The sequence below is a fragment of the Notamacropus eugenii genome, chromosome 4 (assembly GCF_028372415.1).
Source record: "Notamacropus eugenii isolate mMacEug1 chromosome 4, mMacEug1.pri_v2, whole genome shotgun sequence".
Lineage (NCBI taxonomy): Eukaryota > Metazoa > Chordata > Mammalia > Diprotodontia > Macropodidae > Notamacropus > Notamacropus eugenii.
Genome location: NC_092875.1, coordinates 448,846,825 through 449,096,474, shown reverse-complemented (window position 1 = coordinate 449,096,474; position 249,650 = coordinate 448,846,825). Strand labels below are relative to the sequence as shown.

The 249,650-nt window shown below is 38.1% G+C and overlaps 1 protein-coding gene and 3 long non-coding RNA genes across 10 annotated transcripts; 1 reads left to right on the top strand and 3 right to left on the bottom strand.

The window, feature by feature from the left end:
• Positions 1–9,830: 9,830 nt before the first annotated feature.
• On the bottom strand, positions 9,831–17,280 carry LOC140498649 (uncharacterized). Its single transcript, XR_011965160.1, has 4 exons — positions 17,130–17,280; positions 14,853–14,921; positions 10,890–11,021; positions 9,831–10,088 (listed from the first exon to the last, which is right to left on the bottom strand). It is a non-coding gene; the product is annotated as an uncharacterized lncRNA (long non-coding RNA).
• A 46,353-nt stretch (positions 17,281–63,633) lies between these two features.
• On the bottom strand, positions 63,634–78,503 carry ARRDC3 (arrestin domain containing 3). Of its 5 annotated transcripts, none has more exons than XM_072606167.1 (8): positions 78,217–78,503; positions 74,084–74,165; positions 71,798–71,945; positions 70,753–70,855; positions 69,977–70,233; positions 69,382–69,544; positions 68,474–68,628; positions 63,634–66,501 (listed from the first exon to the last, which is right to left on the bottom strand). In XM_072606167.1, the coding sequence occupies exons 1-8, from the start codon at positions 78,494–78,496 to the stop codon at positions 66,445–66,447; spliced, it is 1,245 nt and encodes a 414-aa protein (XP_072462268.1). In that variant the 5' UTR covers positions 78,497–78,503; the 3' UTR covers positions 63,634–66,444. The 5 variants fall into 5 exon arrangements, with proteins under 5 accessions (XP_072462268.1, XP_072462269.1, XP_072462271.1 ...); XM_072606168.1 differs by lacking the exon at positions 78,217–78,503 and adding an exon at positions 75,028–75,389; XM_072606170.1 differs by lacking the exon at positions 71,798–71,945 and having other exon boundaries at positions 78,217–78,348.
• A 333-nt stretch (positions 78,504–78,836) lies between these two features.
• On the top strand, positions 78,837–158,607 carry LOC140501955 (uncharacterized). 3 transcript variants are annotated; one of them, XR_011966452.1, is made up of 6 exons: positions 78,837–78,925; positions 79,847–80,012; positions 85,922–86,151; positions 105,003–128,151; positions 147,141–147,326; positions 147,658–158,607. It is a non-coding gene; the product is annotated as an uncharacterized lncRNA (long non-coding RNA). The 3 variants fall into 3 exon arrangements; XR_011966451.1 differs by having other exon boundaries at positions 147,141–158,607; XR_011966453.1 differs by having other exon boundaries at positions 105,003–107,557; positions 147,141–158,140.
• Positions 105,011–160,039, bottom strand: LOC140501956 (uncharacterized). Its single transcript, XR_011966454.1, has 3 exons — positions 159,939–160,039; positions 158,726–158,981; positions 105,011–105,097 (listed from the first exon to the last, which is right to left on the bottom strand). It is a non-coding gene; the product is annotated as an uncharacterized lncRNA (long non-coding RNA).
• Between the last annotated feature and the right edge of the window lie 89,611 nt (positions 160,040–249,650).

The window sequence follows — 249,650 nt, the reverse complement described above, 5'->3', positions numbered from 1 at the left end:
ATATTTGTACATCCTGTGTTTCTTTTGAGCTGTTTCAATTTTGCTTTGCTCATACAGCACAACACCTTCTTGGATGTGGGCACACCATGCTGAGTGGTCCTATGCCAGTCTCTCCCATGTCATGCAATCAGTTCAATATTATCTCCTCTTGCAGATATGGAAATTTAGACCTAGAAATATTAAGTAATTTACCAAAAGTTCCATAGTAATTTAGGGGTGACTAGGACGATGTTATCCTGTCTTCAGATTCTTGCATATCACAGCTCTATGACCTATTTTGACTGACAGGTTTTTTGCCCAAGACCTATGAATTTCTTAGGCATAAGGAACTCCTGGTCAAGAAAGTTTTTCTTTTCCTTCTTATTTTCTTTCTTTCTTCTTCCTTTTGTTTTGGATATAACTAATATGGGAATTTGTTTTGTTAAGCTATACTTGCCTACAATACTTTTATTTTATTTTTTTTGCCATATCATTGAATGGGGGAAGGAAAGGTAGGAGAGAGAAAATCAGGAACTGAAAATAAAATTAAATTGTGTTTTTTTTTTAATGGGTAGACATAAAGGTGAAAAAAGAACACCACAAATTTTCCACGGCTACAGTACAGATCATGTGAAGGAATGAAATGAGAATATTTGTTTGGTGTATCAGCAATAGAGCTGGGTTTGGAGTCAAAAAATCTTAGTTCAAACTCTGGCTCTGTTACTTCCTACTTGTATAAGTGACAAGTCACTTTCTGTAAGTCAGTTCGTCTTCATGAGTATCAGTTTCCTCATTTGTTCCAATTAGGAGGTAGACTAGGTGATCTGGAAAGTCTCTTCCAAACCCATGTTCTACAAACTTTAAATTTATATTTCAGAAAGGATCAAAATAATGAATTTAGGGCAGAGACAAAAATAGGTCAATATCTACATTTTCAGATCATCCTGATCTTATTGATTTACCTTTTAGAAAAGAATTTTTTTTGCATAGTTTACTCACTTTTGCAAGTTCATTTTCTTCATAAGAAAACAGTCCAGAAATAAGTTTAGTGCATTAAGGGTACTGACTTTCCTATAACTATTTGGAAACACAGGAAGTAATCTTATTTTTTATTATTTATATGTTTAGATACAGCAAGCTAGTTAGTCTGCCAAAAAAAAATTCGCAACTGTCAGAAGGCGATAGGGAACAAATGCCAGCAAAACAGTAAACTTCTTCTCCATCCTATCAGAGAAGATATGGACATAAATATTTAAAATAGTTTGTTCCTAGTACTTAGTTTTTGTTTATATGCATGTTGACATGCAAGCTCTTTTAAAAAAAATCCTAACACTGAAAAACAAATTGTGAAATCACACCACCCCAAAGAGAGATTGCCTCACTGTGTTTTTTCCTTTCTGTCTCAGGGATTTCCTAATATCTGAAGATATCGCCAGTGTGAGTAAGTTGACATTCAAAAAGAGTCTAAGTACTGTAAAAATTCAAAGCATTAACCTTTCAATAAAGTATGAATGATTTTATCTGGGATGCCTACAAAGAAATCTGCTTCTAACACTAGGTCCCATCTATATTAGTCCAGAGCAGCACTACTGGTAAAATGTTGCCTCATGATAAGGTGGCATTCCTTTACACTTTTAAGAATACAAAAGAATATGTATGTGCATACATATATATATACATATATGTAGTATATAATTACACATGTTTAAGAATAGAAAAGAAGCAAAGCAAAGAAAAAAGAAAACAAAAGAATAGGAGCCAAAGTTGTTGGCTCAAGGGGACATTAAAGTTACAGGGCTAGGGAGAGGAGATAGAAAAACTATTCAGATTTTTGTAGTTTTAGGATCACATTGAAAAGAAAGAAGTTGGTCCTAACTTATTGGAAGAACTAAGAACCAGCCAGGAATGAGAGGTGACTTCAGTACCTGTACTCTTTTGGTTCATGGTTTAATGCAATGTTGGGGGACTAAATAAGGCATTGGAAAGGCATTATAAAAAGGAGGCTACTGTGGTCTAACGCAGTGAGGATATGCAGCAAACATTCAATGGTTGCCCCTTGTCTTCATATGGCAACATCTGATCCTCAGGGGCAGGATGTGGTGAAGAACATGGTGACTCTGTGGCAATTCATGAAGTCAGAGCCCCCATTGCCTATGGGTAAGACCTTTGTGCCCATAGGTGATCAGGAAACCTAGAAGGCAATCAGGTCCCAGTAGACTTTGTCTCCCTTTGGAAAAAACTAAAGGGGTGAGTCAATGCCATATTGTGGAGAAAGGATGGTAAATGATGGCAGGCAGGTATTAGTCCTATCGCACCGAGTGTGAGCTTTCTCTACAGCACACTCAGTGTGGCCTGAGAGTGTTCACAAGTAGCAAATCATATTTGCTTCATTTTTCAAGATACCAGCCCAAAGATTCAGTTGTTTTATGTTAATCTTATTTTTTTTTTAATGAACTAGGTATCTTACTAATGGGTAAAATTTAAATCCTGAAATTTTATTCAAGGGATATATGCGTGTGCATATGTATGTATATATACACACACACATATATGTGTGCTCTCATATATGCATGTATATGTATACATGTATATATTATATGTACACATGGATGTATGTATAATATTTAAGTACTTGTGGAACCAAGAAGGAGGAATAATATAAGAAATAAGTGATGTTATTACCTTGTGCAAAAATGGTGATGATGGGAAAACTGGTCAAAAGGACATAACAATTAACAACGAAATAATATCCAGAGTGTAGAGTGTAAGATATTTCAGTATTTCATAAAATCAAATTTATCTAAAGCTGGATGAGATCTTAGAAGTCATCTAGAAGTCATACCCTAAAGACCCAAAGAGGTTAAATCATTTGTTGAAGGGAACACAGGGTATAGTAAAGGCAGGATTCAAACTCAAGTCTTGTCACACACACACACACACACACACACACACACACTTTTGGCACTCTTTCTGCTGCACTACAAGGTGAAGGCTTGCCTTTAATGTCTTTGCTTATAAATTTTTAAAAATTGCTGTCGGTTTTTGGGAAGGAAATGAATACTGATCAAGAAGCACGCTTTGGTTTTGAAAAGAAGTGGGATCTTTCTGAGTGTTTTATACTCCTGGGAAGGGATTTCCTGCTTTTGACTCTTCCAGTTAGGACCAATTTCTTTGTTCCTGAAAGTCATCAGAAGTTGGCAGCTTCCCCTTTGTTATTTTGAAATGCCTTACTGTAATTTGTCTGGTGTAGAGAACACCTGGCTTCTACCATTTCAGCCTACAATCCCGTTAAGACTAAAGGAGGATTGTGCTCCAGGACGGTAGATAAATGTCTTTCCCAAAGGTCACACAGCTCATGCCAGAGTTGGAATCTGAACTCAACGCTATCTAAATCTAGCATTTTATTTGCTATCTTGGCTATCCTGGCTCTATTGCTATCTTGGTTGATTGCATGGTATAAGCACCTCTATTTTGTACTTATGCTATAGAAATGGCTATCATCAACTAGTTACAACTTATTTATTTGTCTAACATAGTTTTCTCTTTTCAGATTAAAACTTCAGTTTTGTGCTGTTTCCATCACTTATAAAGTCAACCAAGTTAGAAATTTGTCTTTAGGTGTATTTATTTTTACTTGGCTCCAGAACACGATAGAAGATATCACTCAAGTATGATGTGATACATGTAAACATGACAGGATGTTCATCTAATCAAAGTTTCTTGTTTGCTATTTGATCTCAAGGACTTTTGACATCCCAGGAGACTAGGAGATTTATTCTATTATGACTTCATTAACTAACTGAATGGCACGATAAAGAGCAAGGCATTGGGCCTCCTGCCTCTCCCCACCCAAATCTGAAAAACAAGAACAACTTTGTTCACCTGTCCAGTATGAAATGTTTGCCAAGGACTTTGTAATCCTCGGTGGGAAGGTAGCATTTTGGCTGTCCTACAGAAATATATTCTTTCTTTTAATTAATTTTATTTTGCTTGCTTAAGGTTCAGACTCCAAAGTTTTGTTGTTGTTTTACAAGAGAATGAAAACATGATTACTAATAAATAAGCTTACAGAATTTGTTGTCATAATGACTTTTTCTTTAATATTTAGGTTTAGATTTGATTCTGCTTCAAGCCATTCATTCATCTGAATTAGTGTGTGTGTGTGCGTGCGTGTGTGTGTGTGTGTGTGTGTGTTTTAAGAGGCTCTCCAAACACAAACAAACAACAAAAACCTTCTAACACAACAAATACCTTCTGTGCTAGGCCCTGGGAGAGATGGTGAGTTCAGGCAAACAAAGCCCTTTCAGTGCTATTAAGGTTTTTTTTGCAATCACTTTATCCCTTTGCATTTTAATTAGTTACTTTTACTTTCCATTTTACATAAAAGGAATTTCCCATTTGGTAAGTATTTGAGCAGCCCCTCATTTCAGTCATTACCCTTTCCCCATTTTTCTGACTGCTGACTATTAAGGACAAGATCAAATGATACCTGCTCCATGAAGCTAGATGAATGGGAGTTACTATCTTGTTTAGTTTTACTTGTTTTGTTTATATGCCTCTTTCATTTGAACTCAAGGCATTTGAATTGTACTTCTGCCATGGACATTTATCTTATATTAATTACCAAGCTAGACTGTCAACACCATAGGCTCATCCTAAGTATCACCTCCAGCACCTTACCTCACACACTGCACTGAGTATACAATAAATAGTTGTTGACATTGTGGAAATGAATGAACAAATAAATTCATGATTCAATAAATGGACAAATAAACAAGTAAAAGTTGCAAGGACCAAGAGAAAAAGAGACCCTTTGTTGTTGAAACCTTAGGCTAGTTTAAGAACGTATCGGGACCTAAAAACTGCCATGAAGCAATTTATGAAGTTATATGTAGGCTTCTAATCTAAATATTTAGAATCACGGGGTTTTAAAGCTAAAAAGTACTTGCAAGTAGTTTAGATTTAAAGCTAGAAGGGGTGGAGGTGCCATCTAATCCAACCCCTTGCCATTTTATACCAAGGTTTAGAGGAGTGAAATGAGTGGCCCCAAGGCACAGTTAATTCATCACAAATCTAGGGCTAGGGGACAGCTAGGTGGCACAACAGATAGAGTACTGGCTCTAAAGTCAGTTTAAACTTGAGTTCAGATATGACCTAAGAGGTATGTGACCTTGGATAAGTCACTCAACAACAACAAAAAATCTAAGGCTAGAACCCAAGTCTTTCTTAGTAAACAAGTACTCAGCATTACAAAAGGTACCAACATGCTACTGTAGACATTCAGATACAGAAGAGATAATAAATGAATTGTCTATTGACTTGACTTTTTAAAAACAAAATCAAACGCATCATCTTTCGATGGCTTTGAATTGGCTTGTGTGATCAACATGTCCAATGGCATCCTAGCATGCTGACATCCTAAAGATTACTTTTTTTCTGAATGGGGTGGTTAAACAGGAAAATAATTAATCCTTTTAGTCCGAATAGGAAATTTCCTTTGTTGACAGATTAGACAAAGTTGGTCTTCACCAGGAAGTACATAATGTATAAAATTGACCCATCTAAAGCAGACCGCAGCTCTAGAGGAAACTCCACTGATTCTGACCTTGGACCTAGAAGGGCACAGAGAGCAACTCTGTGGGCCGTTCAGTAACTCATTGAATAAAGAGAAATCTCTGAAGGGCACATGCTGTTGTTCCAGGGTTTTTGCTTAACTTCATGACAATGGGTGACCTGGCCCTTTGAGTCCAATGTCTAGCTTTAAGAAGGATGATGGCCTGAATTGGGGACCCTCAAGGAAAAAAGACCAGATGAGGAAATCAAAATAGGTTCATTGAGCTGGAGGGGTTCTCAGAAGCCACGTAATCCAATTTCTCAGGTATAGATAAAGGAACTAAAGTGGATGGAGGTCAAATGATTTGTCTGAGGTCATGCAGGTCTAGAGACAATATTCTGGATGTAACACAATACAATACTACAAACATTTACCGAGCATCTACTATGTGCCAGGCGGGGTGCTAAAGAGCTGAGGATAGTTAACAAGAAAAAAAAAAGATATTCCTTTCCCTCAGGGAGTTTACAATCCAATGGGAGAAGATAGCATACAAAAAGGAAAGTGGAAAGGGGACTTCCAGAAAGAGGGTACCCAGCATGGGGACACAATGATGATGGAGTGGAATTAGCCTTTTGCTTCATCTTTAAAATTGGGATAATAATAACACCTACCTCCTAGGGTTATTGTCAGGATCATCATAGAAATTGTATAAATGTAGATACAGCTTTCAAATATTGAAATGATAAATCAAATTAAGTTATTACTATACTTTGTCCCTCATCCAACTCCCATTCCTGAGGTCCTGCAATCCTGATAGGGGACCACCATTTTTGTAGTGGGCCCAGAACTTAATCTCTACTACACGACTTCATGCGATAAAAAATGATCTTCTTTCTTCCTAAAAATGAAATGTAAGGCCTTGGATGAAGGGAAGGCATAAACATTTATACAGCACCTACTATGTGCCATGTTGGTAGCTCAGTGGTGCCATAGTGCATAGAATGCTGAGCCTGAAGTCAGAAAGATTCATCATCCTGAGTTCAAATCTGACCTTAGACACTTACTAGCTGTGTGACCTTGAGCAAGTCACCTAACCCTATTTGCCTTATTCCTCACATGTAAAAAATGAGCTGGACAGGGAAATGGCAAACCTCTTTTTCTTTGCCAAGAAAACTCCAAATGGGGTTACAAAGAATTGGACAAGACTGACAATGACTGAACAAATAGCATGTGCCAGGCACTAAGTGCTTTACAAAGAGTATTTCATCTTATCCTCACCACAACCCTGGGAGATAGGTGCTATTATCCCTATTTTACAGATGGGCAAACTGAGGCAAACCGGAAGTCAAGTGACCTGCCCAGGGTCACACAGCAAGCATCTGAGGCCAGATTTGAACTAAGATCTTCCTGACTCCAGGACCAGCACCGTACGCACTATACCTCCTAGTTATCTCTGGTAACATTATAGACATACACCTAAATCCTCATGTCATATTCAACTGGGGTTGCACCATTTAGCAGAAATGCACAGTGTTTGGAGGCAGTTAGGTGACACAGTGGAAAGTCCTGGTATCAGGAAGACCTAAGTTCAAATCTGGCCTCATATACTCACTAGCTGTGTGACCCTGGGCAAGCCTCTCAACCTCTATCTGCCTCAGTTTCCTCAACTTTTCTTTTCCTGGGTCCACAGGCCATTGTTTATTTTCATTTTAGCCCAACAGTTCACTAAGAATATGTAGAGGTGGCAAGAAATTGATGCTTGAAGAGAATAAATAACTGTTTTGGATATAAAATAAAACTTTTTAGTTCCTAAAACTTCTGCAGATTGTGTGTGTAATTGGGGTGGGGAAGAAAGAGAAAAGAGAGAAAAGGAGGAAAAGAAAAGGAATGGAGGAGAGAGAAGAGAAAGGTGAACCAGAGAGGGCTAGAAGGAGAGACAGAGAAAAGATATATAAACACACATACATAGAATATGTTTTCTTGTGTCATTGCCTCATCCTTGGCATAGAGTCAGCTCTCAGAAAGAGCAGATTTAAAGTTTGGAGCCTCTGCTTTAGTGGGCTGAAGTTGACCTCCAGTCACCAAGGAAAATCAAAACAAAACAACCAAGAATTTAGAGAAGCCATTCTTCTGCCAAAGGAATAAATTTTCCTTGTTGCTATTTCTACTTTAGCCAATATTCCAAGAGGGGGAAAAACAGACAGATTGGTCAAGAGTTCAATGCAATTTTCTATGACATTTAACTTGAAGTGATATTGCAAAAAGTTAAAATGAGTTTAAATGTTATCTTTTCCAGTATATGTGGCATACATAGCTAAAGAAATGGGGGAGGTAACATCTTAAAAAATAGACTAACCCAAATGCCAAAAGAGATCCAAAAAGCCAATGAGGAGAAGAATGCCTTAAAAAGAAGAATTGGCCAGATAGAAAAGGAGGTCCAAAAGCTCAATGAAGAAAATAATTCCTTAAAGATTAGAATAGAGCAGATGGAAGCTAATGACTTTAAGAAAAAAAATCAAGAAATTATAAAACAAACCAAAGGAATGAAAAAATAGCAGACAATGTGAAATATCTCATTAGTAAAACAACTGACCTGGAAAAATAGATCCAGGAGAGATAATTTAAAAATCATTTGACTGCCTGAAAGCCATGATCAAAAAAAGATCCGAGACATCATCTTTCAAGAAATTATCGAGGAAAACTGCCTTGACATTCTAGAGCCAGAGGGTAAAATAGATATTGAAAGAATCTATCAATTGCCTCCTGAAAGAGATCCCTGAAGGAAAACTCCTAGGAATACTGTAGCCAAATTTCAAAGCTCCCAGGTCAAGGAGAAGATGTTGCAAATATCCAGAAAGAAACAATTTGAGTATGGTGGAAATACAATCAGGATAACATAAGACCTAGAAGCTTCTACATTAAGGGATCACAGGGCTTGGAATATGATATTCCAGAGGTCAAAGGAGCTAGGATTAAAACCAAGAATCACCTACCCAGCAAAACTGAGTATAATACTTCAGTGGAAAAAAATGGTCATTCAATAAATACTTTCAAGCATTCTTGATGAAAAGATCAGAGCTGAATAGAAAATTTGACTTTCAAACACAAGAATCAAGAGAAGCATGAAAAGGTAAACAGGAAAGAGAAATCAGAAGGGACTTCTTAAAGTTGAACTATTTACATCTCTACATGGAAAGATAATATTTGTAACTCTTGAGAATTTTGTCAGCATTAGGGTAGGGATTATATACATATAAATGTATATACGTATTAGGGAGGGATTACATATGTATAAACAGAGGGCACAGGATGAGTTGATTATGAAGGGATGATATCTAAAAAAATAAAATTAAGGGGTGAGAGAGGACTATATTGGGAGAAGGAGAAAGGGAGAACTAGAATAGGGTAAATTATCTCTTACATAAAAGAGTCAAGAAAAAGCTTTTTCAATGGAGGGGAAGAGGGCAGAGGTGAGAGGGAAAGAGTGAACTTAACTCTCATCGTATTTGGCTTAAGAAGGGAATAACATGCACATTCAATTTGGTATGAAAATTTTTCTTACACTACAGAAAGGTGGGGGGTAGGGAATAAGTGGGGGGGTAGAGGGATGATAGAAGGGAGGGCAAATGGGAGGAGGGAATAATTAGAAGCAAACACTTTTGGGCAGGGGCAAGGTCAAAAGAGAGAATAGAATAAATGGGAGGCAGGATAGGATGGAGGGAAATACAGTTAGTCTTTCACAATATGACTGTTGCATGACTGCACATGCATAACCTATATTGAGTTGCTTGCCTTCTCAGTGGGGATGGGTGGGGAGGGAGGAAGGGAGAGAAGTTGGAACTCAAAGTTTTAAAAATGAATATTAAAAATTGTTTTTACATGCAAGTGGGAAATAAGACATACAAGCAATGGGATATAGAAATCTATCTTGCCCTACAAGAAAATAGAAGGGAAGACAATGAGAGAAGGGAGGGGTGTGATAGAAGGGAGGGCAGATTTGGAGAAGGAGTAATTAGAATGCATGATGTCCTGGGGTGAGAGGAGGGGAAAGATGAGGAGAAAATCTGGAACTCAAAATCTTGTGGATGTTGAAAACTAAAAAGAAATTCATTAATTAAAAAAAAGAAATGGGGAGGGAGGTAGACAGGAAGAGTTGTCCCTTTATGTGGTACTTTCCTAATCCTCCTAAACCACTTTGTTGAAACAGTAAGAAACCTGTGTTCAGGGATGTAATTTTTATAGCTATTGTTGGGCTTCAGAAACAAGGATTTTATTTGAAAGAAATCATGTGCTTTCATTGCTGCTAATAACCCCCCAGTTGTAGCTAATTGCTTATGATGTATTTACAGTTATTTACTTTTATTAAGAAAATAGCAAAAATCACAATGTGGCATCCCAAAGAGAATGCAGAATTTAGAGTCAGAAGTGGTGGGATTGAAGGCCAGCTCTGTTATAATTTCTCTGTGCCTCAGTTCTCTCATCTGTAAAATGGACTAGGCCTTGATGATATGTAAGATCTCTTCCAGTATTTGAATATTTAGATTTTGATCCAGACCTGTGATTTAATTAACATCGTCAGAGACAGGATTTTAAAACAGTTCCTACTGACTCTAAACTATTATACTAATCTGTCTCTCTCCAAATTCCCCCAATTCTCTTCCCCTCCAAAAAACCTAAAAAACTCCCAAATCAAATGTATTATTTAGTGATTATGATGACTAAAAAGGGGGCACCATAGCATAGCAGGATGATTCTTGTACCTGGAGTTATGTGACCTGTGTTTAAAGTTTGCTTCAAAAACCTACTAGCTATGTGACCATGGGTAAGTCATTTAAGCTCTATTACTGTAAGACAGGAATAATATTTATGCATTATATTTTATACTATGTTATTACATAAATTATTATATATAATCATTGCCTAAATATGAGAAATTTACAAATAATATAGTTTACAAATAATATTTGTAAGTTGACAAATAATATTTACATCCATCCAAGTCATTGTGAGGGAAGTGCTTTGCAAAAACCTTAAAAAGTATAGAAACGTAATTTATTAATTATCATTGTTAACAAATAAATATTGATTATTTCATTCTTTGATGAATCTGTGACCTCATAATTGTGGTTATTGCCTCCAACAATGCAGGTTACAACTTTTCTTTGTCTGACCATCCTTCTGCTCTTGTCCACCTCTTTCCACAAATCCTCTAGAAGGAGTCCACCGAACATTCTGAGTACTTTCCTCTAGATTTCTTGACATTGCATGGAGATCAGTGAAGAACATGGGCTGTTCATCCTCTATCTCTTGCTCTCCTTTTGTTACCATCTTTTTTCCCTAATTGTCATAGACTTACCTGATGATAGTCTTTTCAACATTTCTGTGCAATTCCTTGTTATCTCTGTGTCACAGCCTCTCCATCGACCTTTGGGTGACCTACAACTTTAATCTTTCAGAGAAGGTGATATTCCATAACTCGTTAGGTTTTCTAAAATATAAAAATAAGCATTCTAAGTATGAGAGAGTTCATACAAAGACATGAAAGATGGAAAGTCATGTTGCGGGTTCCAATACCACTAGAGAGTCTAGCCTACTTTCAAGAATCTCAGGGCTTTCAAATTAACCTTCAGATTTGCCAACCCCAGAATAACAGTCTCTGATACTCCTTTTAGCTCTGAAATTTGGAATCTTTTCCATCTCTGATTCTCTGAATCTAAATAGCTCCAAACATCTCATGTTCCAGCAACCAACTCCCAAAGTGGACCTACTAAGTTGCATTAGATCCCTGAAATCCTTTCTTTACCTGACAAATACCTTCAAAGACTCCAGGGCCAGCACAAAGTTGAGTAGTATAGATTCTAGTGTCCCCAAAGTCTAGTTGGGCTATTTGGAAGTGGTTTTATGGGGAGCATATTAGCTCATCAGTGGACCTATACACCTCCTTAAACTATTGTCCTATATTATTCCTGTCTTTTTTTTCAGCCAAACTCCTATAAAGAGATATCTACATACCTTCAATTTACCTCCCCTCACTCACTTTTTAACCCTTTGCAATTTGGTTACAACCTCATCACTCAATGGCTTTCTCCAAAGTCACCAACTGTCTTTTCATTGCTAAATCTATTAACCTCTTCTCAATAGGCATCTAGGTAGGAAATAGATGGGCACCTAGGTGGCACAATAAATAGAGTGTCAGACCTGCAGTCAGGAAGACTCATCTTCCTGAATTCAAATCTGTCCTCAGATACTTACTTGCTATGTGATCTTGGATAAATCACTTAACCCTGTTTGTTTGTTTCCTAATCTTTAAAATGAACTAGAGAAGGAAATGGAAAACCACTTTGCCAAAAAAACTCCAGATGGATCAAGAAGAGTCAGAACAACCTAAGAACAGCAACAAAAAACACAGTGCATAGAGTGCTGGACCTGGAGTCAGAAAGATTTAATTCAAATCTGACTTTAAATACTTCTTAGTTGTATTACCCTGAACAAGTCACTTAATCTCTCATTCTCCACTTTCTGATCTGTAAAGTGGGATTAATAAATAGTGACGATATAATAAGCTATATGTACAGTGATTTGAAAACTTTGAAGTACAATCTAAATGCTAGCTATAATTCTCACCCATCTTGAAGTCTTTACAGCATTTGCCTCTGCTGATGACCCTCTCCTCCTGGATACTCTCTACTTACACTAGGTTCCTAAAACTGCTGCTTTCTCTTGGTTCTCCTCCTATCTCTCTATTTTGCTTCTTTTCAGTCTCCTTTGCTAAAATATCTTCCATATCATGCTCTCTAATTGTGAACGTTCCCAAGGCTCAGCTCTTTTTTCTCTCTATGCTCTTTCTATTATAGTAAACTCATCTGCTCACATGGGCTAAATGATCGCGTCTATGGTTGCTAGATTTATATATCCAGTCTTAGTTCTTTGTCCTGAGTTCCAGTCCAGCTTTGTGGACATCCTGCTTGTGTCAAACTCAGTATGTCTAAAACAGAATTCATTCTCTTTCCACCCAGATCTAACTCTTTCAAATTCCCTATTTCTGTAGGTATCACCCTAGGTTTGTAACCTTGTAGCCTCACTCTGATCTCACATTTAATCAGATGCCAAATCTTGTCCATTCTACCTCCATCCAATTTTTTCAGTTCATCCCTTTTCTCTACTCCCATAACCGTTGCTATAGCTTCTTAATTGGTTCCCTTTCCTCAAGTTCCTCTCCACTTCAATCCATTCTCTACACAGCTACCAAAGGGATTCCCCTACTGCCACCACCCTTCCCTCCAAAGCTCAGCTGTAACCAAGACACTCCCTTATTCAATGAACTCCAGTGGCTCCCTAGTACCTCTAGGGTTTTAAAGGGCTTTTAAAGCCTTTCATAATTTTACTCCAGCCTATCTCTTTATGCTTGTTTACTAAAGTCTAGCTGACTTCTTACTGTTCCTCATGCATAGCACTTACATAAGTCTACTGTCTCCACATCTTTACACGGGCTGTCCCATATACCTAGAATATACAATTTCCTCACTTCTACTTCTTAGAATCCATAATTTCCTTCATGGATGAGCTCCAGTACCACCTTTTCTATGAAGTCTTTCCTGATCCCCTCACCTGCTAGGACCTCCCACCCCTATCTTCAAATTATCTTGGGCTTAAATTTGGTATATACCTATTTAAGTATGTATAATCTCCCTTGGCCAAATTATAAATTCCTCCAAGAAAAGGACTGTTTCATAGTAGGTGCCACAATGGATAGACTACTGATCTTAGAGTCAGGAAGACCTGAGTTCAAATCTAGCTTCAAGTACATACTAACTGAGTAACCCTGGGCAGGTGATTTAACCCCTGGATGACTCAGTTTCCTCAACTGTAAAGTGGAGGATAATAATAGCACCTACCTCCCAGAACTGTGGTAATGATTAAATGAGTTAGTATTTACAAAGTGCTTAAGACAGCCTCATACATAGTAGACCCCTAATAAACATTTTCTTCCTTTCCTTTCTTGCATCCCCAGGGTACAGTATAGTATCTGGAATGTTCAGTCATGTCTAACTCTTTGTGACTTCGTATGAGATTTTCTCAGCAAAGGTGCTGGGGTGGTTTGCCATTTTATTCTCCAATAGATTGAGGCAGAGGTTAAGTGACTTGCCCAGGGTCACACAGCGAGTGAGTGTTGAGAATAGACTTGAAATCAGGTCTTCCTGACTCCAGGTGCAGAGCTCTATCCTAGCTGCTTCATCTGGAACATACTGGTACTAAAGGCTTGATTAACTTGTTAACTTAGGTTCAAATCTCTCCTCTGACACTTACTGTGTAATGACAATTAGCAAGTTCTATGTAAGTGCTAGCTATTATTACTGTGGTTAACTGGTTAGTCATTCTGAGTCTCAGTTTCTACATCTGTAAAATAGGGAAAACAGTACACATAATAGAAGTTGTCATAAGCATCAATAAGAAAATGTATACAATGGGTTTTGCAAAATCTAAATTGATAAGTGAATGTCAGTTATTATTATTCCTTTGTCTTTATACAATATACCTCCAAGGGAAAAACTGCAACCTTTTTACAGTCAGCACTTGGAAGTAGTCATTAGAAATAGATCTTACTTATCATTAGAAAAATTAAGAGAGCCCAGGTTGAGCAACATGCCTGTCTGGTTTTCAAACACATGTTCATTTCCATGTTGCTTGACCCTTTGCTAAGAAACTGAACACTTCTAATTGAATATATTCTCTTTTTGGGAACCTGTGGCCAAACCACCTTAGGCTGGGATCTTTTTTGGCTCTAACCAACCCACCAGGGTCAGGGCAGGCCAGCCCTTGGCCCGATGCCCTCCCAGAATAAACTAAACAGCCACAGGAAGTGGTTTTGGTGATTCAGTTGGTGGCACACTTCCTTTTGAGTCAGAATTGAATCATAGACATTAAGGATGAAAAAAGGCCATGCCTTTTCCCAGCTTCCAAAAGAATTTTCATCACAGCCAACCATACAAAACAAAACTTGCTGTTTAGTGGGACTCCCAGGACGCATTGCAACGATTAAGAAACTGACTGTGAACCTTGTGATCACTATTCAGCTTGGGTGGGTGGGGGATCATGTGTTCCAAAGGTACCCCTCCCTTTCCCAGCATTTCTTTGACTGCAGACTGCAGATTTTTGAAGGGAAGCTGAGGTCGTATGTCACCGGGGGCCGTTAAGTTTCCTGTGCCTCTCTCTCTTCCTAGTCATAGAAGCTGACCCATTTCCACTGGATATGCTGGCGTTTGCGCATACATGAACCCTGTTGCTTTAAAGGGCCCGATCCTCTTCGTCACTTACTGACCCGGAACACTCATTGGCATGTCTGTTGGAATGGCTCCTATGCGCTGCTCCAGCCCTGGCGGTGTTTCAGCTGTGGGTGAAATGACACTGTTCTGAATGTACTGAATGCAGCTGGCAATTCTGTAAATTGTTTTGAGGCTTAAGAAAAACCCCATAGATATCAACAAGTCATAAAAAACATGCATATTTTCCCCTGGTCTTTTTTCCAGTGCCACTTTTTAAATTGTTAATATTCCATAGTCTGGTGATTTAAATATAATTAACCCTGCTCTAACCTGAACAGCTAAAGCATGGTATATGCTTAATACTTTCCTCTAATTCATTTGATTGGGATTCAATTAACTTAATAAATTGGTAGCATGTTTCAGTTGAATAAACTAGTAATAAAGATTCATGGACTCGGGAGGGAAAACCTCGTTTCATGTCATTCCAAGAAGGCTAATGAATTAGACTGCAATCAGGCAAGGTTCAGAATTAAATCATAAGGCTCAGCTGAGCATGTCATGCCTATAGCAATAAAGAGTGAGGAAGATTTTGCACTATGATCATTGATTGAGAGCTGCAAAGGACCTCAGAGGTCATTGTGCCTAATCCCTCCCCTCCATTTTACAGATTAGGAAACTGAGACTAAGGGGAATTAAGTGATTTGCCTGGGGTCGCACAGCTGGTGGTGCTGTGCAGTATCTGAGGAAGCGAGTGACCAAAGGTCAAATGGGACCTTTGTTCCACTACTGGAGTTCCCACTAAGTTTTGGACTTCTCAGAGTCATCACGTCCAGCTCCTTCAGGAATTTCATCAACGTCACCTACACCGATATCAAATGGCAAGCCCGACTCATCATTAAGATAGTCTAGGAGCAGAGCCAGGTAACCGGCCCCAAATCCAGCAGCCAGCTCTCCTGGGCAGGATGTGTAGAAAATGGATGTCTGCCAAACAGCCAGAGAGTCCTCATCTGACATGCTAAGGGGCAGCAGCCAAGACGAGAACGTCAAGAAACTGACTACAAGGTGGCAAGCGGGAACGGGAGGGAGGACTGGCGCTGGGGGTGGGGAGGATATCTCGTCTCCCTGCAAAGGCATTTGTTTAAAAGATGCTTATTCTTTAAACAAAGAAGATCCTTTCTGTTGTCTGATGATAACAGCTAATAACAGCTAATAATCACTAGCATTTCCCCAACCCTTTAAGGTTGACAAAGTATGTTGACTGAAAAACCATTTAAGTCTTACTGTGTACCAGGCACTGTGTTGAGGGGGAGGGATCAAAGAAAGGTAAAAATGATCTCTGATGGGGTAGACAACATACAAACAGCTAGGTACAAACAAGATACACTGGATAAATTGGACATAATCATAGAGTGGGATTAGGAATGGTTTCTCATAAAAGGTGAGATTTTAGATGGGAATTAAAGGGAGTCAAGAGGCAGCAATGAGGAGGGAGAGAATTGCAGATTATTTCATCTGATCTTCACCACAACTCTCTGAGGTGGATGCTATTACTATCCCCATTTTATAGATGAGGAAATTGAGGCAGAGAGGTTATGATTTACAGGGTCACAAAGGCTGGATTCAAATTTGATTTTTCCTCATGCTATGTCTAGTACTCTATCCCCTGCACCACCTAGCTTCCATGTTTAGTCTCCTTCCAAACTGATGTACAGTAACTTGTATGACCCCTCACCCTAGCCCTATCATCAGTCAACACCACCCCACCTCACTCCACCCCCACGTTCTAAAATTTAAAAGGCATTGAAAATAGGAGAACTGCCAAAACTTCAGGAAAGTTCGTTTTCTTAGTAAAGGAGAGGCCTCAGACTAAATTCAAGTCCAACACCAGGCCATCTACCTAGGAAGTCCTCTGTAGCTGAAGACAGAACTGGAATAAGCAGCTGCTGCCTGGGATAAAGACAGGCAGGGTGGGAACACAGCGTGGGCCATGCCAGATTATGACTGGTGCTCAGCCTCCTGGGGTTTGTGCTTAAATAAGCTGACAGAACAGAATGAGTCAGCGGCTAAGATGACCAGACACTTCAAGGTTGCTGCTTTCTTTCTATGGCAAGAAGTGACCCTCTGAAGGGTGTCTGCAAGCTGTCTGCACGACATCGGCAAGCCTCTGGGGCCACCTAATATCCGCTGTCCTAATTTAGGGTCACTCCCTGCTAGTTAAGGTTCCTACTGAATACTTCAAAAGAAAGGACCTCATCCTCTAAACCCGGCCTCCTAAAACAAGTCATCTTTGGCACAGAATGTAATTAATAAGTCCCAGGAGGGATCTCACCTACCTGTTCCTGACCTCACTAGATAGAGCAATGATCTCTTCAGTAGGAGTAAGTTGGAAGCTTTTTCAGGCTTGGCTGGCCATATCAGTGTACGAAAGGCCAGGCTAGAGGCTGAGCCTGTAGCAGAGACAATGAATGACCTCGTCCCTTAGGCTAAGCTTTGTTTTTATGCCCCTCCCCCAAGTCTTACCCCCTCCCACTCATTCACACCACTGAGCAGAACTGATCTATATTCTCAGCCCTAGTCTTCTGGGTGCCCCTCTCACAGCACCAACTACCAGGCATTTTGAATTAGATGTTCCACAGGCAAACTCGACATGTCCAGAAAAAGCTAATTCACTTTCCTCCCAAACCCCCCTTTCTTATGTCTTTCCCTGTTTCTGCAGAGAGTCTGCCATCCTTCTGGTCACTCAGGTTTGTTTCTTTGATGTTAGTCTTGACTCCTTAACTTCACTGATCCTACATATCTAATCACTGCCAAACCTTGTTATTTTTTTTCCTCCGTGTCTTTCACATCTGTTCCCTTTCAGTCACTCATAGATCTGACATCCGGGTTTAGGTCAACGAGCCTTCACAGGGCAGGCAAGCCAGCCTAGCTGAATCAGCAAGAAACCCCAAGGGAGCCGGGAGGGCAGTGTGTGCTAGATGATTCAAACCAACACACCACTACCTTGGCCATCATCTTCCCTCAGACCTTCATGAAGATAAGCCCAGGACCCAGAACCCAAAAGCCTGGGGAATAGCAATGTTACCAGTTTGCTGCCCAGAGGCATCATCCTAAGAAGCAACCCCTGAGGAGATGTAGTCTGGGAACTGCTCCTGCAGATGCTACAGTCACCACTACAGAAGATTCATAAGAGAAGGTTCTTGCCACCAAAGTCTTTGGCACTGAACCGATTTTGTCAATGGAATGGACATTAATGAAGGGGCTTTGCCATCCACCTTGCTGCTTTAAAGATCATGGGAATGGAACAATTGACTTGGCACTGAAACCTTCTAGATGTGTTGCCACCCCCATTAGAATGTAAGCTCTTCAGGAAGCAGGACTGCCCTAACTTTTCAATTTGTGTCCTCAGGACTTCAGTGTTTTATCATAGTAAGTGCCTAACAAATGCTTATTCATTCATTCATTCATTCACACATTCATCTCCTCCAATAGCTTCCTAATTGGGCTCTACCTCTAAACTCTTCCTCATTCAATTCATTTTCCATATAGTTGTCAAAATGATTTTTTTCCCCTAAAGCACAGACTCGATCATTCCTCCACTCAATAACTCTACTGGGTTCTTTATTAGTTATGAGAACAAATATAAATTCCTTTGGCATTTAAAGTCTTTCACAACTTTCGCCCCAATCTTTCTAGTATTATTACGTTATTCTCATTGACGCACATGATGGTGCAACCAAACCGACCTCCTTACTGTTCCTCAAAGACAATATCTCACCTCCACGACTTTGCCCTGATTCTCATTTATGCCTGGTAGGCATTCTTCCCTCACCTGTCTCTCTTAGAACCTATTATTTCCTTTAAAGATTAGCTGAAGGACCTCTTTCTGCATCTTGCCTTCCTTGATTCCCCAGCTGCTAGAGTCTTAACTTCTCTCTCAAATTATCTTCTATTTCTTTTGCACGTATTTTGCCCATATAAAGGGCAAGGTTACAAGTTACTTGAATGCAGTTTCTCTTTTATGAAGAGGCCCAGGAATGAATAACACCCACCTTAACTGCCCCACTCCTGGCCACTGGCCTGTTTGTAGCCCAGCCTCTGCAACCATCATCAGAAGAGCAGTTCCTGTAAAGAGGCCAGCCATCCCCACCAGGTGCCTCCTACAAGACAAGTAAGTCAGCCTAGCTGTAGTAGCCAGGCATCTGAGAGAAAGGCAGAGAGCAGCATGGGCCAAGCATTGCCCCTCCAACGTTTGTCAGTTTCCTTTCTGGGGTGTCAACTTTGTTGATCTGGACCATTGGAGTTGCTTTAATTTGAATTTCTCTAATCAATAGTGAAAAAGTCTTGCCATTCATGACATATCTCAAATCTGATCCCATCTCTACACACATGAAGCTGCCGCCTTATTTCAAGCCTTCATCACCTCTGGCAAAGATTATTGAAACAACTTCCTAAATGGTCTTTCTGACTTGCTGCTGAAATAAATATCCATCAGGGTAATTCCAACCATGTGACTCCCCTACTCAGTCAACTCCTGTGACAACTACCTCCTAACTCCAGGACAAAATTTCAGCTTTTTTTGTTTTTTGTTTTTGTAGCCCTACACAATCTGGCCACAACCCATCTTTCCGGCCTTCCTACCTTTCTCTTTGTCTTTGCTGTGGTTCTTCCTCTTGCCTGAAATGTAATCCCTCCATATCTAGGTTTCGTACGCCTTCCCTTCCTTTTTGAAATGAAACTCAAGCTCTGTCTTTTGTCTGATCTACGTACTGCTTCTCCACTCCCAACCCCCACCAAATACTAATGCCCTCCCTCTAAAATTACGTGATATTTAATTATTTTGTATTTATTTAGTTTATATTAATGCTGTCTATACAGACTGTTTCAAAAGTTGTGGCTTAAAACTACACTATTATTTTGAACACAACCTGTATTTTTATGTGTATTCTCTCCCATTAGAATGTTAGTTTTGAGAGTAGGGGTTGTTTCACTCTTTGTATCTGTATCCCCAAGTGCTTAGAACAGAGTGTGGCATAAAGTAGATGCTTAATAAATACTTGATTGATTGACCTCGGTTGAAATTATCTGATCAGGACAGGGTACAATGGGACTATCAACTCCTTATTCTTGGAAGTTATGCTTCAATTAGTTCAGTCCAAGAATACATTAGCTTTTTTTGGCTGCCTCATTATTGTTGTCTCACTTTGAGCTTGTAGTCTATTAAAACACCAGCTCTTTTTCAGATGAACTGCTGCCTGGCCACACTTCCTTCATCGTGAGCTCATGAATGCCTGTTTAAAACTTTAAATGAGTCAATAACGTATTCCTGATTATGAGATTTGGCGCAGTGTTCTGTCAAACCCTTCAAGATCTTTCTGAATTCTGACTCTGCCATACAACATGTTAACTAGCCCTCCCCACTTTGGGTCATCGGAACACTGGATAAGAACGCAATCCATTCCTTTATCCAAGTCATTGATAAAATGATCAACAGCACAAGGCTCAGTTCAGATCCCTGGGGAACATTCACCTTACTTTTGCAGTCAAATTTGCCTCCTCGTATTAGGCTCTCTAATTCATATTTGTAGATTTATAAGTAGACATTTGAAACAACGGGTCATACATTTGTTTGCTGTCTTGGAATTTGTCTCTTGTGAACTTCTATCCTACTTCAACATCTATTCTTCTTCCATTATAACTATGCTTCGTGGCATATGACTGGGTGGATGTACTTAAGTCTGTGTCTCCAGCACCTCCTACACAATTTAATCTTTTGGTTAGATTTGCAAGACTCAGAAGTCCAAGAGTCCCTCATTTCTTCATTTTACATGATGATCCAGAAATCCCATTTTCAGGTTCCACTCCTCCTGATTCTCTTCCTTTTCCTTCCCTCTTCTCCTCCTCCTTTATCTTCTCCTCCTGTTTCTTTTTCCAATTTTTAAATTTTTATTTTCAATTCCAAATTCTCTCCCTCCTTCCAGTCCCTCCTCTACCCATTGAGAAGGCACGAAATACTATGTCCATTATACATATGAAGTCATGCAAAACATATTTCTGCATTAGCTACCTTTTTAAAAGACAGAGAAATAAAGGAAAAATATGTATTAAACTGTACTCCAAGTCCATCATTTTTGTCTCTGGAGGTGGAGAGCATTTTACATCATGAGCCCTTTGGAGCTGTGTGTGGATCATTATATTTATCAGAATGACTAAGTTTTTCACAGTTGGTTATCTTTACAGTATGTTTGGTACTGAATAGATCATTCTTCTGGTCCAGCTCACTTCACTTTGCATGAGTTCATGTAAGTCTTCCCAGGTTTTTCTGAAACTATCCCCTTCATTATTTCTTATAGCACAATAGTATTTCATCACATTCATATGCTACATACCATGACTTGTTCAGCTATTCCCCAACCGATGAATATCCCCTCAGTTTCCAATTCTTTCCCACTTCAAGCAGAGCAAACCAAGCTGCTATAAATATTTCTTTATATATGGGTTCTTTTCCTTTTCCTTTGATCTCCTTGGTGTATAGATCTAGTGGAGGTATTACTGGGTCAAAAGGTATATGCATAGTCTTAAAACTCTTTCCAGAATGATTGGACTAGTTTAGAACTCTATTAGGCGCCGTATTTTTAACCAGCAGCTTGTTTTCCAGCTTTGCTTTGGTGAAGTATTTGTGTTAATACCACCCATGCTTCTAAGATTTTCGGTTCCCTACACAAGATCTCCTAAACTTTAGTGATGCTATCTAGATTCCTTCTGACAGTATGATTCGTACCCACTCAAATGAACATCAGCGTGTATTAATCATCTATTTTTACAGGTCCTAGGAAACTGTCTGTTATGTCTTAGATACATACCACCTGATGTGTGTGTGTTCGTCCCTCATTGCCAAAGAAGACCATGCCATCAGAGAAATGATGACATGACTTGCACTTGACTTTGTTTTGAGTGAGGGAGGGCTGTGCAGGTCACCAGTCTCACTTCTCTTCCAGAGTCATCTGAATCCAGTGACCAGATATTCATCAGGATGACTGGAGATGACCCAGGATGAGGCAATTGGGGTTAAGTGACTTGCCCAAAGTCACACAGCTAGTGAGTGTCAAGTGTCTGAGGTGAGATTTGAACTCAGGTCCTCCTGACTCCTGCACTGGTGCTCTATCCACTGCACCACCTAGCTGCCCATATGTGCCACCAATAAGATAAGAAACTTATTATTGTTATTCGATTGACAAATAGCTGGTTCAGTAGCTCTCAGTAAGACCTCACTAACCGTTGTCCCTCTTCTATTTTCCTTCTCACCCCTACGGAATATTCTTCCACGTAACAGCATCTGTAATCTACTTTATTATTCACTGGAGGACTCCTCAGCAGAGTATCCAGATCCCTCTTCAGAAAAAAGATTAATCTTTTTTAGCTCCAAGGGTTTAGTAGGCCTTTTTCTTCTGTTCCTCTTTGATGTGGCATCCTCCTATCCTCCAATCTTCTGACATAGGTTTGGAATTGGGCTTTAAAAGATAATTGGAAATGCAACAAATGAAGAGTGGTTATTAGAAGACTGCAACATGGAAATCACCATGAACAAAGGCAAGGAAACAGAAGATGTACATTGTGTATGGGGGATGGGTGGGTGAAAAAGTAGTCTGCTTTGCCTGGAGTGCAGAATGTGTAGAGGGGAATAATAGAAGATAAAGCCACAAAGAGAATTGGTGCAATCAAACCAAAGAGCCTTGAATGCAAGACACAGGGATTTTAAGTTTATTTGGTAGGCAACTTGGAGATACTGAACGGAAACATTCAAAACCAAATCTAGGCCAGAAAAACATATTCTAAAGACAGTCTGAACGATGAACTGAAGAGGAAGGAAAAAGATGATGGTGGGGAAACATGTCAGTAGAGTATTGTGACAACTTTGAAAGTCTTAAGATCAATGAAGTGACTGACTACTATTCTTGAGGACCCGTAAGGAAGTATGCCACCTACCTTTTAAACAGAGAGGTAACTGACTCAAGATGAAGAATGACACATTTTTGGATGTAGCCAATATGCAGATCTTGCTCTAACTATGGATATTTTTTAGAAAGGTTTGGTTTTTCTCCCCCCTTTTTTATTTGGAGGGAAGATGGGAAAGAGAAAAACATCATTAATTTAAAAGAAAAGTTTTTAAAATCCTTATATATGTATATGAGGGGTAGCTGCTAGGTGGCACAGTGGATAGAGTGCCAGACCTGGAGTCAGGAAGACCTGAGTTCAGATCCAATCTCAGATACTTAATAGCTGTGTGACCCTGGGAAAGTCACTTAAGTCTATCTGCCTCAGTTTCCTCATCTATAAAATGAACTAGGGAAGGAAATGGTAAACCACTCCAGTATTTTTGCCAAGAAAACCTAAATGGGATCACAAAGAACTGATGAGACAGAAAAGACTGAACAACAATAAATATGTGTGAGAGTTTGTGTGTATGTGTGTGCCTGTGTGTATGCCTGTGTATGTGTGTGTGTGTGCGTGTGTGTGTATGTCTACGTGCATGCTAAAAGGGGGCTGTTGAAAATGTCCAGGCATATATGAATCACACATAAAGACCGCATCACACCATAGAAATAATATTGCCTTTAGAGTCAGAAAACCTGGGTTCTACCTCATCTGTGGTACTTCCAATCTGTATTCTCATTTCTTTTAAAAGTGAAAATCCCTAATGAGACTACAAAAAAGGGAAGGCTTACTAATTACGTTGGGGTGTGAAAAGTGTGAAAATAATGTGTCATTTCTTGAAGAATCTAATGATCCTTATTTGGAAAAGAAACTGAATCTAGCAACCCCACAAGTGGGCATGGGCAATGGAAATTCCCACTTCAATGAGACATTACCAAAGCTTGAAAATCTCACATCTTTAAAAAATATCTGCAGAATAGCTGCCACTCAAGTTAATCACAACAACATTGCCCCAGATCTCCTTTCAGACAGTCAGCTCCACAGTCTTCTACTATAATGTCTCTACATAGTCTCTACTATAATGAATCTCGCCCCCTTAGTGAACTGAAATGTTTATTTTTTTTTTAATGTATGAGGCTTGTAAAATATCTGAACTTTCAGTAGTAAATTATCTTAACTAAAAGAAAATATCTCATTCGTATGGGCAGGAAAGAAAATCAAGGTAGGGTGCCCAGCAAAGCCCAGGACCTGGAGCCAAGAAGGTCTGGGTGTAAGCCATGCCTTGGACACTTATTAGATGTATGCTTGACATTATTAGATGTAAGTCCCTTAAGCTCTCTTAGCTTCAGTTTCCTAATAGGTAAAACGGAGATAAAAAAAAGCACTTACATCACAAACTTGTTGTGAGGATCACAACATATTTTATAGAACTTAAAGTGTGATATAAGTGTGAGCTATTTTAAATATGTTTATATAAATGTAATAACTCTCTCTTTGCCCACCGAAAACAGGCACATTCTAAGTCAATAAAAGGTTGATAAAAAGTTTCCCCAGAAAAGGCACAAAAATCTTTTCTAAAATATAAACCTACTCAAAAATCTCCCTTTCTGCTAGTGCTCTCCTCTTCTGTAGTTTAGGTGTTCTGATTCCTCTTTCACCTTTGAAAGTGTCTCTAGCTTTTCACCATATTGGAAGAGTTCCTTCCATATGAGTGTATGTATTTATTTGCAGAGAGAACTGGGTCAGGAGTCAGGAAGACTTGTCTTCCTGAGTTCAAATCTGGTCTCAGATTCACTAGCTGTAAGACTCTGGGCATGTCACTTAATCCTATTTGCCTCAGTTTCCTCATTTGTAAAATGAGCTAGAGAAGGAAATGCCAGACCACTTCAGTATCTTTGCCAAAACCCTTAAATGGGGCTGTGAAGAGTTAGACATGACTGAAACAACTCAGCCACAATGACAACATACATATACATACACATCGCACATATACAGATATTTGTATTAAATATTTTTGAAGCAGCCTCCCCAGCACAAACCAGTTAGCAGCCAGAGTGCTTTGTTCCTTTAGCAGAATGACACTTATCTGTTCTTTGAGTTAGAAAGACTCTTGTTGGCATTTCCTTGGCGAGGATCGAAAGGTCCAGGTTCTAAAGAGTACGTTGTGTTCTATGCATTATTGTAATCTCATCTCCATGAAACTGATTTTCACATGGTTTTTTTTTAAAGTGATGCACTCCATCACCTAGTCGGAATATGCTTGAGTAAGCGAAATAATGGAGAACATTACCTAGAAGGACAATAGCATGATGGCTAAAAGGAGCTTTGCTATTCAGAAACTGTGAGAAACCCAGTCTTCTGGGCTATCAAAATGATCGCTAGAAACAGCTGTTCTCTACTCCTGACGCTGTGGGGAAATGTGTATACTGTATTCAGATGACTCAGAAAAATATGAAACAGAAAACCCTTCAAGTAGACATGACTCAGCTTTTTGGGGAGTGTGTTGTCTGTATCAGGCACATCTGGTCACAGCATTTCATGGCATATTCAGTAGTTATTGTACATTTGGAGGTCCCCTACTTCACTTTTATATTTTCTTGGTATCGAGTGTGTCGATTTGTTGAGATTAATATATGCTGCAAACAAGTTACAGAACATCTAAGTTGCTACTACTTCAGATTTTATTTCGCTACATCTTTCCAAGGTTAGTTGCAAAACTTATGTTCAGATTCTGTATGAAAAGCCTCAATGTTTCTACAGGGAGCGGAAAAGGGCGAAGTGTTACTATGATTTCTTAAAATAAGGTTTGGAATGTCTAGTCTGCAAAGTAATTAAGGAAGCCACAAATTATTGTTGGCAGTTGGGAAATTGCATTTGCAGCTTGTAATTAGCATTGACGATGAATTGAGAAATTTATAAAATTCCATCTCTTCTTTGGAGCACAGACCACATTAAATATCCATTGGTGCTGACTTTCAGAGATCCTGGGATCAGATTTCATATTCTGCAGTTATCCTCACTGAACCTCAGAGGCCAAACTAATTACTTTTAAATCACAAACACCAATTTCCATATAAGAAGTAAATTTGGTTAGCTCTGATGTATCTATTTTACTTTTTTGGTATTTTTTGGTATCACTTTTATGGTAGAACCAAGGCCTAGAAAAACTTTATATAGCAATTATTTGGTGCACTTGAGATCCCATCAAAATGGGTACTATCTCCACCAGGGATAGTTGGAATCTACCTATCTCTTCTCACCAAATGCAATTCTTGTCTACCGTCTCCCATTTTTCCTGCATAAAAGATCTCCCAAACAAGCCGAAACACCTTTCTCCAGATCTTACATTTCAATATAGCACTGAGGCTATCCATGTTATCACTCCCTTTCACTACATGAAGAGACCACTCACTTTTATGAACATACATTTCTTTCCTGACTTGTTTTACAACACATCTTACATAGAAGTCATTTTTGGTAATACATTGCAGCTTACTTACCCTACCACATGGTTCTTTGGGTCAGCCACATTTTGGATTCTATAGAGATCAGTTTCATGAGTTGCAGTTATATAACATCATGAGTGTAAAATATGTGCATTTTAATTCAGTGAATCAGTGATCAACGATAGTTCAGTGACTAATGATTTTTGGAATCATTGAAGTATCTATGCCATTTCCCAAGTTCTGAGGAAGGAGCAATGATGTTTTGGTTAATGGATCTTCATAACCCACTTCTTACCCTTACTACCCTTGTCACCTTGGGCAAATCATCAACACCCATGAAACTTGGTTTCCACATCTGAGAAGTGAGGATTTTGGATTAGGTAGACTCAAAGATCTCTCTTAGCTCTTCTGTTCAAATCTGAGGCTAACTCATTGTCCATTGAAACTTTTGCAAGGGTTCTTAAAGGGGGTTTATGAACTTTAAAAAAAATATTTTGATAGCTGTCTTTCTTTATGATTGGTTTCCTTTGTAATCTCATGTATTTTATTTTATGTATTAAAAACATTATTCTGAGAAGGCCATAGTATACTGCCAACAATGACTTGTGTGCAAGACTTGGCATGAAATAGGTTAACATAGAAATGCATGATCATAAAAAGAGAAGGAGTCATCATGCAGTATGAGGGAGAGATAATATGGGCTTTACCAGGCTGTCAAAGGGATCCAAGATACACAAAAAGGTGACAAATCCCTGATTTAAATGATCTAGCCAAGATATTGATTGACTAACTCAATGGGTGGCCTACTCAAATGCATGTCTTAATGTTGGAAATATCCTACCTTTATTCACTTATTTTTTCCTGAGTGGCTTTATAAAGCCATTGTCATTTGAGTGGCCAAAAAACTAATTAAGGAGGCCCTACAGAATTCATGGACTCCAGGATATCTTTATAATGTCAAGTCAGGAAGCATTTATTGAGCACCAAATGGGCAGCTAGGTGGTGAAGTAGATAAATTGTCAGGCCTGAGGTCAGGAAGACTTATCTTCATGAGTTTAAATCTGGCCTCAGACACTTACTAGCTGTTTGACCCTGGGCAAGTCACTGTTTGCTTCAGTTTCCTCATCTGTAAAAATGAACTGAAGAAGTAATTGGCAAACCACTCCAGTATCTTTGTCAAGAAAACCCTACTCAGAGTCACAGAGAGTTGACTGAGACCAAAATGACTTAACAACATGTACCAGGTACTGTACTAAATGTTAGGTATACAAAGAAAGCCAAAAAGACAATCCCTTCTCTCAAGAAGCTCACAGTCTAATTGGGAGACAACAAGCAAACAACTACATACAAACCAGATACTTACAAGATAAACTGGAGATAATCATAGACGGAATATCCTAGTAACATTTGTAGCACCAATCCAATATTTACAATGCCTATGGCAGCTATGCATGCCAGCACAGTTCTGAATCACAAAATATAATGTCCACATGGATGACAGAACCAAAGCGTTTATTCAAACACCAGAAACCCAAATCCCAACACCAGAAAACCAAATCCATCATAGCAACAAAGAAATCTATACCCAATAACAAAATGGGGGGCACTACCAGCCCCAAGCCTTCCCTCTGTTAGGCTTCTCACAAACCAACTCCCTTAAACAAAATCACAAACAAGCTCTCCCACTCATGCTAATTGCTGCCTGCTCTCTTTCCCAGCTCTGACTGCTCTGACTCACTTCCTACTCCATCCATTTAGCAAACTCCTCCTACAACTGGCTCCATGTGACTCAGACTTCCATGTGACCCAGGCAGGTCACATGAGCCTATTAATGAATGGGAAAGATCTTCCCATTTAAATTACCCTTACAACATTATAAGGAAAAGTTCTTGCAGAAGGGGGGATTTTAGCTGAGATTTGAAGCCAGGGAAGCCAGGAGATGGAGATAAGGAAACAGAGGATTCTAGGCTTGGGGGACAGCCAGAATAAATGCCTGGATCTAAAGGAAGCCAAGAAAGCTGCTGACCATCTACAAACAAGAGTATTTGGAGTTCTTAATCTTTGAGAAATCTAACTTTCATTTTGACTGTACTGAGGACATCATTCTTATAACCATGGTGAACTTCACTTTATGTTTATATTCAGAAAATTGTGGGACAAATTAATTTCTATAGTTTTCTCTGTCAAGGTATATTATGTGATCCTAACATATGTATGGAAGATACCTTGTTAAAAAAGAGCCATTAGAAAGGATACATTTTGTCCTTCAAATGCTTTTTTGATATCAATCAACAGAAAATAAAATGCACTAGCACTTTTTTTCTCCACTATGAAGATGTAGTCTATTAGAGAAAATCATCCATAGAGCATGACTGTTCCCTTTTTATATTTTCATCAAGGATATTCTTGATATGCATACAGACTCTTTTCATATAAATTTTTTTGTTTGTTTGTTTGTTTTACTGTTTCCTTTTAGCTTCATATCAAAGCCATTTACAGGGGTGGAGAAGTCCTCTATCAATGTCATGATTGAATCTCCTCTCTGGTAACCATAACAAAGTCCAATTAAGCAAAAAGACCCCATGACAATGCATACAGTTTGTCCTACCTATCCCCAGACTCTTTTCCTTGAAAATGGAAGTATGATTCCTTGTCTTTTCCCCAGACCATCTTTTTTTTTTCTAGTTAACTAGAATTTGAGTCTTCTTTTAGCTCTTTCCATTTACATAGGTATATGAGACTCATTGTATATATTCTTTTCCTCCTGCTGTTTCAGTTTTGTCTCAGTTCATACAAACCATCCCATGTTTCTCTGATTTTCTTGCACTAGTTATTTCCTACTACACAATATTGCATTACATGCCTCCTCCCCACATAGACAGTCTCCAGTTGATGGACACCCACTGTATTTCCAATTTTTTGCTACTTCTGTTGAGTGCTACTAAGTAGCTCTCTTTGTGGGGAGAAAGAACTATAAAATAAGGGAGTGTCCCATTATTGGAGAATGGCCAAACAAATTATGGTATGTGGTTGTAATGGAATTCAATTATACTGTAAGAAATGATGAAACACAAAAGAAACCTGGGAAGACTTTTAAGAATTGGTGCAAAGTGGAGTGAATAGAAGTAAGAGAATGATTTGTATGATGCCATCAACATTGTAAAGATGGATAACTTTGAAAGACTTAAGAGCTGCGTTCAATAAAATGAACCAACCATATTCCAGAGAACTGATGATGAAGAATGCCAGCCACTTCCTGACAGAGAGTGATGAAATCAGGGTGAGAATGAGACATACCTTTCTGGATATGAGCACCGTGGGGATTTGTGGTTTTTGTTTTGGACTATACATATTTGTTACAAGAGTTTTATTTTACTTTTCTTATGGGTGCAGAACAATCTTTAATAAAATACAGCACCCACTTATTTTAAAAATTTAAAAAGTATGGAAAGGACTCTGTTTAACAAGATCAAAAGCCAAAAGCTAGCATTGCTTGTAATGGGGAAACACTAGTTTATCCAATATGAATGAGAATAAAACACGAATACCCATTATTATTTGAAATAGTTCTGGAAATACTGATTAAAGCAGCAAGGAAAGAGAATAAAATTAAAGGCATAAATTTTGTTAAAAAGTAGATGAAAATTACCCCCATTTGCAAATGATAAATAGTTCTTACAAAACCACAGAGGATCAAAGAAACTAAGATCATTGGTAGCAAACTGGACCACTGAGTTTAATATATCTAATAGCTGGCTCCAGACCATGCAGCACCTTCCCAGTGCATTTAGCCATTTGTCAGGATATTTTGCCATCTGCCTACTGTGTGCAACCTCTGCCCCACCATCCCATGCCCATTCTGTCAGTCAGGGACTAGACAGAACCTCATGCCCACTTCGAGCAGAGGGAAGTGGCTCCACCCATAAGAGAGTGAAAGACACTGAAGAGGAAGTTAATTTTCCTAAGTCAGATACTACTAACTGCAGCATTCGTATATGTGTGTGTGTGTCTGTCTGTTTGTGTGTGTGTGTGTGTGTGTGTGTGTGTGTGTGTATCCCAGAGAAAAATCTTTAAGAAATGTAAATATAAAAAAGGATATTTTAAAGGTCCTTTGGTTTCTGTAAATTTTTTTCAATTAATAAGCATTTACTTTCTCTCCCTCTCACCCACCTTCTTCATTGAGAAAGAAAAATAAAACATGTATGATATACATGCATTGTCAAACAAAACAAATTCCCACATTACTCATGTCTAAAAATGTATGTTTCACTGTGTATCTTTCTTTGATCACCTCTGTATCAAGAGGTAAGTAGTATTCTCCATCAAATAGTATTCAACAAATAACATGCTCTCTGAAGATCATGAAAATGTTTTGCATGATTATGCATGTACAAGCTATGTTAAATTGCTTGCCTTCTCAATAAAGCTAGTGATGAGGGAAGGAGAGAATTTGAGCTCAAAATTTTAAAAAGGAATGTTAAAAATTGCTTTTACATGTAATTGGGGAAAAACAAAATGCTAAATAAAGAAAAAAATTCTCTGCACAGTAGAGATGGGAATAAGGGTGGAGTACAATATACACATAACACATACATATATGTGTATACATAGTTGTGCATATGTGTGTATATGTATATATAGAAACAAAAAAAACAATCCCAAGTTTCCACATTACCCATGTCCAAACATGTATGTCTCATTCTGCATCTTGATGCCATCATCTCTCTCTGATGTGTGTATGACACATACACACATCAGAGAGAGGTGATGGGATCTAGAGATCACATATACATATGTGTATAAATATATATGCATACACACATACACACATGCACACACAAATATGCACACATGTATATGGGGAGTTAGGTGGCACAATGGATAGAGTACCAGGCTTGGGGTCAGGAAGACTCATCTTCCTGAGTTCAAATCTGGACTCGGACACTTGCTAGATATGTGACCTTAGGCAAGTCACTTCACCCTGGTTGCCTCAGTTTCCTCTTCAGTAAATGAGCTGGAAAAGGAAATGGCAAACCACTCTTTCTCCAAGAAAACCCTAAATGGGGTCAGAAAGGGTCAGACATGATAATGATTGAATAACCACACATACATATATACATATATGAAAGCATGTACACATATACACACCTCTCACCACAACAGCACTACAGAAGAGGACAAATCTGCTTTGGACCTGATATCCATATCTTTATTATTGAAAACACCTGCATGCAGACTATTTGTTTGACCTGTAACACTATATGTATTTTCAGCTATGCCCTAAATTTATTATTGCCACACAGACTAGAACTCTTGACTTTAACAAGATCAGTCTGTTAGATGCCAAGTGGCAGCTGTATATTCATCTCTAGACATTCTCCATGAAAAGTTGGAGCATTCATTGCCATAAGCTGCAATGAAACCACTTAATTAGTTGTGACTGTGCATTCTTCCTTCCCTTTTATCATCCTCTTATCTAAGATGGACCCTACCAGTGGGTGGAATGTTCAGCTCCCTAAGTGAAAAGAAAAGCTGTTTCCATGTCCCTTGTCACTGAAAGGTCCCCAATAATCCTATTCCTCACTGGTCTGGCTGGGCCTCTAATATAATCTTTAAAAACAAAACAAACAAAACAAAACCTCTTATAAAAGGCTTATTTGTAATAATTTAAGCATGATGAATGTACATGGTCTATTTTCATTATCAATTTTTTTTAATAGACTCTTGGGAATGGAAAGGACAAATGAAGACATGGGACACCTCAACTCACTGCTTCTTCTCTTAGATTTGCTGTAAGGCCTCTAATATGCTAATGACATTTTTTTATTACTTCTGCCATCCTAATCTTGCTCTGTTGTCCAGCCACCTGGGCATCTCTGCACATTCATCAATCACCAGATTCATATATAGGCCAAGCTCTTCCCCTCATATTCCTTGGACATGCCTCCTATCATCACTCCACTTTTTCTGCCCAACAAAAGTTAACAGCTTTCATACTCCTTTTTCAGATATATAGTCTCTTTTTTCGCCATAATATAGTGTGATAAAAAAGATGACTGCACGTGAAACTACAAACCTACTATGTACAAAGTTGTCATGTAAATTTCTTTTTTTCTTTTTTTCTTCCTTTCCCCTCCTCCACCCTAGAGATGGCCATCATTAGACACAAATATGTATATGCATACAAAATTATTCTATATGTACTTCTGTTTATCAGTCCTTTCTCTGGATGCAGATAGCATCTTTCTTTATCTGTCTTTTACAGTTAATTTGGATATTTATAATAGTCAAAATGACATTCACTCAGGGATTCTTAAAACAACATTGCTGTTACTGTATACAGTGTTTTCGTGGTTCTGCTCATTTCACTCTTCATTATTGCATGTAAGATTTCTGTGTTTTTCTAAGATCATCGAGCTCATAATTTCTTACAGGACAACAGTATTCCATCACAATCATATACCACGACTTGTTCAGCCATTCCCCAATGGATAGGCATTCCTGTAATTTTCAGTTCTTTGCCACCACAAAGAGAGCTGCTATAAACATTTTAGAAAATATAAGAGCTTTTCCTATGCCCGAAGAGTTATTAAACTGCCTTTGACCCAGAAATATCAGTACTAACCCTTTTTCTCAGATACATATTCTCTTGGGTATATGAACTTTGCTCATTGGGTGCTACCTTTTTACCTCCTTCCTGTACAAGTCTGTGTAAAGCAATAGTCTTATTCAAGTTCCTGTAATATAATCTTGTAGTGTACTCCAGGAGCAAAGTCTCCCCTGGTCATGGCCTCACCAGTCATCTCCAGCAGGGAATGATGATCTCAGGCACTGCTGCCTCTCAAGGGCTCCACAGCTCCCATAGTCTGCCTGGTTATTACAAGGTGTGGTTCTATCGACCTACTCCTAGCTTCCAGACATATCTGGAGTGCTTAGCTGAAGTGCAGGCTTTTCCTAATAGATTTCACTCCTCTTCTCCCCCCACCCCCATTCTCCTACCTTAAAGTTCACATGTTTTCAAACTACAGTTCTTTTAGAAAATGGAGAAAATTCTAACATTTTGAGAAAATTGAATATGAAAGAAGGGAGGGAAGGGAAATCCTTACTTTCTTTTTTTTTCTGGTGGGATCTGGCGAGATTTCTTTCAAAACAGTGGCTAAAAAGGGGTTCAATCTCCTAACCAAGTTCTTAAGAACACTAGGCAGGGACAGCCACTCTCAGCTAGCTACTAGTCCTAGGCGTCATTCTAATTTTTGGATTCTATTTCCTGGTTCTTGGACCTGCTAGGAAGTTTATTTATCTGCTAAAAGAAGATCCTAATCCTCAAGATGCAGTGTGGTGCAGTGGAAAGGGTATTACCCCTGGAGTCAGAGGAGCTGGATTGAAAGTCTCTCTTTTGACACTTAAACTTCTGTACACATGGGGCAGTGAGGTAGTGAAGTGGATAGAACATGTTGGGCCTAGAGTCAGGAAGACCTGAGCTCAAATCCAGCCTCAACTTACTAACTGTGTGACCCTGGACAAGTCACTTAAATCTGTTTGCCTCAGTTTCCTCATCTGTAGAAAAGAAAATCCCCTAAATAGGGTCACAGAGTCTGACACAGCTGTAATGACTGAACAACAACCTATATGTTTGAGCTTTGGGCAACTCACAAATTCTCCAATCTGGTTTCCTCATCGAGAAAATGAGGGGTTGGACTGCATGACCTCTGAGGTCCTTACTGCATCATTTTAGAAGCTCAACCACAGAAACCCTCCTGAGCTGAAACCTCTTAGAGTTTCTATGAGATTTGAAACCTCATTATGTAAATGAATCTAAACTAAAACAAAAACTAAGTCCTCGGGGTGGGGCAGGGTCATTATCTATCTTCCACCCAGACAGGTTCCTGGCTTTTCACTTAAGCTTGCAGCAAACAAAACCTTAAGTCCCCCTCTACACAAATTTGATATATTTCACAATTTTGCAGTTTTGCACCTCCCCCTTAGTCTTTCCTCTCTGGGGAAAGTTGGTGGGGGGGAGGCGAAAGAGGATTCTGAAAGTATAATTGAAATTGAATTGGTAATTCCTGGCAGACTTTTAATTTTCCCTTTTTCCCTGCACCCAAAACAAAACTAGAGGCAGCCTATGAGGGTTTGCATGTTGGTGTATGTGAAAAGGCCACCATGTCCTCACCCACATCCCACCAGAGTTCGTTTATCTTTCTTCTCTCCCCTTTAACTACTCGTTCAGGGCACTTAGGGTCAGTTCTATAGTAAATTTTTTGGGATGCTCAGAATAAGAATGTATTTTTCCACTCGCTGATTTTCCTGTTCAACAGGAAAGTGTTAAAGGCAGAGGTGTGCCAGAGACCCACTCAGAAGAACTCCCAGTACCAACTGCTAAACTTCAGTATGAGCATATAATATACCTAGAAAACTGGCAAGCTCTCTTTTTATCTAGATTTAGGAAGGTAATAGAGAAAATGTTAATAATTCAGAGTAAACTTAAAAATTATACACACACACACACACACACACACACACAGATATGAGACTAGCTCACCATTGGTTACAAAAATGATAAAATAGCACCAGAACAGTCTGGATCCAGGTTCAGAAGACCTATGTTTAAATACTGTCTTTGTTATTTTCAACTTGTGCACCTTTTGATACATTACTTAAACTCTAGGCCTCAGTTTCCTCATCTGTAGAACTCACATCATTTTGAACTAGCTGATCTTTAAGGTCTCCTGCAGCTCTCAATCTGCTTATAGTTCAAATACACACACACACACACACACACACACACACACACACACACACATGAAATTTAAGCCCTGGGTCTCCTTATCTTTTCCAGGCTGGAAGTCCAGCAATGGCCTGACCTGACTACTGATCAGCATGGTAGCTTTGACCTGCTCCACTTTCTACCTGGGACTGTTCTTCCCTTGCTGGGCAACTTGGCATGTCATACATTTTACCTGAACAAAACTACATCTACGTCAATGATGTTTTTTCAGTTCTGTTACCCGAAGAAAAGCCCTTTGGTTAAACCTTCAAAGGAAGAAGGCCCTTCTCAAGCTTCCGTCTTTTGACTGACATAATCTCCCAGAAAGACTGTAACGTGTTACTTATTTACAGAAACTGCAAACTTTCTTTTTCTTAAGAGGAAGCAAATGCCTCAAAAATCATAATACAGGAAGTCATTCTCACAGTTCTTTGGCACGTGATCTCTCTTGCTTCTTACTGTAGGGCCTGTACACTTTATAAATTTATTCACATGAACAATCACTTAGGTTCAAAATTATGAGAGACTTTAGCTTCGTGCTTTAGGATATGGCAGATGGAAAGTCGATTGACTAGGATAGCATGAGGAAATGAGCATTCTGCTCTTTGGACTTCATCTGAAAACTGAATTTTGGCTCTAGCTATGCTATTTACTAATTGTGTGTGCCTGGGCAATTCCCTTATCTTCTCTGAACCTCAATTTCCTCATTTATAAAACAGAAATAATAATGTATGAACTACCTGTCCCTCTTGTCTACTAGAATTCCTGTTCTGTTGCTAATAAACAGTCCTTCGAATTGAAAATGTCTTCTCCCCTGGAAAGTCTTATACATACATACACACGTGTATATGCATATGTTTGCATGTGTATACACACACATGTTCATGTGTGCGTTGTATTCCAAAATAGAATAAAATAAAATATAAGCTCTTTAAGGACAGGGATTGTTTTTGTCAAGACAGCAAACATTTATTAAGAATCTACTATGTGCTCGGCAATGTGCAAAGCACTGCTTACAGTCTAACGAGGGAGACAATATTCAAACAATTCTGTATGAATGAAATATACATGGGACACATGAAGGGAAATATTACTGGAATGAGATCAGCATTGTGGGGGACTAAGAAAGGCTTCTTGCCTAAGAGGGAATTTTAGATGAGACTTGAAGGTAGCCAGGAGGGTCAGGAGGTGGAGATCAGAGGGCAGAAGATTCCAGGCACTGGAATTCTCAACCATTGAAAATGCCTGTAGCCTGGAGATGGAAGGAGCAAGGAGACCAGTGTGGTTAGATCTCTGAGTAGGTTGAGAACAGTAAGGTCTCAGAAGACTGGAAGGATAGGAAGGAGTCAAGTTTTTGTCTTTGTATGTAACATCTCCCGCAGTACCCTCCATGTAGTTAGGAGCTTAATATGTATTTGTTGAATTGAACTGAATATTGATCACATAGGATTGTCTTGAGAAAAGTGTTAGGTAAAAGGTAATAACATCATATAAATCTAAGATAGCATTATTTCAACTCTGACTAGGGTTGAATATTTTTAAGCACTGAGATCATCTTGAAAAAAATACTAAGGTGACAATTTAGAGTCCTAAATGACTCTCATAGTAAGTACATAGGCAGTTAGATGGCAAAGCTTAATAGCAAGCTGAGCCTGTAGCCAGGAGCAGCTGAATTAAATTTGGCCTCAGTTTCTTACTAGTTATGTAATTCTGGGCAAGTCACTTAACCACTCTGTGCCTCAGTTTCCTCAAGTATGAAATGGGGATCATAATAGCATGTATCTTGCAGAGTTGTTGTGAGGATCAAATGAGATAATATTTATAAAGCGATTAGTACTAATTAATAAAAATAGTAAGTACTAAATACATGCTAGCATGTATTTTTTCACATTAATCATGTGAAGAAGTATGAGAGGTGCCACAAGAAAGAACAAAACAAAACAACAAAAGCAAAAAGAGATCAAATAGCATCCTTCCATCTGTGTTCAGACTCCATAGTTCTTTCTCTGTATGTGAACAGTGTTTTCCATTATGAGTCTTTTGGAGTTGTCTTAGCAGTTGTTATTAGTATTAGAAATAGTAGTAGTAGTAGTAGTAGTAGTAGTAGTAGTAGTAGTAGTAGTAGTAGTAGCAGTAAACTTCCTAGATGTACAAATATTCATATGGACTATTTGTGCCCAACCAGTAGTAGAGCATTCTGAGCTCATATTGGTCTGATCAGCCGCAGTAGGACACACTGTATGTAACCCGACTCTAACATAGTGATGTCATTCTGGTACTCTTTGACAACAATCAGAAGTTGTAGTAGTAGCAGCAGCAGCAGCAGCAAGTCTTTGAAGACAATAAAATGAAGTCAGGGAATTTTGGTAGTTTTGGTCCATTTGAAATTGAAGCTTTCAGGACATGTGACTAGCAAGATGTTAAATTAGTGGCACTTCAAAATTCCTCAACCCTCCAAAGTCCAAACAGATGAATTACCCGACGGTATTTGAGGCTAAATTCTTTAAATAATAAGAAAAAACAGGTAGAAATCTTATTAATTGCCATTGGAAAAATGTAAAATACTTGGAGAACTCTCTCAGCAGCCCCACCCTTTCCTTCAGGATTTTGTGAAATCTAGCTCTAGGGGAGGAATTTCTCCACCTCTTGCAGTGACCCTGCCCCAAAATTCCCACTCTTCCCCAAACCCACAGGAAGGAAAGTGGGGGGGCCTGGGAGAGGAATAGCTAAAAATGCCTTGTGGTTCCTCTGGGGTTGAGGGAAAGACAACTGGAAATAGCAAGAACCAGTCCACCACCCTAGAGGTTGTTATGACTTGTCTTTTGTGACTTTGCCTAAGCCAGGGGTGGGGAACCTGTAGTCACCTTCCAGGTCCTTGGATGAGGCTTTTTGACTGAATCCAAGTTTTACAGAACAAATCCTTTTATTAAGGGGATTTGTTCTGTGAAGTTTGGATTCGGTCAAAGAGCAGCACTTGAGGACCTAGAGGGCCACGTGTGGCCTTGAGGCTTCAGGTTCCCCATACCTGACCTAAACATTCTTCTCCTCCCCCGACCTTTCAAGAAGCAGCAGATGTTGACCCTATCCAGTCACAAATAGAGCAGAAGGAAAAAGCCAGTGTCTTGAAGATGGGCCTGGAAAACCATTTGGAGCCAATCCTGCATCTTGGTCCTTTGTCAGGTCACAGCACCTTAAATTCTGCATCCAAAGAGGCTGAGGTAGCACAGCAGTCATTCCAGCTTTGGAGGTCAGCTGAACCAGCCAAAGCAGAACAAGCGGAAAGTGAGCATGGGTGGGATTGGGAGGTAGAGGGCAAAGATGTTGGGGAGACAAGACTGAAACAACAAAGACATCAAGAAAAAAGCCTCAGGTTCCAAACGGACAAACCAACAAAGAGGATCTTAAAATTCAGAAGGAAAAAATGAACAAAACTTCCAAAGAGAAACTGAAATACAATCACCAAATATTACAACATGGAGAAAAATGAAACAATAATACCTGATGAAATACAGAATCCTGTTGACAACCTCCACTAATGTCTCCCATGGAACAGCAACATCAGAATAGCCTTAAAGAAAAATAAAACTAGAAGATAAATTAGGGATAAATTTAGGGCAGAAATTTTTTGAAAAAACTTATTAAGGAAAAAACAAATTCACGACGGAGAATCTGAAGAAGTAAAAGAGATTTCGATTTGGAACACATGAATACTGAAATGGAGGAAAATTTGCTCGAAGAGAAACAAAAGGCGACTGTTAAAATACATGAATTCTATACACATCAAAGCTATTTTGATGACAGGCAACATAAAAATAATTTCAGTATGATGGCTTTCAGAAGAACATGACAAATAAAATATCATAATGTAGGAAAAATATAAGGAAACTGCCAACAATTTCTAAATACAACCAGAAAAGTACTGAAAGAGAAAATCTGCAAATTGCCACCCAAAATGATGCTGTTGGTACTTTTATAACATGCTGGACTTTTTTCTTTTTTTCTTTTCCCTTTCCTGAAGTCAGCAAAGCCCAGATGTTAGTAATTTGGTCACTTTCTCTAAATTTTTTCATAGCAGAAAGAATATATTGTGGGTTTTGATCTCTCTCTCTCTCTGTCTCTCTCTCTCTATCTCTCTCTCTGTCTCTCTCTCTTTCTCTCCCTCTCTCCTCGCTCTCTCTCTCTGTCTTGGTCTCTCTCTCCTCCTCCTCCTTCTCCTGGTTCACCTCCTCTTCCTCTGTTCGTCTGTCAGTCTCCTTCCTCCTTCTCCTCCTTCTCCTTCTGTTTGTCTGTCTCTCACACACACCTCATTTGAATGCAAAATACACAATGGATCCTTAGGTAAAATTTTTACCTTAGCTTAGATGACATTAAATGTATTCAGGCTAGAACACATTCCAGGTACATCTAATCAAAAACGCAAATGGTTCTGTGATATGAATATTTCCTTTATGAGTGAAGATCACAACCTTTCCATACCATTCCATCCTGTGTGATATTCATCCACGTCTTCTCATAAACTCACCACACAGGATCCATTCAAATTACTGAGGTTCTTTTTGTGTTTCCCCAATATTAAAAGGATACCAGTGAAGCCCTTGGGTAATCAGTTATCCCTTGCTCTTGGCAAGTGATCAATGCAACTTTTTTCAGTGTCACACATTTCTCTGAGGACATCATCCATTATTATTTCTTTCTGCTTCCTTATCAGCAAGATTTTACAGTCTGTTTGTATCCATCATGCTCCTTTTGATCATACTTTGATGTGATGGTGACACTCAACTTAATCCTTAAGAGATTGTAATGGTCTAGGACTTTCAACTATATAACAACACAGATAAATATTATATCAAAACTTAGGGTCATTAAAAGAAATTTTCGATTTCTCAGATCCAATCTATCCCACTTCTCTTTTTCTCTTCTGTTCAATTCTGGCCTCAACTCGTTATTTATTAATGGTCTCTGTTCAAGGTGTATATAATGTTGGACAAGGTCTATGATCTAATTGCATATCATAGTCTGGACAATAGGCATTCTTCATTGATTTGGTATTTCCTGTGGACATAGTTGATCCAAGTAAGAGTTGGGTGACTGCTTTTGTATATTGCATAGAGGGAATTCTTGGGCAACTAGGTGGTGCAGTGGATAGAGCACCAGTGCAGGAGTCAGGAGGACCTGAGTTCAAATCTCACCTCAGACACTTGACACTCACTAGCTGTGTGACCTTGGGCAAGTCACTTAACCCCAATTGCCTCATCCTGGGTCATCTCCAGTCATCCTGATGAATATCTGGTCACTGGATTCAGATGGCTCTGGAGGAGAAGCGAGGCTGGTGACCTGCACAGCCCTCCCTCACGCAAAACAAAGTCAAGTTCAAGTCCTGTCTTTATTTCTCTGATGGCATGGTCTTCTTTGGCAACAAAGGACGAGCACACACACAGAGGGAATTCTTACTCAGACTGAGATGGTTTCTGAAGTGTCTTTCAACTCTAAGATTTTATTATTCTGGGGTTAATATGTCAAGAAGTATTGAGATGCCAAAACAAGAGGGAGTTAGCTTTAAGAGGCTATTAAATTTAATTTCATTCAAATCAATAATAACTTCCTAAGCAAATACTGTGTGAAACATTGTGCTTAGCCTTAGAGAAATGCCAAGCTGAGACATCAGGCCCAGGACTTCACTTAGCTAGTTATCTTCATAGCTGGCATTTACGTAGTACTCTAAGGTTCAGAAAGTGCTTTACAAATATTATCCCATTTTATTCTCCCCAAATCCAGGTAGGCAGATGTTATTACAATTCTAGTTTTACAGATGAAAAAACTGAGGCAGATAGAGAGTTATGATTTTCCAGGATCACAAAACTGGTGTCTGAGGCACAATTTAAACTCGAGTCTTCCTGACTGGAGGAGTAGGATTGACATTTTATCCATTTTACCACCATTTTACCACTTAACTGCCCCTGCCAGAAGGCAAGATGGCATTTGAGTTAGAGCTTTAGGCAATAAAGGACAGGTAGAATGCAATAACTAAAGGGGTAAGGGGTAAGGGGTAAGACATTCCAGGCATTGAAAACAATATGAAAAAAGACTCAAAGGTAGGAGAATAAAGGGCATAGTAGGGGGTATATTAGTAGTTCAGTTTGGCTGGAGTACAGACTTTGTGGAGGTAAGCAACATGAAAGATGCCTGACAACATAGGTTAGACCAAATTGTGGAAGGCCTTAAATCACAAGCAAAGGAATTTGAACTATATAGGAAACAGGTAGCTACTGAAGATTTTTTTGGCAGGACTGAAATGATTTAAGTGTGAATAACAATTCTAAATATACTTTTCCTCTTTACTGTTCTCTGGCTCTACATATTAGTTGCTGTGTTCAGTTCCTAGGGAAGTGAATCTCTAATAAGAAGGATTAGGTTCCTTTACTCCTACACCTTTACTCATGGTTCATTATATCACCTCACAAAACTCACACACGCACACACACACACACACACACACACACCCCAGGGTATTCCGCCCCAGGGTAAAAATTGCTTAAAGCAAAGCTGAGGTTTTGCTCTTATCTAAGGTCTCCCCAATGGGAGAAATAGAAAGGTATTAAATGTATAATATGAATCAAATATGGGACAGGTATTTATTTTCTACACCCAGAAGAAATGCTTACCACACACAAGATCTATGAATAGTGACTGACAGGAAGACTTAAAACAAGCAACAGTAATAAGTACTATTATATTGTCTCGAGAGGCTGAGGCTTAAAAATTAAGTCTGAGGGACTGCTAAGAAGGCATTTTACATTTTTCCTCATTCTGAACTGTTCCTCTCATGGCATATGCCTTCCGGCAAGCCAGGCTAAGAACTAAGCATTTTCTCTTGTTTGATACAGAAACCCCCTCCCCCCGCCCCACCCCAGCCACCAGTCAGTTCCAGTCAAGAGAACCAGATTGTCTAATCTCTTGAACTCACAAGTTTATCTCCTGGAGTAGATGCATTCATCTCAGGAATGCTATTTAATCACCTATATTCAGGAAAGGAAACACAAAGTGGAAAAAGCATTCAGGGAAGGATCACAAGGCAGCTGTGTTCTTGCTTAGGCTGCTCCTTTGGCAGCAGTAAAATATTTCTACTAGCGTTGGAAGAGGGGAAAGGCCTGCTCTTTGTCTCACTCCTCATAGGATAGATTCAGGTAGACCAGACACAATCTGCATCCAGGAAGGGAATAGACAGACTTACGTGACGCGATGGGAGTGGGGGGGAGAGGCATTCTCTTTTTAAAAAATTTATTAAGGATATATGATTGTGATTGAATACTATTGTGCTGTAAGAAATAATAAAAAGAATGGTTTTAGAAAAACCTAGGAAAACTTATATGGACTGATGCAAAGTGAAGTGTGCCGAACCAAAGGAATACTGTACACAGAAATACCAATATTATAATGACAATCAACTATGAAAGACTTAGCTACTCTTATGAATACAATGATCCTCAATAACTCCAGAGGACTAATGATGAAAAATACTGTCCATCTCCAGAGAGAAAACTCTGAATGCAGATTGAAGCATGCTTTTCCACTTTATTTTTATTGCTTTTTTTGGGGGGGGGCAACTAATATGGAAATGTTTTGCATGACTTCATATGTTCTTTTAATGGGTGTGGGAGGGACTGGAGGGAGAGAGTTTGGAACTCAAAATTTTAAAAATGAATGTTAAAAATTAGTCAGTTAACATTTTCAAAAATCCATTAAGTCATCAGCTCATTGATTATTAAAGGGTCACTTTGTCATCTCAAAGTAGAATCCCTCTAGTGCTATCACATATGTCCCCAGGATCCCCACCAGTTTCCAGAAGAGCTTGGAATTTCCCCAAGGCACATTCCTACACGTGCTTCCTGAGGTATAACTTTCAATTCGATCTGAACTATGTATACACAAGTACAATTTGTTTGAGATGTGTGAAGAGAGTAAGGTGATGGTGATCTGTTCCAATTTTTTGGAAACTGTTTCAACAGGTGGCTGTAAGATCCTGTACTGAGGTGTTATATCCACAAGAATAGAAAGGAAGGCAATGGTTCCAGTAGATTCCAGTTGTATTGTGGCATAGAAATAGCTAAGCTATCAGGCGGAACTTTTCAAATGCAAAGAATGTGGGAGATTGTAATCACCAATGTATCTTCAACACATCTTTGTCCTATTTCTCATTGAGAAGGTTACAGCTAAAAGAACATTAGAAAGCATTGAGTCCAAGACACCTCTCTCCTCTTATCTGAAAGATGAGGAAACTGAGGTTAGGAAGAATAAATTGCTGAATATCACAGAGTAATTTAGTGTCAGAGATGTTATTCTTTGAGACATGTTGCAAGACTGAGTGGAACATTTTGTACTGTGTGTTTTATATGTTAGCCTAGTGAAAAGCGCATGATTTTCTCCAGGGGTTAATTTACTCTAATTGAATCAACTAGCTTCAAAAGCATATAACACATGTGTTCAAAGTGTTTCCATTACAATATACCGTTTGTCTTACTATTGTATCCTTGTCTAAAATCTCTACAATTTCCTTTCTACTCTCTCTATATCAGTCAAAGAGAAATTGTATCCATTTCTAGATCACGAGTATTCTATTATAGAAAAATGATGTATCATTTTGCACACATACCAAGACTGTTGCTATAAAATAAAACAGTTCTTGCTTTTCTTCTCTGGACCTCACTGACCTTATCTATAAAATAAAGGGAAAGACTAGATAATTTCTATCATTCATTCCATTTTATTCTTTTTCAGTCAATCTGGTCTCAGAAGAATAAGAGCTCTGGGGCCTCTAAAACTCAGAGTCCATGAGGACTTACACTGAGTCTGATCAGCCATTACAAAACCCTAGAGGGTGAGTGCGCTGTATAAGCCTTGATAGGCAAATTCCTAGCTCCCTCTTCATTTCTCCCTGGGCTTTAGGGTTAGTATCTATGGAGGCACAAATCTTTTCCTTTTCTTTTCCCTTACAATACTTTCATGGCAAACTATGTCAGCTCTACCCCTCCATAGTCCATAGGCTGCCCTCCCCTTCCATATTGTTCTATTACCTGGTGTAATCCTCACTTGTGCAGTGCACACATACACACATATATGCTTATAAATACACACATATGCATATGTGTGTATGCATGTGTGTACACACACATCTAGAGCTGGTGGGTGATTGAGTCAATGGTAGTATGGCAGTAAAGAGAGACACCACAACTCCATGGGGTACCCTAGAATCCCCAGGGGCTCATGTAACCTGCCTGGCTCTGGGAGAGGGCCTTAGATAGCATCCGCACCAACCAATATTCATACTCTACTGCACCATGACTCAGTTTATACCCTCTCTTGCAGGTGAGTCAGGGTACAAGGTACTGCTTGGCTCAACAGTCATTCCAAATGAAAGTTTATAAACCCTCACTGTTGTGTTTACTTTTATTTCGACTTAGCCAGGGAGGTCTCAAATATTTAAGAGGAAAGACATTTAATGAAGTAAAAAATAAGATGATTTGCAACAAAACTTTTTTTCCGTAAAGGTAAGGCACACTATTCCGTGAATACTTACATTTTCAATGGGGAGAGTGAGCATGCTTAGGGCTCATATGTGAAGGGCATATATATGGAGAACAGGGTACTTAAATGAAAGAGTATCTCTCCTGTGACGGTACAGGAGCACTAATGTTTGCTCTCACTGGGCCTGCTCCATGCTGGGTCTGGTGTTCTAAATGCCTTGCCGCTGGTCTTGTGCTGGTGGCTGCTGAGTCTCTGGCTCTTCTTCCTCCTCCTAGCTTCTGAGTTCTCTCTTCAGGGTTACCTAAGCCATTGTTGTTTTTCAGTTGAGTCCAACTCTTTGTGACCCCATTTGGGATTTTCTTAGCAAAGGTACTGGAGTGGTTTGTCGTTTACTTCGCTTGAGGAAACTGAGGCAAACAGTGTTCAGTGACTTGCTCAGAGTGATGCAGCTAACAAGTATCTGAGGTCAAATATGAATTTACGAAGACAAGTCTTCCTGACTCCAGACCCAGGGCAGGTACTCTATCTATTTTACCATTAGTCATATAAGATATAATTTGCTAATAAACAGCAGGTTCATAGATTTTTGCCTCACCCAGAAAACAAAAGCCTGGGAGAGTGCCCCTCAGGTTAAGATTAAATCTTTTCAACACCTAAGTTTTCAGCAATCTTCGTTAAAGCATTCTAGGTATAGAAAACTTATCTAATTCAGAGTTTGCCATTTCCAAATATTCTCTAGCTTAGAATGTACATAAATTTTAGCTGGAACAAAAGAAATTAAGGAGGTCAGGTCAGTGTTCTCCATCCTCTTATCACAAATTCTTGCTTTTACTATTCATGTCTATTAGCGGCAAAGCCTAGTTGCTTAGGTGTCATATTTTTGCCCACAGAAAAACCTCAGTTTCCTCCCTTAGTTTATACAGTATATATAGTAAATACTTTGAGAGATTGCAAAACTCAATTGTTTATTGTGCCTTCACTGCGTCACATTGATGTCTTCAAGGACCCCTGTGATTAATTTTAAAAGTGGCTGTTTCCTCTTTTTCTTATTGAAGGGATCTTCCTTCAAGGCCCTTTGGGAAACTAACCAAAGGAGTTAAGTAACACTGAATGTACGTAGAGAAAAGATGATTGAATTTGGAGTTAGAAGACCTGCTTTCATGTCCTAGTTTTAGCAGTTATTAGCTAATATATCCTTGGGCAAGTCAGTTTACTTCTAAACCTCCATTTCCTTATCTTTAGAAGAGGAAGTAGGATTAGATACTCCTTCTAGCCCTGATATTAGGGGTCAAAGCTAGAATCAACCTTAGAGATCATTTAATCCACATTTCTCATTTTACAGATGGAGAAACTGAAACTTAGAGGTGAAGTGATTTGGCAACAGTCACTCGGGTCACCTAGGGAGTTGTTTGTCCTTCATTTAGAAGAAGACTGATGACATCATGACATTTAAGTGAGGCAGAGTTGCACAAAGTCATCAGCCCCACTCTCTCTGCGTCATCAAAGTCCAGTGGCAAGACAAAAGTAAAGTTGCCCAGGATGCAGTGGATGACCTGGTTGTCTTCTATGTCTAACCAAGCTCTAAGCTGTCCACAGCACCTACTTCAGCCACCTTCATGACCGTTGAAACAGATTATTCTCATCTGACCATTCCTCCAGCGGAAGTCTTCACATGCTTAGGGTAGACAACCACCAACTCACTGACTTGATTTAACCTGTCTGCTAGGAGAGCATGCTACAGCTTCTTGGAGCCACAGGTGAAAGTTGGGTGACAGATGACCACCACAGTGGATGAGTAGCGTTGGAAAGGGTTCAGCAAGCCCTCACACCAGAGGTGCTAGTCCTCCCTGAACACCCCACATACCTCAGGTAGTTAGTAGCAAAGCCAAAATTCAAGCTCCAAACTCCAACTCTCTGCCTCCAAATCCAGGCCTCACTCATTCCAATCCATGCCCTGGCTCTCGCTACACAGATGCTTCTCTTTTCTCTTCTTTGAACTGCAGCCTCCTGACCCAGACCCAGAATTTTGGCAGAGCAGCACTCCAGCTATCAGTGTAATGTTATTAACATCATAGCCTCTGTAGCACACTAAATTCTTAGGTTTGCATCTCAGAACAACAATAATATTTCACATTTTTGTGATTTCATTCATGTGTGTAGTCTCTCCACTAACCCAGGTCAAAACTCCCTCTATGATTTAGCTGATGGTGTTGTGGGGAAAAAAAATGACTATTCTATGATGATTCTGGTGCTGAGACACTCTAAACTGAGGCAGATGGTTCTCAGACAATGGGACTGAACTGTAAGACGACATAGCCAAACACCGTCTTCTCTGGCTTGGCCTTAAAGATCAAAAGCTACCTGGATACCAGGATGAGGTCTTTGGGTAGGACGCTTCTGAAAGAAATAATGACAACAATAATTGATATTCAGATCCCTCATCTGACTTCAGCTAGCTCTTCCAACCTCATTCCATTACACTTTACTTGCCTTCATGGACTCTTTTCCAGTCAAACTGGGGCAATAGCTAGCTGTTCCCCAACTTCAGCATTCTGTCTCCCACATCTTTGCAGGGGTTAATTCCCATGGCTGAAATGTTCTCTCTCCTCACCTCATTTCTTAGTATCCCTGGATTCTTATCAAGCTTAGTTCATGGGCCACTTCCTACAGGAAGCCCCTCTTGATTCCCTTAGTTGCTAGTACTGCTCTCTTTCTCTTCAAACAATATGTAAATATACTTTTTTTTTATACATATTCTGTCCTCCCAGAAGAATGTAAGCTTCTTGATGGCAGAAACTATTTTTTTTTTTGTCTCTATATCTACAGTGCTTAACAAAGTGCCTTACGTATAACAGGTGCTTAATAAACGGTCATTGGACTGGACTCTCACATCTATTTCTATTTCTCCACTCATTCAAATGAGTAAATACAAAGTATGTACAAAGTTAATTGTAAGGGTAAGGGTTGTACTTACCCCTACTCCACTTAGCATTTATTTTTTTTAAATAGGTGAAAACGTATTTCATCTAATTAACCAATCAAAGATTGGTGTGAACCAGGCAAGTGTGAATCAGAATTAAATGTAAACAAGACAAATTCCAGAGAAGGAATCACTGGTAGAAAGGAGGACACCCTCAGCCTTGCCTTTGGTCTAAGCTTCCTCTTTCCTACTCCCAGCCATTGACAAGAGAAAGACCTCAGGTACTTCAGAGAACTGGAAGAGTTTTACTTTTTCACCTGCTTCCTAGCAGCATCGCTGGGACAGCAATGACCAGGGTATCTTGTCTACCACTCGTCATTCTCCTTTGCTAACTCTTCATGTAGGTCTCATCCATTAACAGTAGGTGTTTCCCCAAGGTCTATTCTTGGTCATCTTTCTTCCTCCTCTTTATTCTCTCACTTACAGATCTCATCAATTGATATAAAATGAATTATCATCTCCATTCAGATGATTTTCAGAACTATTTACCTAGCTCTAATCTCTCTCCTGAACTCAACCTAGTCTGCCTCCAAGATTTATTAGCTATGTGACCTGGGCAAGTCACTTAACCTCTGTCTTCTTTGGTTTCCTGTACTGTAAAATGGGGATAATAATAGCACCGATCTCTTAGAGTTGTTGTGGGGATCAAATGAGATGCCCTTAAAGTGTTTAGTACAGTGCTTGGCGCATAGTAGGTGCTATAGAAATGTTCATTTCCTTCCCCTGTTGATGATGATGACGACTCTAGTGATGGAAGTAGCTCCAGAAGTTTTGTTACATGTACAAAATAAATGAAAGAAGAGACCATTTAGGTTGGGAAGATTCAGAAAGTCATCTTGGAGATGGCATCAGAGTTGTAATTGCATTGAGTGTGGTAAAGAGCTAGAAGCAAATCTGGAAAAGAGAGAGACAGAAAGGCAGACAGATGCAGAGAGAGAGAGAGAGAGAGAGAGAGAGAGAGAGAGAGAGAGAGAGAGAGAGAGAGAGAGAAAGATGGAGGTAGAATCAGGACAGGCTGTCTGCAGAAGGAAGGATTTGAGTTGAGTCTAGAAAGAGACCATGGAGGCCAGAGGCAGAGATGAGGAGAGGGAACATTCCAACCATGAGGGACAGTCAGTGAGGAGGCACAGTGTCTAGAGAAAGGGTTTCATGAAAGAAGGATAGCAAGGACAACGTCCCTGAATCTTAAGAGTAAATGATGGGAAGGGAAGTGTAGGAAAGGAGCTAAACCATGAGGGGTTTTAAATGCCAAATGGAGAATTTTATATTTGATTCTGGAAGTATTGGCAGCTACTGGAGATTATTGACGTATTTATTTTTATTCTGAATTTAACAAAAATTAAAGTGGGAATTTCCATATAAAAGGTAGAGCAGAAAACGAGGATTGCACATGAAGCAGTTTGTCTTTTTCATGCAGAGCTCACTTTCCTTTTTAAGCATATAGCAAATCCATCAGGTAGCTTTCAAAACTGTCTGGTTTCTCCTGACATACATCATCATGGGGCTGCTCTGATTTCACCTGACTTCCATCTTCTACTGTATATGCCTTCCCCTCCCCTTCCCTTTTAGATGAAAAAAATAAACGGAAAATTTTTATCCATGTCTTTATTTTGCCATAGTCTTTTTCTGGGGGGAAAATATCCTCTTTCCACTCTTCCAGATGAAACCTTCCTTGTCACCCAGAAAAGTAATTAGACAAAACCACCCAATCCAATGCCTGAATGTGACAATGTAAACAACATCCTGCCCTATCAGTGCCCTGGCTCTCTGCTGGAAGGAGGAGCTATGTCTCATTTTCTGTTCTTTGGGACCATGAATAGTTTTTCATGTCCTCAGATTTCCAATTTCCTTTTAGTAATCTTCACATTTATATCATTCAGTCATTGTGTATACTGTTCTTTTGATGCTACATATGTCACCTGGTATCAGTTTATAGGAGCAACTAGGTGGCTCCATGAATAGGGTGCTGAGTCTGAAGCCAGGAAGACTCATCTTCATGAGTTCAAAGCCAGCCTCAGACACATATTGTGTCTGAGTGACTGTGTGACCCTGGACAAGTCAGTTAACCTTGTTTGATCAGTTTTGTCATTTGTAAAATGAGCTGAAGAAGGAAATGGCAAACCACTCCAGTATCTTTGCCAAGAAAACCCCAAATGGGGTCACAAAGAGTTGGACTTGACCGAAAATGACTCAGCAACAACAGCAGCAAAGGCATTTCCCACATATCTTCCCATATTTCTTTGAGTTCTTTATATGACAAGGGCTACATGGTCTAGGTGGATAGTGGTGTTGATGCATCCAGGCTTGATCCCCTGCTTACAAAGAGAGTAGGCTGCCATATAATTAATTAATTAATTAGCCATCAAGGGGGTGTGGTATGTATTTTGACCATTAGAGGGTGTGCTTAGTACACATGAGCAGATTACTCCCCTCCTCCCATTGTTTCGAATTCTCTTGCGTACATAGGCAGCTAGCCCAGGGTTCAGGATAGATCTAGAGGTACCACCTAGAATATGCTTCAAATTACAAAAATAGAAAATTCTCTCATCTCTGCTCTAAGTCACCATGTCCCGCTTTGGGAATCTCCCAATCTCATTCCAAACAGACTTCATTCCTAAGACTGAGACAATTTGCTTTTTAATAGTCATATGATTTAATGAAATATGGCAAGTTTGCAAAGCAAAACAAAACTACAAAGAAGTGTTCAACTAGCCAGCTTCAATGAAAGTACTGCATAGGCTCAACTTCTCCCTTCCACCCTCCCTCCCAGTCAGTAGATGGGGAGGAAAGAATGAGGGGAAAGGATTACTTGTTTTCAGAATTTGCTGACTGCCTCACTGAGCAATCTGAGGGAGCAAAAGGAGAAGCTCTGGAAGTGGTATTGTCCCCTGGTCGATCTCCACCACATGGTTGGGTGGGGAATTCATAGCATGGTTAAGTTCTTCAGTCTCATTCCAACCTGCTTCAGTCCATACCACCTGTTCCCATCTGGGAACCTGGGTCTTGAGTCACACTGGCCCCTAGTCACTCTTCACTAGGTCTAAGATCAGTCTCAATTATTGCACAGGTTACAGCAGGTAGGAGCTCAGGTCATGTCTGTGGTGACCATGCTCTAAAACATCACAGTACTCTATTGTCCTCTGTGGCTGGCATGGCCAACTGGGCATGGAGTGTTATTTTTTTCTCTTTTTTCTCCGAGATACCAAAACTTGTAGCAGGAGATCTTAAGGGAAAAGGAAACAAAAAATTTGAGGAAAGGGATACCCATTCACAATTCCTACCTTTCCTTTGTTTCGCTAGTCTATTAGTCCTAGCCACTTTTAAGAAACATTACAGGGGCTCTGTTAAGCTAATATTTCTCATTTTTTACTGCACAGTCATATTCCATTTCATTCATGTGCCATAGTTATTTTTTAGCCATTCAACAACTAATATACACACTTCGTTTCCAGTCCTTTGCAAACACAAAGATAACTGCCATGAATATTGTGACATATACTGCATCTTCAACTTGCTTGGAGTGGAAGCCTACTATTGGGATGACTGAGTCAAAAGGTATGAATATTTCAGTCGCTTTTCTCACATAATTCTAAATTATTTTCTTGAAGTGTTAGGCCTCCATAACTCCACCAAAGTTTGCTGCCACGGAGGAAGCAGAGGGTACCTTGGTTGATACCTGAAGTTGCTTCTTCCAGTTGCTTTTGGTGTATATGGTAGACTGTGGAAGGGAGAAAAGAATAGGAGTTTCACTGATGAAGTTCTCCAGGGTTATATCATGAGGCTTTAAGCTTTTGTGGTGTTTCTGTCTTCTTACCTTACGTATTCATCCTTAGTATAAATTTGACTTCTTTTGTGTTGTCAGGTTAGAGAGCCAATCAAGTGATATCTTCATACTCTTGAGTCCACTGATGGCTCTTTTCTTTTGCATGTTACTCAAATAACCTGTGGTTCTTTTAAAAGAAAATCAGTCAACAAAGCAAAAAGGTTCCCAAACCCTTTATGGTCTGGTCTAGTCCCAACCATGTGAATACAAATGATTCATTTCTTTGTCTTTCATTTTTCTTTAAAAGTGTTTAACTTTAGTTTGGTCAGTTTGAGCTCTTTCGAAAGAATCCTTCATTTTTACTGAGAATCCAAGTATTTCCTTTGGTGATTGGATTTAACCTTGCAACTTTATTTGTCAGAATAGTATATTCTTAATTTTTTCTTTGATTTCTTTTAAACAAGCAGTAATCCTATTCTGTTTCGATTGATTTTCCCTCAAATGGGAAAAGATTTTTCCCTTAGTGACTGGAAAATGTGTTGTTTGATGTCACAATTATAAAATTCAGCCACATTGTTGCTTAAAGAGTTAAACTCTTGGTTTCTCTTTGCTTGTGTACACAGCAGGCATTTAATACATGTTTATAGAATTGAAATATTCTGTGGACTTTTATCATCTGTACTTTGCCATCTGCTTCTAATATTTCTTTTCAGTTTTTCTGTATGATTCCTTAACATATGTATTCAGGGCTTCTTCATGATGTTTTTTTTTTTCTGAAAAACTTATGAAATGCCTTTTAATTCCATCTCTATTAGCCTTCTTAAGTTGTAGACCCTATGGCTCTTCTCTGAGTGATCCCTGACTACTACCCAGCCTCAGAAAAGAATGAAATATTATTTACCAGATTCACAGATATGCAAAGAATTTATGAATAAACAAGACACAGAAAACAAAGGTAGGTGTAAAATGGATAATTTTGATTAATTTTAAATATAATTAAAAAGGTTTGTATATAGAAAACAAATACAGCCAAGATCAGAAGGAAAGCAGAAAATTGGGGGAAAATTATATAGACAGTTTATCAGATAAAGATCTCATATCAAAAGAAAATAAAGAAATTTGTCAAATCATTAAGAATATGAGTCATTCCCCAATTGATAAATGGTCAAAGATATGAACAGGCAGTTTTCTGATGAAGAAATCAAAGCAATTTGTAGTCATATAAAAAAATGCTTTAAATCATTATTGTTTCAAGAAATGCAAATTAAAACAGCTTTGAAAAATTATTTTACACCTACTAGATTAGCTAAAATGTTTTAAGAGGAAAGTGACAAATATTGGAGGGGTGTGGAAAAATTGGGACACTAATTCACTGCTGGCGAAACTGTGACATAATCTAGTCATTTTGGAGAACAATCTGGGATTATGCCCAAAGAGTTATTAAACTATCTATACCCTTTGACCCAGCATTATCACTACTTGGTCTGTTTCTAAAGATGATTAGGGAAAACGGAAAAGAACCTCTGTGTTCTAAGATGTTTATAGCAGCTCTCTTTGTGGTGGCAAAGAACTGGAAATTCCATAGATGCCCATTAGTTGGAGAATGGCTGAACGAGTTGTGGTATATGATAGTGATAGAACACTACTGTGACATAAGAAATAATGAGCTCAACAATGTTAGAAAAATGTGCAGTGGGAGAAGTGAGCAGAGCCAAGAGAACATTGTATATGGTAACAGCAATAGTGTTTAAATAATGACCCAAATTAACTATAAATAACATATGAAGAAAGATACTATCTGCATTAAGAGAAAGAACTGATAAACAGAAATATATATAGAAAATAATATATATGTTTATACCTGTGTGTGTATACGTACACACACCTCTTTGTGTCTAATGGCAGTCATCTCTAGGGTGGAATGGGGGGAAGGCAGAAAAAAGAAGAAAAAAAGAAATTTACCTGGTAATTTTGTTGTATATTTGACAGGAATAGCTAGTCATGCTTAGTAGATTAGCAGTTTCATGTACAATCATCTTTTTTATTGTACTATGTTATGGAAGTGCTTATTTTACTCCATAAATATATATTAATGTAAAAAAAAGAAGATAATGAAATACCCAAACATTGCTTTGACCTGTTTTGTTATTGCCATTCATGAGATTGTTGACCTGGGTCACTCAGAAAATGGTAACTTGGCACAGATCTGAACAGTAACTGAAGTGGACTCTTCTGAGTAAAAGACATTGCAAACAATTTGAGAGCCTCAGAAGTAGGAGGCCCAGTCCCAAATGAGGTAAAAGGCAAAGGAATTATGGCAGACCCAAAGAGACGCTGAGAGACAGGGCAAAACCCTGGCCTTCAGGAGATTTAGAAGTTCATTTGTCTCTGGTGGCATCAAAGTTGCCATAATCATAGGGCCTATCATCAAAACAGAAAACTGGAAATGGCACCAACCCAAGCAAGATTTTAAAGCTAAGAGCTAAAGGGAGAACAGTGGACAATTTTATGGACAGTCTGGCGTTGTTTTTATTGTTAAATCATGTCTGACTCTTTGTGACCCCGTTTTTGGGGGTTTTCTTGGCAAAGATACTGAAGTGGTTTGTCACTTCCCTCTCCAACTCATTTTATAGATGAGGAAACTGAGGCAAACAGGGTGAAGAGACTTGCCTGGGGTCACACAACCAGTAAGTGTCTGAGGCCAGATTTGAACTCAGAAAGAGGAGTCTTCCTGATTACAAGCCTAGTGCTCTTTCCACTGTACCATCTAGCTGCCTCTGTCTGGCATAGCGGTTAGAAATTGGCCTTGGTGTCATGAAAATAAGAGTTCAAGTCCTGCCTCTTATATATAAAATGGTTATATGAACTTGGGAAAATCATTGAACCTCTCAATACCTTAGGCTACTCTGTAAGATAATACATTTTAATATATATATATGCATATTATATATTTTTAAATGTGTTATATATTTCCAATTAACAAACATTTTTCTTTCCTTTCTCCTTCCCCTGACATTGAAAAAAATACAATCAATATACATACTCTTAAAAATTACTGAGGACTCCAAAATGCTTTTTTGTTTATATGACCTACAACTATTATTATTTACTACATTAGAAATGAAAATGTCCAAGTATTATTTTGAAAATAGTTTTATTTCAGGGACCTTCATGGGTCCTCAGACCATACTTTGAGAACTGCTGCACAATATTATTCTGCCTTTTTCTCTCTCTAACAATTTGGACAAATGCATTACTCCATAAAAAGCACTATTGATTAGAGAAATGCAAATCAAAACAACTCTGAGGTACCATATCACACCAATCAGATTGACAGAACAAGAAAAGATGTGGGAGAAGAAGAAAATTGGAACACTAATGCATTATTAGTAGAGTAGTGAACAGTTCCAACTGTTTTGGAGAGCAGTTTGGAACTACGCCCAAAGGGCTATAAAACTGTGCATATCCTTTGACCCAGCAATACCACTTCTAGGTCACTACCACTTCAAAGAGATCATAAAAATGAGAAAATGACCCATGTGTACAAAAATATTTGTAATAGCTCTTTTTGTGGTGGCCTAGAACTGGAAATTGAGGGGATACCCATCAACTGGGGAATGGTTGAACAAGTTGTGGTATGAATAGAATGAAATACTATGGTGCTATAATAAATGATGAGCAGGGAGACTTCAGAAAAACCTGGAAAGGCTTATATGAACTGATACTGAGTGAAGTGAGCAGAACCAGGAGAACGCTGTACACACTAACAGCCACATTGTGAGATGTCTAACTATGATAGATTTAGCTCTTCTCAGCAACATGATGATCTAAGACAACTCCAAAAGTCTCATGATGGAAAATACTGTCCACATCTAGAAACAGAACTATGGAGTCTGAAGCAGATCGAAGCACACTATCTGTTCTTTTCTGTTGTGGTTTCTTTTTTCTCATGGTTCCTCCCATGGTTCTAATTTTTCTTTACATGTCTAAAGTGAAAATACGTTTAATATAGTAATTATCATCATAATCAATATTAATATGGTAAACCAGGGTAGACCCACTACAGAGGTGAAGTCCTTTAAATTCTCTTATGTGAAGAAAAAGTTGTGTTCTGTTGGAGCTGGGCTTATCTTTTCCCTTCTTCAGTGGCTATACAGCTCTGGTGTAGCCCTCTACCTGCCTGCTAAACTAGTCATTTCAATAGCTAATCAGTCTTACATAAAGAAGAAATATTTTGTTTTGATGGTTCTTTTCCCTCTGATTCCCAAGAATTTCATAGTTAATAGTTCCTTCTTGAAAAGGGAAAAATAGTCTTTTCTGTAGTCAAATTCTATTTCTTGGTTTTTGGAATAACTGTTCCTATTAAGGGATAAAGTCAATAGTGACCAAAGAAATCCTGCCGTACTTGACAGAAAGTTCTATTTTTCTTTGTAATTCAGATACACCTCTTACCTTGAGATGCCTGGACCAGAGATTTAGAGTTAGAAGGCACTTGGAAATAATCTGTTTGATTGCCTGCATTTTACAAACAGGGAAGCCTTAGTACAGGAGAATAAAATGCCTTTCCCCAGGTTACACAGGTAAGAAGGCACTGGAGCTGGGACTGGAACCCTTTCCTTCCTTTACTCATGCTTATACTCATACACCTTCCTACTAAGTACCCCAGAAAACAGAATGAAACAAGCTATTAAATACTTTGTTTCATGGCCACAGTAGATTTTTTTTTTTGCAAGCAGGCTGAGACTATCATATGAGTTTAGTACCAGTCTTCTAAGAATTAAAGATTTAAAATAGGAGTTTATAATCTATAATTTACAGTTTGTAAGCCAGGGTCATTTGGAAGCCAGATAACTTTTTGTCCCCATAGAGTGCTATTTAATACAGTGTTTCGAGCACTCTATATTTAGTAGGTAGGTATTGAAGTAATGATTGATTAAATGATAAATAACTCCTTAGTGGTATGAATGAGTGGCAGCTTTCAGAAAAACACATTTTACCTTCTGGAAAGAAAAACAAGTGAAGATGATCTGCTAGAGCAATCCCAGTGGCCACACACCAAAGGAAAAAAGCCATGGACTTTAAAGATTTGGCTCCAGGAAGAAGTTGGTCTGAAATCTAGCTCTGCTACTGACATTAGTTTAGTACCTAGGGCAAATTATTTCTTCTTCCTTGCTAAACCCACTCTCACTGGGCCTTCCTCTCTCTGTAGCTCCTGTGCTGGCACTATGAGTGCAGACCCATAGGGAATATTGTGAAGCAGAGGTAAGGGAACTTATTTTCCATGATATCTTCCTAACCTCTTTCAGGGGCCGAGGCTTACTTCAGATAAACCAATCCTTCCCAGAACCACCTGCTTTAAGGTTTTTCTGGTAATTCTTCTTTCCTTTCTTCACTGGGAATAAAATGAAAAATTAGATAATGAAGATGAAGCTTTTTCAGACCATAAAGCACTGTACGCATGTAAGCAATCATTATTATTAATTATTGTTATTTTGAGGCCTACATCCTCAGTAAAATTATTTAGCATAGTTATAATTTAATGGTGATCCTCAAGAGACAATGCCTTAATATCAAAGGAAGAATGAGAAATAGCTTCCATAGGGTCAACTTTTTCCTTCTGCATCTCTCCAAAAAAGGTATGGGAACCATAGAACATGAATGCAAGAAGGTATTTCAGCTGTGGACTCAGACTTTTTTCTGGGCTCCTATAAAGAATAGATTTCAGGTTTCTATGGTATTATTTGTAAGTTATTGTATTAATATAGTATTTTGTACTCTATCGGGGTCATACCAAGAGCATCCATGAATGAAATGTAACTATGTGTAATCCAGGTATATGGGGAACACTGTAGTGAAACTGTAAGTGTAGTTGAATTGCTTATAAAATTGGTAGTGCAGAAATTTATGGATTTGGCTAGTTTCTTCTCTGCTCTAACCTTAAGTATTCTCCAAAATGGAAATGGGGTCAAATATTCTGATCCCCCTAGACTCCCACCCCCTACTCTTATTCTCCTCCCTTTTAGAAGTCCTAGCTGGCACCTGTAAGCAGTGGGTTGTTGTTGATGCATATGACTTTAGGGTAAATAAAGACAGGTTTGACCCTTTCTGGGGACATGTTGTTGGCCAACCCTAACTCCCATAGTATGTAAGCCAAAGTCATCAGCACCTTTAGCATAAATCACTGGAGCAGGCAGGTGGCTTACTTTGTAACTGCTCCTGAGTGTTAGCCAACTCTATTTGCCATAAATGAAACTCTGGTGGAAGTTATCCATTTTCATTCTTATTCCAGTTAAGTATTGAATCTTCTTTTTTATGAATTTTGATGTTCTCTCCAGTAGGTATAATTGATGAATATTCCCTTTTTAATAGCTGTGTTCCAGAAGAGATGTGTATAGTGCTTTATGTTGGTCCTAGGGGATGCTTAAACATCCTGAAGAGTATGTCTAGGAGCCTCCATGGACAACTAAACTACTCTTCTATGGCCCATGATTTATTATATGGAAATCGAAAGGATAAACTTTGCTTAATTTTGTTTGTTTTTGGCTGGTTCTCATCTATTACCTTGAAATCTAATAGAAGCTTACGCAGTAAGTAATCATTCATTGTTCATTTTGTACACATGAATTTGTTTGGTTTTTTTTTTTTTTTTGGGAGGAGGGGGAACTATGATTTCATTGGTTCAGGAAATTCCCTCTATCAGTGCAGATTAACACTTGCTCTGCAATGCATCTATAATCTTAGAGAATTAACTAGAGCTCTGAGAGGTTAAGTGATTTACTGAGGGTTACACAGCTATCATGTATCAGAGACAGGACTTGAACTCAGGTCCTCCTGACTCTACTGTTAACTCTGTCTACTAGAAGATGCTGCCTATTTGAAAATGGAAAAACTTTTACAGAATATGTAGTGGTCTTACACAGAGGAAAGATTTTTAGTCAGACAACTTGATGAGAGACATGAACAAGATAATAAAGTTTCAACAAAATCCAATAATTTATTGTATTTTTATTATAACATAACACAATAATTTCATAATTATATATTATATATAATTGTATAATACAATATGATATAATGTAATATAATAAAATATTGTAATATAATATATATTATCGTAGAAAGGTAATATATAATATAGTATAGTATAGCATAATGTAATGTAGTGTAATATTACGTTATATTAATATAATATATGTTATATTAACTTCATTATTGTGTTATATAATTATAATAACATAATATAATGTTTATTTATTATAGAAAAGTTATTATAGAAAACTAATTCTCTGAGGAGCAGAGCTGAAAAAATATGTTACTTAAAAAAATCTCAGTTGTATTGTTTTCTATGAGATGTTATGTCAAGAGCATCCATGAACCAAACCTAACTTACCACAATGGAGGGATGTGCAGAACACTGTTTGAAATGCCTGAGTTTGAATATTGTCTCAGCCACTTACTACCTGTGCCACCATTGGCAAACCACTGCCCTGATCTGTAAAATGAAAGGTTTGGTACTTGGTGATTTCAAAGGTGGCTCTAAGGTTAGATTAGAATTTCAACACAGCCCAAGGGGTGAAGTTGTGGCCCAGCTCTATTAAACATTATCATTTTCCAGGCAAAAGGAAAATCAGGGAGCCAGATTCTAGGAGCTATGTTTGGAATCGGGACATTCCCTGGGTATAGAAGAATTCCTGTGGTCTTGAATAGGGAAAGAAGAAAGGTAGATCCCGGAATAAGGAATGGGCTTCATAGGAAAAGTGAATTTGGAGTTGGAGTTGGAGACTACAACTCCCAGAATGCCACACACTTGGATCCATTTAAATCTCTTCCTTGCTAAAACATTCTAATTCAATCCTGGAAGGATTTGTCTTTATTCTTTTATTTTAGAAAAGGAAATCAATTGAAAGAATTAATTTTGCAATGCTTTGTTTTATATCTGAATTATCTGGAATGTGCCAATTCTAAAAAATGAGGAATACTTACTGTTTTTATTTTAACCAGGTTGGGAATTTTTCCTTATAGATACTGTATTCTTTCTCTTCCCTTTTCTTCATCTGCTTCTCTTTCTTCTTGCCCTCTTCCTTTTTGGGGAGTTAAGAGATTACAGTTTCCCTTCTCCATTAGTAATTATTATCAGTCTACTCTGTCTCTCCAAGATGTGCTTAAGAATGTTTATGATTCTTGAAGCATTTGTGTTCACATGTATTGATCCCCCTGGACTTCCATGTGAGACCAACCCTCCCTTTTTTCTGAGGAGAGGAGCAGAAGGGAGCCACAATCTTCTCCCTGTTCCTGTCAGTTAAAAGTGACAACCCGGCTGTATCTGACAACTGGACAGGGAAGGGTGAGTTCGGTAATTTCAAGCCTGCCACCACAGACTAGGAGCTTGTCTGTAGTAAAAAGTTTGAAATAAATTGACAGGAGTCATCAATTTCAACTGGGCAGAAGAAGACTGATATCTTAGGGATTCTGAAATATATCCCAGCTGACTATAGGCCAGCGTACTAAACTGTTTGCTTGTTTATTTGACCTCCTTCCTCCCCACCCCTTCCCCAGCACCCTAGTAACTATCTGAATATGGCTTTTGGGTACCAAGTTTACATAAAAAGTCTGGGTCTTAACATTATCATTTGCACAAAGTTGTTTGCTAAGTATTTGTTGATTTGATTTGAATTTCTTGCTGGTTATAACTTGAATTTAAAACTGGTTAATTCATTTTTCAGACATTTATTGAGTGTTTACTATGGAAAAAATAAGTAAATAAATACCAAGTTTTTGCCTTTTGGGGAAGGAATTCATATTATTTGGAAGAAATATCATAATAGTGTCTTGAATTTTCTTATCAATGATATCTTCCAATTTTGAAATATGTATGTTAGTGAAATCTCATAAGGTTAAAATTATAATGCATTTGTCTTTGGCATCTTTCCTTTAACTGGCAAAAACTGTTTATCTAATTAGTAGACAGACTATTAAATTAAGTAAATTGGTGCTCTCCTCCCAAATCTACAGTAGCTTCCATGTTCTTTCCTGAGCTCTACATGTGTGAACTATTAATTAATCATTTCCTTCAGATGGAAATAGTATAGTAGTGGTGAGCAGCAAAGTTGGTTCTAACTTATTTTTTCCTAGTCCAATCTATTAATATTTATTTTCTCATAATGGATTCTGCTACTGTTTTAAAAATATACACAAATTGGTTTTATCAGCATGTGGTATGGCATTTAGGATAACTCTTGCTACCAATTCAGGTCATAATCAATGGATAAAGTTTAGTGGGTGGCCTTACAGCTTAAGAGACTTGTCCAGGGTCAAACAGCTAGTTATCTGAGACTGGATTTAAACCCTGATGTTCCTGACTTTAATTTAGCACAATCCACAACATTCTTTAGCACTATTATGCTGCCTTTAATCTTAAAATATGAATTTGAAAAAAAATACACCTTAGAAACCTTTCATTGCTTCTTGATGTGCATAATGTTTGGACATCTTTTGAAGAATAGTTATTATACCTGACTCTAGGCTCAGAATAGCAACTACTTTGACTTCCAAATATTTCACATGATAAATACTGACCCACTGTGTATAGCGTTGTTTGCTAATGGAGTGGAGGAAAATATGGATTTAAGAATCAGCAAGAATCAAATTCAAATCCTACTTTACACACTTACTCGTTGTTTGATTCTGGGCAAGTTTCTTATCATCCAGTGTCTCAGTTTCCTCGTCTATAATATGAATAAGTTGGATTCATCGACTTCCAGGATCCCCCTTTACCCCTAAATATATGATCTTTCCATACCTACTCTTTTCCCCAGTTCCATGTTAATTTAATGGTATGTGAGACAACTGGGGAAGGTAAAACATGATGGGTGAATTAAATTCACTCATAACAAAATCATTCTTCAAACCATACAGCCACATTGCTTAATAATAAGTGGGATAAGGAGTGGGGGATGTCACCAAATTCATTGATTTGGGACCGGGTAACCAGTTTTGATTTCTTTTCTTTCTTTTATGCCTAACCCCAAATTTTAATACTTTAAAAACCATGAAATCACTCTTAACTAGTGGCATGCCACCCTGTTTTCTATTTTTAAAAATGAGCAGTTATTATATGTGCCACAAATGTCAAGATGAGAAGAGATTTGGTTTGGCTCCTATGAACTTTCTTCTCCCTTTCTGTTATGGAACTGACTAATTGGTTACAATTGAAGAAGCAATGATTTTCTTTCATCGTGTTCCTGTTTTCCTCTTTGTTTACTGGGTTTTAATTATGTAGTCCATGGATTTCATTTTCTGAGCTCACTTATTCTCATTTCCATTCCCTTGTAATTTTTTTTAAAGACTAAAATAAAGAACCATTAAAATAAAAAAAAGGTAACTTGGTATTGTCCTATATTTTCAAAGTTTTGGCTCTGCCCTGGCTCCTTCTCAATTATGAAATTAATAACCTGAAAGACACATAGTTCAACTTGAAGTTTATGTGAAACATGAGCTGTTGATGTGCAAATTCAGGCTTTGCATTAATTGTCCACTATTTCAGGAGTTACAAGGATCTAGCTCTAAAAATAGTAGGCTATAAATTTTCTTCCGAGTTTTAAAATGGCACCATTATTTTCCACTCACTGAATACCATATAGCTATCAGATACACATTTGTTTATAGCACAAGACTCGTGAGGCTGTAGTTTTAGGTTCAGCACTCACATGTGGGTCAGTTCGTATCCTCTTCTGTGACCTGCACACTACTATACTAACCAGCCTGATCTATTGGTGTTGAAAAGAATGTTGGATCTGAAGTCAGGGGACCAAATTTAGAATCCAAATTCAGACTCTTAACTACCTATGTGACCCTGCACACATAATTTAATCTCTCTGGTTCTTTACTTCCTCACTCTCCTAAATGAGATGGGTCAGAAAGATAATCTTTTGAGTCTATCTAATTGAAATCAACAAGCAAATTGTAAAATAGCTGCCATTTTTGCAAATGAAAAATAGGAAGAATTCAGTCAATATATTTATGAAAATAGGTCTGTGAATAGACTTTTTTCTATTTTTAGTATCACGAGATCCCAAAGAATTTAGTAATGCTTTAGAGTTATTCAAGATGTATGTTTTGCCATCTTCTTCATGTCATTGAGGAATATACCATAAGGCTTACAATATAAACTTTGGAATTCTATTTCCACTAGTAAGAAGGAAAAAATAATGTATATTTTAATGGTTTTTCTAAGCATATCAAATACCTTTCATGACTAAGACTTATTAAAATAATTTTCATCTATCACATAACCCCTTGGGTAATTTAAAAATTTTGATTGGGTTTCCCTTTCAACATGGAAGGAATCTATTGTTTGGTCTAACTTCTTCACTTTACAGATGAGAAAACCTAAGCTAAGAGAAGTTGTGATTTACATGAAGCTAGGCAGTTTGTGCCAGAGAAAAGACCAGAAACAATTTCCTGATTTTTTCCATTTCCCCGCACCGCCTCTTTTTGCTTATTATGGCTGTGTCTATTTTTGTATATTAGTTGCCATGAATAAAGACAACAAAAGGTTTTGGTTTCAAATTTGGTGGAGCATGCTAGAATTTTTCAGCATCAAAGGAATTAAGAACAGGCGAGTTATCCATATAATGTGGCCATTCTTCTGATCACTATCAAAAATAAAGGAAAAAAACCCTGAAATAAGAGAATTGGAAAAAAACCCACACAGAAACTATTGAAACCTATGAAAAATGGAAAACTGAAGAGAAAAAAAATCTATTTCCTCTTCCTATTTGGATGCAAATGTTCATTGGACATATAGACTTAGTAGCCTTTAATTAGGGATTCCTAGTCCATGGATTTGCATTACCACTAAGTAATATGTATTGAGTTTAAAAAAGGTTACATTTTCCACTCAGACAAAAATACGTTTTGCCATTCATTGTAAAAATGATAAATTCTCTAAAAGCGAGTCTGGGTTTCTTCCTTAAAAGCGGAATTTAATAAAATTATAAAAACACCAATGAAATCATTCATATGCTCTTGTAATACTGGGAATGTAGATGTAACAGAATAAAATCCAGAAAGTAAAAACTAACCCTAATTAAATTCATGCAAAGTACTGAAATGCAAACAAATAAATATAATTAACGAGGGTTGACTTGAAAGGCTAAATGCCAATTTTAACAATCTAGCAGTTTAAATGAAAAGTTTTAGACTTTCATTCAAATAGGCTAGTGTGAAGTAATACTGGAATATTTTGGTTAGCTGGAATATGTCTTTAATTAGGACTATTAGTGTCTAGTGTGAACCTAGCAATTGGGCAGGCAGAGACAGAGTGATGGAGACCTCATGGAGGATGTAGCTTTCTTTTGCAAGTACTAGTGAATAATAAAATACTCAAGTTTCTTAAGACGGTTACAAAGAAGAACTCTAAACACAATTTTACAAAAAAAAAACCCCAAAACAAAAACTTTATTTTCCACAAGGAAGAGCAATAGGAAAAATTATCATTCCCCACGTATTCTTAAAACAGCCTACAAGGACATGTTCAGCACCAAAATAAAAAAAAAAGGGAAAAGGAAAAAAGTACAAATGACCATAGAATATATTCTATAAAGCAAACATTTAATATTGCACTTTGTTTCTTTAACATTTTGGATTTAACTTGTCTTTCCTAATTGGAAAATCAGGAATCTCAAACACTGGAATACATTTATGAATATAATGCTTTATGTCAGGAACTGACCAATACCTAGGAAATAATATAGTAAAGTAATGCCTCTAAACAACAGAGTATAGAAATACTTTTATGGAAAAACAAAAACCAAAAAAACTTTATTTGATAACAGTTTCCAAAATTTAAAGTGATCACATTTCTTCATGTGGTCTGCAGCCAATTCCTTATTGGTCATCCCTGCTTTCTGTGTAACTTACGGATTACATCATGTTAAGTATTCCAATGCTATGCATATCAGTAATTGTTCCCCAGTTAGTGAGACAGAAGAGGAAGAAAAAATAAAGGGGGGAGGTCATCTGACAACCCCTCCCCCAACAAAAAACAAAACAGAACAAAAACCACCAAATGCCCTTTCTGCCAAATAATCCATCAGTTTTTTTGGGGGTGGGGTGGGGGGGACATTCACAAAATTATTTGACAAGAATAAAAAAATATTTCACCCCCCATTTCCTTGTTATCTAGTATTAGTTTTCTTACTGGAAAACCCTTTAACTGAATCACTTAAAACGTGATTCATTTTTATGCTGGGCTTTCTTCACCCTGTCAGCATTTTTCAAACATGAATTGTCTTCCATGTTTTCTTAAAGGCCACTTATGGAAAAGCCTATTTTGTTTTTTATATGAAATTTTAAGACAGTATTTAACCAGGTCAAGCACCATACCAGAGTCTCTAAGGTTTATAGCCACTTCACTAAGTCATGGGTTAGAGGGCAAGATAGCTCCGACACACCCTTCACTCATCAAAAAATGTTGATTTTGGTAGAAAAAAATGATTATTAAATTCTTTCTGAAATGGAAAGTTTATATAGGCTCTGAGAATGTAGGGTTATCAATTATTTTTACAAATGCTGGTATATGTATTAAGAGAGCTAACTATAATTACCTTCAATAAATTATATTACTAATAGGATCACTGTTGTTTGTAGAGGATGGAAGCTCCCTTTCCGTAGGACTTTTGTCTTTTTTTTGTCTGAACATAAAGCTAACTAAAAAACCAAAAAACCAATGCATTGCTGGTATAGGCTCCTCAATCATGAAAACACACCTTCAACAAGAGACCATTCTGCCAGCAATAACTCTTGTGGTGCTGGTCATCTGGGTGGGTTTGTGTTTGCTTATTTGATCCATCCTGTGTTTGTTAAAAAAAGAAAACCAGCACAAAAACAAACCCTCATGCTCTATCAAACTTCAACAGACCAAAAAGTAAATAGTATAAACTGAGCCCTTGTGGCATAATAATATTTTCTTGTGATTTTCAAAATAGACTTTCTACCAAAGATTTAAAACATATATGCATTTTTTGGTGATTCGGTTTCTACGTATAAAAATAAATTGACTTTCCCTTCCTACCCCTAGTGGCTGAGACACTTCCACACTATCTGGACGGTAAAAGACATTTATTTCTTAAGAGCAATAGCCCTTATTTAACCCTTGGCTGGTGCCGGCTCATACTGTCTTCCTTACTCCATTTTCAGTTCTCGCTCATTTCTTCTTCCATGTGTAATGATAAAAAGGGAATGTGGGTGGGCTTTTGACTTTTGTGTATGTCCCTTTTCCAAATCTCCCTCCCCCAAAACCAACCACATAAACAAAATGACAACAACAAAAATACAAAAACAAGAACAACAAAAAATTCAACAGTGCAATAAAACACAAATAGCATTCCAACGGTTTGGCAAGTGATGCGTTCACCTGAGATTAAGTGATTTTAGGCAGTCTGTAACAAAATGCTGCTTTGCTGTAATAGTAGAAAGGCAACACATTCTTAAAATAAATCAAGAAGGTTATACAATCTGGACAGTCTCAAGAGTTTTCTCATCTTTTTTTTTTCCTCCCTACATTGGTGTTTGCTTATCTACTACAGTAGGCTGCAAAACATACAGCAAAAAGGGTTGGCTTGAAGGCATTTGATGTTTGTAAATAAATCCACAATTGGATCCAAGCTGAAGAGGTGATACATGGTCAGCCTAGAAGGACAATTCTGAGCATGTGCTACACAGGTAAAGTCCAGGCTACATTAAATTAAAAAAAAAAATGTCAGTGCATTTGTCATAATAAAGTTTTTTTTCAAAGCTTTCTTTTTGCTCCTTGTTGTGCTGGTCACAAGCAAGTTTTAAAAGAGCATCAAGAGTCCGGCATAAATGGAAAAAAAAAAAAGCTGTAGTGACACTGAACCGCACAATGTAAGCATTGAGCATGTGCAAATTTTCAAATCAAAAGAAGGAAATTTTCCCTCTTTTACAACATGGTGTCTTGACACGTACGATCATAGGCTAGAATAAGGCTGCCCCGTGTATGTGCCAGTTTAAGGGGGAAAAAAAGCTCACGTCTTCAAGCATGTGGGAGCAGGCTTCAGAAGCATGATCACTGGTGGTTTCATGTATTTGCCATTTTCTGGGCAAGAGTAACACCACTTCCTCTGAAAACGTGTCTCCAAGATACTTCCTCTATCCACAGCAGGGCAGAGAGATACAGTTCCGGACCAAGGTCAACTTATTTCAATCAAGGTTTCCTTCAGCGAGAGGGGCAAGATGGTCTGTCATCTGTCTGCTGATCTGGATTGGGATCGATCTAAAAACAAAGAAAAGAACCGGTGAGCTATTCTGAAAATACTTGTGGCACATCAAGTATGCCGATAACGTGTCTGGGGAAGATACACATGATGTTTCTAGTATAGAGGGCTGTCTTTAAAAAAAAATTTCTTCCCAACATTCAGCTTTATCATATGCAAAAATTAAGAATATAAAAGATTATGAAAACATTTCATAGACATCTCCTTTGCTTAAAAAGGTCATGTGAGTATTTTGCTCTAAAACTGGGATAACTCTCGAGACATCAGGAAGACTGTACTTGTATAAGCAATGCCCTGGGAGATTGTGGGGAGTGCAGAAACAATCTCCAAACTAGTAAGATCTGTGTATGCAGACCGCAGAAGGGAGGGCACACAAGCACCCATTTCTTTTACTAAAGGTCTTCCTGGTCAAGTCCTGTCCAATTTTTTTCAACTTAGGACAATCAGAAAAGCTTGGAAAAACAATCAAAATATTGAAGACAAAATAAGCCAGGGTATTTCCCCACTAAATGACCATTCTTTAACAAAAGAGTACACGGGGCAGCAACTCTAACTTAAGAGGTTATATTCTTTTGTGTTACAAATGGTCTTAATACTCTTATACCTTTTAAATATGCTTTGCCAAGGGAGGAAATAAAGAAAACAACAACCCTCTCCAAAACCTGTTATGAGGCCATTCCTAAGTCATGTAAGAAGTATCACTACAACTCTTGAATTCAACAAAAACAAAAACTGTTAATGATTCTATTAAAAAAAATCCACTGCAAACTGTTTTTACATAGATCATGGTATTGTAAATAAGCTCCTGGTCCTCTTGCTAGGCAGGAATCGGCCAGATATGAAAAGACAAACACAAAGCTAATAAACATCCAGATAAAATCCGACCTGATTATAGTGTTTGAAGGAATATGCTCAGAATCTACCAGAAACAACAGGGCAGATCTCATATTAACTTTTAACAAGAGAAGGTAGGACACTCAACTCAGTTCATTTAAGAACCATAGTCAATTGATGAGTGAAAATCATAAATCAAACTGTGAAAAGGGCTTTAAGTATTAGTGACTATATGGGTTTAGGCAAAAATTTTTTCAAGTCCTCAAGATAAGCTCTCATTCTATCAACACCTAAAATACTGGAATTTCAACACAGACAGTTAAAGACAATTATTTTAAGTGCCAACATTTTTTGAACATGAGACTGACAATACCAAGTACTGGCATTTTAAAAACAAAAGGAGCAAAAACTATTAAAAAAAAAAAAGTGATATGCCAGTATCACTAAAAGAATACAATGCCTTTAGAATAGATGAATTTTGTTCCTTAGGAAAAGACTGCCATTCATTTCCTTTGACCACTTGTTAATTGAGGAATGGCATGTGTGTATATATAACTTTATTAAATTATGTTACTTAAAATACATATTAAATATTTATTTACACTTAAAGTTCAACTTGTTGCACAGACTTTTTTTCCAAAGTTCCTCATTTCCCTTGTAATTTCAGGCACATGAATTTTGCTTGTGAAAAAGCTTTTGGAATTTTATGTAATAATTAAAACTGTCCATTTCGTTTGTGGCCCTCTCTTATCCTTTGTTTGCTCATGAACTGTGCCCCCATCCACAGATCTGCAGGCCAATTTCTTTCTTGCCTGTCTTAATCTGTTTATGATGTCCCATTTTATATCGAAGTCACTTCGAGCTTATCCTAACAGAATAAGATGTCGGGTCATAAAGACAGTGCTTTTTTCAGCTTGTGTGTGGGGTCAGGAAAATGAATTACAGTATTAGTCTAAGAGGAATGTCATTAGGAAGGATATATTTCTTGTAGAAGAATTCTTATTCCATTATCAAGCCCCAAAGAAAATACTTTTATGTTATCTGATGCTTTTGAAGCTATCTGTAGCTCCTACAGAAGGCATTGGGTCAGCAGTTCTGATGATCAAGGAGAAAGGAAGCAAGTTGTTAAGAGCCTACCTCTGAATAAAGAGGTGGTGGCAGAAACCGGAACTCCTGAATATATGCAAACAGTGGTCCTTGGAGAGCCCGCTCAAAATCATCATGGGCACTCATGGGCACAAGATGGCTCTGCCTTTGCTCTTCTGTGACAACTTCAGCATAGCTGGGTGGTGCTAAAGGAGAAAGATACACGCAATTCGAACAACAAGTTCTTATGCATGTCAAAATACAAAGCATTATAGATAGTATAGATGTGAAGAGGAAAATCTGGGGGTAAACTAGATAAGTAAAAGAGCTGGTGGCTAAAACTCAAGACTAATAGCTAACAAAAAGTTACATTACAAAAAAAAAGATCCATTTTAATTTTAAATGCTTGGGAGAGATCTGCGCTTTATGAGGAATCATAAATAGCTCAAAAGATTCAACTATATAGCACTTTCCTCCCAACAACCATGGGAAATAGGGTTGTGCAAATATTACTTTTACACACTAAGAGAGAGGCAGTTGTGGCAGAATAATGATGCTAGCTAGCATTTATATAGTGCCTCCTACATGCTAGACGCTGTGCTGAATGTCACCTCATTGGAGTCTCACAACCACCCCAGGAAGTACATGCCATTAGCCTCATTTTATAGTTGAGGAAACTGAGGCAAACAGAGGCTGTGACTTGCCCAAGCTCATGGCTGGTAAGTATCTGAGACTGGTTTTGAACTCAGGCCTTCCTGACTTCAGACCCAGGACTCTGTCCATCATGCCACATAGCTACCTTGTAGATAATCACACATGTAGCAAGAGGGTTGTTCGAACCCAGATCTACCACTTCTTAGTCTGGTCTCCTCTTTTCTACTACACCACCAAATAGACAGTCCTGTCCTAGAGAAATTAGGTTGCTGAATCAAGAACTTAGAAATGTGTTAGCAAATTACCTTCAGGTCTTTCAGGCAAGGATAGACCAAGCCAATTCATATTTATGCTACACTGGCTGCTGACACTGGAAGTCCTGCTACCAAATGGATGTAAAGGAATAGTACCGATGACAAGTGGCAAATTAAGAAATAAGTCCATGGCTCCAGGAATATCCACATAAACCTAAAGGGTAAAAAGCAAAGGCAGGTGAAATACTGCTTTACGCTTTTGGAGGGATGTTGCATGCTTACTTAAAACTGATGTCTAATTTTTATTACAGATAAAATTTTCCTGTCGTCATCATTGGTGTCAAACTCAGGCCATATCAATTCCTAGCTGAACAAGATTAAAATTTAACTGGGGAATATTTAAGAAAAAAATAAAAATGCAATGCCACATTATTTAACCTGTGGACTTCTACAACAAGGGGTGAACTGCATGGGTCCTAATCTATGCTTTAGCAGCCTCCTGTTCTATGTGAGTCACTATAATATAATAAGGTATTTAAAATGTGAAGCTTGTAGGCCTCACAAAACAAAACTTAAAAGCCAAATTGTGGTCTTTCTATAAAAAAAAAAAACCAGCCTATGTTGCAGGCATAACTTTAGCGCGTACCATGAGTGAATACTCCACCCGGATTATACTACAGTCCAAAATAGAAGGGGAAACTGGTGGGATTTTCAGCAGCCTCCCATTCCAGGTCTCCGTTTTTCCAGATGACAAGGATTCCCCTCGCAAATTGGCCACAAGCTGTTTTACTTCCTTCATTTTCCCTTTGGCATAGAAGGCCTGTGTTTGGTAAATGGCTGCCTTGGGCACCACCATTCTGGAAGAGCAGTTCTCAATTTCAGCAAATATCTGAATTGATTCACCTAGCAAACAAACAAAAAACAACCCAAAGATGATTAGTGGTAAGACAGCTTAGAGGAATTTTTTTTTTTTTTACTAATTTATCTGATAAATATTAAAAGTGTAAGAGATATTTCACAAAATGAGAAATTTGTCCTGAGTGGCAAATTTCAGAGCTAACAAAATTTGCACCAATAAAATAGCTAGAATTTATGTAGTCCTCTAAGTTTTGCAAAGAGCTTTATACATTATCTCAATTGATTTTCACAATAACTCTGGGAATAGGGGTTAATATTATTCCCATCTTAAAGATGAGGACACTGAGGCCAAAGAGTTTAAAAGTGCCTTGCCCCAACATCATATAATCAATAAGATTATGTGAATAGAAGTTATTATTTTTGATGGAAAATTTGATAAGCACAATGTATCCTATTTTACTGAACAGAATTAGGTTTCTAGCTGGGTTACAATCATCGCAACTGCATACCACAAAAACAACATAGAGAAAATGTTCTTTCATGGGCTAATTCCCGATAACTTACCTGGGGTGTAGCCCTTCCTTTCAATTTTGGCACTTAAGGATATCGGGCCTGAGGTACAGAACCAGCAACACAGAGTCTTTTCTTTTGTGCCTGCTTGGGGTGACTGTAAGAAATAAAAAAAGAAACCCTTAGGGGTTGGTTTGACACCACGCTGTTTAGACTATGACAAAGATCAGGTTTAGAAAAAAACAAAAAGTGGTATTTTTTATTACCTAGAAACATTTTTTCCCATTATTCTTCATTGTGATGATTCTTTTTCATTGAGGCAATGCCAACAAATTAAAAATTAAGATAGATGATTTATTAAGATCATGTAATCTATACATGATTTTGACATCTCTATGTATAGTTAGAAATTAAAAAAAAAACCCTTTCCACAGTTCATTTAAATTTTCTTTTTAAAGAAAATAATTTGGTTATATTCTCAAACATGAGAGTCTTCTCTTTCTGAGAATTTCCTTTTTCATTTTAATCTACATATTAAAACAGAAAATACAAGTCAGTCTTAATTAAAGACATTATTTTTGGTAATCAACTGAAGATTCTGAAGTCAAATTGGAATTTAAGTGTCACAGAAAACATCATTAAGATGCTTACTTTTTATAAGGAGTAAAAAATTGCTTTATGAGACAATATTCACTCCATCAGTAACAACTATTTCTATTTGCAGTACAAATTCTGAAATTTGGTTCTTTTAAGTTTGCAGTCTCTATATAAGCAAGGCTGTTCCTCTTCCAATATAGTAACTGGTCAGAGAACAGTTCAAAGGTTTGTTTTTGGTTTGTTTTCCCTCTGGATGACATATTTCATATAAAGTGCTGGTTGTCCACTTCTTTTCAAACAAGTAAAAAAAATACAACCAAAAGCACATGAAGAATATGTTTATCATTTCTGAATTTTGGTGCTCTAATAATATGCCATTAATATTTACAGCATTGATCTTCCAAATATATTGATTTTCTAATAAAGATTTTGTAGTTTAGGTGATTATGCTTTAGTATTTGTATGCCAAAAACCAGGAATGAAGAATTCAGTCCATTCTTACCAGTAATGAAGGAGTGTTGATATCTATATGCTCAAAGACTGTAAATTCCTTCTTTAATTTTACTGGTAGAAGCCAAGGCCTGTGCAATTCGGCTTTCACCCAATAGCGCACACTACCATGTCGGCCTTCGAATGAGGTAGCAAGTGGTCTGTGCAGAACACAAAGGTCAAAATATATTATTTTTAATTTCTCTTTCTAATAATTATACATTTGACATTTGGTCAGAGCATAAGTATAAATATATTGTGCTGTATTGTTTATGCATCATGATACATGAAATTTTCTGGCAAGAGTACCAGAGGGAACAATTTTTTTTTAGGGGGGGGAGGTGTAAAAAAAATTTCCTATTATCCAATGGTAGACATGAATGTTTTACTGTAATTACAGGAATTCTTCTAAAACATGCCATAAGAATACAGTTCTTTTAAACATTTAAGAGGCTACTTTAATTATGAGCAAAGTTAAGAAACTGGAGAACAAGCAATTCCAAATAAATAGTAATTTCCTTGAAAACAGCTTTTAATAGCCCACCTATTCTTCTATTGTGGTTTATTCTGTATGCCAACTAATATAAAGGCATTCAGTTCAACTGTTTTCAATGCCAAACTTCATTAGCCAAGGGTTATGACCCTATGTGGTTATTTGTTAAACGATAATAGATTACATATTCAGTGTTGCAAACCTGTTTTGGGTGATTTTTTTTCTTCAATGTCTTTCTTATATAACCTAGTTAGATTCTTCACCCTACTCCCAAATAAAAACACCTCCCAATGACTACTTAAAATCTCAAATACTGATTTATCATCTTAATTTTTGCATCTCAGAACAATATAAGAATATATGTATATAAGTGTATATATCTCTTATTTTGAACAGCTTTAAGTATCTTTGAATTTCCTATTTTATTTCTATCAATTTATTTGGATAGCCAGAAATTCACAGAATTATTTGTTTTCTCCTCACCCAATTCCCATCCTATCTGCACCTTATCTCTTTGCATCAACACTGTATTAGATTTTTTCCAATTTTTATTCTTTCAAGAACATTTTATCAGTTAAATTGTTTTATGTTAATTTATACAGAATAGAAAGTAGAAAATAATTGTATCTAAACCCAAATCTTTGCAATGACATCCTAAAGTTAATTTTAGTTTATTATAGATAATTCATATGATCATTGGTTTTAAGTAACTCTATTAACTGAACTTATTCAGTCTATATTACTTTTATTCTAATTATACTATATAATTTTGTTTTTCTCTCTAAAGAGATGTGCTTTGCTCAATTCAAAAAACATTCTCAATTATTTTCTTTTATGAATTCTCTTTACATATAGCAATTAAAATATTAAATTTCAGTATGCATAGATGAGAGTTAAAAATTTTGGGCACCAGATTAACTTTTATGTAAGGTAAGTTTATTTTAGAACAATCAGTACAAGTGCCATTTTGCAATATCTCTGAAATGCATGACTCCTTTTCCATTAAGTCGAAAAATTATAAAATTCTTTCACATCCCTCAATATTCTTCTTTCTGTTAATAAGAAAACAAGATTAAAATGCATATGCAAATATGAATTTACTTTTCTAAATACATTTTTATTACTAATTATTTTCTACCCTCTTAATGACTGGGATGTGAATGTCCTCTACTGCCACCTCACCCTTAGTCCCTCTGCTTAACTGTTTCATCTTGATTTTCTGCAAATTCTGATTTGTATAGTCACCATTTTCTTACATTTTCACTATGTCCCATTAAATTTTCTCCCAAGGCTTTCTTTTTATTGTGATAAATCAGGCCTGACTTACATGTTTTTTGTGATAACCTTGACTTACATACCTTCAAAGAGCCATAAAAGACTTCAGAGAAGAAGCCTAAGTATCTCACTAACGCTCACTGATCAAGCAATAGGTATTTCTCAAATGTCTACTATGCTAGCACCAAGCTGGGCCCCATTCAACCCTAGTCTTATTCTCCTAAAATAAATGAAATATTATGTTTCATACCCAACCCTTTGGCAGGTACGAGGGATTCAGATTTTATTTCCATAATTTTATCATTGGAAAGAAAAAAATAGCCTCTTAAGTTTAATGGGCTGTTTTCCTATATCAGGTTTTAGTGTATTTCCTCATTAATGAAAAGGGTTTTTTTTTTTTGTTTGTTGTGTGTATACTGTGGTTTTTTTGCAACTAGAAATGTAAAAATGTAGACTATTGAGAATTTTTTAAACTTTAAAAGAATGCTTTTGACTATTTGGTGAAACATGGGAATTATGTGTAATACTTACGTCTGTGGAAGCTCAAAGCTGAATGCATATTCATGCCTTCCTGAATGAATAGTGTTGAGGCCTTCTTCTGAATTGTCATCATCTATAAAAAAAGAAAAATGCCATTCTGTCTTTAAATATTATGTATGTTGTTATAAACGATAAAGAAATGTCTAGTCAATAAGGTAGAATTTTAATTTAATTCTCTTCTCCCCCAAAGTCTATTAATTTCCCATATGAAGGGCCTATTTTAAGGAAAAATTAAGTTCTTAACCTAGGCTCTTTTTTGGTTTGCCTTTTTTTTTGCAGAATGGTAAAATGGATGTGAATTAAACTTCCCTATTTCAAATCATTAAAAAAAGTATACACGTCTTTTATAGCAGTGGATTTTTATGTGCTTCTCCACCCCCCATCTTTAAAAATTATTCAGTCTTGATGGCTGTTTTTTCTTTATTTCTATTAACAGCAGTAAACAATTTCCATGCAAGTAACTACTTTTTAACGCTATCTGACAATATTAAATAATGGAGTTTGGGGAGGAGGCAACTTATTATAAAACAACTACCATTGTTTAAAGGGAAGGGTCTAGTATATAGAGTCCCACCCTTTGGAAAGATGAAATCGACGAAGGTGTTTGTAAGTTTCAAACAAGAAGCTAAGCAGACCTTCCCTTTCATCTGATCCATATTATCTTATTACTAATACATTGTAGCAAGTCTTTCACCCAAAATGGAGAATGGGATTCAGTCTTTGGTCCAAGTGTTCTGCTCTATACTGGGTGATAACCATAAAGCCACTTTTCTCTCCACAGCCTGTAAGCCTAGAGCTGATCCCCCTTTTATTACTGCATTCCTCTAAATAAACTTATTTTCTCCCCCCAACTATTTTAAGAACACATACACAAATGATAGGGTCTTGTTTTTCCATTATATCAAAAGGTTAAGATTAAAAAAAAAAAAATCCACCTCGCTTCAGCTCTGCACTTTTCATACAAAATGCAAGAATTATTGTGGTCTGTGCATCTCGCCCCAATGATGATTTCATTGCAGCTCCACGGCTAGCTAAAATGGCATTCCTACATTTCTGGCCCTCGAGCAGCCCCAAGTCCTCCCCCCGCCCCCCCTTTCTTTCCATCTCGCTTTTTGTGCCAGCTCAGCAGTCTTAGGGAGGGAGGCTCAGCACAGCGGCAGCAGCGGAGGCAGAAGCCCGAGCCCAGTGGTAAACAAGTGCTGAGCTGTCAATCAAAGACTAGACTCAAGCAGGAGAGGACCGGCCTAAACCGGCGCGAGCTGAGCCCCAGCCAGCCAGCCAGCCTCCAATATACATACAGTATACATTACACTCCAGCGCATTCGCTCACGCGCAGCCTAGCCTGCTGGATAGCCCCAAGAAGGGGAGGGGTGAGGAAGCCGGGGTGGGGGCGGTGTGTGCAAAGACACCCTCTCCTCTTAAGCTTCCGGTTTTGCACACCCAGGCCAGTGTGCCCAAGGGGTTTTGCCTACGTTTGGCTCAGACATCTTTAGGGGTGGGTGTTACTGGCTTTGGTAATCGGAACAAAGCCAAAAAAAAAAAATAGGGTGGGGGTCATAAAATATAATAATGCAACGCAAAACGCAATGCAAAGGGTCCCCAAAGGGAAGGTGTGTATGCACACAGACGTGCATGAAGTCCTAATGTGATTAAGACGTAATACTTACTAAGCATGATTTGTCCCCCACCCCCAGTGATTTGCTCTCTCCGGTCCTGGCTAGCCCTCCTCTTGGGTCATGGCAAGGTAACGCGCTTTGTTATCGCATGGCTAGGTGGGTGGGAAACACCCTTCCTTTTAAACAAAATTGACACTCTTTTAGACCTTCCTCCACGCCTCTGCAGAGGCAAAGATTTCCCCCCCAAACCTGCCTAGTCCGGTTATTTCCAGTTAAAAACGGGAGGGTCCAAGACAATCCCGGTATCCTCAAGGCCATGGGGGGGGAGGAGACAGAGAAATTAGCATTTTCATTCCACGAAAGGCCAATTAGTATCCTGCGGGGGCCTCCAACAAGGGTCTGGGGGGGGGGTTAATGCAGGGAGTTAGAAGGGCAACGGAGCATAGCGGGGTCCCAAAAGCACTGCGTGGGGCTGCCCAGGGACAAGGATGGGGACCGCAGACAGGCCGACTGACGGGCTGCCCAGGAGGAACCTTTACCGGCGCGCGCCGGAATCCAGGAACTGGAATCCTCAAGCCTCGCCCCCTCCCTCCCTGAATTCCCTCTCCCCACCGGGACAGGCACCCAATCCAATCAGCAGCTGGCATCGCCTTAGCAACAGGCTAACAAACCAAACTCCGCCTATCGCTGCCGGCACGGGGCGTGGCCTCGGTTACCAGGCTAGTTTGAGAGGTCCCTGGTCTAAGTCATTGAAACTATTCCAGGTTAACGTCGGTCCGCGTTTGGTCGGACTGGGGGTGGTGAGTGGGTGGGGGTGGGTGATAACAGGTTCTTGTTAATGAAATATGGCAGACACAAATTAAAGTGTATTCTGCGCTCTCATTTTTTCCCATCATTCTTCCCTACCCCCAGCCATTGCGAGTCTCTCTTAACTACGTCTTTTATATCTACTCAACAATTTACCTACCCCCTTCCCCCCGCCAAAAAAAAAAATGGATAATTTAGGTGATTAGTTGCAAACTCCGGTGGCTACTTTTAAATAAGCACCAGGAATGTGATTAGGCATTTGCTCTTTATAGGGTGGTTCGATGTTTGAGGGCCTTAACAATGAAAGTCTGCACATCATGGGCAGATAGTTTTAAAATGTTTTATTCTATGGAAACGTCATTTTCCCCGTAACACCCTGACATGCTGCATCGTACATGGAAGTGAGATTATCTTTCATTTATGCCTACATTTGACTGAGGCTTGAGATGGCATCATTTAGGTAGGAATATAAATTGCTTAAAAAGAGGGGAAAATAGGCAAAATATCTCAAATTCTTAGTTTTATCTGCAAAATCGTCAACGTCTGAACTAAATACTGCATTAAAAAGGAGAAGGACCAAGAATTACATAACCAGTTTTAACATTATAGTCTGGTGCTAGGAATTAAGTCATCGCCACCACCTGACGCGTGTAACCAATCTGCTGAGAGCAGAACAGGCGCCCCTCCTCACCCCCCCAGTACTGGTCCGAAACAGGATTGAACCGCTTCTAACAAAGGGTGGAAACTTAGAAAAACAAGCTTAGAGTCTGCTATATTTCCACAATGTATCCATTCAAACAATAGATTAGCAATCTCAGGACCCCTTCCCCCTTTGACAGTCTTTATCTTCCTTTTTTAACCAAAATCAGACCTAGCGTGAGAAGTCCTTTACATTTCCTTTTGACTGGCACCGGTTTCATTCAATGTATGTTCCAAAGTTAGAAATGATGCTCTTAAAAGAAAAGAATTGACCCTAAATGGCCTCTTGGTCAAATTTTAAAGCTACCATGATGATAGTCTTTTTTTTTTTCATTTTTTCTAAGAAAAGATAAAAAGGTAGCTTGATGTGAATTTGGAATTGAATAGGAAAGAAAAAAATAACACGTGGGGTGTTTGATAGCATATGTCAAAATAAGCTACGGGAAGCCCTTTTTCAAGGAACAATGATTAATTCTGAAATTATTGCATGTCGATGTTAAAATCTAAAATGCACCTCTAAGCGTTCATTAGAAGATGCTACTCCATGCTTTTATTGCAACTCATTTTGTAGAGCCAAGGTTGCAAAGTAAAAAAAAAAAAAACCCCACAAAAAACCAGTTGAGATTCGACTCCAGTTTCTAGCAATGCGTTTGGAAACCATATTATTAAAATGCTGAAATCTGATGGAAGGAGCTATTAGAAATAAGGTACACATGAATTGCAAGTGCGTATTGCAAGAGGCTTATAGAGATGTTAGAGGTAGTTAGCAAAGTGTTCTTATACAGTCACTTTGCAGATGGCTCGAATGCATTGCTGCTTAACACTCGATAGATGTCAAAAAAAATTCAGATTTTCAAGTCTGCAAAAAAGATTCTCTACAACAAACGTTCAGATTTCAAACTGAAAAGCCAAGAGTTAAATTGCACCAATTCATAGAAAATAAGAGGCAAGTTAAAGAAAATCATATTCCTTTATGACTTCTGAATAATCAAAAAAACTTACCTCTTTCATGCCCAATTAAGATGTCTTTATGGTTGAAATATTCTACTTCTTCAGTGTAATTCTGTGTATAGGCAGTGTTGGATCCAGCATTTCTAGATTCGGTCCAGCGTACTTTCGCATGTCCTCTTGCATGAATTTTTAGAGATTTTACTCTGATTTCCCCAGTAACTTCTAAATTCACTCTTCCTGAGACTGTATCCCCACTAGAATATACAGGGACGTTACTGTCATTAAGACAGTCAAAGCTTATTGTCAAACTCTTAACCTTCCCCAGCACCATGATTATAACAAAATCTATAAAAAAATATAATGTAAGACCAAAAAAAGGTCAAGATCACATATAAAATGCGATCTTCACTAAACACTGATCGATGTCTTTGCCGTGCAAAAGGCTTGCAGGCAGGATCAGTGCCTTCTTTACAAATAGTTCATTGAGGTTTCTTAAAAAGTCACAGCACTGGATGCTGCTGCTTCTCAGATCAGTGGTCTCTGTACAAAGACGGGTGGCTACAGCTTGCCAGCTCACTTTAAAACCAGCTTTGTGAAAAACAACCCCACAGAGCATGCGCACGGCTCTGCTGCTGCCTTTTTCCTCCCCCCTCCCTCGCGTCCCTCTTCCTTTCTGGTACAGTAGGTGTAGAACAGAGGGAAGAAGACTGCTGTAGACGGAGAGCTGAACCTGACTTCTCTTCATTGAGTGTTCCTATTGGTGCGCAGGCTACCGTAAAACTCCAGAAGTGGGATGGGAGGCTTTACTACCGAGCAGATTCGAATAGCCGTGATAGAGCCGTAATGGCAGAGCAGGGGACACGAGGGGACGCAGGCGGAAGGAGGCCAGGGTGGCTGCTGCTGCTGAACCGCTCGCCCAGGGCGTGCACGGAGGGCAGGGCTGACCTGTGCCCACCGGGCACTGCTGGAGAAAGAGGAGAGGGGGAGGGGGAAGGGAGAAACCTGTTGGACGGGCCGGTATAACGTGATCTGATGAATTTCAAGAGAAATTGCAATAAAAAAATGACAACAAACCCAGGCTTTAAATATGTGGTTAACAGACAAATTCAGGGAGGATGGATTGGACACTTTGTATTTGTTGCTGTTCGAGGTAGGGTGAAATTGACTCCATGGAGGTCAAAGGAATCCTGCCTTTCCTTTGAGAATCTTGCCATGGACGAGGAGAGAGGCCAGTTGAATTTAAGCAGAGCTGTGTGCCCTCTCCATCTCTAACCTCCATTGCCATGAAAAACAACCAACGACCAAATAATTAGGGCTGACCACTTCCTTAAAAGAAAGAGTCCTGTTTAAAGGAACCACCTACAAATCGTATTTTAAGGGTTTGACAAGAAGTGCTGAGAGGACTTCAAGAATTGTCTGGTTTAAATAAGAAATGAAACCTTAGAAAACACAAGACCAAGTGTTTACTTAGACATTCTGTTTACAAAAAGAACAAAACACTGTAGGGAGAAATAGTGTGGATGATTTTTTTTTAAATCCTAATTCTGGATTAAATGATATTAAACATAGTTTATTTTAAAAAGCACCAGTGTGGCTTTGGAAACCTTGAATTATTCAGCAAGAATATTAATTCTGGATGTACATCTTCAAGATACACATTCCCATTTTTTTTTCTGTTTAGAAACAGTTGAGCTATGAAGACTTTCCTTCATAATATAAAATTCCTGATTTCCTGATCTCAGACTGAAACAATTTTGCTTTAAAAAAAAAGTCTTCAAAACTAAAGCTTGACTCTAATGAAGTCTAAGAAAGGAGTAAGCTACTGAGGATATTTACTAAATTTGCAGGTAAGTTTAATGGTAAAATAATATTTTAAAACTTAAAATTTTAATCTTCCCTCCCTTTTTCTTATTTTCTGCATTTAGCAAAAAAATGACCAAAATAATAGTACACTTTGGTCATCTTTTCTACATTGTCATTTCTGTTTTAGATTTTTTTAGTGGAATAAATTGAGTAGATATGTCACGATGAAGTGTTAGTTTTGCTGACTACTTTGTGAAATATATAAATAACCTATGACTGAGGATAGCTTACTTATTTCTTGTCACTGCATCTTGTCTATGGATATATTAGTATTTTGCTGAAGTATGAACTCTTTAAAGGCCAGAGACTCAGACTTATAATGATGTGGAGAGCACTGCTTTTGGGGGAAAAGGACCAGAGTTCAAATTCTAGTTTCTTACTTTGTGACTTTTGGGCCAGTCTTTTAAGTGCTATGAACTTCAGATTTCTGGTCTGCAAAATGAGGGAATAAGTAACCTTCAAATTCCCATCCAGCTAGAGATCTTTGTTTATGAATTTATTGTTCATGAGACTAAGTATCTCCTCTGACCTAGGATAGGATACAATGCATTAATGTAGAAAATTACATGATATGGTGGAGCCAGTGTACTAGACAAAGTCAACACCTAGGTCAGACCCCAGGGTTCTATCCTTATTAACTGTGTGACCATGTGTAAGTCACTGAACTTGTGAGCCTGTAAAATGAGGCTGAAATAGCTATATTTTCTGCTTCACTAGATTTTTGTGGACAGTGTTTCATGAATTTCGAAATTTACAAACTTTAATAAACTTTGAAAGTCTTAATAAGTATTTTTTGAATTGTTCTTAATTTGGACGGTTGTGTTCAGCATAATGGGTCTGTCTTTCATAGGGGAAAAAAGTATATCTTCTCTTGGTTGACACCTGGTGGAAATTCTATGGGTCTTATCAAATCCTTTGAAGGGCTAGCCTAGTCTTGGAGTACAGATAAGACTTGTGTTTCTCCGCCACCTAGTGGTAAAGCTGTTGAACTTGCCAAAATGCCTACTTCAGCTTCTTCAGTATTAAATGCTATTTAGTTCAGTAATGACAGAAAGAATTACTGTACACTATGAGAAAGGTTGCAGTGCTAGTTGGCGTTTTCCATGATTAAATACAGTTTATCAGTGGCTGGATGTTTCAGAACTTGGAGAGAAATTTCTCCTGTGAAAATACAGATATTTCTGAAAACCATGCTTTACAAGGCCATGGTTAAAAACAGTAGGTACAGTTTATAATTTATTCTTGGTTTTATACAATTCCTAATATTTGGGCCTTTTGGATTCAATAAATTGCCAGTATTTCTTTTTAAATCAAGTCGGGTAAAGGTGTGTTAATTTTGTTATCCTTTTCAAAGAACAGTCTTAGTTTTGTTTAGTGGCTCTACAGTATTTTCGGTTCCCAATTTATTTCTTCTCTATTTTAAAAATGTTTTTTATTCTGGACTTATTTAGAGTTTGTTTATCTGTTGGGTTTGCTCTTATCTAGTTGTTTGTCTTTTGAGTTTTTGTTTATAAAAATCCTTTTAGTAATGCTAAAGAAATACTAAGTTAGTGTTTATTGCTTCTCCACTAACACTTTAACTCCTGAAAAATGTAATATGCTTTCTTAGTACTTTATACTTTCTTTTTATTCAGAGTACTTTTCTCTTGTATGTTTTTCAGATAAGAGATCTTACATGAATTTTAGGTTCATTTTTGCTTCTCTGTTTCCTTTTGTTTCAGGGTCTAAAACTATAAAATCCTGATTCTTCGTTCAGTATCTCTTAAAATCTGTGTCTGCTTTTCTCTATTTCTTGTGAAAAAAAAAATATTTGTCCAAAATTTGAATGTCTTCTCTCATGATTATGGCATTTTTTTCCCTTTCAGGATTTCTTGTCCAAATTATCCACCATTGAGTCAGTTTAAAATACCACAGTCGGAATAACCTTCCTTTCTTCCTGTGTTATAACCATGTTGTTATCCTTCTCAAATAGCTTTTCTTGGTCCTTTTTGTTTTTTGCATAAGTTTAAGTTATTCCTACTCACCACCAAGGCTTTTCCCCTACTACACCCCAACTTTAAACTCCTATGTCATCTCCTCCTACTCATCTGCTAACTCTCTGTACTCCTGTCAGGCCCATCTTTCTGCCCTCTTTGTTCACTTGTCCCCCTGTTGCCTCTGTGCATAGTTCCATGCTGCTTCCTATCCTCCGAACAACCTCCCACTGCTGCAAGTTACCTCCTTTCTCTTCTGAAAATCCCTACTCTAGACTCATTTCTGGCCAGCAAGTTGAAAAAGAAGTAGAGGTTCCAGTGAGATAATATTAAAACTCTTAACACAGTGCCTGGCACATAGCAGGCACTACCAAGAGGTGTATCCCTTCCCCCCAGTCTAGTTTGCAAACCTGTCCACTGGTCCATTTAGACGAAATAATTATTTTTTCCTTTTTTCTGCTTATTCAGAAGAGTCTGAACGATAAACAAAGCTTATTAAATTTTAAGCATCTTGGTGGAAATGGTTTTTCTAATCAAAACTAAAATATTTGTGAAATATTTATGAAATTATTAATAAAAGAACAGTGAATGGAGGGGCTCTTAATTTCTGTTCCCCTGAAGTTTTCTTCCAGTGGGTCACACAGTAGAGAGAGCACTGCCTCTGAAGTCAGGAGAATCTGAGTTCAAATCTGGCCTCAGACACTAGCTGTATGACCATTGGCAGATCATTTATTCCTGTTTGCCTCAGTTTCCTCATCTGTAAAATGAGTTGGAGAAGGAAATGGCAAATCAGGCCAATGTCTTTACCAAGAAAACCCCAACTGAGGTCACAGAGAGTCGGATACGCTTGAAATGACTAAACAGCTACTGCTAGCTGAAATTGACGTAATGCTTTACAATTTTTATTTAATTTGATTCTTACAACAACCCTGGGAGGGAGTTATTCTTATAATCCTCATTTTATAGTTGAGGAAACTGAGGCAAACGGATATTATTAAGTGACTTGCCCAAGGTCACATAGCTAATAAGGTGGGATTGGAACTCAGGGTATCCTAACCCCAGGCCCAGTGCCCTATCCACCACATCACATAGCTGCTCCAGATAATGCAATAATTCAGAGTTAATGACAACATAATTTTTCTTTTGAGTGGATCTGTGATTTTGTTAGTATAGAAAACCTCGGGAGGAACTTCCTTCACCAATGCAGATTGGCGTCTTTTCTGTCATTTTTCCTCTTAGAAAGTAGCCTAAGGCATGGAAGAGTTAAGTGAATTACCCAGAGTCCCATTACCGGAAGTGTGGCCTGAATCTAGGTTTTTATTTGTAAAACTTGTTGGAGATTGCAAAGTACCATGTACTAAAAAAAAAAAATTAAGTAGAAGCTTTGGCAGAACTACTGCCAGTTATGATTTTCAGGTCTTTTAAGATTATGTTACTGTAAGATATTGTTATAGGGAAAGATAGCACTCTGACTTATTTCATAGAAAAACCACCCAAATTGGAGAAATCATACATTTAAACTCCTCATTCTTCCTTGCTAGGAGTTCAAAGGCAGAATTTGATTTTGTAAAGTTCAAGGTGGGATTGTATATTGCATATTTCTTGGTTGCATTTTTAAAGAGTTTTTATGGCTCCAAATTTGGGTATCCTCTACATTTTCAATAAATGTTAGGGGTTTATGCCAGTTAGACAGCTGAGATAGATGTTGACTTTTAAGACTTGAAAATATAATAGTTAAAATTTTAACTCGAGTGAGTTTTGTTTTTATTTTTCCTCATTAAATTTGGAATAATCAACTCTTCATTGACTCGAGTAACAGGCTGTAAACAAGATACTACTTTCTGGAGTTCCTTGCTTGGACTCCATCTTCCCTTTCTTTCTGTAAATTATCATGAATAGTATGAATCCCCGCCATGGGCCACGCATAGTATTCAGTACTGGGGATCCAGAGACAGAAAAAAAGCCATCTTTGCCCTCAAGGAGCTTATTCTGCTCCATCAGGGGAAACAACACACATATATACATGCACACACATACATACATGCATGCATGCATACATATATGCACACACATATATCAGTGTATATGAAATACATGAAAGGTGATTTTGTGGTGAGGCACTAGCAAATGGGGGAGTTAAGGAAGGCTTCATATAGAAGGTGGCACTTGAGCTAATCCTTGAAGGAAAGTAGGAATTTTTCAGAGGTAGCAGTGAGGATTAAGTGTATTCCAGGCTTAGGTGACTGCTGGTGCAAAAACATGGGGATGAGAGGCATGGCTAGGTGGTGCCATACTGTGCAGAGCACTAAGTCTGGAGGGAGGAACACGTGAGTTCAGCTCTGACCTCTGATACTTACTAGCTCCACAACTCTGGTTAACCTCTGTTTTGTCTCAGTATCTTCATCTGTAAAATGGGGATAATATTAATACCTGCCTCCCAGGGTTATTGTAAGGATGAAGTGAAGTACTGATTGTAATGCACTTAGCACAGTGCCTTGCACACAGGAACTGCTATATGAATAGCTATAGGCTGCTGTATTAAGACAGTCTAAGGCATTCCTTTCCCACTCCCTTGACATTCTATCCTTCCCCCTTAGTAAACACTGTATAAATGTTAGCTATTTTCATTATTTATCATGAGGAACAAGAAGGCCAGGATGAATGGGTATAATGTATAATAAGTCTGGAAAGATAAGGTTGAGAGCTGGGGTGAAGAGATTTTAATGCCAAACAGAATAGTTTGTATGTGATGCTAGAGGCTCAGAGAAGGGACTTGTTCCCTGTTAGACAGTTCCTAAAGGAGCAGAGGTGGGATTTGGCCCTAGGGGCTCTTACTCTTGCCTCTCCTTCAACCCCCATATCCAATTGGCTGCCAGATCCTGCTGATTCTCTCTACACATAATTGATTAAATCTGTCCCCTCCTCTCCATTCATACAGCTATCACCCTAGTTCATGCTTTCATCATCTCTTATATCACTGAGGAAAGGATAGAATATGAATTAGCCATGATATATACCTTCTCATTAACTTAAATTTTCTAGACCAAGAGTTTGGGTCTATTTTAAAATAATTGCATAGCCTTTCAAAAGGCTTAGGTTGCTGTGAGTTACATTTAGTTAACGTCAAATATTTGACACATGCTCTATAGGTAAATTCATAGAATGAGAAGGAAAATATTTATTTCAAAAGAACATATAATAGACCAAAAAAAAGCATACATGCTTATCTTGTTTCCTCACTTTGGCTGTGTGGTTATAATTGGAACAGTAGGCCGGCAGTCCATTGGACCTTGGCTCTGCCCTTGGTAGCCATGAACAGGCTAGTCCTGACCTTTTAGAATGGGGTTGATAACACTTGTACTGCTTTACTAACCTTGTCGTGGTTGTTCCTCCTTTGTTTTGAAGAAGACCGGGGACATCACAGGATGGGAGTCAGGGTAAGGTGTGTTTGTGTTCAGCCATGGCTGATCAGTCTAATATGAGTTTGAAAGGCACCATCACAGACTGGGCATGGATCAGTACGTTAGAACAGATAGAGTGGAAGTGGCCCTGGATTTGCACAGCTCATGTTTCCTTTGAGTTTCTCTAATTCTGCTTTGTTCGTGGAGTACACCACCTTCTTTGATACAGACACATCATGCTGTGGGGAGGGCAGTCCTATGCCAGTGCTTCTCATGTCTCACAATCAATACTAAAGGTCTTCAGAGATAGGTTGACTTATACTTCTTATGACCAAGATAAGAGCTCTTACCCTGTGGGAGTTGTTCATAAGATAGTCTTTTAGGTAAGCGTGCCTTTGTCATTCAAACAATGTGGCCAGCCCATTGGAGTTGTGCTTTCTGCAGTAGAGTTTGAATGCTTTGCAGTTCTGCTGTAGAGATGACTTCAGTGCCTCACTGTTTGACACCTTATCTTGTCAGGTAATGTTCAGGATCTTCCTGAGACAATTCAAGTGGAAGCAGTTCAGTTTCCTGGTACAGTACTGATAAACTGAACAGGCAGCATGATGGCTCCGCAAAGCTTCAGTTAGAAAGGCTGCCTGAAAGTTTTTCTCTTCTACACTTCCAGAAACTCCCAAATACTGAGCTCTGATAATATGTATATTAACCTCATCATCCATGTGGACATCCCTGGAGAGTGTACTGCCAAGGTAAGTGAAATGACCGACAGCATTTGAAAGTTCTCCATTTGCTGTAACCTCTGGTTCCACATATGGATGGTGCAGTGCTGGCTAGTGAAGAACCTCTGTTTTCTTGGTGTTAATTGTCAGGTTAAAATTAGCACATACAGCAGAGAATTGATGTGTACTCAGTTCCATCCTGGCCTCAGAGGATGCACTGAGTACACAATCATATGTCAACAAAAAGTCAAGTGCCAGTTCCCCCTCCACTTTAGTCTTGGCTTGTATCCTTTCCAAATTAGATAGTTTACCAGTTTGGAAACTGACCTTGGTGCTGCTTTCATCCTCACTGAAGACATCTGACCACATGGAGGAAAACAGCAGAGCTCATCAACATTGTATGCCAGTTTCATGACAGCGTGCTTGCACAGGTTTTGGATGAAGGACAACACTCTCATGCTTTTCCAGTCACCAGCAGAGTAAAGCAGGATTGTTTGCTTACTTCCATACTCTTCAGCATGAGGCTAACCTTAAAGTGCTAAAGAAATGTAAACTGATCCCTGTTATCTGCTTCTACTTTAGTTTCATCCTAATTACAATACCTTGCTGCTAGGCCTTTGGTCAAATTTTTCATAGCTCCATCTATTCACATTTATCCACCAACCCAAGTTAACTGGTGTAGATTTAAAAGATAAAGAGAGATTAAGGGATAGGAAGGGATTGAAGGCTTTTGGGAATTAAATATTCGAGAAATAAAAACAGTGAACTGGAGGAATTCATTTGTTTTCTGTGTCCTTTCTTGTGACTTGATCTGCATCCATGAGGACATTTGTAAGTACAAAAATTACATACTAACAGGGCTAAAATAAGATGAGAACTAAAGGAACGTCCATGCAAACGTGGCGTTTCATCTGTTTCTTCCTTTCCTCATATTTTAGACATTATTCTCATTCACTTAGAGAGAAGATGGCAACAGACCACAAGATGACTAACTCAGAGGACGGGCAGGTAGTTTGATTCTGGCACTGATTTTGTTTCCAGAACTTAAAAGAAATAGGACTTTATTTCATGAATTAAAAAATTATGATGCGCCATTGCTTTGGTCATCCTGGTTTTTTTAATGCAAATACGTATTTTTGTCTCTGAGAATATCTACTACATGTAGAGTCTTATAAACATGTTAACCTTAGTCAAACTGTAGAGAGAGGTACAAGTGGAAAGTAAGGGCCATGAGTGGTACTTGTAACAAAAAAAAAAATTGTTCTGAATTTAAACACCAAAAAAGAGAGTTCATTTCCGTACAGACAGCAGAACATAAAGAGGATATTCTGTGAAACCAGTGAATCTCTATTTTATGCCATTTACTTTTCTTGTAAAAAGTATAAAACAAAATCTACCTCTTACTTTCAAAAGTTTCCAGCTGGAAGAAAGAGGAAAAAAATCCTTTTGTAACAAATTGGCATATATACACAAAATAAACCCATACAATGGTCGTGTCCAGAAGTGTATATATATCTCTTCACTTCACCTCTCTATCAGGGTGTGAGATTATTCACAACTGGGATTATACTTCCTCTTAACACCCAAGCTTCTCCCCACCTCATATCTCCCTCAGTAAGCCAAGTCAACAAACTTTTATAGCACATACTATGTGCCAGGAAATGTTTTAAGCTCTGAGGATACCCAGAAAAGCAAAACAAAAATCCAACCAAGTGTCTGCTCTCAAGGAGCTCACCCTCTAATGGAGGAGATAATGTGTAAATAACTGTACAGACAAGACATGTGCAGGATAAATTGGAGATAATCTCAGAGGAAAGGCACTAAGATTAAAGAGGATTGGGTAAGGCATCTTTTAGGAGTTGGGCCTTGAAGGAACTTAGTGAATCTAGGTAGTGGAAATGATGAAGAATAAAGTTCCTAGAGATGAGGAGGGAAAGAGTTGCAGGCATGGGGTCATTGAAAATGCCAGAGTTGGGAGAGAGGGTAATGTATTTGGGGAGTAGAAAGGAAACAAGTCACAGGATCATAGATTAATGGTGAGGAGTAAGGTGTAAGAAGACTGGAAAGATAGGAAGGAGCTGGATTATATATAAAGGGCTTTCAAAGTCAACAGAGGATTTTATATTTGCTGCTGGAGGTAATGGTGGCTAGGTGGAGCAGTGGATAGAGTCCCCTACCTGGAAGACATCTTTTTGAATCTGGCCCCAGATACTTCCTAATTGTATGACCCTGGGCAAGTCACTGAAACCTGTTTGCCTCAGTTTTTTATCTGTAAAATGTGATGGAGAAAGAAATGGCAAAACTACTTTGGTATCTTTACCCAGAAAACCCTAAGTGGGTTCATGAAGAGTCAAACACAACTGAAATGACTCACTGACAATAACCTGTAGGTAATAGGGTGTTTATTCAAGTCTGGGTTAGGTATGTGTATGTGTGTGTGTGTGTGTGTTGTGTGTAGTGTGTGTGTGTGACATGGGCAGACCTGTGCTTTAGGAAGGTTACTTTGGCAAATGAGTGCAGGATAGATTGGAATGGGTTGAGACATGATGTAAGGACACCAACCAGCCAGTAATAGGCTAATGCAATGTTCCAAGCTGAATTTGAGGTATTTCAGTACTAAATTCTGTGTGTGTGTGTGTGTGTGTGTGTGTGTGTGTGTGTATGTGTGTGTTTTCAACCCTCCTTTGTCTATTTCAGATAAGAGTGAAGTTCATCAGGTGCCCATTCTCCTCCCTTCCTCCATGTTTGTATACTCTTCATGCAGTCTAACTATAGGAATAGCAAGTTCTACTTTCTTAGTATATTCCTTTATCCCTTATCTTTCCTCTCCTGAAACCCTCAGAACAGACCTCATCTACTGCTAGGACCTCTGTTTTTCTTATTTAACTCCGTTAATACCCTTAAAAAATATGAAGCTTCTAAAGGGACATTTGTTTTCTTCTCCCTCCATTGAAATGGATATATTATTTCTTACAATTGCTCAAATAAATTTATTTTTCTGTGTTTCTTTGGATGTTTGCGTTTGTATTTCAGAGGTCCTAATTAATTCTTGTCTTTTTATCAGCAATGCTTGAAAGTTCTGTTTCATTAAAGGTTTTTGTTTTTGTTTTTTTGGACTGTAGAGTGGACTAAGTTTTTCTTGGTGGCAAGCTTTCACCATTTGCCTTTTGGAATATTGTGTTCCAATATCTCCTCTTGTTTGTGATTATAGCTGTCAGGTCTTGTGTGATTCTGACTTTTGTTCCTTGGTGCTTGAATTACTTCTTTCTGTATGCTTAGGGTATTTTTTTTCCTTTGAGCTTTAGATTTGGGTGATCACATTTGTGGGCATTTCTGAGACTTCATTTTAAGGTTCTTTTTAGGAGATCATCAGTGAATTCTTTCTGTCTGTAGTTTGTCCTTGATTTCTACCAGATCTGAGCAGTTTCATTTAAGGCTTCTTGAAAAATGATGTTCAGACTTTTTTAAAAACCATAGTTTTCAGGAAATTCATTGCTTCTTAATCTATCTTAATGTAATCCTCTTCTTTACTCATTTTTCACCTCAAACCCTACCTTCTTTATTGATTTTTCTTTCTTCCTTTTATTTATCTAATTCTTCTCCTCTTTCCTATCCTTTCCTTTCCCATTTAGTTATTAAAAATTCCCCATCTCTCCTTTCCTTCAACTTCTTTTTTAAAAAATATTTTTGCACCTTTTTTCTAGAAAAGATTTCTTTAACTTGTTCTTTTCAACCTTACTGTTTATTCTAAACTTTAATTTTTTGATTCATGATATTTATGCTTATTTATTCCTACTTTAGTTTGTTTGTGCTTCTAATGGAGGTAAAGCTTCTGAAGTACCAAGTTTGAGTTTCCTCTTCTAAATATTTTCTATGTTATTACTTTGTAAGTTTTTATCCCTCCCTATTTTTTTTTTTTTGCGTCCTTAATTTGGCATCAAATCCTGTAGGAGTTAGTGAGGACATGAACATTACCTTAGTAGAATGGAAATTTCCCTAAGTCTTGTCTTTCCTGTAATCATTTTCTTTCACATTTTCCATGAAGTCTCCTCTCTTGGTCCATGTCTTTCTACCTCTGGATACCAGTTTCCCGTCATTCTCAGTGTTCCCACTTCTCTTCTTTTGAGATAGGAGATGTCATCCGTGGAGGCACAGCACTCTCAGAGTAAGAGGGAATCCAGTGATTCTTAAATTATCACTTCTTAATTATTTTCCAGGAAAGTTATTATTAGATCTTTTATTTTCTTCTCTCTTTTTTAATCTTTTCATTTTGTTCTGATATTTCTTGCTCTCTCTTTGATTTCTGTTTGGTTTGTTCTAGTTGTCAGAGAGCCCATTTCCTGGATACAATTTCCTATTCTTTTAATTTTTTCCTTCAGAGTTTTTATTTCATTGTTAATCTCTTCATTTTTTCTAAGTATTCGTGCAGTCCTTACAAAATATTTTTTTCTTTAAGTCTTTGTAGTTGTTACAGAACAGCTTCAATGAAGAAATTCTAGATTTGTACAATTTTTATTTTGTATTAGGTGTTTTCTGTGATTTTCTTCTCTCCAGCCAGAGTTGGGCTCTACTTCCTGCTGTACTTTTGGGTGGTATGGTTATACCTACTTGGTCTGGTCCCTTGTGTTCTTGCACTGACTCTGTATCTTGGGATTAACATTTGAGATCCTGCTTGCTGAGGCTTCTAAGATCCCTATTCTGATACTTTCTGAGCACCCTGGGATTTTCTCGTGAGAGCTCTTCACATCTTCTTGACTTTGGACACCAAACCTTGTAGGGTACATGTCCCCTATTAGATGGGGAGGCTATGTAGTATTGGCATTAATTTCATTGAAGAAGCTCTCATTGGGCTTCTAGCTGATTCTTTGTGCAGTTCTGCAATGGAATAAACAACTAAGTCTAGTTTCTCATTGGATTTCTTTGGACTGATGTGAACTTTGGAGTTTTGTTGGAATAGGTACGTAGGAGCTAGGAGGTCTGTCTTTTTCAGGCAGCCATCTTGGCAGGAAATTATGCTGATAGCATTTCACTGTTGTTGTTTTTGTAATATTATATTTGTTTTGTAAGTTGTGATCCACCTTCTAACTCCCACAATAACCCTCTCCTTTGCCCCAGTTGAGAATACTAGAAAAATAGAATCTATTACAAACGTATCTAGTCAATCAAAATAGATTTCTACATTGACTCTGTTTGATGGAATTGCTTTTTGGAATATCACATTCTAAATATTCCTCTCTGTTATAGTGGTGGCTGCTAAATCTTATAGGATCCTAATTTTGGCTTCTTGCTACTTTTTTTCTTTCTTGCTGCAAAGAATTTTTTCTTTGACTTGAAAGCTTTGGATTTTATTTGATATTCCTGAGAGTTTTCTTTTTCTTTTTTTTTTTTTTGAAGAAGTATTGGGGACATTTTTTTCTGTTTCTGCTTTGTCCCCTGGTTCCCAGAAATCTGGACAGTTTTTTCATAAGACTTCTTGAAATAGGATGTATAGGCTCTTTCATTATTATATTTTTTGGTCCTGGTGTTCAGAGAGTCCAATAATTATCTCCTTGATTTATTTTCCAGGTCAATTTTTTCTTACATTTTCTTCTATTTTTTTCACTTTTGATTTTGTTTTATAATTTATTAGTTGCTTCATGGCATCATTGGCTTCTATTTGGGCCATTCTAATTTTCAGGGAGTTTGTTGCTTGTACAGAGTTTTGTACTTCTTGTGCCAAACTGTCAATTCCCTGTCCAATTTTTTCTTCCATAGTTCTTATTTCCATTCTAATTTTTTCCTTAAGTATTCTCTTTCCATTTATTAAAAAACAAAACATTTTTAACTTTTAAAACCAAACAAAAAACCCTTTGCTTCATCTCTTGCAGGAATTCTAGTTGAAACTGCCCAAACTGCTTTGCTTGCAGATGTTTTGAAGTCATCTTCTTCTGTGTTTGTGTCTTGAGCATCCTTGCCGCCATGATAATTCATTGTGGTAGAGTTTTGTTTGTCCATTCTTCCAGATTACTGCCTGACTTTTGGTTTCATGTGAGAAGGAAGGTATGGAATGGTCTTGTTGCTTCTTTCTTGGGTTATTGAGTGTTATGTCATTCCAGGATCTCAGGGATAGACTGGGGATCTACAAGCTATCAGTGCTCTCCTCCTTTGGAGAGGAGAAGGGGAGGGGGAGACAGACAGGAGAGGAGGAGCTAAGTTACCCAGCTAGCTGGGTCCCCATTCAGGCAGCAGTGCCTACTCACAGATGTTGTGTTCGTCCTTCATTGCCAAATAAGACCATGCCATCAGATGTGACTTGCACTTGACTTTGTTTTGAGTGAGGGAGGGCTGTGCAGGTCACCAGCCTCACTTCTCCTCCAGAGCCATCTGAATCCAGTGACCAGATATTCATCAGGATGACTGGAGATGATGTAGGATGCTGATTCAGAGAAAGCTCTTATTGCTACCTCCTTGGTCTGAGCTCTTCAAGTTTCTGACTTGGGTATGGGTCTGAGAAAGAGTAGACTGTTGCTGGACTCAACTTCATCAGCCAAATGGAAACCCCCTTGATCTCTGAGTTCTGCTTTGGTTATTTCTACAGCTGATCTTCATGCTTTAACCAATATCCTGCTCTGTGGCTGGGGCATGAACCATACACTGCTGTTACTAGTTCTAGTTTCTGAACTTCCTCCTTTTTCCAGGGCCTCTCAAACCAGAAGGCAGCTCCCCTACGTAGGTACTGTTCTCACTACAAAAAGATCACTTCTGGTTCTTTCTGGAGGAGTTTCTGGAGCATAGTTTGTGACATTGTTTTATTTCTATCTTGGCATCCTCACTATTCTACCAACGTTTTAAAGGCTAGATTGAATTTTACTGTTGGTAGTGATTTTGAAAAGGTCTGTCAGATTCAAATCAGTTAACTGTATTCTTTGACTCTTTGGAATACCACTGTGGTGGAGGATTTAGACTAAATTATTTCCAGCCCTATTTTTTTATTAATTTAATGATCCCCTGGAAAGCCCAGTGTAGGAAGTTGAAAAAAAAAAGTATTTTATTGTCCATGTTTTATTTTCTTGAAAGACCTGACTTTTTTCTGTGAAAAGTTTTGGTTGATGGTCACAGGGTAGTAGTCTCTTAAAAGCATTCATTGTGCTAATGGTCTTTTAACTTAGATGAAGTAGTAGATTTTTCCTACCCTATGTCATGGAGCCATAGCCTACAGGAAGACTTAGACTTAGACTTAGGCCTTCATATCCTGAAATGTCTAATGAATTTTACAATAAACAGAACTTTATGTAGTAACAATATAAAGGGTTCATTTCAAACTCATATGTATGATGATTTATGTGGGTTTATTTTATATCTTGCAACTTTGCTGAAGTTGTTGCTTGTTTCAACTAGTTTTTTAGTTAATTCTCCAGGATTCTCTAAGTATATGATCATATCATCCACAAAGAATAATAATTTTGTTTTCTCATTTCCTATTCTAACTCCTTTGATTTCTTTTTCTTCTATTATTACTATAAGTAGCATTTTTAGTAGAATATTGACTAATGATACTCATAATGGACATCTTTACTTCACCCCTGATCTTACTGGCAAGGCATCTAGCTTATCCCCATTACAGAAAATGCTTGCTGATGGTTTTAGATACTACATATCATTTAAAGGAAATCTGTATTTCTATTTTTTTTAGTGTTTTTAATAGGAATGAGTGCTGTATTTTGTCAAAAACTTTTTCTGCATCTGACATAGTCATATGATTTTTGTTGGTTTTATTATTGATATTGTCAATTATGCTAATAGTTTTCCCAATATTGAACCAGTTCCTCTTTCCTGATGTAAATCCCACATGGTCATAATGTATGATTTTTGTGATATATTGCAGTAATCTCCTTGTGGTATTTTAAAATTTTACCTTAATATTCATTAGGGAAATTGGTCTATAGTTTCTTTTACTATTTTTGTTCTCCCTGATTTAGGTGTCAGCACCATATTTGTGTTGTAAAAGAAATTTGGTAAAATTTCTTTGCTTGTTTTTCCAAAATAGTTTATATAGAATTGGAATTAATTGTTCTTTAAGCTTGTACATCTAGCTAATCCTTGTGGATTTATCTTAGAGAACTCTTTTATGACTTGTGCAGTTTCCTTTTCTAAGACAGGATTATTTAATTATTCTAGTTCTTCTGTTAATCTGGGCAGTTTATATTTTTGTAAATATTCATCCATTTCACTTAGATTTGTCAAATTTATTGGCATATAGATTGGGTAAAAATAGCTCTTAATAATTGTTTTGATTTCATTTTCATTAGTGGTAAATTCACACTTTTCATTTTTTTATTAGATTAATTTTACTTATTTTCATTGTTCTACAATCACTACCATATAACTTAGATTTTTTTCCCTCTTCCTCCCCACTTCTTTCCACCCCCTCCCTGAGATGGCATACAATTTTATATAGGTTCTACGCATGCATTCCTATTAAATACATTTTCACTATAGTCATGCTGTAGGAGAAATCATATAACAAACCAAAACATAATACACACACAAAAAAATGTTCTACTACATTCTGTGATTGAATTCCACAGTTCTTTCTCTGGATATGGAAGGCATTTTGACTTAAAAGACCATTGGGAATTTTTTTAAGTCCTTGCGTTGCAATGAAGTTCCAAGTCTACCAGAAAAATATCTCCCACGCTATGGTAGTTGCTGTGCACAAAGTTCTCGTTCTGCTCCTTTCACTCAGCATCAGTCTTTCTAGGCCTCTCTGAAGTCTTCTTGTTCATCATTTCTTATAGCACAATAGTATTCCATTGCATTCATATACCAAAATTTATTCAGCCATTCCCCAATTGATGGGCATCCCCTTGATTTCCAGCTTTTGGCCACCACAAGGAGTGCTGCTATAAATATTTTTTTATATGTGGGACTCTTTCCCATTTTTATGCTCTCTTGGGGATATAGTCTTAGAAGCGATATTGCTGGGTCAAAGGGTATGCATATTTTTGTAGCCCTTTGGGCATAGTTCCAAAGCGCTGTCCAGAATGGTTGGATCCACTCACAGGTCCATCAGCAATGAATTAGTGTTCAAACTCTCCCACATCTTCTCCAACATTTATCATCTTCCCGTTCTGTCATGTTTGCCAATCTGATAGGTGTGATGTGGTACCTCAGAGTTGTTTTGATTTGCATCTCTCTAATCAATAGTGATTTAGAGCGTTTTTTCATATGACTATAGATATCTTTAATTTCTTCCTCTGAAAAGTGCCTGTTCATATCCTTTGACCATTCATCAATTGGGGAATGACTTGTATTTTTTTACATTTGACTCAGATCTCTATATATTCTAGAAATGAGGCCTTTATCATAGACACTAGCTGCAAAAATTCTTTCCCAGTTTTCTGCATCCCTACGAATCTTGGTTGCATTGAGTTTGGTTGTGCAAAAACTTTTCAGTTTAATGTAATCAAAATTTTCCATCTTGCACTTTATAATGCTCTCTATCTCTTTAGTCAAAAATTCTTCCCTTCTCTATAAATCTGATAAATACACTATTTCTTGTTCCACCAACTTGTCTATAAGTATTAATCTTTATACCTAGATCGTGTACCCATTTGGACTTTATTCTTGTGACCGATGTCAAGCATTGGTCTAAGCCTAGTTTCCACCACACTGCTATCCAGTTTTCCCAGCAATTTTTGTCGAACAGTGAGTTCTTATCCCAGAAGCTGGGGTCCTTGGGTTTATCAAACAGTAGATTGCTATATTCATTACTTACTGTGTCTTAAGTACCTAGTCTATTCCACTTGTCTACCCTTCTGTTTCTTAGCCATTATCAAGTGGTTTTGATAATTGCTGCTTTATAATACATTTTGAGATCTGGTGGAGCTAGGCCACCTTCCCTAGCATTTCTTTTCATTAGTCCCTTTGATATTCTGGACCTTTTGTTCTTCCAGATGAATTTTGATATTATTTTCTCCAGCTCTAGAAAATAATTATCTGATAGTTTAATTGGTATGTCACTAAGTTGTCATTTTTATTTTATTGGCTTGGCCTACCCACAAGCAACTGATGTTTTTCCAATTACTTAGATCTGACTTTATTTGTGCAAAAAGTGTCTTGTAATTGTGTTCATATAGTCCCTGGGTTTGTTTTGGCAGGTAAACTCCCAAATATTTTATAGTGTCTACCCTAGCTTTAAATGGGATTTCTCTTTCTATCTCCTGCTGTTGGGCTTTGTTACTAATATATAGAAGTGCAGAAAATTTGAGCGGGTTTATTTTGTAACCTGCAACTTTGCCAAAGTTGTTTATTATTTCAGGTAGTTTTTTACTTGAATCTCTGGGATTCTCTGAGTTTATCATCATATCATCTTCAAAGAGTGATAACTTAGTTTCTTCTTTGCCTATTCTAATTCCTTCAGTTTCTTTATCTTGTCTAATTGCTACAGCTAACATTTCTAGTACCATATTGAATAACAGTGGTGATAATAGACGTCCTTTTTTCACCCCTGATCTTATTGGAAATGCTTATCTCCATTGAATATAATGCTTGTTGAAGGTTTTAAGTAGATACTGCTTATTATTTTATGGAAAGTTCCCTTTATTCCTATGCTCTCCAGTGTTTTTAATAGGAATGGGTGTTGTATTTTGTCAAAAACTTTTTCTGCATCTGACATAGTCATATGATTTTTATTGGTTTTATTATTGATATTGTCAGTTATGCTAATAGTTTTCCCAATATTGAACCAGTTCCTCTTTCCTGATGTAATCCCACATGGTCATAATGTATGATTTTTGTGTTATATTGCTGTAATCTCCTTGTAGTAGTTTAAAATTTTGCCTTAATATTCATTAGGGAAATTGGTCTATAGTTTTATTTTTTGTTCTCCTTGGTTTATGTGTCAGCACCGTATTTGTGTTGTAAAAGAAATTTGGTAAGATTCCTTTGCCTGTTTGTCCAAAATAGTTTACATAGAATTGGAATTAATTGTTCTTTAAGCTTGTACATCCATCTAATCCTTGTGCATTTATCTTAGAGAACTCTTTTGTGGCTTTTTCAGCTTCCTTTTGTAAAATAGGATTATTTAATTATTCTAGTTCTTCTGTTAATCTGGGCAGTTTATATTTTTGTAAATATTCATCCATTTCACTTAGATTTATCAGATTTATTGGCATATAGATTGGGTAAAAATAGCTCCTAATAATTGCTTTGATTTCATTTTCATCAGTGGTAAATTCACACTTTTCATTTTTGATAGTCTTAATTTGGTTTTCTTCTTTCTTTTTAAAAATCAGATTAACTAATAGTTTATTTTCATAAAATCAGATTTTAGTTTTATTTATTAGTTTAATGGTTTCCTTTCAATTTTATTTGTCTCTCCTTTGATTATCAGAATTTCCAATTTGGTGTTTAATTGAGGTTTTAAAATTTTTTTTCTAGTTTTTTTGATTGCATGCCCAGTTTCTAGATCTGTTGAGCTGAGCGTTGAAGGAAGTCAGGGAAACTAAGGAGGTAGAGTTAAGGAGGAAGAGCATTCCTGTCATAGGGTTCAGCTAATACAAAGGCTACGATTTGGGAGGAGTCTCATGGATAAGTAACAGCAAATAAGCCAGTGTAGAAGATAAGATTGTTGAAATGTAGAAGGGAATAAAGTATAGGAAGACTGACTGGAAAGGCTGGATAGGGCTAGGCTGTAAAGGTTTTTAAATGTCAAGATGAAGATTTTATGTTTGATCTACAGGGTAATAGGGAGTTACTGGAGTTTATTGAGAGAGGGAAAGAGAGAGAGAAAGAGAGAGAGAAAGAAAGTGTGTGTGTGTGTGTGTGTGTGTGTGTGTGTGTGTGTGTGTGTGTGGGTGTGGGTGTGGGTGTGTGTGTGAAATCATGTGGTCAGACCTTTGCTTTAGAAAAATCATTTTGAGAAGTGAGTAGATGAGAGATTGGAGAGGGGACAGGCTTGAGGCAGGGAGAACAACTAGAAGGCTGTTGAACTGTGGGTCCAGATAGCTGAAGAGGCATAGGTTTTTCTGCCTGTGCCTGCACCCTGCTTATGTCTAGGAGAACCCCTCATTCAGCTCACCCATTGCTTGGTAGAAGGAGTGGAAGAGCAGGGTGGTTGCCCCTACTCTAGCATACCTACAGATTTCTTGCTGTTAGGCCACTAATTATAGCAAGCAGTTTGTCCCCTCTGACACTGGAGAGCATGAAGGATTATGTCCTCCATGGCTTGAGTTATAGATGATTGATCCAGAAAAGCTTTCATTACCTTCACACTTCATGAACATCCTGAGTAGTTTGGACCATGTATAAATTATAATGCTACTGGAAGGCAAATTTGGGTTTGAAATTTTGACTCAGGTGCTTGAAGGCTAATATGTCCTGAGGAGATTGTAGATTACATTGAAGATAAGAAGGCTCTGTACCAATAAAGTCTTTAAAAAAATCCTGAGTCAGATGATCCCAGTGAATGTTTTCATGTTTCTGTTATGTAATGTAGACTTCAATGAATTCTAAGAAGTCATTTAAAATTGATTCATTATTTTCTTTAGTAAAATATATTTTAATCATTTCTGGTAGCTTAATTTTGAGGACACTTGCAAAATTTCTTCAAAAAGTATATTACTCCCTATGGTCAGTTTTGAAGAACGTTTGTGGTTATTTAAATTTAGTTCCTTGGAAAGTTTAGTATGTTTCTTTAGAATGTTTAAAAGCACAGGTGATATGTTTGGTGTCAGGTGTCACATGATATCAAAATTTAGAAATGTAGGTGGTTTACAATAAAATAAAAAATTGGAAGTTCTTTGTTCATATGATATAAACCCAACCTTTTTTCTTTAATCTTAAAGATGTTTTTAACACTATTATAGAAAACATAAAATGGAAAAAAAAATTAGCAGATAGTTTTAAAGTTTTTGGGAAAAAATTATTTTAACTTACCAAAAGAGCTGAAAAAAATGAGATGTGTTATCTTACATAATGATTATTTTCCATAATGGCAAGCTACATAATCTTGGGAAATATGTAAAACCAAACCAGTTTTTAAAAGTATGGGTCATAATACAGCATCACATAAGTGAATTTTAACCTTTCACTTCTCTCTCTTCACTCTCTTAGAATTGCCTCCTTCTTTCTCTTTTTTGAAGGTTTTATCTTCCCAACCTTTAGAATGAACTTGCTTTATAGCATTGTTTAGTCAGGTCTTTTATTTCAGTTGGTAAACATTGATTAAGCACCTGCTTTGTGCCAGGCACCGTGCTAAGCACTGGCAATGCAAAAAGAACAAAAGACATTCCCTGCCCTCAGGGAACTTTCAATGTAATAGGAGAGATAACATGCAAATATATGCAAAGCAAGCTGTGTGCAGGATAAATAGAAAGTAATTAACTAGGGGAAGGCTCTGGAATTAAGAGGGGTGGGGGAAGGCTTTCTGTAGATGTGATGGTAGGAGGTCCACAGTTGGAACAGAGAAGGGAGAGTGTTCCAGGCATGGGGGACATCGATAGAAAATGGACAGAGCTGAGAGATAGAATGTTTTGTTCATGTCAGGAGGCCATTGTCACTGGATTGAAGAGTAGTTGTTGAGGAGTAAGGTAGAAGAAGATTGGAGAGGAAGCAGGGAGCTAGGTTATGGAGGTTTCTGAATGCCAAAGTACAGCACATGCTCCTATACGTGATAGGAAGCCAGGAGACTTTAGGATGGACATGTAGGAGGGTGTGTGTGTGTGTGAGTGTGTGTGAGTGTGTGTGTGTGTGTGTGTGTGTGTGTGTGTGTGTGTGACATCATCAGACCTGCATTTTAGGAAAATCACTAGCAATTAAAAGGATAATGGATTGGAGCAAGGAGAGATTTGAGGCAGGCAAATACAGTGGCCATTGCAGTAGTCCAAGCATGAGGTGATAAGGCTTGTACCAAGGTGGTGGCAGTATAAGAGGAGAGAATGGGGCATATTCAAGAGATGTTGCAGAGGTGAATTCAACAGGCTTTGGGCAACAGCTTTGATATTGGGGGTGAGAGATAGTAAGGAGTCCAGGATGACTCTCTAGGTTGTGAGCCTTGAAGAACAGGGAGTTTATAGTTATAGGTAGGAGGGGGAAAGGTTTAGTGGGAAAAATAATAATTTGTTTTTTGGACATATTAAGTTTAAGATGTCTATTGGATATCCAATTTGAAATATCTGAAAGGCAGTTTTGAGAGGCAAGATTGGAGGTCAGCAGAGAGATTGAGGAAGAAAAGGTAAGATTTCAGCATTATCTGGATATAGAGATGGTAATTTAAATGCATGAGAGCTGATGAGATCTCCATGTGAAGCAGTAAAGAGAGAGAAGAAGAAATGTCTCAGGATAGAACTGGAGGGACACCTCTGTTGGTGGGCATGATCTAGAGGAGGATCCAGGATAGGAGGAAAACCAGGAAAGAGTAGTATCCTGAAAACCTAGAGAAAAGAGAATATCAAGTAGGTGAAAGTGATCAAAAGTGTCAAAGGCTGCAGAGAGATCAAGGAGAATGAGGACTGAGAAAAGGCCATTGGATTTTGCAGTTAAGAGCTTACTAGTGACTTGGAGAGAGTCATTTTGGTGCAATGGCTTAAGAAAGGAGTAAGAGGAGAGAAAGTGGAGGCCCCTATTGCAGATGGCCTTTTCAAGGAATTGAGCTACCAAGAGTGAGATATAGGATGATAGTAAGAATGGAAAGATGAGCATGCTTGTGAGCAGTAGAAAAGAGCCAGCAGAGAAAAAGAGATTTAAGATAAATGAAGATGATTGAGGGGCCAGTCTGATGAAGGAGATGGAATGGAATGGAGTAGAATGGAATGGAATGGAACAGGTAGAGGAGTTGGCCTTGGTAAAGAGTAAGGAGTGAAGGAGAACAAAGTGACAGAAGGCACCTGAGTGATAGGAGATGAGGAAGAGGGGAGCTGAGGGAGTTCATGGCTGTGATGAGGGCTGGAAAGGGATGGGTGGTACACAAGAACTCCAAGACTGGAATTCCCTACGTGGGCTGTCTGGAGAAGGATTCATGGACTCAAGCGTTGTTGAGGTCAAGGTAAAGATTTATTATGTCTTTCAGTGGGCAAGAGTTCTTAGGGAACCTGCAACCTTAGAGGAGCACAGGTAAAATTTATATAGGATATTCTATAGTAAAAAATGTGCCAAATATGCTAATTAGGTGATTAGGGAGTAATTAAGGAGTGATTAGTTCTTAAAGGAACTTACACTTTTGGTATCTTCTGTACAGTTATTTTACCCAGAGTTCATGGGAAATAGTCCAAGGGGGTGCTACCTAGAAGTGTGGTTTTAGGCCTGAAATGTCACTAAGTGAACTAACTGTCAGGACTGACTAAGCAATACCATGCTGCTCTCACCAATGTCTTGTTAGACTGGATAAATGTGAGGGAGTATACATATGTCTAAGTCTAGAATACATGACTGGTCATTGAGTAGTAAATATCGTTATGACCCAGTGTTTAGTCGGTTCAGACTAATAAGTTCTATAGGTGGAGCTGGCTACTGTATCAGGAAGGGAGATAAAGGTTGTTGCTGGGTCAGGCTGTTCTTGGGCTGGGAAGAAACTGCCTGGGACAGTGTTGTGAGGCTAGGGAGAAATGTAATTTTTAGAGAGAAATGTGATTTTTAGAATTGGGGTCCAAGCACTTGCACCCAAGCTCCCCATCAGCTGTACTTCTGTGATGTACTGAGCAAATAAAATATTTTATAGAAGTGAAGCATTTCAGAGCTGCTGGAGGGGCCAACCAGTTGAAATTATTCCTGAATGAAGTCATGGAAATTAAGTGCATTTATAATGATCTGATGTGTTTTCTAGTGTACTTTAGAATGATTTGTGATTGTGGTTGAATGATAAATATTTAAAATTTTATAGTATTTCTAATTTTATTACCCTGGCATATCATTTGAATATGCATATTCTCTTTTCTATGATAATAAAGTGATTCTTGTGGTCTGTGATGTAAAAAAGGAAAATGAAAAGAAAATTTGTGTTGATTTGTGTCTGCTCATTGATGAAATTAATTGGTCCTAGAGGGTTAGGGAGTGAGAGGGAGGGTAAAAGAAAATGACATTTTGTAACAAGATCAAGGGAAAGAAAATAGGTGTCTGAACTTTTGAAGATTTTTCATCTGTTTTGCTACTTCTGACACAGGCACCCCCAAGAGAATATAGTCAGCACTCAAATGCCTGTTGATTGATTGGTTGATGATCACCCAATCAACTAATATTCTTTGTGCCAAAGACTGCAACTTGCTGCATAACAGCAAAGAAGATGTCCTCAGGGACATATAAAACACGGAAACACAGATGTCAGAACCCAGGAGAAGCCACACCAAATGCCAACAGGTTGACCTTGTTGCTGTACCACAGAGAAGTCATCAGGTTAGAGACTTGTAAGGGACATTAGAGATCATCTCAGTCTTTTTTTTTTTTTAAACAGATAAGCAAATTTGGATTAAAAAAGACTAAAATTATTTGTCCAAAGTACTTCATTAATGGCACTAAGTTTGAATGTGGGTTCTCTTATTATAAATCCTCCCTCTCTTTCTCTTGGCTTCCTTCTCTCCTTTTCTGAGAAAGTTGCCTCTGAAACCATCATCTAACAGGTCAACCCAGGGGGATTGTTGCTTCAGTCAGATAAGTGACCTTGTTTGGGCTATTGCAGCAACTGCTACCCTGTTTTTGCCACACATCCCAAAGAGACCTCATCTCCTTGATTGGGATAACCACATTCATTCCTATTCATTTCATGATTAATTGCAGCCTCAAGGTCAAAACATTTGACATATCACCAGGTATATGACTTAAGTTTGCTAGCATGCATCAGTTGTTTTGCATGAGGTATATTGACGTAGATTAGCTGAATTACCTCCTTTTCCATATATACACTCTATCTCTCTGTCCTATAGCTATATAAATTATATATATGCATATATATGTATGTATTTGTGAGTATCTATATATTTACTTTAGCTGCATTTATTTTAACTGGTAATAATAGATAGAGGGAAATGGCACTAAATTCTAGGGGGACCAAGATGTAAGCTGTTGTGGAGTACATGGAATCATAAGAGCTGTAACTAAGGTAGGGTGACTAGGGCTTTGTCTCAGAACACCGAAATATAGTGTGTGAAAATTTAAAATATCAGTTCTTTAAAACTATAATTTAAAAATTTGTTGACTTTACAGGTTGATAGCACATTCACTTCTTCAGCATAGGAATGATTGAACTTAGGACCTACTTAGTAAGAAGAATTAGTTAAAATAGGAAGCTACCAGATGGTGCATATTATTATAAATACTTACCTGTGAGCCACTACAGCAATTTCCCTTCCTGCTTTACCAGCTTTAATTACATTTATTATTTTTCAAATCATGATTTACAAAGTTGATTTGAGGACATTTGCCCTGGATATCCTAATTGCACAAAAATGACTAATTATGACTACTTTATGCTGCCTTATCTAAACTGAGTCCTCTCCACAGCAAGGCAATGCTTTTTAACTCTTCTGTAGTCATTTCTTTTTAAAAAAAAATTTAACATCTTTTTTTTTCAATGAACAAAAAGTCTGTTTTCTCTTCTTAACTCTCCATAATGGCTGTTCCAAACTCTGTTTCCAGGCTCCCACAAAGCCTTCCCCCTCTCCTCCCCCCCATCCACCCCCTGGTCCTCTCCTGTCTTCTTTAGATTGCCCCTTGGTCTTAATCACCCCTTCTTTCTTTATAATCTTCATTCTTTCTCTAACTACTGATCTTATTCCTATTTCCTTTAAAAATGCTCACATCTTTTCTCTCCTTAAAAAGCCTCCTCTTGATATCACCATCCCTAACTATTGCTTTATAACTTTCCTCCCTTCTTCAGTCAAACTCCTTGAGAAGGCAATCTTAATTGAAATCTGTACTTGTTGTCTTCCATACTCTTTGGTTTCCAGCCTCATCACTCACCTGAATCTATGCTTTTGAATCCATTAGCAAGTGCTTACCATGTGTTGGTCACTGTGCTTAGTACTGGTAGTGCAAATACAAAGACTGAAACAATTCTTACTTACACAAACAAACCTTATGTTTGGATGGGGGAGACATGAAGTGAAGTACATATACAATACTCTGTTGTTTGGCATCTAAAGTTCTTTAAAACTTGTCCTTATCCTATGCACTATTCCCTTTACACACTGTGATCCAGCCATACTGGCCTACTTTCTGGTCTTCATATATCTCCATCATTGTGCCTTTGAACTGGCTTTTTCCCACACTTAAACATACCTCCTTTTCATGGTTGTCTCTTGGAATCCCCAGTTTCCGTCCAGACTCAGTTCAAATTCCTCCTATTCATTTCTGATACCTCACATGCAAGTATCTTCTTTCCCCAAATAATCTTGTATAACACATGTTTTGCATATGTCCATGTCATCTCCCTTGACGGAATGTAATTTCTTTGCAGACAGAGACTGTTTCACTAGTTTTAACCCATTTGCATAGCATGTGATGTTGATACTTAATAATCACTAATTAATTGATAAAAAAAAATGAGAGAAAAAGCTTGAAATTTGTTTTATGCATTGTCCTTACCTTGGTAAGTCAGTTGCCTTGTACACAAGACTTAACGTGGGGCTGTAGGGACCCTTCCTTTCTTAATCTAAATTCAGTTTTATGTAGTTGGATTGGTATTCTTTTTTACTTAAAATAACAGACCGTTTTATAACAAGATTTCATAACTAATTCAAGTTTATTTACAATAACAAAACAAAGCTGTCCACAAAATCTCATCTTCTAACAACTTATTTGTTTTCCTCTGTATTTAAAGTTCATTTTACTGTAAATAAATTCTGTTTCTATCTACTAATATACATTTGTAGGATTTGGTATAGTAACTCTGTGATTTTGTTTCCTTGTAGAGAGAAGGACCAGTGTTGTGCGCTTGGGATGCACTAATTATTTCTGCTATTATCTCATCTCCCAGAAGATCGCTTTCTCCAAAGACACATGTTTTCTGTATGAAAGGAAATAAGCAAAATTAAAAAAGAATTATATCATGGAAAGAATTACTATTGTATTTGTGTTAAGCAGAAACAAATATTAACTTGGATTGTTTGCGAAATGGGGCCTGAATTAGGCAAGTTACTCTGAGTAAAAATGAAAAGAAAACTTTTAAAGGAAGGGCACTTTAAACAAAACAAAATACACTTGTGTATTATAAAACCTGTTGTAGTTTTCATATAAAAGGAAAGTTGAGTCAAGTTCAATTTAATTCAATTCAATAAGTATTTATTAAATGCCTGTTATGTCCCAGGCACTGCTGGGGATACAGTCCTTGCTTTCAAGGAGGTTAAATTGTGCTAGGATTATGAACTTCATTAGTTATTGGAAAGAGAAGAGTCTTTTAGACCACAGAAATAATAGAGAAATTGTCTTCCTCAGCCTAGCCTATATTAATGTAACCAGCAGTTTCTTCAGATGTTTAAGGTAGGACCCAAAGAGCAAAAGCATCAAAATAGTGTTTGGAGGATCCACAGCAGCAGTTATTGTATGAAATTGGTGTGTGCAGGTGTCTTGCACATGTGTATTCAATTGTGATTCTCCCATGAGTGACTGTGACAAGTTTACTTGGAGTTCTCATAAAAAACCCATCACTTGCATTGTCATGAAAGGTTCATTAAATTGAGTTGTCTTTTTTCCCCTCTAGATCATAAAATTCTTTCCCATATATTTTTTTAGATGTAAATTGTTCTCTGTACAAATAATTCCATTAGAGTTTCTTAGGCACAAATGGTCTTAAGACCATCACAGACATATTTTTATTTCTTAATTTTTGTCATTTTTATGGAATCACAGAATATTAGAGCTAGAAGAGACCTTAGATAAGTAACCCAGTCCTCTCATTTTACAGATACGAGGCTAATGTGGTTAAATGACTTCTTGTATTTGATGGTGTCCAATCATTTTAATTGTGTTTGACTCGTCATGATCCCATTTGAGGTTTTCTTGGCAAAGATATTGGAGAGATTTTCCATTTCCTTCTCCAGTTCATTTTACAGATGAGGAAACTGAGGTAAACAGGGTTGCCCAGGGTCACATAGCTAGTCAGAGTCTGAGGTCAGATTTGAACTCCGGAAGATGAAGCCTCTATCCATTGTGTCACCTAGCTGACCCTTTTTGTATGTATTTGCTCCTATTTTCACATATACCCATGACTACCCTTGTGTCCTTGTCCTCCATTCTTTTATTTCCCTTTTTAGTTAAGATCTTTCCTGTATAATTCCTAATGTAAATACTAACTTTTATAACAATTTATGTGGCTAATGAAATTTTTTTTATGTAACGTGCTCCATCTCTTGGCTTATTGTTCAGTGAGGGACAATTCATTCATTCCTATTTTTGTATTTAAAGTCATACAGGATGAAGAAGTCTTGACCTCTTGTCATCATATCTAAATAGGATTTCCTCCCTACTAATAGTATAAGTTGTAATTATGTCTGGCAAATCAGCATCACTATGAGGAGAAAATGACCCTTTGGTTGGGTCACTGCCATAGCTGTCCTATAGAAATCAGCTAATTGCTTCACTCCTTGTTTGACAATATGAATGCTGTCATATTTAAAATCAGTACCTTTACAGTATTTTCATTTACATGTGTAGTTGTTGCTGAAAAAGACTGTACACAACTGATTTGCCTTTTTCATGGTGTGTAAATGTGAAGACTGTTGCCCCAGCTTGACAGATGTTAGTGAAGCCTGGCACTGTGCCTTTTCATTTACAGTCTTTCCAAAGTCTTCTGTCAGAAAAGATGCCCCATCTCTGACCCTGTGTCTCTGAGTTTCTATCAAAGGCAAGTAAGAAATTTAAAAAATATTCCCTCTTGTCCCCTTATCTTTGCTTCCATTATTATGAATAGTTAAGGATTTCTTTTCTTTATTCTTTGTTTTTGAGATGATTGTATACAAAACTAAAGAAAACCTATTTGAAGCTATTTCAGTAGCTCAACTTTTTAAATAATTTATATTTTGAATTTTACTTTGATGCTGAAGTTATTTTCAGTGAGTGAAAGAGAAAGAGAGGTGATAATGGAATCTTCCCAGATGTGATAACGGAATCTTCCCAGATGTGATAAAATCCAGGACCTGTGCCATTCCCTCTATTATGTACTGCACCTCTTAAAACAACATTTCTTAGCTAGAAGTACTGGCTGGTAAGTTACTACAAATTAGAAAAATTGTGTTATCTTTTGTCAACCACAATAATGTGGCTTGTAAAAAATGAAGATCTGACTGTTTATTAAGTTATTTTTGTTGTGGTTGTGTTGTTTCAGTCATATCTGACTCTCTGTGACCCCATTTGGGATTTTGTTGGCAAAGATAGTGGAGCAGTTTGTCATTTTCTTTTCCAACTCGTTTTACAGATGAGGAAACTGAGGCCAACAGGGTGAAGTGATTTTCCCTGGGCCACATAGCTGGTAAGTGTCCGAGGCTTGATTCCAGAGCTGGTGCTCTGTTCCCTGTTCCCAGTTATAGCACCCATTAAGGTTTTGTCTAAGAACATAGCTGTATAGTTTTCTATTAGGAACTCGTTTTAGTCTTCCTTTGACTAGAAGGGTACTTTTTTAGCAGGAATTTTAGCAGGAATGGTGTTTAATATAAATGGACTGAGTTTTACCTTTCCTGTAGTTGTTTGTACAGGACTCATTTTTAGCTCTGGTTAGGTGTCAAAGCAGATTAGTTAATGTTATGTTAAACATTATATTCTCCTAAAACAGAGTTTCAGTTAGAAAGTATTTCAGTTTCTGTCTCAAATGTAAAGATGATTTTAAACGTCCCCAATGGCTACCAGATGTAATGATTATCATTCCCAGAGGGGTACCATCTTCAGACCTGCTCTACTAAATTCTTTCTAACTGTCATTTTTGCCATCTACATTCTTCATGTGAACATCTCAATAATGTGCAAGGTTAATTAGAGGAAGGTAATCTTAGCCCATATTAATCATTCTTCACTTAGAATAAATTAACCTCTTTAGCTCCTGTTTTAGGGAGCTCCCTACCTCAGCAGAAAGTATTCTTGAGGCATTGAAGATCCACATATTTTTTAAATGCCTTTGAATTAAAAAAAATATTTTTTGTAATAAAGTTATAACATTTAATCATTCTAGAACAGTTCTTTATGATGAATGAGATAAATTGCATTCTGATGTCAATCTTCCTCAGAGTGGTTATGGAGAAATGGATGCTAAAGTGCAAATGATTGAGAATTCTTTTAAGTTACCAATGCTAGTGATACATCCCATTTAGAATGAGTGCGAAGGGAAGAGTACCTTTCCCAGAACCCCTATTCTTTTGTTAGGATACAGGATTCTATTTAATTGTTATTGTGTATTCTTAGATCCATTCCAATCCAACAAATACTTGTTATGCTTTCCTTTATCTGGGCCTTCATCTGCTACCTCCAATGAGTTTGTCCATTTACAAATCTTAGTGCTAGGCCTGAAAGAAATACAAAGGAAAAATACAACCCATGTTAGTGGATTTTCTCAAGGGGTTTACAGTCTAAACAGATAAGTGTATGCATAATAATAGAGGAGGAATAGGAGAGTACTGACATTTGGGGATATCAGGAAACGTAGCAAAGATATTTGAAAGATTACAAGATTACATATTTAGAGCAGAAAGGCACCTTGGAAGCCATTTGGTTCAGTCCTTTGTCTCTACAGATTAAAAAACTGAAGCCCAGAGGAGAAATCACTGTCCAGGGTCATACGGTGACCTGAGTCCAGGTACTCTGGTTTCAGATGCAGTGCTTTGTGTTGTACCATGGTCTCTTCCTCTTGAAGGAAGCTAGGCATTCCCAGAGATGGAGGTGAGGAGGGAGTGTATTCTAGGCATGAGACAGATGTCTATAAAGCAGTTGATGATACAGGCCTGGAGCTCAGGAGAGAGATTAGATATGAATGTGTAGATCTGGAAGTCATCTGCATAGAGATGGTAATTGAGCTCCCCTGGTAATTAATCAGAAAGCCTTAGTTTTGCCTACTACAAGCCTAGAGGTGATAATGTCATCAAGAAAAAGGGTAGAGGGGGAAAAAGAAGAGAGTCTAAGATATTGCCCTGGGGGATCCCTACATTAGCGAATGAGAGACACGGGTGATAATCCAGCAAAGAAAAATAAGGAATAGTCTGACAGGTAGGAGATGAATCTGTATCATCAAAACGCAGGTAGGAAAATTCAGTTGGAGGTACGTGTCCTGTAGAGAAATAAAGAAAGATAAGCACTGAGAAAAGTTTTTTGGTAACCTTGAACAAAGGTTTCGAATGATGTTAGAGACCAGATTAAGAAGTGAGAGGGAGGATGGTAAGTAGAACCAGTAAGTGCTATTTCTAAATACTGTTTTTCAGGGAATTTGACTGTGAAAGGCGAAGAGTAATTAAAATCATAGCTGTAGAGCTGGAAGACACCTTAGAAGTTACTTAGTCCAACCTCTCCATTTTGCAGTTGGGCAAACTGAGGCCTGAAGAGGTTACAGGGATTGCTAAGGTCACTGAAGAGATAAGGGTTAGAGGTGGTAGTCAAACCCTACTCCTCTGACTCTAGAGCCGGTACTTTATTTTTTTTAAAGTTTTAAATAATATTTTTTCCCCTCAGTTACATGTAAAAATCCCCACTTTTTAACACTTTAAAAAAAATTTCCAGTTCTAAATTCTCTCTCCTTCCCCTGCCTCCTCCCTGATACATGTGCAGTCATGTAAAATATTTCCATATTAGTCATTTTGTGCAAGAAAAACTAAACAAGAAAGAAAAAAAGTGAAAAATAGTATGCTTTGGCCTTTATTTAGACATCAGGTTTTTTTTTTTCATCTTTTTCATTTTTTTTCTGGAGGCAGATAGCATTTTTTATGGTGAGTCCTTTGGATTTTCCATTGTATTGCTGAGAACAGCTAAGTCATTCACAGTTGGTTACCATATAATATTGCTGTTACTATATACAATGTTCTCCTGATTTTGCTTACTTCACTTTGTATCAATTCATACAAATCTTTCCATTTTTCTGAAAATCATCCTGCTTATCATTTCTGAGAGCACAATAATATTCCATCACGATCATATACTATAATTTGTGCAATCATTCCCCAACTGATGGGCATCCCCCTCAATTTCCAATTCTTACCACAAAAAGATCTGCTATAAATATTTATATATAAATAACTTCTTTTCTTTTTTTTGATCTCTTTGGCATGCAGATGTAATAGTGGTGTTGCTGAATCAAAGGGTATGCACAACTTTGTACCCTTTGGGCATGATTCCAAATTGTAGAGCCAGTACTCTTTAAAAAAATTAAATATTTTATTGATTTTTTTTTTTTTTAAACATCACTGTCTCTTCTCAAAGACTAACCCTGCCCCTGGATAGAACACTCTTTCACAACAAAATTCTACTGAGCAAAATGATTCTATACATTTTTTTGACACAATCACTTTCACATCCACAGTCTACCATGCTCTATGCTGAGATGAAGGAAGCACACTTTAACTTTCTGAAAGTCATACTTAGTCACTGCATTGATCGGAGTTCTAATATCTTTTTATCTCTTTTTTTTACATTATTATTGTCATCATGTATATTGTTCTTCTGGTTATGCTCCTTTCATTCTGCACCAGTGTATATTAAATCCTCCAAAGTTTTCCCAAGTTTTTCATATTGATTTTTTTATGGCATATAATAATTTTATATTATATTACATTTCTATGCCACAGTTTGTTCAATCTTTCCTAATTTGCTGGGCATCCATTTTGTGTCCAGGTTTTTTCTAGCACAAAAAGTGCTACTACAAAAACTTGTGTATATTTGGACCTTTCCCTTTGTCTTTGACCTTCTTGGCACATATGCCTAGCAGTCCTGGGGCAAAGGGTATGTACAGTTTAGTGACTTTTCTAGTATGTTGCCAAATTGGTTTTCCAGAATGATTTTACCAAGTCCCAGCTCCACTAACTGTGCAGTAGGGTGCTTTTTAAAAGTCCATTTATCAAATAAGCATTATTCTCTCTCCTTACCCCCTCCCCTCCCCATGCATTGAAAAAGGAAACCTTCATAGCAAATGTGTAAGAGGAAGCCAAAAATATTCTTACATTAGTCATATCCAAAAACCTATGTCTCATTCTGAATTTTAAGTCAATCACTTCTCTGTAGGTATCCATTCTTCTTTCTGCTGTACTCTATCCTCTCCAATAGCTTGAGAGAAGGCAGGGTCAAGTGAAGGTGGTTTTTAAAAAAATTTTTAGGTTGACAACATTGTCCTGTTAGTTCAGGTTTGATGTTAGGGTGAAATGAGGCACTCACAAGTCACTGAACAATTAACAAAAAGTGGTTTAGTTTTCACTAACTCAGCAAGGATACGTAACAAGGATGAAGTGACATTTAGTTTTTCTGGATATCCTTTCCTTCTCTTCCCTTTCCCTTCCCATTCCGCCTTTCCCCTGCCCAGTTCTCTTCTGGTCAGCAGGGCAGAGTATGATGATTTGTGTGGTCTGGGACTTTTCATGTCCTTAGATGACCAGGGAGCTGCATCAAAGGAGAAGGGGCCAAGCAAGTCCCAGGGACAGCTTTGTTGCCTTTTAGGGAAAATATCCCTATTGGGGGAAAATATGAACTCTGGTCCTATCACACTAGCCAATACTTATGTAGATTTGCAAAGCAGTTTGTGTACATTTGAACCTTACAACAAGGCTGTGAAGCAGGTGTTTTTATTATCCCCATTTTACAGTTGAGGAAATTAAGGCAAGCAGAGGTTAAGCTGTTTGCCTAAGATCACCTCTCTAATTGCCTGAGACAGAATTTGAACTCGTGTGGCTGACTCAAAGCCACAGCTCTTCTTTGCTATCTAGCTGGGGGACAGGTAATGCAGATTTAATTTTGGAAAGGGATGAGACAAGATGGAGCAAGATATCAAGGGGTTTTTGAGAATAATGCCTAAATCAATTGATTAACTATAGGGTCAGGATTTTGAGGAAAGGAAAATGGAGCCCCCCACATGAATAATTGCAAGAGTGGAGGTCATGGTTAGGATAAGGTTTGGAAGGAGGAAGGGATAGGATGAGATGGAATGATTAGAAGCTATGATCAGATAGATCATAGTGATTTTATTGGTATAGGGAAGTTCCCTCCACCAATGGAGATCAGCGCTCCCCCCCCCCCCCACCTTTGCTTTGCAATTTACAACCTTTGAGTTGTCTAGAGTACTGAGAAGTGAAGTGCCAGCCAGTATGAGTCACAGGTAAGACATGAACCCAAGTTTTCTTGACTTTCAGTCCAACTTTCTATAGACTCTAATGGCTATCCCTTCAACTATTTGAGGTCACCAGGGGGAAGATTTTACTGCTTCCCTCCATTTTTTGTGGGGTACACCATAAGACTGGAGCATACTGAAGGGGCCATCCTGAGAGGAAAAGAGTGTTGTGTTAACAATCTACCAGCTCAGGTGTGTGAGTCCCTTGCATATTTTGTTTGGTTAAATAAAACTTTTCATATTTTTTTTTTTTGTTGTTGTTATCCTGGAAGACTGCCGTGTTGAAGCAGAATTAGACCTGTGCTTGGCCCTAGAGTGCAGAGTTATTATTGGAAAAAAAGGGGAGACCTTCTTTTCTGGTTTTAAAGGTCAAAACAAAACAAAAATGCAAAGGACAATTAACACTAACAAGATACTTGCCAACTGAAATGGGTATGCATTTTGGGATTAGGGATTGGGGGTTTGCCTCTTGAATCCCTGGACCCATGCCAAGAGATTGGCCTTGGGTTGTTTCCTGAGCCCAGAGGACTGAAAGTGAAATGCATAGTCCATCTTCTGCCAGAGAGGTTATGATCTTAAAATTCAGAATGAGATATGTGTTTTTGGACATGGCCAACATTTTTTTCTTGCTGGACTATGAGTATTTGATATGGTGTTTTTTGTTTTCTTTTTTAAAAAAATTTCAAAGAAGAAAGGGCAATGGAAAGCAGAGATAATTAGTGCTTGGAAAAATAAATGAATAAATTTTAAAAAGAAGAAAAGACAAAAATATAAACATAATAAAATCTCTCTTCTATATAACTCTGAGCTCCCATTGTTTCAGGAATGGTTCCAGGAGTAATAAACTCTATCTTTGTGCACCTGGATGCTTTAGGAAGAAAGCAAATATTAAGCACCAACTGTAGGCTAGACACAGTGCTAAGCACTTTACAAATATTATCTTACTTAATCAGAGTAATCCTGGGAGGTGGGTACCGCTATTATCCTCATTTTACAGATGAGAAAACTGAGGCCGACCAAGAATAAATGATTTGTCCAGGGTCATGAAACTAATAAGTGTCTGAGGCCATATTTGAACTCAGGTCTTACCGATTCAAGGCCTCACTCTCAATCCACTGTTTATCTATTCCTCTGATAGCATTTGTACAAAGACACACAGATCAGCAGTTCAATGATTAATAGCTTGCTTTCATTAAAACTTCAAAATAGAAAGCTATTGATCTCGTAAGGAAAAGGAATTGAGAAATAAATTGATTTCTCTGTCTCTGTTTCTGTCTCTCTGTTTGTTTGTCCATGAAGCAAAAGGATGAGAAAATGTAGATTCTCTGGGTCCACATCTTTTCTCATAAGCAGGAATGACTCCAACCACTCTGAATCTCTCACGTGGCTTCGGCAAGGCTTGGAGATAACCTTTGTTTGGCATTTACTTCCCTGCTGGTTAGTTCACAGTTCTTGTGGCAGCAGATGGGTAGTAATAGTAGTAGTAGTAACTTTAAATTTGGGGCCCCCAGGTTGCCCCAGTGAGACTCTCTCAGATCTCATGAGACTTCTTCTTTGCCCTCTTCCCTTAGGATGAGATAGAAGCTAATCTTTCAGTCACAGTCTCCTGGTTCTCCAGGTCCTCCAGTAAGCAAACATTAGGGAATTCCTGTCTGCCAGTGGACATTGGGGTCCAACATTCTGCTACATTTGCATGCACCAAAATTTGGCTAGTCTTTCCCCAACCAATATATGTGTACTTTGTCCCTCCCTTTTTTCTGCTACAAATAATATGGTTTGTCCAGTATTCTTCTTACCAATTTAAAATTTATCAATTTTAAAAACAGGAAAAGAAAGTTATAGACCAATTTCATTAATGAATATGGATGCAAAAATCCTAAATAAAAGACTAGCTAAAAGATTGCAACAATATATTGCAAAGATTATACATTTTGAGCAAGTAGAATTTATGCCAGAAATGCAGGGATGGTTTTACATAAAGAAAACTATTAATATAATTTATTATATCAACAATAAAAGTAAAAAGAAATCATATGATTATATCAATAGTTGCAGAAAAAGCCTTTGATGAAGCCCAACACTCAGTTTTATTAAAAACATTTGAAAATATTGATATAAATGGATTTTTTCTTAAATTGATAAAAACCAATCAATCATGACTTAAATGCTAAGTTCTTGGCTTTTTCTTTGTCCTACTTGGACTGTCCTCAGCTTTTGGTATTATGGACTCTTCCTTGGATTTTTCCAAGACTTCTCTCCTCATATTCTTTTCCTATTTGCCTGCCTGTTATCCAGGATTACTACCTATGTCTTCATTCCTCTCCAGGCTGTACTACTGACTCATCTCTACAGGATTTTCTCCATACCCCTCCGTTTCAGGATGCCTTCAAACTCTTCTGTCCCTTTTATGTGATGTCACCTCCTTATCATGCTGTAAGCTCTCTGAGGTTAGGTACTGTTTTTCTTTCTATTTGCATTGTATTGCCAGCCTTAGTACTATGCTTGGAATGTAGTAAACTCTTTTTTAAAAAAATTGATTTATTTTTAGTTTTCACCATTCAGTTCTATAAGCTATTGAGTTTTAAGTTTTCTCTGCCTCCCTTCCCTAACCCCTCCCCAAGAGAGCGTGCAATCTGGTATGGGCTCTACATAGACATTCATACTAAACATAGTTTTACATTAGTCATGTTGTAAAGAAGAATTGAAACCAATGGAATGAATCAAGAGAAAGAAGAAACAAAACAAAAAAAGAGAGAACAAATAGCATGCTTCAACTTCCATTCAGACACCATAATTCTTTCTCTGGATGTATGATAAATTCTTGACAAATGCTTGCTGACTGTCATGCCATGCCCCCTACATGTGGGTGCTCTCAGAGGCTGTGTCTCGTGCCTTTGACTGAATCCAGACTGCTCAGAACAAATCCCCTTAATGAAAGGATCTATACTGTAAAACTTGGACTCAGTCTAAAGGATGCACCCAAGGATCTAGAAGGCCATAAGTGACCTCAAGTCTGCAGGTTCCCCACTCTTGGTCTAGGCCCTCTTCTCTCTGTGTTCTCATCAGCTAATCTGAGTTCAGTTATCCTCTTGATGCAGATCACTCTCAAATCTACATACCCAGCTCTAGTTTTTCTCTTGGCTCCTAGTCATAAATCACAAATTTCCTGTTGGATAGTGTCACTTGGGTACTTGTTACATATCTCACATTCATCATGAGTAGCTAGAATCTAAAGTCAGGAAGACCTGAATCCAAATCCAGCCTCTAACACTTACTAGCTGTATGACCCTGGACAAGTCACTTCACTTTGCCTCAGTTTCCTCATCTGTAAAATGAGCTGGAGAAGGAAATGGCAAACCACTCCAGTATCTTTGCAAGAAAACCCCAAATGGGGTCACAAAGAGTCCTACAGGACTAAAAACAAGTCAAAAACAACAAATTCATCCTCTAAAGCAAAACTCATTTGATTATCTTAATTTTTAATCTTCCGCCTGACTTTACAATTTACTTTGAGGGCACCACCCTTCTTTCCATCATCCAGTTGAGCCCTAGAATTATCCCCAACTCTGTAGTCTCAACCTAATAGGAAATATCATCAAGTCTTGTTGATTTGATCTCCACAGCATCTATTGTATTCATTTCTGTTCTCTCCCATGATTTAACTCCCTAGTTCAGGTATTCATCCCCTCTTATCTGAACTAGTCTGATCAGTCAGTGGTCTCCCAGACTGACCTCCCTGCTTTCAGTCTGTGCTCTTCAGCCCCTTCTCTACACAACTATGCACATGGCCTTCCTAAGACTAGGTGTGGCCTTGTTGAAGTTTCCACAGCTCCTTGTTTCTAGAATAAATTGTTGGGACTCTTCTGTTTGTCATTTAAAGCCTTCTCAATCTGGCTCCAGCCTGTTTCAAGCCATATAAAATACCTTTTCCCTTACACATTCTACGTTTCAGCCAACTTTCTGTTCCCTCTCTGTGGCATTAAATATCATGCCTCTAAGTCATTAACAGCCCCCTCTTACATGAAGCCCTTCTCGAGTTCCCCACTTGTTAGTGCTCTCCATACACCCACATAACAAATATTTTACTTTGTATGTATAAACTTTGCATTTAATGGTCCTCCCAGTAGACTTTAAGTTCCTTGAAGGCAATAACTGATTTAATTTTGTCTTTGGAACATAGTAAGAGCTGAATAAATGCTTGTTGAATTGGATTCAGTCTCTAAAAATCTTTATAAGACTGAATGATCCATTCATTTTTTTTTTTTTCGTATACTTGAAGAAAAGAATGATAAGGGACCACACCTAGGCTCAGACAGATGATTTTCTACAAAAGATCACCTCTTTAGTCACAGTTGATGGGGGAGAGGGGGTTTAAAGGAAACCAGATTCCACTACATTTATTGGTTTTTGAAATTACCAGGAGAAAAAAGCTTGTAACGTGTTAGATCAAAATGGAGCCTTAAAAGCTTTCTTCCAATAAGGAGTCATACATAGACTCTTTGTTTTTTGGGATCAAACAAGATTCTTCAATGGTTGCTACCACACAACTAACTTTTTCAGTGATTCCTCTGAGTGTGAACTTAAAGGGAGGCATAAAACAGGGAGAAATATTCTTGCCAGAGACGCTTGCCAGTGCTATGGAGTATGTTCTGCACAAAGTCTAAAGTGAAGAGTAATTTTGATGGATGGTGATGTTTTCCACAGTCTCCCATTTGTCAGTGACTATGTTGATTACCTCAAGGTCTTCAGGGAGAATGAGTTACATGCCATGGAAAATTTCCACAAAGGAAAAAAAAAGAACCACATGAAGAATGTCAGTTTCACTAAGCATAACATGCTGTAGGTAGTCCATAGAATTTATCTTGGATAAGAACTTCAGAAGGACAATGCACTGGGTCCAAAATTGACTAAAATATAAACCTACGTTGTATTTGGGAAATTGAATAGCACTTTCAATGGTCCCAAGCTCCTGTCTTCCACAGAAGCTGTCATTTCACCAGTAATGTTCTCCTGGTGTTGCTAGAAGACTCAATTCATGGCACATGATGATGTCAGGAGGCTTAAGATCATAGGACATTGCATCCTCAACAGAGTAGGCCAGATATGTTACCAATGATGATTTATGCCCAAGAAATGGCAAAAATAATATTATATTATCATTTTGTAAGAGAAGTGCTTTTAGCTTTGCAAAGCATGTTTCTCACAGTACTATGAGGTAGATCATGATTATTTTACCCATTTTATACACAAGGAAATTGAGAATCTGGAGATGTTGTGACCTCCTTGTGTTCATATAGCTGACAAGTGTCTGAGGAAGGGTTTGAACATGTTTCCTCACTCAGGATCTATCCACTATACCACAAAACTGTCATCAAGGACATATATAACCATAAAAACAATTGGGTTAGTAACGTAGTAAGTTGAATAGTAATTGCTATCCAGTCACACTGACTTATTAACCGCCTCATATATGACATTTCCATCTCACACCTCTATGTCTTTATACAGTTTCCTCAGTGCACCTGCTCCTCACCTGTCTCATAGAATCTTGACTTTTCTTCAAAACATTCTTCAGCTCCACTTACTTCATGAGGCCTTTCTTATTCCTCCAATTATAAGCCTTCCTCCCCCTAAAATGGTTTCATGTTCCCCTAGTATAATTAGGCTTTGCTCACAGTACATGCTTCCTGTTCCTTCAGTTGAATTGATTCAAAGAACTGATTTGTCCTCTGATTATCCAGGGAAACATTTACATACTCAAAAGAAGCTCTTCATAATTCATCGAATAGATCAGTTAGGGAGGATTTCTAAAAGAATTTGGAGAAAAATGGAATACTACTCAATAGATAGAACATTGGGCCTGGAGTTAGAAAGACCTGAGTTCAAATCTTGCCTCAGACATTCACTTGTGACACTGCGCAAGTCACCCTGTTTGTCTTAGTTTCCTTATCTGTTAAATGAGCAGAGAATGAAATGGCAAATAACTCCAGTATCTTTGCCAAGAAAACCCCAAATAGGGTCATGAGGAGCTGGGCAGGACTGAAAGACTGAACAACTGGAAGATACAATAAGGTTGTAAGGTGCACTGGAATGGAATGTCTTCAGACCAGTGACATCAAAGCACCATCAGTGTTGTTGAAGTATTGAATTATAATTACTTACAATACTGCATCACAATACAGCACTTAAAGTTAGCATTACAGAGAAGCCAACTTTATTTTATCTCTTCTCATTCTCCTAGAAATGTACACAAGAATCTATTAAAAATCTTGTGACAAATATTCACATCCTAAACAATTTGAAATCTTTGTCAAATTGCTTATTTAAGATAACTCTTCCAATTAAGATTGGAAGCATTGTAATTCCAAGAGAGTTCAAGATTGCTTGAACTCTAAAAAATGAATAAAAGCCAAAGATGTGCCCTTTTTCAAATACTCTGAAATATACATCTAACTCATGTGTTTCCTCAATAGATATATTCCTATATAGATAATGAAGTACTTAATGTTGAAGTCTTACCTACCACACTGTAATCTCTTTGAGATTTAGGATCATGATTTATTTATCTTTGATTTCCATTCAGCAACCCTAAACATTGTGGCCATTTAATAATTATGTTATTATTATAATCATTACAAATAAATGTGTATTATTAGCTAATAATTTCTAAAAGTAAACTAAATCTCCAAAAACATAGTTACAGTGAATAGAAGTTAATCACCAAATATGGCAGCATTCTTGAATAGTTTATAGCAAAATAAAAAACACAAATGTGCGATTAGAATGACATAAACAAGGTCATTTTTCTGCATTCTCCAGAGGCCAAATCTAAAAGATCAAGGTTTAAGAGATAGCCTCTTGCCAGTGGGAGATTTTACAATATTTTTGTTCAGACACAGTGATATAACTTTGCTTGTTTAGAGAGCACATTCTATACTTAGAGAAAATTAAATGTGAATTTCACAAACCATAAATCCAAAGCACATTCCTCCAAAACAAAACAAAACGAGACTAGGAAAGACAATTTCAGAATAACAAGGCTTATTGATTCTTCATCCATGGCGTTTTTCCATTTCCCCAGCCAATAGGCTTATCTTGCTGCCTTTACTGTGATCCGTTGTGGATTCTACTGCTGCTAAATTAATTTTCTCAGTTGCTATTTTCATAATGATTATTTTTCTGTTCAAGAATCTATAGTGACATTTTATTGCCCAGTCAAATCCAGATCGTTCCACCTCTTTTATAATGAACTTCAGTTGTCGCCATTTTATTTACCTTTCCTAGCCAAACTGTTCACTACTAACCGGTCTTTGGGCTTCTTCTTGGTCGTTCCACTTATTGTGTTTTATCCTGTTTATTTAAGAGGCACAGGGAGGAGAGGCCTGTGGACCTAGTCAGGAGGCTGGCTCCTAAATCAGCCTCAGACATGTGCTAAGTTATACTAGTCGCGTTACTTATACTTTCTGCCTTAATTTCCTCAAATGTAAATTAGGGCTAATTATAGCAGTACCCTCTCAGAGTTGCAGTGAGGATAAAAATGTGATAATATTTTTAAAGTGCTTTGTAAGCCCTAAAGTACTGTATTATTCATGCTGTCACTCACATCTCTGCCCAGGTAGCTCCTCTTGTCTGAAATAACTTCCCCCAACTCTCTGCTAGTCTAAATTGTAAATGTCTTTCTTGGTCCAACTTAAGGGATTGTTTCCTTCAAGGGAAGCTTTTTTGAGTAACTATACTCAACCCTATTTCTCAAGTACTTACGCCTACGGGCACTGGGGTGGTACTTAGTGCACTAAAGGCTGTTGCTTTTGCTTACATGTTGGCATTTGTTGTTCAGTCATGTTTGACTTTTTGTGACCCCACTTGGAGTTTTCTTGTTGAAGATACTAGAGTGGTTTGTCATTTCCTTCTTCAGCTCATTTTACAGATAAGAAAACCGAGGCAAACAGAGTGAAGTGACTTGCCCAGGGTCACACAGCTAGGAAGTGTATAAAGTCAGATTTGAACTTAGGAAGACGAGTCTCTCTAAATCCAGCCCCAGAACTTTATCCACTGAGCCTGCATCGCATTATTCTACAGTTTCTTTTGTGTGTGTTTATCTTCTCTCCTCAAAGCAGTGTCTTCTACTTCTTTTGTGTATTCCCAAATCTTGTAAAGAACAAAAACAAATCCAAACAAACCAACCTTTGTCTCAGATTAAACTTGCTGCCCCCCAACCCAATAGTTCTCCACCTAATTTTGGATAAATGAACAAGCCATATCCTGTGCCTGAATCACATCCTCTGCATTTCTGCTTCTGAGAATCCTTATCTCCCTTCAGATCTCAGTTCAGGTGCTACTTTTTCCATGAAGTCTTTCCTTTTTGATCTCCATTTGTTAGGGTTTGTTCTCTCCTCAGATTACCTGATATTTTACTTACTTGTGCTTAAATTGAACATGTACCGAATACGTAAGTGTTTCTCTTTTGTTGATGATTCATCTTTTCTCATTGTTGGTTATCAGCTTATCAGGATATTTTGCTGTGGGCTACAATTCAAGCTTTCTAGTTTTTTGGAATATACTGTTTTATTCTCTTAATTTTCTTATGACCAGGAGTAATCTCCAGTTGTTCAAATTGGTATTCATTCATCACTGAAGGTTTCTCCAGGATACTTGTAACATTTTTTTTTTTTGTTATTGAAATGGTAACATTTGGCCACCTAGGAATTTTTTGATGTGTGTGGTTTTTTATTTACTTCTTGTCTTCCGGCAATATTTGGTGGATGCAGTTGATAAAGTACTTTGACATCTGTATGCAAAATTTGGGCAGTTGACTTATATTAGCTACAGTGTTAAAGTTCTTTGAAGTATCAGTTCTTCAGGAGACCTAAAATTCTTCAATTATCTTTGCATCTGTCTTCAAGTCTTCAAGGTTATTTGACTTTGACATTTAGAATTCCTCTTAAGGCTTTTGCTCTTCCTGTGCCAAATTTTCTTCCACTTCTTTATTTTTGTGTACTAAAACTATTTTGTTTCAGAACCTCTTCTCCTTTAGAGAGGTCTCCATTATGTCTTCTAAGTTCTGTATCTTTTCTTTTTAAATTCTTTGAGGACTCTGATTTCTCACCTCGTTTTATTTCTAGTATGCTCATTTAAGATTTTGTTTTTCTTTTAAAGCATACTGTAGTTTCTTGTTATAATTCCATGATTTCTGGGTAATTTTCAGGATTTTTTTCATTCAGGAAATTTGGCTAATTTTCCTTCAATTTTGCATTTTGTTGGGGTCTTTCTTTACTTTTTATTCATTTTACTTTCTCTTTTTGGAAGTCTTCCTGTTGGTTTGTCAGACTAAGTTTTTAATTGGTCTTTCCCCCTCAGACTTTTGGTCCTTATTTCGTATTCCTGGTCCCTTATTTCTGATTTCTCTTCTCATACTTTGTCCTGTCTTTTCTTTGCTGAACAGATTTTCCCTAAGACTCGCCTTCCCAGCTTGCTCATGTTGGAAGAGTTGATGCATGACCCAAGGATGAATTCTGGGAGAGGACTTCTCCCAGCTCCAGTTGGGTGTCCAGTTCTTTTGCCTTCAGATATGGTTTATCCCTCTTTACTCAGCTTGGCACTGCCCCCTGCACTGCTCAGACTTCCACATTGCTCTCCCTTTCTTTAGTCTGACAGGGCAGAATCAGTTTCTGTCATTCCTTGTGGAGTGTTGTGGGATGGAAGGGAGGCACTAATGCTATAGCTGGGCCGTGAAGCACAACCTTGACAAATTTGCTTGTGTTGATTGTGTCTGGGGTCCAGTGCTATTTAAATTGTACAGTGATATTTCATAAGGTTTCTGTCAGCTTATCTTGTATACTTATATTTTTATTTCTGGTCCATAACTTCTTTTTTTCCAGATTTTAGGGCTGGAGAAGTTTTTTGAAAACAACTTCTCCTTCATCTTTCTGATTATTCTTTCAAGTCTTTTTGCATTCATGGACAGGGATGTAGCACTTAGTCAGTTATCCCTCACTCTAGCCACATGACCATCCCATCTCCTTTATTGATTATATATGCCTTGGATGATATTTCTTATACAGTTGTTGTTATTTTTAACAGAGCTCAGGATTAGGGTCAGTGTGGTACAGTGAAAAGAGTATTAGCTATGGAGTCAGGAGACCTAGGTTCCAATCCCATCCCTGGTATCTGTTGTTTGTGTCACCTTGGGCAAAGAACTCTGCTTTTCTGGGTCTCATTTTCCTTATGAAAATTGGACGCGATGGACTCTCAGCTTTCTTCCAGGGCTAGATCTATGATCACCTTATTAGAAATGTGTTCCATCCTACTTATATCCTTAAGTGACTCACAACTTTGCTACTTCATGGTCCACTTGGCTACTTCACCGTAAACTGGCAGGGCTTTTAAGAACCCAGGGCTACCTACATACCATGATGAGGTACTGGAATGAGACTTGGGTCAAACAGTCAAGAAATGTTTATTAAGCATTTACCATATGCCGTAAACCTATTCAATGCCAAGCACTGAGAATACAAAGGAAAAAGAGAGTACTTGCTGTCATGGAACTCACAGTCTAACAAGAGAAATCACACATAAACTATATATACTTTATATAGAGATGAAGTAGGAGAGCATTGCAGACCTGGGGATAGTCAACTGAAAATGCCCAGAGTTGGGAGATGGAGTGTCTTGTCCCAGGAATAACAAGGAGGCTAGTGTTATTGAACTGCAAAGGACTTGGTGAGATTTAAAATGTAAGACTGGTAAGATGGGGGTGGGAAGTAGGCTATGAAGGGCTTTGAAGGCTGAGACAGATGATTTTGATTGGACCCCATCTTACTCCCATCAGTATTAATCAATTTGATGTGATTCTGTTGGGGTAGTGATTATTAGTAATTATTAGCATTAAATTGTCTATCAATTCATATTTGGTTAATTAACTAATATTAGTATAGAAAAGTCCATATTAACACATATTTAACATGCAGGGATAATTAAATAAGATAGGTTCTTTCTCATAATAGGCCCCAAACTTTAAATTATAAGTTCTTTTGCTTAATCATAGGAAGTTAACTAGAGGACCTCCACCCTTTCTTCCTGCTGAGTAGGGGACCAAGCCTGATGTGGCAGAGATGACTCAATGATATAAACAGTCCCCCAGCTATCCTTTGCATGCCCCTCCGCCCCCTTTCATCATCTTCTATTGCTCACCATGGGGATATGACCATGAGCACTTGGCCAACAAGTAAACTTGTTTGCTGGCTTGTGACCTGCCTGTCTACTAGCCCTTCAGCTCACTTGGACGTTTTGACATCTACTTTTTATCCCTGCCCATGGGTCTGCTTGTTGGCTCGAGAGGACTTCCTGAAAGGTCAAAGTAAGTCTGTAAAGGTCTGCTCATTGGCTTGTTTATCAGCCAGTGGGATTCTGTATTTTGTGTAGAATCTCTTGGAGGGTCATGGTCAAGGTCTGTCAACCAATGAGGCTCTGCATTTTACTATGCCTTTTCTGTATCATTTGGGTATCAAGCACCATAAAGTTAAGAACATGGAGGAAGGGGCATCTCAGATCATGAGGAAGATCTGAATTCTAAGCATTAAAAGGGGTCATGTCCCTTTAATAAATGGTTGTTGACTTGGAGCACTGCCTCAGTGGTTTTTCTTGTAGACTGGACATTTTGGAGGCCACAAAGCTTAATAGGGGATTTTATATTTGAATGCTGAGATAGCAGAGAGGCATTGGAATTATTGAGAGATGGTGGTGGTGATTTGATCAGGTCAGATCATTTTGGCTGCTGAATAGATGATGGACTGGATTGGGCAAAGAAACCACCCATCACTCTCATAAAATAGTTCAGGTCTGCACCAAGATGATGGCAGTGTCAAAAGAGAGATGGGAGCATATGTAAGAGATTTCACAAAAGTGAAGTAGACAGACTTTGGCAACAGATTAGATATGATGGTATGGGTGGGAGGATGGGGAGCATGTGGAGTTGAAGATGACACGTAGGTTGTGAGCCTACAGGACTTGATGCCCTTGACAGTAATAGGGAAGTTTGGAAGAAGGGGTGATTTTGGGGGAAAGATAATGAGTTCAGTTTTATGTGCATTGAGTTTAAGATTTATACAGGACATTCAGTTTTGATGTCCGGTAGACTTCTAGAGATGTAGATTGAAGGTCAGCAAAGAGGCCAGGGCTGGAGAAGTAGATCCGAGAATCATCAACATAGATCTGATTATTAAATTCCAGGGATTAATGACATAACCAAGTGAAATAGTAGAGAGGGAGAAGATAAAAGAGCCAAGGATAGAACCCTGGGGGACACAGATGAAGAGTTAGCAAAGGGGAGAGATAAGGAGTAGTCACTTAGGTAGGAGAACTAGGAGACAGGTGTCCCAAAAAGCTGAGAAAAATGAGTATGAAGGAGAAGAGTGTGAACAACAGAGGTCAAGAAGGGTGAGGAATGGGGACAGTCAGATTTGTTCATTAAGAGATCATCTCTCTTTGGAGAGAGCAGTTTTGGTTGCATAAGGAGGTTGGAAGCTAGTCTACAGAGAGTTAAGGAGAGAGTGAGAGGAAAGAAGTGGATGCACCTAGTATGAATAGCCATTTCAAGAAGGTTAGTCACAAAAGTGAGGAGAAATATCAGACCATAGTTGAATGGGTGGATCAAATTGTGTCTTTTGAGGATGGCAGAGACATGGGCATGTTTGTAAAGAGAGAAACAGCCAGTAAACAGGCTTGGGACTGAAGTTAAGTGAAAGAATAAGGATGATAGAAGGGACATTCTGTGGAGAAGACAGAATGGAATAGGATCACTTGTTCATGGGGTGACCTTATTATGTGAAACAGAAATAAGGGAAGAGATAGTGGTAGAAGGTATCTGGGTGACATGAGATAAACAGGAGGGGAGAAGAGGGAACTCTCAGAGAATGGTCTTAAATTTATCAGTGAAATATGAGGTTCTCAACTGAGAAGGTGAGGGGCAGGGGGAGCCATGGGAGGCTTGAGAAGGGATGAAAAGATTTGGAAGAGTCACTGTGAAGAGTGAGATAGTGAATTAATGAGGGAGGGATAGTAGGGTTGCCTAGCAGCTGTGAAGATGCAGGTGAAGATATATGACATCAATTTAGAGTGGACCCAGGCAGTCTGGTTTTGTGATTTTTTCCCCCCACCTTCATTGAGTAGCACTTGTGTAGAAGCAAATGCAGCAGATCATGGCAGTTATCCTAGACCAAGGCTTGGCAGGGAAATATTGATTAAATGATAAAGGGGCTAAGGACTCAAGAAGTCATGTAGAATTAAATTGATTCAGCAAGGGGTCAAAATGGGCCAAAGAGAAGAAAGTAGTGAGTGCAGGGGAAATGGCCTGGGAAAATCTCAAAGGGTCAAAGGATTAAAGTTCAGGATATGGACAAAGGACAGAGTTTTGTAAAGAATGACAGAGGCAAGGGCTGGCTGGCTAAGGGGATTTTGGAATTCTTGAATATGAAGAAGGCGAGATAAAGGCTATTACCATTTCTGGGTGACTTAGGTGGGGTAGAGAAGTAGGTCATAGAGTAGAAGGAGGAATTGAGTAGTTAGAGTGTTTGACATGGAAAAGGGAAGCAAGGAACTCAAGAAAAGAGGACAGTGTAGAGCTGATCAGGTTAGTCAAGGGTTCAGGATGGGGAAGTAGAAGAAAGGGTAGCTGGTGTAGGGTGATGACTTGGGAAAGACTTGAGAGGTTGAAGGACTGGAGGTCACATTGTACACAAAAAAATAAAGTTTGGTGATACAAAGGGGAGGGAGACGTGTAATGATAATAGATTGTAATCAGATAATGGAATTTCAGAGTTCATGAATATAGAAATGGTGCATTTGTAGATGGTGGCAAAATCAAGGGTTTAACCGTCTTTGTGTGTATTTATGATAAGGCAGATGTTTGAGTCATAGGAAACAAGTAAGTTGAGGAATTGGAAAGTTAGGGTGTCTGAGGGAGTATCAATTTGTATGTTGAAGTCCCCTACTATGAAGTCAGGAATTGGAAAGGAGAAAAAGAGGGCAAGCCAGGGGAGTTGACCTTATTGAAGAAAGAAGGGGAGTGTCCTGGAAGTCTGTAAACAATGTTGTTGAATTGTTTTTCAGTCCTGTTTGACTCTTCTTGACCCCATGTGAGGTTTTCTTGTCAAAGATAATGGAGCAGTTTGCTATTTCCTTCTCCAGCTCATTTTACAAATGAGGAAACTAGAGCAAACAGAGGTAAGTGACTTTCAGGGTCACACAGCTAATAAGTGTCTGAAGCTGGATTTGAACTCAACTCTTTCAGAATGCAGACTCAGTGTCCTATCCACTGCATCACCTAGCTGCTCCCAGTGAACAATATCTACTAGAATTTTGACTGGGTTGTAGATATGAATTGAATGACCTCAAAGGAGGAGAGATTACTGATCATATTCTTCCATAAATGTACCGCATGGCTAAATGCATATAATTATTGCACATACAAATTTAAACATGCATTCTGTATATGGGTAAAATATTGAAGCAAACATCTTCATTTTAAAATTAGTGTCAGTCTCCTTGATGATAGTATTAAGTTTTTAATTGTCTTCAAGAAGTGGAATCTCAAAATCAGTGAGGGTCTCAGTTTATTTCATTTGTAATATTAGAGGGTTCAACAAAAGATTTTTCTTTTTTCTTTTCTGGCTCTGGGTTCAAAAAGCAAATTCAAATTCCTCTTTTATTTACCATGTGTCCATGGGCAAATCACTCCATTCATTAGTATGTGAGCTCTTTGAAGGCAGTTTTGGTTTTCTTTTTATCTCCAGAGCTGAGCACTTAACTTAATAAGTGCCTGTTAATTACTGATTGACTTCACTTCACTGGGCCTGTTTTCAAAACTGTATAATGATAGGACTAGCCTCTAAATCCCCAAAAGGATAAAGGGATTTGTTCTGTGAAGTTTGGATTCAGTCAAAGGGCCACACTTGAGGACCTAAAGGGCCACGTGTGGCCTTGAGGCTGCAGGTTCCCCCACCCCTGCTGTGTGTGTTCATGCTTCATTGCCAAAGAAGACCATGCCATCAGAGAAATAATGACAGGACTTGAACTTGACTTTGTTTTGAGTGAGGGAGGGCTGTGCAGATCACCAGCCTCACTTCTCCTCCAGAGCCATCTGAATCCAGTGACCAGATATTCATCAGGATGACTGGAGATGACCCAAGATGAGGCAGTTGGGGTTAAGTGACTTGCCCAAGGTCACACAGCTAGTGAGTGTCAAGTGTCTGAGGTGAGATCTGAACTCAGGTCCTCCTGACTCCTGCACTGGTGCTCTATCCACTGCACCACCTAGCTGCCTTGGATGTTTTAAAAATTGAGGAGTGACTACATATATCCTTTCTTGAGTCGATATTTTTAAAACTGCTAAATATTATCTTCAACATAATACTTTTCAATTTGTTTTTATTTGCAACTCTAGCACCCTTTCTTGATTAATTAAACAAGTATTTGCCTAGTACTCATATAAAATTAAGATTAGGCTTTATGGAGGATATATAAAGGTATGATCTGGTTTATTACCTGAAGCACTTATAATCTAGTTGAGGAGACAATCCTGAAGTACATAAAACAATCAGAAGTATAGAGAAGAATCCAACAGTTTTCAGTCAACTGCTAAACCGAACGTAATCAAATACCAAAGTGTAAGGTCCTGGGAACAGACAAAAATAAACATGAAGGATTCCCTCTGCTTTCTGCAGGGAGAGAGGTCAGGGATGGCTTCCCAGAGAAAGAACTTAAGCTGAGCCTCAAAAGAAGGTAAGAATTGTGAAAGGCAAAGAATGAGAAGGGTACACATTTCAGGCAAGACTGACAGTCTCCATGAATACACAAAGATAAACTGTGGCATGCTGAGTTGAGGGAATTTGCCTAGAACACAGACTGCACGAAGATGGATATTATCAGACAAAGCTGGAGGTAAATTGGAAGCAAATCACAGAGGGTAGTTGGACCTTGAAAAACTAGCAGAATTTGGAAGGAGTGGTTAGAGGAAAGCATGCTGGGCAGGTGGGAGCACAAGAGCATAAGCCCTAATGTGGTAATGAGTGTGCTACATGCAGGATGAAGGAGACTGGTTTCTCCTAAAAAACTAGATAAAATGTAGCAGTTTTAATATCTTACAGTCTGTTAGCATGAACTTAGATTTGTATTTCCAATTTCACTAGCATTTATCATCGTGCCTGGTGCTTCGTAGACCCAGAAGCCTTGTTTGTTACGCAGTGTCTTTAATGTATTTTGATTGGCTCTGCTCCGCACTGCCTTAATTTCAGTGACTACAACAGTGTGTGTCCTTAATGTCAATGACTTCAGTGTGCCCTTAATTTCAATGAATAACAGCACATTTTTGTGGGGCTGAATAATTTCTTTAGCATTAGCCTTTCACTGAGTCAGCTTGGAGCAAGACGATTTTTAGTGGGAGTTGGTGCCATCTGGTGGCCAAGTGCTAGCATTTCATCTGAAAGTATAAACCACTTTTAGATAGGAATTTTTCAAGTACTGGGAATAAATTTCTAATAAAACAATAAAAGTGCTCAATTTAAAAAAAAAGAATTTTTAATGGTTTATTTAAGAAGCAGAGGCCATCTAAGCAATATATTCTAGGTATTAATATTTGTTTTGCTGTATTTAAAGAGAATTTTTATTTGTATTCATTTTATTTTAAGGTACTTCTGTAGTGACAGAATTTTTTCTGAAAGAAAGTTATATTTGAAAATTTATGTTCTAAATGTTTTTGAAAATTTTTTCAATGCCTCTGAAAAAAATAGAACATTTCCCCCTCCTTCCTCCCTTCCTTTGTACACTCCCCACGCCATGTAAGAAACTAAGAAAATGGCTCTTCCAAGAGGAAAACCTGACCTGTTTTTAGGGGGATATAAATAATAAAGTTTTTTTTGTCAAAATCAAGGTTATCATTGTAGAATCAGTGCTAACCATTGTTTATTAAGCAATGTCTTTATGTGACCTATGAATCAACCATTTTTCAGGTTTCTTTCCTTGCTAAATGAACCATTTTTTTTTTTTTGCACAGCTGGTTGTATTAATGCATGGGGTTGATTCATTTTGATCACTAGAAAAGTATTGTTACAATGTATTAACTGTCTTACAAACTTGCATTTTTTGACACACAGATGTAACCATGGTCATGGTCCTTTTGTGAACAATGTCAGATGACATCGTGGGTGGTGTGGAGCAGAAAACTACTCGTTGTGCATTTTCAGAAAAATCTAATAAGGAAAAAATCTACATTTACAAAATATATCTTAGGGAGTAATTATTCAGTCTGCTAACAGAGTTTGTAAGTAGCAAATTTGCCTGGTTCTCTTGAGATACCTACGATTTACAAAAAAAAAAATCAAGAACATTAACTATTTAGTATTGCTGGGCATCATAATGGAAGCAAAGTAAATAACCTATGGAGTTGAAATAAGAGATCTGTTCTGTCAAAGATGCCCCATATAGCAGTAAAGGTGATTCTAAGGCAAGAGGCTGGATTTTTATGAAAAAGACCTAAAGGATAAAATACATGAACATGTTTTGTGGAAGCTGATTTTTGGAGATAGAGTAGTTTAGATTATTTGCTTATCATCCAAAGGAACAAATAAAAGAAACATCTTTAGAATATTATAGAAAGGACAGTTAGGTGGTACAGTGGATAGAGAGCACTGTCTTGGAATCAAGAAGACCTGAGCTCAAAACCAGCTGTGTAACTCTGTGTAAGTTACTTAATATTTATTTGCCACAGTTCCTCATCTGTAAAATGGAGATACACTGGAGAAGCAAATGGCAAACCATTCTAGTATCTTTACCAAAAAAACCCCATGGACCCTGTGAGGTTGGGGAAACAACTGAACGACAGAAAAGAAGTTAAAGGAAGTGGAAGGAACAATTCAGAGGGAATCCCAAGGGATGCACAGAAACCTCCAGAGGTCTGATCCAGAGATTGCTACCAGGAAGCCAGATGAATTTACATTCCATTCCATCAGCTTTGGGCCAGTTGGGGAAGCCGAGATAAAAGTGAAAATGTCTGCCTTAGGGAGCTTACAAAATAAGATTCATACAGTTAAATAGATGCAGCATCTACAGAAAGTCAATTTTGGTGGAGTGGGGAGTGCTACTAATTAGGGTGATTCGAGAAAGATCTCATGTAGAACGTGGCATTGAGTTGAACCTTAAAGCGAACTAAAAATTCAGGCATGAGGGACATACTGCTTCAGAGGTTTAAATTTCATCTAGAACAGTGTTGGGGATCCTAGACCAAACCGGATCCTATTATGACTGTTCTGTAAATAGAGTCAAACATCAGGGCACATTAAGAGAGAACTAATCAAGAGTAGGACCTTCCATTCCCATCTCCACAGAAACTAAGGGCACATATAACTGCTTTATTTTTGATGAAGGATTGCCCTAGAAAGGATATGACCTTCAGCCCCAAGTGTACATGGTAGATGCATGCTAGGCTATTACCTAATCCCATGGCCTGGTTATTTTCATTCAAGCAAGCACTTGAATATTTGCCAGGCTATTCCACTGGACCCTACTGGGTAGCAGCATATTGTGCCATGAATTCGACACTATGACACAATTTAGTATGTGTAGCCCATATTTCCCAAGTAAATTGCCTAACAATATTGCCATGTTAGCTCCTGTAAGTGAAGGTAACAAAATATTATCACTCATATTAAGAGTAACCAAGCAGAAGCAGAAACTTTTAAAATTGGTTTTGATATGTTTGATATGATAAAAAGCACAGTTAATGACAATAAGCTGACATCATTTCCTACATAGACCAGTACCTGACCACCTGGATCAGGTCAGTATATGAGCCTTCCTCCCAATCAAATCCAGATGGAGTTGGAGCTGGAAGAGACGACATAGGGTAGCAAATAAATCAACCCTCCCATAGGCTAGGACCTGAGTTAGAGCTTCTTTTGGTTACTAGGAAGGGTGTCAAAACCTTAATGTCCCATGGCTAGCAAACTCCTTCCTTCCTTTAGGATCCTTGTGAGCGGATTTACTCACAAATTCCTGGGGTGAATACTCCCTTCCCTAGCTACCACTCCTTGCTCCTTCTTGTCCATCCATTTCAGCTCTACCCACTGCAGTCATCCTGATTTATGTCTTACCACGGAACTCTGATGATTCTGGAGGAGAGAGTAAGGCTGATGATTTTGCATGGCTCTGCCTCACTTAAATCCAGTCAAGACATCCTCCTCCTGATGTCAGTGGACTTTGAGAATGAAGGGTGAATAATAATCTGTGAGTAGTAGTAGTTGCCCCCTGAGGGATCCCACAGGCCAGTGCCAGTTGGATAACGCAGCTATTCTTTTTCCTTCTCCTCCTCTTCCTTTTCCTTCACTTTCTCTTTCATCTGTCCACAAGGGGAGTCATATCCTTACATGTGGGGCCTTCTGTCCAAGGAATATAAATTTTGATCACTTATACTTCACAAGGTATCTTGGGATTTGGGGGCTAGATTTTTTCCTTCTCTACTTATTTATGGTATCATTTAAAAAAAATTGGGACAATTAACTCTTTTGTCTCATGTAGTTTTTACTTGTGATTTCTTGGAATATAGCTCTGAAAAACTAGGCTTTGATGACGCCCATTGGGACTCAAATGGACTTGACTATGCCTTTAAACCTAAGTGACGCTGGCCCTCATTGACTGGCCAATAATAGGCTCCAGCTCATTGTTTGGGTTTTGATGTCTCAGAGTAAGTGTGAATAGCAATTATTTCTGCTTTCCCAGAGACTCTGAGGGTCTTTCCCTCCCCAATTGATTCTTTTGTGAAGGCAAAGTAGATTATCTTTTACCTTAATTCTTACCTGGCCTTGAACTATTGAATGGGTGTTGTCTCAAACAAACTGAGACCTGGGAAAGACCTTAGCGTAAGAATTTCCATTGCATTCTGGGTCATCGCCAGTCATCTTGACCTATGTCTTGTCATTGGACTCCAAAGACTAAGGAGAAGGGGGAGGCTGATGACTTTACACAGTTCCCCCTCACTTAAATCCAATTCACTTGCAAGTCAAGACATCACCTGTGATGTCATTGGTCCTCTTTGAGAACAAAGGACACACAGCCCTTCTCAAGTCCTACCCTCTTTTCAGGGGTGTGCTAGTAAGCATTTGACAATCAGTTTTGGGGTCTGTGTGTACATGACATAATTTTAAATTAATCTGCATTACTAACATTATCTCCAACACTTTCTTAAGTCTAGACAATCAATAGACAGTAAATCAAATCCTGATTTGCAGAGTTTGCCCATTTTGAGGGTAAATACTCACACTGAAAATTTAACAATCATCTCTTGGCTCTAGCACACTCTTGCACTTCTATCTTCCATTCTTTTCTGCCTTCTGAAACCACCAATTAAAAAAAATTAGACCTGCTCCTCTCACATTTGTTCTATTTTCTTGAATGCAGAGAAAATGGGTCCCTTCAAGAGGGACTATATCCCATATGATTGTTGTTGTTGAAGTTATGTCTGACTCTTCATGACCCTATTTGGGGTTTTCTTGACAAAGATACTGGAATGTTCTGCTATTTCCTTCTCTGGTTCACTTTACAGATGAGGAAATTGAAGCAAACAGGGTTAAGTGACTTGTCCAAGGTTGCACAGTCAGCAAGTGTCTGAGGCCACATTTGAACTCAGATCTTCCTGAATCCAGGCCCAGTGCTTTATCTGCTGCACCACCTAGCTATCCTTACTGTATCCCAGGTCGCCCTTCAAAGTTCTGGAAGCATTTTTTTCCTTCTCTCTCTCCACTCCTCACATCATACTTGGTCCAAAGGAAGAGTAAGGCATATTTCCTGCTCTCTCCTATGACTTGCCACCCTCACCCTGCCATCATCACTCAGCAAACTTTCCTCCTTTGAGCTTGTATGTCACTTTATTTAGACCCTGGTGGCAGTTATCCTACCAGTCCCTCAAACATTCTTACTTTTTTCAAGATATTCATCAGCTGATTCACAGTTTTGTGTTCTGCTCCAAACCTTGCCCCCATGCTTGAACCCGGTCCTCTCAATACATAAACCTTCTCAGCTCTCATGCTTTGTACCTTCACTGCTTCTCTCAGTTACTCAGAAGATAATATTTTTGAGCTCCCCATCACCCACAGTAATTCAGTTTTTAGGATGAAGAATTCTAAAATTTTTCTCTTAGACAATAACCACAGAACACACAAGGAAGTTAAGAAGGGAGCACAGACAAGCAGGACAATTTTGAAAGTAGCACATGGAATTTATTATATACTTTTAAAAAATCAAGTGGTATGTAAAATGGAGAGACCGTATATAATCCTCTTTTTGTGATTTCTTGTTTATATGAAGAAGCTGTCTAGCTAGAGGGCTTACTTAGATTCAAAAAATTTTTATTTTAATTTTACTTTGAAATAACATTTTTCATATTATCTCTATTTTCTTTGCCTTATGGGTGAAAAAAATACATCGTGCCAACTGATACAGAGTGGCCCTTTGAAGTAGTCTTAAATTCTGGTTCTGATGTTAAAGTGAAAATACAACATAATATTAATGAAAAAACAGAGGAAAATGGTGAAGACTAGAAACCATATTCTGTTGTTGGTTTTTTTTTTTTTGGTTTTTATTTTTTTTTATTTATTTAACTTTTAACATTCATTTTAACAAAATTTTGGGTTCCAAATTTTCTCCCCTTTTGTCCCCTCCCCCCACCCCAAAACACTGAGCATTCTAATTGCCCCTATCACCAATCTGCTCTCTCTTCTATCACCCCTCTCTGCCCTTGTCTCCATCTTCTCTTTTGTCCTGTAGGGCAAGATAACTTTCTATACCCCTTTACCTGTATTTCTTATTTCCTAGTTGCAAGAACAGTACTCGACAGTTGTTCCTAAAACTTTGAGTTCCAACTTCTTTACCTCTCTCCCTCCCCAACCCTTCCCTTTGGAAGGCAAGCAATTCAATATAGGCCAAATCTGTGTAGTTTTGCAAATGACTTCCATAATAGTCGTGTTGTATAAGACTAACTATATTTCCCTCCATCCTATCCTGTCCCCCATTACTTCTATTCTCTCTTTTGATCCTGTCCCTACCCATGAGTGTCAAACCTCAAATTGCTCTGTCCTCCCCATGCCCTCCCTTCCATCATCCCCCCCCACCCTGCTTATCCCCCACTTTCCTGTATTGTAAGATAAGTTTTCATACCAAAATGAGTGTGCATTTTATTCCTTCCTTTAGTGGAATGTGATGAGAGTAAACTTCATGTTTTTCTCTCACCTCCCCTCTTTATCCCTCCACTAATAAATCTTTTGCTTGCCTCTTTTATGAGAGATAATTTGCCCCATTCCATTACTCCCTTTCTCCTCCCAATATATTTCTCTCTCACTGCTTGATTTCACTTTTTTAAGATATGATCCCATCCTCTTCAATTCACTCTGTGCATTCTGTCTCTGTGTGTGTGTGTGTGTGTGTTTGTGCATGTGTGTGTGTGTAATCCCACCCAGTACCCAGATACTGAAAAGTTTCAAGAGTTGCAAATATTGTCTTTCCATGTAGGAATGTAAACAGTTCAACTTTAGTAAGTCTCTTATGACTTCTCCTTGCTGTTCACCTTTTCATGCTTCTCTTCATTCTTGTGTTTGAAAGTCAAATTTTCTTTTCAGCTCTGGTCTTTTCATCAAGAATGCTTGAAAGTCCTCTATTTCATTGAAAGACCAATTTTTCCCCTGAAGTATTATACTCAATTTTGCTGGGTAGGTGATTCTTGGTTTTAGTCCTAGTTCTTTTGACTTCTGGAATATCCTATTCCATGCCCTTCGATCCCTTAATGTAGAAGCTGCTAGATCTTGTGTTATCCTGATTGTATTTCCACAATATTTGAATTGTTTCTTTCTAGCTGCTTGCAATATTTTCTCCTTGACCTGGGAACTCTGGAATTTGGCCACAATGTTCCTAGGAGTTTCTCTTTTTGGATCTCTTTCAGGCGGTGTTCTGTGGATTCCTTGAATATTTATTTTGCCCTCTGGTTCTAGAATATTAGGGCAGTTTTCCTTGATAATTTCATGAAAGATGATGTCTAGGCTCTTTTTTTGATCATGGCTTTCAGGTAGTCCCATAATTTTTAAATTGTCTCTCCTGGATCTATTCTCCAGGTCAGTTGTTTTTCCAATGAGATATTTCACATTATCTTCCATTTTTTCATTCTTTTGGTTTTGTTTTGTGATTTCTTGGTTTCTCATAAAGTCATTAGCCTCCATCTGTTTCATTCTAATTTTGAAAGAACTATTTTCTTCAGTGAGCTTTTGAACCTTCTTTTCCATTTGGCTAATTCTGCTTTTGAAAGCATTCTTCTCCTCATTGGCTTTTTGAACCTCTTTTGCCAATTGAGTTAGCCTATTTTTCAAGGTGTTATTTTCTTCAGCATTTGTTTGGGTCTCCTTTAACAGGGTGCTGACCTACTGCTCATGCTTTACCTGCATGTCTCTTATTTCTCTTCCCAGCTTTTCCTCCACCTCTCTAACTTGATTTTCAAAATCCTTTTTGAGCTCTTCCATGGCCTGAGCCCATGGTATATTTATTTTGGATGTGTGGGATACAGAAGCCTTGACTTCTGTGTCTTTCCCTGATGGTAAGCATTGTTCTTCCTCATCAGAAAGGAAGGGAGGAAATACGTGTTCACCAAGAAAGTAACCTTCTATAGTCTTATTTTTTTTCCCTTTTCTGGGCATTTTCCCAGCCAGTGACTTGACTTCTGAATATTCTCTTCACACCCACTTTGCCTCCGGATCCTCCCAGCCAGAGCTTGGGGTCTGAGATTCAAATGCTGCTTCCCAGTCTCAGGGCTTTGGGCGGGGGCAGGGCTGCTATTCAGTGTGAGATCAAGTTCAAGTGCTCAGGTGGGGGCAGGGCCGCCTCATGGGACTCAGTTCCCTCAGGGGGTTTATGTGGAAACCTTCAGCAATGAATCAGGGCTCCTGCCTGCTTGGGGAGCCCCTGTCTGCTCCCGCCTCCACTGCTGCCTCCTGAGGGGGCCTGAGTTATGGGCGCACCCCACTCCCCTCTCGACCCTCCAAAGAGACACTCTCACCGACCCCAGTCACCTGTGGGTGGAGGGACCCGTGCAGCCGCTGGAGATTCTGTCCCTGAAGCCTGCTCGGATCCGTTCCTTTCGGCGCTGCGCAGCCAGCGCAGGGCTGGGCTGGGCTCCAGGTCCACAGCGTGACAGACCTTTTGCGAGAGGTTTGCAGGGCTCTCTGGAACAGAAATCTCCTTTGCTCCACTGTTCTGTGGCCTCTGCTGCTCCAGAATTCACCGGGAGTTCTTTTTTACAGATATTCTATGGGCTGTGGGTTCAGAGCTAATGTACCTGCATCTTTCTACTCCGTCATCTTGGCTCCACCCCCCCTAGAAACCATATTCTGGTGAGGTTGAAATTGATACCTAAAATATTTTAGAACTTATTATTAAAAAGATGGTTTGTGACCACTTAGAAAAAAAAAAGAAAAGCCATGTTCAGTAGAAGGTACCACTGATTTACTAAAAATAAGCAATTCCAAATGAAACTGATTTTACTTTTTGGTTAGTTTGTATTAGACCAGCAGATGTTGAACAGAGAAATTACAAGTTTTGTTTGTTTGTTTTGTCATCAAGGAAGGCTTTCATTAAATCTTTCATGATATACTATTGGTGGGCTCTGTGATAGTAGAAGTGAAAAAAAATTAAAAAGTTTTATTTTTGCATTTTGTTTTTATGCCAGTCATTTCCCCCACGCACTCCTTCTCCCTATGAATTCCCCCTTGTAACAAAAATAAGCATTGAAGTATAATAAAGGTCTGGCCAATGGGAACTCCATTCCCACAGCAAGTTCAGAGTACTCTACCTGCTGCTGGTCCTCTTGGGAGAGGCTGAGTGGGGAATCTACTTAGGGAAAGACATTTGGAATATGCACATTCTGTTGCTGGTTCTGTTTTTCTAGAAATAGTATTGATTGGCTGCTTAACTAGAGCTTGAGATGCATTCAAAAGGCACTAATTGGCAAGTTTTCTTTCATGTCCCTGTTCCTGGTTGGCTTTTATTTAGGTGAGAGAAGTATGTCTTAAGCCTCTTCATGGAGGGGCCCTATATCCACCCCTCCGTGGTCGACATAGTGTCCATAAATATGGACCTCCGTTATTTGTGTTTGTCCTTTCTTCCTGTAAGTGAAGGAGTATGGGAGGTGTCTGGGGCCATCTCTAGTCATCCTGATCTATATCTGACCACTGGACCCAAAGAAGAAAGTGAGGCTGATGACTTTGTACAGCCCTCCCTCACTGAAATCCAATTCACTTGAAAGTCATGGCATCGTCTTCCTGAGGTCATGGTCCTCTTTGAGATTGAAAGATGAACCACCACAATTACCACAACTACATTGGAGGTGTGTATGACTTTGTGAGATTTTCTGGAAGCTTAGACAGCACATTTCAACCTTGTCCTGAGAAACCTGTTTTACCTAGTTTAGATAATAGGCAGCCAACACAGACTTACAGTGATTCGGCCAATATCCACGATGAATTGTGAAGTGAATTTCATGGGGAAAATACTTTCAGTTTGAGCCCACTCTCCCTAGAGATTAAAGTGGTAAAGGTGAAAGTGTGTTTTGAAATCTTTTGTAATTAATTTTTGTTCTTGTTATTTCTTCTCAATAAACACCTCTTTGTAAAAGCTAATTGATGATAAATGAATCAAATTAGATTGGAGCATTAATCATTAATGATTAACATTGGGGAGAACAGAATCACTCCACCCCTTCAGAGGGGCCCCTAGAACCCTAAAGATTAGAAATAGACTTGGCTTGAGTACCTGGCTCACCTGTGAAGGTGGGAGCTGGGATAACGATTCTCAGAACTTTAAAGAACTTTGTAAATAAAACCAGTCTCACCACTCAAACAAAGCTGCTATTTTTAAGATTTCCAGTTATATCTTTATTGTTAAATCTCATGTTCTTTTCTCAGTCTTCAACCTTTTAAACCTCTCTCCATCTTTTGATATTGTTGACTTTGGTAGAGGCAGCATTGACATATGGGCTGAATCTGGAACCGGGATGAACTGGGGTATCCTGCCCCAAGGATACATTAGCTGTGTGACTCTGGGCAATTAAGTTAACCACTCCGTGCCTTGGTTCTTTGAAGGGTTGGACTCAGTATTGTCTAATGTCCCTTTCAGTTCTAAATCTATGATCCTATGATGACAGCCCTTTCATGGATACTTGATTCACCTTGGATTTTTTTGACATTCTTCTTTCTCTTCTCATTCTCCATTGCTGCAGGGTTATCAATGTCTAATCCTCTAAACTTGTGCCACAAGGCTCTGTCCTAGATCTCCTCTACTATACAGCCTGTCATGAGTATATCAATTCCTATAGGATTCAGTTTTTATCACCATTAAGGAGAAGATAACTTTCAGAAATGTCAATCTACAATCATTTATTATATATAACATGTTATAATATATAAGTATATGTTATATATTATATTACCATATTATATCATATCATATTATAATAGATATAAGTATATATTATACTTACTAGAGGCAACTAGATGACTCAGTGGATAGAGCCCTGATCCTGGAGTCAGGAAGACCTGAGTTCAAATCCATCTTCAGACACTTACCAGCTGTGTGACCCTGGACAAGTCACTTAACATTTTTTTGCCTTAATCCACTGAAGGAAATGGCAAACCACTCCAATATCTTTGCCAAGAAAACCCCAAGGGCAGCATTGGTGTACTGTGGTCCATGGAATCATGAAGAGTCTGATATGACTAAATATCAACATCCTGGGCTACTATGCTAAGCCCTGAGGAAGTACAAAGGAAAAATCAAAAAACAGTTCTTGCCCTCAGGAAGTTTACATTCTATTGAGGGAGATTCATTAGTAGGGGTGCATGTGTATATGTGTTTGGATAGTTATGGAAGAGAACTATGTGGTAAATACAAGATAATTTTAGAGGGAAAGGAGCTGCCAGCTGGGGGGATTGGGAAAGACCTCTGGTAGGAGGTAGAATTTGAACTGTAGCTTAAGGGAAGCCAAGGATTCTAAGAGGCAGAGCTAAGGAAGCTTTCAGGCGCAGGGGATACAACCAATGAAAAGGCCTAGAGCTGGAAGGATTTCAGGGGTGGGAAATATTTATTCTGTGAAGTTTGAATTCAGTTAAAGGGCCACACTTGAGGACCTAGAGGGCCATATGTGGCCTTGAGGCCACAAGTTCCCCAACCTGGGGGGTAGGGGTGGGGGACTAAAAGGATCCAACCTAATAAGAATTCATGAGAAATTCTTTACTTAGATTTAACAAATCAAGTACACAAGTGTGATGGGAGAGGGTAGCAGACATCTGTTAATAGCTCGTTTGAGAAAGAGTGGGAGAGTTGTAGTTGACTGCAAACTCATCATGGGCTTGGAGGGACTTTTATTCATCTCTGTATTCCCAAATGAAAAGACAGTACAATTTAATGGAATTCCGGGGGAAAACCCCAACCCAACCCTCTGAAAGAGCATATTCAATGAGTTTAACCCTATATACTTCTATTTAATATAACATAGTTGACATTTTGGGGGAGACAGATGTAATTTCCTTGGTGTGGGGTGCTCTTAGTGAAGAAACTCCCTCTACCAATGTAGATCAGCAACTATTCTGCAACTTATATTTAGAGTTGCCTTGGGAACTGATAAATTAAATCCAGACTCCCTCAGCTAGTATATGTAAGAAACTTGTACCTTGTACCCAGGTTGTCTTGACCCTAAGGGCAGCTCTCTAACCATCATATCAGATTGCCTTTCACATATTTTGTATAAATTTATGCTTAAAATAATATTCATATAGTGCTTTTTAAGGTTTACAAAACACTGTTCTCATAAAACTATGAGGTAGGTAGTATTTTCCCTGTTTTGTAGATGAGAAAGTAGAAACTTTGGCTTAAGTGGCTGTAGCACCAATGGTATTTACAGCCATGAATATCCCAGGGAGATTCTGAATCGCAAAATATCACAGACTTTCCACATGGAAGACAGAAACAAAACATCTCTTCAGACCCCAGAAAGCCAAATCCCTCATAGTAACAAAAATCTATACACAGTAACAATGTGGAGGACAACACCATCCCTAAGCCTTCCCTCTGCTAGGGGCTTCCCACAAACAAGCAAACACTCTCAAGCCTAGCTGTCTGCCTCCTCTCTCTCCCTCAGTTCTGACTGCTCTGATCAATTTTCTTTCAGTTCTGCTCCAGCTCTGCCTTTTCCTGCTCCACCCCTTCAGGAAATTCCTCCCTCCACAGACTCATGTGACTCAGACTTCCATGTGACCCAGGCAGGTGAATGAGAAAGATCTTCCCATTTGAATTACCATTACTGCGGCCAGCTATCACACAGCTAATGTTTAAACTCAGGTCTTTCTGATTTCATGCCCAGCACTCTATGCTGTGCTGCCTGCCTTTCTGACCCTTATAGGAGACTAAAATAAATGAGTTTTCTTGATTAAAGTGCGTAGGTCTTTATATACACTATGTATATATGTATACATACACACATGTATATATGTATACATACATATGTATATTACACATATGTAATATGTATATATCCACATAAATATAAAACTAACACCATATAAAAACCATATATAAATATTATATATCTATATAATTATAACTATGTATGTGTATATATGTATTTATGTACATATATGAATGCATGTATATGTATACATGTATATATGTTGATATATAGATATAAGTATATGTATATAGGTATACTAGGTAGCACAGTGCATAGAGTGCTGGACCTGGAGTAAGGTAGACCTGAGTTCAAATGTGACCTTAGAAACTTATTAGCTGTGTGACCCTGGGCAAGTCATTTATCCCTGTTTGCTTCAGTTTCCTCCACTGTAAAATGAGCTGGAGAAGGAAAAGGCAAATTACTCTAGTATCTTTGCCAAGAAAACCCCAAATGGGGTCACAAAGAATGACTAAACAAAAACTTTATCTATCATCACCAGTTATAACCAGGTGGTATTGTTAGCCTCTATCCTGATCCCACTTGACAAAAAGGACCAATCACTGGAAAGTCCTACACGTGTTCTGCCCACTGGTGGGGAAGTACCAAGCTCTTTATGGTCTTCCACACAGGGTTGGTATCCTTTTATCCCCCAGCTCTGCCTCTTTCTGAGTGGAAGTGCTATCTTTTTTATTCTAAGGGTTATAGTTCATGTGGATTTATCCAACTAGATGGAGCTCCACTTCCATCCTCCATCTTTCACTAAATCCTAGTCACGTTATAATGCTGTGAACTCCACATATGAACAGACGTATGTAACTGTATACGATGTTTTTTATTCTTTCTGCAGAACCCATAAAAGGAATGGCTACAGGTTCCCCACCCCTGTAATTGACCATCTACTAAGTGACTGCATATTTAAAACTTCTTTTAGATCCAACTGGTCCCAGTCCTAGAAAGGCACATTTTAAATCGAGGAATTTTATCCAGGAAAAGCACAATTAAATTATTTTAGCCCGATTTATGAAGAGACAAAGGAGTGTAAAAAATACAACACAATACGCAATTTTTCAATTTAGAGCCTCATGTAAGGGAGGGATCAATGTTCTAATTGGGGTGGAAAAAAGATAAAAAAAAAATTAAAAAAGATTAACATTTGGGGTTGGTTCTCATGAGGCAGGCCGCTTTTCTTCTCCCAATTCTGTCACAGGCAGAATCCTGTTTTTCTGTTTATTACCCAGCCTGATTCCAACTCTTCCTCCCAGGTCATTCATTGTTAGTGGAGCAGAGGGATGTGGACAAAGGCAGGCCAGACACAGAACAGAACTCAGCTGCTCTGTTTGCCCTCTGTGTTAGGCCATAGCTGGTGCTATGCACATTTTGTTTGAACAGGCCTTGTGATACAGCTGGGATTTCAAGGCACATTGGAATTAAGATATGCTGTTGACTAGTAGCCTGTGCCACATAGGCAGCTAGAGCATAAAAGTTCCTTTGTTTCATGTGTAACTGAAAGCTTAGAATTGGTGACATGATCTCTGGCATCTCGATTAGAATATAAAAAGCACCAAATAGGGAGGAGTCCAGTTGGCAATCTGGGGGCTCCCTGCTCTTGTTCATGTATTTGCCCCAGTGAAAGATTAAGGTAGGGACCGTGTAGGGGAGGTCAGATGCTTAGCCAGAGCTGTCAACCTGTATCCTTGCTTTGGGTTTGACAATGATACCCTTAAAAGCTAAGTAAAGATTCTTTTATAACTCTTTGTTTATGGTGGGTCACCAGTCATTTCTATCCCTTCAGTACCCGAGGTTAACATGGCTGCTAGTAGACTCCTAAAATATCATCTTGTCTTGTGTGCCTCTCTGCGTCCTTCAACTTTCCTCTCTCTTTTGCCCAAAGAGTATATCCTTTCCCTCTGGGTCTCTTTAAATTGGGCTCTGAGTAGTTATAGAAGTGGTTATTTAAGGCTTGCAAAATATTCCACACTTGGGGAGAGGAACCAGAAAGAGAGGGGTCCTATATCGTCTCATTACTCTTTCTCCTTCACTTCAGAACTCCATGTTAGCCGAATAGAAGTGATTTGTGCTGTAAAACAATATGCTTATTTTCTTAAGTTATTAAATATGCTAGTTATGTTGTAATAATCTAGTCTATTGAATATTACTTTCCATGTATCCTATAAATATTTATGACTAGCTTCTTTTGTACCTAAAATATGCAGTATTATTTTGAGGAATTAAAAGTAGGCCATATATTATTCTTTTTCTGTGTTTGTTTAATGTGTCATTTTGAATATAAGCTATCAAGCTGTGATGAAAAATGTATTACACAGACATTTGGGCTCTTTTTTCTTGCTACTGGAGGAAGGGAGAATTTTCTTTAATTGACTGTTTTATTTCAGCTGACATTTATGGACTGGAGATATTCCACAGTATAAACATTAACCAATATTATTCAGAAAGATTCAAGGTGATAGTTTTCTAATTTTAAAGTCATCAATGTTTATTTTAAGAGGGCCGTTCTTCAAGTGTTAAATTAACTTTTCATGCTGCAAAGTTTCCTTTTTATCTTTTGTTTTGTTTGCATTTTCCTTAAGTTTATCTACTGTTTTCTGGAGCTCCTCCAGGATGCCTCTGTTGAAATCTTATTTTGTGAAAAACAGTGCCCTGGTCACATCTGTTTAGTATATGAGAAGTGACCCAAAGGGAACTTTCCCATGTAATAATTAGCTGGCAGTTCAGAATATAGAACAAGATAGTTGTTCAGTCTTCTGTTGGGAAAACTTTTTGTACTTATGAGCCAATTTCTATTCTCTCATATCTATTTCATATGTTTTCAAACAGCTTCTAGAGACTAAATATATTTCTTTCATTTTGGTTTTGTCTAGATTCCTTTTCAGTTTCTTTCTTGGCCTCCCACAGCAGCTTTAGTGAATGAGTTCCAGAGTAGAGTATTTCCATTGGATTGTGAGCTCCATGAGGGTAGGACTATCTTTTGCCCCTTTTGTATCCTGAGTGCTTAGCACCATGTGTGGCACATAGTAGGTAATGTTTATCGGTTAATTGATTTGCAAAATGGGGCAATATTCTAACATTCAGTTTCCTGTTTTGGGGAATGTATTTAACTTAGGAAGATGATATTTGAGATTCATTAGTACATGACAGTAGAGAAGTAAAAGTCTTTGATTACTTGGAATATCAATAGACATTCTTCTTTTCTATTTGGCTGAGTAATACACTTTCAATACACCTCAGCAAATATATTGTATTATATCTGGGGTTTTTAATATTTTTGGTCTTGTAAAACCTATCAGTGTTGTTTTTGATGCACTGGGACTCGTTGGTCCAACTTGTACTTTAATTGGTAGACTAGGTGCGTAGAAGCACGGCTACTTCTATTTTCAGGCGGTCACCCTAGGGGTGGCTATCCTCCTAAATGGCAGTGCATAACCAACCTCCACTGATAGGCTTTCCCCTTAACAGTTAGCCTCCAGATAGTTCTTTAGCAAAGACATTTACAGCAAGCTCAATATTTCCAAAGTATTTCCCTCAAAACCAGGGGTGCACTCTTCCAAAGTCTAGGAAGAGGGAACAGTGGGAATGAATTCAAAGTAGTGAGGCAACTCACATCACCGGAAATACAGGACCTTATGTCCTTTCTCTCTCCAGAAGATCCTCACAAAATTCCCAGAAGGGCATGATGTCAGTGTCGGACTAGTTCACTCTGGGGGTTCATCTGTACTGACTTTTCCCAAGGCATAATATGTCTAAGCAACTTGTGGCTCAAATGGGCTTGCACCTCCCAAGGTGGTGTCTTCCCTGGAAGGATCTATTTGATGCTGGGCAAGGTAGAACTAGGTGGCACAGTGAATAGACCGCCACAGACACTTGCTAGCTGTGTGACCCTAGGATAGTCATTTTACCCTGTTTCCTTCAGTTTTCTCATCTGTAAAATGACCTGGAAAAGGAAATGGTAAACCACTCCAGTATCTTTGCCAAGAAAACTCCAAATGGGGTTGCAAAGAGTTGGCCATGACTACAATGATTGAGCAACAGCAAACAGCAAAGGTTGAGCAGGGTTGGCTCCTTCCTTTCCAGATTCTGCTACTTCTGGGACTAGACCAGGCAGTCCCTGGGCAGTGATTGTATGATGGGGCCTAGCAGACACTCTGCCTAGACAGTGCCTAGCAGCTCATGCTGGTGCTGTGCAGTGACTACGAGACTGAGCTGGGGAGGTTGCTTGGCTACCAGATGTGGCATCTCTCTAGGACAGGATCTGTCCTCTGTTCTGCTGGACTCACTCTGATGGGCAGCAGCACCACTTCTGTCTTAATGGATAGTACAGGAGAACATCATTAGTTTTATAGAATCCCAAATGGCATCAGAATCTATATCTTCTGATTCTAAATTCAATACTCTTTTCACCATACCAAAGAAAGAATGAGACAGGACAGGTACCTGTCTGGGGAGGGGGAGAGCTGCTGAAATTGAGAATTGTTAAAGAAAAGTATGGAGGATCTCCAGAGACAAAGTTCATTTAGTTCATAGTCTTGGCTACTGCTCTGAATGGTCACAATAAAGCCTAAGCCTGAAATATTCAGAGAGAGAGAGAGAGAGAGAGAGAGAGAGAGAGAGAGAGAGAGAGAGAGAGAGAGAGAGATGGAATCAGAGAACCTGGGTTTGAACCCTAGTTTTGTCACTTAGTACTTAAATGACCTTGGGCAAGTCACTTGACTGAGACTCAGTTTTCTTATTTGTCAAATGAGGAATTGGACTGGATGACCTCTAGGGTCCCTTCCAGCTCTAAATCTATGATCCTATGATCCAATTAGAATTTTCCAGACAATAATTTAGAAATTATTGAACTAAAAATCTGCTGCCTTCTTCATCTTGTTAATACATGTATACTTTTACAAAACACTCATTTGAATGACTGGTTATTGGTGCCATTTTTCAATTGTTTGAGATAGTACGTGGTTTCAAGAGCTTAAAATTTTTTTGAGGGTTCAAGTACTTTAAAAAAATTGCTGTGGGGAGAAAGAGCCCTGACTTGGGGTGAGGCAGCTGTAACAGTGACCGACTCCAGCAAATCACATCCCTTCTCTGGTTCCCCACACCTCCTTGTCCCTTTTCTACATGGTCTTCCCCATTAGAAGATAAGCTCCTTGAGGATAGAGGCTGGTTTTCTTTCTGTTTGTGTCTGTCTTCCTAGCATTTAGCACAAAGCCTGGCTTTTAATAAAAGCTTAAGAAATGTTTGTTGACTTGACTCGTTTGACCTTGGTTTCCTCATCTGGAAAATCAGAAAATTGAACTGGATTATCACTAATGCTCCTTTCCGCCACTGCTGTAAGCAACATAGGTTGTGTATCCATTTTCTATCTGAACAAATCAGGGCTGAATGTTTAGATAGCATGTTTTATTTATGGCCATGTTAGTACAAATGAGAATTTTTAGAAGCATGTGAATGCTGTGAATTGATGATTATAATCAACTTTGGGAAGTAATAGTAGCTGACCTTCACATGGTACTTTGAGGCATTCATGCTGTGGTTGGAGCAATATGCGGAACTTTTTGTACCCACTTTTTAATGTAACAAACTTTATTTTATTAATGTGTTTTGTTTTTACATTACAAACACTTACAGGTTGTTCCCACTTCCTTGTAAAACAGTAAAATAAAACTAATAAAATTCTGATTTCTTTTGAAAGTGAGTGCAACATTTCAGATCTGTAGGCCTTCCCTCACTTATTAAAAAGATTAATAGAAATCTATTTTTGTCTTCCTTTCATACCCCATCCCGTTAAAAAACGAAAGGAAAAACAAATTTCTTGTAACAAGTATGCTCAGTCAAATAAATCCCTCAGTGACCTGGGCCTGGAAATGACTAGGAGAGGTAAAAGCAGTCTGGATTGTTTTTGGGAAATTGTAAAGTTCTTTCAATGACTTCAGACTTTTCCCTGAAACAAAGGCTGATCTTTTTGAGGCAGCAAGAGCTCTGGTCCTGGAAACAGAAAGACTTGGATTTAAATCCAGTCCTCAGCTAGCTCTGTGACCCTGGACAAATCACTTAACCTCTGTCTGCCTCAGTTTCCTCACCTGCAAAATGGGGATGATAATAACACCTATACTGCAGGGTTTTTATGAGAATCAAATGAGATACTGTTTATAAAGCACAGTGCCTGGCATATAGTAGTTGACTATAAATGTTTATTTCTTTTCTTTCTTCCTAACTTTGTCATATCAACAAGATTCTGGGGATGGCGTGTGGCTATGAGTTTGTGCAACATGGACTGACATAGACTCCAAAGAGACGAAGCTGAGTGTTTACCAATGGACAATAGAATGGTGTATGGTGGGCATGGAAAAGAGGAAAGACATGGCAAACTTTTGAACAACATGTGGTGTAAAGGATGTTATCAAAGAAATGAGTAAAGGTAAAAGCACATGGTCTTGTCCCGTGGTGAGGACAGGGATACCTGAAGGATAACTGGGGTGCTCCATTGATATCCTCACAATGCCACAAGAATGCAACAACTCTGGGCAGTACAAGGATGAGGGGCACGGAGAATGGGCAGGCACTGGCTGGTTTCATTCTTCATTTTTGTAGGGAAAAGGTGAAAAGGGACAAGGGCAATGTTCTCCAAAATTGCTAAAAGTTCTTGACAGTCTTTTTCCTGCTGATATGTACTTTTTAGCGAATATAGAATTGGCTTCAGAAGATTAACAGGTGTATATACAAATCCTATATTTTTCATTTCTCTCTAGGTTACATGCATATGGACAAGTTCCAGAATAGTAAAGGAAGCTCCATAGTAAATCCAGACAAAACGAGACAAGTTTCTCTTTTGAGAATCAGTTCTCTATGTTCCACAATCTTTGTTTAATCTATACACATTTATGATTGTTTGATTCTAAAGTATAAATTTATCATTAGGTTTCTTTTAAAAAATTTATCCTTTAGTCTGAACTGAAACACCAAAAAAGAACATTTCCACATACACAGCATAGCAAAAAAAAAAAAAAAAGACTGAATATGAAACTGAACATCTCTTTCATACCAGTTGCTTTTTTTAAAAAACAAAAGTTTGTAATAATCCCACTGGTTACTTTCAAAACTGTCCTGCTTGTCTGTGATTACTTTGTAACTTCTCATCTTTTCCCTTCTGTGCACAGAAGAACAATATTTCAAAGCCCCCCCCCTTTTTTTGGTATCACTATTGTTAATTTCACTTCTTTTTTCCACTCCCAAATTAAAAAAATAGACAGAAAAATACCTCTCAGTACTTGTTACAAATAAATAGTCAAGATAAATGAATTCACTCAATGGCCATGTCCAAAAATGTATATATATCTCCTATTGAATCTTGAATCCATCACCTCGCTATCTCCAGAAGGTGGGTAATACGCAACATTATAGATTCTGGAGACATTGATTTAATTCTTTATTAAAGTTCTTAAATCTTCCAAAGTTGCTTTTCTAACCTGGAAAGACTTGAACTGGTGCAAAGTGAAATGAGTGGAACCAGGAGAATTTTGAACACAGTAGCAGCGATATTGTATAAAGGTCAACTGTGAATGACTTGACTATTCTCAGCAATATAATTACCCAAGGCAGTTCTGAAGGACTTATGATGAAAAATACCATCTGCCTCCAGAGAAAGAACTGATGGAGTCTGAAGGCAGATCGAAGTATACTTTTAAATTTTTATTTTTTTCTTGTTTTTTTGTCTGTGTTTCTGTCATAACACAAATAACACGGAAATATGTCTTATATGACTGCACATGTATAACTAAAGAAATTGCTTGGCTTCTCAATGAGGGAGAGGAAAGAAAGGAAGGGAAGAAGGGAGAGAATTTGGAACTAAAAATTAAAAAAAGAATGTTAAAATTGTTTATATGTATAATTAGGGGAAAATAAAATATTAAAATTTTCAAAGGAATTAAATTATAACTTATTAAAAAAAGAAACCAAAGTTGTCTTTTTTCTATGTTGCTGCTTTTATATAAACAGTTCTCCTGGTTCTGCTCACTTGATGTTGCATCTGAACGTTACATTTCTATGAAAAAATATGATCAGCAACTACTTTTAGTATCTCGACACTCTCAAATCCCACTAACACAGATCAGAATCATCATTTGTTTGAAGTACATTATATGAAGATGAGCTTACAAGAAACTTTTCTACCGTGTGCTGTGAATCTCTGGACTTTATATTTGTCATGTGGCAAAGAGTGAACGAGTGAACAGATTTGCTTATTTCACATTTTAATGCATGTTCCTTCAGCCTTAATTATTAAGCTTAGTGAAAATATATGCTTAAGTTGATGTAATTGGAGAAAGTATATTTTGTGTTTAGCAAGGGAGACATATTTGGGTCAATGACTATCTCCCACTCTACAAAGTTAGATAGGTGGAGTTTTACTTTTGTGTTTGCCACACTTTCCCCTTCCATGTGTTTCTCTTCCTTTTAGATTCCTATTGTCTAGGCTCTCTTCTGTGGTCCAACCTGGCTTTCAGGGTTGTCTATTATAGTAGTCAGTCCAGTCAACCCATGCTCTAGATCAGGGGTAGGGAACCTGCATCCTCAAGGCCACATGTGGCCCTCTAGATCCTCAAGTACAGCCCTTGGACTGAACCCAAACTTCCCAGAACAAATCCCCTTAATAAAAGGATTTGTTCTGTAAAACTTGGACTCAGTCAAAAGGCTGCACCCGAGGACATAGAAGGCCACATATGGCCTCAATACTCTTAAGAGTTGATACAACCAGTAGAATGTCATTTACAAACAGGAACATCTGTAGGACCTGACCTTCCAAAGGTATTCCTCTGTAACTTGCACTCTATGCTATACCTCCTCAAGGCTACAGGTTCCCCACCCATGCCCTAGATTCTAGAATCTAGACTTTTTGTGACCTCCTTGGTGTGATTCTTTCAGTATCCTATGCTAAATAATAGCCAGCTAATGCATCAGCCACCTGAGTGTGCTCATAGCTAAAGTTATACTTCTCCAAAGCACTGGATGCGTTCTGAACAAGATCCTCTAGAGTTTTAATTTCCAGAACTTTGACTTTGTGACTTTTGTTTCAGTAGAACCTACTTCCCTAAACAGTGCTTTCTGAGCCTCTGAGATTCTTCCTAACAATTAGAGGAGTCCCAAAGTAGAATGACCTACTTTGAAGTGGTATAGTGGTGGAAGAGTATTGAAGAGTATTGACTTCCTCTCACTGGGAGTCTTTAAGTAGAGAAGGGATGAACACTCCGGATATCATAGAAGGGATTCCTGTTCAGATATGGGTTGGATTAGATATCCTTAAAGTTCCCTTCCAATTCTGAGATTCTTCGATCCTCAGGCACTTCAGAGAGGGAGGAAAGGAGAGGGAAAACTTTTGGACGGGGCCCTTTGGGCATCTGTACACTCAACTTGTTTATATGCTTGGAACCTAATTCTTGAGTTGGGGCTGTCCATGAACATGGTCGCATTATTTCTGCTCCAAACCAGAAAAATTAGAGAGATAAGAGGACTGGGTTCAGAGTAAGGAAGGAGTGGAATAGATTAAGGATTAGCTATGTATCTGGTAATAAGAACACCTGCAAATTTACTTGTTCATATGCCATAGTAATGAGGCTACCCTGCTGATTCCCATTAGTCAACTGACCTCAGGAGGTGATTTATTTGATGGAATCAGAGTTCAAAAGGGCAACCCCAATACTTATTAATTAAGACAGCAGGATTGTAGTAGGAAAAGCTGCTAATTTAATAAAGGATCAAGTGGGCTTAGGGTATGGCCTGGACATCTTTGGTTACAGGACACAGATCTTCTTTGATGGCAAGAAAGAGGAAAACTAAATACCAAGTGGAAATCTGGAAATTTTTAAGAAATTGAAAATAGTGAAATTAACCTGGGGTGGGATACCTAAGGAGTAAAGAAAAATAAAGGCTTTAGAAAAAAAAGCCTGTTACAAATATGAGAATTGATACAACTTTTAGGTTTGAACTGATTATTAGTAGTTGGAGTGGATGGCATGAGAAGAATGCCTTTTGGGACTCACTGAATCTAACAGAATGAAAATGATTTAAATGAGACAAAATTTGCTTCTGCAGCAAATAATTTGAGAAATTCACTCCTAATTTCGCTGGTGATCATATATCTGATGAGGGTTGGGAAAATGGAGGGAGGGCCGTTCTGAGACCCCCTAAAAGACTGGGTGGGTCATCTCGAATGAATTCACAGACTCAAGCGTTCTTGAAGTCAAGATGGTAAAGACTTATTGTTACGCTTTTCAGCAGGCAAGAGTTGTGTGATTTGAAAGGGGTACAGATAAAGTTTATGTAGGATGTTCTATAGTACAACATGTGCCAAATATGTTAACTAGGTGATTCAGGGCAGGGATTAGGGAGTGGTTAGTTCTTAAAGGAACATGCACTTTTAGTATCTACTGTGCAAGCATTTTACCTAGAGTTCAGTGGGAAATAGCCCAAACTGGGAGTGCATGGAGGTGTGGTTTTAGGTCTGAAACATCACTAAGGCAACTAACAGTCAGGACTGACTGAGAAATACTCAGGCTGCCCCCATCAATGTCTTGTTAGACAAGATAAGTGTAAGGGAGTGTGTGTGTGTGTGTGTGTGTAAGTCTAGGATACATATGATAGGTCAGTGAGTAAATATTTTTATGACCCAGTACACAGCCAGTTCAGCCAGTATACAGATGATTCAAACTTATAAATTCTATAGGTTCAGCTGGCTACTGTATCAGGAAGAGAGATAAAAGTTTTGCTAGGGTAATTTGTCCTTGGGGTGGGGAAAAGCTGCTAGGGACAGGCTAGGAAGAAATGTGACTTTCAGAGAGAAATATCATTTTAGAATTGAGGTCCAAGCACAGGCACCCAAGCACCTCATCATATCTATAGATGGAACTTCATTTCATATATTCTCCCTCCCCCCAAATAATTTTGGGAATCACTGATTTCTGGTGTGATTGGAAAATACAATCTTGTTATTAAATCATTATTTGTTATGTTGAATGCTGAACTAGATGTTGTCAGTTGGATGTTGAATTCTCTTAACCTTATAAGGAGAATTCTGAACTATTGTACCTCATTTCACTCTTATTTTGTCTGTGTGCTAATCCATTTCTGAACTCACATCCTCCTGACTCCACGGCCAGTGCTCTATCCACTACACCACCTAGCTGCCCCTGCTAATCCATTTTTGACTCAAAGGTGTCATTGCAAAATATCTGAACTCACATACCCTTCCAGAGAGTTCAGTGCAATGTTATTGGGTTTTGCAAGTACAAATTCCAATTCTTTAATGAAAGAATGTTCTTTTTCAGTGACTCAAATTTTCCATGAGTTGTGCCATTTTTTCTCAGTGATTTTCTTAGAAATTTCCAGTTTGCCCTATTGCAAAAGTCTATGTTCACATAATCATTTGTACTTTGACTTTTTCCCTCTGAAGAATGGTACTTGTTACCTTCCTACAAAATAGGTGTGAAAATGAGTGTTTTTTTAAAAACATTTTCAATGTTGGATGGTGGAGGGAATGTGGGAAAACTGGGACACAAATGCACTGTTGGTGGAGTTGTGAACTGATCCAATCATTTTGGAGAGTAATTTGGAACTATGCCGAAAGGGCTATAAAACTGTTCCTACCCTTTAGTCCAGCAATACCACTACTAGTATATTCTGTATCCTCAGAACATTCAAAAAAGAAAAAAGGATGTATTTGTACCTATTTTTGTGGTGGCTCAGAATTGGAAATCAAAGGAATGCCCTTCAATTGGGGAATGACTAAACAAGCTGTGGTATATGATTGTAATGAAATATTATTGTGCTATAAGAAATGACAAGTAGGACGATTTCAGAAAAACCTGGAAAGACCTACATGAACTGATGCGTAGTGAAGTGAACAGAGCAAAGCAAATGTTGTACATAGCAACAGCAAGATTGTTTGATGAAGAATTGTGAATGACCTAGCTGTTCTCAGCAATACAATCATCCAAGACAAGCCCAAATGACTAATGATGAAGCATACTATTCATCTCTGGAGAAAGAACTGCTATTGAATGAATATATACTGAAACTTTGCTATTTTTCATTTTTCTTTCATTTTTTCTTTTATTCTAGTTTTCTTGTGCAAAATGAGTAATATGAAAATGTTTTATGTATGTGCATGTGTATAACCTGTATCTGATTACTTACTGTCTTGTGGAGGGGGGAGGAATAGAATTTGGAGCGCAAAACTTTAAATGAAAATGTTAAAAAATGGAAAAAAATGAAATAAAATAAAAATTCCAACTTAAAAACATTTTCACCTGTCTTCTACCCCTATGGCAGTTGTCAAAGCATCAAATATTTGTTGAACACCTACAAGGTATTGTTTTTTGGCAAAATAGCATGAGCCTCTGTGGTCACATGCCCAGGACTTCAAAAAATCTGTGAATAAGCTAAGAAAAGCATTTATTGAATTATTTGTCTTCCTTTTAAGCCTCCCTTGTTACATTCTTAAAGGCAATTCAAACTTGTAGGGAAGCTGCAGTTGTTCCATAAGCAGCATTTTTTAGACTAATGATCTGAAATTTGAGAGGATATCTAAAGCAAGAAGAAATAAATTGGGAAAGCTGGTGGGGCTTTAGAAAGTTCAAGATGTTCTGGACCTGGCAGCCTCCCTACTTCATAATATGAATAATGGTCTACAGGCAGCTTGCCATTTACCACAGACTGAGCACCATGGATGTGCAGGATTTTATTTTCAGATCACCAATGAGAATAGGAAAGAACTTAGCTTAAAGATCTCCACTATGCATGAATAAGAACTACTTGATAATTATTCATACAAGGTCGGCAGGTATGACTGATGATCCAGGAGAAAGAACAGTGACAGAAGGATATTTATTCTAGTAACAATTTATTCTAGTAACAGCATATTCTGCATTTTTGTTTTGCCAGTGGATAGTGTCACTTTCTTCAAGGTGCCTCTGAAAGTAGAATTCTAAGTTGACTCTATGATGGTGTGATTTTTATGAAAATAAAATCTTAAACTGCTTTAAAGCCTCTCTGTTCTCAGACCACAAGACAGAAGACAGCTGCTTACTCTTTTAGAGTTAGTGTTAGCTAACACACAAATTAGGAGCCATGGATGTGAATGAGCAGTTTTCTCAAGGCTAGAGAGCCCAGCTGAGTAATTCAAAGACATCAATTAAGGAGCTTCTAATGGCCAAAAGGCTTGATTGAGATGGTCGCAATGATGGGGTGAGGTGAAGAAAATGAATACTGTGGGTGAATTCTGTGGTTCTTCACTGTACATTTTGGCTACTGAATTAGGACTTGTTATTTTTTTTTTGAGAGGTAAAGTACTTGAAAAATAGTTTAACTTAAAAAATTATCAGTTTAAAATGAATTAAGCTGAACTGATCTTTGAGGGTTTTTTTTTTGTCTTGGTGAATAAGTAAGAGCAACATGTATCTTTGACATAAACACAGAATTATAATGGTAATAAACATAAGAAAAATTCAGGTCTCAGGGATTTCGAACGATTCCTTTTTTAATGATTCCTTTTTACTTAAAATTCCTTAAATTTTATTTTTTTCACTTAAAAGATTCTTTCCTCTCATCATTTCCACCCTATTGGGAAAAAAAACAACAAAAACTTTGTAGCAAATATGCATTATCAAAATTTCACATTGCCCATGTTAAAAGCAAAAAAGGTTCATACTGAGAATGATTTCCACATATTTGGATGAAATGACCTCTGGGATCTGGTGATCAGAGTCAAATACCCCAGAACATAATTTGGCATTTCCCCAGGGTCACTTTTGTACTCATTCTGGGCAAATATTTCCAATATTCCCTCCTCATTCCCCTTCTGTTGGGGCTACATCATGAATGTATCCTGTGGTAACCAATTGCTATTGCCTTGGGATAGTTCCCTAAAATAGACTTCCGGCTTAAGCATTTATAATTGGATGGGTTTTGTTTCTGTCCAGCAATTATATGCTTCAGGATGTGGAGTTAGGAAAAACAACTTATTCTAGGGGACTAATATTTAGTCACCGATTGATAAATTACTCTGATGCTATGGAACGTACAACCCTTCATCCATCCCTGAATACCTTGGGCCAGTACAAAGGCCCAGTATACAGCTTAGCTCGCACAATAACTGCTTGTCCAGCAAGTCAGATATTTATTTAGTTTCTCCTTTTAAAAAAATTTTATAAATTTTTTTGTTTAATTTACTTTTAGTTTTCAACATTTACTTCCATAAGTTTTAAATTCTCTAAGTCTCCCTTTCTACCCTGATGGCATGCTCTCTGATATAGGCTCTACATATACATATATATACAATATATACATTCTTATTAAACATATTTTCACATTAGTCATATTGTATAGAAGAATAGAAGGAGTGGGAGGAACCAGGAGAAGGAAAAAGCAAAATAAATAAAAAAAAAAGAGCAAATAAGCTAGATATTTATAATTGGATTTTTTTGTTGCATTTCATCCTCTTTTGCCTATGCCATTTTTATACTTTTACCTTGTACTTTCAATTACTCGATGCTTCTCAAAGTTCTTGTCAAGTGTGCATGTGTTGGTGTACGTGTGTTGTGTGTGTGTGTGTGTGTGTGTGTGTGTGTGATGGGTACATCTAACCTGTTTAAGAAAAGCTGCTATACTAAAATTCCATAGATGAGAAAACTAAGGCAAACCGGATTCCATGGTTTGCCCAGGGCCACACAGCTAGTAAGTGTCTGAGGTTAGATCTGAACTCAAGAAGAAGTGTCTTCCTAACGCCAGGATCAATACGCTATTGACTGTGCCACCTAGTTGCAGGTTATTCTTATATTAATAGATAAATACATCGGTGCTCTCATCAAAGTGTGCACTCACTCCAGTGGCGTAGATTGAGACCTATCTTCACCCTTCAACTCTTGACTGTTTTTTCTTATCACCCACCATAGGGCATCCACCCAAAATGCTGGTGACTTTCCTCTAGGTCCCGTGACATGTCATCTGTATCACTGTTTCACTCAGGCTTCCTGTTATATCTTGCTATGCGACAGGCACACCGTCTGTTTCAACTGTATATCTCTTTGGTGATATCTTTTAAGATTCTGCTCCCAGTTCATGACTGGACTCAGCCCAGGCATCTTCCAGGGCTCTTTGGGTGACCTACAGTATTCCATGATTTATAGCTTATAGAAGAACTAGAATAATTTTGTTTTTTTGCTCTGTATTTATGACTATATGGGTATAGGGAACTTGTAGTATTGAAACTCCCTCCCTGATACAGATGGACAATCCTTTGTAATTTATAATCTCAGAGAACTGTGAGGACATTGAGGAGTTAAGTGACTGCCCACTGCCTTACAGTCAATATGTCACAGGTTGTTGTTGTGTTTGTCCTTCATTGCTGAAGAAGACCACGCCATCAGAGACATGATGACATGACTTGCACTTGACTTTGTTTTGAGTGAGGGAGGGCTGTGCAGGTCACCAGCCTCACTTCTCCTCCAGAGCCATCTGGATCCAGTGACCAGATATTCATCAGGATGACTGGAGGTGACCCAGGATGCAATGGGAGCCCCTTTAGACCAAGATGCCTTTTGTTGGTGGTAAGAGTGACTGACCTCAGAAGAATGTTTAAAATCAGAAGGATAAAAAGAGGATCTACACTGGCCCAAGTAACTACAAGAGTGTGAAGGGGTAGCATTTAGAATATATATGCCAGGCTTCAGAGTGGCAAGAGTGACCTCTTTATGGGACTAGGATGCCCAGCAATAGCTGGTTCATCATGTAAAGGCATTAACATGGACTACATGACAGGCCTACAAATTTCTTTCAGAGATCTATTCAACTACCCCGAAATTTCACTGCTTCTACTCAAAGACAACTGTTCTCCTATTGAACTACATTGAGTAAATTTAACAAATACTTGATAAGTAGCTACTAGGTGAAAAACATTGTGTTAGGAGTGGAGATCCAAAGATTTAAAAGTGATATAATTGAACTCAAGGAACCTGCAATCAGATTGAAAGTATATGTACGTACGAACGAGTGTGGTACCATGAGGAATACTACGGATGGGGACAGAAGTAATAATAATAGCTTTTAAATTTATAAAGCACTTTACATATATTATTTCCTTTCATCCTCACAACAATTCTAGGAGGTAGGTACTATTATTATCCAAGACCTTAAACCTGTCACAGATAGGTCTCAAACCAAGGTGTTTTGGATTCCTGGGCTGACCTATCTGTCACTGTTCTATGCTCTTATCAGAAAAATACAGATGTTAAAAAATGGGCTTTGTTTTAGGCAGAAGTTCGGGGCTGTCGAAAGTTTTGCATGATTTTCTAAATTCAATCCAGTCTGTTCTCTTTCTCCCATTCAATTCTGTGTCTGGTTTGTTGTCTATCTGTAGTGTCAGTCCAAGGGATGTATATCTTGTAACTACTCAGTAGGATTTCTATCCAAATGGATAGGACTGTCTGGTTATATCAGCTGAACAGCTATTCATTAGTTACTTTTCCCTACATAGATAGTTTTGAGAAAAATTAGGCCACGTATACAAGTTCCTTCTCCTCCCCAATTCTAGTCCACCAAATCCCTTTACTGTCATCGTTCATTCTTTCCTTCTTGAAATTCAGTCTCTGAAGAAGTGGTGTTTTTTTCTTAACAGTTAACAAAAGGAAAACTATAAAGCTATAGCAGGAGAAAAATGTTGAGTAAGGATATACATTACAAACAATTGGAGGTGATTCAGCTGAACAAAACTCCCTTGCCTAAATTCCTCATCATGATCCACCAAAATAGAATCAAAGAAGTCTGGGGTTCCTCTTGATTATTTCATATGCAGATGCCCAGAAAGTGACAACAGCTTGAACATTTCGTTCCCTCAGCCAATAGTCTAATACTTCCTTCCCTTTCCTCTTCCAGAGGGCCATATAATGCCACTTCCCCTATATGCCACCCATATAACAAATAGTAATTTTGAGGAAAAAGATCAGTACAACTGATAAAAAATTTAAAAAATCTGAAAATCTGTGCAGTGCACAATAGTTGTGGACCTGCTCCTTCTGCTAAGGGACGGGGTGTGTTTTTTTCTTATAACTCTTCTTTTGAGTCATGCTTGGCTTGTTTTTATTATAATTTTGCAGCATTCACTTTTTATTGTTTTGTGGGAATTGTTCTTTCCATTTTCATCATTGTCATCATTGTATATATATGTATTTCTTTTGGCTCTGCCTATTTCCTCCTGCATCAATTCATGTGGATTTTTCCAAATTTCTTTGTCTTCATCACACTGATCATTTCTTAAAGCACAGGAGTATTCCTCTTCTCTTTCCTAAATTCAAACCCTCTACTCATGCCCTTGATTCTGTTCTCCCTTATTTCTTCTAGGGATAAATTTTGATAAATAAATAAATTTATTTATTTGAATAAATCCTTTGATGATGCCTGCCCCTTTCCTCCTCTGTAATTTCTAATAATAATTTTTTTTTATTCAGACTTCTCTCTGATGGTCAGAAATATGTTCAGATATTTTCTGTCCTTCAAAAAGACCCTAATTTTTACATCCCCTGAATCTCATGCCCTGTATTTCATGGCTAAACTCCTCTAAGGAGCAATCTATACTCATTGCTTCCATTTTCTCACTTCCCATTTACTTCTAAACCTCTTATAATCTGATTTGCTGCTTCACCTCTTACCCCAAACCTCCCTCTTCAAGGTTAATAATGCTATTTTATTGAAAGTTCTCTTGGCTTTTTCTCAGTCTCCATACTTTTAATTTTTATTATTATTAGTGGAGGCAATCAGGGTTAAGTGACTTACCCAAGGTCACAGAGTATCTGAGGCTGGATTTGAACTCAGGTCTTCTTGACTTCAGGGCTGCTATTTTATCCACTATGCCACCTAGCTCTCCCTGGTCTCCACTCCTTTTAACTTCATTGCAGTTTTTGAGAGTGTTGAGCACCCCTCTCATTCTTCTGGATATTCTCTTTTCCCTCAATCAAACAATTATTTAAGTGTCTACTGTGTGCCAGGCACTGTGCTAACTCCTGGAGGAGTCCATGATCATGAAGAGATTCTATTGGGAAAGATAACATGTAGATATAGAAGTCAGTGACTTTTCATGACACTGCTTTCTCCTGGTTCTCCTCCTTCTCTGACTACTCCTCTGTTTCGTTTGCTAGATAATTTTTTGTTGTAGTTGTTGCTGTTCAGTTATTTCTGTTGTGTCTGACTCTGTGACCTCATTTAGAGTTTTCTTGAAAAAGATACAGGGGTGGGTGCTTTTCCATTTCCATCTCTAGATCGTTTTACAGATGAGGAAACTGAGGGTTAAGTAACTTGCCCAGGGTCACACAGCTAGTGTTTGAGGTCACATTTGAACTCAGATATTCCTGACTCCAGGTCCAGCACTCTATCCTCTGTGCCACTCACTTGTTGGATCGTCTATGTGTGGACGTATGTCTCTACTCGTTCCTGGGCTCACTTCTCTTTCTCTCTGTATTCTTGCTCCATCTCATCAGTTGCCAGGAATTTAATTATCTCTATGCAGATGACTCCCAAATCTGTACATACCCAACTCTCTCTCTTGAGTTTCTGTTGTACATCACCCACTGTCTGCAGGACACTTGGATATCCCATAGGCCTCTCAACTCCAACATGTCCAAAACATGACAAATTATCTTTCCCTCTAAACTAACTTAACCTTCCTAACCTCCATCTTTATGCTGATGGTACCACTGTACTTCAGACACCCAGGCTTCCACATTCTTCATTCTTCCTCACACACTGTGATCTGCTGCCAAGTTTCAGTTTTTGTTTTAAAATTCTATTTCCTCAACATTTTTTTGCATCTGTCCTTTTCCCAACGCCCCTCTCACACAGCTTACAACCTGGATCAAGGATTTATTTAAATCTTTTTAGTTTAAATAAATTTAAATCTTTTAAATCTTCCTGCTTCCTGCTTTTCAATCCATCTTCCACATAGGTGCCAAAATACTCTCCCTTAAAGCATAGGTCTCTCTAGGCCACTTACCTACTCAAGAATTTTTAGTGGCTCCCCATTGCTTCTAGAATAAAATATAAACTCTTCAGCTTGACATCCAAAAATAGTATGTTGTCTAAATTTTGGCAGATCTTTACCTATTTTTATCTGTTGATTGTCTTTTTTTTCCCAATGTAAACAAGGTAGAAACCTATTTAATCAACTTTGAGGACAGAGTTCAAACCTCTGTACAAAAAGCACTGAATTTGTCTTTGGGGAAATGATGCAAGGTAAACAAAAACCAGCTTGGTAGGGGAAGGGGTAAAGCTTTTCATTTGGTTGGTGGAGGAGGAGGAATGTTTCCAGGTTTTTCCGAGGGAAGAGAGTCTGCAATACCGGGGACATAGGAATTGGGGGATATACTCCTGGTTTGGGGGATGTACACCTGGGGCCTGGGGAGTGAATCCCTGGAGCCTGAGAATTAACTCCTGGAGCTTGGAGGTGAACCCCTAGCATTCGAGGGTGAACCCCAGGTGCTCAAGGGTGTTGACTGTCTTATTCCAAGATTATATTTAAATGTTCTTAAGGTGATTTGGCTTGAGTCTCACACTAAACTTCTATACAGTCACTGTTTCCTCTACTTCTTCTCACTGTTTTCAATTCAAGATGAGACACCTTCATTAAACACCCACTATATGCAAGACACCATGTTCTGTGCTGGAGATACAAAACCAAAAGATGATATTATACATACATTGTTCCTCATGCTTATTATTTCCTTAGGGCTTTGAAATTCAGCTATCATGGTGTGTAGAGGTTTGTTTAGGAATACTTTCAAATTTTATGGTGTTCCAAAGGTGGCCCAGGGGAAAGAGTGCTGGACCTGGAGTGACCTCAGACACTTACTAGCTGTTCAACTCTGGGCAAGTCACTTCACCCTATTTGCCTCAGTTTCTTCATCTGTCAAATGAGCTGGAGCAAAAGAAAGGCAAATCCCTTCATTTTCTTTGCCAAGAAAACCACAAATGGGGACACAAAGAGTCAGACATGACTGAACAACAACGAAGCTTAAAAAATACTGTCATGTATATCTTCTCTTTCATCCTTAAAATGACCTTGTGGGGTAGACTTAGCTATCTTCATTTTACAGGTGAGGAACTGAGATGCAGAGGATTTGAGTGATTTGCCCAAGGTTCCATAATGACTAAGTGTCAGAGAGGGTATGAGAATACAGGAATCCTAGACCAGTGTTCTTTATACCATGCTGCCTCTTTTAAAAGACTGTAATAAAGAACATTTAGCAAATCATGAACTATCTTTCTGTTTATACCCCAAGCCCCTCCAATTCATATGATCACAAATGTGAACTACAAGAGATCTTAGAAGTTACCCAGGCTAATCCTCTAGTTTACAGATGAGGAAACTGAGGTCTAGAGAGGTGAGATGATTGGTACCAGAGACAGATTTCAAACTCAGTTTGAATGAAAGAGCAAGCAAGTATTTAGTAAGTACCTACTTTCTGCCAGGCACTGTGCAGATACACACAAAAGTGAGACTGCTCCTGACCTCAAGAAGTTTACATTCTAAATGAGACACAATGCACATAGAGGAGCAGAGGCCAGAGAAGGGAGCGTTGGACTGGGTTTATGAGCCAGTCAGCTGTCACGCCATTTGAAATAGCAATGGTTTGATTACTTTTCTTCAATGTGAGAGCAATAGGTGGCACGTATATACATATGGGATAGCAAGGCAAGTCAGACAGCAAGATGTTGATTAGGCCCTGTTTTCCTGGTAGGTGCTTGAACCATGGTCCGAGGCCAGCTAAATTTAATGAAGTTGGTGAGTTCATTACATATTAGGTGAGTTCCTCAACAGGGCAGGGTCAATCAAACCTTAGTGAATTGACTGCCCAAGGGTAGAGAGGGGTTTGGGTTTGGGTCTGAATGGTAATTATACCCACATATATGTCATGAATCATATATGTATACATGCATATAAAGCCTTTCTCTAATGCAGATGTTCTTGGAATTTCTTACAATCAACCATATATGAAAGACTTTCCTTTGAGAGTACTGCCATAATTCAGTTTATAACTTGTTGCTTTTGATTATAGATGGGATCCTACTTAAAATAACAAATTTGAATATATAGACCCATTCAGGGGTATGTCCTGGATCAAACTAGAATAGGGCCTGAAATAGAAAATACTTTATTCCCCTTGTAATGTAGCTGCCTTTTTTCCTATGCTTTTTACATTGGATCATTTCTAGCATCTTAGATAAAGAAATGACCTTATAAATCGATAAGCTGGAATCTTCATAGACTATTGTATCCCATGTTGTTCTATAATGTTATATAGCAATACCAGTAATATTTTGATCTTAAAAATCATAGGCTTTTCCTTTGATGGGCAGCTTGAGATCATTAAAAGAGCCTTGATTTTCTTTTTGGAGACAATTCAGGTAGCTCTCTTCCTCCTCCTTGACTCTGGACCCAATTTGTCCATGGATATCTTCTGATATAGATATATGCATACTGACAGTCATCCAGATTGTGCATCCAAGTACAAGTCTTAATCTCAGCAACAGCCTTCTTCATCTAATTGATCTTTCTTGGGTGGGTGATCAGGTCAAACTCTTTTGAGTGATTGTAGATCTCTTCCAGGACGCTCTGAAATGTTTTGAGCAGGGGTGGGAAACCTGCAAGGTCACATGTGGCCCTCTAGGTCCTCAAGTGCAGCCCTTTGACTGAATCCAAACTTCACAGAACAAATCTCCTTCATAAAAGGATTTGTTCTGTAAAACTTGGACTCAGTCAAAAGGCTGCTTCCAAGGATATAGAAGACCACATATGGCCTCAAGACTCTTAAGAGTTGATACAACCAGTAGAATGTCATTTACAAACAGAAACATCTGTAGAACCTGACCTTCTGCAGGGATTCCTCTTTAACTTGAACTCTATGCTGTACTGCCATCATCCCGCTAGTAAATACCTTTGGTAATCATACTTATAGAGCTATGAGTGATGACTGTGTGACCTGAGACCATTATGGTAGCTGTGAAGGCATAGCAGGTACCTGAAAGGCTGATGAATTGGGCTCTAGTGACACCAGTGGTTGGGTTAACACTCTGTTCAGGGTGCTACAACTGCTTCAAAGAGTCAAAGAGCTTAGCAAAGGGTTGTAGACTGGCCTGCTCAAAATCATAATGATGATCAGCTTACTGTCTCGGCATGCTGAATAAAATCCTTTTTGCTTTCTGAGTCTTCCTCATTACTCAAAGAGAACGTCTGAACAAAGGTTTTTTTCCTTTTAACAACCTAGGAGACCAAAAAATGATCCCCTATTTCTTTGAAAGAAATAAGGAAATTTGGAAGAGTGATATATTTGGAAGATAGAAAGCTCTGTTTTGGATATGTTGAGTTTGAGGAGTCTCTGAGAGACATTCAACTTGAAATTCTAGTAGTCACTCAGTGAGGACGGACAGAAACTCTAGGAGAATCTGGGGTTGGATATATAAATCACTGATTCATCTACATAGGGATGATAATTGACCCCAGGAAGCCAATGGGTTTCCAAGTGAAGGGGTGTAGATACAGAGGAGAGCCTTAGGGGGCATGGTTTTACATGCATACCCTTTGAATTCCTAACTTCTAATGTGATCGCTCAGAACCCTCTCTGTCATCAGCTACCATAGTCTAACTGGGCTGTACATGCAACCCAGGAGTTTGTAACTGAACTCAATTCTGCTCTTATGCCACAGAAATTGGGAAATTCTGTCTGGATCTACAGCAGTTATGGGCTGTACTTCAAAAGTGCTCAATTAAAGGACTAAGGAAGAGAGAACTGAGGCAAAGCACCAAATTGTACACAGGGCTCTACCAGGCTTCAGTGAAAAGGAACTGGCATCCAACTTATGCCAGTTGTCTCTCCCACAGATTATTTGGGGCAGAGATAACGGCCAGTGAAAAATTAATTTCCCCAGTTAAGGAGGAGCTTTGAGGATTAGTCCTTGAGGAAGTCATCATCAAAGAGGAAGAGTCAGAAAGCGAATGACAAATACGTAACTATTAGGAAGGGGTTGGCAAGCCTAAGAACTCATTTATTTAGTTGCTTATGATATGGAGTTAACTACAAAGTCAGATTAAAAATAGAAAGATTTTTCATATGTATCCTATTATAGTAATTCAGATGTTTTAATATTAATCTATTATAGATAAAGTATTAAAGTGACAAAACTTCTATGGTTCACTTGCCCTGATTATAGAAATTTGTTATGAAAGGAAAAAGGAAAGAAGTTGTTATGACAATATCAAAACTGTCTCTTCAAGGGAATGGAGTGACATAAATCATAACAGGGGAAAAATTCCCTTAGCTCTGTTTGGTTCCAGTAAAGAACCGCAACAGCCAATCATACAGAAATATTTCATGTTATTTACAGGGTGTCATGATCAGGTTCAGAATTTGCCAGGTGGGAAAATTTCCTGTTCAGAAAGGAAATGGTACAATGGGGAACTTGAGTCAAGATCATCCAACCTTTGTCTACAGTAGGTTGTTCTTTTAACTTTCCTAGGCACAGACATCCACCTTTAGTAGTTCTAAGATTGTTCTTCTTGGATGGTGGACTATTGACTTCATGACAATTCAGACAATCATACCTGAAATCAGAACTCAGAATAATATCAAATTCCAATCTTGAGATTTTACTTTAAATAATAATTTCACTAATTGCACTTTAGGGCTATGATATTATTTTTCTCATGTTGCAGTAACAGTTAACAATGAGCACGTATGAGGACATCTTATTCACCCTTCGTTTACAAATTAAGAATAATCACATTCTGGAGTTTCACACCTACAGTGAATATATGAAAGTTGATTCAAAATCCCAGAAAAATGCTGCCAACAGTAAGACTCCAATCTGTTAACCCTCAGGCAAAAATGAAATCTTTGAATCTAAGCTCTATTGTTGCTACATGGGCTCAAAGATGTGATTTCAATACATACCATTTATGAACAGGTACGATTTCATAATTTTTCACAAGTGACGGTCAAATAATCTATTAGATAAAACATAAAAATCAGATAAAAGCAATCTATCAGATAAAAAAAATCTATCAGCTAAATTTGTAAGTTTTCACAATTTGGGAATGGTCCTGATTTCTCAGACTTCAGTACTTTAGAATTTTGCAACATGCTGTTAGCGGGATTGGTAAGATCTTTTGACTTTGCTTGAATAGAAAGCCCTAAAACTTCACAGACAAGGACAGTTTAAGAGGTCTTTGCTACTTGCCTCCCCCACCCACTAGCAAATTATTATTATTATTATCCATTTTAAAGCAAAATATATCTACTTAAATACTTAATAGTTTTTTCAAACATTTTGACCACATTCTTTAGTAGCTCAGTTATGATCTAACAGTACCCAGATTCAAAGAGATTTCCTTTTTAACAGCATTTCTGATGTAATTCCTTCCCAAATTTTATAATACAGGAAAAATTTTATAAACACAGTAATAACATATGTAATATCATGTATTTAAAATATGAAATAAAACTTGTGACCAGTCAGACGCCTCCATTCCCTTGAATGCATTTCCCAATTGTCTTACAAAGAAAATCATTCATTTGATCACTTTTGGTATTCTATACCGATTGTATTCAAGACCAACATAGGATACTTACATTCACTGACACTCAGTGCTTACCACGTGCCAGGAACTAGGCTAAAGTGCTTTACAGTTATTATGTCATTTGGTCTGCACAACAGCCCTGGGAAATGGGTGCTCTTATTATCCCTTTTACAGATTAGGGAACTGCAGTAAACAGAGGTCAACCTGCTTAAGATCACATAATTAATAAATTTTTGAGATTGGATTTGACCTCAGGTTTTTCTCTTCTAGGTCTTTTCTTTTTCTTTCTTTCTTTTTTTTTTTTTGTTGAGACAATCAGGGTTAAATCACTTGCCCAAGGTCACACAGCAGTGTGGGAGACTGGGTTTGAACTCAGGTCTTCCTGATTCCAGGGCCAATGCTTTATCCCACTGTGCCACCTAGCTGACTGACCTATGTATTTTCTAAGTATATTGCCTTAATATCAAATAGCAAATACATTTTGCTTTAAGTTCTGATTTGCCCAATCATCTTAACAGCAGAGCTAATCTCATTGTAAAGGAGATCATGGCATAATTTAGTTGCAGAATTTGAATTTTCTGATTGCAGACCTGTCCATGGTGCCAATCCTTCATGGAGGAAAAAGAGCCAATTTGGTCTTTGCCTTGAAGTGATCTTGGAAACTGTGAAGTACAGTTTCTTTGTTTTGCAAATGAGGAAAGCAGTGAGATTCAGAGAAACTCAGGCAACTAGGTGGTACGGTAGATGGAATGCTGGCTTTGGCATCAGAATAGACTTGGGCTAGAGCTAACCTCAGACATTTACTAGGTCTGTGATCCTGGGCAAGTCACTCATTCTCAACATCAGTTCCCTCACCTGCAAAATGGAGATAATTATAGAACTTATCTCCCAGATTGTTGTGAGGATGAAAGAAGACAATATTTGTATTTTGCAAACTTTTAAGTGCTATGTAAATGCCAGCTATTATTATTATTTCTTAAGGTCACAACCCTTATAAAATAGCAAAACTGGTACTAGAAGTCATGTTTTCTGACTATTTTCTTTCTACCATATCTCAGATTGGTCAGGTGGGTGGTGCAATGGACAGAGGGCTGGAACTGGAGTCAGAAAGACCTGAGTTCAAATCCAACCTCAGATACTTCTTAGTTGTGTGACCCTGGGCAAGTCCCTTAACTCTGTTTGCCTCAGTTTCCTCATCTGTAAAATGAGCTGGTGAAAGAAATGGAAAATGATTGCAATATCTTTTCAAGAAAACCCCAAATAGGGGGCTCAAAAAGTCGAACATGATTGAAATGATTGAACAACTGCAAAAGTATCTCAGATTTCTTTTTATTTTTTCTTCTGAATAGTTTTAAATTGATAAAAGAATTTTTGTCACAGTTCTTAGGCAAAGGCTCAAGACCCTTAGTTTTTTCTTCAATGAATTAAATAGTTTGAGAACACCACCTGATTTATCAGGTCTTTTATTAAAAACCAATTCACCATTCCAAGAAATATGGGACAAAATACATGTTCCTTCAGTGTGTCTAAAGCAGCACTTTAAAATCAATTGGTAGAGTAAATTGAGAGAAGGCTGCCACACCCCCTTTCTTTGAGATTTTTGCACCTGTCTCATCTTCTGTTACCTACAAGGATTTTGTTGTACATAGTTAGATAATGAGCCATAACGAGCCACACTCATTTAGTAATCTGGATAAACAATTTAGCACTTCAGAAATTATAAGGATTTGGAAAATGCTCATCACTACTGTGGAAACTTTGAGAGATTTTTAGGAATTCAGAAAATATGATAATATTTTGAAGTACAGTAATTAATATTTTAGTCTACCCTGACCAGTCTGAAATTCCTTAGAGACATTATACCCCAATTTCAAATCCAATTAAAATCATGTCTATTGCTAAATTAACCCACAGAAACTCAAATCTAAATGTAAAATGATATATTCTCCTGATGCCAATTAATTAACCAAACATGCAAAAATATAGGAAAAATTATTAACGTAACAGTTTTGATATTAAACCTCAAAGGTCTTTGAGATGCTCTGATGGTAGGATGACAAATAAAGTAAATTCTTTGCTTCATATGGGAAGCCTTACTAGAAAAGATTTTGCCATGTGTAAAGATCTCAGGCATTGTGAAAAATGATCTTTTGCAAGCATATGGTGTTATAATTAGGTGTCATTGTGTGTAGAGGGTTTGAATAGGTTTAGCACCATAAAGAGCTGTACTAACTCAATGGAGCTGACAATGGGTTGCTGTGGTGTATTTCTTGCCTGTATCAGGGCCTTCTCTCTGTTATCATTGCTTTTAAAGAAGAAAACAGATCTCCTGCACTTGAAGATGAAAGGGCTCTCCTCTCATCTACTGTAGCTAGGCCTGATAGAATCCCAGGACTGTTCTTCTTTTCCATTCAGTGTGCATGAGACTACTTAACTTATGTCTCCAGTCTCTAGCACGAAGGCGTTTTTGGCATTTTTCCAGTATCTTTGATGGCTGTATAATGTCCCACAGCAGGAGCTGTGCTTTTATCTACAGCTCAGTCACTTTTCTTCATGCTACCCTATGGGATTATCTTCTGCCACTGGCAACAGACCTTGAATTTCTTTTCCTTCCACAAAAGGATTTGTTTTAAGATGCTATTGCATGTTATACTGTAATTAATTGCAAATCTTAGGAAGCGGGGATAAGTATGAAGCTAGATATCCTGATAAAGATGATCCTTTGAGCCTATGAAGAGAAGACTGGTTCTCATGCTGTGAAGAATGCACATTTCACATCAGTTTGTATTAAAATTCTCATAGCACAATTCCATGAATTCCTGTTGAGGGCCTTGAATGCCAGTCTCAGGAGTTTAATTTCTTATCCTGTAGTCAATGGGGAGCCATTGAAGATAGTTAAGCATGAGCATGACATTATCAGACTTGTACGTTTGGAAGATTGTTTGGACAGTGATGTGAAGCAAGGATTGGAAGAGGAGTGACAGAAGCCGTGAAGATCAATTATTGAAATAATGGAAGCAAGAATAGGACCCGAACCTGGGGAGTGGCAGTGAGAATGGATGAGACAGAACTGGCGGGACAGAATGGAAGAGGGCATGGGAGAAGGAAGAGTCAATGGTTACCATTTGGTGCCCTCAAAAGAATGCTCAATTTGGAGTCAGATGACCTTGATTCAGATCCTGGCCATAAAATTGCTTTGGTGCATAATCTTTTATGCATTTCGTGTTGGACTTCATGCTCCCTAAGGTTCCTTTCAGCACCCTACCTAAGTCTGGATGACTCTGGGGTTATAGAGGGCTAGAAAAGGAATTGGGAGGAGGGAAGGAGAAGCTCCATTTTGGACAATTTGAAATGGCAGTGGAACATCCAGCCAGGGGTGGGGAACCTGTGGCTTTAAGGCCACACAGAGCCTGCTAGGTCCTTAAGTGCAGCCTTTTGACTTAAGTCAAATTTTACAGAACAAAAATTTGGATTCAATCTAAAGACCTCACTTAAGGACCTAGAAGGTCTCAGGTGGCCTTTATGCCACAGATTTCCAACCCCAATCCAGACAGAGATTTCTTTCAAGCAATTGTGTAATCTGAGAGAATTTTCTACCATTTAAATCCCCCCCAGGCCTGGGTGAGTCAGAAGGGAGACAATGTGGAACTGATTCTGGGATCTTTCTCTACTACAAAGAGACTGCCCTGGGGTTGTTTTATTTCATTTTGTGATAGAGAATGTTATAACAGGGAGACCACTGTAATTTATGGTCTTTTGGGATTTCTAAGCAGTGTCAGTCAATCAACATTTAATAAGTGCTTACACTGTGCCAGGCCCTGTGCTAAGGACTGGAGATACAAAGAGAGGTGAAAAGATCATTTCTAGATACTATCAGTGAAGCTGGAGGAGGAGATAGATGCAGGATTGCATGAAACTGACCAGCTGCAAGGGGAGAGGATGCCACATCACAGCTGGAACCTGCTGCAGATGGAAAGCTACAGTGAATTTTGCCTAATTATTGGACTAACTGAGCATGAGAGAGTCTCTACTTCCCTACCTCTCTTTGTTTTTGAGGAACACTGTGAAAGTTCTTTCCTTCCTTCCACTCTCTGTGAGCTAAAGGAGTACAGGAGGAATCTCCCAGGATAGAAATGAGGGTGGGGAGTAGGGAAGGAATGAGAGACACCCAATCCCTGTTTTGTCAGGGAGGTTAGTATGCCTTTTTAACTTTCATTTGAATTTCATATACATAGAAATTGCAGGGATCCATATGTCGCTTGTCTGGATAATTTGGGGACAGAGGGGAGAGAAACTAAGAACTTGAAATCTCCCAAATGTCGGGGAGGTGGAGCCAAGATAATTGTAGCAGTTACTATTTTTGTTATTAATCAATCATCCCTTAAACTTTCAACCCTGGAAACAGTAGCATGAGCTAGAAGGAGAGGCTATTTTGCTACAAATGAAGGGTAAAAATATCTGGTCACAATTAGGAGGAGTACTCAGCTTTTAAATGTTTTCTAGTAGCTATTTAGCTTAGGTATGGTAAAAACTGGTTTATTTTAAGATCCAATTTAAAAAATGATTTATTTATCTATTGTATTTTTACTCAGTGCTCTACAGTGGAAAGAACACTGGCTGTGAAGCCTGAGGATCTGAATTCAAATCCCACCTCTGACACTTGCCATATGTATGACCTTGGACAAGTCATTTGACTTTCCTGGCCCTCAGTTTCCTTATCTGTAAAACAAGAGGCATGGAATAGATGACCTCTAAACAGCTCAAAGTCAATGTGTCCGAAACAGAACTCATTATCTTTTCCTCCAAATATCATGAGGGTTGGAAGGCAGGTGAAACCCCGCCATGCCCCGCCCCGCCCCCGGCAGACAAGAGTACCAGGGGCAGGTTGCCTGGAATGAATTTCTGGACTCAAGCGTTCTTGAAGTCAAGGTGGTAAAGATTTATTACGTTTTTCAGTGGGCAAGAGTTCTTAGGGAGCCTCCAACCTTAGCGGGGAACAAGCAAAGTTTATGTTGTATATTATATAGTGTAACATGTGCCAAGTGTGATGACTAGATGATTCAGGGCGGGGATTAGGGAGTGGTTAAGGAATGGTTAGTTCTTAAAGGAACATGCACTTTTAGTATCTACTGTACAGGTATTTTACGCAGAGTTCATTGGGAAATAGCTCGGGGCAGCAGTGGGGGGGGGGTTACATGGAGGTGTGGTTTTAGGTCTGAAACTTCACTAAGTCAACAGTCAGGACTGACTGAGGAATACCAGGCTGCTCTCATCAATGTCTTGTTAGACAAGATAAATGTAAGGGAGTATACGTATGTCTAAGCCTAGGATACATATGATTGTTCAGTGAGTAGTAAATGTCATTATGACCCAGTACACAGCCAGTTCAGCCAGTACACAGCTGGTTCAAACTGATACATTCTATAGGTGCAGCTGGCTACTGTGTCAGGAAAAGAGATAATGGTTTTGCTAGGGCAGGGGAGAAACTGCCTGGGATATTGTGTTGAGGCTAGAGAGAGAGAAATGTGATTTTAGAATTGAGGTCCAAGCACAGACACCCAAGCACCTCATCAAACCCACCCCTCCTAGAAATTTTCCTATTCTTCCATTTCCATTCATCCAGGTCACATCCTTTTGTCATCCATGGCTCTTCACGCTACCTCATTCCATACAATGAAACTTCAGTCTCCTTTCTACTCGCAGTTATCACCCTAATTCAGATATCCATCACCTCTTCCCTGGGCTATTCAACAGGCTTCTAACTGAACTCTCTACTTTGAGTCTATCCTGATGCCAACCTGTCCTCTGCACAGTCAGCAAAGTTATTGTCCTAGAATATAGGTTTGGCCTCTCTGTCCTCTCTTCCCACCTCCACTCAATAAACTCCTCCAGTTGTTTCAGTCATGTCTGACTCTTTATGACCCCATTTGAGGTTTCCTTTCCCAGCTCATTTTACAGAAGAGGAAACTGAGATCAGCAGGGTTAAGTGATTTGCCCAGAGTTACACAGTTAGCAAGTATCTGAGGCTGGATTTGAACTCAAGTCTCTCTGACTCTCATTTCAGCAGTCTATCCACTGCACCACTTATCTGCCCAATCTGAGGTCCAGTGGAAAGAAGAGTCAGAAGGCACGTCAGAAGGCCAGATTTGAACTCAGGAAGATTGAGTCAATCTGACTCCACGTGGCACTCTATCCACTGGGTCACCTAGCTGCCCTGTCTACATGATAAAAGCAGAAATTTGGAAAAAAGGATTGAAGGTGAAGCAATAGCTCTTATATTTCCACCCAAAGGGCTTTTGTTTTTTATTTTCCTCCTTCTCTACCCTCCTACTTCATTTGCCAGAGAAACCAAAGTTTCTTTTTTACTGTTCATCTTGGTGTCTCAGTGCCTTGTACTATGCCTGGTATATAGTAGATGCTTAATAAATTCTTACAGATTGATTGATATGTTCTAGCTTGTCAGTTTTATTTCTTTCCCTCTCCACTCCACTGAGAAAAAAGAAAAGAAAAAGGCTAACCCCAGTGGGGAAGTTCCTCTCTTATTTCCTATACACTGATAAACTCTATCAAGTCCTTTGAAAATTAAATTTAATTTGATTTTTTTTATATCACCATGGTTTCTCCCAGAATCTCTCCATCTTCCCCTCCCAGAGAACCATTCCATATAATAACAGTACAACATATGTGAAGACATATGACACTCCAGAAAGAGTCCCACTCTTTCGTTCTAAGAACAGTAAGAAGGCCAATTTGGTTGGGAGTTCCAAAGATAAATGAAATACCTGTAGCATCTGCTTTGCTGGCTGACTGTATTTGTTCCAAAAAAGCTTGGCCTTTGGAAGCAGAGTCTCCTTCTGGTGAGAAAACCCCTTATATACCTAAGGCCTCAGGGACTGACAAGTTCTTCTTAAGATGAGAAAAACAACTTATCTTTTCCCCTAGTCTCTTATTAGATGTGTGAAAAGCTTGAATTTTCATTATTAAAAGAGCTAGGGCTGCAAGCTAAAAGAGAGCTAGTGTACCCATTCCTCTTATGGGAAAGAATTAGAATGTCAGTTGGGGACTTCTATCAAAGGCTGAAAAATTCCACAACTACATGCTTGGCAATACCTAGTCCATTAGGCTAGTGCCTGGAAACAACTGTGGGACCATCAGAGCACCATTATCTTTTCCTCTAAATCCTCCCCTCTTCCTAATTTCCCCACTACTGTCAAAGGCACCACCATCCTCACAGTAGAACAGGCTCACAAGCTAGGTGTCATCTGGGACTCCTTAATCACTTTTATTCCCCATAGATAATCTGCTGCCAAGTCCTCTCAGTTCTACCTTCAGAACATCTTTCATACACATGGTTCTTTCCTCCTCTGATACTGCCACCACCCTGGTGTTGACCCTCACCACTTCAAACCTGGACCATGAAGGTAGCCTTCTGATTGGTTTCTCTGTCTCAGGTCTCTCCCCATGCCAGTACACTCTGACCATAACACACCTTTTCCCTCTCCATCTAATCAGTACCAGTGACTCCCTATTACTTTCTTGTATCAAATATAAAAATCCTCTGTTTGGGTTTTAAAACTTTTCATAATCTGGCTCCTTCCTACTTTTCCATTCCTCTTATACCATAATCACCTCAAGGTGCTCTGTGATCCGATGATGCTGGATGCTTTCCTGTTCCTCAGAGAAGACATTCCAGCTCCAGAATCTGTGCATTTTCACTGGCTGACTCCTCAACCTGGAATTCCCTCTCTTCATTTTTGCTTCCTGGCTTCTTTTAAGTTTCAGCTAAAAATCTCACCTTCTGCAAGGAGTCTTTCCCAGTTCTCATTTATGCTAGTACTTTCCCTCTGAAATTATTTTAAATTTATTCTATCTATCTATCTATCTATCTATCTATCTATCTCTATCTATCTATCTATCTATCTATCTATCTATCTATCTATCTATCTATCTATCTATCTATTATCTCTCATATTGTCTCTCGTTAGATTATAATGTCAGGGAGAAGCCAAGATGGCGGAGTAGAAAGATACACATACCCTTAGCTCTTACTCCACATCCCATAAAATACCTGTAAAGAAGAACTCTCAACAAATTCTAGAGCAGCAGAAGCCACATTACAACAGAGTGGAGGAAATTTCTGTCCCAGAGAGACCTGAAAGACCAATGGGAAAGGTCTGTTGTGCACCAGACGCAGAGCAGAGCCCAGCCCTGCAGCACCGAAAGAAGTAGACCCAAGCAGGCTTCAGGGACAGAATCTCCAGCAGCAGCACAGATCCCTCAACCCACAGGCACCAAAGGTCAGCGAGAGGGTCTTTTTAGCTGGCCAAGAGGGGAGCAGCATGTCCCCATAACTCAGATCTCTTCAGGAGGTAACAGTAGAGGCAGCAGCTGATGGGGGCTCCCAAAGCAGGCAGTAGCCTGCATCCATTGTTGAAGGTCTCATCTTAAAGCCCTTGAGGCATCTGAGCCCTGGGTGGTGGCCCTGCCCCCACCTGAGCAGCTGATCTTAATCTCACACTGAATAGCAGCCCTGCCCCCACCTAAACCCCTGAGGCTAGGGAGCAGCTCATCTGAATCTCAGCCCCCAGTGCTGGCTTGGGGAAACTGGAGGCAAGGTGGTTGTGGAGAGGAAACTCAGAAGTCAAGTAACTGGCTGGGAAAATGCCCAAAAAAGGGAAAAAAAATTAGACCATAGAAGGTTACTTTCTTGGGGAACAGGTGTCTCCTCCCATCCATTCGGATGAAGAAGAACAAGGCATACTGTCAGAGGAAGTCAAGGCCTCTGCCTCCAAAGGGAACTTAAACTGGGCTCAGCAATAGAAGACCTTTAAAAACAAGTTAGCAGCTTACTAAAAGAGAACCAAAAAATGTTGAGGAAAGTAACAGCTTTAAAAAGAGGCTAACTCAATTGGAAAAAGAGGTCCAAAAAGCCAATGAGGAGAAGGAGGTTTTAAAAAACAGAATTAGCCAAATGGAGGAGAAGGTTCAAAAGCTCACCGAACAAAATAATTCTTTGAAAGAGAGAATTGAGTTCAGGGAAATGAATGACTTTGAGTTAAACCAAGCAGTTAGTAAACAAAAGCAAAAATTTGAAAAAAAATAGAAGAGAACGTGAAATATCTCATTGGGAAAACAACTGACCTGGAAAATTGATCCAGGAGAAATAATTTAAAAATTATGGGACTTCCTGAAAGCTATGATCAAAAAAAGAGCCTAGACATTATCTTCCATGAATAATTTCAAGGAAAACTGCCCTGATGTTCTAGAATCAGAGGGCAAAATGGATATTGAAAGAATTCACTGATCACCTCCTGAAAGAAACCTGAACAGAGAAACTCCTAGGAATATTGTGGCCAAAATTCAGAGTTCCCAGTTCAGGGAGAAAATACTGCAAGCAGCTAGATTATAATGTTGTTGAATACAGGGACTGTTTCTGCCTTTCTCTGTATTCCCAGCCCTTAGCTCAGTGTCTGACACATAGTAGGTGTTTACTAAAGGCTTGTTGACTTGAGTTGATCACCAATCAATTCTAGGAGAGACTGTGTTCTTGGGAGAGGTGGAATTCCATACAAGATAGGGGGTAATGGGGCCAGTGATGACATCATCATGGGATTTTGTAACCTTGTAGCATTGGACGCTTGAACTATCTCTCTACAATATGATTCTGGTCTCACATGTTCTCTGTGTGTGTCCCTTACTGTGTGTTCCTTGGCCACATGTACTCTCAATATGTATGTCCTTCATATGTTCATGCTGGCCACACTTATAATATGGATGTTTTCTATCTCTTTATCTCTTTCCCTCTCTTTCTCTACCCATCTCCCTATATACCTACATACATATAGTATGAGAATTCTCCTTTGGTTTATGATGGGGGAAAGTATTTTATTGCTACTTTTCTTACTATACTATTTATTTGGATAGCTAAAATTACAAGTATGGTACCTGGTACTAATCCACTTTCTTTCTTTCTCTAAGCTGGTTCACTTACCTCAAACTGCATTCATATTGGCAGGTACAAGGGTCTCCAGAAGGGTGTCCACACTGTTACAATTAACTCAGTGTTATAACAGTAACTCTGGTGAAGAAATTCCTCTCCTATTTACTGAACACTGAGGCTTCTGAGCCCCTACTAGTGTATGTTCCATTTCAGAAATTAGTTAAGGTGAATTCTACTAAGTCTTTTTAAAACTTAAGAAGACTTTTATTTGATTTCTTAAATATACCACAGTTTCCCCCAGAATCCATCCTTCTCCTTCCCCACCCCAGCCATATAACAAGTAGTCTATTGTTTTTCTAAGAAGAATGTAAAGCAGTACTGCTACTACTATAACCTTTCAACTGGAAGCAGAAGGTATTTGTTGGGGAACATGACCACAAACTTACACCTTGTCCAGGGAGTAATAAGACAGACAAACAGCTCCCAAGTGATTCACAACTCTGTACTAAGAATGTGGATGTCTCTTGTTTTGCCCAGGAACAATCTACATAATAACTCATTAATGGATGGATGGAACTGCTTCTCCATTGATTGGGCCACTCTTTTCTTGGACAACAAGGCTGCTTCTCCATGTTTGTACCACTCAAATTACTCCTCTCCTGGGTGACCAAGGTGGTACTACACTCTTTCAATGAAGGAAGAAACCATAAGTCTGGAATCTACAGGGTTTTTCCAGATATATTCACTTAGATGGCTGCCAATCAAACCACAACTGGTCAATGTATATTTATTTGTTCTGTAGCTACTAAACAGTTCTTGGAATCAGGGCTTCCTAAGCATCAACATCAATGCTCTCATATCAGCTATGTGATAAGTAGAGGCTGGGGAAAAGGACACTATTGCCTCTTTACCTTAAGTGAGCTCTTTTCCTCTGTAGACTGTTGTCTCAGTATCCATGAAGGACACAAACATATATGAGGTTTATCTAATTGTTGAAGCTGCTTGAGAGATCAGGAAGCAGGGCAAGGTTATTTTATGAGGGTGTCCAAGCTTGGTCCTGCCCCTTAGAATTGTTTTGCAGGCTTTGCCTGGAGTATGAATACCAATCTGAGATTCCATTCTATTCCTTCCATATAGTAGGGAGTGGAGAACCTAGACAATGAAATCCACAATTCCATGGAATTACTTTTATGCTGAGGAGAGTGGAGAGGCTTCTGAGATATTGGGAACTCCTGGGAGGGCAAGGTAGCCTAAAGGGTATAGAGCCCCACTGGAACTGCCAATGTAGAACAAACTGAGTGGAGTAATGGAAGAGTTGGAACTGATTCTGAAGTACTGTGCTGGTTATGCATGGCCTATGAAGGTCTGGGATCTGGAACAGGAGAGGACCCATTGGAGCAAGGTTGGTTGGCACTGGTCACTGCTATGAAAAATCCCTAACTAGTGAAATCAAATGAGAGGCAGTTCAAAACCTCTCTTTTCTTTCCTTCCCTTCTTTCCAGCCTTTCTCCTTCTTACTTTCTCTGAATGCTTGTTGTTTTGAAGTCAGTGAATTCTAAGCCCACAATCATTTCTTCCCATATCCTGGGCACAGAGGGTAGTCAGTGGGAAGATCAGGGAGGAGTATATAACTCATTTAAAATTACCTTAATGTGTTTCAATAAATCATGTGTCCATTAAGTGTAAAGTGTCTGTTTTTATAAATGAGTTCAACCAGTCAAAAGTGGGAGGTATCTTTAATGAGACCTCAGGGAAGAAATAAGAGATTTTTCTATTTTAGTTATTTCAGAGCATATTATAGAACATACTTCTAGATCTGTGGTAAAATGCCCTTTAATTTCGACTAATTGTGTTCTCTGATTGCTTTGTAAAAGTACCGTGTTGATGGAGACTGATGAGCTCTAGTTTTACATGAATGTGGATCCGTAGAGCACCTGTAATCTGGGATACCTTTTCCCTGAGGGGCTTCACATGTGAAAGAAAAGGGGTACAAAACACTTATCCATGATGCTTAGAGCAGAAAAAAAGTTCTCTAGATGTGGAATGAAAAGGGCAGCAAATAGTGATATTATTATTTTTTCCCCTCTGGATCTTTCTTCTTTCTTGATACAGGCAAAGATTGTATTAGATTTTTTGAGGCTCTATGTCACACTCTTTGCTCATAATTGAACTGAAAGCCTGCTAAACATAATTTTTTTTGGTACAAAATTTTGTCTAGCCATCTCATAGACGCTGAGCAGAGTTTTGAACAATTCAAGGATATCAGTTTCAAAATCTTTAACCTTGTTTCCAAGACTCATTTTCCATTACACACCTACATATTACTTTACACTATAGAAAAGCTTGCCAGCTTTTCTCCCTCAAGTATCTCATGATCTGATTGCTCTCTCATTTAGTTCCTATAGTTACTTACACCTGGCTTATATTTATTATTTTGTGCTTCGCATTTTAGCTTTTCTTGCACATGCATCTTTTCTCTCCCACCAGATTATAAATTCTTAAGAGCAGAGACCATGTTTTGCATATCTTTTTATTCCTTACAACACCTAGCGTAGTGTGGTGTGGGCTCATTAAATGTTCACTGAATGAACTGAGGAATTAACGTAGGACAATAGACAACTGTAGGATGAGAAGATATTCAGTTCAGCCAATGGAGGTATGAATAAGGTAGAATAGTTTTAATTGCACCTCTCTAATCCAGTATCCAAATGCTAGTTGGCGGATTTAGCAAATGATTTAGTGATTAGGACTATAACGATTTATTTTGCAGCAATATCTCCTCTTCATATCACCATCAAAAGCCAGAGAGATCATTATCTTCTCTTGACTTCTCATTCAGAAAAGTCTTTCATAAGCCGAGGCCAACAAAGAAGTTTTTGTCCTGCTTGAATTTAGGAATATTTTATTTTGAGACGAATGATAGATATTGCTTATGAATGTTGAATACACAGAAGAACAAAATATTAGTTTTCTTATCTATAATTTTATCTGATGGGTTTGAAAAATCATAGGTTTCAGCTGTAGATAAACTCTGCGTTATAAATACTATTACTATCCAACCAGCCATATTTATTAAAAAAAAATTTTTTTTTTAGTTTAGTTGAATGTGGTAAATTTGCTAGAAAATTATTATGGTTGAACACCTCAATTTTAATTTTAAAGTATTTATTAAATATTAAATTATTTCAGTGTTTAGGGTAGGAAAATTAAAATGTGCATAATAAAATTTAAAACAAATTAAAATCCAATAGAAGCTAATACAAGTGAAGTATTTCAATTTAGGAATTTTTTTGTCTTAATGTGGGGAACTACTAGTAAGAAAACTCACCCTACCCATGTAGCTACATAACTCTTCTTTAATTAATAGTCTTAGAAAGTTGCTTGGGGGTGGTGGTGGTGGTGGTGGCATTGAGAAGTTGAGTGACTTGCTCAGGGTCACAAATCAGTTCATTCAAGGCAAGACCTGAACTGGAGTACTTTTAATTCAAAGGCCGGATCTATATGTGGCCTTTGTACACCACACTGCCTCTTATTTTAAAATTTAGTCCATTTTAAAAAATCAAATTCACAGAGTTGCACATATATCAAAATCTGAGAGAAGTAACCCTAGTAATATTTTAAAAAATAGAACAATCTCTTTAGTAGCTTCAAAAGTCATCAGTTACATCAAGTAGAAATTTTCAAGTCAGTTATCCAGAATGAAGTGAAAAATGTGTTGGACATCGATTTGGCAAAGAAACCACTGTTTCCATCTATGTGATGACTTGAAGATGGGTGCCATATTGAGCATACACTTTACTTGTGACAGTGATCAAAGTTATCTCTGCCTTAGAAACTCTTGCAACAGGTTCCACAATCACATATTAAATTTCTAATTCTACTAACAAATAAAAATCTATTAAATTATAAATGAACTTTTCAGTAAATAAATCATTTAATTTTCTGAAATATCTGGACCACAGCAAGTTCTGCTTAGGTTTTATGACACTGCTAAATTTTTCTCCATATGGAGAGCCATAGGCTGCATATGCCTGGTAATGCATGCATACCACATAATGACTAATGAGGCAAGGTAAAGAAATCGAAAATCTTTTCATTCCCTCAACATGCAGCTGGTGTGTGATGCCAGATGTAAAATCATTGGTGTACTTGCCAAGTTCCCAGGATCATATCATGATTTATTTAAATTCACACAATCGAGAATAGGTCACCCTTCTGAAAATGGCCAGTTTCAAGGAGACTGGCCAATTGATGCCTATAGTATGTCTTGTTAAAACATACAGAATATGTGTAAAATATGAGATTATCACTTACATTTTCCTGCTTTGTAGACTGCAGCAGTGAAAAAGCTAATAACTCTAGTTTCTAATTCCCCAAATTAAGCAGAATTACTTTATAATGAGATACATAAATTCACTAGAGCTATAATTGAAAAATTTTTGGTATTTTGAAATAAATGCTACAGATGCCTATCTAAAGTGAAAAAGTTGTCCTCTTTTAACATTCTCTCCTTTGGTACTTTTATACTACTAAAACAGAATTCATTATAAAGGTTAAGATGTAAGTTTTTTGGGGGGAGTTTCATGTCATCCTTTTCAGTCATAATAACACAGGACAGGGTAGGGGGTAAGGAGAAAAGTCACAGGATTATAGATGTTAGTGCTTCTCAAAGGAATCTTAGAGGTCATGTCATTCAATTACCTAATTTCCCAGATGAGTAAGCTCAAGTTCAGGGAAAGAAACTAGGTGGTACAGTGGATAGAGCCCTGGAACTGGAGTGAGGAAGACTCATTTTCTTGAGTCCAAATGTATAACCTTGGCAAATCACTTAACCCTGTTTTCTTTAGTTTTCTCATCTGTAAAATGAGCTGGAGAAGGAAATGGCAAACCGCTCTAGTATCTTTGCCAAGAAAATCACAAATGGTAGCATGAAGAGTCAGACACAACTGAAAATGACTAAAAAACAACAAAACTCAGGTTCGGAGAGATTGGCCAGAGAGACTTCTCCAGGGTAACACAGGTAATAAGAGACAGATCCTCTGGTTCTCAATCCAACACTCTCATGGCTTTTTTTGAGGGTTTGTGTCAAGGGAACCTACATTCATGTACTTCTAGAAAGAAGACCTTCAGGGTATTTTCCTTGGAATTATCCTCCCATCACTTCCTGTGGGAACTTGTAGTCCTTGAAAGAACATTGGGAAGATTTTTCCCTTACTTTCAACACTTCAGGTGACTTCTTCACCATCCACTTAAATTTAATTCCCCATCACTGGTGCTGATAGGATCAATGGGCAAAACAACCTTTTGCCACTCAAGAAAAACCAGTAAAACAAAGTGACATTTGTAGGATGTTATTTTATTATTTTTAAAAACCTAGAGTTTTAGTCTCTCAGGCTGTTATTATCTTATTCCACAAATTCCTTTGAAGATCTGGATGGAGAAGGATTTTTAGGCTTGGCAGAGGAGAAAGAGGATCAATGATCAAGGCAAGAAATACTGTCTAACTCTGGAACCCTGTTTATGCCATGTGAGGACATGGCCAGTCCTGTTCTTCAGTGATGGACAGCTGGTGTCTCCCACATAATGAGTTGAGACTCATTGCCGTAGAGTCTCTCATTCATGTTTTAGAGGAATGAGGTAGAGGCTTCCTCAGATATATCACATTACGTTTCCACCACACAGAGATACCAATGAGGTTAAATGAAGATGGAAGTTCTTGTTATGGAATAGTTAATATTGAGAGGTATATGGGGGGTTGGGGTGGGATGGGTTAACAAGGAGAAAGAGAGTACATTTTTAGAACTGAGGGAACCTGTTAGAGGAAGGCTAGATCTAGAAAACTAGTCTTTTTTTTTCCTGGACTACCTCACATACTAGATCATGCAATTCTATGAGGTGGAAAGTACTTTATTCCTTGCTGGAACCATGATTTCATCAATGTGGATACTCCCTCTATTGTATTAATGAAAGTCAAAATCTCACTATACCTTGTGAGCTTGTGTGAGTCTTATTCAGGTCTTATATACATTCTCCTTACGGTATTTGGCCAACACAATGGAGCCTTTCTTCTTCTTCTTTTACTCTCTCTGGTGTACCAGTGTTCTAACTGAACTCTCTGTCATCTTTCTATATTGCTACCTGACTGGCTTTTTTTATTCAGGCCACTTGAATGAGGGGTGGGGACCCTGTGGTCTTGAGGCCACATGTGGCCCTCTAGATCCTCAAGTGCATCCCTTTGACTGAAACTGACCAAAATTCCTATTTGTTCTGTGAAGTTTGGATTCGGGCAAAGGGTCGCCCTTGAGCAACTAGAGGGCTATATGTGGCCTCAAGGCTGCAAGTTCCCCACCCCTATTCTTGATCAAGTCTGTTATACCCCTCTTTGCTTATAAGTAATGTGCTCTAGCCTATTTCCACCATTTACTGTATGTCCTTCCATTGCCTTTGGGCCCTCTGTAACTTTGACTCTTCTCTGAGTCTGGTGTTCCCTATAGGGTTGGAGGGAGAGATGAATTATGAAGACATCTTGGAAGTTTTCTCCTGGCCATTTTTAACATTTAAAGTGTTTTCAATCAGAGCACAAGACCTAATTAATATTGATATACACTTCTGAGAGAAAAATAGATTTTGCTAATTACACAGGACATTTTTTTTTGTTTTCAGCAGTAAAAATAATCACTTAATTGTACCCAGAAGCAAGACATTTCTTTGTTATAGGACTTTTTCTTAAAAAGTCTTTCAAATGACACAAAAACCTGAGGTCTAGAGTTTTTCCAATTATGAAAAGTCCCATGGCCCATTTCTTAATAAATCAGGTTCAATATGCCATCTAAAACTTAGGAGTTAGTGTTGCCTTCTTAGAATCTGCAAATGCTATAAATCCTTTTCTTTCCTTTCAGCTAATATATTATACTAAGTTATCATTGTGTAAGTGTTGCTAGTGAAAAACCTGCTATTTTTGGTCATAGCTCTTGATATTGGATCACCAAATTTTAAGGATGGATGAGGAAGCATCTATTTGATTTAATCATCATAGCTCACCTTTATATCATGGGAAGACTTGAAATGTGGCTTAGGCTAGTCAAAATCAGAAGAGGCAAAAATGGGAGTGAGGAAGAAAGCAGAGAGAAAAAGAAAGTAATTGCTAGAAATGTTTCTATGGGTAAATTGCTTTCAATTTTTTTGGTATCATATCAGCATATAAGCATAGGATATTCACACAGTTTTACTGTGATGAAATTTTGTGTAGCCTCTGAAAATCCACCAAAGGCTCTGTGTTCATGTGGACCAGGATTAATCCTAAGAGCTGACCCCAAAGGAGTCTTTCGCTCATAGTTTCCACCCTGGAATTTTACTCCAGTAAAAGGTTAGGTTTCTCTGGAAGGGGGATGATAGAGGCCTCAACTCCTACACAGGCACTTGTACAATATGGGTACTGGCCATGGAACTGTCTTTATTTCACCCTACAGAAAATGCAAATGATGCAACAAACACAGAAACATAAAGCACTCAAATAACCAATTAGCCTAGTCTGGGATGGTAAAGACAGTTCATGGATTGCTGAACAAGTACTCTCTATTCATCCCAGGTGTATGCTATCCAAAGAGCTCATGGTGGTAGCCAGGAGGAGTTTGCAAGGCTCAGATCTTCCACATTCAGTCTTCCAGCTGTAGGGGCCATATTGATAACCCTTTTCTTTCTCCAAGAACATGATGTTGAATAAATCTTTTTTTCTTCTTCTTTTTTTTTCCATTTTTTTATTATTATTTTTTAATGTTTAACAATCACTGCCATACAATTGAGATTTTATCCCCCCCACACCTACCCCCCGCTACCCCCCTCCCTCCCCATGACTGCATACAATTCTGTATAGGTTCTACATATACTTTCCTATTGAGTATATTTTCACTATAGTCATGCTATGTAGTCAGACTAAAATAAATGAAAGAAATCATATAACAAATCAAAACATGATACACAAACACATACACATACACAAACATGATCTGCTACATTTTGTGAATGACTTCCATATTTCTTTCTCTGAGTGTGGAAGGCATTTTGCCTTGAGAACCACCTTTGGGATTTTTTTTTTTATGAGAAGTTTTTGCGTTATTACAAAATTCCAAGTCTACCAGAAAAAACTCTCGCACACTGTGGTCATTGCTGTGCACAAAGTTTTCCTGGTTCTGCTCCTTTCACTCAGCATCAGGTCATATAAGTCCTTCCAGGCCTCTCTGAAGTCTTCTTGTTCATCATTTCTTATGGCACAATAGTACTCCATTACATTCATATACCATAATTTATTCAGCCATTCCCCAATTGATGGACATCCCCTTGACTTCCAGTTTTTGGCAACTACATAGAGTGCTGCTATAAATATTTTTGTACATGTGGGATCCTTTCCCATTTTTATGATCTCTTGGGGATATAGTCCTAGTAGCGATATTGCTGGGTCAAAGGGTATGCACATTTTTGTAGCCCTTTGGGCATAGTTCCAAATTGCTCTCCAGAATGGTTGGATGCGCTCGCAGCTCCACCAACAATGAATTAGTGTTCCAACTCTCCCACATCCTCTCCAGCATTTATCATTTTCTTGTTCTGTCATGTTTGCCAATCTTATAGGTGTGATGTGGTACCTCAGAGTTGTTTTGATTTGCATCTCTCTAATCAATAGTGATTTAGAGCATTTTTTCATATGATTATAGATAGCTTTAATTTCTTCCTGTGAAAATTGCCTGTTCATATCCTTTGACCATTTATCAATTGGGGAATGACTTGTGTGATTATACATATGAGTCAGTTCTCTATATATTCTAGAAATGAGGCCTTTATCCCCGAGCTTAGCTGTAAAAATTCTTTCCCAATTTACTACATCCCTCCTGATTTTGGTTGCATTGGGTTTGGTTGTGCAAAAACTTCTCAGTTTAATGTAATCAAAGTTATCCGTTTTGCATTTCATAATGCTTTCTATCTCTCCTTTAGTAAAGAATTCTTCCCTTCTCCATAGATCTGATAAATACACTATTCCTTGCTTCTCCAGTTTATTCATGGTATCAATCTTTATACCTAAATCATGTACCCATTTGGACTTTATTCTTGTGTGCGGTGTCAGGTATGGGTCTATGCCTAATTTCCGCCACACTGTTATCCAGTTTTCCCAGCAATTTTTGTCAAACAATGAGTTCTTATCCCAGAAGCTGGGGTCCTTGGGTTTATCAAACAGAAGGTTGCTATATTCCTTGCCTACTGCATCTTGAGTGCTAAGTCTATTCCACTTGTCTACCTCTCTGTTTCTTAGCCAATACCAAGTGGTTTTGATAATTGCTGCTTTATAGTACAGTTTGAGGTCTGGTAGCGCTAGGCCACCTTCCCAAGCATTTCTTTTCATTAGTCCCTTTGATATTCTGGACCTTTTGTTTTTCCAAATGAATTTTGATATTATTTTATCCAGCTCTAGAAAGTAATTGTCTGATAGTTTAATTGGTATGGCACTAAATAAGTATATTAATTTAGGTAGAGAATAAATCTTATTAATCTATGAGGCTAGTCCCCAAACTCTCATATTAGGTGAATTCTTGAACTTGATGTTATCCATGGAGTAATGGGTAAAATTCACTTACTTGGGAAAGTTCACTTTCTATTTAAGGAGAGAGCTGAGCTTAAACATCTCATTTCTGCCTTGACTGCACTATGAGGGATTTCTTCGATGGACTTCTTCTCCACGGCCCCCCTGCCCCACCACAGTTTTTCAGCTTGCTTTTGTGTGTGGTCTTTCCCCCTTAGATTGTAAGCTCCTTGAGCGAAGGGACTGTGGTCATTTTTTTCAAAATTTGTGTCTCTACTGCTTAGCACAGTGCCTGCCCATAGTAGTTACTTAATAAATATTTACTGATTATTGATTGATTTCAGGATCTCTCTTCCATCCATGGGTAAGAATATATCTCTTGCTGCTATGCAACTGCATCCCCTCCTTGCTGCAATAACTCCATCAACCATGAAATGTTAGAGCCAGGAGAGGATTATCTCTGTGACTTTTGGCAAGCCATTTAGCCTTCGGTTTTAGCTTTCTCCTCTGGCAAATAGGAACGAAGGGCTGCAGGGAGGTGAGACCAGGAAGGATGGGAGATGTTCAAGAATGAAATTCTGAAGACATAGAGGGGAACAATTTCAAGGAGATGGAAAGATGGGAGTTGTCTGAAATGACTGATATAGATGCACAAGGAATTCATCAACCTTCTTAGACTTTAAAACAAAATATATAGAGGATGAAAGCAAAGACAGGTAACAAAGGATTATAAGAATGTGAAATGGTCACATTAAAAATAGGGCCAGGATTGCTAAAACTCAGAAAGAACTGAGACTGGCCAGGAAAGCAAAGGATAGCACAAATTTTTTTTCTTAGATATATTGGTTACATGAGGAGGATCTAGGAAGGGACAGTTCTTCCCTTTGGGGTAGAGGATGTATGGGACAATAATAACTGACCGCAGAGAGGAGGCAATCACTCAATTTTTATTTGTTTCTGTTTCCTTTGCCAAGGAGAATTACTTCTACCCTGGAAATGATAGAACAAAAATGACTAATAGAGAGTTGATTCCTAAGATAAACAAGAAGATAAAAATTACAGCTCTTACTAGATCTTAACGAATTTGTCACCTGATCCAGATGAAAGGTTGAATCCTTGGGTCCTGAAAGAACTTGCAGTTGTGATTTGATGAGTCAGTGATAATTGGAAGAGAGAGACAGAGAGAGAGAGAGAGGCAGAGAGAGAGAGAGAGAGAGAGAGAGAGAGAGAGAGAGAGAGAGAGTTGTATCACATGACAAGAGAAGGGAAAATGTCTAAAAGTAGAACTTTTATTATGAAAATTTTACAATCTGTTTCCATTCACTCATTATTCATTTTTTAAAACATTTCAAAACAATTTTAAGTTTTGAATTTTCTCCCTCCTTCCTGTCCCTACCCCACCCATTGAGAATGCAAGCAATGTGATATCAATTATACATGTGAAATCATGCAAAACATAATTATTAGGCATGTTGCAAAAGGAAAAGCAAAAAAAACAAAGTGAAAAAAATTATTCTTCCATCTGCACTCAGACTTCATCAGTTCTCTCTCTGGAGGTGGATAGTGTTTTTCATAATGAGTCAGTCCTTTGGAATTATTTGGGATCACTGTATTGATCAGAACAGCTGTTTTTCTAAAAAAATATTTTTTCAAATTACATATAAAAATAATTTAAAACATTTATTGTTTTTTAAATTTGAGTTCCAAATTCTCTCCCTCCTTTCTTCCCCTCCCCTCTCATTGAGAAGGCAAGCAATTTGATATAGGTTATACATGTGCAGTCAAGCAAAACATATTTCCCTATTAGTCATGTTATGAAAGAAAACACAGACCAAAAAAAAAACCCCAACAAAAATAAAGTAAAAAATAGTGTGCTTTGATCTGCATTTAAAGTCAGATTTAAATAAATGAAGGAATATTAGTTGTTCATGGGTAGGCGGAAACAATATAATGAAAATGACAATTTTACCTAAACTTATTTATTTATTTAATGCCTTCCCGGTTAAATTACCCCCAAAATTATTTTACTGAACTAGAAAAAAGCAATAACAAAATTCATCCTGAAGAACAAAAAATCAAGAATATGTAAGGAATGATTGAAAAAAATGTAAAGGAAAAAGGTTTAGCATTGCCAGATCTTAAATTATAAGACAATATATAAAATATAAGGTAAGAATTATCAAAAGTATCTGGTACTGGCTAAGAAACAGAAAGGTAGATCAATGGAACAGAGTAGGCATACTATATGAAGCATATGACTATAGCAACTTTATGCTTGACAAATGTAAAGATTTAAGTTTTTGGATTAAGAATTTATTATTTAGTAGAAATTGTTGGGAAAGCTGGAAATAAGTCTTGCAGAAATTGGGCATAGACCAATATCTTATTTACAAGATAAGGTCAAAATAGATACATGACCTAGTTATTAAAGGAGATATCATTAGAAAATTCGAAGAAAATGGACCATATTATCTATCAGACTTATGGATAGGAGAATAATTTATGAATAAAGAAGAGATAGAGGGCATTGTGACATATAAAATGGATAATTTTGATTATGTTAAATTAAAAAGTTTTTGTATAAAGTCAATGTAGCCAAGATTAGAAGGAAAAGAGATAATTGGGAGAAAATTTTTTATAGATGGTTTCTCAGATAGAGGCCTCATATCTCAAACATATAAAAAACTTTGTCAAATTTATAAGAATATAAGTCAATCCTCAGTTGATAAGGACATGAATAGGCAGTTTTTTATGAAGAAATCAAAAACATATATACTCACATGAAAAATGCTCTAAATAACTATTGATTAGAGAAATGCAAATTAAAATAACTTTGAGATATCATTTTACACCTATTAGATTGGCTTAAAATGATAGAAGGGGAAAATAACAAATATTGGAAGAGATGTGGAAGAATTGGGACACTAAAACACGCTGTTGGTAGAACTGTGAACTAATCCAACCATTTTGGAGAGTAATTTAGAATTATGTCCAAAGGGTTATAAAATTGTGTATCCTCTTTGACCCACCAATACCACTAGGTCTGTTATCCAAAGTGATTAGGGAAAGAGAAAAAAACTTATGTGTTCTAAAATATTTTTAGCAGCTCTTTTTTTGTGGTGGAAAAGAACTGGAAATTGAAGGGATGCCTGTCAGCTGGGGAATGGCTAAAGAAATTGTGAAATATTTGATGGAATACTACTGTGCTATAAGAAATGATGAGCTGGTTGATTTTTAGCAAAACATGGAAAGACTTGCATGAAATAATGAAGAGTGAAATAAGCAGAGCCAAGAGAACATTGCCCACAGCAACAGCAATATTGTTCTAAGAACAACAAAGTTCAACAGTACAACTGAGCAACTAAAACATTTTGAGTATCAAAAATACTCAAATCAACTACAAAAGACCTATAAAGTAAGATGCTATCTACCTCCAAGGAAAGAACTGATGAATACAAGTATGTTTAGTACAGTGTTATATATACATACACATTTGTATATCTAATGGTAGTTGTCTGTATGGTGGGATAGAGAGAGAGGCACATAAGAGAACAGAAGAAAACTTAGAAGGAAGAATAGAAAAGCAGGGTAGCTGTGAAAACAATGTATGATACTTATTTCATGGTTTGTTTTTTTTTTTAAAGTAAAACAGTGTGAAATGGAAAATCATGGTTTTATATTGAATCTTTTTATGTATGTACAAATGTTCTTTTTTTCTTTTTGTATTTAAATGTAAAATTAAAAAATTAAAAAATTTTCTTGGATCTTTGTATTGCTAAGAATAGTTACACCATCCACAGCTGATCATTTTACAGTATTTCTGGTACTGTGTATACTGTGCTTCTGGTTCTAATTACTTTGGTTTGCATCAGTTCACATAAGTCTTAGCACAATAATATTCCATCACAACCACAACTTGTTCAGTCATTCCCCAATGGATGGTCATCTTCTCAATTTCCAATTCTTTACTACCACAAAAAGAACCTCTATAAATATTTTTGTATTGGTCCTTTCCCTTTTTCTTTGGTTTCTTTGGGATACAGACCTAGGAGTGCTATTGCTGGGTCAAATGACATGCACAGTTTGATAGCCCTTTGGACATGGTTCCAAATTGCTCTCCAGAATGATTGGATTAGTTCACAACTCCACCAACAGTATAGCTGTCTCTTACATTTGTTCTCTAATACAATATTGATGTTACTGTATACAATGATCTCCTGGTTCTACTTGCTTCAGTTCGTATTAGTTCCTATACGTTTCTGCAGATTTTATAAAACCATTGTGCTTGTCATTTTATATGACATAATAGTATTCTATCACAATCATATACCACAACTTGGGGTGTTCAGGGAGGACTAATACCTCTTGTATGGATGCTTGCTGGGTTCTTTTCAGGGCTGCTAGTCTACCTATGGTTTCTACTTGTCACTCAATTCTCACCTGTGGCTCCATAAAATTGTGACATGTCTTATGGCCACACAACAGCAAAACCGCCTTGGTAGATAGACTAAACCAGATGGAGGGTAAGTGACAAACCTCAAACTCATTGCTGAGTTAGTGTGATATCAACCCCAAGCGTGTGAAATTTTCTTGCAGCAGAATGAGCAAATGAGAACAATTTGTTCCAACAGCCATGAAGGCACCTGAAGCAGCCCTGTGGAGCATTTAGAACTTAGTCAGACATTGAAAACTCCAAGGTCATCCATTGCATCCCTGGCCATCACCAGTTGTCTTGACTTTTGTCTTTTCACTAGACTCCAATGACTGGAAGAAAGAATGAGACTGATGCCTTTACAACTCTTACTCACTTAGATCCAATTCATATACAAGTCAAGACATCACTTCATGTGGTCACTGGTTCTTTTCAACAAGGAAGGACGAACAGCAATAAAACATAGCATGTTTAGCTTTTCCCCAAATAATGATCATCCTTTCAATTTCCAATAGTTTGCCACAGCAAATGTGAATCTTTTTAAAACATAAAATTTTTGCCCCCTCCTCAGTAATTATACTCAATTTCAGTAACAGTGTCAGGATTAGCATTTCTTTATTTTTACTTTCTTGCTTTTGAGCCCTGAGCCTGACCATGTGTGTTTTTCAAAGGCATGGAAATTAATTACTGATTCCCATGACCAAAGTCTAAAGCAATAGTGTAAATCAGAAGAAAATTCACTCTGCTTTGTTTTTGCTTCCTCTTGGCTATGTGCCCCAGGATTCTCTATCTATACATGCACAAGGGTGCAGCTGGTTTGCCTTTTAATTCAAGATTGTAAGGAAGGGAGGGAATATCCTTGATAGGGAAAGAATGTTAATCTACATGACATAGGTTAAGTGGAAATGTGATGCACTTCATTGTTTTTAACAAATATTTGAAAGTCTGGTTCAGAGGAAAGAATGGTGAGCAGGGATTTGGGAGATCTAGGTTCTGGTTCCTGCTCTGATAGTACTTTTCTGTTTGATACGGGTTAACTTATGGAACCTCTTCTGGTCTTTGATTTCCTCATGTGGAAAACAAGGATGTTGGATTAGGAGATTTTCAAAGTTTCTTACAACATTTAAATGTAATTCTTAGACATTCACCCTCTTATTGTGATAGTGAATTATGCTTTGAAAGCAGCTAAAGAATTATAGTGAAATTATCTTATAATTCTAGTTCACCTTCATTCTAGTTTGATGTACAGTTGTAAGGCATGGCAGTGTTCAAAGAACTGAAAATGTATATTTCACAGAGGGCAAAAGGAATGTGCATGGTGGGTGGGCTGGAGTATGTGAGTTTGAGTGGTCAGAGAACTTTGAAAAAGTTCTTCCAGGAATGATAGCAAAAGTATCAAAGGAGAAATGAATGTTCAGAAGAGAAGTTGGGCTGATCCTGTGGTTAGGATGAGGGATAATAGACAAGCAGAATGCTTTACTAAGGTTCTTGTGATATCAGGAGAAATTGAGGAAGACCTCCGGCACAGTAGAGAGTCAGGAGGCAAACCTGTGGGATGGCATGGAGAAAATACACAGGATGAGTAGACATGGATGGGTTAATGGGTTACAATTTGCTTTACTGGAGGTAATTTCTAAACCTATGAAATCAAAGGTCTGTTTGAATGTTTGGGTATTGAGTCCACCTTGCCTTTGTGAAATTTCTTATTCTTATGACAGTCTTACAACAAAGTTGTTCTCTTGGAAAATGTAAGAACAAGTATCCTATCAGTTGTTTTTTGATGTATATTTATGCGAAATACCCCTTTCCTCATCAACTTGAATTAGAAGTACCTTATGCAAAAAATATTTTATTAAGATATACTAAGAGAGATGAAAAATGAGTTCAGCTACAGGAATTCAAAGAAAGAAAACTCTCTACTATCCTGTAGAAATCCTATAGGAAGCAGTTGCAAAAAAAAAAAAAAAACAACCAAAACCCCAAAACTTAAAAGCAGAAGGCACTGGAAACTAATTTCTCCTTATCCTCTGAAAGGCTGAATTCTAAAGTGAACTAGAAGAATCGCATTTCTGTTGGTCAAAACTCCCTGAAAGTAGAATTTTTGTTATGGCTATATGTATATGCATATATAAAAAATATACATATATAACATAATATATTAAATAAATATTATATGCAATATATATTTTGTTAGGCAATTGGCATTAAGTGACTTTCCCAGGGTCACACAGCTAGTAAGTATCAAGTGATTTGAACTCAGATCTTCCTGACTCCAGGGCCAGTGCTCTATCCACTGTGCCACCTACTTATCCCTTATGAATCTTTTTAAAATATAAAATTTTTGGATATTCTTCAGTTTTTGTTATCAGTGAATATTTCCAATTTCCATAGTGCTTGGTAGTCATAGATATTTTGAAAAGTTGGACTCACAAAAGCTTATTCAGTTTGGAAACTTAGTTGCCTTTTAATAGTATCTGCCACTGAAGTTATCTTCCATCTTTTCATCACTTTTACTGAAGAGGTGATCTTTCAAACATCTAATTTTTTAATTAGTTAATTAAAATCTATTTTGCATTGTTTTGGTTAAACTGGAGAAAATTATTTGGTTTACTAAGCATTAGCTACTTTCCTGGGCAAAAATATATTTTAAAATTATTTGAGAGATGGTATAGTGAGGAATGTAACTGGCCAGTATCAGACTGTGTATGCTTGCATGTTACTTTCCCCATTTGATTGTAGGCTCCTCAGGGACAGGGACTGTTTTTTGCCTTTCTTTGTATCTTCAGTGCTTAGCACAGTGCCTGGCACATAGAAGCCACATAATAAGGGCTTCTTCTCTTGTCTCATTTGGACATTTTAGACTTTAACAGTCTAAATCTAGGTAGAAAGTTTTACTTTGTTGGCTTGGTAGTTCAAATTTGATGGTTTTAATAGTAATTATTTAGGCCTTTGCTTAGTGACAGAATTTGTAGAATCACAGGATGTAGAGCTAGAAAGGACCTTAGAGATGCTTTAGTCCAACATTCTTATCTTCCGCACAAGGAAACATGCCCAGAAATACAAAAATTTACCTGATGTCACTCAGCTTGAGGCAAAACTCAAATCTAGCTCTACTGACTCCAAACCCAATACTCATTCCAGCACAAGTTTGCTAACTCAGAACGGAACATTTTCTTTAACAAGTATTGAACTCCTACTACATGCAAGGCATTGTACTAGGCAAAATGAGGAGTATAAAGCTACATGTGCAAAATCTCTGACTTCATAGAATTTCTAATTAAGGAGATATACAAAAATAACTTCAAAATAAGGTAGACTATAAGTACCACATGAACGGTCAAAGTACAGGATTGTAGGAGGGAGAGATCATTCCCAACTGTAATAATCGGGAGGGACATCTGACGTAGGTTGCATTTGAGATGGTTGCTGAAGATAAGACTTGGAAAGGTAGGAAAGGAGTCTAGAAGACTGGGGTTCATCTTCAACTTTAAACACCTACTAGCTGTATGACCCTGGGCAAGTCATTTAACCTCTGCCTCACTTTCTTTATCTGTAAAATGGGAGTAATAATAGTGCAATAATGGCAACTACCTCCCAAGATTTTTGTGATGATAAATTGAAATGATAACTGCAAAAACCTTTATAAAGTGTCAGCCTCTACATAAATGCTGTCATTAATTATTATTATTATCTGGGAGAAGTTGTTCTGTGCAGAGGGAGTGACATGAGGAAAAGCTCAGAAACAGAAAAAGATGGAGTATGTTGGAGAAACAGTGAGTAATCAAACATTATATTGGCATTCAGAAGAGCCGAATAGTGGCTCGTGAAGCTAGAAAGAAACGCTTGGGTGCCATATTGTAGACAAGGGCTTGGTTAACAAGTGGAGTTTGAATTTTATTTTATATTCAAACATCTCACTTCCTCCTGACAGCATCATATCACCTGAAAGCCTCCCCCATAGTAGCTCCCTCTCCCATTATTACCAGCTTGTGGGGCCAGAAAGGAAGGTGAGTGCACTTTTCTGCCCCTTGCAATTATTTTGTTCACCACTTTTTCTTCAGGTGAGTTTCATGTAATTTGATTATAATATCCTCTTCTCATACTTTTTGTAGTTATCTGTGAACCTTCACCACATACTCGCTTCTTCAATGACTTTAGTGCCTAGCTCGATCTTCCTTTATAAATTATTTCTTTCCAGCATCTTCAAAGATCTTAATAACCACATTTGATTTTTAAAATCCCCTGGTACCACAATTTCTTACTATCTCAGTTTCAGTGATCTCTGTCTCCTCCTCAGTCAATCATGGGTTGCCATATCTCTTATATCTCATCCTCTTTGAATTGTTCTGCCATCAGTATCTTGAACTCAAAATCTACTTTTTATGCTATTTTATACTATTATGTCTTTATTTTTCTTAATTTCTGCTATACCTTCTTTTTCCCTTCACTTAATTGCTAGTTCTTTGATGCCAATTCTCATCACCTGACTTCATCCCACCAGTTTTTGTCTTCCTTTCCTGTCTGAATCCTGTGTTCAACCATTCTAGTTCCCTGAGACTAGAATCTTTGCTATTGCTATCTCATTGACCTTTCCTCTTTTGAAGAATCCCCAGTCCTTGGGAATGTGAAATATCATATGTATGTTAACTCTCAGCCCTGGATAGCTGGAGGAAATCATTCAAGTTATGTGTCCAGGGTGATTCATACTACCTATTTAATTTTTTTTCTCTTTACCATTGTTTGGAAATCATTTTTAATCTTTTTTGTTTTCTTATTAAATTCCATTTGGTGATAGTTCGAAGCTTCTTCTGCTTCACTTGTCAATTCCCAGTCTCCTCATTCTTAGAAGATGACAGTGCTATTACTTTATTGAATAGAATAAGGCCATGCATTTTGACTTTTCTCAGGTTCCTTCTTATCCTTTAAAACCTCTTTTTATGGCTGCTCTTCTTTTCTTGCTTCTGTCTCTGATGTCTACCCTTCTTCCTAAAGGAAAGAACCTCTACCTGTATGTTTGGACCCAAGTAGTGGAAAAACACTAGGTTCTTGAATCAGAGAATCTGGATTCAAATCCTAACTCTGACATGTGCTATAGTATCTGTGTGTTGATAGACAGAGTTTAATGAATGTTTTTTATCATCTGGAAAATAAGGGAGTTGAACTCTGAGGTTCCTTCTAACTCTAAACCTATGTATGATCCTATGACCTCCTCTGAGACCTTGTCCTTTTTTTCTCTTGCACCCACAATTTTTCCTCATCTACTGACTCCTTTTGTTCTCTTAACAAACATGCTCAGGTTTTCTATATATTAAAAAAAATTTCCCTTATTCTTGGTTACTGTCTTTTTTTCTTCTTTTTCCCTTTACTAAACTTCTTGATGGAGCATTTCCACAATTTCTGATTCTCACTCCTCAACTCCTTGTGATTTGTCTTCTGAGTCAATGACTGCTCTGAAACTGTTCTTTCATTGGGAATTTCATTTATCATCATAAATGGCAAATCCTACAGCATTTTCTCAATCCTCATCCTCCTTGGCATCTTTTTTTTTTAAATATATACAGAAGAAATGCAAAGACAATAACTTCAAATAAATACAAAGTTGTTTGAGAGGACAGAACTAGCAGATGAACAGATTGGATAAAGTTGATGATGATAACCCATTCCTAAATGTTTGTATCTTCCTCTTTCTCCAGATCTATTCCTTTGTTTTCATCTCATCCATTTTTAAAGGCTTCCACTATTAATTTTATGCAGAAGATGTTCAAATTTGTATCTCTAGTTCTCATATCTCTCTCAGTTTTCTCTCCCGAATGTCCAGTTGTCTTCTGGATTTTTTTTCCTTTATGAACTAATGATGTCTTAAACTCAATATGTCTGAAATGAAATGAAACATTTGACTTTCTAAACCAACTCCATATGACTTTTCTACTTGAGTTCATGACACCACCATTCTTTCAACTATATATACTAGAAATAAACTAGCATTACTTCCAGGTTTTATTTTTTCCTTATTTCTTACATTTGAGCAGTACTCAAGTGCAATGGATTCTTCCTCTTCAATATCTCTTCTCTTAATCGTATCCTTTGCATTTCTACTGCTATCAGTCAAGTTTAGTCCCTCATCAACTTTTGCCTAGCCTATTACATTGATCACCATGCCTTTACTCTCTCCTTACCCTGATCAATCCCACACATGCTGTCAGATTAATCTTCCTAATGCTCGGTGCTTGCCTGCTTATTTATTTAATGTGGCAATATTGTGATTACTGATTGACTGCTTGTTAAAGTCTGACTCTTTGGAGGAGTGCCCATGTGGTTATTAGCTTCTTCCAGAACCAAATGACCAAAGAAAAAGGGACACTTGAAGTTGTGCGTCTGTATTGAAGGAATGGGAATATGGGCTTCATTTGTCTCTAATTGTGTATCATAAATGGTAGTAACCCTAAATGAAAGGTACTATGGTTCTGGCATGAACAGCAGAGGGTACAATTTCCCACCCTGATTTTAAGGAGCAACTGGGGATCGGTTTATAGAGTAACTGTCTTATTGCTAGGGACCTATTTTCCTTTCAAATTAAATTCTATTTTTGGAGAGTGAAGTGAATAGAAACAGCAACAGTTGTACAGATGATTGACTTTGAAAGACTTAAGGACTTTGATCGCTGTGATGACCAAATATAATTCCAGAAGACTGATGGTGAAGCATGTCCCCCAACTCCTGACAGGGGTGAAGGATTCTCCTCTAGAAATGGGAAGACTAGGATTGTTTTTAGGTTCTTTTACATCTGACCTCTGAGCATACAAGTAGAGATGGAAGGAGTGAAATAGGCAAATTTATACAAATGTTTCCTCTTCTTTCTTGGGCAAAGGCCCTAAAAAGAGGTTTTTTTTTTTTTTGCTTTTGCACATAAAAGAAGAGTTTCTTTAGGCCTGTCTGCTGCCCCATGGTTCATAGCTTCTCTGCATCAGCTGAAATCAGAATTTTCTAAGTAGAATCTAAATTCCATCTTTCATTTATATAAGTGTGTAGGTGGATTTTTTTAGTGGGTAATTCTGAAAAGTAAAATCTCATTTAATCAAAACTGTTGCAATAAATTCATCTATTTATATTAAGCTAGTCATTTTTGCAAAAGGGTCAATATATGTTCTAGCTTTGTGTGTGTTTGTTAAATAAATATATTTTCTGTTTATCACAGAAACCTGTATATGCATATTTATCTATGCATACTTATACACACATATGTGTATGTATAACTATGTATAGGCAGATATATATATGTATGTGCAGGTATATATATCTGCATATACATTGCTATTATATATATGTACTTACATAGCTTCATTTGTTTATTGTTTGGGCTTAGATGACTCAGAGTGAGTGTAAATAGCAATTGTTTCTGTTTTGATCAGAAATCCTGATGGTCTCCCCCTTCCCCGTTCAGATTTATTTATTTATTTTTGGCTAGGTAAAAGAGTCCATTCTTTGCCTCATTGTTTACCTAGCCTTAATCATTGAATGGGTGTTGCCTCAGACAAACTGAAATCTGGGACAGACCTTAGTTTAAAAAGGCCAAGGTCTCCCACTGTATCCCTGGCCATATCCAGTAGTCCTGATCTACCCTGCTGTTGGATCCAAATGGCTTTGGATCAAAGAGTGAGAATGGTGACTTTGCACAGTCCTTCCTCATTAAATCAAATTCACTTACAAGTCATAACATCACCTTCCTAATATCATGGTCCTCTTCGAGAAAGAAAGACAAACAACAAATATATCCATTTCTACATCTTTGTTCATTTGTTATCATTTCTATATCTTTGTTCTATTGAATTTCAGTCTGTGAAAAGTGCTTTATTACCAAAAAGATCCTGAGTATTTTATTAGGCTGACATCAAATGGGATGTTGAGAAGCATTCATGTTTAGAGGTTGTAGGACCTTCTTACCCATAGAAGTCTTGATAAATCACCAAGGCCAAAGAAGTGAAAACCCTACTTTTACTTTTCATTGTATCTGGACTCTTTCTTTGGAATTCCAGGTGTTCTAAAGTATGGCCCCAAAATAATCTCTCTCCCTTTATCTCTCCTGCATATATTCTATGCTCCAATCAAACTAAATCACTGATGATTCTAAGAACACACTCCATACTTCCCCACTTTCATGCCCTTTTCCCTTGATGTTCCTTCAGATGAATTTTGTTTTTATTTTCATACATTATAATGAACAAACTCCATACATCCAGTTGTATTTGAAATCCTTTATCAACTTGGTCTTCTCTGAGGGAATGGTTAGGCCTAACTCCTTTGAATAAATAGGACTTTTTACCAATAAGTTCTTTTGAAAAAAATTATTTTATTTTTAATTTATGGAATAAAACAAACATTTTCATAACATAGTATAATAAAAAAGATGATTACACATGAAACTGTACATTTATTATCTACATCTTGCTATGCCTTTTAAATATGTAATAAAATTATCATGTAAATTTCTTTTTTTCTTTTTTCTCTTTCTCCCCTTCCCCCCATCCCCCCAGAGATGGCTACCATTAGACACACTATTCTATACATACTTCTATTTATCAACTCTTTCTCTGAATGCAGATAGTGTCTTTCTTTATATGTTCTTTATTTTTAATTTGGGTATTTATAAGTCAAAATGATTTATCACTTGAAGTCATTCTTAAAACAATATTACTGTTACTTATACAGTGTTCTATCAGTTATGTTCATTTTGCTCATTATTTCATGAAAATCTTTCCATGTTTTTTAAGATCTTTGAGCTCATCATTCCTTATAGCACAATAGTATCCCATCATAATCACATACCATAACTTGCCCAGACATTCCCCAATTGACAGGCATCCCTGCAATTTCCAGTTCTTTGCTACCACAAAGACAACTTCTATAAACATTTTGGAACATGTAGGATCTTTTCTTTTATTTCTACTAAGAGTTCTGTAAAGTTCCAGGGTTTGATGAAATTAGCATTATGTCATCCACAAATAGGGACATCTGGGGGACCTCACTATCTATTGGGAATCTTTCTTTGATGAGAACTTTATACTAGTTTTTCTCTTTCACAATCATGAATACCTGTGATCATACATTCTCTTGTTATGTGTTTTATCTGATGCTTACTAATAGAGGATGGTTGGATGCATTTATTTTTGTTGCTTTAACTTCCAAGGAACCTTGAATGACTGGAATGAGTGGATGAGAGACACTTTGTTGGAAAAGTCATTAAGGCAGAATTTTGCTCTATAAGTCAAAAACTTTTCCCTAATCAACAAATGAGTACTATGGAATCTTATATTTTCTACCTCTTTTGGTTTAATTATGAAATGGCAAAGATCTTGTCCATTATTGAATATTGCTTGTAAAAGTTCCCTTGTTCTCTAGTAATAACCCTCAATGAAGATGTCCTCAATTTGTACATATTTGACTCATAAAGATTTTTATCAATGGAAGAATAAGTATATGTCAGTAATTACTATCTTTTGTTTACCTTTTGAAGTATTTATGGTGTTCAAGTTTCTTTTTCATGCATTTGATATTTTCCTTTCCTCACCATCCTTGCAATTTCCTCACTTCCAGTATATATCTCTTCTCTATATATTATAACCAACTTTCTACTTGTCCTGTTTTTTTTCTGTGTAGTGCTGTAACTATGTCCTCTATGAGTGTTTATTGTTCTGTGATGTCAGAGTACAAATATGGTAGTTTCGTAGAGTTCCATGGAAAAAATAGTTTGTCATAATAATTTTTACAAATATTTTCCATTTTTCTTTTGTTTTGTAGTCAACTTTTCATCCTCATTCCTGAATGCCCTTGGAATGACTTTGCTAAGTTGGAGATTGTCAAACTTTCTTTAAACTAGTTTTTACCACAAATGATTTCTCTTTGTTTGATGAGAAAATTATTTATAATTGTCCATTCTCTATAAGATTTTAAAAATGAGCTTATATTCTAACATAGCGTTGCCTTCATCAGTTATCTTTTTCCATTGGGTAAGTAAAGTCTTTATTGACTATAATGCTATCTGGAATCTTTTGGTGTCCTTGTTATGGGTTTAATTTACATTGATTAAACTTTTGGATGAAATTGTAGTTGATAATGACATAATTTCTTGCATTTAAAAACTATTCAAATAGTTCAAGATTAAATTGTTTTGATTATATGCTGTACCTTTTTCTCATTATTCTTCTTGATTCTTATTAATTATCATCTTTGCTGACAAGTTTATGGGCTTCATTGTGCACAGTTATCTGACGCCACATCAATAATGGGAAGTCCTAAAAATATAATCAATTTCATTATTTATAATATCATTTGATGTTTACTGTGTTAGTGCCTGGGCCTGTTAGGTGGTAGGGTGGATAGAGTGTTGGGGTTAGAATCAGGAAGATCCATCTTCCTGAGTTCAAATCAGTCTCAGGCCCTTACTAGCTGTGGTCAAATCACTTAACCTTTGTTTGTCTCATTTCCTCATCTATACAATGAGCTGGATAAAGAAATGACAAACCACTCCAGTATCTTTGGCAAGAAAAGTCCACATAGGGTCACAAGGAATTGGACACAACTGAAAAATGATTGAAAATCTAATAAAAATGTTCAGTGCTTAGTAATTCTTTTCTCAAATATCAATTAACATTAAAAAAGAGTGCTGCCTATAATTGAATTCAAGCTATTTTAAAATAATATTTTATTTCCCATCAATTCACGTAAAAACAATTTTAACATTCATTTCTAAAAATGTTGAGTTCCAAATTTTCTCCCTCCTTCTCCTCTCCCTCCTTGGGAAGATAAGCAATTTTATACAGATTATACATATGCATTCATGCAAAACATATTTCCATATTTGTAGAAGACAGACCAAAAAACAAACCCACAAAAGAGTAAAGAAAGTGAAAACTACTATGCTTTGATCTTCATTCAGATTCCTTTAGTTCTTTCTCTGGAGGGAGATAGCATTTTTCAGCAAGAGACCTTGGGGACTGTCTAGAATAGCTAAGTCATTCACAGGTGTTCATCATACAGTATTGCTGTTACTGTATACAGTGTTCTCCTAGTTCTGCTCACTTCACTCTGCATCAGTTCATGAAAGCCTCTCCAGGTTTTTCTGCGATCATTCTGCTCATCGTTTCTTAGAGCACAATAGTATTCCATCACAATCATATACTACAACATATTCAGCCATTCCCCAGTTGATGGATAACCCTTTATTTCCCAATTCTTTGCCACCACAAAAAGAGTTCTATCAATATTTTTGCCCAAATAGGTCCATTCTCCCCCCTTTTGACATTCAAGTTATTGATAAGAATATTAAATGAGAGAGATTCAAGAACAGATCTGTTGAACCTTTCAGTAAAGATTTTCTTCCAAGTTGACACCAAACCATTAAGCCAGTTCCAAATCCATACAATGATACCATCCTCTAGCTCACATCTCTCTATCATTCCACGATGATAGCACAAGGGAATTTGTGAACAACTCTTTAAAAATCTAGGCAAAATATATCCATAGCCTTTCTTCAATAAGTTAAACAGCCATAACAAAAAGGAAATAAGGTTCTTCTGGAGTCACTCTTGATGATTTCATGATGGTTCTTTATGATCCTTTTTTCCTTTTAATGATGTTTCCTAATCAGTAATTTAATATCTTATCTTGGAATTTTGCCATTAATCAAAGAAGCTCAATGGTCCCTAATTTGGAGACATTATCTGAAAAATGAAAATTAAGATAATACCTAAATAATCTAAAATATTAATCATCATAAAATTAAATGCAAAGTTTTACACTTGAGTCAAAATTATGCATATAGGAATGGGAGGAAATTTGTGGCCTCAAGGCCACATGTGGGCCTCTAGGTCCTCAAGTGTGACCCTTTGACTGAATCCTCTATTTGTTCTGTGAAATTTGGATTCAACAAAAGGGGCACACTTGAGGACCTAGAAGCCCACATGTGGCCTTGAGACTTCAGATTCCCCACCCCTAGATAAACAATCATGACTAGATGACAGCTCATATGAAAAGGACCTGCCTCGGAGATTTTGTGGACTTAATGCTCCATAGTGTAACCTAGTAGGCAAAAAAAGCTAGCATGATCTTAGGTAGTATTAATAGAGGCAGGATACAAAATACAAAATACAAAACACAGGATACAAAATAAAGGAGGTTATAGTCCTTTTGTACTCTATACTACTCAGGCCATGTCTGATGTTCAGTTACAGCACCATATTTTGAGAAAGACATTGAAAAATCAGAATTTATGCAGAAAAAAGACAATTAGGATGATGAAATGATTGGAGACCATACTGTCTGATGATCACTTGGGAATATTGTAGAGTATTATAGAAAACTAACATCTGGGGAGTGGTGGTATGAATGCTAGCTATTTTTCAGTCTGCTTCATGAAAATATTAGATTTATTCTACTTGGCCTCAAGGCGCAGAACTAAGTTTAATAAGTGTAAGTTACAAAGAGGGAAATTTCAGTTTGAAATAAGGAAAATCAGAATGGGCTGCTTCAGAAGGTAATGAATTCTTCCTGTAGGTTTGCAAGCAAGGATTTTCTTACCACTTGTTGGTTATGATGTAGAGTGTCTTCCTGTTTAGGTATGATATATTCTTGATGACATCTGAGGTCCTGAATAACTCTGAGATATTGTGATTCTGTTAAGCCTATGAGTACTTTTACCCACCTTACCAAAATATTGAAATAGTTAATGAACTTCATCTTACATAAAGTGCATTGAACTCTGGAGAGAATAGCTATATTAATACCTGCCTCACAATGATGCTCAGAGACTTAATGATCTAAACTTTGTAAATTGCTTTGGTGCTCCCAGTAACACACTGATGAGGCATCATTTTATATTATTACAAAGTGCTGTAAGTTTCACAGAATGAAAGTTAAGGGAAAATAATACCCAGTCTTTCTTCTTGGAAAGAGAACCTCATGAAGTAAAGAAAATCGTTAATTATTTCCAGAACTTTTTGTTTTTTCCAATGGTTTCCTTTCTTTCCATTGTTATGCTATTGAGAAATCAGAATTCATAATGCACAGTTTAATCAAGATATTTTTATTAATGTATTTGATGACAGAAATTGCAATCATAATGCACAGCAGTCTTTGATAAGACTAAAATTCAAATACTTCTTAATTAAATTTTTTGTTTAGAAATGGACAAACATCTTTTTTTTTTTAAAGATTACTATCAAGTTTGGCATTTGGCAAATGTCTTAAATCAATACCTGTAATACTTACAAAAGTCAGTGGGGGAGAATAGTATTGTAAACATATATTCTTGCTTCAGGGTATATTTTAAATGTCTTAAACAGTAATCAATGTAGAGAAATTAGGTATTGACTAAGGTATTTTTGTAATAAGTAATTATTGGTTTGCTCTTTTGGAAATTAGACATTTTCACTTTGGGAATAAAGAGTAAATTTACTGTCATGAAATTAAAGTGTTTGTGACCTTTTTTGTACAACTTTCTATGAAATGATTAGGTTTATATGTGATTGCACAGCTGTATTATGTTGCAAGAGTCAATTTTTAATTATTTTGAGGTCAGTGTTAGAATTAGTACAATACCTGAGTATGCTTATTTATGTTCATTTCCAGGGATATTTATTTTTACTGACATCTACCTGATCCACTGCATATCTCACTCTTTTACTGGGATTTTTTTTCCTAGATATATACCCATTCCTTTGTTTTTATATTCAATAAAGTATATAAAATATATTCATTTTAATATTTCTTCTCTTGGTATTTATATGAATTCCTTGATTTATCACTTCATCGCTTTAGAGTGAACAATATTAGTGTTTGTGTGTGTGAGACTGTGTGTGTGTGTGTAATATCAATCATTACAATGTCAGTTTTCGTAGATGGCATTCAACACTGTTAGATGTATAGTGTATTAATGTTCGTAACTGTCCTGAGAAAGAGATAGTGTAAGCCTTCTTATTCCCATTTCACAGATGAGGAATCTGACACTCAAAGAAATCGTCTCGCCTAAGATCAGTAGAATACTGGTGATGTGTCTCTGCATTTCAACAAACTTCCTATTCCCATGAATCCTGGCTCATTCTCTCTTTGTTTCAGAGGTTCCCAGAAATGAGTGGTGTAGCTGAAACTTTCCTGTCCAGACAAGGACGGATGAGATAATCTTTATATAACCCCACCAGATCAATGTCTCTGTAGTTTTCAATAGTGCTGTTTGGAGAGAGGGCACTGTTACTGTTTATTTTTTCTCATCCAATGTAGTCCCCAAGTTAAAAATAATTTTAATTTTGACAGCGAAGATTGTAAAGGGATGACTTCTTCAGGCTCTGCCTTCCAATGTTTAATGATTTTAGCATTAACACTAATTTAGGTCTGCTCCAAATGAGTTTTACAGGTCTTAGGTATTTTCTTTTCTTCCCATTTGCAAAACTTCATAGTTCTGTGAGCTACATAGTTGCTAACGAGATGTGAAAAGCAACTCTCCAGGTGGGACCTGAATCAGTTTGTTTCCTCTCCATCTCTTCTCACAATGCTCCAACCACTGTGGCGTTCAAATTTCCTTTGGGGAGATTGTGATAGTCATGCCATGGAGAAATAACACAAATACTGACAAATCAGGGCATGATTAGATCTCTTTATTATGATTAGACAAAATATTATCTGTGCTTGTGCATAGTTACCACAGTTATAAAAATTGTTTTTATGTTTCTGACAACATAATTTGAAGTATTATTGGTTACAATATTTCCCAGAAGATACAAGCAAATGCCCTTGATAGCCAAGTACAGAGATTAAAAACAGCAGCCCACTACAACCTCCGCCTCTCCCTCAGCACCATAAACTCCCCAAATTACACATCAAAGCCACTGCTAGAAAAATGTTCCCCCTGCTCTTGCCCTGACCCATCCCAGGCTTCAGCAGGGAACTGAAAGGAAGCAAACAAAACACACTATAAAAAAATTACCATTACATAATGAGGTTATAAAAATGTCATGGAAACATAGTCTGATGGAAGAAAAAGAAGAGGAAATATTGTTCTTCAGGATCAAGAATTCCTCCCCCCCAACCCTCAGCTTCTGACCTTAACCACCAAGCTGTTTGAGCCAGGGAAATGTGACAATTGTTAAAGCAAATGCAAGGGGTTTCTCCTTCAGTGCTTCTCTCCTCCCAAATACAACCTGGTTGACTCTTCCTTCCTCTCTCTCTCTCTCTCTCTCTCTCTCTCTCTCTCTCTCTCTCTCTCTCTCTCTCTCTCTCTCTCTCTCTCTCTCTCCCCCTTTCTCTCTCTCTCTCTCTCCCTTTCTCTCTCTCTCTCTCTCTCTCCCCACTTCTTGCTCCCTCCCCCCCCCCCATAATCATGTGAAACAAATTTCCATATGAGCCATGTTTCCATTAGTATTCTGAGTCAAGCAGCTCCCTTCGTGGAGGTAGGTACCATATTGTTATCATCAGTCTTTTGGAATTGTAGTGTGTCATCATTTTGATCAGTTTCAAGTCTTTCAAAGTTACAATGTTGCTTTTACTGTACAAATTGTTCTTCTGGTTCTGCTCACTTTATTCTGCATCAGTTTATGTAAGTCTTCCCGGGTTTTTCTGAAACCATCCCCTCCCTCATTTCTTTCAGAACAGTAGTATTTCATTGAATTAATATGCTATAATCGTTAGTCATTCCCCAACTGATGGGCATCCCCTGAGGTTCCAGTTCTTTGTCTGGCACTTTTCTCTGAGAGCCAGGCCATTAAAATCTCTCCTTACTGCTTCCTTTTCAGTTACTCTGGTGATTGGTGAGTCTATTTTCTTTGCCATTGACTCAAGCCCCACTGTCTGTGTTTACTCCATAGTAGGGGCAAACCCTAGTTCTATTCAACCATTTAATATCAACTGGCTTTTACAAATGGATATTTACTTTACAAATATATCAAGAACAAATATACAACATTTCCTCTGAGGGGGTGAAATTTCCCCAGGGACATAATTCCTACACCACCTGGGTGGTGTATATGGGGGGGAGATTAGGTTTACAAATTTGTTTATATAGTATTGGTCCCACTCAGTTCATGTCTGCAGCTGGCAGTGGTGCCAACTTCTGCTAGGTCAGAGTCCTGGACTTCTGGACCTACTCCCAATCAAGACTGGAGATTCTATTCCCTGTACTTAGAACAGAAAAGAACAAAGAGACCAAAGACCCAGAATCATTTCTCAGGTCTGTGTGGCTTTGGAAGGTGGTAGTTGGAGGAGGGAGGCCCCATGGCCCTTCCCCTCTAGCATAGTTCTCATACGTGAAGTAAAGTGAAGGAGCAATCTCCTTTCTTTGGCTGTGAATATAGCAAAGATCCTGCCAAGGCTGATTCAGGTGATTTTGAAGACTCTGACAGTTCTGGCTACAAAACCAAGGGAAAGAAGCTCTTTACAGTCATGTGGTAAGGTCAGTGGTGAATGTCCCTATGTTCTCCAGTCCTCATAATTTTTTTGGAATAAAGTCCCTGGCATCTTCAACATGAATAATGCTGTCTTGGCAAACTTATAACATATGCCCACGTTCCATATCTATTAAGCAAACATCAAAAGCTAATGGAGAGACCATTCTTTTAGATATTTTGAATACTTTGGGAATATTATGATTTAGATGCATGATCTCAATGGATCTAGAAATTTAGATTATTCTAGTTACATTCAGTTTTGGTGGTTAAGCACCTTAAAAGTCCTATCAATTGGTAGGGGGCAATTAGATGGTACAATGGATACAGTGCTGGGCCCAGAGTCAGGAAAATCTGAGTTCAAATGTGCCCTCAAACATTCACTATCTTTGTGACCTTGGGCACTTAACCTTTGTATGTCTCAATTTCTTCAACTGTAAAATGAGGATAATAATAGCACCTACAGTGCAGGATTACTTGGAGAACCAAATGAAAACAATGTGTTTAAAGGTATAAGATAAAATACATAGGACTACAAAGGACATAAATTATATTGAAACAGCAAAGTAATTTTTTTCCAATCCAAAGCCCTGAAGTCACTGATCTCAGGTTAAGAAACTCTGATTGAGCAATGGGACTGTGCAAGATGCCAGGTGATTGGTGCCTTTGCTCTCACTGGTAGTGCCTGACTATTGGGGTTGTGACTATACTGAGATAGCATGGTGATGTGGATTCAGAGGTCTTGGGTTCAAATCTTGGCTCTGCTAGTTATTACTTGAGTGACCTTAGGCAAGCCAAGTGATTCTTCCTGGGGGCCTCAGTGTTGAGGGCCAGGATGGACTGTGGTTGACAAGTTCAGGATAGACCTTCGGGTAAACTGTTGTTTGAGACTGTGCTCATTATCATCCAGAATGGCTCTCCATGCCCTGGGAAGTTGCTGTCTCCGTGAGATAGACAAGAGAACTACAGTATACAAGAGATATGTCAAATAGATGCCCTCTAGGCTAACAGTCTTTAAGACAATAAGACTGGCCAAATCACTAGGACAGGAGATGAGCAGTATGTCACATGGACTTGCAGTTTCTGTCTATAAATACCCTGACCCTCAGATCAATAAACGGAGTTGGACTATATACTCCCACCTGCCTGTGTGTCTTTGTTCTTCACTTCTGTCACTGAGCCACTGGGGACACAGGCCATCTGCCACACCTCAGTTTCCTCATATATAAAAGGGAGGGGCTGGACATCAAAGATAATTTTCTATTCTAAATCTATATTCCAAATCCCTCAGCACTTAAGGATACTGATGTATATTCCTCACATAATATCTTCTAGCTAGTAATTAGAATTAAAGATTATAGGGAAAAGAATCAGCATTTATATAGCTCCTATTATGTGCCAGGTGTTTTACAAATATTATTTCATTGGATCCTCACAACTGTCATTAAACTCATTTTATATTTTAGGAAATGGAGGCAAACAGAGTTTAAGTGCCTTGCCCAGGGTCATGCAGCTAGTAAATGTGTAAGTGAATTTGAACTCAGCTCTACCTGACTCCAGGTCCAGTGCTCTATAACTGTACCACCTGGCTGCCTGAGTGCTGGGGTTGGAGGGAACTTTACAGATTATCTAAGGTCACGGCACCAGGATCTGTGCAAACATCTCATTTACCCGTGAGTAGTGGTGGTCTTTAATTTAGACTCTGCCACTGTGATAGTTCTTGGGGGTTCCTCTGTCTCCTTGCCCAGCTGCTTTCAGCACTTCTCTTTTCTCCTCTCTCTCTGGTTGGCTCTATTGAAGATAAAACATTAGTAAAATTGTGCACTGAGCTCCCAGAATGAAATATCCCCATCATGCTGCTTTCTCTCGTTCTATGGGGTCCTTTGTGTTCTGCAAGCTGCTTGTTTGTTTTCTCTTTGTTATGTTTTTTAACATTTTCACTCAGAGTATTTCATTCTCCCCTCCACTAGCTCTGTATGTCCCTGCCTTTGCTCACACCATCCACCAGACTGTAATAGGCTCCCCAGCAACTGCTCCCTGCCCCCAATCTCCATCAGCTGAAGTCTGTTGCTTCAAGGCACGGTACAGGTGTTTTTCCTCTGTAAAACCAACCCTGATTTCTCTAGGCAGAGGGTTTTCTTCATCTTCACATTTCTTTGTGTTCTTTCCTCCTTTTAATAAACATCTATTTTTACGTGCATTTATCATCTGTCATTCCCACTAACCCTCTCCCCCCCTCCCCCAAAAAGACAAAACGAAGAAACAAATCCCTCATCGTCAACATGCATAGCCCAGCAAAACCAATTCCCACATTGGCTGTTCCTGAAAACATATGTCTCTCTCTTCATTTTAAATTCATCATCTCTCTGGCAGACAATGAGAGGTATGTTTTATCTTTCGTCTTCTGGACTCTTGATGTATTGTTGCACCGATCAGAGTTCTAAAGTCTTTCAAAGTTGTTGTTTTATTACAACGTTGCTTGTGCCCGTTCTGTTCCTTCTACTCTGCATTAGTTCACAGAAGTCTTTCCTGTTTCCTTTGAAACCATTGATTTCATAATTTCTCATGGCACAATAAAATCATCGCATTCGTGTGCCCTAACATGTTTAGCTGTGCCCCAGTAGGAGGACAGAGCCTTAGCATCCAACTTTTGGCTACTTGGTAAAGAACTGCTACAAATCTTTGTGTGCACGTGGTTCTTTTCCTTTCTCTTTGATCTTTTTGGGGTACAGGCCTAGTTTTTGCTACTGTTGTTTAGTTGCTTCAGTCAAGTCTAACTCTTCATGACCCCATTTGGGGTTCTCTTGGCAAGAACACGAGATGTTTTGTCATTTCCTTCTTCAGCTCATTTTACAGAAGAGGAAACTGAGACAAACATGGTTAAGTGGCTTGCCCAGAGTCAGTGTCTGAGGCCAGATTTGTACATAGAAAGATGAGTCTTCTTCACTCCAGGGAGCCCTACACCACCTCAGGCCTAGTATTAGTGCTGAGTCAAAGGGCATGCACAGCACAGCACTTTTGGAGCATAGTTCCAAAGTGCTTTACAGAATGGCTGGGTCAATTGACAGCTCCAACGGTGAAGCTTATTATGTGTGCACTTGAAAGATAAATAGAGTGTTTTAATAAGTAATCATGGTGGCAGCTTATCATTTGTATATGGTCAAGATCATCATTACTAATCTGAGTGTTGAGAAGGCAGAAGAAAGAGTGTATTTGTTCAATGGCTACAACAAAATAGCCAACCTGGAAAGGCCTTTGCTTTCCTGCACTGCCTCTGGGATCTTGGGGCTTTCTCCATTTCAGAAGACCAGACGACCAAGAAAAGGGTGGGGTAACAGTGTAATGGTAACATCTGGAGGAATTTCAACCAAAGGGCCCCATTTTAAGCTGTTCTCTATTCCCTATTACCTGTGTAATCGTAGGTAAGGGCCTCTATTTCCTTATCTGTAAAATGATAGTGTTTGTCTAGCTGACCTCTAAGGTCCTTTCCTGCTCTAAATTTTAGGATTTATCAATAATTATACATAAAAGTGAAGCTCTTGGGGGGAGAGAAGGAGGTATGGATGCAAATCACATGAATTACATCTAAGAGTTGAGCTTAGATTGCTGTTGTTGTTTTGTCTTTCAGTCCTGTATGACTCTGTGTAACATATTTGGGATTTTTTCTTGGCAAAGATACCATACTACTTTTTCCAGCTCATTTTACAGATGAGGAAACTGAGGCAAACAGGGTTAAATGACTTGTCCAGGGGCACACAACTGGTAAGTGTCTGAGGCTGTAAGATTAATGAGGTATAAGATCATCCCACTCTTTAATAGTCCTTACAGGGAGCTCTGGCACAGAGAAAATTAGGCTCTGGGCCCCAGGAATTCATACACTTTTCCAGTTAAGTACTGATTTCAGGTGTGTGTTTGTTCTTTGTTGTGGAAGAAGACCATGCCATCAGAGAAATAATGACATGACTTGCACTTGACTTTGTGTTGAGTGAGGGGGGGCTGTGCAGGTCACCATCCTCACTTCTCCTCCAGAGCCATCTGAAACCAGTGACCAGATATTCATCAGGATGACTGGAGATGACCCAGGATGAAGCAATTGAGTTTAAGTGACTTGCCCAAGGTCACACAGCTGGTGAATGTCAAGTGTCTGAGGTGAGATTTGAACTCAGATCCTCCTGACTCCTGCCCTGGTGCTCTATCCACTGCACCACCTAGCTGCCCCAACTGATTTCAGATACTAAGCCAATCAAGTGCCCACTCTTTGATTGGAAACAGTATATATTGTATTGCTTGGAGGGAAAGGAGTGGGTGGAGAGAGAAACCTGCAAAGGGAAGAACTTGCCTAGGGAAACTTGCTTGTGGGGAGGCTTGACAGAAATGGCAGACTCCCTGAATTGGTGATGAGTCCCTTACTAAATCTTGCCTTCTGGTATCCTAATAGCAAGTTCCAAATAAATATTTTGGTTTTATCTTAGAGGAGGAGAGTTTGCTATATTTTGCAAACAAACTCTGGGAACACGTGTGCATATGCATAGCAGCTGCTATGGGTATTGCATTGACTTTATAGAGGTTGGATTTGAACTCATGAAGATGAGTCTTCCTGACTCCAGGATTTGTACTCTGTCCCTTAGATTACACAAAAACATGTGTAAGATGTGAAACAAACTTTCATAGCCAAATCCACTTCATTTTCCACTGAGAGCAACTTGTTTCCTCATATAGTTAATTCTCTTGTAGTTGTTTTGTCATTAAGAGAAGAAAGAATAGTGTACGTTTGTCAAAATTGTAAATCCATTCCAATAGCTAGAAAAATCCTTATGTTTCTTGGTCTTTATGAAATGAAGTCAATTTCGTGAAAATTTTTGCAGGTATTTTGTATTTCATAATTAATATTTTTCTTATAGCTAGGCAGCAATAACTAATTAACCTAAATTTTCCTTTATGACAATATTTTCACATGTTGATGTAACAAATAATTGGAATCTCTTGCTAATAAGTGAGTGGGACATTGATTTTTTTACCATTTTATCTCCATTTGCTACTCAAATAGCCATCCTCATTTGAAAAAGTTCATTGAGCAGATGTAAAAGTGCATTTATGTTTGCATAAGCCCATATACTTGGGCTATTTTTTGTGACAATCTCTGATATAAATAAAAATTTATGAACATTTCTACCTGAGACAACCACCTTTTGGGGCCATATATTGTGATGTCATCTTACGTGGACTGAGTTGTGATCTAATCAATGTGGATACTCTTGGTGCTAGTAAAGACTGAAATCCTTCTATACTTCATGGACCTATTTCAATCTTGCCCATGTTCTTCTGTATGTCCTACACAGAGAATCTTACCATTGTGTTGGGATGTTTCTTTGAATCTTTTAGTATTTGGTTTTAGTATCTATTAGTATATGTAGCATTTAGTATTGCCCTGCATGGTATCCTTCATACCAGAGATGTCAAACTTAAGACCCACAGGCTGAACTCCCCACTGCATTAGGAACTAGATTAAAATACAATTGGGAAATGTTTAACAAAGTAATAAAAATATAGTAAAACATAGATAATTTGTGGTTTTCTAAGTATATGCCCAGAGGGATCCTTTTCTGTTTGAGTTTAATACCACAGATTTACAAGACACCTATTAAGAAAACCATAAGCAACAAAATTTGGCAGTCCATTTCCACCAAGCACACACCCTTATGTTGTCCTAAGACTGGAATATTGGTGTCAAATGATTGGCCTTTTTCATTAGGAAGCATTTTAAGAGCTGTAGAATCAATCTAATCTATCCTCTTTTTTTTCAATTCTGAGTACATGAAAGCAATGAACAATATCACACAAAAAAATTAAATTGATTATATTTTAGTATAAATTATAAATATTTTATTTTCTCTGTGATGTTTTTTGTTGCTTATATTAATCATAGACATTTTAGGGTGACATGATCAAATCGTGCATAAGGTAATAACTATATATTTATTGCTGTGGAACACACAGTAAAACCAACTCTATTCCCTACTTTGGTTCACTTCTCCAAGAACAACCCGTGAGTTGTTCTACTTAGCTACAGCTTTTCTGTATCCCTTAGTTTTTGTTTTTTATTTTTATTGAGAATCTCAGCATTCATTTGTTTCAATTACTCTTGTGCATCAGCTTGTTGATTGTTTGACAAAAGTAAGTTAACTCCTCCCCCCCTCATATGCAGACTAAAAGGAACACAAAAGGAACATTTGTGTGATAAATATAGAGAAAAGCAGCTTGATGAGGAGAACATAGATAGTTCTGAGTGGACCTGAGTGAGAGCAGCCTTTCTATGATGCAAAAAAATACAGACTGATAGTTGCCATGCACTGTTTTCTCAGAAGCAAATTTACATATCCTTGTTTTTAGAATGTAGAAATTTATTGCTCTGATTCAGAGAACTGTTTAGGAACTTGGGAACTTGGGAACTGTGGGAAAATTGCACATTGATTTTTTGCATTGTGTATGAAAGAAGTGTAGATTTTGGGTTCCTCAACCCAAGAGAGGTAAGTCACAAGATATGAGGAAACCTTGATTTAAGGCAATTATGTCAATTAAGAAGCCTGGAGCAAAGTTAGGAATTAGAAGTCATAAAATGAGACATCAGAAACCAATTGACAAGAATTAAGAGATCTCAACATAGCCTAGATGAAACCAGTGGAATGGAGACAGATCTGTAGTTGATGCAAGGAAAGGATCTGTTTGGGGGGAAGCTCTGATTCTGGTTCTTGATTGGAGAAGGGAGAATGGTCCACTACTTGAAGAGCTAAGTAGGGAAAGCCTATCTTGCTTTCTTTACTATCTGTAGCTTGCATTCCAGGATCATCTACATTACCCTTTACTGCCCTCTATGATTCAAAAGAGGGAAATACCCCACTACCCAGAAAGCAACCTGTATGGTTTTGCAAAACCTAGACTTAAGGGAACTTACCAAGTTTAACTCTGACTGAACACTCAGTCAAAGGAGCCAGCTTAAGAGATTTTGAAGGTTGCAGGTCATGGACACTGTTTGATAAAAGAGCTTAATATTGCTTCAAAGGCAAGGGAGTAGCAGAGAAGCACATTTGTTCAGTAGATGATGAATGGTGCAGAATGTTCCCTAGAGGACCAAGGAAACTAAGGACTACTCTAAAGTTGTTAATTGTCCTCGTTATGTGGGTTTCCCTAATCATGTGCTTTATAACTAAGTTTATGTAAGTTTGTGTCAATTCTACCCCACAGACATTACGTGTAAGGTAATATGATCTGAGTGTATGGGAAGAGGGGAATTATTATTTTATGATTATTATTGCTTTATAATGTGTTCAATAACTTTCATGATTATGAGTTAAAGGTATGAATAATTGTCTTATTCGTTTAAATTGGAAATACACTTATGGGGGCTCAGGAGCTACAGTTGTGCATAGTAGACATGTGTCTTTCTCTCCACTCCCTACCAGGGTTATCTCTATGATTCAGAGTGAGTTGTAGGTGACCACTCCCTTTGGGGGATTATATCTTTTTACCTGGAAGTGTGAATGTGGGTGGGGTGAGTGAGTTAGCTGTAGTTCAAGGCTAGCCTGGAGAGAGTTAGAAGTCTGAACCACACCCACCTAAGCTACACAAAAATCTCACATTTGGAGTAATAAAAATGATAGACTTGCACAAAATAATGAAGGGCAAAATGAGCAGAATAAAGAGAACATTGTACATAGTAATAGCAACATTGTTTTATTTTTTAATTAATTTATTTTTAGTTTCACTAAAAATTCACATTCATTTCCACAAGATTTTGAGTTCCAAATTTTCTCCCCAGCTCTCCCTTTCCCCCTCTCCAAGAAAGCTTGCATTCTTATTACTCCTTTCCCTAATCTGCCCTCACTTCTATCATCCCCACCCCCTTCTCTTATCCTCTTCCCCTCTATTTTCTTGTAGGGCAAGATAGATTTCTGTACCCCATTGCTGCATGTCATAGTTCCCAGTTGCATGTAAAAACAATTCTTGACATTCATCTTTAAAACTTTGAGTTCCAACTTCTTTCCTCCCTCCCCACCTACCCCTATTGAGGAGGCAAGCAATTCAATATAGATTATACATGTATAGTCATGCAAAACACTCCTATAATAGTCATGTTGTGGAAGACTAACTATATTTCCCTCCATCCTATCCTGCCCCCCCATTTATTCTATTCTCTCTTTTGACTCTGTCCCTCCTCAAAAGTCTTTACTTCTAATTACCCCCTTCTCCCATTTGCCCTCCCTTCTATCATTCTCTCTATCCCCTCCCCCGCTACTTTCCTGTAGGGTAAGACAGATTTTCATACCAAACAGAGTGTGCATGTTATTCCCTCCTTAAGCCAAATCTGATGAGAGTAAAGTTCTCTCCCTCTCACTTCCCCCCTCTTCCCCTTGATTGAAAAAGCTTTTTCTTACCTCTTTTATGTGAGAGATAGTTTGTACCATTCTATTTCTCCATTTCTCCTTCTCCCAATATATTCCTCTCTCACTTCTTAATTTTATTTTTTTTAGATATCATGCCTTCATACACAACTCACCCTGTGCCCTCTGTATATTATATATATAATCCCTCCAACTATTCTAATACTGAGAAAATTCTCAAGGGTTACATATATTATCTTTTCATGTAGGAATGTAAACAGTTCAACTTCAGTAAGTCTCATGATTTTTCTTTCCTGTTTATCTTTTCATGCTTCTCTTGATTCTTGTATTTGAAAGTCAAATTTTCTCTTCAGATCTGGTCTTTTCATCAAGAAGACTTGAAAGTTCTCTATTTTATTAAATGATCATTTTTTTCCCCTGAAGTATTATACTCAGTTTTGCTGGGTGATTCTTGGTTTTAATCCTAGCTCCTTTGACTTCTGGAATATTATATTACAAACTCTTTGATCCCTTAATGTAGAAGCTGCTAGATCTTGTGTTATCCTATCTGTGTTTCCACAGTGCTTTAATTGTTTCTTTCTGGCTACTTGCAATATTTTCTCCTTGACCTGGGCATTCTTGAATTGGCTACCATATTCCTAGGAGTTTTCTTTTTGGGATTTCTTCCAGGAGGTGATTGGTGGATTCTTTCAATATCTGTTTTACCCTCTAGTTCTAGAATATCAGAGCAGTTTTCCTTGATAACTTCTTGAAAGATGATGTCTAGGCTATCTCTTTGATCATGACTCTCACGTTGTCCAATAATTTTTAAATTGTTTCTCCTGGATCTATTTTCTGGGTCAGTTGTTTTTTCAATGAGATATTTGACACTGCTTTTCATTTTTTTGGTTTTGTTTTATAATTTCTTGATTTTTCATAAAGTCATTAACTTCCATCTGCTCCATTCCAGTTTCTAAAGAATTATTTTCTTTAATGAGCTTTTGAACCTCCTTTTCCATTTGGCTAGTTCTGCTTTTTAAGGCATTCTTCTCATCATTGACTTTTTAGATCTCTTTTGCTATTTGTGTTAGTCTATTTTTTAAGGTGTTATTTTCTTCGGCAATTTTTTGGGTCCCCTTTAGCAAGCAGTTGACTCATTTTTCATGATTTTCTTGCATCACTCTCATTTCTCTTCCCAATTTTTCCTCTTCTCTTACTTGATTTTCAAAATCCTTTTTGAGCTCTTCCATGGCCTGAGACCAATTCATATTTTTCTTGGAGGTTTTGGATGGAGGAGCTTTGACTTTGTTGTCTTCTGGTTGTATATTTTGATCTTCCTTGTCACCAAAGTAAGATTCTATAATCTGATCTTTCCTCCTAGTTTTTACTCATTTCCTCAGTCAATTACTTGACTTTTGAGCTCTTGGTCAAAGTAGTTCTCTGCTTCCAGTGGGGGTGGAAGAGTGTACTGTCAGCTGCTGGATCCCTCTACAATCTGTGAACCTGGATCTCCAGAAACAGCCACTGTTTCTCTGTCTGCCATGGGCTCCTCTGACCTCTCCACCACCCTGGGACTGATGCTGGACTATTCTACTCTGTCACATAGATCTGACAGCCTTCTTCCATTGACTTTTCAAGTTGTCCTCTGAGTTTTGGGATCAAAACCACCACAGCTGCCAGTGGTTCAGTCCCACCAAGGCCTTCTCAGGCCCTGTCTGTGCCACATAATCCAAAGTGAACTTTGCTTTGCCAGGCATGATGGATGCTTCCTGTTGACCTTCCAGACTGTTTTGGGCTGGAGATTTGCTTCACACTGTCATTCTATGGGTTCTGCAGCTTCAGAATTTGTTTTTTTTTTTTTTTTTATTTTTTTTTATTTTTATTTTTTTATTAAACTTTTAACATTTATTTTCACACATTTTTGGGTTACAAATTTTCTCCCCTTTTTTCCCCTCCCCCCCCCAGATCCAAGCTTTCTAATTGCCCCTGTGACCTATCTTCTCTCTCCTCTATCCTCCCTCCCTGCCCTTGTCTCCGTCTTCTCTTTTGTCCTGTAGGGCCAGATAGCTTTCTTGACCCCTTAACCTGTATTTCTTGTTACCCAGTGGTAAGAACATTACATTTGGTCCTAACACTTTGAGTTCCAACTTCTTTGGCTCCCTCCCTCTCTACCCCTTCCCCTTGGAAGACAGGCAGTTCAATATAGGCCATATCTGTTTAGTTTTGCAAATGATTTCCATACTAGTTGTGTTGTATAGGACTAACTATATTTCCCTCCATCCTGTCCTGTCCCCCATTACTTCTATTTTCTTATGATCCTTTCCCTCCCCATGAGTGTCGACCTCGTATTGCATTCTCCTCCCCTCTATCCTCCCCCCCACCCTGCTTGTGCCCTTGTCCCCCACTCTCCTGTATTGTGAGATAGGTTTTCCTATCAAAATGAGTGTGCATTTTATTCTTTCCTTTAGTGGATTGTGATGAGAGTAGACCTCATGTTTTTCTCTTGCCTCCCCTCTTTATCCCACCACTAATAAGTCTTTTGCTTGCCTCTTTTATAAGAGATAATTTGCCCCATATAACTTCTCCCTTTCTCCTCCCAATATTTCTCTCTCACTGCTTGATTTAATTTTTTTTTTTTTTTAGTATGTGATCCCATCCTCTTCAATTCACTCTCTGCACTCTGTCTCTATGTATGTGTGAGTGTGTGCATGTGTGTGTGTGTGTGTGTGTACTCCCACCCAGTGCCCAGATACTGCAATGTTTCAAGAGTTATAAATATTGTCTTTCCATGTAGGAATGTAAACAGTTGAACTTTAGTAAGTCCCTTATGATTTCTCTTTGCTGTTCGCCTTTTCATGGTTCTCTTCATTCTTGTGTTAGAAAGTCAAATTTTCTTTCCAGTTCTGGTCTTTTCATCAGGAAAATTTGAAAGTCTTCTATTTCATTGAAAGACCATTTTTTTTCCTGAAGTATTATACTCAGTTTTGCTGGGTAGGTGATTCTTGGCTTCAGTCCTATTTCCTTTGACTTCTGGAATATCCTATTCCATTCCCTTCTGTCCCTCAATGTAGAAGGTGCCAGATCTTGTACTATCCTGATTGTATTTCCACAATACTTGAATTGTTTCTTTCTAGCTGCTTGCAATATTTTCTCTTTCACCTGGGAATTCTGGAATTTGGCCACAATGCTCCTAGGAGTTTCTCTTTTTGGATCTCTTTCATGCGGTGTTCTGCGGATTCCTTGAATATTTATTTTGCCTTCTGGTTCTAGAATCTCAGGGCAGTTTTCCTTGATAATTTCATGGAAGATGATGTCTAGGCTCTTCTTTTGATCATGGTTTTCAGGTAGTCCCAGAATTTTTACATTGTCTCTCCTGATTCTATTTTCCAGGTCAGTTGTTTTTCTAATAAGATATTTCACCTTATCTTCCATTTTTCGAATCTGCGCGGTATGTTCTGAGATATCTGTCTTTCTCGAAAAGTCCAAAGCTTCCATCTGTACCATTCCAGATTTGAGAGATCTATTTTCTTCAGTAAGCTTTTGAATCTCCTTTTCCATTTGGTTAATTCTGCTTTTGAAAGCATTCTTCTCCTCATTGGCCCCTTGCACCTCCCTTGCCAGCTGAGTTAGGCTAGTTCTCAGGGTGCCAATTTCTTCAAGATTTTTTTGGTTCTCCTTTAGCAGGGAGCTGATCTGTTTTTCATGCTTCTCCCTCATCCCTCTCATTTCCCTTTCCAGTCTTTCCTCCACCTCTCTAACTTGATTTTCAAAATTCCTCTTGAGCTCTTCCATGGCCTGAGCCCATTGGGTGGGCTGGGACACAGAATCCTCGATTTCTGTGTCTTTGCCTGATGGCAAGCATTGTTCTTCCCCATCAGAAAGGAGGGGAGGAAGTGTTTTTTTCTCTGCGATAAAGTACCCTTCAATAGTTTTATTTCTTTTCCCTTTTCTTGGCATATTCTCCACCTAGTGGTCTGAACTCTGAATGTTCTCCTCACACCCACCTCGCCTCCTACTCCTCCCAGCCAGCGTTTGGGAGGACTGAGATTCAAATGCTGCTTCCCTCCTTAGGGCTTTTGGCGGGGGCAGGGCTGTTATTCAGTGTTAAATTAAGTTCAGGTGGTCAGGGGCAGGGCCGCCTCTCTGGCTCAATTCCCTCAGGCGGTTTATGCACAGACCTTCCACAATGGATCCAGGCTCCCGCCCGCTTGGGGATCCGCCGTCCGCAGCCGCAGCCGCCTCTCAGTCCCCACCTCCCGGGGGGGGGGGGGGGGGGGGGGGGCCCGAGCTATGGGGTCACCTCACTCCCCTCTCAACCTGCCAAAGAGACTCTCTCACCTACCCCCGTCAGTCACCTGTTGGTGGGGGGGCCCCGTGCCGCTGCTGAAGATCCCGCCTCTGGAGCCCTCTTAGGACTGTGCCTTTCAGAGCCGCGGCCGCCGCCACAGGTCCGGGCTGGGCTCCACGTCTGCAGCGCGAGGGACCTTTTGCGAGAGGTTTGCAGGTCCCTCTGTGGGTGGGGGGACCCACGTGGCCGCTGGAGATCCCGTCTCGCAGCCCTCTCGGATCTGCTTCCCACGTTGTCGCTGCCGCGGTAGGGCTGCTCTCTGCTTCTCGCCCCGGCGCCCAGTCCACGGTGCGAAGGACCCCCCGCGAGAGGTTTGCAGGTCTCTCCGGAACAGAAATCTCCCTCGCTCCAATATTCCGTGGTCTCTGGGTGCAGAATTCGCCCTGGGTTAGTCCCCTCTGCCGTTCTGTGTTTTGTGGGTTCGGAGCTATGTGTATGTGCGTCTTTCTACTTCGCCATCTTGGCCTCAGAATTTGTTTAGACTAATTTTTATAGGTTTTTTGGGGGTATAGAGGGAGAGCTCAAGCAAGGCCCTGCTCTTACTCCACCATCTTGGCTCTACCCCCAGCAATGTTGTTCTAAGAAAGACTTTGAGTAAATAAGTTGTTTTGATTATTATAAATACCTAAATTAGCTATAAGGGACATATAGAGAAAGATGCTGTCTGTATCCAGAGAAAAAACTGATAAATAAAAGTGTATATAGAATATTTTTACTTATAGAATATAAAGTATACACACACACACACACACACACACATACACACACACATATCTATTTGTGTCTAATTGTAGCCAACTTTAGAGTAGAGGGAAAGAAAAAGAAGAGGAAAAAAGAAATTTACATAGCTTTATTATATCTTTAAAAACAATATCAAGTTGTACATAATAGATTGGCAGTTTCATGTGCAATTATCTTTTTAAAAATATACTATGCTATGGAATTGCTTGTTTTATTCTATAAATTAAAAATAAAATAAATGAAAATTAAAAAATTAAATTAATTAAAAATTTAAAAATTAAATTAAAAAAATTAAAAAAAATTAAAAGAACCTGGGATGAGGTGCCTCTGAAAAATATTTAAGAGAAATTAAAAAATTTAGAAGACAAAAATATTTAACTCAAGGAAAATCTTTGAGGAGAGAAATAATAAGCCACAGCATTAAAAAAACCTCAAAACAAAAAAAATGGGACAACTAGGTGGCACAGTGGATAGAGTCCTGGGTCTAGAGTCATGGAGACTCATCTTCCTGAGTTCAAATCTGGCCTTAGACCCTTACTAGCTGTGTGACCCCGGGCAAGTCACTTCACCCTGTTTACGTCAGTTTCCTCATCTGTAAAATGAGCTGAAGGAGGAAATGGCAAACCCATCTAGTATCTTTGCCAAGAAAACCCCATATGGGGTTATAAAGTGTTGAACACAACTGAAACTACTGAACAACAGCAGAGTACTGAAAATCTAATTAATAAAATGACTATAAGTGGTTTAAAAACTCAATGTGTTTTTGAGCCATATCCTTGTCTTCTAATCTGCCACCATCTGTGTGGAAGCTGAAGAAAACCACACAGGATTAAGGGCTATTAAAATTTTTTTGTTCGTTTGTTTCATGGATTGCCCCTGCCATCAAAATGAGCACCTACTGGCCATTTTTTGGTGAACCTCTCTGTGCTTAACTAGGAAGTAGGTTGAGTATTTGGCCACAGGTAAAGGTCTAGCCTTGGTTCTAGCAAGGTAGAACCACCTTAACATCCATTTTATGCTGATGGCTTCTTTTACCTGTATCAATATTTACCAACTAATGAAACAAAACTTTGTTATATACCACATGTATAGAAACATCTGGGTCAAATAATGTCTCCATGTCACGTAATTATTTATGCTAAATTTCTTTCAGTGTAATACAACTCAGAACATATTATTGGCTTCATTTCTTGATACCAGTGGTTTAGCAAGTTTTGTGTTGCAGAAATCCATCTCCAGTAAATAGAAAGGGTGCTAATGCTTTTTGACAAAATCAGGTGAAAAAGGAAAACCCCCAAAGTGACAGTACATCTTATGCCAATGAAATAATTTGTATCATAAAATTGCTTTTGAGGTTAGACCAACAGAGTAAAAGAATTTCATTGCAATAAAATCAATTATAGTTTATTTCTTCCATGTGTGAAAATTACCAAGGAGCATTTAAACTCTTTATCATCTTTAATAATGAAATATACATTGATTACATTTGAGGGTAATAATTGCATTGTCTGGTGTAGCAAATGAATATCAGAGCTTAGATTTGGAGCCAGAAAATTATGCAGTAGGATTCAAAGATGAATATTTGATCAAAGCAAACCCAGTGTCAATAGGAAGGAGAAATGAACAATTATGGAACATTGAGTAAAGATAACATTAAAGGAAGCTTCTTACGTATAAAGTATCATTCAATACACTGATGCTCAGGGATGTAACATTTCATTCAGTAATTCATAGTTTGTTACCAAGCTACCTCTAAACTCTTGGAAACCAATGGAAGTTCTCTTTATATAGCTATCCTGCCTATTCTAGGACCAAAAAATAGTAATTATTTTATCCAAACATATGCATTTATTTTGTATGTTTAGCATGTAAATACAATTACATATGTTCAAGGTGAAGAAATGAAAGAGACCCAAGTCTTACAGATATCCCAACCAAGCCATATGTGTGCATATATACATATATTGATATTAATATGTGCAACACACTTTTACTGAAAGAAGACATATGAAGCCAGCCATGACAGATTTGAAGGGAACCACAGGTAGAGGAAAAGTATTAATGTGGGTCCAATGAAATAAAAGTTTAACAACTACTAATTGTACTACAAGTATACTGATCAGAACTGCACAGAATTAATATGAAAAATATTTTGAAATTTCTCTGTGACTTTTGAATTACTGTTTTTGAAAATACTGAAGCCTGTGAAAACGGCTTTAAAAGGCCTTCATTTTCTGTATGTATAATTACTACAGTATTGGTGGATGTACAATACAGACTTTTGAGTACCAGTGGTGATCCACTCTGGTTTCTGGTGACTGCCACTGGTGTACCTAAGTGATAAAAGATAATATGGTAAAAATTTAGTCACTAACGCTTACTTACATAAACACTGAATTAAACATCATTTTGAAAACTATATCTCATAATCATCCTAATTAAATTAACTCTGAGAAATTTACTTCTCTTTTGACAACTTTGAGTTTAATTGGTTAGAATAAGTCGGGATTTGTACATCAAGAGATTTCTGGCTCATGTTGTTTAAGATAAAGATCCTGTTGCTTCAGCATCTCTTGTGCTATATACGCAGTACTTAAAACACATACTTACTATTATTGTTATGCTGTCCAATGTTTTTCATTGAACATTCAGATGGAAACTTTGAAAACAAATAGTCCTTCAAAGAAAGTCTACAGGAAGATAAGAGAAAAATGGGATGAGAGCTTTGTATCACAGCAAGGAACAATAGCCTGACAGTCTTAATTTGAATGAGTCAAATGACCAGCTACATTATTTTTGTAAATGGAATGAATTTTTTATCTGCTTAGTGTTGAAGACAGTGCCACTAATATAGTATTTAAGACTATTGTGGCTGAGGACCAATAGTCGGAAAGACCAAATAAGCAAATTCATGCATTATTCTTCATTTAGTTTATATTGCAATTCAGAAAGTCAGTCTTAATTTGTCATGCCTTATTTCTCGAGTACAGGTGTTTCCATATGAAAATGTTGACTGGCTTTGTGGCTCCCTGGTGTGACATTTAAGACTCATGAAATTTCCACCTCCTTGTAAAGCAGCGTTTCTTAATGGCCACTAATGGTCTCTTATTAAAGGCGGAGACTATTATCTGAAGAGGCAATTCATGTGAAGTGTAAGAAGAAAAGAGTTTGTGACTTTGCTAATCAGCCTTTTCTGCTGCTTACACTTGCCCTGGTTCCATCTTTAACCAGGAACTATAACGTTTTCCCCAATATTGTTTAAAAAGCTTGTTTTAACACCTTAGGTTAAGGCTTTTGTGATTTCCTATAGTATCTTCGTGCCATCTTAATCCTTTCTTTAATGCAGAAATGATTAGTCAATTAGTATTCTGTTACCCACGTAGAGCTAATTCTGAAATGATTGCCCCATTGGTTACCAGTCATTTTTTTCTATTAAAATGTAATCAATTTCATTTTGTGCCACACGGGGTGAAGCTTTTTGGCACTCATCACCTTCCAACTATCTTCTTGAATAAAGTACTCATACTATCCAGTCATGAGGCTATTCTAATGGCCTTCCTCCTTCCTCTTAGAATCTTTACTTTCCTTGAAAGCTCAGCTCATATCACCTTTCATATGAAACTTACTAATATCTCTAGGCATTTACTGCCTCTTCTCCCATTGTCTTCTGTTTACATATTCATTTTGTGTTTGGACATGTGGGTATAATAGTATATCTGAATAAACTATGTATTTACTTTGTGTAATACATGCATTTATTTTGTATGCATGATTATTTATTTTGTATGGATAGCATATAAATATAATTATACATAGTTCAAGATGAAGTGAAAGAGATCCAAGTCTTATAGCCATAAGGATGCATATATACAAAAATTGATATTGATGTCAACATATGTATGTGCATTGGTTGTTTTGTCTCTTTTCAATGGTGTCTGACTTTTTGTGACCCCATTTGAGGTTCTCTTGGCAAAGAGAACAGATGAGGAACTGGGGCAAATTGAATTGTGACTTACCCAGGGTCGCATAGCTAGGAAATGTCTGAGGTGGGATTTGGACTCAGAAAGATGAGGCTTCCTGACTCTAAGACCAGCACTCTATCCATTGAGCCACCTAGTTGCTCCCCTATATATACCTACACATATGTTTATACATATCTACTCCCCCCTCCACATGTATTCGATATTTATGTAAGCAACAGGAGGCCAAAACAATTTTCTTCATTCATTGTTCTGTATTTTCAATTATGTTTTCATGCCCAGCCTTACATGGCCAGCCACAACTTCCAGCTTCATTTCTGTTGGCCTCAGATGGAAAATATAAACTTGTGCCTCCCCATTGTCCTCCATGGGAGCTACCATCTCTCTAGGGGGCAGTGGTCACTCTTCTGCCTCCCTGTGTGTCCCTTGCCCTTGGGAATTGGACTTGGGTGAGCCCTTTGAGAGCAGGGACTCTGTTCCTTTGTCTTTGTATTCTTAGCATCTAGTATCTAGCACCTAAAGGTACTGTTCCTCACATCTAGCACAGTGCCTAGTTCACAGTGCAGGCTTCAATATGCTCGTTGAATTAAAATGAATCATTAAATTGAATAAGGGCTGGGCCAATTCTCATGTCCTTTATGCTGATGTGTATATCTTCTATTCAGGCAAGGATGGGAAGAAATCACTGTGTTTTAGGGTGAGAAGTATTTCTTTTTACTATTCTACCACTATTAGGACTGGATAGGGAACTCTGGTGGATGTAAGCCCACTCCTGTGGGCAGGCTACAACAGAGCTTATTGAAGCAGGTGTGGTTTTAAGCCAAGGTGAGTAATTGTAGCCCAGAGGCCACCAGACCAGAAAGCGACCAAAAGAGAGGAGCCCCAACATCTTTGAGGTAACATGGTTATGTGTGTAAAGACTTGCAAAACTCGCATTATATTAACATAAGTTATTACTTTTTGAGAGGCTAAGAGTATACTCCTACCTACAAAGACTTCTTTCCCTGGAGGCCCTATGCTGTTCCTCTCATCTCTCATAGGACATTTTAGTTCCTGGTAATGTTTTTTGAAGTTAATTCCACCCCATATCCAGCTCCTCATTTTCTGTTGGCATTGCTTTATAGTAGTGTTTAGGAGATAAAAGTGAACTTAAACCATTGTTTGGGTGAAAAGGAGTATCAAAGATGAAGGCTATTTTTTTGTAGGAGAAGTCTACTGTGGGAGAAGGATGGATCAGTCACTCTGGGTTCAGGAGGCATGGCAGTAGGGTATTTTTCTAATGATTATTTGCTCCTAACTGACTAGCCCTGAGATTGAGAATCATAGGCAAATGGGAGCTGAACATTACTCTGGTGGGTTTTAAGCAGGGTATACCTGAACCATGACATAAATTAGGGAACTTGATTTGATATATGTGGCAATAGCTCAGGAGTTGTAGTCTAAGCCTTGCTTAAACTACAACAGGCAAATAACACAAAAACAGAGTTGTTTTTATGTGTTTGTCCATCTCCATGTTTCCTCCATATGGAGGAGGAGGGATTCTTCACCTTCCCAGTCAATGCATTTGTTTGCTGCTTGTGGTGTCCTGAGGAATCCATAGGGAAAAAGCTAAACCAGTAGGAAAAAAAGTGGCCCCCTTATCTGCTGCTGGCTTAATTTTCTGATGCTAGATGTGCTCAGGGCACTGTGATTCTGGATCTCATTCAGGTGATGGCACCAATACTCAAATACTACTTTAATCGCCAGCAGGACTTTCCTTGAAATTGTGTAACTATACTTGGCTAGTATTTATTAAATGAGAAAAAGTGTGCACAGCATTGAATGATGTCAGGAGATGGAGATGCCAGCGTGGATAAGATACCCTTTATTGCCATGCCAAAGGAGTATGTCACCACATAAATGGTGTCAGAAGGGTGGGGTAAACAACATTTCAGCTCTTCCATTTTTGTCACTGGATCACTGTATTTGAGAACTGAAAGGGACTTCAGTGGGTCATCTAGTCCAAACCATACATGAGAGATGGTTGTCCAGCCTCCATGGAAGGAGAGCCTCACCACCTCCGAAGGCTTCCTACTCTACTGTTGGACAGTTCAAATTTTTTGTCAGTTTTCTTGACATCATACTTAAATTGACTTCATTATGACTTCTACACATTGCTTCTGGTTCTGCCCCTGAGGCCAAACAGAACACATCTGATCTTTACTCCATGTTACAAGAATTCATAGAAAATTCTGGATGCCTGTGTAGACCTGGGAGCAGTCAATACTGGGAAATACAAGATTAATTTCCAACAGATTGATACTGAAATCATTGTAGGGCCTTGGCCAATGTGGTTCCCTCCCATTGCAACATTGTGTAAGGTCAAGCAAAGTAGGATCTTTTGTTGTTTTTGTTTTAGTATAATCAAGAAGTATTATGCCTCTGTTGGTTCCGAGATCCATGGCTGTTTAGATTGTAAGGCCAAGGATTCTGGAAGGGTGGAGTGTGATGGCAATCAAATTAGAATCTTTTGCTATTTTTGTTTTTCTAAAAATGCCTCTGATGGAATAATGTGATGAAAGAAGATATTTCCCACCCATTGATGGGCCTGCCCATTCTGGGAGGCTTGATTAGGGGAGCTGTTTTGTAGGAAGGTCCCAAGTGCCTTTTGTTTTTTGTATTAAGGCACTGGATCAGAGGGTTATGCCCACTAGATCTAAAAGTGTATAAATACTCTGAGAGTGAGGTTTTACTTTGGGGCTTAGTTTTTGTAAGAAGGTTTGAATGCCAGAGGAGGACTCTGGGAAGCTGCTTTAAGGAGCTCCCCACCCCTCCCCAGCTTTGAAAACCCAGATATCAGTGCTTCTCTCTCTGGTAACTATGGTTATATAGTTGGGGTCCATCTGTCTGTTGAATTCAGGCATGTTTGTTGATCTTTGATTTCTCTGTATTTTCTTTGAAGTTCAGGGTGCTGACCCTCCCTGAACTAGGTGAATGATATATGTGCTTGGTTAAAGGAATGATACATGTGCTTGTTTCAAGTGATTGTTAACCCCTTGAAAATTGCTTTCCTTTTCTGAATGCAGATCTAAGAACCTGTGATAGCAGGCCCCTCTGTGTATGTTGGGGGACTTACTGTTACATATTGTCACCACACTTGGCAGGTGTAGTAACTTCCCTTATAGCTTCTTCTCCATCTGAGGAACTCCAGCTCCTTTTACTTAGATGGACGTTTCTCCAGAATTATGAACAGCTAGTTCTGGTTCAGTGACTGGAGAAGAGTTTTTAAAAAAGTGAGCAAACTGCAAAGAAACATCATAATGTCATTGAGACAAACTACTACCTGGTAATCCCCAGGCAATAAAAGAATAAGTTTATGAATATCTGGAAAACCATGAGAGAAACTTGCAACAGAAATAGCATCACTCAGTAGTCAAACTTCAATTAAGCGAGCAGTTATTAAGCATCTCTGGTGTGCCAGATGCTCCACTAAGTCTTGAGCTGCTCCTGAGGGATCTAAAGCATCATCTGCCACTCATTCCATTCCTCTCCTGAACCTGAAACAAGATGTGGATTCCCCAGCTTTGTGAACATAACTACTAGGAGCAATGTTGTTCTAAAAGCTGGGAATGGGTGTATGGGTGGGGAGAGTGAGCCTCTTGGTCTAATAGACCATGATGCCTTCTTACTGCCTGGGATCCTTGGCTTGGCATTCCTTGATTTCACACCTCCACTCCCACACTCCACAATGCATGCCCCCTTTATGATGCAATAGGATATCAGTTTGGGTTATGTCTCTCCCTACCACCCCTCAAGCTAAGTGGTTTCTCATGAACCAAGCCATACAGAGAGTAAAGTTCTGGGATTGAGAGGGTGTATTGTGAGAGGAGACCATAGACAATTCAGGCACAAGTGGAAGTCTGTCTTTTTAGGTGTACTTGTCATTCAGTCAGTTAACATAAATGTTCGCACTTATGTCCCAGGTACTGAGCTAAGGGCTAGATATACAAAAAAAGGTAGAAATTCTGTCCCTGTTCTCAAGAAACTCACATTCTAGTGGTGGAGACAATGTACAAATAATGATGTACATACAAAATAAATGTATATATGTATACATATGTATTCACACATGCACATACATATAAATATACACACACATATATAGACACACATATACATATATATATATGCATATACACACATCTATCTGTTACTGAAGATAGTGTTAGAAAGAGTGGTAGCTAGGAAGGGTCTCCTGAAGAAGATGGAAAGTGAGCTGAATTCTAAAGGAAGCCAGAGAACTGAGGATTCAGAAGTAAGAGAGAACATCACTGTCATGGTGAACAATGCAAAGGTCCAATCAGGACATGGTTTCTTGTGTGTGAGAAACAGCTATAAGGCCACTGTAGCTGACTCGTAGAATACATTTGTTTGTTCAGTCATTTGTCAGTCATGTCTGACTCATCCTGACCTCTTTTGGGGTCTTTTTGGCAAAGATTTTGGAGGGTTTTGTCATTTTCTTCTCCAGCTCATTTTATAGAAGAGGAGACTGAGGCAAACAGGGTTAAATGACTTGCCCAGGGTCACATAGCTACTAAATGTCTGAGGTCAGATTAGCTCAGAAAGATGAGTCTTCCTGAACTCCAACCCTGGCACTTCATCCACTGTGCCGCCTAGCTGCCCATATAGAGCATGGAGGAGAGGAACATGTAAGAAGACTGGAAAGATAGAAAGGGGCCAAGTTTTGAAGGGCTTTAAATGCCAAATAAGGAGGTTTATATTTTATCCTAGAATTAATTGGGAAGAACCACTAGAGTTTATTGAATAGGGAGGTGACATGGTTAGACCTGTACTTTATTTTTATTTTAAAAAATATTTCATTTCCTCCCCCAATTACATGTAAATAGTTTTTAACATTCATTTTTTTTGTTTCGAATTCCAATTCTATCCCTCTCTTCCTCCCCTCCCCCCTCTTTGCAATGGTAAGCAGTTTTATAATATAGTTTATACATCTACAATGATGTAAATAAAACATTCCCATATTAATCATTTTTGTGGAAGAAAATTCATAAGAAAAACCAAAGTGAAAAATAGTATGCTTTGGTCTTTATTCATATTCTCTCAGTTCTTTCTCTGGAGGCAGATAGTATTTTTCATCATGATTCCTTTGGGATTGTCTTGGGTCATTGTACTGCTGAGAATAGCCAAGTTTTTCACAGTTCTGCTGTTACTATGTACAATATTCTCCTCGTTCTGCTTGTTTCACTCTGTATCAGTTCAAGTAAGTCTTTCCAGGTTTTCTGAAATCTTTTTGCTGGTCATTTCTTATAGCACAATAGTATTCTATTATAATCATCTACCACAATTTGTTCAGCCATTCCCCAGTTAATGGGCATCCCCTCGATTTCCAGTTCTTAGCAACCACAAAAAGAGTTGTTATAAACATTTTTGTACAAATAAGACTTGTACTTTAGGAAAATCATTTTGGCAGTGAGGAGAGATTTGAGGAAGAAAGACCAATCAGAAGGCCATTGAAATAGTTCAGGCAATAGGTAATGAGGGAGTGCCCTAGAGTGGTGGCTGTGGGAATGGAGAGAAGGTGATGTAAATGAGAGGTGTGACAGTGAGAACTAGATTTGACAACTGATTGGATATATGGAGTGAATGTAAATGAGGGGTTAGCAAAAAATGTGGGCCTTCCTACAAATCTTGCCAGATCCATTAATGGGTGGGGAAGATCTTCTTTAATCACATTATTTAATCAGAAGCACTTGATTATACTAAAACAAAAACAGCAAAAGATCCTACTTTGTTGCAATCACACAAGGGATGCACAAAATTTTCATTTGAGGCAGCTAGTTTTCATGTTAAGCTATGGGCCAGGAGATACTGGGGCTACTGCATAACAGAGAAACTCATCTGCTGGGGTTGATGGGTTCATTAGTTAACAGATGTATGGCTGATATACCATACATAAAACTCACTTGGGGTTTCCACAGAAATCCCTCTAAGTCCATTAACTGGGAGTGTTGCCTGTCAGAAAGCAGGATTAGGTGTTTGAGGCAGAATTTGAACTCAGGTTTTTCCTGACTCCAATTCCCGTGACATATTTCCTATGTCACCTACATCCCATCATAAACTATGACTGAGTGGGTTCCACGGTTCTCATTGAAATCAATTTATTTAGCAGGAGAATGCAACAACTTGGATGTCCCCGGGAAAACAGTGGATAGAATTAGTATGCAAAAATGGATCCAGGCTGTGGAGCTGAAGGAGGAGGGGTCAAGAGTTGTGACTGGAGCCCAAATCCCCAGGGCCTGAAGGAGCTAGTTAGTAAGGAGAGAAGGCCAGTCCCACATTGATGTAGATGACTGAGGGTCAAGGCTGGTAGAACGCTCTCAGTTTACTGCAGTCAGTCCCCTACAGGGGGGACATGAGTGTGCATGCATGCCCAGTCTTGTAGGGTGACCAGCTTCCTCCAGAACTTGTGTTATCTGTAGAGTTGCTCCTCTAGGATCTCCATGGCAACATGATCTCTCAGGGCTGGTTAAAGGGGAGGTGAACTTGTCTCTTATTTACTCTTGTGCTCAGCATTGTTGATAGGGAAAGAGAAAGGAACTCTCCATTAAAATAAAGGCAGTGGATTCTTTGTGGTTTCTCCTTGTCAGCCTGTACCCCTGACTCGTCCTCAAAACTCATTCCCATGTTGGCCCACTTGTCACTCCCCAGAGTTGGATGGAACAGCAAATGTATCCGTGTGCTCGATCTGCTCCTTCAGAATTTCACTTCAAATCTTTACTCTCAATTCCCCTAAGCCCCTGCAGAGAGCCTTCTTTATTCAAAATCATATAACTTTGATTCAAGTCTTTGTTCTCTCATCTAGAAGAAAATAAGTGCTGTAGTGGATAGCGTACTGCCCTGAAGTTACTAAGCCCTGACTTCAAATCTGACCTCAGATACTGACTAGCTGTGTGATCCTAGGCAAGTCACTTAAATACTGTTTGTCTCAGTTTCCTCATCTGTAAAATGGGGATAACAATAGCACCTACCCTTTCATAGCTGTTACGAGGATCAAATGATACAATATTTGTAAAAGCATTTAGCATAATACCTGGAACATAGTAGGTGCTTAATAAATGTTTCCTTCCTCGGGTGTTCATTCAGTTTGCCCCCTAGTCACTTGTACTAATTGGTACAACACATATTCTGGGTCAGTTTTGTGCTTGTACATTCTGTACACTCTACATAAGTGCCAATTTTGGGGGAAATAGAGATCTTGTTCCTTATGTCTTCAGTGATGGCTATAGGCTTTTCATAGCTTCTAGTGGATAGAGGGCTTTCAAAAAGTATGTTTGAGCTCCTCAGCTCTTCAATCCTTTTTGTTAGAAGTGACAGTTCTCTGTCTTTCTAGCAATCTTCCTCTAAGTCCCCCAGGGAGCAGGGACTGTCTTTTGTCTTTTTTGATATCCCTGTCACTTAAAATAATGCCTAGAATATAGGAGGTGATTAATAAATACTAATTGTTCAGGGAATAGAAAGCTTTTAATCTCAAGGTGAAAATTTCTGCTTTTTGCTTATAAACCTTTGGACCGTTAGCCAAACGATTTGTCTTATCTTAGTCCGTCTCTGCCCCAGATCTTTCTGCATGCCAATTTCTCTCACCCTATGGCATTGCCCTATTCTCCACCAGCATTCTTCCTTGATTCTCCCATATTTTTTCTGCATTTCTCTGCCAGCTGAGGCTTCTGAGACTGGAAAGTTGGGCATCATGGCAAATCTACTTGAACTGCATAAAGTCAGGCAATTTTCCAAGTGACTGGTCCAAGATAACACTGGCAGGAGCAGTGATGGGGAGAGATAGTTGATTGAGTATTATATCAGCTTCCTGAAATAGCAACGGTATTAGTGAGGCCTCACACTGCTAAGAGTAAATTATATAAACTCGGATGTTAGCAATGGGGGTTAATATTTCATAATTATATTTGATATTTATGCTTTGGCAAACCACTTTGAAGTTCTTTCTTCAAGAAACCAAAACATTTATTTTTAATTACCTCAAGTGATAATGAATTATTTACTCTATTTAATTATTTCAAGTGGTTATTTAAATCACTTTACCAATAATATGTATGTATTTAGTCATCTTTGCCTTTATTGGTTTATATTACAGCAAAAATAGTTGTTTCTCGGTCATTCAAAATGTATTGAGCCTTAATTAAACAAGTCATACTATTCGGAACTGCGAATACATCATTTGGTCATACAAACACATTTTGCTCTAGTATCTGCTGACGTAAGATTACAGTTTCCAGCATGAATAATCACAGGCTTTTTAATATCCCACAAAAAGAATCTCAAGTAATAAAGTTTCGTTGTCTGCTCTGTTGCCTGATGGTTTATCATAGTGATTGTGGGTGATGAGAACAAAAATGGGATTTATCTTAGATCACTTAATCCATGCTCCTCATAATTTTGAAGAATGCTAGGAAATTCCAAATAGTCTCTTATAAAGGTCTAATCAATGAAAGAATTTTTTTCATGGTTATAACAAGTAAGATTATAAAATGTGTACATTTATTTATTTGGATAAAAGGAAGAGAAGTGCTTTATGTCGAACAGCTGCTATCTTGATCAGTGGTTTTAAAAGCAAACTCATGTACCCAAGAGTTCTTGTAAGAGGGTTACAGATGCCATGGCCATTTGTGAATGCACGGGGCAAGAGTTACAGGTACTCCTAGGTCTTTATTTCACAGAACTGGCTTGTGTTCTTACAAGTGACTTTAACTATTATTACTTTAAATATTTTTGTAGTTTCCCATCCTGTAGTGGAAATTAGCATTTTTAGCACCTCAAATGATTCTTGTTTGCTAATTCCAAAGATGTCCAAGATTAAGAATGGCCTTCTGAGCTGTTCGACTTTGGAATGAAACTGTAAATCAACCAGTAGATAAGACTATCTATTATATTAAACACTGGGAATTCACCACAAAATCATTATACTAAAAAGCGACAATTTTGATTGATTAAAATGGTGTGGGCTGGATAGTGTTAAATCACAGTGAGTGATGTGACATTACAATTTCACATGTCATATTTCTGCCAAGACAATGAAGGTAAAAGGTATTGTCATCAGACGATAACAGACAATAAGAAGAATCCTGATGGTAGATTTATTACCTGGTTTAGATTTAGAAAGAAGTAATTCTTGTCCTATGCCACTTATCAAATGACTGTAAATTCAGGGATGATGTAAAATTCTAAGGCAGAGCCACTTATAGTTGTGACAAAGTGCCAGCTATAAAGTATTTACTGTTCTCAATGGTTCTGCCTCACACACTTAAAAATTTATCAGGAACATGAGCCCCTCTGATAAATGTTTCTGATCTTTGTGGCTAGATTTTTTTTTGTCAGCATATAGATTTTTCATAAGAAACCACTTCTGCATTTTTATTAAGTTAATAACTCTATGCTCTTGACTGGAAGAGGAAATATATAATTTTGTTATTTATTTTTTACTTATTAACTTCTGACATTAGTGTGAAAACCTTAGAGTTTGTATGCTTTCTTAGATATAACGACCTCACCAAAGATTGCGTTCATACTCAATTTGATCTTTTAAATGTGTAAGCATTTACTAGTTTCAATTTGTGGAGGAAATTGGTAGTCATTATCTCTCTCTCTCTCTTTCCATACTCTATTTATGTGATTACACAGTAAGAAAAGGAGAAACAAATATGACTACTGTATAAAAAACCAATAAAGGCACAAGATGGTTAAAATTTTGCAAAAGTCAAAAGGGATTCTGAGCAAGCCCCAGTATATGACTTGAATGCTACAACTAAACAGTAATGTTACAAGGCTGCAGAATCTTAAGAAGGGTCTGTTTTTGTTGGTGAGTCCTATCAGTTGGGTTCCACTCTTTGAGACCCCATTTAGGGTTTTCTTGGCAAAGATACTGGAGTGGTTTATCTTTTCATCCTACTGCTCATTTTACAGATGAGGAAACTGAGAAAAACCGGGTTAAGTGGTTTGTCCAGGGTCACACAGCTAGGAAGTGTCTTGAGGTCAGATTTGAACTCAGGAAGATGAGTCATTCTGACTTTAGACCCATGCTATTATCACTTTATCTATCCAGTGCATCACCTATCTGCCCTAAGAAGGGACTAATTAATCCAACTCTAATTTTACAGATGAGGAAATTGAAACCTAGAGAGCCTTAAGTGATTTGCCTAAGGTCATAGCTGTAGCCTTTCTGTCAAAATGGTGCCTAAATAGGAAGCAGAGCTTCTACATACCTACTCCAGCAAAACTCTGAAGATTGCACCAGACCAACTAATGATTAAGAAATCCAATGATAAGACCCAAATGAGATGAAATGAGATAACATTTACAAAAGTGTTTACCACATTGCCTGGCATATAGTAGGTACTATATAAATACTTATTCCCTTTCTCCCCAATGAGAAGCTGTAGTTTAAGTGATATTTACCACCCCAAAATACATCATCATGCAGAAGCCCAAGAGAAGTAGGATAGGGGATGCTTCCATTAAAATACAAGTGAGAGCAGAGATGGGGCTCTGTAATTTGGAAGACTCTGTGTCTAGAGGTGGGCAAGCATGGATAGCTCCCCAAGAAAACCCCAGTGGAGTCTAAATCAAAGGTTCTAGGTTCTAGGAGCAGCACCTAGGTAGCAATCAGAGTGGTACTGACCAAGCCTAGGTCCCTAAGATGCCTTGAAGATTTGATGCTGTGACCCTCAAAGGGTCACTGTAGGTGTGGAGGTGGAGGTCACTGTAAGAACCCAGGGACAGTATCCAGTAGGGCTGATCACCTCAAAACACAGCAGAGGACAGATACTGGACCTGACACAAAGTCTCAATTTAGGAACCAAAGCTGGAGAGATGCATAAATTAAAGGAATAACAAAACAAATTACAAGCAGAGACTCAAAGGGAAAAATCAGCTTTCCATAAGGACAACATGAATAGCCAGAAGAAAGAACTGAAAGTTAAAAATTGAAATAAAATATCTGAAGGAAAGAATTAGAGGGAAAATAAGCAACTTAGAAGAGAAAGTAGTAAGTCTTTTCTTAAGAAATAGACTCCCTAAAAATAAGACTAGAACAAATAGAAATCAATGATTCCATGAGACAGCAAAAAATTTTAGAACACAATCAAAATACTGAAAAAAAAACTTCAGATAGCTAATATCAAAAACAATTGACCTTGTAAACAGGATGAGAGAAAATTTAAGAACTGCCTGAAACCCATGAGTTTAAAAAAAAAAAAGCCTTGGCACTACATTTCAAGCAATTGTTAATGAAAACAAGGCAGACCTATTTGGATGAGAAAGCCAAGTACAGCTAGAAAGAATTCAGAAATCACCTTCTGAAATGAACTTCTAAAGTGCCTCTCCTGCCCCCCAAGAATGTCTTAGCCAAAATCCAGGACTCTTCCATCAAATATACTGCAAGAAGTTCAAGTACCAAGGTACCACAGTAAGGGTCACATAAGACCTAGCAGCTTCTACTAAAAGTCAGAAGAGATCTTACAGTTCAACATTCCAAAAGGCAAAAGAGACAGACTTTCAAGAAAGAATAACATCCTAGGAAACTGAGTATTATCGTACAAAAGGAAAAAAAATAGTTCTTTAATGGAAAAAGGACACTCCAACATTTCTTATGAAAAGGCCAGAGTTGGATAGGAACTTTAAAATACAAATACAAGAATCCAGAGAAATATAGAAAAAGTAAATTTATTTGAGAATTCAGAAGGTGTTATATGATGCTAACATTCTAATGGGAGAAAATAAAGAAGGGTGCCTTTAGACCTTAGAGTCTTCAAAGAATATTGAGAGAGTTGAATAAGAAAAACAGAGTATTTGGAGTTGATTGGTCCAGTCTGCAGAATTTGAAAAGGGAAAAGAGGAGGGGAATGGAAAAAGGATACATTAGTGTAGAAAGGAGAAAGAAGGGTTGAAATTTGCCTTTTCTTATACTTGAGTAATATGAAAACATGGAAGAAAGAGTACAGGGAATGGGCAGCCAAGAAACTCCAGTTTTATCTGAAATGGACAAAGGAGGATTGAACAAGCCCAAATAGTTTGTTGTAGAAATCCACTTGGAAAATAATGGAAATGCCTTCTTTTGTGGTTTTTATTTCAAAATTAAAAAATATAATAGAGCTGGGAATGACTGGGTGTTCTGATGTCTATTTTAGTGCTTTTCCCAATATAGGCCAATCACAGGAAAAAACTCATAGAATGAAAAAATGAAAAAGCATTTATTAAGGACCTACTATGTGCCAGGCACTGTGCTAAGTCTTGGGGATCCAAATATAAGCAAGCAAGATGGTCCCTGCCCTGAAGGATCTTATATTATAATGAGGGAAAGCAATACATATTAGGGAGAGTTGGCTTAAGAGGGGTGTTTTGGACTGAAAGTCAGAGAGAATGGTCATTGGAATCATAGGGCAAATGACTGATGTCCTGTCTAGGAATGGTAGTATTTAACCGATTACTGTTCTTAGAAATGGAATTGGAGGGTAGGCACATAGCCACATGTCGCAGGGATGGCCTAGAAGTGTCTTGAAGGAGCCAGAATCTTAGTAGAATTTCATAGCTTTCACATTCTTGAAAAACTGGTGACTCTTTCACCTCTGATTCCTGAAAATATCCCTGAACTTTTCTTTAATATTGTAGTCAATCAATTAGCATTATTAAGCACCTAACAACTTCCAGGTATAGGGCTAGAGATATAATGTTTTCTTATCTGATTCTTGGGTAGATGGATAAATGATCCATTACTTATGAGACAATATTCTGCTGATAAACTTTGCTGTATTTAGCTTGGCTGATTCTTAGAAAATAGATACAATCCTTTGCCCAGAACAATATTCAAAACCTTTCCATTTTGGTAGAGACTTACAGAGCCTTAGTGGCTCTGTAATGGCTTTAGCATAATGGCTTTCTAATGTTTCAGAACCAGGCTAGCTCAGGTGCTCATCATCCCATGAATTGGAAAACAAAACAAAACATTCTACATTAAGAAAAATTGAATGTGGGTAGTGGAAGGAAGGGAGGAGGGGAGAGAAGAAGAAGAAGAAGAAGAAGAAGAAGAAGAAGAAGAAGAAGAAGAAGAAGAAAAAGAAGAAGAAGAAGAAGAAGAAGAAGAAGAAGAAGAAGAAGAAGAAGAAGAAGAAGAAGAAGAAGAAGAAGGAGGAGGAGGAGGAGAAGGAGGAGAAGGAGGAGAAGGAGGAGAAGGAGGAGAAGAAGGAGAAGAAGGAGAAGAAGGAGGAGGAGGAGGAGGAGGAAGAGGAGGAAGAGGAGGAAGAGGAGAGAGGAGATGGAAAGGGAGAGAAGAGAGAGGATTGGGAAAGGGGTGAGGGAGGGAGAAAGGGGGAGGATGGGGAGAATATAATGAAATTTACTAATTCTTTTTATTAATGCTTTTTTCCCCCTCTGTTGTATCTCTAAGGGACATTTGGAGCAATCAAGCTCCCCATTTTTTTATTCACAGTGAACTGAAAAATAAGAAAGGGTTAGTTATTGTTTACTCAGTTTGCCTGATGGACAAACTTTGGGAATATTAGTTCCTGAGGCAGAACTACTTGGGGTGGGACATCTTTGGGAATGAAAAGGTCCCATACATGCCATCATCATGTCAGGTAAGAGGCTTAATGACTTCTTGTCTGTACTATTCCTTCACTCCCTTACCTAAAGAAGTGTGGGCAAGCCAGTGCGTACCAGACAAATGCTTTCTGGAAGTAGTTCGACCCTGTTTGTGTATTTTTTCTTTTCATTGTGCCTAGTAGATAGTTTAAATCCTTTTGCAACACAGTATTTTGTCTTTGATTCTTAGGTTCAAATAACTCCTAAATTAAGTAAAGAAAAGTTGAGCTTGGAAAATGCATTAGTGTGAAATAGAAGAAAACAGTTTTGCACAAAATTTTAAAAGTGCAAATAGCTGAGTGTCACATTATGTGCTGAATACAATAAAATTTGTGATGTGCTGGGTACCTAGGATGGGGAAGGTGCCCTCTGGGTAGCTCCTAAATGTCAGTATTTGGAAAATAGAGCTATTTTCATTCCTAAGAAGTGAAAAAAACATGACCTAATGTCCTGATGCTACTTTTAACATCATGCCTCATTTTTAGGTGTTAGGGCTGAACGTCTTAGGGGAATTTTGTTTCTCTATCATTATGAAAGTTCTGTGTGAGGAAGAATAAATCCTATCAGATGAAAGAGATTCCGAACATTATCATTCTTGCTTTAGTGAGAATTATCTCTTAGTTGGGGGACCCATATCTGTCAGGGCCAGTCGTAGAGGGAATGAAATGACATGAATTCAGTGCTTGTCTTACTACGGTCTATCCAAGGTCTACACAATACAACCTGACTGAGATTTTGGATATCGAGCTGCAGCAAGTTTGTCATACAGCCACAGCAAGGCCAAGTGTGGCAGCATGATGGATATGGAGATTCTTCTTGGTAAATTAACCTATCTATTGCTGTGATGTTGGTACTATTTAATAAGGGATGTTCACAGCCCACTGAAGGACAACTTTACTTAAAGATGTGGTCACACACAATATTGTAGTTTTAAAAATAATTTTTCTTGTGGTTTGGACCAGGTTTGACAATGTTATTTTCAATATAAACACACTGAACTCAACGAGGGAAAAATAAAGAGCAAAAAACCTGTCTAATTGGTTGAGAACCCATTGGTCTATTTTTGGTGTTTAAAGGTGTGAACAAAGCATTTACACGTGACGTAACACAGTTACTCCACACAAATCAGAGCCGGTATTTCAGCAGTCACATGGAGTATAGCCATGCCACTTATGTCGTAACTAAGTTTCTGCATACTTTTAACGTCATTCAGGTCTACAAGTGAGTGATAGAGGGCTGGAATTTTATGCATGTTGGGCTTGCCCCAGGACTTAAGTTTAGTCAACATTTTAATGCCCTGCACAGGTTTCGATTTAAATAATAAATGATTATATTTGCTATAGTTAAATATAAGCAGAAATGAATTCATTAGTTGTTTTTTCCCCTGGCGTGAACGTTGACAGACATAGTTACTGATATGATCTTTGATGTCTTTTCTTGCTCTAAATATATGACCATGTGTATCACTGTATCATATATATATATATATACATATATATGTGTATATATATATGTATGCATACATATATATACACATATATACATGTTAATTGGAGGGCAAAGTCTTATTTTTTCTTTAGGAAATGCTTCTTTGAGAAAATGGGGACCCTTTAAAGTTTCACATATCAAGAAAACTCCATCTTTCTTCTAATTTCTATTTTGGTAGGTTGAACCAATACTTCCATGCAATTTAAAATTCTGTATTTTATGATATTCGATCTATATTTGTCTAAATGATATTTTTTCCCACCTTTCTTCTTCCCACCTTTCTACATTTCTCTTCAGAATTTGGTTGTTTTATAGAACTGATACTGGAAACAACCTTTGAAACTGTCTAGTCAAATCCCTTTGATTTTACAGATAGGGAAATTAAGGCTCAGATATGTTAAGCAGCTTACTTGCCTTTGGTCACACAGGTAGTAAGGACAGAGGTGAGATTTAAACCAGACTGAATTTTCTGACTCCATAACCATTGCACTTTCTATTGTACCATTTTGTCTTTCATTTAGAAGTTACCAGCATTTCCCCCCCGTAGATCTCATATTTCTAACTTTGAAATCATCTTGTGAGCATGGCTTCAATAGATCTGTGATCTCATTATCTCTCTGATGTGGGTACTCAATCCAAGGGTGTAGATTGCAATCTCTTCATGCCTTTTCATACCCTGCAACTTTTGTGTGCTCTCTCATATCTCATCCATAGAAAGTCCATCCAATATCTTGGACATCCCCCTATTTGGATTCAGGGACAATATGTGGAATATCCATTGTTTCCCTATATAATCAATCACCTATTCTTTGGGTCATATATTTCCCTGTTATATACCATTTCTTCTGCATAATTTTTCATTATGCATTTTTCATTACTGCTGCGCATTGGCTACTGCCAAGCAGTTCTCTATTGTCATTTGGGGGATTTACAATTTAAAATTTTCAGAGACTGTTATATTCTATGACTAACATATATATATGTATATAATCATTAGAGGTATTTTGATGTTAGGGCAGCTAGGTAGCATGGTGGATAGAATGCCGGGGCTGGAGTCAGGAAGATCTAAGTTCAAATCTGGCCTCGGATACTCACTAGCAGTGTGATTCTGAACAAGTCACTTGATCCTGCTTACCTCATCAGTTTCCTCATCTGCAGGGGAGACACACCTTTGGAGGTTAGCCTTCAAGACAATATTTCCTCTTGTTGACTATTACAAATTAGAATGCATAAGGTGTATAAACTTATTTTTATTGATGTTTGTCCAATCAATGATGGTTTTATATTTTACAAGTAAGGAGAGGTATCCACTCATGCAACATGATTGAAAACTTTAATACAAAGTTAATAAAAAAAAGATTCATCTTCTTACTATGTTTAGATATTTGAATGGAATGCAATCCTCTAGAAGCGAGAAAAGGTCATCTACTTGCCCATCAACAGAAGCAAGCAAAATACTTCTGCTAGAATGGACATCTCAGAATAGTGAATGTCACGACTAACAATCTCTTGATTGTCCTGTCCAATGGTCTTTTCTCAAACCTCATTTCCTTTCTCCTTTCTACATCCTTGTGTCTTTCTGCAGTGCCAATACACTGTTTACTGTTTTGTTCTCCTGGACTCTCTCTTCTCATTAGGTTTTTGGAAAACTATTCTTTCCTGGTTCTTTTCCTATCTGTCTGCATGATCTTCTCAATCTCTTTGGCCAATTTCTTACTTTATCCAGGTCACCTCTACCAACTTCAGGTGTCCCACAGGGTTCTGTCTTGGGCCTTTTTTTTCTTCTCCTGCTGTACTATTTTCCTTGGTGTCATCAGCTCATGGATTCAATTATCATCTTTATGCTGCTGGTTCTCAAATACACTTATCTAGCCCTAATTGAGATCTTTGCTGACCTCCAGTGTCTCATCTACAACTGCCTATTAAAACATCTCAAACAGGATATCCTATGGACACCTGAAACTCAACATGTCCAAAACTGAACTCATTAACATTCCTCCTTTCTAAATGCCCTATTATTGTTGAGGACATCAAAGACAGTCGCTTAGTCTAAGAGCTCTTAGTAAAATGGGGGATAACAGTGTGCAGTCAGGGAAACAGTGGGACTCACTTGGATCTTTAAGGAAAATGATAACTAGAAAGGGAGGGCAGAGGTCATTCAAAATGGGCAGATATAGTAAGTGAAGTCACTAAAAAAAGGAATTAATGTGATTGATGAGTTTGCCTGGGACAGTAGATTTGTAATGTGGGCATAGTTGGAGATAAAGGTGGAGAAGTAAGTTATTGTAAATTGTGGACTTTGAGTGACAGGGTAAGGTTATTAACACTCAGAGTTGCATTCTTACAGGCTGGAGAGATGTTAAAATAGGGGAGTATTCTCTCTTCTAAGAGCCTAGCTCTCCCACTCTCTATATTCTTGCTATATGTGTAAAAAATATGGATAAGACAAGAATATAATAAGTGACCTTGTAGAATTTTCCATTGAAATGAGACAAGTAGACAAAGATGGATATGAAGTTAAATGTGGTATAAATGTGTGATGTCTAAAACCCAAAAAAACAGAACAACCCATAGAAATAATTCAGGCATAGATTTACACAAAGGTGAGAGAATTTATGTCATCAGAATGTGTTTTCTCCTTCTCCTAGTGAAGCAAATTCATTCCTACAGTTAGGGAAAAAGAGCCTTTTTCATTCATAGTTCTTAAACACTAGATGTCACTGTAAGACTAAGATTAAGCATTTCCCTAGTTTTGAAATGCTCATTCCCCCCCCCCCCCCCACAAGCAATACTTTATTAAAAAACAATTGTATTTTATTTTTTCTAACAAAGATCCTTTTTTCTCACCTTCCTACCCCATCCCCCTAATTGAGAAAGCAAGAAAAACAAAATTCTCTGTAATAAACATGTATAGTCAAAAGAAACAAGTTCCTAGATTCTCCAAAGAAATACGCTTTTAGAAGATGAGTTTAAATTTACATATAGGAACTTCTGTATTACATTTCTGATATTTGTGCTGAACTTGATCAGTCCAACTTTTTAGCTTTTTTGGCATGAAAAGAATTACTCTCAATGACTTAATTAGACTGTGAGCTCCTTGAGAGCTGGGAATGTTTGTTGGACAATAGCCAAACATAATTCGTGATGACCAACCATAATTCCAGAGGATGCTTGATAAAACAGACTTCTCTCCTGATAGAACGGGAATGAATGCAGAGTGTAAATGGAGACTTGTTTTTGGACATGGGTACTGTAGGAATTTGTTTTTCTTGACTATATATGTTTGTAATGGGTTTTATTTTTCTTGCAGACCTGAAAATAAAATTAAATTGAGTAAAAACCAACAAAACTTGTTGATTTGAATACATCAATATATTTTTAAATTTAACATTTAAAAATGTTCATTTTTGTTTGCTTATTTTATTTACTGAAAAGTAGGCACTGGGTCTAGACCTGAAAGTTTGTGAATTTAACTTTGTGGTGGACTTTTTATTTGGAGATTTTTATTTAAGGTATAATAGACCCTAAAATGTTGGAATGTTCTGTCATCAACTCCAAAAATTTAAAATGACAGTTTTTTTCCCCATTGAGATTTGGCATTTGAAAGGTCAAATCAAGTATTTTCAAAAGTATCATCCAAGTTACCTTGTGTGTATATCATACATATCCACACACAGACTCACTTGTAGACTTTTTTTAAAGGACAAATAAAAATGCTTGTATACCATTTTTTCTCTTGTTTGACGGTCATGGTTACTTATAAATTTTCTGATTCATAAAAAGAACGTGCTTACTGGTTTGTGATTTTATTTAATAATCCTAGGTATGTTTTACTTTGATAGTTTTTTTCATTTTCCTCTCATTTGATTACTTATCCTTTAATTTTTACTTTTCCCTCCCATACATCTGTCTTCTCTTGTGCTTGCTTTCCTCTCCCTTGTTCTCATTTTCAGTGCTTTCCAGCTCCCTGACACAGCGACCCTGACAGGAACTTCATCTCACCATTTCTTTCCATGACTATTTCTTCTCCTCTAACATGCTTCCTTTGACTCTTCCTTATTTTTCTCTCTTCATTATTGAGCTTCCTGCACAATCATGACTCTCTCCATCCAGCTTTCTTAAATAATTCTACCAGTTGTTTACCCTTCTCCCTTTTTGCTTGTTTCTTTCCAATTACTCTTTCAGATCATTAGCACCTGGATCGAGGCTACTTGACACCAGCGTAAATGTTAGAAAGTTAAAAAAAACGTCAATCAGTTTGTTTGTTTCGACTGCATGTCATCAGACAACTGGTCTGATTGATTTTTTCCCCCACCAAATTGACCAGATGTTCGGGTTTGATATAGCAACAGACTGTGTCTCATCCTTTTCTTTCAGTCATTCAGGGCTCTTATTACTGATTTCATCCAACTATTTCCTCTTGTCTTTAGAGAGTTCCTAGCTTAGAGCTTTTAGTCTTTTGAATAACAGGAAGCTAAGGTTTGAATCCTGGGGTCCTTAGGAAGAGGAGCTATTTATTCAATTTTCATTATTATCCCATATATTATTTCTACAGAGCTATATCAATTTGAAGCATTGCGAGGAAACTCAGGTGCAGATTGACATATTTTAAATCTTCATGTAGGACTTTTCTGACCTCACACTGCTCAGGGAGGCAATACAATACTTTTTTTCCCTACCCACCCCTAACCCTGAAGTGCCCTATGCAGCATAAGCCGACATAGCTGGGAGCTATGATTTAATTATGCCCACCTTTCCTTCCCTGCCTTTGGTCTACATGCATATGGGTCTGTATCTAGGGGTCAGTATTTTCACTGCAGGAATAGTTGGCAGGACCAAGAGGCAGTCGCCAGGAAGCACCTCTTGGCCTCTCTCCACTAGGGGTGCCCAGTCACTGGTCTAGCCCTAGCTTTGCCTTGCTGCCTTCCCCAGGTGCCCATAGAGCTGAGTCGTCAGTGTGGTTCCCTATGACCTGATGCTGCCCTTTGCACATGTTGTTAGGAGCAGTCAGCCTTGGCATCTCTCATCAGGGGAGCCCACAGTCCAGTGCTCTCTGAATTCCAGTGAACCAGAAATGGATACACATGAAAAACAGAGACCAAGAGTATGCCAAAAAAACCAAAAAAAAAAAAAAAAAAAACCAAACCCAACAAAAAACCAATTGAGAAGCCAGAACTTTAGAATGAGCCGTAAGTCTAAATACATACAGATGATACAAGCTGATTTACAAATGAGGCATGTATAGGTATTTGCCAATAAAATTGACAGGGGCAAGAGTACACTTGGAAACAGTGACATTCACAGCTGTGCTTGATAACAGACTAGTGCCTACCCTTGGAAAAAATCACATGTTCTAATTATAGACAAAATAAGCAGTTTGATGCTCCGCTTGGAGCCGTACTATAATTATATTCCGTGGTAGATGGACTTTTAACTCCATGTCTTAGTTTCTCTATTTTCATAGGGGCTTCTTTTGAAATATGCCACCACTGGGGTCACGGTAATAATACCTTCATTTTGTGGTGCAGTGGATAGAGCACTGGACCTAGAACCAGGAGGACTCATCTTCCTGAGTTCAAATCTGGTCTCAGCTTTGTGTGACTCCCTTGGACAAGTCACTTAACCTTACTTGCCTCAGTTTTCTCATCTGTAAAAAATGAGCTGGAGAAGGAAATGGTGAACCAATCCAATGCCTTTGCCAAGAAAACACCAAATGAGGTCATTATGAGTAGGACATGACTAAAATGGCTCAGCAAACAAAAGTGAATTTCAGAACATATTGATTAAAAAATACTGCTGGGACAGAGAGCTTCATGTGATCAGAGAACTTCTTTCCTATATATGTTCCCTTTTCTCCACTCATACAGCCACCACCCTTGTATAAGCCCTCATTAGTTAAAAAATGTTTTAAAAATTCATTTGAACTTCAATACAAAAAGACAAAAAAAGCACATTTTCCTGTACACAGCACAACATAAGAAAATTCCATGTAAAACCATAAATATCCATTTCATCCTGTTTATATTTTTTGGAAAACTATTTAATAAATACTACACGTGTACTTTTACTGAGACTATTGCAATAACCTTCTAATTAGTCTCACTGTTTCAAGTCTCCCCTACTTTTGTTTCTTACTTCACCCAGCTGCCAGTGATTTTCCACAAGTCTGACCATGTGTGCACCTTCTCATACATTCATATATCCATACATAAACTCCAATGGCTGTAGGATCAAATGGAAAGTCTTGTTTGGCCCTTCTACCTTTCCATTCTTTTTAAGACTCTATATTCTGACTCTATACCGTTGCACTGACTTCTCCATCCCTGGAGGACTCTTCCTCCTCCCCTCAGACTCCTGGTATCCCTCTGCCTTTCTTTCAGACTCAGTTCAAAGCTCATTTTCTGTTGGAGGCATTTCCTATTTCCTTCTACTGCTAGTGCCTTCCCTCAGAAGGTACCTAGTTATTTACCTGTGGTTGGGACTGGTTTTGCCTTTTTTTTTTTTATCCACAACATTAGCATGGTGCCTGGCAAATAGTCAGCACTTAATAATTGCTTGTTGACTGAATGACTTATTTTCCAGATAAGAAAACTGAGGCCCCAGTAGGTTAAGTGACTTACATGAGGCTATGCACGATAGAAGTAGTAAAACCTGAATTCAAGTGGTACAGATCAGGAGCCACAGGACTTGGAACAGAAGAATCTAAGTCTTTTGACCCCAAAACTAGCATCCTTTGTACTGAACTATTCCTTCTAACATTTTTCTTCCTTCCTCTCCCTCTCCCCTGCTGTGGTATCACAGAATCTCAGAATAAAAGGGGAATTTAGAGACTACTTAGTCTAACCTGGACCTGAAAAGAATGTCATCTACAAACATACCCAGAAAAATGAGGATAATACAGCAACTCCCCTTTAGGGTTCTTGTGAGGATAAAATAAGATTTATATATGTATATATACAAATGCATATCTATACACATATATGCATATGCATACATACATACATATATACACATATTATATATCTATCTGTTTATCTATGTTCTATAAATGTCAGTACAGATCTAATTGCTAGGAATATTTTCCTGATTAATATCAGGTCATCAGGTTGACATTTGCATCTTTGCATCTTTCACCAATTGTTTCTGGTTCTTGCTTCTAAAAACTTGAGCCAAGCTATTTTGTGTTTCCCAGTCTTTTCTTTTATGGGTTATCCATCATTATTTCTTTTACTTAATCTTCACTGATATGGTCTTGAGGTCCCTTAAAATCCTGGGTTGCTCTCCTGGGGACTCTGTCTAATTTGTCTTGCATCCCCACATCCCCCCAAGAGCAGAGCACAGCACCCCAGATGGGGTCTGACCAGAGCTGAAGTCAGGGTCTTTAGGTAGATAGCAAGCCTTTCTTAGGAAAGAATTCCAAGTTAATTCAGTGACAAAGAAGGAAAAAAGAGAATATTTTATTATTTTTAGTTTCTTCAATTTCAAAATGAGGCAGAAATGAAATTAGTCAGTCATTCTTAAATTTGGTATCACACTTGATCGGTGGTTTTGTTTTAGGCTATTATCCTGTGACTTAAAACAAAACACACATGAAAACAAAACAAAACAAATCCCCCCCGCCCCCCCCCCCAAAAATTCAGGGCTAAGCAAGCTCTGACCCCAATCTGCATTCTGAATTGCCTGGTGACTCCTCTGTATCTTCCAGCTACGAAATGGACTTGTCCTTTCCCTCCGTTTTCCTCTCTCCCCCTTCCCCTCTCCTCCCCCCTGCTCTCCCCCTTCCGTGTTCTGCAGCTGGAAATCATTTATGGAGCGCATTGCCCTGTTAATACCTTGTTAAGGCTGTTTCAGCTGTTAGGTCTTTGAGAGGTCAATGTCAGGACTGCTTTACTGTGAACCCTTGACGGGCAGGGTAAAACTGGGGACACGCAGAATGTCCACCTTCTCACACTGCAGGGAATCTTAAAAGCTCTAGGCATCCTCTTCCCATGATGCACTGTTGCTGGCAGTGTAAGCAATAAAAAGTAATATGTTTCTAGTCAGAAGTAATTAAGGCAACTCTAAGAAGCATTAAAAAATTATTAATGGACTAGACATGGAATCGTAGATAATACCTGCTATTTCTGAATAGTGTGGTCAGCCATAGGTGTTCAAGAACTACTGAATATCATAGCGCTTGTTTTTTGACAGGTGGTGCCTAACATTTGTAGCTTATAAAGTGGAGAAGTAGAAATATAACTTTCTATCATTCTTTCACACTTGGAATATGGTATGATCATTATCTGTCTTTTCCAAGATTTTGTCATGTGGTAGTTGCTGTTTGGAATAAACCAAAATGTACGCTTTAAACATTTGATTTTCATTTTTCGTTTTGAAATAATATCTTATGGTTTGACTATTTTGTTCAGGAAACAGGCGGTGTTCAGTTCTCCACCTGAAGAGAGGAAAAGGGAGGAAAACATTTTAAGGGCCAAAAACTAATGATATCAAGCTTCTGTTCTATTTGTACCACATCACATCTTTCTTTTTTGGACTTAGTGATTATTTCTTAAAGGAAAAATGGGGCTGAATTCAGTATTTAATTTTTTTTAATCAATTTGAACCCTCTGATCATGGGTCTTTTAAAAATACTAGATTAAGAGGCTAATCACAGGTTAGTAGGACTTGTTTCTTTAATATTGGCTCCAATCTATGACTGCTGTTGACGTTTTTTAAAGGTCTGGTTCTTTTAATGCTACTTAATTTAAGGGGAAAATCAAGACTAATTAGTTGTTAATGAGAAATGCATATAATGAGAACCAAATGTTGCATTAATGTCATGTACAATGTATGTCTGTGTAGTCTAAAAGGTAGGAACACAATCATTATTCAAAATTAGGGAATAAAATCTTTGTAATAATTACTAGCAGATGTGTTGTGATGTGCTGGAAGTCCAGATTTCTTTGTCAGAACAATGTTTTCCAATGTTATATTGTAGGTATTTGATATACTTTTTGATGAGTTTATAATTTTTGTTTCTATTTAAGTTTTTTTTTTGTTAGCCACCTGACTAGACTTTGATGCTTGATTGGTTGTGAAAGAATAAGTCTAATGTTTTCTTGCTTCACTAAGTAACATTATTTTTCTCTAAAAAAGCACTGAGATTTTCACTAATATACACAAATGAAATCTTGTTGCTGTATTAAAAGGATTACAGGGAGGTTTTGTGTTGAAGAAATGCTGCACAACAGTTATCTACAGGAATAAATAATAAAAGCAGAACAGATCAGGGAGACTCTGCCTTTTCTATTCACCTCCTTCTTTGTATAGGGGCAGCTAGATGGTGCAGTGGATAGAGCCACCAGTGCAGGAGTCAGGAGGACCTGAGTTCAAATGTCACCTCAGATACTTGACACTCACCAGCTGGGTGACCTTTGGCAAATCACTTAACCCCAATGGCCTCATCCTGGGTCATCTCCAGTCATCCTGATGAATATCTAGTCACTGGATTCAGATGGCTCTGGAGGAGAAGTGAGGCTGATGACCTGCACAGTCCTCCCTCCCTCAAAACAAAGTCAAGTGCAAGTCATGTCATTATTTCTCTGATGGCATGGTCTTCTTTGGGCAAAGAAGGATGAACACACATACCTTCTTTGTATATCAGTCAGAGAAGATCTCGGTAGTGAGGGAAACCTCATCACCCCAGACCCTTCTCCCAACATCTGTGGACTATTTTGATGGGCGGAGTCCTTGAAATAGTTTTGGGGAACATATACTCATAATCCAGTATTTAACAGGAATGAGAAGGAATTTTCTAATCCTAAGTCAGACAGTTGTCTGAGACCAATACCCTCAAGTTCACGTAGGGAGAAAAATAGTCTGGAAAGGTTATAGCCCTTTCAGAGAGCAAAACTGAGTCTTAGCTTGGAACATTTTGATGGGTTTATTTCCTGTATGGCTGAATGTGATGACCTAAAGTCTTTGAATATCTCCTGCAAGAGCTTCCTTGTGAGGGAAAACCTTCTAGCTATTGTCTATAATTAGATGGTAGGGGAAAACAGTAGAAGGTCCTGAAGATGTTAAAATAACTAAAGCCCAGTAGATGATAGCAGAGAGTAATTCTTCAGCTATAAGTCCAATGAAAATATACAGCAGAGATGACAAAGAGAAAAGAGACAAAGAGAAAGAAAGGCTAGAAGAAAACATCGCAGTAACATCAGAAGACATTGGCTCTTTTATAATATTAGAAGCTTGTCTCCCCAGCCGTGAATATCCCTACATGTGTCTTCTTCACATGTGTGCCGTGGGCATTCAGCATACAGGTGTGTGCAAGGACTATTTGGCCACACATGTTCCCTATGTGCATTTCTTCCACGAGGATCCCCTGGTTGCATATGCTCTCTGGGCATATATGCTTTGCATTAGTGGAGTGATAACCCAGGGGAGAGTACACCCTATGTTTGTATGGGGCAGAATATAGTTGTTTTCTTCATCTGCTATACTGTTTGAGTAGATGTCTTTTTCCTTGAACGTATATCTCCTTTCATTGACTAGTAAAAACAAACGCATGGGTACAGGCTCATGAGCTATAGATTTGTGTGGCAACTGACTCATAGAGTGGCCTGAACTTTGGCTAGCTTTTGAGGGATCCATGTGTAGAGGATTGTGAGAGGGTGAGAGATGGAGTATTTAGTAAGTGTTTTCTTTGTGTCAGATGCTGGGCTAAGGAGTGGAGATACAAATAAAAACATGCCACACAATCCTAGAGCTCAAGATCCTTCCATTATAATGGGAGAAGATAACACATGGGCGATGCATGACTGGAGATTTTTGTGAAGTGCTAGGGAGACCTGGAACAGAGCAAGACAGGACCAAACTTGGACTGTCCAAGTCTGGAAAGTTATCTGAGTGGAGCCCACTTTTCCACTGGGGGAAGAAATGGAACTGTTGGCCTGGGTGGAAGCAACATGGCTGGAAGTATGGGAAATATAAATAATACTATTCCTATTATATAGATGAGTGATTAAGTGACAAGCAAATGGTCTAATAAGACAGCTTGGATTCAAATTCAAGTTTCTGTTGCTTCTGTCTGCGTAGATTTCCCCAACTTTAAAATGATGATAATGGTACCATTTACCTCCCAGAGTTGTTGTGAGAATCAAGTGAGATAATGTCTATAAAGCTTTTAGCACAGTGTCTGGCAC

Bases quoted from the DNA above. Each gene is read 5' to 3' on its own strand.
- ARRDC3 (XM_072606167.1), bottom strand. From the start codon at position 78,496: ATGGTGCTGGGGAAGGTTAAGAGTTTGACAATAAGCTTTGACTGTCTT. The intron at 70,856-71,797 runs GTAAGAATGGAC...TATTTCTTACAG, and splicing joins TCAACACTCCTTCATTACTG to TCACCCCAAGCAGGCACAAA. The intron at 70,234-70,752 runs GTAAGTTATCGG...TTTGTTTGCTAG, and splicing joins AAGGAAGGGCTACACCCCAG to GTGAATCAATTCAGATATTT.